The 205293-nt window shown below is 39.2% G+C and overlaps 54 protein-coding genes across 54 annotated transcripts; 29 read left to right on the forward strand and 25 right to left on the reverse strand.

Annotated features, from left to right (window-relative positions):
• Positions 1-929: 929 nt before the first annotated feature.
• Positions 930-3258, forward strand: EAF01_008035 (uncharacterized protein; the record flags this gene model as incomplete). Its single annotated transcript, XM_038916291.1, has 3 exons — positions 930-1419; positions 1470-1575; positions 1758-3258. 3 exons carry the CDS (start codon positions 930-932, stop codon positions 3256-3258), a joined length of 2097 nt encoding a protein of 698 aa, XP_038767653.1.
• Positions 3259-3408: 150 nt separating this feature from the next.
• On the reverse strand, positions 3409-4465 carry EAF01_008036 (uncharacterized protein; the record flags this gene model as incomplete). The annotated part of the gene is made up of 3 exons (XM_038916292.1): positions 3409-3892; positions 3982-4107; positions 4170-4465. The coding sequence occupies 3 exons, from the start codon at positions 4463-4465 to the stop codon at positions 3409-3411; spliced, it is 906 nt and encodes a 301-aa protein (XP_038767654.1).
• A 607-nt stretch (positions 4466-5072) lies between these two features.
• EAF01_008037 (uncharacterized protein) lies at positions 5073-6662 on the reverse strand (the record flags this gene model as incomplete). The annotated part of the gene is made up of 1 exon (XM_038916293.1): positions 5073-6662. The coding sequence occupies one exon, from the start codon at positions 6660-6662 to the stop codon at positions 5073-5075; it is 1590 nt and encodes a 529-aa protein (XP_038767655.1).
• Positions 6663-6937: 275 nt separating this feature from the next.
• EAF01_008038 (uncharacterized protein) lies at positions 6938-9727 on the forward strand. The gene is made up of 2 exons (XM_038916294.1): positions 6938-7303; positions 7359-9727. Exons 1-2 carry the CDS (start codon positions 6968-6970, stop codon positions 9516-9518), a joined length of 2496 nt encoding a protein of 831 aa, XP_038767656.1. The 5' UTR covers positions 6938-6967; the 3' UTR covers positions 9519-9727.
• A 2453-nt stretch (positions 9728-12180) lies between these two features.
• On the forward strand, positions 12181-15042 carry EAF01_008039 (uncharacterized protein; the record flags this gene model as incomplete). Its single annotated transcript, XM_038916295.1, has 4 exons — positions 12181-12433; positions 12646-13757; positions 13805-14068; positions 14116-15042. 4 exons carry the CDS (start codon positions 12181-12183, stop codon positions 15040-15042), a joined length of 2556 nt encoding a protein of 851 aa, XP_038767657.1.
• Positions 15043-15230: 188 nt separating this feature from the next.
• Positions 15231-16505, reverse strand: EAF01_008040 (uncharacterized protein; the record flags this gene model as incomplete). The annotated part of the gene is made up of 1 exon (XM_038916296.1): positions 15231-16505. One exon carries the CDS (start codon positions 16503-16505, stop codon positions 15231-15233), a length of 1275 nt encoding a protein of 424 aa, XP_038767658.1.
• A 2298-nt stretch (positions 16506-18803) lies between these two features.
• Positions 18804-19707, reverse strand: EAF01_008041 (uncharacterized protein; the record flags this gene model as incomplete). The annotated part of the gene is made up of 2 exons (XM_038916297.1): positions 18804-19432; positions 19563-19707. The coding sequence occupies 2 exons, from the start codon at positions 19705-19707 to the stop codon at positions 18804-18806; spliced, it is 774 nt and encodes a 257-aa protein (XP_038767659.1).
• Positions 19708-21198: 1491 nt separating this feature from the next.
• EAF01_008042 (uncharacterized protein) lies at positions 21199-23048 on the forward strand. The gene is made up of 4 exons (XM_038916298.1): positions 21199-22158; positions 22280-22405; positions 22473-22656; positions 22727-23048. The coding sequence occupies exons 1-4, from the start codon at positions 22143-22145 to the stop codon at positions 22776-22778; spliced, it is 378 nt and encodes a 125-aa protein (XP_038767660.1). The 5' UTR covers positions 21199-22142; the 3' UTR covers positions 22779-23048.
• A 565-nt stretch (positions 23049-23613) lies between these two features.
• Positions 23614-25608, forward strand: EAF01_008043 (uncharacterized protein; the record flags this gene model as incomplete). Its single annotated transcript, XM_038916299.1, has 2 exons — positions 23614-24165; positions 24262-25608. 2 exons carry the CDS (start codon positions 23614-23616, stop codon positions 25606-25608), a joined length of 1899 nt encoding a protein of 632 aa, XP_038767661.1.
• A 1035-nt stretch (positions 25609-26643) lies between these two features.
• EAF01_008044 (uncharacterized protein) lies at positions 26644-26880 on the reverse strand (the record flags this gene model as incomplete). Its single annotated transcript, XM_038916300.1, has 1 exon — positions 26644-26880. The coding sequence occupies one exon, from the start codon at positions 26878-26880 to the stop codon at positions 26644-26646; it is 237 nt and encodes a 78-aa protein (XP_038767662.1).
• A 262-nt stretch (positions 26881-27142) lies between these two features.
• EAF01_008045 (uncharacterized protein) lies at positions 27143-27430 on the forward strand (the record flags this gene model as incomplete). Its single annotated transcript, XM_038916301.1, has 1 exon — positions 27143-27430. The coding sequence occupies one exon, from the start codon at positions 27143-27145 to the stop codon at positions 27428-27430; it is 288 nt and encodes a 95-aa protein (XP_038767663.1).
• A 6876-nt stretch (positions 27431-34306) lies between these two features.
• Positions 34307-36016, forward strand: EAF01_008046 (uncharacterized protein; the record flags this gene model as incomplete). Its single annotated transcript, XM_038916302.1, has 5 exons — positions 34307-34340; positions 34665-34789; positions 34857-35196; positions 35276-35506; positions 35609-36016. 5 exons carry the CDS (start codon positions 34307-34309, stop codon positions 35698-35700), a joined length of 822 nt encoding a protein of 273 aa, XP_038767664.1. The 3' UTR covers positions 35701-36016.
• An 817-nt stretch (positions 36017-36833) lies between these two features.
• On the reverse strand, positions 36834-42510 carry EAF01_008047 (uncharacterized protein; the record flags this gene model as incomplete). Its single annotated transcript, XM_038916303.1, has 6 exons — positions 36834-37983; positions 38031-40696; positions 40769-40863; positions 40991-41857; positions 41933-41981; positions 42106-42510. 6 exons carry the CDS (start codon positions 42508-42510, stop codon positions 36834-36836), a joined length of 5232 nt encoding a protein of 1743 aa, XP_038767665.1.
• A 2596-nt stretch (positions 42511-45106) lies between these two features.
• EAF01_008048 (uncharacterized protein) lies at positions 45107-46613 on the forward strand (the record flags this gene model as incomplete). Its single annotated transcript, XM_038916304.1, has 3 exons — positions 45107-45206; positions 45348-45480; positions 45716-46613. The coding sequence occupies 3 exons, from the start codon at positions 45107-45109 to the stop codon at positions 46611-46613; spliced, it is 1131 nt and encodes a 376-aa protein (XP_038767666.1).
• A 1078-nt stretch (positions 46614-47691) lies between these two features.
• EAF01_008049 (uncharacterized protein) lies at positions 47692-49645 on the forward strand (the record flags this gene model as incomplete). Its single annotated transcript, XM_038916305.1, has 3 exons — positions 47692-47865; positions 47992-48517; positions 48582-49645. The coding sequence occupies 3 exons, from the start codon at positions 47692-47694 to the stop codon at positions 49643-49645; spliced, it is 1764 nt and encodes a 587-aa protein (XP_038767667.1).
• A 5259-nt stretch (positions 49646-54904) lies between these two features.
• EAF01_008050 (uncharacterized protein) lies at positions 54905-56417 on the forward strand (the record flags this gene model as incomplete). Its single annotated transcript, XM_038916306.1, has 6 exons — positions 54905-55030; positions 55088-55150; positions 55330-55569; positions 55602-55844; positions 55967-56251; positions 56307-56417. 6 exons carry the CDS (start codon positions 54905-54907, stop codon positions 56415-56417), a joined length of 1068 nt encoding a protein of 355 aa, XP_038767668.1.
• A 794-nt stretch (positions 56418-57211) lies between these two features.
• On the reverse strand, positions 57212-58000 carry EAF01_008051 (uncharacterized protein; the record flags this gene model as incomplete). The annotated part of the gene is made up of 2 exons (XM_038916307.1): positions 57212-57847; positions 57953-58000. 2 exons carry the CDS (start codon positions 57998-58000, stop codon positions 57212-57214), a joined length of 684 nt encoding a protein of 227 aa, XP_038767669.1.
• Positions 58001-58621: 621 nt separating this feature from the next.
• On the forward strand, positions 58622-59897 carry EAF01_008052 (uncharacterized protein; the record flags this gene model as incomplete). Its single annotated transcript, XM_038916308.1, has 5 exons — positions 58622-58946; positions 59004-59022; positions 59074-59148; positions 59203-59733; positions 59783-59897. The coding sequence occupies 5 exons, from the start codon at positions 58622-58624 to the stop codon at positions 59895-59897; spliced, it is 1065 nt and encodes a 354-aa protein (XP_038767670.1).
• A 710-nt stretch (positions 59898-60607) lies between these two features.
• On the reverse strand, positions 60608-62208 carry EAF01_008053 (uncharacterized protein; the record flags this gene model as incomplete). Its single annotated transcript, XM_038916309.1, has 2 exons — positions 60608-62091; positions 62142-62208. The coding sequence occupies 2 exons, from the start codon at positions 62206-62208 to the stop codon at positions 60608-60610; spliced, it is 1551 nt and encodes a 516-aa protein (XP_038767671.1).
• A 3201-nt stretch (positions 62209-65409) lies between these two features.
• EAF01_008054 (uncharacterized protein) lies at positions 65410-65889 on the forward strand (the record flags this gene model as incomplete). The annotated part of the gene is made up of 1 exon (XM_038916310.1): positions 65410-65889. One exon carries the CDS (start codon positions 65410-65412, stop codon positions 65887-65889), a length of 480 nt encoding a protein of 159 aa, XP_038767672.1.
• A 639-nt stretch (positions 65890-66528) lies between these two features.
• Positions 66529-67068, forward strand: EAF01_008055 (uncharacterized protein; the record flags this gene model as incomplete). Its single annotated transcript, XM_038916311.1, has 1 exon — positions 66529-67068. One exon carries the CDS (start codon positions 66529-66531, stop codon positions 67066-67068), a length of 540 nt encoding a protein of 179 aa, XP_038767673.1.
• A 684-nt stretch (positions 67069-67752) lies between these two features.
• Positions 67753-68910, reverse strand: EAF01_008056 (uncharacterized protein; the record flags this gene model as incomplete). Its single annotated transcript, XM_038916312.1, has 1 exon — positions 67753-68910. The coding sequence occupies one exon, from the start codon at positions 68908-68910 to the stop codon at positions 67753-67755; it is 1158 nt and encodes a 385-aa protein (XP_038767674.1).
• A 10662-nt stretch (positions 68911-79572) lies between these two features.
• EAF01_008057 (uncharacterized protein) lies at positions 79573-80440 on the forward strand (the record flags this gene model as incomplete). The annotated part of the gene is made up of 3 exons (XM_038916313.1): positions 79573-79790; positions 79972-80084; positions 80238-80440. 3 exons carry the CDS (start codon positions 79573-79575, stop codon positions 80438-80440), a joined length of 534 nt encoding a protein of 177 aa, XP_038767675.1.
• A 538-nt stretch (positions 80441-80978) lies between these two features.
• Positions 80979-82712, forward strand: EAF01_008058 (uncharacterized protein). Its single transcript, XM_038916314.1, has 2 exons — positions 80979-81692; positions 81754-82712. Exons 1-2 carry the CDS (start codon positions 81335-81337, stop codon positions 82527-82529), a joined length of 1134 nt encoding a protein of 377 aa, XP_038767676.1. The 5' UTR covers positions 80979-81334; the 3' UTR covers positions 82530-82712.
• An 8837-nt stretch (positions 82713-91549) lies between these two features.
• EAF01_008059 (uncharacterized protein) lies at positions 91550-92711 on the forward strand (the record flags this gene model as incomplete). Its single annotated transcript, XM_038916315.1, has 2 exons — positions 91550-91809; positions 91869-92711. The coding sequence occupies exons 1-2, from the start codon at positions 91654-91656 to the stop codon at positions 92709-92711; spliced, it is 999 nt and encodes a 332-aa protein (XP_038767677.1). The 5' UTR covers positions 91550-91653.
• A 246-nt stretch (positions 92712-92957) lies between these two features.
• On the reverse strand, positions 92958-94460 carry EAF01_008060 (uncharacterized protein; the record flags this gene model as incomplete). Its single annotated transcript, XM_038916316.1, has 1 exon — positions 92958-94460. One exon carries the CDS (start codon positions 94458-94460, stop codon positions 92958-92960), a length of 1503 nt encoding a protein of 500 aa, XP_038767678.1.
• Positions 94461-96139: 1679 nt separating this feature from the next.
• On the reverse strand, positions 96140-96727 carry EAF01_008061 (uncharacterized protein; the record flags this gene model as incomplete). The annotated part of the gene is made up of 2 exons (XM_038916317.1): positions 96140-96489; positions 96547-96727. 2 exons carry the CDS (start codon positions 96725-96727, stop codon positions 96305-96307), a joined length of 366 nt encoding a protein of 121 aa, XP_038767679.1. The 3' UTR covers positions 96140-96304.
• Positions 96728-97116: 389 nt separating this feature from the next.
• EAF01_008062 (uncharacterized protein) lies at positions 97117-99497 on the reverse strand (the record flags this gene model as incomplete). The annotated part of the gene is made up of 7 exons (XM_038916318.1): positions 97117-97593; positions 97668-97933; positions 97984-98255; positions 98306-98731; positions 98810-99190; positions 99249-99389; positions 99445-99497. 7 exons carry the CDS (start codon positions 99495-99497, stop codon positions 97117-97119), a joined length of 2016 nt encoding a protein of 671 aa, XP_038767680.1.
• A 332-nt stretch (positions 99498-99829) lies between these two features.
• On the reverse strand, positions 99830-101665 carry EAF01_008063 (uncharacterized protein; the record flags this gene model as incomplete). The annotated part of the gene is made up of 3 exons (XM_038916319.1): positions 99830-100462; positions 100515-100685; positions 100733-101665. 3 exons carry the CDS (start codon positions 101663-101665, stop codon positions 99830-99832), a joined length of 1737 nt encoding a protein of 578 aa, XP_038767681.1.
• A 499-nt stretch (positions 101666-102164) lies between these two features.
• On the forward strand, positions 102165-104250 carry EAF01_008064 (uncharacterized protein; the record flags this gene model as incomplete). The annotated part of the gene is made up of 9 exons (XM_038916320.1): positions 102165-102350; positions 102403-102507; positions 102565-102673; positions 102724-102878; positions 102933-103282; positions 103335-103765; positions 103817-103897; positions 103951-104028; positions 104087-104250. 9 exons carry the CDS (start codon positions 102165-102167, stop codon positions 104248-104250), a joined length of 1659 nt encoding a protein of 552 aa, XP_038767682.1.
• Positions 104251-105041: 791 nt separating this feature from the next.
• Positions 105042-107634, forward strand: EAF01_008065 (uncharacterized protein; the record flags this gene model as incomplete). The annotated part of the gene is made up of 6 exons (XM_038916321.1): positions 105042-105122; positions 105187-105243; positions 105295-105386; positions 105439-106061; positions 106114-106733; positions 106789-107634. The coding sequence occupies 6 exons, from the start codon at positions 105042-105044 to the stop codon at positions 107632-107634; spliced, it is 2319 nt and encodes a 772-aa protein (XP_038767683.1).
• A 749-nt stretch (positions 107635-108383) lies between these two features.
• On the reverse strand, positions 108384-110988 carry EAF01_008066 (uncharacterized protein; the record flags this gene model as incomplete). The annotated part of the gene is made up of 7 exons (XM_038916322.1): positions 108384-109014; positions 109076-109801; positions 109850-110040; positions 110092-110126; positions 110177-110288; positions 110336-110758; positions 110845-110988. 7 exons carry the CDS (start codon positions 110986-110988, stop codon positions 108384-108386), a joined length of 2262 nt encoding a protein of 753 aa, XP_038767684.1.
• A 4319-nt stretch (positions 110989-115307) lies between these two features.
• On the forward strand, positions 115308-116204 carry EAF01_008067 (uncharacterized protein; the record flags this gene model as incomplete). The annotated part of the gene is made up of 2 exons (XM_038916323.1): positions 115308-115869; positions 115924-116204. The coding sequence occupies 2 exons, from the start codon at positions 115308-115310 to the stop codon at positions 116202-116204; spliced, it is 843 nt and encodes a 280-aa protein (XP_038767685.1).
• Positions 116205-122815: 6611 nt separating this feature from the next.
• On the reverse strand, positions 122816-124554 carry EAF01_008068 (uncharacterized protein; the record flags this gene model as incomplete). Its single annotated transcript, XM_038916324.1, has 4 exons — positions 122816-123712; positions 123758-124221; positions 124270-124420; positions 124471-124554. The coding sequence occupies 4 exons, from the start codon at positions 124552-124554 to the stop codon at positions 122816-122818; spliced, it is 1596 nt and encodes a 531-aa protein (XP_038767686.1).
• Positions 124555-125980: 1426 nt separating this feature from the next.
• Positions 125981-126988, reverse strand: EAF01_008069 (uncharacterized protein; the record flags this gene model as incomplete). Its single annotated transcript, XM_038916325.1, has 3 exons — positions 125981-126228; positions 126279-126662; positions 126736-126988. 3 exons carry the CDS (start codon positions 126986-126988, stop codon positions 125981-125983), a joined length of 885 nt encoding a protein of 294 aa, XP_038767687.1.
• Positions 126989-129505: 2517 nt separating this feature from the next.
• Positions 129506-129970, forward strand: EAF01_008070 (uncharacterized protein; the record flags this gene model as incomplete). Its single annotated transcript, XM_038916326.1, has 2 exons — positions 129506-129771; positions 129808-129970. Exons 1-2 carry the CDS (start codon positions 129635-129637, stop codon positions 129968-129970), a joined length of 300 nt encoding a protein of 99 aa, XP_038767688.1. The 5' UTR covers positions 129506-129634.
• A 52-nt stretch (positions 129971-130022) lies between these two features.
• Positions 130023-130247, forward strand: EAF01_008071 (uncharacterized protein; the record flags this gene model as incomplete). Its single annotated transcript, XM_038916327.1, has 1 exon — positions 130023-130247. The coding sequence occupies one exon, from the start codon at positions 130023-130025 to the stop codon at positions 130245-130247; it is 225 nt and encodes a 74-aa protein (XP_038767689.1).
• Positions 130248-130404: 157 nt separating this feature from the next.
• On the reverse strand, positions 130405-131368 carry EAF01_008072 (uncharacterized protein; the record flags this gene model as incomplete). The annotated part of the gene is made up of 2 exons (XM_038916328.1): positions 130405-131030; positions 131101-131368. 2 exons carry the CDS (start codon positions 131366-131368, stop codon positions 130405-130407), a joined length of 894 nt encoding a protein of 297 aa, XP_038767690.1.
• A 254-nt stretch (positions 131369-131622) lies between these two features.
• EAF01_008073 (uncharacterized protein) lies at positions 131623-132646 on the forward strand. The gene is made up of 2 exons (XM_038916329.1): positions 131623-131943; positions 132034-132646. The coding sequence occupies exons 1-2, from the start codon at positions 131697-131699 to the stop codon at positions 132285-132287; spliced, it is 501 nt and encodes a 166-aa protein (XP_038767691.1). The 5' UTR covers positions 131623-131696; the 3' UTR covers positions 132288-132646.
• A 609-nt stretch (positions 132647-133255) lies between these two features.
• On the forward strand, positions 133256-136449 carry EAF01_008074 (uncharacterized protein; the record flags this gene model as incomplete). The annotated part of the gene is given in 7 exon segments (XM_038916330.1): positions 133256-133276; positions 133343-133836; positions 133882-134066; positions 134077-134710; positions 134766-135084; positions 135113-135433; positions 135508-136449. The coding sequence occupies 7 exon segments, from the start codon at positions 133256-133258 to the stop codon at positions 136447-136449; spliced, it is 2916 nt and encodes a 971-aa protein (XP_038767692.1).
• A 1704-nt stretch (positions 136450-138153) lies between these two features.
• EAF01_008075 (uncharacterized protein) lies at positions 138154-140083 on the forward strand (the record flags this gene model as incomplete). Its single annotated transcript, XM_038916331.1, has 4 exons — positions 138154-138330; positions 138412-138707; positions 138781-139915; positions 139970-140083. The coding sequence occupies 4 exons, from the start codon at positions 138154-138156 to the stop codon at positions 140081-140083; spliced, it is 1722 nt and encodes a 573-aa protein (XP_038767693.1).
• Positions 139952-142124, reverse strand: EAF01_008076 (uncharacterized protein). The gene is made up of 4 exons (XM_038916332.1): positions 141936-142124; positions 141187-141883; positions 140501-141123; positions 139952-140448 (listed from the first exon to the last, which is right to left on the reverse strand). Exons 2-4 carry the CDS (start codon positions 141755-141757, stop codon positions 140428-140430), a joined length of 1215 nt encoding a protein of 404 aa, XP_038767694.1. The 5' UTR covers positions 141758-141883; positions 141936-142124; the 3' UTR covers positions 139952-140427.
• A 229-nt stretch (positions 142125-142353) lies between these two features.
• EAF01_008077 (uncharacterized protein) lies at positions 142354-143541 on the reverse strand (the record flags this gene model as incomplete). Its single annotated transcript, XM_038916333.1, has 3 exons — positions 142354-142972; positions 143063-143384; positions 143506-143541. The coding sequence occupies 3 exons, from the start codon at positions 143539-143541 to the stop codon at positions 142890-142892; spliced, it is 441 nt and encodes a 146-aa protein (XP_038767695.1). The 3' UTR covers positions 142354-142889.
• Positions 143542-152577: 9036 nt separating this feature from the next.
• On the reverse strand, positions 152578-153603 carry EAF01_008078 (uncharacterized protein; the record flags this gene model as incomplete). The annotated part of the gene is made up of 1 exon (XM_038916334.1): positions 152578-153603. One exon carries the CDS (start codon positions 153601-153603, stop codon positions 152578-152580), a length of 1026 nt encoding a protein of 341 aa, XP_038767696.1.
• A 569-nt stretch (positions 153604-154172) lies between these two features.
• EAF01_008079 (uncharacterized protein) lies at positions 154173-155836 on the reverse strand (the record flags this gene model as incomplete). Its single annotated transcript, XM_038916335.1, has 6 exons — positions 154173-154945; positions 154999-155157; positions 155211-155315; positions 155373-155474; positions 155530-155705; positions 155757-155836. 6 exons carry the CDS (start codon positions 155834-155836, stop codon positions 154173-154175), a joined length of 1395 nt encoding a protein of 464 aa, XP_038767697.1.
• A 2228-nt stretch (positions 155837-158064) lies between these two features.
• EAF01_008080 (uncharacterized protein) lies at positions 158065-158893 on the reverse strand (the record flags this gene model as incomplete). Its single annotated transcript, XM_038916336.1, has 3 exons — positions 158065-158274; positions 158383-158621; positions 158695-158893. 3 exons carry the CDS (start codon positions 158891-158893, stop codon positions 158065-158067), a joined length of 648 nt encoding a protein of 215 aa, XP_038767698.1.
• A 1137-nt stretch (positions 158894-160030) lies between these two features.
• On the reverse strand, positions 160031-161172 carry EAF01_008081 (uncharacterized protein; the record flags this gene model as incomplete). The annotated part of the gene is made up of 2 exons (XM_038916337.1): positions 160031-160939; positions 160996-161172. The coding sequence occupies 2 exons, from the start codon at positions 161170-161172 to the stop codon at positions 160076-160078; spliced, it is 1041 nt and encodes a 346-aa protein (XP_038767699.1). The 3' UTR covers positions 160031-160075.
• A 1038-nt stretch (positions 161173-162210) lies between these two features.
• EAF01_008082 (uncharacterized protein) lies at positions 162211-163414 on the forward strand (the record flags this gene model as incomplete). The annotated part of the gene is made up of 3 exons (XM_038916338.1): positions 162211-162617; positions 162671-162797; positions 162848-163414. 3 exons carry the CDS (start codon positions 162211-162213, stop codon positions 163412-163414), a joined length of 1101 nt encoding a protein of 366 aa, XP_038767700.1.
• Positions 163415-167227: 3813 nt separating this feature from the next.
• Positions 167228-167830, forward strand: EAF01_008083 (uncharacterized protein; the record flags this gene model as incomplete). Its single annotated transcript, XM_038916339.1, has 2 exons — positions 167228-167444; positions 167502-167830. 2 exons carry the CDS (start codon positions 167228-167230, stop codon positions 167828-167830), a joined length of 546 nt encoding a protein of 181 aa, XP_038767701.1.
• A 2130-nt stretch (positions 167831-169960) lies between these two features.
• On the forward strand, positions 169961-170925 carry EAF01_008084 (uncharacterized protein; the record flags this gene model as incomplete). The annotated part of the gene is made up of 2 exons (XM_038916340.1): positions 169961-170222; positions 170282-170925. 2 exons carry the CDS (start codon positions 169961-169963, stop codon positions 170923-170925), a joined length of 906 nt encoding a protein of 301 aa, XP_038767702.1.
• Positions 170926-178248: 7323 nt separating this feature from the next.
• On the forward strand, positions 178249-181824 carry EAF01_008085 (uncharacterized protein; the record flags this gene model as incomplete). The annotated part of the gene is made up of 1 exon (XM_038916341.1): positions 178249-181824. The coding sequence occupies one exon, from the start codon at positions 178249-178251 to the stop codon at positions 181822-181824; it is 3576 nt and encodes a 1191-aa protein (XP_038767703.1).
• Positions 181825-182083: 259 nt separating this feature from the next.
• On the reverse strand, positions 182084-184948 carry EAF01_008086 (uncharacterized protein). The gene is made up of 12 exons (XM_038916342.1): positions 184935-184948; positions 184286-184836; positions 184044-184158; positions 183946-183985; positions 183790-183881; positions 183630-183739; positions 183308-183557; positions 183154-183227; positions 182686-183098; positions 182569-182608; positions 182460-182489; positions 182084-182355 (listed from the first exon to the last, which is right to left on the reverse strand). Exons 2-12 carry the CDS (start codon positions 184700-184702, stop codon positions 182218-182220), a joined length of 1719 nt encoding a protein of 572 aa, XP_038767704.1. The 5' UTR covers positions 184703-184836; positions 184935-184948; the 3' UTR covers positions 182084-182217.
• A 385-nt stretch (positions 184949-185333) lies between these two features.
• EAF01_008087 (uncharacterized protein) lies at positions 185334-187394 on the reverse strand (the record flags this gene model as incomplete). Its single annotated transcript, XM_038916343.1, has 1 exon — positions 185334-187394. The coding sequence occupies one exon, from the start codon at positions 187392-187394 to the stop codon at positions 185334-185336; it is 2061 nt and encodes a 686-aa protein (XP_038767705.1).
• An 803-nt stretch (positions 187395-188197) lies between these two features.
• On the forward strand, positions 188198-189860 carry EAF01_008088 (uncharacterized protein; the record flags this gene model as incomplete). Its single annotated transcript, XM_038916344.1, has 2 exons — positions 188198-188292; positions 188354-189860. The coding sequence occupies 2 exons, from the start codon at positions 188198-188200 to the stop codon at positions 189858-189860; spliced, it is 1602 nt and encodes a 533-aa protein (XP_038767706.1).
• Positions 189861-205293: the final 15433 nt, after the last annotated feature.

Below are 205293 nucleotides of genomic sequence, written 5' to 3' on the forward strand. Positions count from 1 at the left end.
TGGTGTTAATTTTTGCGGCGGCGGCTTGTAGTGCTGAAGTTGTGAAACCGGGGTACATAGGGGTGACTGACAGAATGCTTTCGCATAATGGCCCCCTCAGAAGATGGCTGGGGAGTACAGTACCAAGACCAAGTTACCAATTCTGTAGAAATATCCCCGTTGTAACATGAATGAGTCACCTGACGCTCCAAATCAATGGAATTGGTATTGATATCAACCCCCTGAACAGCTCACCACTCAACGGGACCCAAGACATTTTATGGTATTGGTATATAAGAACAATGGTACGGATGTGAAAAGTAGCTGTCCGACAACAAAATTGTTAAGCACGTAAACCAGAATATTTCGAGACGAAATAGTATTCAGGTACTGTAGTACTATGCTGGCTGCGAACCTCGAATGCAACCATTCGGGAGTTACACTGATATGGATGACACGGGGCAGGAGACAAAGTCAAACCCCGAGATCGAAGACTCAAGGTTGTCTCAAGGTTATTTTCCACAGTTAAAAGCTCAAAATATCCTGATAACCAAGTAAGATTTCGACCTTATTGTCTATCGGCATCTGGGCTTGATGTTGGGACTTCTTATTCAGATCGCGAGAAGGGTTCAAATCCAGGCGGTGAAGGCTTGACGCGACACCCAAGCACTGTTATACCGGCGAGACCGGTGTCTTTATCTTTTATGGGGCGTGAATATGGGCGAGGTCGCGAATCTTACAGCAGGATTGGCTGGAAATGAAAAACGATCAAACTTCTTCTCAGCTACCTAGGATTATATTAGCAGACATTATTATAGTTAACTTATAAGGAAAAGCCGAAACATAAGAGAATTTTAGCCTCATGTGTCAAAGTCTAACATCTCCATTCAACTGCTAGAAACAATCTTTCATGAGGATCAAGACTTCTCTAAGCAGCCTTTACGAGTAAAATGATCGAATTAAGTCGGCGCAAACCAGCCGATGAGTCGATTGACTACCTAGCACTCGATGATGTTACTTTCAATCAGAAACTACTCTCGACACCAGTGGGCAGTGATAAACATACCTTTGTAGTAGCAGCAGCATCATCATCATCATCATCATTTTCCGATAAATATTTGACTGATGGTGATATTTCTTACACCCAAAGGAAAGCTACTCAAACTTCAAGGCCTCCATTTGCTTCCTGGGGAATCCATTGGAAGAAACCCTCGTTCATTGGGTTAATGTTTTTGGTTGGCTTCATTCTGTCATTGGTCCATCACCTTTACTACATGTCGCTCAGCGGCGAAAGCACTGGCGACGAAAAAAAACAAGCTTGGCCCACCCGTATTGGCACCGGGTTTGCCTTTTTAATTATATCTTGCTTTAAGGCAACAACGACGGCTGCTTTAGGCCAATATATCTGGACAGTTGTCAAACGCCAACCATTAAGCATAAGTACTATTTATAGTGAGGCTTCAAGATTCTTAAACTAATCCACAGAACAGAAAACTTAGATCGTCTTTTTGCTTTGTCAACGGATCCCATAGCCCTATTCAGTATCGAGCTATTGAAAGGAGCAAAACTTGCCATTCTGTTGGGTGCCATTACATGGTATGTTTTAAAATATCAGAGGTCTGCTAGTCTGAATCGCAATACAAGAATAGAGGAAATCGAAATGACTCCGATGGTGCAGTTGATATAAGATGTCAAAATCCTACATCTATTTTGCTAGTTCAGACTATTGGAGACCCTAAATTTGATGTGCAAGAAGAGCCGTCACTGATTTCTTATAGGCTTTTGGGACTCGCAAGTATTGCACCTGCAGCAACTTTGACAATTGTTGCAAAGAACATTTCCGAAGAAGTGCATTTACCAATTCTTGATTATTCTAAAGCCGTTTGGAACGATTCTGTGGATGGCCAGTATAATGCAGTCTCGATCACCAATACCATTGCGATAAATACAGCCTCAAATATCAATGTGTTAGAGTTATCTAGACAAGTATCCGGATCTAAATGGTCATATACTTTGCAGTTTTATGGCCCGTCGATAAAATGCAATGAGCCGAACATCACCCAGCAGGCCATATTCAACAACATCACCAAGTATTATGAACAAAACAACATCTTTACATACGATGATCAAAATGATAATCGTACAAACACAACGTTCGGTGTGGGCTCTGGTAGACTTGTTTATACTTCGTGGAGCTCTTGGTATGCAGGAGGCACACCAAACACCGGGTTTCTTCCACCACCACTAGTATTACATGGGTCCTATTATCCTCAAATATGGATCCAGACTTCAACCTCGGAATTGGTTTGTACTGCGGTGAACGCGACATTCAATATCGCAGTATCGTACATTGATGGAGTCCAGTATGTCACTCAGCAAAATATCGAAGTCATTGGACATTATGATCTTTCTTACATGGACGTCGGTGATATAGAAAGCGGACCTACAATTAATGATTCAAATGTTGTTACAATCGCAACAGCAACTGGCGGATCGGCAAAGGTATTGTGGAATCAATATATTCCGCATATATATGCTCTTGGCGCTATACTCGGCGGGAACATAACTTTACGAGATGTCACTCTTGGCACTAGTCAGAATGAACAATACAGCGGTTATGGAACAACTAATATTCTTGGAACAGGTTTGATGGCCTGTGAGGAAATTGCCAGTACCCCATTCAAGAATGAAAGTTCATATCTTATCGGCAATCCCTCTTCTACGTTTACCAACACCTTCACTTCAACAACGCGACCTTGGCTATGTCGAAATCAAACGTTGGCGCGGGGTATTGAAGATTTGGCAAACAACATCACCATCAGTTATCTCAGCTCGCCGTATTTGACGAGTGATAGCGATCTGCAAAAAATTCTCACCTCCAACACAAAGAATTATTATGTATACCATCCGTTTTGGCTTCTAATATCGTATGGCCTGGCCTTCTTATTTTCCATCATAGCTGTAGCAGTCGGTATTCACGCTATACACTCCAATGGGGTAGTGCATTCAAATTCCTTTTCAGCTATTGTTGCAGCTACCCGTAACCCCGAACTTGACCAAATGTCGGGGAGGTCTTGTCTAGGTGCTGAACCATTACGAAAGAATCCCGGACAATGTAGGCTCAGATTCGGACCGGTATTAGATCAGGTTATCACAGGCGATCCTAAGTCTGCTGAAGAAGAATCTGAAAGTCAATGGCAGATGGAAAGACATTGCCATGTTGCATTTGGGATTGAACACAATGTTGGACAACTAAAGAAAGGAGATCTGTGTATCTGAAATCAAGACTTGTTATTTTGTCCAATGCTCGATTATATCAGTAGATACATGCATTTACTGGCCACTCATAGTTGTGTGCATTCAGAGGATATTATTGGGCGCCCTGCTATGTAATTCGGGATATTGACACAGCAACCCCTTGCCTTCACATCAACCGGTCAAAACCCAAATCTTTGTTCGGTTGAATTCATCAACCAAATTAGTACCGGTAGCGATGGATCTGGTCGCATCTAAATCCTCTTGCAATTGTCTAATATTGTCTTCTAATGTAGTCACACAGTCAGGTTCTAGAGGCATACGCAGATAATCTTGTCCTCCTATGACAGCATTGGCAAGTGCTCGCGCAGCTTTATCACAATCTCCTTTCACAAAGTCTGGAAAAAACAGAATAGTTACAGTCCCGTTCACCATCTGCTCGATTGCGGTACATTTGTATGCTTCACTGAAACCATTGCTGACTTGATACTGAGCTGGTGTCCTGATGCTGCTCGCGAACGGGGTTCGGAATGCCCCTTGCTCTGCGATGAGAACTCTGATGCCGGAAGTCTTGAGTTCATGAGAGAGGGATTCGTAAACTGCGTCGATTGCAAATTGACTGGCGGAATATGATGATCGTGCCGGACGCGCTATGAACCTTTACATGCGCAATGTTTTAGCAAAGGAACTCAAAGAGCACTGTAATGGATGGTGAAAATGGACCTCACGAGCTGGTTTTTGACATACCCGGCACCACTACTTATAAGGACAAGGTGACCTGATCCTTTTGGCCGTATTACTAGAAGACAGGCTCGTACGGCTCGGAGGGGCCCATAGAAATTGACCTCCATCTGCTCTCGTACTTCATCTTCGCTATTTGCACGCACGTCAGCAAAAATCCTATCGTGACGCATGCATGATCTTAAAAAACTGACCTTGTATCCTCCACTCCACCAATCATTGTGTAATCAGCGTTATTAATCAAAACGTCGATGTTGTGCTCCGTTGCGCACCTCGAAAATATCTCAAATGCATCCTTATGAGCGGGATCTAAAGTTATCCAAATTTCTCCTCTTTTCACGAATTCAGGAAAAGACATTTCGCCTTTGTCTATGTCACGATTCGTTCCAACTACTCTGGCGCCAGACTTGAGAGCTTCAATAGCGAGAGATTTACCTTTGCCAGAGGAGGCGCCTGTTATTAGCCAGGTGAAGGATCTTGGTGCCGTCATAGTATATTTGGCATCTGATCGGAGGCTGGTTTTCGGTAAGAATGAGCAGATTGAAATACGATGTTAAACACTCGAGGCTTTTATCAAGTAAAGGGGTTGTCGGGGTTAGCATGCTTTCAGCGGAGTTGCACTAACTCCACCATTACAGTAAGCACTTGAGTACCTACCCAGATAGTTGAATTTCCACAATCTTACACACTACTTGAAGCTAATGATTTTGTACTTATGTCATGGTAGAATTTGATTCCCGGTAAGCTTCTAGAAGGATAAAGTGAAGAAGCAACTCCAGCCGTGAGTTGAATTTTCTTTGAATTTCGTTTTGATTACTAGACCGAACTTTAGTTCGAACAATGAAGAGTTTCATGTCAAGATGTGTACTTTTGTTCCCATGAAAAGTCTGCATAGGGAGCATCGTTCTTGTAGAAATAAATAATAAACCGTAAATGAGAGAAAGGTTTGATGTAAATCTTCATTAGCCCTAATTAAACAAATGAATCCAGGCACACCTACAAGCCTTCCCAGTTAAACTATTCATTTGTAGGCAAGAGAAAAATGTGCTGTAAGAGTACCTAGTATGTTTTACCACGCCTGTTATGTGCTATCTAAGCTATGCCTTCACATTTTCTCCAGTCTTCTCTTTAATTGATCCAGTAGCTCCATTTGCAGATCCCACACCATCACCAGCCGGCGGAGCAGCAGCGGCCTCGGATTTGGTATGGCTGGCTCTCGCTGCTTTCTTCATTTGTCTCTTGCTCATAGGCAGCTCAAGTTGTTTTGTCGTAGTAGTTTCCGTCTCGCCATTAAAGTTCACCTGCCACTTCCCTCTTGCCTTTCTTTCATCCTCTTCACTCCACTCCCTCGGCAACACTGCAAAGACCAGATACGAAGTGTGAGTCCTGACTTCTGGTTCTGTCTTGTGTATTAATTTTCCTTCCTTATAAATCTTGCCCTCGACCAAACTCTTTATCAGTGTTTCCCTAGTGTTTGGATTTTGTCTTGGCATTTTGTCTGGAGCTTCACCCTTCTTGTGGAAAGTTTGATGTCCGGTTTCGACTTCTAATAACCGACTCACGGCTTCCTCGACATTGGCTGGTGTAATCTGCAGACCTCTTTGTACTCCGTTGTCGATACCAATTCGTTCTCGCCGGATTTCAAATCGCTTTGCTGATAATTCTACCATCTCAATATCGACCCAGCCAAGTTGTCGCATGACAGATATAGTCCGTTGCACTTGTTCGATACAGGGGGAGAAAGTGCAAAGATGAACTGGCGCTTCTGGATTGAGAGCAGAAACGAATGGTTCGGTGATGGGCTTCGTTGGAGATAGTCCGCCGTTAGGGTTCTTGATAGGAGGCGGAGAAGATCGAGTAAGATGCGGGAGCGCTAACCATGGAGCAGGTAAGTCCAGAAATATAGATTCAGCCTTTGGACTTTTTCCATCAACTAAGAATCCCTCTTCACAAACATCTCGATGTGTAATTTCCACAAGTTCATCTAATCCATGCTCTTGCAATTCCTCAACTAATTTCGCATGTCTCGGTTCATGAAATTCGAAGCTCCAGACTTTTCCCAACTTGCGCTTCTTTATTGTATGTTCATCAGGATATCCATTAAATACAGCTCTTGTAGATGCATGTGTGAAGGATCCACTGCCAGCTCCGGCTTCAATTATACTCGTTCCAGGTCTTGCGCGTATACGATGTAAAATATAACTGTAATCAGGCGTGTAAACAACTTGCGTTCGATGTGGTAAGGAATTGGTCCAATTTTCAGGTGTAGGGGGTAAGAAATGTATGAATCCGCTTCCAGCAGCTACAGCTTCCGTCATCTCTTTGGTGCTCGCAGGAGTTAACGATTGGTCTTCTGTATTTTCCGTGATCACTTCCACGGTTTTCGCGGTCTCGGCCGCTTCCACATCGTCTCGCTTTCGTTTTTTGTCGCCTCTTCGCCCTCTAGATCCCGTATCAACTTTTGATGCAAGTACTTGAGTTCCCCATGGTATTCCGATCAACGTTGTGTGGGGAAAAGATCCAAATCGAGTGTTCGTCACCTTTCCCTCTGCGTATCCTTCATCCTTTTCGTCGGTGCTCTTGAGAATTGTTGGAGTTTGGAGATCTCTTTTTAAGTGTAAGATTGCCAATTGATCCGAAGACGAAATCGCCCCAGGATAGAGGAATGGTGATCTTTTATTACTCATCGTGAGTACCTCATAGGTTGTTGTTGCTTGTGATAAGGACTTCAGGAAGTTCTGGACTTTTTTATCTTGTTCGATTTTCATATCATTCCTTCTGATGCGAAAGAAATTATTTCATAACCGCAAGGCTAGATTTGAACCTTACAACGAGGCTGAAAAAGATGACCCCCCGATAATTTTATTTTCAGCCCACCGAATAATAGTCGAGTAACATTGTATTGAATCAACGAATCAGCCTGCCCTTGACTCACCTATAATCATCACACAAAGAAGTGACTCAATTTCTTCATGATATTTCTACCAACTGAATGTTTCTTCCCTTACGCCCTCTAAGATTTTCTACTTTCTCTAATTCTTATATTCATATTCATTTGCTTACAGTTCGAAAGTTTACTACGAATAATTTCACAAAAATGGATCAATTGAAAGTTCATAACTCTTTAAAGCCTGGTGGTCCAGTCCCATTTGTGCCTATTGAGAAAGGGAAGGTTTCTTGGTATGTCTGCGGACCGACAGTATATGATCACTCGCACTTGGGTCATGCTAGGAACTATGTTTCTACCGATATTATACGAAGAATCATGAAAGATTATTTTGGATTTGATCTGAATTTTGTTATGAACATTACCGATGTCGATGACAAGGTGGGATGCATAGAATCTAGAATGGCGGGGTAATTGACTGATGATCTTTTCACAGATTATCCTGAAAGCCCGAAGACAAAAGCTACTGGAGCTTGAGAAGTCGAAAACATATACCGAACCGGAGCTCGCAAGATTAGCTGCAGAAGCTTTCCAATCCTACGCAACAGCAAACCTCCCCGAACTACTGAAAGATGGAACCCAACTTACACCTAACAATTATGCAGAAAGAAGAGATATTGCATATGGAAAAGTATTGGCGGGCGGAACATTAACAGGCGAAGGAAAACCAGGAGATGCGGAAGCGAAGATGAAGATGCATATAAGCAATCTTTCTTCTGCGGTGCAAGCCATACAACAAGAGAAGATCTTTGGTGGAGCAGATGAGATTCTTCTCCCTTATCTCGATTCTTTGTATAAGGATTCGATCGATACGAAAGACCATACTATTTTCACCAATGTCACTCAATACTGGGAGGATCAATTTATGGAAGACATGGACGCATTGAATGTTATGCGACCAGATGTTATCACACGAGTTACCACCTATGTACCAAAGATCGCAACCTTCGTAAAGAAGATTATTGACAAGGGCTTTGCTTATGAATCAGATGGATCGGTTTACTTCGATATTGCAGCATTTGAGAAAGCCGGTAATCCTTATGCGCGACTGCGGCCAGAAAGTAGAAACGACAAAGCCTTGCAAGAAGAAGGAGAAGGATCACTATCAAAAAACTTGGGTGGTAAGCGAGGGGCGGGAGATTTTGCTCTCTGGAAGAAGTCCAAAGCAGGAGAACCAAGCTGGCCAAGTCCCTGGGGTGAAGGCAGACCTGGATGGCATATCGAGTGCTCCGTTATGGCTTCCGATGTTTTAGGATCAAAGATAGATATACACTCCGGTGGTATCGATCTCGCTTTTCCTCATCACGACAACGAATTGGCACAAAGTGAGGCATATTTCTGCGAGCATGAGCATGGCCCACACGAGTGGGTAAACTACTTCTTGCACATGGGGCATCTTTCTATTGCAGGATCAAAGATGTCGAAGTCATTGAAGAATTTTCAGACTATTCGAGATGCACTAGCTACCGATTATACTCCAAGGTCAATGAGAATAGCGTTTTTGATGGGAAGATGGAATGATGGGGTTGAAATTTCGCCCGATATGAGACTGATGGCTGACGCATGGGAAGCGAGCGTTAACAACTTCTTTGTCAATGTCAAATCTCACATCATTGAGGGTGGAAATTCGACATCCGTCGAGGACTTGAAATCTCTCTCAATCCATCCAGAATTGCAAACAGCTTTGGATAAGGCACAGGCAGATCTTCAGACCGCCCTCACAGAATCTTTTGATACACCAAGAGCCATGCTTATTTTGCAAGAGCTAGTCAAGGAATCGAATGTCCACATTGGCTCTCACAAATCTGATCTTGACATCCAGGGACTTGAGAAAGTTGCTCGATGGATTACAAAGATCCTTGGCATCTTCGGTCTCGATGCAAATGCAAAAGCACCATACGATGGACTTGGTTGGGCTAGCGCTTCTATTGATAGCAATCATACTCCCGAGCAGATTGTAGCACCTTATTCTGATGTCTTTAGACAAGTCAAAGAAGAAATTGAGGGTCTGTCGTTACATACTGACACTCTTGACAAACTGCTCGCTACAGATGTTGATAGCGAGTTGTCCTCGCTTGTATCTTCGGGAACAAAAGATCAGGAAGCTCTCGCTCTCCCATATATTCGGGCCGTTGCGAGGACTAGAGATGAGTTGAGGCGAGTAGCACCAACCTCTGAGCATAAGAAACATATTTTGGCGTTATCTGATCGAATTCGTGACAACGATCTCACGAATCTCGGTGTGTATTTGGATGATAGACCAGATGAACAAGGTTCGCTCATCAAATTCATTCCAAAAGAAGAACTTTTAGCACAAAAAGAGGAGAAGGCCGCTAAGGAAAGAGAGAAGGCAGCACAAAAAGAAGCCGCCAAACTTGCGAGAGAGAAGTTGGAACAAGAAAGGATCGAAAAAGCAAAACTCAGTCCAGTGGATATGTTCAAGGATGATAGATTTAGTGCATGGGATGTTGATGGTATGCCGACGAAGACGAAAGATGGGGAAGATATACCCAAAAGTGCATTGAAGAAGTTGAAGAAGGATTGGGAAAGACAGAGGAAAGCTCATGAGGACTGGAAAGCCAAGGCGCAGTCATGAGGACTCATCAAGTTCATTTGATGGAGGGGAAGCGAAAAGCGAAAGCGTGATTTAGCTTGAGATGATTAGTATGAAATTTCTGCTTTTACGATATTTTTTGAAGGCAAATAGAACTATTATCTTATTTGTTTCTACCTTACACTCTTGATCACAGGTTTAGAGAAGATTAGACACTTAAAATGCTATCTTGTTAATTTAATAACATGCCGCAGAATCACTACCATGGAGATTGTTCCTCTTCGATCGATTAGAATGCCCCTATAAAGATAGGGATATCAATCTGCCTCCCTACACACTTGCCTACCTGACACCTAACTTCCTTCCACCGCAGCGAAGCAAAATATTCTTCATTGTAGTGGCCCGTAAGAACCAATATCAAAGGTTGAGAGGAGAGCAGAGCAGAGTAGTCGAGGAAAGCAAGTGGTCTGTGCTGTGTTAGATGCAAGTTCGAGACAGCAGTAGTGACATTTAACCGGATATTCTCCGTCCACTTCCGGTAACCCACATCAACCATAAGTACAACGATTTCTTTTCTTCTACGGAGGCTGATAACTATTACGGGAGCTGCCTCTAGGGTCACGTGGAAGTGTCTAGAGTTCTCTCGAGATGGTTTAGTCTAGACTTCAAGTAGGAATTCAATAAGGTTGTAACTAATTGCAATTCTCATAATTATAATAATAAAACTAATAATTGTTCTTAAGCATAAAGCTCTACATTATAATGAAACCCATTCCCTTATATAGACCTTCATTCTTTATCCTAATCCCTAAAACCTCTCCAATATATTGGATCGTTAAGGATCGCAATGCGCTCCAGGAGCGCTGAAGCTCCTTGACGCTCCATCACGTGTAACTTATGTCATGTGACGCGGTATGTTAGATGCCGTCGTAACAATAACGTTCATTTGAACGAAACCTTAAGGATATATTCTTGTCTAATCTAAAAACACATTTAGAATTTAATAGTATGCTTATAGTAGTAAGAAAAACATTTAAAAAAAGAGTATATAATTATTAATAAGGGCTTAAGAAATCGATTTATATAATTCTTTTAAATTATCTCATAAATTAGCATTTAGATTCATCTTAAAAAAAAAAAAAAAGATTATATATTAAATTTAATTCCTATAAATAAACTAATTAGAAGATTGTTATATTAGATATAAATTTTAATTTTTGAGATAATAACAAAAAAATATATTCATCGATTTCTTAAATTCTAATTAATATTCAGGTCTTTTTTCTTTTTATTTTATAGATTTCTTAAAGGTTGTATATTAAATTAAATATATTTCTTTTAATATAATAAACATTAATTAAGGTTAAATTATTTATAAAGAGTTCTAACTTCTATTAGTCTATATATAATAAGATAGAATAATAATAATAGAGAATTATTTTTTCAGTTTTAAGAAGCTATTGTAATGTTACGGGAGCTGCCTCTAGGGTCACGTGGAAGTGTCTAGAGATCTCTCGAGGTGGTTTAGACTAGACTTGAAGTAGGAATTCAATAAGGTTGTAACTGGTTGCAATTCTCGTAACTATAGTAATGAAACTAATGATTGTTCTTGAGCACGAAGCTCTACATTATAATGAAACCCATTCCCTTATATAGATCTTCGTACCTTATGAATCGACAAGTCGATTACCGTAAAGCCGATTTCGACAAGTCGGTTTCCTGATCACGTGATGTCCATCCCGTGACTGGTAATGATGCCACCGCTTATCTAACCTGTGCTCTCTAGCCGACCTGTGACTGCTGCTTACCCTGTGCCCACTGTAGGGTAGGTAACAACAAAAGATAGGTACCTATCTTTTAATCACTGATTACTTATCTGGTTACCGCTATCTTTCGTTACCCTTCAATTCAACTATCCCTACAGTGCTGTTTTCGTAGGTTCCAACACCAAGGCCTTAGGTTTATCTTATAATCCATGTTGCGGTGCGGGTACCTCCGTAACATGTAAGTTTGATTTTTTTTAAAATGAAAAATTCCTATCTTACTTATTTAATATTAATCTATATATGAAAAGGAAAACAATTTGAGAAAGTTATATATATAAATCTTTAATATTGATATACTTTTTAAAGGAGATTCTAAAACGAATTTAAGAATCAAGATAATAAATCTAAAAATAAAAGTTATCTAATAATGTAATATATTTTATAATAAAGCTTTAAAATATTGTTTTTTATAAAATATAATTCTCTTTTCCAAAATTTCTATAAAAATATTTTATAGATTCTAGGATTTTTATTAGTATTAGATAGAAATCGATTTTTGAGGTTTTGTCGAGATGAACGTTATCGGTCTTAGAATCATCACTTAATCTGAATCCCCACATGCAGAGCCATCGACCTCACTTCGTACCCCAAACATCTTACATGATTTAACTCGCCTCCCCCGCCATCCTCCATAATCTTAATTTCCGCCCTCACCGTCCACCTTTCTCTATGAAATAACCTTATCAGTGAGTGACATGATATCTCACACAATTGATTGATCAGTTGTATACGGTACGATACGATACAACACGAACCATACGAACAATACAATACGATACCGAGAAACCGGGAAGACTGAAAGACCGAGGGAAAACGAGACAGCTCACGAGTCGCCATCCATCCTATGAGATAAAACAATCCACTGTATAACGTTGAGCATGGATACTAGTAACCATCCAATCGCTCCGTATGATGATTTAGCTGCCTCCAATTCAAATTTCACTGCCATTGGTAGTGGTACTACTGAAACTCCACAAAGTACTACCGGCACTTCTTCAACCAGTTCTGCGAAGGGAAGTCCAAATAGACCTTCACCGGCTAAAACAACAGTCACCGGGAATCGATTTCAATGTCCTCAATGTCCAAAGAATTTTAGTAGGATTGAAAATTTAACTAGGCATCAAGCCAATCGTAAGTAATCGTTTTCATGTCCATCTATTTATAATATGTCGCTTTGCTCCTTCTTGTTGCTGTTCTTCTGAAACCTGTTTGGTTCTCACTTGCACACATTATCCAACTTTCAACAACTCTGCCTACCAGACTTTCATGATTCACCAGGAAACCTAGAAACTTACCTAGGTATTGATGTGTGTCACGTGCTAATCACATTTCTCTAAAATCAGATGATGAAGTTGGCAAATTTGCTTGTCCAGTTTGTAGGAAAAGGTTCACGAGAAGTGATTTATTAAGTCGCCATCGTCGAATACATAACCAAAATCATGGTTCAGATAAACGCGCTGGTAATGCACGATCCCACGTGATGCCTCAATCTGCCTCAGCTTCCCCATCTGAACCCCAACCAATTTCCAATCTTGTCCATCGTGATGAGGTCTCTATCCCTATCAATAATGATTTTGTAACTGCTTTACCTCCGACTATGCAATGGCGTGGTGGCAATCTCGATAGCTTGCCACCAATCCAAGAAGCATTATATTCTGATTCTCGCACACCTCCAACTCAATCCCAAGGCCTTTCAAGTCTAGTTGAAGCTGCACTGGCACCACCTCCTGGTGACAATAGACTTCAAGTTTCGGGAAGCTTGAATCCCAGCTCATGGGATGGTTTTATGCTTTACAATGATAACCCAAGTATCTACATGGGATCATATGATGCCGATATTTCTTGGACATTGGACTGCTTTAGCCAGGATTCTTGGAGTAATATGGACCTGGACTTCGGTATTTGTGGCGCAGATTTTGTCAAGTCTGATTCTCGAGGTCAATCAATTGACCTGGACGCCGAAGGGGATGAGGAATATTGGCCGGATAAAGTCAGTAGATTAGAAAGTCCACCACGATGGGGTCCAAGGCCGATTCCCCGGTTAGGTCCAGAATCATGGTATGCAACTTCTTACGAAGCGAGAAGGAGCGGCTTCACGGCAGGCCCAAGCCAGCAGGTGAACGATGTATTGAGATCCACGCTACTAGGCATGTTACAAATTGAATTTCCTGCCGAATCAGGTGATGCGGTGTATGTCGAAATAAACGTCTCGACATTTCCACCTTCAGAAGTACTGGAATTTTTCCTCCGACTTTATTTTCGACATGTGCATCCGCGGTTTCCTATCGCCCATATTCCAACCTTTGACATTTTCGCTAGCTCTCCTCTTCTAGTGTTGTCGATGATGTTTCTGGGTTCATGTTATTCGAGGACAGATCGAGGTAGATTCTTACGGCTATTCCATAATCGAGCAAGGGTAGCGAGCATGAGATTACATGAGATTGAAGAAAAACACGTTAGTCAATCGTCCAATAGTGGTTATATCAGCTAACAATTTTGTAGCTTCGGATTCTTGACAACATTTTTACATTATTTAATCTTTTACTCGCTGGAGCTTGGGGTGGAAGTAAGAAAATGTATGAATTCGCTGAAGGTGTGAAGGGTATTCTGATAACAGCTGGTCGACGAGCTCGTTTGCTGGACTGTAGACCAATTTCTAGAGTGCAGCTTGATCCAAGCTCGCTCCCCAGAAACTCACCACAAGAGATTGAATGGTTTTCGTGGATAGAGACCGAGAAAAGAAAGCGGCTTGGGCTGTCGATTTATGTATGCTTTCTCGATCACTCACATTTCCGTTGCTGACACTTGAACAGATTTTCGACTGTCAATACGCTACCCTCTTCAATGTGCAACCGTCTATTAGTAGAGCCGAAACCACAAATTGCGTATTTCCGTGTCCGGAACAGCATTGGGAAGCGCCATCACCACAAGCCTGGAAGATGCTTCTTGGTCCAGCCGATACCCCACCTGCATCATATTATCTCCATGCTTTGAACGGTATACTTCTTCATAAATGGACTAAACCTCCTCCACCGGTCATCCCAACCACAGTTTTTGGAAAAACCCTCGTTCTTTATGCAATACATACTCTGATATTTGACTGGCGTACATCAGTTTCTATGTTAAATCCTACAGGATTGATAGGCACCATGGGGAATCACGCACTGGATATTGGTGCTGGGCTTCTGAGTAGAAGGAAATGGTTAATTGATGCACTAGATTCGTGGAATGAATGCTACGGGGCAACTCCGGGAGAGCTATCCGTAGCTGGAAGGCTTCTATGCGCGCTGGGATTTGTGAGTTTGGATGTAAGTCTTAGTGATGTGCACTTAATGGCAGGTCGGTCTTCAAGTCGCCAAGATTGCGATTTTGCGGCAATCAATCTGAAATATTGGGCAAACTCAGACATTGCGGGTGGAACAATGAGAAATGTGTATGAAATGCTCAATTTATCCGAAGAGTGCATAAGATTGAGGGATAGGAGTGGAGGAGACGGCATACTAGGAACAATGGGATTAGCCCGCGAGAGAACAGAGGAAGCAAGCTATGAGATCGCGGTGTGTCTTTTCACGGGGGGGCTGGTCTGCTGGGTTTATAAAGAGTTGAGAACGCGGTTGGAGGGTGTGGAGAGGGAGGAAGTCAAGGAAGCGATTAAAAGGGCGGGAAGAGGTTTGAGGGGCCTTGGGTGTTGGAGGATGGGGGAAATGTTCGGGAAAATTCTGGCGGGATTTGAGGGCTGAGAAGCGGTCTTGAATGAGGTTTGCTGTACATTACACTGATCAATTCCTCAACAACTGACAATATATAATTAGACTAACTACCGAGCTTACTTTCTCGCCACTCTTAGAAACTTTAACTGTTATTATATATTCTAGCAATGGCGTAATTTTCTATGCCTGATAATATGCCCAAGTCCCTCGCTCGCTAATCAGCGTTCCGTCTCAACTTTTATCCAATCGTATTCTGGCAACTCATGATCAGTGTTCCCACCTTCTGGGAAAAGTTTATGAACTTTCGTCTTACAAATGAACCAGATTATTGAATCTCTAATCCACATACCCCATCTAGTTTGAGGTATGGCAAATTGTGGGAAGCCAGGTGGAAGATCTTCCATCGTTTTGTAAATTGGCCGGAATGTCTTTTCATATCTTTGTAACGCCTCTGGAATTTCAGCACTGCTCCTTATTCTTGACAATTCCCCGGCCAGGATATAGGCACTATCAATAGCCAAAGTAGTCCCAACGCCGAAGGTTGCCATTGCAGCATCTCCAATCACTACAGCCCGCCCATTCGTCCATTTTGGCACCTTGACCTGTGCGGCTTTTGTCATATAAAAGTCGTCAGACTTGTCCAACCCCTCTAGTATTTGCTTTGCTTCCCAGCCACCATTTTCGAAGTATGAATGTAGCATACGTTTCGTGGCTTCGATCCCTTCCTCCATGGCTTTCTCCACTACTGGGTCGCGTATTCCGTGTTTTGGCATCGTGATACAAAGGTAAACGCCTTTGGTAGAGGGGTTTCGATGTGGTCGCGTCATCATACACAGACCCTTTGGTGCATTGAAGATCTCCCAAAATTTCGAATCATTCGGCTGACTTGGGATGCTAAAGAAAGCGATGTATTGACCGATGAAATTGTAGCTATCTTTGAGGGCTTCCTTGTCCAAAACCATAGATCGAATCTTTGATGTGGACCCATCTGCACCTACAACCAAGTCAAATGTCTCTTTTGATCCCCCATTAAAAATTACATCGACACCCGTCTCCGTCTGATTGAGAGACTGGACAAAATCACCATACTTATAATTGATATTATCAAATGTCTTGCTAGCTTCTAAAAGGAGATCAGATAGATCAGCACGCAAAATTTCGTAACGTGATGTGAAGGTGTCACCAACTGTAAAAGTCGCAAATGGCTTCCTTGAAGAATTCAAAAGCATCGTGCCCGCTTCGGTTGTCGTTCGCGCACGAATAGCCTCCTCAATGTTCATTTTCTTCGCAATTTTAACAGCTGCACCATGTATATCGATTGCTTGTCCAGTTGTCCTTGGAACCGGTGATCGCTCAATAACCTTCACTGACGCGTTGGGTCCGGCTCTAGCAAGCCAGTAGGCGAAACATGGCCCGGCGATGCCAGCGCCCGAAATTAGGACTTTCAGTTTGGGTGTAGTTATAGGCATCATCTTCTTGGTTATGTTTTGCATTGTTGGTTTAGTTTCATATTTCATATGCCTTTATATGATTTTCGAGATACTCGTCAAAACAACCTCTTATTTAGGCAGCGATTTCGAAGTGGGCCTAGTATGGTCAAAGACCAGCGGCATGGTAGGTTTGTATGGCCCTAGCATGTATAGATTTTGATGTGATATGGCGAGTTGCTCATTTGAATTCGCTTCTCCGTGCAGATTTCATAGAGTCATAATTCCATCGTGCCTTCTTTTCGTGAGAATACCATGTCTTCTGTCCCTCTTCGGTAAGTGGGATGAAGTACGCTTCGGTAACCGGGTCTTCGGGCTTTTCTAACACCCGAGACCGACATCTGATTTGATTATGTCAATTCGCTGGACAATTCCTTCCGCGTACGCAAAAAGAGGTAAATGCAGGTGAACGAAAAAGCTATCTGTAGTGAAAATTAGGCTTTGTAATTATTCTCAAGGCAAAATGAAGTCTGCTCATGGTTCCTCCAATATGAGATACAAGAGTAAAACCCTTCAATCAGCTATTTGACTTCTTCCGAGTCTCTTGATCCCAGAGAGCATGTCTTCATTTCGAACTTGAAATCTCAATCATCTGACAAGACCAATTGGGTTCGAAAATTAACAGCTTTCATCGTCGGGCATCAAGCAAGACTGCGGCTGTAGACTCCGCCAGCTCTCACCATCTTGAGCGCAACGGCTAGCGAAAGGCGAATACTGTGGAAGCGGAACACATTCGGGAAGGCAAGGCATGAGTTCCACTAGGCGTGTGATGCAGAATAAAGCATAGGACAACAATGAGAAAAGGGGGAGATATGAGAGTTAAGAGGATCGAAACGTTGGAACAGATGTAGGTTGAGAAAAGATATCGTCGATGAGTCGTGGCATAGAAAACTATATGAGAGGCATTAGATTCGCCAGCAGCAGATCGTTAATCCGCCATTTCCAGATTGCTGAAGACAGGATATTCCATTCATCATCGGAATTACATCACCACATCTCTGGAAGCCATAACGTAGTTCTCGAACAACCGGGCATCACTTGAATACAGGCTGTAAAAAGGATCAGGTAGGAAGAGATGAGGCGATGTAGCATAATCAAAACCATTCAAAGCATATGAATGTGCACCTTCATGAAAAAAGTGAAAGAGAATGGTGGTGATATGGTACAGAGATAATTTTGAGGATGATGAGTGAATGGTAAAGTAGGGAAAGCTGGGTTTATAATTCGGAACTGAAATGATAATGAGATCGATCCTTCCTTGGGGACATAGTCATCTCTTGTGCATACTACATACTTTGCTATTGTTGAGTTTATGGGCTGCGATAGTCCTCGCAACGTCTTGCCTTTCAAAATCTGACATGCTTGGACGGCAGTCTTCCCTCGGGAATCGTATCATTTCGACATGCCCTTCAGACAAATATATTTCTTTTAGCATGTTAGATTAAATAAATAAATGACTTCCATAAGCACATCCCAATCACTACTCCTAAACATTAGTCCCAAACTACATAAATATAAAGTCGATCCAGTAGCCACAAAAAGAAGTGTTGGTATTTCTGAGAATGACAAATATTGGGACCAAATGCAATGAGTGTGTCAAGCATGCAATACAAGTTCCCACCTACGGAGAGCGGAGTCCAAACATGTATAAGAAAGTAAACATAACGATGGGTTGCTTTTGGGTAAACGATATTGGATTGGAGGGGGAAAATGAATCCGAAAAAAAATGGCAACGAGGAAGACAAACGGGAGATGAGATAAACCCTGAATAAAGAGCTGCGGTCATCAGATAATTAATGATAATGATAATATGCGGAACACTGTGAGCTAATGGCAAACGCGAAGATCGACATCTGTCTAGGATTCTTGCTGATGGCTCTCTGATGATAGAAGCATACCAAAGTAGATATCACGGTGCTATCTCTAAACGTTCTCCAATTGCAATGTGCAATGGATGGTCTCTGAATATTATATCTCCGAACTTCAAACAGGAAATGAATTCCCCTTCAGTACCATTACCCAGACCAAACCCATCGAATCATCCATAGCAATATAAGCTCACTATCCCATACCTAAGTGGGCAATGAAAGATGAGTATGGATAGCAGAGGTGTAGTAAAACACCTATGCAGAACTGTCCGCAGCGTGTTGTTAGGCCAGAGCAATATGCCGTCGGCGATTTCGACCCCCAGGATCTTAAAATTGAAACCTGAGTATCACTGACGAATGAGCCCACTCAATCTCACTCATAACATTCTAATCTCTCGTTGTGCCCCCTCACCTCACCTCAACTCTCCTCTCCATCTCAAACCTCTGTCATCCCCTCTGGGGCCCCCATCTTCAACCTCCTACCCCAAAACCTCATCAGTGGCAGCACCTCCTCCCTCCCCCTCATCATCCCATCACCTTCTCTCTCCCATTTAACATATTCTACATCCGCAAATGTAGTCTTTACCTTTTCCAACGCTGTCCTTGTTATTTCCGACTTTCTGTTTCCGCCCGCTAGCAAAATTGGTGTTCTGACCTTCCCTTTGTTATCCTTTTGACTTGTCACTGAATTTGAAGGCGCAGAGAAAGAGGCAGGAAGTCGTCCACCAATTGAAATCGCTCCTCCCAATTCCACATCTTTTAGGAGTGAAGAAGTAGTTTGTGCAAGAGTCGAAAGCGCCAGCATGCCTCCTTGTCCGAACCCAAAGATAAATATATTTCTTGATGGATAATTACATGTTTTCACAAGCGTCTCGATCATAGAAGTCAGGAGTGTGATAGAGGGTGTGAGATCAGCATCAAGATCTAGAAAACCAGTTGTAGAGTCGAATTCGAGATCGCGTGCCCAATGGAAAGAAGGTAGGTCGGAACCAGTGATGAGGGCGGGGATTGGGGTTGGGGCTTGAGGAATTAAGGACGCAGTTTGAGGCAGAGATAAGTTTTTAGCTGAGCGCCAATGTTAGTTGAAGGAGTGATTAATGAAATGATAGGATCTGTAAAACATAAGAGGGTGTCGACAATATGAGAGGTATTGGGGCAAGAGGAGAAAATGCAAACAAGGTGAATAGAATCTCACCAAGCTGTGTGAATCCATTCTTCGTATCCCCCAGACCATGAAGCAGAATCAAAATATTGGTATTTTTTCCATCTTTGGATGGTAAAATATCACATAATAGATTCCTTGGTAGATCATCTACAGTCGGCAGACGTGGTGTTGTCATATTTACTCTTGGGTTCTTCCACCATGAATTTCGTCAGCCTTGCTTATTCATAAAACGTCGCCAAATTATGCAAATAACGAAAAGGGCGACCGTGGAGGCTTACAAGGTCATCCTCGCCGGATAAAACAAGCATCGGACAAAGCGATATCTATGGAGAAGCCAATGAAGCTTGTTCAGCTGAACCCTTAACTATTCGGTAGTACCTACCAGGAAGGTACCCATTCACGCCATTTTCCACGATGTACGAAGTATTTATTGGTTGCAAAGTGGGAATTGCCGAAGCAGCGGAAGGGAAGGGAAGGGAAAGAGTGGAAGCTTGCCTCGAGCTTGTTAAAGCTTCGATGTCGTTTGTTCGCCCAATGTTTACCAGGTATTCCAGGTTGGTACTGGTTGGCCCCGTATACGATGTAGAGTACAGATTACGTTTTTAGCTGTTTCAACCCTTGATGCTGCAATCGATGCTTCATCTCATACATGCCATGCGCCTCTCACAGATGGATGCCAGGTGAACCCTTATGCTTGTGTGTGTTTATCGTGCATTGCCGCCAGGAGCGAGAGTTACTTGACACCTGCACTTTGCATTGGCAGCACTGTCTTGATATCAACGTGCCCTTGTCATTGGTCGCAGTTGGATATTCTACAGTGTTACGCGCACAATCAACTTGAAGACAGGGCCCGGTCATGCAAGGATTGATGGAAGTGTTTTGAACCCCTCTCCTCATCCATCCATCCACCCATCCATCCACCCATCCATCCACCCATCCACTTATCCAACCACCCATCCGAATCCGATGCATGCACGCATGGAGGGGTCAAGTAGCAGTCAAGCAATGTAATAAATAACCTTGACGGGGACAATGAAATACCAACGGTACCAACAATACCAACGGTAACGTAGAGCAAAGTGAAAGTGGTAAAGCCACGGTGGTCGGATGGCCTAAGACTCCTGGTTGATAACTCACTGCGTACTTGCTAAGAACGATGGGGAGAGAAGTGATTGTGATGATATATATCTTTCTGGTTCTTTCATGCATTCCGGAGCTTTCGTCAGCGTGTCATAGGCTGATTGATCGACCCTGAAGATCTGGTTTCTTGAATTTTGGATTCACCATGTAACTTGTTGGAGACTTGGAACTTCGGAGCATCAAGACCCAGAGAGATCTAGGTGTTCAGTAACTTCCGTACGAGATACACGGAATAGATAGAATTACCTACAACTACCGGTGAAGGGATTCTCCTGAATTTTGATTGTATCGTAAGAGATATACAAGTTTTGATGTCATCATGGGTGCTAACTACATCATCATAGGTACTCAGGTTATACCTATAGTGATAATGAAGGGGGTCTGAGAGCTTTGGAACCATTTATGTTTTAACTTTGCCCCTCAATAGCTGTGTTGTACAAATGCCATGGGAGCTGTACCCTTGTTACCACGAGTACTTCTTACTTTATATACCAGCAACCTGTATGAAGACTCTAGAATATGCTATAGCATCATTCGGTCTTTTACTCAAACGAAGTAAACTTCATGACATGCATGAATAGCTACCAAGTATTCAGCAAGACAAATGTTCCATACTCGACGTCGATAGATATACATAGTAAAGATAGATCGGAGGCATTGGATTCGAGAATCGGGCATAACCTTACCTAGGGAAGAATGGATGGCCATCTCACTGCCACTGCCACTGCCTTCCCACCAAAACAATGGCATATTAATCCAAGCATCTATTCATCGGTACCCACGGCCGGCCGGCTCTTGTAACAAACAATTTCGTCTCCAACAGGCTTCTTATTTGATGATTCCATTACTTTCTTTTGGAAGCCACGCAAGCCGTGTCCCTACTAAACCATTGGAAGAACTTGACACTTGTCTCTGAGTGCCCAGTAGATTGTGGGCTAACTATTAGTTTCATGCAATGTGGGGTTCAAAAGATGAGGTATGAGGTACGGGTACGAGGTGTGAGATGTGAGATGTGACGACTGGGGAATCACCATAGCCTTAAGAAATCAAGGGGAACAGGGGAAAGCTGTATGGCCTCATTCAAGGTATCCCCCTTGGAAGTCTACAGAGTACAACATTGGTCAGAATCCCCATTCTGTACTCGAGTATACCTCCTCATTCACGTTACTTACAAGCGGGGGCTTGATATTTAAGGGAATAAAACGGTGAATCATATACTACTCTATTTGGTTAAGAAGTAAATGGCATGCGGGTGTGAGTGTATGAATTCCATAAAGGCATGGGTAGTAAAAGAGGGGTGAGGGTTCGACGGTAACACTTCCATCTATTTAAAGCCCTCGTCTCTCCCCTCCTCTTCTTTTCTCACCAACAACTACATCTCTACATCTCTACATCTCTACACAACTTCAATCTACAACTATATCTCACACTTTTCAAAGTTTTTAACTTTCGCCAAATAGATCTATCAAAATGGTTTTCGGCTGGGGTATGTCTCTCACTTTCTATCTTCACAATGTTCCATCCTCTATGAGCTTCCATACCTCCCAACCTTCACTCTGATACTTCACGCAACAAGATTACCGCCTACTAACATACAATTCTCTTAGGCGAATCTCAAGAACACTACGACCAATACCAAAGCCAAGACACTGCCAGTCTCGGTCATGAGGTTCTCGCAGGAGGTGCTGGTTTCGCTGCCATGAAGATGTTCGAGGACAGACAACGCAAGGAGGGTATGTCCGAGGCCTCGCTTCTTCATCTCCATTCAAATCAACGTACTAACGCGAATACCTTTCATAGGAAAGCCAGTCTCCCACGCTTTTGCTAAGGAGCTTCTCGCCGGTTTTGCCTCTGCTGAAGTCGACAAGTTGGCTGAGACCAAGGGTGAGGACTGGGTCCGTGAGCACAGAATGAGAGAAAAGTCAGAGGAACAAGCCGCACATTTGTATGATCAACACTATGGTCAGGATGATCAATACGACCCGTACGTTCTCTCTCATTTACTTTTGTTATCACTCCTTCAGATCCTTTTGCTAACATGACCTTTCTTATAGAAACCAACGTGGTCCCCCAGAGCACTTCCAAAGCTACGACAACAACTATTAAATTGACAATCGAGAGTACGGAATTGATCGAGGATATCAGAATTGATAGTATGATGAATTGATGGGATTTCTGCTGCCTCAATCAGGGGATTGCCGATGATGATGACGAATTTTATATATATAGCATGCATAGCTTTTCATGATGGACGATACCGCCTGGCAGAAGCTTAGGTTCACAGAATATAGTCTCAATCGAAATAAAAAGATTTCGACCAGCAACGTTGATTTTGTCTTGTTATTTTCAGTATTCAAACACTGATCAACTTGTGATGGATCGATGATCATCGATGTGAAGATTTACTAAGTACATTCAAGTACATTCATTGATAGATCTATTGACATGTCGTTGATGTTGGAGGGTACTTGTCTCGATTGTAAGATCTTATCTCTTGGTTCAGGAACAGTGCATACTTGGCGATGTGGATTAAGTCTATCTATCGCCAAGATTAGATATCGGTGTAGCTCAATATTGGAGAGGCTGTACATCTGAGACAACAATCGAGTACAATAATCACAACATCCCATCTTTGACTTCAATTGACTTCCAACTCTCATACTATAGTTACTGTTCAGAATTCATGTACTAGGTAGGTATTGATACTCCATTCAGAAATCAATCTCACATTAATCGCATCACTCCCATCAAATAATAACTCACATTAACGATCCCTGCCTATTCAGATTCAATACCGCTTTACACTCACTATATTCGCCATCGCTCTGTTGAAAAGAAGACGACCCGCTGCTCACCACTTACTATCTTCCCGGTACCTTCACTTGCTGCTGAAACCTCAGACATCAGTATAGATCAATCTCCCCGGAACAAACACGACACAATGGTTAGAAATAAGCCGTCAAGCGCCTCTCTTCACAAAACTGCCATGGAGAAACAAACTGCTCCTGACGAGAAGGTTACCCAGGAGCTTTTGATGGGGGAATTTGCCAAAATGAAATTGGCGATTTCTAAACCTACCAACCCGAATAATGGGGAGTCCTTCACAACCCGTGAAAGTCTACCAATTCGTTCCCTTGGGGGTGATTCATGGGGCCCTTCGGGTTCCGTCGACTTGGAAGAGCGCTTAGGACAGGAAAAGATTGAGACACTCTTTGAGAAGATGAGAAAATCTTACCAATTTCCATCCGCCCAGGCGGAAATTAATGCTACAAGTGGTGCACAAACTTTGTTCGAAGCATTCCACTCACCTAATGATTCTCTTATTCCTCGCAATCTAGATACCAAAGCGCCCAATGCTGCAAAGCATGCGATCATTCTCAAAGATCCCGAAGAATATGCAGAACCGTTCATTGATTTCATGACGGAGAACCCAACAGTTTGGCATGCTATTCAATATTGGGAGAACAAGTTGGAGGACGCTGGGTTTACTAAGGTTTGTGCAACTCTCATTCTTGCTGGTTCTTCACATTTAATTTCACTCGCACACTCGAATTCAAGAAGCACAATGCTGATATTATCTTGTTTATAGCTCTCTCCGCGTGATTCATGGAACGGCAAGCTTGAGCCCAACGGGAAATACTACGTGAACCGCAATGGAACATCCTTGATTGCATTTTCCGTGGGTGGTGCATACAAATCTGGAAATGGAATAGCAATGGTTGCCGCACACTCTGATTCTCTCACAGCTCGTCTAAAGCCCATCAGTACCAAACACAATAAGGCTGGATTTGTACAACTCGGAGTTGCTCCTTATGCTGGCGCATTGAACGAAACATGGTGGGATAGAGATCTCGGGATTGGTGGTAGAGTTCTAGTCAAGGATGAGAAAACTGGATGCATTTCTCAAAAATTGGTAAAACTGGGTTGGCCAATTGCACGCATTCCAACTCTAGCTCCCCATTTCGGTGTTGGAATGTTAGGACAGAACAATATGGAAACACAACTCGTACCAATCATTGGTCTCGATAATTCCGATATTGAACCTTCAGCTTCATCCTCATCACCATCACCATCATCCGAGCAATTTCAAACATCAAACATTTCCGGTGCAAAATCTTCATTTATCTCCACCCAACCACCAAAACTTGTCAATCTTATTGCCAAAGAATTGGGCGTTGAAGATAAAGAAACCATCATCAATTGGGAACTCGAACTTTTTGATACCCAGCCATCTCAACTTGGTGGGCTCGACAAGGAATTCATTTTCTCGGGACGGATTGATGATAAAGTTTGTTCCTGGTCTTCCATCGAGGCACTGCTCTCCAACTCTTCCTCTGAAAATTCCAAATCATCTGGTATCATTTCCATGGTTGCTCTTTTCGATGACGAAGAGATTGGCTCGCTCTTGCGTCAGGGTGCAAGGGGTAATTTCCTCCCCGGAACAGTTGAACGTATCGTGGAGTGCTTCAATCATTCCACATACAGTCCAAATATTCTGATGGAAACCTATGCCAAGTCTTTCCTCGTATCCTTCGATGTTACACATGCTACAAATCCTAACTTCTTGGAAAAGTATCTCGAAAATCATTGCCCTAGACTTAATGTAGGATTGACAGTTGGAGCAGACAGTAATGGTCATACTACTACGGATTCTGTCTCAACAGTTATTTTCCAGAGATTGGCGGAGAAATGCGGACAAAAGTTGCAAACTTTCATGATTAGAAATGATTCTCGATCGGGGGGTACGGTAGGACCGATGTTGAGTTCTGCAATGGGCGTGAGAGCTATTGATGTCGGAATCCCCCAACTAAGTATGCATAGTATCAGAGCAACTACAGGATCTAAGGATCCTGGATTGGGGGCTAAGATGATTGAGGGTGTTTTTGTAGGGTGGGAAAGTGTGGATGAGGAGATTGCTGGAGGTAAAGGATGGTAGAGATGTTTATTTTCAGAACTGATTGTTTAGGAAGGGTGCAAGATTGGGGATTGGTACTACATAAGGATGCGTCATGATACAAGCTGTGCACATATTAAGGTGCACATACTAAAGGGATGAGTGAGTGGAAGGATTTCATATCGTCTCAAGTCACATATATAGTACATAGAGAGGACATAGCATGCGTTTTTTACTTTATTAGCATATTACAATGGTTCGATCAGGGCTTTTTTATTTTGCTGTATGCTTGTTGCTGCCAGACTTTTCCAATGAGTTTAATGAAATTGTGGAAAATATAACGAAATCAACTTTTAAGAGCAATGCTCTTCTTGAACACTTATTGGATGTCTAGCAATGGTACATATTTAGAAAGTGAGTAAATCGACACTAACCAACTTTTGAGGGCATACAAGTATCTGGATTCACGATTGATACGAGGAATGAGCAACTTGTATATTTTTCTCCTCTCCACAAGCGGAGAAGAGCACCTGGGGCAAGTAGTAATGGCGAGGATGGCGAGAGTGTGGTCTGTAATGAGTTTGGCTTTCGATGGAATTTTGGTAAATCTTCAAGACGTCCGAAGATTCCTTGGGGGTTGAATCTCTGAAATGAGATACCGCAGGTTACGGAGTGGTAAGAGATATCAATCTACAAATCTCGCACAAATATGAATCGAATGAAGAGTTCCAGTAGAGGTGGGCGGGGGTGGCTGAAAGATGTGAAGGATTTTTAAAAAGCTGAGCTTAAGTTTGAGCAAATAGTAAGATAGGGTACGAGGAAATTCCAGGTCTGTAGTCCCTAGTCTATCTTGATAGAATCTCCGTGGCCTATAATGAGATTTGGGAGATCTTAAGGTGAATAAAGATGATCTTATATGGATGACGAGAAGAAGTATATCTGTTTTGAGTGTGAGAAGAGTTCAAGCGAACGATCAGAAAGTGGTTATCTTTTTTAAGATAATCTTCGCAAACCTTTATGAAGATTGACAAGGAAGTGGTAGAAGTCCGGTCGATAAAGCGTCTCGAATATTTGAGCTTATGCATTTAGATCCAGAAAACTTGATCGCTGCACTTTTTCAGGAGAAGGATAGTCTGCGAGGAGTCGATCTCCTTGTCTCAGGTAGATCTTTCCATCCACGCCATGGAATAGTGTATATCGTAGACTTCGTCCGAGTTTGTGAGGTTTCTCGATGCTACTCTTGTGATTCTCTGCTTTCACTGACGCTTTCTCTGGAGTATGAATATCCGGCCTCTTTGGTGGAAAATTTGCCATTTCTAATCGGTGCCCGGTGGATGCAAATGTATCATCACAAAGAGCAAAGTATGTTTCACTGATTATGAAGATGTTAATTTGATAAACGCGCACAATAATATCGACCCAAACACTTATTCTTTGAAGCTCAGCGATGATTCCTCGATGCCATTTTGACTCATGGAACTCTCCAGCAAGTTTCAGACTCGCATTTTGCTGATTCAATCACAAGTGTGCATCTGCTAGCTATTGGGTGACAATCGATCGATTGAATCCTCGAACAATGATTCTCGCCAATATTTCAATGTTATGTGGTAAGAGACTTCGACGGGTCTGGGAGGAGGGGGGTGTTTCCGTTGGCCAGGTTAGATCGATGGAAACCCTCAATCCAAGTGCTCTTTTTCATGACCCGTGGGAACAAAGGGAGCAAACTCGCAGTCATACATGGAGGGTTGTATATGCAGGAACTTTCAAACTGGGCAAGACAGTATTGAAGCCAGGATTCCATCTAGTTATGAGCACCAAGACTGAATTCGGTTGTCCTCTGACGATTGGTAGTATCTGGATATAAATGGCCAACACTCCACGACACCAGAGGAGATTTTATCGCCACAAACGTGTGATATCGTGGGAGAATCAGCGGGTATGATTGAGCTTTTCGGCAGACATCAAACATCCTTCATTCACTAGCATCGCATTTCGAAAATAGGCGAACAACAAGATGTAAGATGTGATACTGATACATTAAACCCGCAAATGAAGGTGATCTGAGAGATATATGTCATGGCGCACACTAGTTTTGCGCATACTGGCCATGGTTTGAGAGACTAAAGCTGTTATTTACGCTTTGGATGTAGTGAATTCTTCCCCGTTCACCCAAACTACTAGTAATTTCAGTGATAGACATTTCACTACCTAAGCTAACAATCTGAAGTCATGAAAGTTCACTGAGCAGTATTAATGTTGCTTAAAGTCACTTTATCAACAGGAATTTCTAGATGTTGCCATGTATTTGCCATCAACAGTCCAATACGTTGGAAACTAGGAGAAAACTCAAGCATCTCGAGAGACATATTCAGATCTTATAATTCATCTAAACCAAAAGATGTGAGACAATTGCAGTTAGCCACTGCAATCAAGGTGAAAGCGGAGTTATGTTTCGTTCACTACATCGAAACTATTGAACTCTATCAAAAGCTGAATGTAGTCTTCGCGATCTATTCGATACCGATAGGTTGAGAAAACCATACCGCGTTTAGTACGCATGAAAAATACCTAATGGTTCATAACATGTGGAACAAAATTGATGAACCTACGATAATGTACCCATTGGGTTGGAAAGAAGGAGCAATGCTGAGTGTTTTTGCCAGGAGTAATGCCTTCATCAACTAACGAGCAACAACTTACAGAGATCCTGGAGCTTCTCCAAACAATAGCACCCATGATTTCTACGAATACTGCCATGCCTTTGCACGATAACGTCCCGAATACCTGGTTTGAACGCCCAGAGGAACTCCCACTCTTCCAACGACGGGGATCACCTTGGTAAATGAGTGGATCATGAAGTTGCCATGCGTTATGAGATACGCAACAGATGCTATGGGAAGCTCTTGAAAGATCTCTGATAAGGTGAATGAATCTTGTCTTTCCAGTTCAAATGAAGGGGGGTTGATTGGATGGTTCGGCTAATAGGACAATTAACCACAATGATATCCTTGGCGTAAGAATTTGATGAAATTTGTCCGACGGGTTTATAAGACACTTCGAGGATTTCAGAGCGTTGTGGTTGCGTTAAATGTACCGTGATGCTTCAACGATCCGTGGAACAGTCAGATTATTCCGTGCCAACGACAATCGGAGAACTTCATTATGCTTCGTATTCCATCAATTAACGTTTGCGATCAGCAAACCTTAAATTCTTGGGTAACCTTAAGATTTGCAACAAATTAGTCTTCCCTTTAAATCTACCAATTATTCGGGTCGTGCACATGATCGTCGACGTGTTAATGAAGTACACGTGCAATGATGTGGCACCCTAACCGTAAATTCAAAACTAAAAAATGCAATGACCACTCACACCGGAAGATGGAAAAACCAAAGAAGCCATGGAAATTCTCAATACTTCCATAGAAACTGAGATGTGCAACAAATTCAGGATGATCTCTATGAAATATAGGAAGTAACGGATGAATTCTGATTTGAGGAAACAAACAAGCGAGGCATTCACAATCGAATGTAATGCATAAGCCCGATGCAGACTTTCAGGTACCGTCGTTGAGATCGGAAGATACGCAAGCACTGATAGTGAGAGGAAAGCTAATGAGACAATACAATACCAGTGGGGTAATTTGATCGAGGTGCTGAATGTTCCGAGGATTCTGGATTTCATGATGCCGGTGCTGGTGCTGGTGCGAGAACGTAAGAGTAAAGTAGGCAGAAGATATGTGTAGATCCAGAAACCACCTCCACATATTTCCAATTGAGAGTCCCCCGATGCCATGGGAGACTACATATCAAGATATCTTGAAGAATTGACATGTGGTTTCACCTCAACGAAAATTGAGGTAATATTTCCCGAACACCCGAATCTAAATCACTGAGGGTGGTTATCTTTAGGATAAATCCGACGAATTGGCTACCTTCACTCCATTCTTGTCAATTGCCCCTCCCTGTGACCTTCATTGTCTAATTGTGGGTAGTTGTAGCTGCAATAGGAGTACGGGAAACTGTACAAATTTGGCTGGGTTCGATCGCGTCCTCCGAATGGTCATGTAAGACATGCTTGTATTGGTAATTGGAGCTCTGAATTATTGCCAAGTGTAGATCTGAAAATGCCCAGATGTTGAGATATGCAACATTTGGATCTTTTTCGGTGCATCACAAGCTGTTTTCATACCAAGCTGAATAGGCATCTTGGGTCTCTGGCCATTTTCGTATTTGTATCACCTCAAAATTCGGAAGTCCAACTGAAAGCAGGACACATACAGAGTCGATTCATTACCTACCGAAAATAAGAATGTATTCAATGCTAGAATTTTTGTGAATTTTTGTGTAGTTATGGTTTTTTCTTTCTCTTTCTTTTCCCTCAATGAAATGACCACTGTCTCGAACGAGTTCGGAGAGAGAACTCTTGATGTCGTTGCGTTGTAATAGAAAGTACCGTAGAAAGTGCCGTAGAAAGTATCATCGGCCTTGAGCTCCAAAAAGTGCTGGAAACAAAGCTCTAGACAGTCAATTCTCACGGCCATTTGGGGGTTGAGTAGCGAAGCGTTATGTTGAGAATTGAGACGTGCAACACTGACAGTCGCTCTTGATATCAGTGCCATTCCGGAAGAAGTATGGCTTGAAATCCGAGACTCGAGTAGCTAGTGGATGTAACAATATGAAACTTGTTGACCGAGTTTAAACGTTGAGAATTGAGATGCGCAACAATTCTATCCATCTTTTGTCACAGTTGTACTATTGCATTATGGTACTGTCGTGGTAATGGTTGCCAATTTGTTGTGTGGTTGGTTGAATGAAACTTCCTACGGGATGGATGAGCGTATGTGTGCTGACTAAGATTTGGATGACTAAGACTAGCCTCAGCATAGGAAAACAATCTTGATCAAGGAACCTACCTGATCATGAAACTCGTTGAGATGAAATGACTTTGGTATAACGGACAAAGTAGCGAGTTTCTTCTCTTATTCATTTTGGATTCCAAAAGCTATTATTATGAGATTTTGATATCGGTTCAAGATCCACGGCGGCATGAGAGTCAAAATCTGACGATTAAGGTTACCACTGGTCACAGACATGCGCGAGTCATTTACCTCTACCATCAAAAGTATAATGGTGATGATTTCCCAGATTTCCAAGGATGATGCTTGGCGATTTGATTTGTATTTGAACAAATGGGTGAGAAACCGGCTGAAAGAGAGAAGCTTTCGATATGGTCTGGAAGCTTTGAGGTCATCTTCGACCATCTAGAATCGGACTTGAACATGACAGCAGACTAGAACCAAGCACTGAAACTCTGGAAGAAAGATGTTCTATCACGTCGATCTCATATCTCAGCCCCCTTTGGGTATGGCTCGGCTACAGTAGTTGTTCGTAGCCTCCCCAGATTTCACAACTCAGCCGCTAATGTCGGAACATCACATCTCGGCGATCCTTCATGAATTATTCTCAACCACTCACCTGCAATGGTTGTCTTCCAGAATCCACGGGAATACTGACAGGTTCGGAAAGTATGGCCGTCTCCGTTGTAGATATGCAACAAAGTCAAGCTGTGGTTTAGGGACGAGGCCATCGTGTTTTCTCATCTCGAAATTGTTCCAGTTGACCGTTAGGTCGACGTTGACGACGCATAAGGCTATATGCCAAAGCATAAGAGCCTCAATAACATGGCGAGCATGGGTACTTTTTCTTCAATCCTTTTCAAGGGTGAGTCCATCCAAGCGTGCATCTAAGATTGTGGAGCCTCGAAGGGGCTTCCCGTTGTACCACGACTCGTGGCAGTTGTGATAATGTTACGTGGTGGCTAGTCAGCTCTACTCACTAGCAATATCCAAAGGAAAACGTGGCAGCTAGTCTCGCTCATTTCTGCCATATTGGGTGTACTCCTTCTCGGACATGCTTCTTCTTGTGGAATGTTAAGATCATAAATGGAAATACATCCGTGACAGCATCAATTCACACAAAATTTGTTGCATGTCTGTCGCTCAGAATTTCCTCTCATCAATTCTACCAGGTCTCATTGAGAGAGAGTCTTCAGTGTATATTTATATATATGCACAATTGTTGCACATCTCATCTTTGCGTCATGCCTGTCATTTATGCGGGTCATACCCGTTGACCATGCATTCCAATTTAAGATCCAATGACAAACGCCATGGCGGAGACTGCCGACTGCACATTCATGACTGACTCAAGGGCACAAATTGTCGTACCATTTTAATTTTACCTCTAATTCAACACAACGGAGCTCCTTTCACAGTATTAAAGTTTTGCGCCGCAGCAGACATTGGATTGGTTCATCCGTCTATGAAATTGTTTTGTTGCACATCTAATGACTGAGTCTGAGTCGTGGTGATGATGCACGCCTCGCTGAACTTTGTATATATCGGCGGGTATTTCTACTCGCGCCATCCTATCCCGAGTTCAATCTTTAAATTGTGGAAACTTTGCGGACATCCCCGACGTTCTGAAGCCCAGCTTGGAAAAGAACCCTTTGTTGCATACCTGAACATTGACTCGTACCTTTCATTGTGGGCATGATCTCCTTCTGGCCTCTTCGTATACGAACCGCCAAGCGGAATCTTGGTTTCGTTGCATGTCTGAAATTTTGAATTTGACTCGCAGCTCTTTCTGGTGCAGACTCTCGTGGGTTTTGAATGTTTGTTGCATGTCTCAATTTTTGATGTTGACTCGATCTCTTGTTTGCAGTGGGGGCTTCAATATATCTTGACAGTATAGAAGACATTTGTTGCGCATCTCATTTTTGCAAGTTGACTCGTGGCATTCATTTATCCATCGAGGAAATTTCAAGCACAAGGATAGAGGGCAAGGAGATTACCCACATCCTGTTAACTTCATGCTTGATTGACAAGAGAAATCAACGTTTTGTTGTCAACTGATCCGTTCTGTATTTACGTGTCGTCGTAACTACAATTATACATTTCTCAAGCATGTCTATGTTACCCCTATTCATATATCACCTTTGAGACACTTGGATTCTCAGATTTCAACCATGACTTCACATTGCTGTGTGATAGTCAACAAGAAGTCCTTTCAGTGCTGATGATGGTATCTTCGAATTAATATTTCTTCTCGTACATCATCTCTGATCAGATATGGGCTGTCCTTTCTCCACTACAATTGTACCCACAGCTGTATTGAGCATTTCGAGACCCTGCCCCTGAGTACGCTTTTGCGAACCAACCACCGAGCTCAACAGTCCCGGAAGAATCTAAAGTTTGATTTATTTCGCACCCTTTTACGGAAAAGATCGACGATAGCCTGGCATTTGAGTCAATATCTCTATGGTTGAATCTGAAGCAGGGGGTGGACCTCTTCCGTTACGAGGTTACGTGCTTACTATTTCTCCTCCTTGGGTTCTCTAAATAGATCCCTGAGCCACTTCACTTGGGATCATGGTTCTTAGAGCACACTCCTTGACTAGGAATATATGGAAGAGAGGTAGTCTCTCATAATCATTCTCTAGTCGTAAATAGTCATTCTTTATCAACATATGGTAGAATGAAAGTACGCTTTATATCATGCGTGTTCTTTCTTTGTTCAAGTCGCAGCGTTACTCTGGCACATTTGTAAAATGACAGCTCTCCAACTGCTCTTGCGATATCAGGAAGATTTTCATCTGAACTGTTTTGGGTTCCATATATATTGATTCCTTGGTACGAGAATTGGAACTCTCGTGGATTCAGATATCAAAAAATGAGCTCGTCATCAGTACCACAGGGCGAGACGGTGAGGTAGCATTCAACATTACTAGGGCTGACCAGTCGTCGAATCTTTAGATCAATCGCAAACCACAACTGCGCTATTACTTTCATTTGGCTCAATTTCTTCGACACGTTTTCCTGATTGTCGAGACCACTAATTGAGATACCTTCAGTTCTTGATGAATTGAAGTCCAGCATTACACGAAGTCTCGACACAAAACTTGCTTGTTATAATTTTATTCGTGAGTCCCAGGAGGCCAGCCATTAGCAATCAACAAGGCCAATTTCGCTGGTTTAATGGCTTCACAAACCCGTCTCAACAATCGTACCTGCAATGATCAGATAATTTAAGCTTCATTCTCAGGAGGGTAATTCATCTCATCACTCAGTGTACTATCTTAGCGACATGGAGGCGCTCTTTGGCTTATACTCAATCATCAACAATGCAGAAGGCTAAGCCGCAACTTAAATACATATTGGGGAAACTCTGGCATAAGCTTACTACATATCGATCACATCATGATCCCAATTCGTCGAGCTGATGATTGGGATAGCCTATGGAATTGGTTTAGATCTAAATACTCTTGGGATTGTTTAGCTGACTATCTGGAGTAGTTATAGAAATTGTCTCATTACTCTGCAGACTCTAAGTTATAGAATGACTGCAAAGAATTAAAACACTGAATCGCAAAATTAGTCGAATAGCATATTCGATCATCAGCCTCTCAGCATGCTATCACCACATAGTCTTCTAGTATCTTGGGATAGGCGCTTAGCTTAACTCTTAGAAGGGCTATGGAAGCTCTGAATTTGCAGAAAATCAGAAATGGCCCTTTGGAAATTCTTAGGCCTCCTAACGCCAGCCAAGGTTAACATCATGTATATGATGTATTTCGAGGGCCAAATGCAAATTTTCGACGCGTTTGATATATTTTTAGGCTGAATCATCAAATCCTTCTTGTAAGTAATGGTCTTGGCATCTTGGGATATGGCAAGCCGTCATGAAGGAGACCCAAAATCCTGAGGACATAAAAGGTTCATGAATCGTTCTCAATTTGTGGCTTCATTCTATAGAAGACATATCTTTTCGCATATCTTTCCTTGGTATTTTCTCTTTTCACTCCGCTATTCTTTTTGTTTCCCTTATTTCCTTGATTGAAAACAAACTCTTTCAATTTCCTTTCTCTCCTTCATCATCCAAAATATTTCTTTCCTATCTTCTTCCAATCACTCAAAATTTATTCTTCTAAACCCCAAGCCATCCTCAGTCTCCCCTTCTCCCGCCCCTATCAAAGTCCGCGAAGCACTCGCCCCCATCCCCTTCAACTTCAACCCCGGAATCTTCGCCATCCAACCCAGCAACGGCGGCGGCGCCTCTGATTACTGGTGATGAAACAATTGGCGTTGAGCTCGCTGGAGTTTTCACACAATGGAAGGTTTTCGAATGGGCTGGTGATTTGGACATAGTGTGGGGACTGGATGTTGTTCTTATTCTTATTCTTTGCATTTTTTATTCCGTGCACGAGTTAACTAACTCACCCCATCATCTAGTTAAAAGATTTCCTCACCGGCGGTGCATTCGCCGGCGACGAAGTCCTACAAGCTTACGTCGGTGGTAAAGATGGCCTCGATAGACTTTTCTCCCGCTATGCAGCTATCAAACTTCTACAAGCATACTGGGAAGCGCAAAATGTATTTTTCATCTACATCCCTAATATCGTCAACGATCGATGGCACGGCAACTCCGGTGGAGAAAACGCTGGTGATCCGAGAAGATTCTGCGGTGAAAAGGGAATGATGGTTCTCGCAGGCGTGGACAACAATTCCAAGTTTTCTGCTCCGACGGGTATTGATAATGGGAAAGTTGCTTCTATTGGGGCATTTAATATTCGTTCGTTTCCCTTCTCCCCTAGATCTCATGTACCCCCCCATCTCCTCCTCAAAACTCCCCACTAACCCCCTCTTTCCAGAACTCCAACAACTCTACACCAGCACCTACAACATGTATACCGGCAATGGTCCCGACTCCTACAAAGACATCACCTGGCACATGAACAACATCGCACGTGAATTTGTCGGGAACAAGGATGCTAACAAAGCATATACCACTGCTGGATTTTTCAACCTGCCGGTCTGTGAATTGAAAAGTTATAATTGGAAACAGAGTGATAATATGCATAAGGATCCTCCTTGTGATTGCTGTGAGTAGATTTTTCTTTTCCTCTTTGCGAACTATAGCCGAAGATGATGAAGGGGGCGCGTATAGAAGCAATAGTCTAGAATTGACACTAATATGAAAATAGTATGTGCTCAAGATGCCTGGGGCCACAAATTCCTCGATTATGCTTCTCAACCTATCAAAAATTGGTTGAAGAGTTGCTCACCTTGTGTTTAGGTGTCTTTATGAATTATCATAGCTATAATCTACGAGAGCTCTCTCTGATGATTCGGGAAAAAATGTGCTAAAACCCAGGTTCATCTTTGCACGCGTGGGACAAGTAGAGGTTTAGAAGTTCTGCAGCGATCGTTTGACAGATAGGTTATGGGTTTTATGCATTCCGTTTTCTGTACTTTGTCTGTAATTTTAGGAGTTTATTTGTTCTCTCGAAACATACCTATTGTGTCTCGAGTCACTTTACTCGATGGTTGATTCTGCCCCAGATGTATCGTGATGTTCAGAGCAAATCACATGCATGTACAGTACAATGGGTGAACTTTTTCTTACTCAAACGAACTTTCGATCTAAAGAAGATTCGATGTATTTAATACTTTGATAGTCTGAGGTGAGTAAATACGTCCTCGAACAGATTTGGTGCAAGCCAGGTATCCCCATTGAGGGAAGGCTAGAGTAGATGTCATATTTCTGAAATTTTCATTCACTGCATCAGCACAAGTATTATTTTATGTTGTATTATACCACTCTGCCGCGAAGATAATAACCATACTGCTCTCTCTTCCTATGTGCCATAAAAAGCCACCCCTTTTAGCTATACCAAGCCAGCCAAAGCGAGCTATCGCTGTTAACCCAAAAATGCTCCCCTCCGAGACTCGGCCGGTTCCCGCATGCCCATTTTCGCCTCACAGTACCACCCACCAAAAAAAATAAAGCAAATATAGCAATCCCCCACCATAAATCCACCCATTGCGTTGTGAATATAAACCCAAATGTATGTACGCGATGTCCTCAACCCTCATCTATCTCAGTGTTGTGTAAACTTGGAGACCTAGACACAATAGCAAACCCAAACCAAAGGCATTTCGACGCTTGATCCATTAATTCATGCATGAAATGTGAAGACAAGAAATCAACTCGTAAAATAATACATCGTAAGGAGAATCGGAATTTGGAACCCGATCCCATGACAAACGCCTTGAATTCATAAAGCAAACATCCTAGGGAAGTAAACACCTTATGTATGCTACCAGCCGACCTCCTATGCCATTTCTATATTTTCTTTCGCTAGTCATCAATCCTATATGACTTTTTGTGTGATTGCAAATGCCGCAAATGACCAACCATTGCACTAATCAAGGTGCGTCAAAGAATAACTCGATATTATTGTTTTCCACATCCCATTTGGTCGCGTCGGCTGAATCTTTATCATCATCTATCGGTTTCCTATCAATCGAAGTTGTCTCTTTATTCCCGATCGGCTCCTCATCTCCACTAACATTCGTGAGTTGTTCAAACATCCTATCTCCCAAAAGTTTGTCTTCACCAGCCGTGACACCTAGAGGAGTATGACCAACAGTACTTACGCCCATTACAAAGTTATCTCGCATTGGACTATGGAGTGAAACAGAAGGATCCATCCTTGACAATCCTGCCTCGCTGAAAATATTTGGTTGTTGAGGAGATGCATGACCGAATGTAGGGGTGCCGTTTGCATTCAGATAAGCATGTGGTGCGAAAGCTGGAGATGGATTTGTCGAAGCCGCCATGCTAGTATACGGATCATGGCTATAAGATGCATAAGGATGCGCATGATCATGAGCACTTGGGAGACCACTCAGAATTGGACCATGTGAACCCATACTTGGCATGCCTGGCCCAGAACTAGTTCCAAAACTATGAGTAGTAGGGGTTCCAGGTTGTGATCTTCCTGGAGCAGGCTGCAAAGGCATTGGGCGACTTCCACTAGGCTCACTACTCTTTCTTTTGAAATTATGAGGTTTGGTTCTCAAATTTTGTGGTAAAGCTTCGGGGTCATTAACTCCATGTTGTGCCATCAACTTTTGAAGTTTCGTTGGCCTGGGTTTTCGTGTTGATTTGGAAGATTCAAGTACTGGTGGAGGATCTGGCGCGACTGGTGACCATTTGTGAAGTTCTTGTCTGAAGAAGTTGGTTTCATAGGCAAGCAGGATTTCTGAACCTTCAATTTTTCGTAAATAGAATCGTTGGGTTTCGGATTCGTCTGCTGTTGACATGACTGGATTGCAATACGGTGCAATATGATTTCGAAATTCCTGAGCATTGTTGATGATTGATTCGAGGATAGCCTCTTCATCGGGCTGAAATGGTAATGACGGAATCTTATCTTGCCACGTTTGTAGATCTTCAAGCTTTGGTCTAGCCGCATCGCGAGGGATTTTCACACGCCAATCACAGATTGGGCAAGTATATTTATCATCATCCTTAACTTTACCACGAGCAATCTTTAAGCATTTGCCATGGTACCTATTTTGAATTAGCAAGTCCCCAGGAAAAAGAGATGAATAACTGACCATTCATGACAGAGCTCACACTCAATCATCATACCGGCTTCAACTCTTCGACAAATACAGAATACTTCCCGAAATCTTGGATCCTCCCAACTGTGTAATTTATCATTTGAAGGAGAAGGTTCGCGAGATAATGGTTCAGCCGGAAGTCGTGGTTTATCCTGACTGATATCGAAGCAATCCACATTGCGTTCCATAACATATTCCATGTGTTGTTTAAGAATATGTAGAGGGGCATTTGCCTTGCCGAAGAGTTTCTTCCCTTCTCGCATCCAATCCTCATGTCGCTTGATTTCCTTTTCCAAATCAAGAGTACCACTTGGTTTGCTACCCAATCCTTGGAGTTCCTTTTGAAGAAGGGCGACCTCTGCATAGGCGGGACGTTTCATGAAATCGGGATCCCTACAACGGTCATATAACGATACGATCTGTTTATGAACTTCTCGATGCTTGTTCAGAATTTGATCAACCTTGGCCAATGTTTCTTGAGAGACAGGTAACGATGCAGCCTGAGCTTGTTGAGACAAAGCCTCCAATTGTGGATAGTGAACAGTCTCTGCCCCAATAACTTCTTTGGCTTTTATTTCCCAATTCATACCGGCGATTTTCTGTTCCTTGTAATAGCTCAAGTAATCGTTATAGTCCGATACTTGAAGTTTTGTAGCTTCGTCAATGATATCGCTAACTTCCTTCAAAGAGAGGAAAATTCCGCGGTTATCACGGGCTCGGTCATTCCACTTCATTTGTTGAACTTCCTTCTCAAGCTTATCAATCTCGACCATGTCGACATTGAATCCTCGTCCAACTTCTAGAAGTTCTTCAAACTCAGTCGTACGACGTGAACTTGGGTGGGCTAAAGCCGCTCTGGCATCGGTCTGGAACTTTGTGATGGCATCCGCTCGCTCTCGTAGTTGATCAACCTCTGGGCAATGGAAGCCAATTCTATCCGCATCTTTCAATAACTTGACAACGTTATCGAATTTCCTTAATTCACGGTCTCTTTCTTCCATTTCTGCGGCTCTACTGCCTTTACGCCAAGCTTTTTCGTTCTTTCGCCGGTTCTGCTGCTTTCGAACGGTGTAATTTGTTGCTTCTTCCACCCATTCGTTACAACGATCAACAAATTTCTTGAGTGAAGGGAGGGATGGCAAGTCATACGGAATGCGCTCTCCTTCATTCAAGAGGGTCCGTAAAGTTTTCAATGATGGAGTTGCATCTTCTTCGAGAAACTTTTCCACTTTTTCTTCCCAGATTTCAGGCAGACCTGCTTTATCAGCGACCTTTTGGTGCATAGTTGAGATTGCTTCTTCTGTACGACGGTAATGAAGAGTATGGTCAGTACCCGCAAATCTTTCTGCTTCTGTAACATCGCAACATTCGTAAGTCCCCGCATGGAGAAGACACAACACCTTGCCACTCTGGTTGCACTTGAACCTTGAGATATACGCATAAGCTTTGCAGTGAGTGCATTGATACTCTTCCTCTGGTACATCTTCTTCATCGATCTGAAAACCAATATGACACCTGGGACCAGCACCTTCAATGACATCAGTAATGACACAAGTGTGACCATCTTCCTTGTGTTTATCAATGAAATCTTTTCTTTGTGAAACCTCTCGATCGCGAAGTCGTCCAAGGGCAGGGGCTAGCCATTTGGCGGTCTGGATGGTAACACCACCAGTTGCTGCACCTTCAGCTGCAGTCCATAAAAGTTCATCGTGGGAAAAGCATGGCTGTCGTCTGAACTGTTGGAGGCGTTCAACCCCAGAATCCCCGAATGGTTCCCAGTCTGTGGGTGCGAAATTAACGGCTTCATTGAAATTAAAACCATGGTTAAATCCAGCATGGTATGCTTGGGGGAATGTGATGACAAATTGACCAGCTCTTTGATCCAAAGCAAACACTCTAACGCCTGCTTTCTTCAACTGTTCTGGGGTTAATAGTGTAACCAATTGAAACAATAAGTCAGGTTGTGTTTCAAACAATTCGGGCACAGCTTCCCGCATGGCGTCTTCGAATTTCTCGGCATCTTCTCCTGGAATTCCGTACCAAGTCTTTGTGGATCCAAAATGTTGATAGTTTGCGGAATATGCGTAGTGATCCTCATTGTGCCAGCAAAAAGTCGAAAAGATCATTCCAACGTACAACCATGGTACAGTCATACCGGAGATATCCGATTTGATATGTCTGAATAGGGATTCTCCATGAAGTGGCATATTCGTTAAATTCCAGGGGTCGGTGGAGTAAGGATTTTGTGGTTGTCTCTCGAGAGTTGGAAAACCACTTCCGTGTGTAGTTGAATGAATATCAGCACCGTATTCAACCTCAACAGTTTCTTCTAGGCTTGCAACCAATCTCCAGAATTCTCTTTCAATGTCATCTTCGGTAACTGGTCGAGGGCAATTGAGAACGGGATCAAATGGCATTTTGTTTTGGAAGTATCCTTCCTTGAAATCTGCCGCCTTTTCTTGAAACTGCTTTAGTGAGTAGATCCCCCCTTCTTCGAATCCAAATTGACCATCGCCGACTAGGCATCTAGGACAATGCCAATCAAAATCTGGCTTATGAGTAACGGGAGGATCAAGACATTGCATATGATGACCATAATCGCATGATTCACAAATCAAGATTTTATCAGCATCATCACCCTTGCCGCAAGTTTCACATTTCTGATATGAATCTAAGTATGTGTCCGAATAAATGGTAGAGGAGATAGAGGATAAAGAAGAATCACTACTGACCTCCCCAGGTGTTGAGGATCCACGTTCTCCTGGATTTCTAGGTGGTGTTGGTCGAAATTGGGTCATATGTGATCCAGCCACAGTTGGTACAGCATCTGCAGGGGTATTGTTAGCCGGGAACCTTGACCACCAATGATACATCAAGGTTTCTAATTTAAACCTTACAATGTTACCATGGTGCATTTGCTCGATGCATGATGAATATGAAAAATGTTACTCTACCTTTCTTAAGTCGTTTGCTGCGTCTTCCGCCATTGTCTGAATCTTCCGGTGGTTGACTTGTCTTACCCGAATCCAAACTTTCATGACTTAACTGTCTCTTGAGTAATGGATTAGAAGTAAAACCATTCAACACAGGAGCTGAACTAAGTGCAGATGGTTTATACTCGGGGGTGTTTTTAGCCGATGAAATCGGACTATCGAATGCTCTTCTTGGCGTTGGTGGAAAACTGGCGCTTGACTCTCGTTCACGGCGAATATTATTGACAGGTGTAAATGATGAAGGTGTAGGCGTAGAGTTGACAGCTGTAAAACCGCCAGCGTTGACCGGAGTAAAACCAGATGTAGCTTGTGATTTTGGTACAACCGGAGCATCTAACATCGGAATATTCTTCATGCTCTTTTCAAATTCCTCCTTCATTACACTTGTGTTCAAAGCATCCGATGCGCGCATCGCAGGAGATTCGCCCCTCAGACTCGATGGTGTATGTTGTACTGATCTCTTCATCGGCGAGTTTGCAGGAGATGGTGTCAGTGGCCCTCCGTATTCATACTCTAGTTGTTGATGTACTCCTGGTTTGGCCAATCGTAGGTATTCTTCGTAAGGATGCAACCATCTTTGATATGAGTTCTTCAATGACGTCGATAACGAGGACATTATCTTCCCACTGTATCCCAAATCTCTCCCGATCTCCGCCCATTTCTTAAGTTTGCAGACTTTCTCAAATCCGCCTCTGGTATCAACGGCCTTCTTAAGTTTGTACAAGTCGAGAGGTCGTTTATCGACACTAGGAAACCGATTGAGATTTGTGCCATGTTGTTTATGGAACTTAGCAAGTTGATCGAGATATGTAAGATTCGCTCGTGTGCCTAAACGTAGTTAGTAGTGGAAATGGGTGGTGTTTACAGGACCGGGTCAGGGATGGAGGTTGCGATTGAACTTACTGCCTTCAACCGAATTTAATTCTTGTTTGCGCGTGCGAAAGTGAAAACGCTATGAATCGTTAGAATAGATATGCAAATGTTTTATGTTGTGACCAAATAGTGCGAGTCGCAGATTCGCAAAGTAATTGTGTGATTGCGATTGCAATGAATAATAAGTGGTGGTGAAAACATACCTCGGTGTCGATCGCAAACTCTGGTTTCCATGAATCTGGTGGAATAACTTTACAAATACCATACTTTCGAGCTTCAGGCGCAATACTTCGAATGTATGCATAGGGATCTTTGAATTCTTCTGCCGTTGGTCTATAGGTTGGTGCTTCTTCTAAACCATGAGGCCGCATCTTTTTTGGATTTTCTCGGCTGGCCGTCGGCTGTCCCCTCCTCTCTACGCTGGTCAAATCCAAAGGTGGAGAGATCATAGCACTCAAAGCTGTAGGCGCTGCAGCTGGATTGAAAGCATTGCCATTTCCATTTGATTTTCCTCGATTGGAACCTGCGTTGCCATTTGGTGTACCGATGGATGGCGAGGCTCTCATGGTCGAGCTCGAAGCCGTTGTATTCATGGGTACCTGAACCATATTGGCGATTGAATCCACCAAAGGGGTAGTAGGCAGACAGGTACAATGGTCGCAGGTAGATGATGATCGCGAAAATGAAGACGAAAGTTAAATTTTCGACATTGAATTCAAATGGTGAAATGATATTGGGCGTACCAATCGTTGTGATGGTTACGTGAAAGAATCGTGGAAGATCGTTCCCCTCGTACCGGGCTGGTAAGGCAGATGGAAAGAAAGGAAGTGTAAGATGATGGTACGGTGTAGTTTGTGGTGTCTGGTTGCCGATATCAAACTAATCAATGCAAACGCATATCAAGAACCTGAGGTTAATAAACTAAAATAGTCTGGTTCGGAATTCAAGTAATAAAAGGTTTATCATTTATCACTTCTTGATTGCCCTCGTATGGCTATCAAAGGGTGAATTGAATGTGCGGTTAACGAAGGTGGTAGACAAAGGTAGGTACGTCGGTACCAAGTGAAGGGCGTATTAATTATCTTGGTTGAAAGATGTGAAGTCTTGTGTATGAGGGAGAGAATGAGATTGAGTGAGGTTGGTTTGTATGCCGTTCGAGTACTGAAGTATGTGGATTTTGGTGCGGGTGTGGATGTGGGTGTGGATGTGATATTGTGATATTGATGTGGAGGATTGGGACTTTTAGAATGGTGGAGGGCGGATAGAACGGTCACGACTCACGAGAGGGAGAGAGAGAGAGTGAGAGAGAGAGTGTGAGAGAGTGAGATCCGGGTAAGCCGCTAAGGAAACCCTTCACACATGTTCCGTCCGTACATCAAATGGGATTTTTATAATATAAATGTGGAGAAGATGAGAGGAAAATGGGTTGGTTTATCTAGGTAGGTATGTCTTGCTGTATGGAAACGGTACGGCGCAGTAACTTGACGATTTTCTCAAAGAGTGGTTACAGTAAGGTTAGGTGTTGTTTGTTGGTGGGTGAATTGAATTGTCAGATGGGCAACATGGATTCACGTTCTATCATTCTATTTGTACCAGTGTACAGTGTACAGTGAGAGGTGAGCGTCCACTCGACCGGTATACGAACTGGTGTCTGTTCCTATTTCTTTTAGCATGAATGATTTCAATTATCCTTGCGTCTGTGTGTGAGTGTGAAGGTGTGGATACGGGCGAGGATAAGGATCACAAATTGATGTACAGTACAAGTTAGATGGAAAGGAAATATGATAATATATTGATTGGAATCGGTAACCCTCACTCAATTCATATAATAAATTTCCCTATTCTTTTTCATTCCTCTCCTCCATTTTCATCCACTTTACAATTCACATTGACATTCCCCCCGTTCTCCCGTCCGTGTCAATTGATTACCCACCCTTCCCTCCACCTATTGATAATTCGAAAGTTTCCTTATGCGATTTATATTGCATGGGGTCAGTTTGCAACCTCAGGCCAGATGCCGTTTCATCAGCCAATGAAAATCATTTGACGTTGATAAATGACGAAAAGCGTTTAGCTCGGGACGCTGATGAGATCCAAATTCATAAAAGATGTGTTAGATTTATTATACCGGGATAAGTGGATCAGTGGCTTTGCAGCTTGTAAAGTCAATTCTTGGAGTAGGAACTCTGAGACTACAAGACTGCTAGTGAGTGAGTGAGTGATGAGTGGGAGACTGGCGGCTTGGGTAAGTAGTAATGAGCAGGAACTATGAGACTACAAGACTGCTAGTGAGTGAGTGAGTGAGTGAGTACTTCTCTCTAGAGTGACTAATAATTGACTGACTCGAGGTTGATTGAGTAACTGGCCGGTTCACTGATGGACTTGTGATCTGATCTGATCTGATCTCCCTGCCCTTGCCTTGCCTTATCAATCCCTAGACACCGAGCGATAAGTACTCCTCCCGTCTGTATGAAATCATTTATGCAAGTTGAGATATACAGAGTACGAGTACAGTACAATCGATATGGCCTTGCTTACCTAGTACGTATTGGTACCTGGTGTAATACCTGAGTACCGTACCTGGCTTGGGTACCTCTCGATGCTTCAAAGTGGTCAGAATCAATGCTACTACATACTGTTATTTATCATGAATCAATTCGATCAGGAAGGTCGTTTTGATTACCGTACCCTCCCATCCCATCACGTTTTTTTCATCTGATATATTGATGTGTGTTCCCAAATATGCGGTTCTAGCGCTTTTCCAATTCCATTCATTGTTCGAGGGATGATGCTGACTTGATGGTCTAGAGTACGTACGACGGTATTGGGTTTACTGATTGCAAGTAATAACCTTAAACACCACGCACCACACAGCACACACCATACACCACACACCACACACCACACACCACACACCACACACACATCATATCAACACAACGCATCAAGTCTACATTCCTTGATACCATCCGCATAGAACTACCAGGAATTGGGGAATTGACCCCGTACTCCCGTCACATTGGCCTTTCCACCGAGTACCCATATCGTCAAATTTATTCATCGTCCGTAGGGAATGATATAAGTGGCGTGGCAATTAGGTCCAGAAAGACGTCTGGAGAAAACAAAGAAAACAAAGAAAAACAAAGAAAAGTGTCGAAAAGACGTACATCTTTCTCAGTATATCTTCATTTTCTTCCCCCACCAATGGCTATCGATCGTCCAATTCCTTCATTGTATTGTTGTTACCTTCTTCGTTCAACTCTCCGACAAAGTGCTTTATATGTGGGTTCCACTCCAAACCCAGGTAAGTTCGAGGTTATTCAAAATCTTCCAAGTCTCCAATCCATGACCACATACAATAAACAGATGTAACCATAACATTCATTGCATACCAAAAGAGTGCGCGAGCTTATATTTTCTGACATTTCAACCCACGAAAAAATAGTCAGGCGACTTCGACAACACAATGGATTGGCCAAGGGTGGTGCTGTGAGGACACGTCGAGGTAATTTAAGACCATGGGAAATGACTTGTATCGTTGCTGGGTTTCCTACTTCCATTGCCGCTCTACAATTTGAGTAAGTTTCATGATATGTAACAAGATATCTTTCTTCACGTGAGTTTTCTTGAGACAGACTTGATGTTTCCGCACTTGAAACATCTCGATGCACATATTTATATAAATTTATAGATACCCCTTCGTGATATTACCTCGGTCGATTTTCCTTCCCTTCATGTATAATATCTCTTCATTCAATAATTCTCACCATGCTTCTCCTCAACATGTATCTTCCGCCTACTAACCTCGAGCAGATGGGCCTGGCAAAATCCACACATAACTCTTCATATCCCCCCATCATCAAGAATCTCACATGCAACGCAAAAGAAACGATCGGGTCACCCAAAAAGACCTCGACATTCCCTTCAATCACTCCTATCAAACTTACATATTTTACTCAGTGTTCCATCATTTTCACGATGGCCATTAGAAGTAAGATTCTTTGCACCGGATGTTCATAAAGCTTGGCTTAAATGGTCGAAAGCGGCAACTGGATCTTTGAGGGATACTTTGCCTATCATTACAGATTTTCCATCCGCGGAACCAGAAGTAAATGATGAGGATGGTAAAACCAGGGATCGATCCTATGGAATTGAAGCTTTGAAGGTAGCTTATGAAGACACCAAATCGCATTTGGAGAAAGGGGAACGAATCTTTCATTCTGATATGAAAGAATCGTGCGATATTTGCGACCGAGACCTTCAACACAAGTCGGGTCTCTACACCATTTGTCCGAATACCGATTGTAATTCTATCACTCACTTGACATGCTTGAGTCAACACTTTCTTCAGGGCGAGAAGGATGAGCAATCGAGTGAAGAATTGGTTCCTGTTAAAGGGATGTGTCCTGGTTGTCAGATGGAAGTTCGATGGAATGATGTGGTGAAGGAATTATCTCTTCGAACGAGAGGTCAAAAAGTTGTGGAGAAATTATTGAAACCAAAAAGAGTAAAGAAGGGAAAGGGTATTGCAACATCTCAGACAATTGTGGAAGCTGAGGATGATGAGGAGGAAGAAGAAGAAGAGGAGAAAGAAGAGGAAGTGGAAGATGTACTTCGACGCAGACGAATTCCTTGCACAAGATGTCGACCGCCGAGAGGAGAATGGTTTCATGGATTATCTCGAACTCGACGACTCCGATACTTTATCTGATATCTGATATCAACTATCATCATTAATACATTGTCTATTGGAATTTGGGTGTTATCCATTATCGATGATGGTAGAACCTCTCTATCAGAACAATCCACTCTCATTGGTCGATTTGTAATTTTTCTGACGGAGCGTATTGATAACGCTATTGTATATCTCTTCATATCCTTGAAGAAAGATGGCCAAGTATGATATCCTTATAGAGGGATTTTGCTGCATTCGGTACCCCGTCGGCAAAGGAATAGTGTTTTGTTCTCGACGACCCAAGCGTCTCCATTTCTGACCCCACCATGACACTGACACTTGACTTGGTTTGTATGATACCACTTTACTTACCGACCTAGGTACTCAGGTCTCAGGTCTCAGTGCTCACAGCCTCACACTCACCACCCAGTAACAAAATCATGCATGCTGTAGGTCCATTCCCCGAGGTTGAACCTAATAAGAACCATTGCCCATCTATTTTGGGTTTTCCTTCCAACCATCCAACCATCCAGCCAGCGCCAGAATAGGCTTCATTCTCAATTCCTATCCAGGCCATCTTCTTTTTCACTCCCGTCTGAAAACTTGAGAATTGCCGATTCAAGTCCGCATCTCCACACATCTCTCTTTACCCCGCTGTCCGCCAATTTTCGGGGTATTTTCAGGGTATCTTCAGGGTATTTCGGGGAATGCTGCATGATTTCTGTACCCCAACCCCATCCTTCTTCGCATCACTCAACCACTCACAAGCCACCTTCATCCATCCTCACCTGCACCCCACCAGTCAAACACACAAGGTAAATCCTCGGCACTTATTCATGTACTCCATCAATTCAAACAATTAGTGGAACCTTTTCTCATGTTATCCAATGAGAGATCAAATCCATCTAGACGTCCGTTTACCATTCGCATACCGTATTACCTATGACTTTTTGATATAGGCATGGATGACAATCAAGATAGCTAAGGAACTATCCATACTCAAGAATGGAGAGAGCGTTTGCGAGAAAAGTACAAATACACAATCATTCCACTGTCACTGATGCAGCTCTTCCCCATCAAGTTCCTTCTTCTCTTGACTTTCGCCTCTTTCATCATGTTTCTTCATCGAGATCTCATACCCGTCCTTTCCCTTTACGCTCCTTTGGTTTCGGCGATTCCTACAATTCGTTCGACGGCACCTAGTGTTACGGTCAAGAATGGTTCATACACGGGACTGCACAACAGTTACTATAATCAAGATTTCTTTCTTGGAATTCCATATGCTCAGGTTAGTCATAATTTATCTTTCTTATACTTGCTTCTCTCTACCCTTCTTCCTCTTTCTCTTCTCCCTCTCCCTATCCCCCTTCTCACCTTTCTCTTCCTTACACCTGCCTAACGCTCACACCTCTAGCCACCAATAAATGACCTCCGTTTCCGTGTACCTCAAAGCCTGAATGAATCATGGACAACTTCCAAATCAGCAACAGAATATCCTCCATTCTGTGTAGGATACGGATCAGATGATTTCGAACAAGTAACTGATGAAGATTGTCTTTACTTGAACGTAATTCGTCCATCATCCGTTTCGCCCAATGCATCGCTACCTGTTGCCTTCTGGATCCATGGTGGTGGTTTCCTCGAAGGTGGCACTAGCGACGCTCGTTACAATCTATCCTTCATTGTTCAGAACAGTGTAGATATGGGTACACCTATGATCGGTGTCTCAATCCAATATAGACTCTCTGGGTGGGGCTTTTTGGGTGGTAGTGAGATGTTAGAAACGGGAAATACAAATTTAGGTTTCAGAGATCAAAGATTGGCTTTACAATGGGTTAATGAGAATATTGGATCTTTTGGAGGAGATAAAGATAAGGTTACTATCTGGGGTGAAAGTGCGGGAGCTGCTAGTGTTGGCGCCCAAGTTTTAGCTTACAATGGTTTGTTACTCTATTTGTTCCTCGAATCCTCTCTTCCATTTAGGCATTACTTAACCGTAGATAGGACGAGATGATGGTTTATTCCGCGGCGCAATTTCTGAATCAGGTGGTCCAGCAGTTCTCTTTTTCCCAACTAGTTACCCCGATATCTATAATTCCACAACACCCCAAAAACTCTTCACATCTCTCGTCGCAAACACAACTTGCGCATATCTTCTCGGTCTCAACACTACCTCTACAGATTCCTTGGAATGTCTCCGTAGACTCCCATTTTCGGAGCTGAATGCAGCACTTAATATAACTGCTGGTGGCATCGGTCCTTTCTCCTCATATATCGATAATGATTTCATCGCCGATTATCCCAGCAAACAACTTTCCTCTGGAAATTTCGTCAGAGTTCCATATCTCATCGGTACAAATACTGATGAAGGAACTGCCTTTGGTTCTGGCTATGGGCCCAATGGTACCGGAGTCAACACCGACTTCGAATTCTCAGACTTACTAAACAGCACCGGATTGCTTACCGGCTCCGATGCCAATTTGGAGATCCAGAAACTCTATCCTAATGATCAAAGCGTCGGAATCCCAAGTCTCGATATGTATCCCGACCTTTACACACCTGAAAATCCATTAACGGCAAAAGTTGGTCTTCAATTCCGTCGTGTTTGCGCTTATATGGGAGATGTCATCTTGCAAGCTCCTCGACGTCTTACCGCCCATTCTTGGACTAAATTCGGTGTGCCTGTCTATACCTATAGATTCGATGTCCTTGTAAATGGTGTACCACCTTCTACTGGATCGACCCATTTCCAAGAGGTAGCATTTGTTTTCAATAACACTCAAGGACTTGGATATGATACTTTAGTCGCGGTCAATCCCTTCGCGAATGTTACCCAGGGATACTTTGACTTGGCGCAAGAAATGAGTCGGAGATGGGTAGGATTTATTGCTAATGGGGTTCCAAATGCAGAGACTGGAGTGAGCTGGCCGAATTATGCGGGTAACACAACGGAAGCGGAGAAGAACTTGGTGTTTAATGTTACGGGTAGTTATACTGAACATGATACGTACAGGAAGGAGGGAATTGCGTATATTAATGAACATTCTTTGGGTGTTTATGGTATTTGATTTTGAGGGGAAAGGGTTAATGTCTTACATACTGTTTTAGGAGAGAGAGGATGAATAATGCAAGATGAATTCTTTCTTCGGATATTATTCCTTCACAAATGACAGTTGATAGTGACTAAAATTCTAGAAATCGGAATCAACAGAAAATTGCAGTAAATATCCGAATTATTTTATGGTATGAAATTTTCGGTAACCTCAAGATCGATGCTGAATTAGGTATGTCAGAAGACTCATGGAACAGTCATCGTTTAAGAATCCGATTTTGTGAATCTTTACTAAGTTAGATGCACAAAACTAGGATTTGAATATCTTGAATCGAATTGAATTTTGACAGAAGATAGAGAGATGGAAAGGAAAGGTGTTTTTAGCTCGTCACAATTATCGTCGATAAGTTGGGTGATATGTTACACTGTTAACCTACCATCGTTTATTTACGGATGTTAGTAATGTCATTGATCAAAATCGTTGCAGTAAATGGTTATCCCCTCAATACCTTGTGCTATGTGCCTCACGGCTCACGCCCTGACGAGTTGTAAGTCAGAACTTGATGAGAATGAGAATGAGAATGAGAATGTATTTGAGAGCGATTCCTTGGTTCGCTGTTGGATATGACTACTGGTGGGGGTGGTGGTATGACGGGGATCTATAGAGTGGACGGCGATGGGTTTAAAGGACGAGGGTTGGTGAGAGGTAAGATGAGGTGAGATGAGAGGTGTGATCGCAGGGAATGTGGGAGGGGTAGCGAGGGGTAGCGAGGGGTGAGTGGGGGTGATGGTAAACAGGGTAAGGTAACCTTGAAAGTGTGAGAATAGATGGAAAAGAGAAAGATGAGTACATATCCATGATATACTCATACCCCCCGCGCGTTCTACTCTATTCACCTGGATTTTCTTTACTTTTATGCCAATCTACCCAGCTTCATAGATACTGGAGTAAGGGTATAAAGGTATGAATATCTTCAACATCATCAATTCTGGAAAGGTAAGATAATAAAAATCTTCGAAAAAATACGGCTTGAAGGCAAGATCTCTCATTGCAGTTTTCTATTGGAAGGTGAGTGGAGTTTGGAGGTACCGGTACTCTGTGGTGAAATATGGAGGGGGAGAATGTGTGAGTGTTTATCTGCTGTCGCGAATCTTGATGGAAACTAATCAATCATTGACGATGAATGAAGTTCGGTGATGATAAATACGATGAATCAACAGCCACAAGAGTTTGATATGAGGAACAAGACGATAGCAATAATCCTCTTGCTCCTCATCTTCATTCTTCTCTTTCTCGATTCGTCTAAACTTTTGAATCTGAAATTGAAGCAAGATTATAATTCTAGAGGTCATGAAAACGAATTCGATACATGAGTTGGTTGTGACGCGCAGCTCCTCGGCATCATGGTTATCTACTGTATCTAAATTTGGGGCTGTAAGGGGAGTAGGTACAGGGGTTTATAGAGAGTCTAGAGAGGATATTATGAGGGTCATAGGGGGCAGGGCATGAGAAGATTATGTGTGGATCTAGATCGGGAGCGGAGTTGGATGGGAGGGAGAGTGATGAGACAGTGAAGAGAACAGGTTGAGAAGTAAAATACCAAAATATGTGCGAATCAAGAGTGTAAACCTGAGATCTCCCAGCATCCACTCAATCCTCCCTCCCCATACAATAGATCTTCCTGGACTTTATGGATGAGATTTCCAATTGTTAGGTATAAAGAAGTCATCTATACCAGAGATCAGAGATAAAATATAAAGGCATAAAATGTTGCGAGATGGCTCATCAGGTGAAGCATTAGGGCTCCTTCCACACAGTCTCTACTCCCACCTACCCCTTTCAGCTCAAACGATTTATTAAGGATAAACTCAAAAGATACAGGAAAAAAGCTACTTAGATGAGCTACTTAGATGAGTGGTAGGTTGTTCAAAGAGGTTGTAACAATTGTAACAACAATTATCGTCCTGTACTTGAATAGACAACAAAATATCCGGAACTCGTCAAATATTTACTCTGCTATCTACAGAATATGAGTTGAGAAGTCTGAATATAAAGTTCCCTACTACGGATTGAGGAAAACATTAATATTCATAACTTTCCATTTCCGCAACTCTTCTCTTTGTCTAGGTTCGATACCCGATTGTTGACTTCCTCGATTGGTCATATTGAGAATGTTAAGCTGGGAGCTTATATATACATAGGGAGAAAAAAAAAAACAATAGGTCAAGATCTACAAGGATAATAGAATCGGAGAGATTTACCCTTCGTATATTCTCTTCGAGAGTTCCGCGGATGGAGGGGGTGGGGAAGTAAATGAAAGAGAAAAGTAATAATATGGCACTGAGATGGAGCTTGCGATGCATTGTTAGATTTACTCTAGAGAAATTTGACAATTGACTGAGAAATTATCGATTCCTTAGTTTATAAACACTTCATCTTTAATCCAATGGCTAGGTAGTAAGCATATAGGCATGACTGGAGAAATTAAATTATATGATGTTGTTGTACACTCTAAGATTTATTTATCACGGATCAGCTTGCTGACAATATCTGAAGAGGGTGTTTTTTAATTATCTGGGTTCTCGCTTTAGCGTTATCATTTGTATATCTCGTCTCGTCTAATTTCGACAACGTTCTTGTAATCGATGGTAGGTTATTGATTTTTGACAACAAAGGTATACAAGTTTTTATCTGACATGACCTTTCACAACTGATTCTACATATTCCTTTCCTAACCTCATAAAATTATCCACGTCTTTCTTTTGTCAATCTACTACACCGAGTAACAAACCCAGAAGCTCGATACCTGGGTGCTCTTTAAAAGGCCTTGATGCGTAATAGTTTCAGGCCAGATTACAAAGTGAAAGGATTGAAAAATTCTCTATGGTAGGATTTTGATTAGCTGCCATTAAGGAGTCAGCAGTATGTGGGATTTGCGGATTTCGAAAATATAGTGAATGAAAAATTATGGATGGTGGATGGTGGATAATGATTATTTTTTCGAGGGAAGAAACACGAGTTCAAAGCGTGAGAGCGACAGTCAGATGAAGATTTTAAGATTATTTCCAGGCGCGTGTTGTGGGTACAAAGAAATTCATCATTCTAGACATATAAAATCATCAGATCATATAAATCTGGCACATCAATCTGTGATTGATTTAGAAAATCACATTTGTAGAAACTGTGAGTTGGGAATGATTGTCTTTGATGTTCGATCGGCAGTATTGTCTGGTAGTCATATGTCGCGTGTTGTCATATCAGTTGCTTAATCAAATAATGTCAATCTTCGTTCAATTTCCCCCACATCACTGTTACGTTTCTGATTCAACGACGTAGCTTCTGCTTGCTATTCTGGGAATGGATTGGTCTTGAGGAAGTAGATGTGAATAAATTGTAAGGCCTTGTAGACAATATTATCGAGGAGTACTTAATGACTGGTATAAGCGAATAATAATACTTATTTACTTTGAGCAAAGCGAATCAGTGAAGGAATCGTTGTTGTAGGTGTGGAAGGGGCGAAGAATCATTGATACTGAGAGTTTAGATTGTTTATATTTGCTATAAACTAATCACAACTTTTATATTTATCTCTAACATCGGTTGCAAGAATTCAAATCATGAAAAGCTATGATATCACCCACTTACCTAATTGGAACTCGCTTAAATCATGAGGAGAATGCTGGTAGCTGAAGGTATTATATCGATGTAGAGAGACTATATCTACATTGCTATCAAGGCGAGGGAATGTTTAAATGAGGAACTTGTATTATGCATTGTGATACAAAAAGCAAATAAGTTGTTTTCGGGGATTTAGTTCTAGCCTGGAAGATTGCTAATAGAGTCAAACTGCATATGGGGGTAAAAGTAGAGATTCAGAAGCCGGACAGCGATTCCGAGTCATTTGAAAAGTCTAATATTCCCCTGGAATCCGAGACCCAAAATCAACACCAGTATAAATCTCGCTATACATAGCACCTACAACATTCTTCAACATTGATGCGCAATCTCCAGTTGCAAACGCCCCTCTTACATTTGTCTCGTTAAAAGGAGTTGTGACCTTAACATCTCCTTGCTCGGTTAATTCGACCCCAAGTTGATGAGCAAGATCGTTGGCCTGCTCGGTTACTGTTTATGAAGCGGGAATGCATATGTATGATCTCCCAATTTTCAAATTTGCAATGATAACGTTAATCGTCACATTATATCCCGCAGTTCCAAGCCCTTGAATCCAAGACTCTCTTTAGCGTTTCCCTGCATGCATTTTGAGCCGCTTTCTCTTCTTTCAGGAGCATACCGCGACGGGCATACACTAATGTCCCGCCCCGTGCTCTGTGTTGACGTGCAGTACTAGTTAAAATATTATTTAAAGGATCGACCGTAACAAGAGACCGTGAGCTAAGTAAATCCAGCTGCCAAGTCAAGTGTTTGACATACTTATCCGCTGTCAATTTGATTGAATACTGACCAAGATCTAGCAGGTGTATATCAAATCATAAACATCAAAAGCTATCTATCTGACCCCGGATATTGAAGATATATAATTTGAATTCTATACAGGAATTCGAGTATATATCTTTGTTCAGATTGTGTCATTTGAGTTGATATGGAAATTCCGAAATGACGAATAAGCACGATTTTGGAGAGAGGATTTAGTAAATCCAGAACATAGTAAATCCAGAACACCGAGTACATGACCCAGGACCCAATACTTACCATTTCCGCCAGATCTAAGTATTGTTTTAAATACGTAGGCTGCGCAAACATAAGCTGAAAATTTAGGCGATCTGCAGGTGCTCTATTGAAGCTCCTACCTATTTTACAGATTATCTATAAGATATCTGCTTTGTAATATGAAATTTGTATGAATCTAGTATAAATCTGTCATAAATCTAAGCTTAGAGCAATAATAGGCTCTAGGATTCCCTGTAGATTTTTTTGGTTGAACTTTTCAACAATCTACTCCGTAAGTAGTAACCTGCAGATTGTCTGCAAGGCCAACATTCGACTCTGCATATACTCGTTGCGCAGTCTATAGGTACAGGAATGAATTTGCGTATCCTAGACATCAACCACATTCAAATCGTCTGATTCCCTCTCACTCTGTACCGCACTAATAATCTTTTTTGCAACTCGATTATACAAACTGATTCAAAATAACAATAATAATGGAAAATTTAATTCTTTCCCACTTCTCGTCATTCAACCGTTCGTTCATCTTCTAAAAACTCTCCAGCATTAAGTATGGAAGACTATATATCATGATGAAAGATCAAAATGAGACGAAACCAAGACTTTTTTCGTAACACATCATCGGAGTCGATCGATCCAAGCGAGCCCCAGTGCTCAGCCATTATTAATAGTCCTAACGTTTGGACTCGAATGTCTATCAGTATTGATTTGGTAAGCCCCATTGAAAATAATTTAATTTTTGTGGCAGATGCTAATCAGATTCCCAAGGGGTTTTCTGAGGCATTTATGGTGGGAGAATTGGAGTGTGATGATCTTGTTGCTCTTGTTTCCGTATGTGGACTTCTTACTCCAACCCCATCGAGCTAAAATTGTCTGGGCTCACAACAGAAAATTATAGATATAAATACAAAACTATGCACTTTTCGAAACTGGTAATATCTTTCTGCAGATAATTCCTCGTATTCAAAAATTCTTTCTGACCCTCAAATGATACTCGACGCACTTTCCAGAACGCATCATCCCACTATGATACCTCGAACGCACTTTTCTCTTCTTTTTTATCACCAGACATGAGTTACTCATGTCCAATATGGGATACCACTGGTAAAGAAGAAACTCTCGAGGAAGCACAAAAACGAAAAGTACATAATATTATTGATAAAGCGGATATGAAGCCAGAACATCACATCCTCGAAATTGGAGGTGGATGGGCATATCTAGCTATCCAAGCTGTAAAGAAAACTGTGGATGTAGAGTCACAGTGACAACTCTGTCAATTGAGCAAAACACTCTGGGCGAGAAAAGGGTTGAAGAGGCGGGATTAACAGATCGAATTGAGATATTGCTTTGCGATTATAGGCAGACTCCTAAGCCTATTCCTGCAGGGTTTGATAGAATTATCAGTGTCGAAATGGTGGAATATGTTGGGGAGGAGTACATGGAGACCTATTTCAGAGCGATTAGCGAATCGTTGAACAAAGAAAATGAAATCATGGTAATACAAAGCATAACCGAAACGAATCAGGTCAGTTCACACAACCTTTGACCGGTCCAGTCGAAGCCACTTGAGTTGGCTATGGTGGTGAAATTCCTCAAAAGTTATATTTTCATTGTTCAAAATCAGTATGGTGATCAATTATCCAACAGGGCCTCCACCAAACTCGATCCAAAATTGACACTTTCATGGAGCGCTACATCTTCCCAGGAGGATATCTCCCTACCGTCAGAGAGATTATTGAACATCTTGAAGCGGGATCTACTGGTTCTCTAGAGCCTGAGAGCGTGCAAAGTATAGGTCCTCATTATGTGCGAACTTTGCGCTTGTGGAGGGAAAACTTTACTCGGAACTGGGACAAAACTAAGCTGTTGTACATGAAAGGAAGAGGAGACATGACGCTGTTAGATCTCGAAACTTTCCAAAGAAGGTGGATTGTAAGTGGTTAAATATTCGTGGCGAGAAGTCAAGCATTATTAATCTTTGTTCTAGGGTTACTTTAGTTATTGCGAAGCAGGCTTCCGAGCAGGTATTTTAGGGAACCATGTAATTACTGCGAAGAGGGCACAAGTTCTGTCTCCAGGTGGAATTGTTCCACTTTAATGGGCATTAGACACTGAATGGCGGACTTGAGGATTCTGCCAGCGATTGTGCTACACCGAAGTCATAATAAATGTGTGGAGCGGAGCTTTTGATAACCCGAATTCTATCACATGTGCCAATGTGAGTTTTTGCGTGGACTATCATCTGATTTGACATACTCCATGACTTGTACGACCGGTAATGCATACAAATTGTGATCGAGGGCAGACGACCATGTTGTTTCCACTTGATACTCAGAGAGATTTCAATTGCTTGCAAACCGTCTATTGATAATAGTACACTACTCCCTACACAAAAGGAAAATTTGAGACGAAGAAATGACGCAAACATGTCGATAGATTGTCTGGGACTTGTTCGTTCAATTAAATAGGCGTAACTTTTGAAAATAATTGAACGTTGATATCTAGATCAATCTGGAGAGATACTCGCTTCACAACGTCTTCCTTCCAGCGTGAATGGAATCCGATGAGAGGATCTAAACCCCCTTGATGAATACGGGCAAACGTCATAGTAATTCCGAAGGGTTCCTAGAGAATCACTTGCTTGTATCGTCACTTAGTCACTTAACTCAACCAGTCTCAACTTCAATTCCATCCCATGCAACACCTAATGCATGGGCATAAATCACGGTATTCCTGGGACATAGACGTGTTTACAAAGGAAAGCGGAAATGCGATCATAAGCATCAGACGTACTAACATCGATGCAACATTAATATGTGACAATTGTCCATCAGAAAGAATTACTCGCTGCTCTTACATGACAATTCCATCGAAAACAACAGACGTTCCCCTTTACATCTTCGCCAAATCATACCCATTACCCTTTTGCATTGCCCTTCTCCAGGCATCTCTTTCTTGTATCCTCTTCCTCCACTGGAAAATCTTGGGGTACTTCTCGAAGTCCACATACTTCTTCGCAGCCAAGATATCCATGGGCCAACTCAGCATTACATCGGACCTTCCCAAATTCTTTCCATTGAACCAGTCATCTGTCAGTTCCTTCTCCAGATATTGGAATTGAGTTGCATATTCCGGCCCGGTGAAACTCTTATGTACGTTTGACTTGACACCACCGAGTAATATGGATACTGGCCACGGAGATTTTGTTGCCACGATATCAAATATCAACTCAATCATTCCGATAGTCCCAATGGTCGACCCAGCGAAGGACGACAAACTCTCATCGCGAATCTTATCCTGTGCTGCAAATCTTCCCTCTTTATCGTAGGTATCTATCAGGTATCCGAGGATTGTACTACTTTCTGCGATGGGCACATTGTCGGATGTAACAAGAACCGGGGCCTTTCCCATGAAATGAACATTTTTGAGCTCGGGTGGTGCACGACCTTCAACGCGTGTGTGGCATACGAGGTTATATTCGATTCCTAGTTCTTCGAGAAACCAAAGAATTCGTTGGGATTGAGAGTCCTACATAGACGGATGGTGTCAGCATGTGTGGGTGCATTTGGTGGGGGTGATGTTGGTTAAACCTTAGAGGTTGGGACCGATGGGATAATTGTCCGACCCACTTACATTGAGATGATGGAAGGTTGGAAGTCCAGGTTTGTTTGCAGACGCCATGATTAATGTGGTGTGAAATTTTCATATAATATTAGTGAGAAGGGGTTAGTTATCCGTTAGATGACAGATGAGATGTCACAATTTATACATGTCGTCGTCTCCCCGGACTCATGTTTCCATCCGTCCCGCTCCGGTTTGCGCGGCTCCGAAGCCAGAGTTGCCTTTGAACCCTTATTGTTGAGGCATTAACTTCTTCTATTTTGTCTGGACTTCGTGCCACCATCCAACCATCCAACCGAGCCAACCAGTCTTATCTACCACTCGCCCCCAAGTATTTACCTCAGGTGCGTGCCAGCATCGATAACAATCAAGAAAACTTTGACTGCTTTTGAACTTCCACCACTTCATGATTGGTGTTGGGAAAGGGAATGAATGGTGGGTAGTTGTTTACACATAGCTGGGCAGAAGCATCTCCGACATGGATAACTGCATATGCAGTGAACATGCAGTGTCAGGATTGTTATCGCCCACACCCAAAGGTATCCTGCCAAGTTACCATAAGTCCTTCAGCTAGTAGCGAGGATCTTATATTTGATTCATATCTTTGCTTTCTTGACAGCTTGCTGTTCCTTCTTTTCTCTTCACTCTAAGTCCTGAATTGTATTCTTACCAATCTTTACCATGGCTACCGTCGAACCAAAATCGATAGTTCTGCAGATTGGCGACCCAGTCAAATGGAACCTTGATTTATATGAACAATTTTCTAAGGATTTTACAATCATACGACCTTCAACGGAAGAGCGTCAACGTGATGAATTCATGAAGGCCTTGAAAGATACCAGGTGGGGCAACTTTTCCGCAATATTCAGACCGTTCTGGAATACTGGTGGTGAAATGGGAAGATGGGATTCAGAGCTCATCCCCTTAATTCCTGAATCGTGCCGAATATTTGCATCTGCCGGAGCTGGTTTTGATTGGGCCGATGTAGACCTTTTGGCCGACCGAGGTATGGATTATATGTGATAAATGTTCACTTCATCTCGCTAACATATGAGTCTGATAGGTATTGTCTATTGCAACAGGTTTGAGTGACTTTTGTATTTTCCGCATATGTGATTAACAAATTTGTGCAGCGCCACAGCTACTACTGAATCTGTAGCAGATTTCGCCATTTTCTTGATCTTAGCTACGTTCAGAAACCTCACTTGGTGGATTTTCCAATCTTGCTTGGGACTATACATTACGAGTGCTGATACAAACAGGTGCACCCAAGCTGCTCGTTCTGGTGCAGCTTCGTTCCAAGATTGCCACACCAATGCCGCAGCTATGTCCCACAATCCTCGCGGCCATACCCTTGGTATTGTTGGTTTGGGAAACATTGGCTATAACATCGCTCGGAAAGCTCTTCTAGCATTCGGAATGAAAATCCTGTACTACGACATCGTTCGAAAGACTCCATCCCAGGAAGCTGCCATTGAAGCACAATTCTTCACTGAATTAGATGATATGTTAGCCCTTAGCGATTGCGTAGTTCTTGCTACACCTGCTTCTCCAGATGGAAGAAAATTCCTTGATCGACAGAGGTTGAGCAAGTTCAAAGAAAAAAGTAGATTTGTGAACATTGCCAGAGGTATCTTAGTGGATGAGCAAGCATTGGCCGAAGCTGTTGAGTCAGGAAAATTGGTGGGTGTAGGACTGGATGTTCATGAGCATGAGCCTAGAGTAAACGACAGGTTAAAGGCTTTGAGGAATGTCACACTTACTAGTCATAATGCTGGTGGGACACTTGAAACGTATGTTTATTTACTTGGATGGTTTCACAAATTACTGACACTTCTACAGCCACATTGGATTTGAGGAATTAGCAATGAAAAACATTGATGCAGTGTTGAAAGGAAAGGAACCATTGACACCGGTCAACAAGCATTTGATTGGGAAGGCGAAGCATAATTTGTGAGGATGTACCTTGTCAAGTAAGTGCCTTGGCAAGTAGGTACTATATAAAACATTAGGAAATACCGCTACTTCGCATGTTGCCTCGGAGGCTTTTGAAGGAAACTTGTATCCGGAAGATTCTAATGGATAGTCGGATGTGGGAGAATGTGGTGAAATATGATCGCAGCTCAGTAATAAATCAAAGACGGTGCATGGGGAATTTTTGGGCACGGATTAGTTTCCACATCAAGTAGAACTATGGGACTCTCTCTTATTCTCGCGAAGACAAACATTTGTGTCGATCACGTTATGCACATCCGAAAGCAATTGTAACAAATCAATGAAATATCGATAAACAGCTATAGTCTTGCTTCATTTCATGATAGCTCCAGCAAAGATCAAGCAAGGTGCTGGAACTTACAGTTAATCTGCCACTCCCTCTAAACCTGAGAGACATTTCTTACCCCGCACCCATGTTGCAACCAGAAACAAATTTTACACTGGCGGGTGAATTGATTAAAGGAACGTTGCGAGAATTGAACTTCGCGATATTCTTTGTATTTGAGAATTCACCACTGATACCATAATGCGATGATAGATTTTGACACTTATCAATTGGTCGTGGGATGTATTACAAACGTTGAATCTGCCAATCCATGCACCCAGTAGCAATTCACCAGTGCTCTAGGAATGCCAATCGCTAACAGACACACATGAAACATACTCTTAGGATTAGTGCCACCATATCTTCACGCGTTGACCAGGGACCCAGGTACGGGGTGCACTTACCCGATCTACCTTTGTCGAGATGTTCAAGATTCGCCCGCGATCACGCCTTATACCACCATGTGCATCCGAACATTTCCAAACATGTTCAGACTTCTCTGGCAGTAATCCATATTGATCTTTTCGATGATCATGATCCCTTGGCGAATTTCCAGTAGAGCCTGGATTTGCTTGAGATGGGCAAAGGGTGACAGTCCAGGTGCAAGTGCTGGTACCGTAACTACCTGGACGTTCGTGTTCTAGCGAATCTTTGTAGCGACTATAATTACCACGCCGGATTGGAACATGAGCTTGCCCGACATTATTATTCGTCAAACTGCTTGGTATTGTAAGACATGATGTATATAGCTGGTTGGAACATCGCTCGTCGACAAACTTCATCCATTGGATCGACTTTCCCCACCCGTATGTATGATCTACAAACCACTCAGATGGACCAGCATTTGGAGGTTGGTAGTAAGCGCCCAGTTGAAGTTGCTGGAGATTTGGTAGACCGAGAACCACTTCACCTACAATATTATACATCATACCGTAGTCATACCCCACCTCTTTCTCCTTTTCGGCACTTCTGTTGGGGGAGTCAAAGAAGAAAGGGCACTGATGCAAGGTGAGCTTGCGTATTTTGGGACACACCTCCGCTATGATGAGCGTATACATAGGCAGAATTGCTCCAAACCCGAGCGCCGAGTTTCTTTCGCCACGTGTCCCAAGAGTAAGTGTGAATACTCCGTCAAACCTAATATCTCTCAATATTGAAGCATTCTTGCGTCCAATGTACGCCATAAAACGAACGAACGGATCTTTTGCAATGAACGCTGGCTGATAGCATTCCAAGTCGAAAAGTTTCTCAACAGCGAGACTAATCGTGGCCTTACTGGGTGATTCCTCAAATAGAGGAAATCCGGGGACATTCCATGGGGTCTTTAGCTGGTGCATCCTATGACAGTCCGCTATATCAAACTCATATTTGTTCTCCCTGTAAAGGATTACAGTGCACTCTTGCTCGATCTGTTTGCACACTCGCATAATACTGACACAACGGCCAAACGGGTGTAATTCAAAACCGGCCTTGTTTATGACTTGAGGACCATATCCATCTCGATGATGCACAGCGCACTTAATCTGTTGACCAGACTCCGGGGAATCATTGATCGTGAATTCTTCGCCTCCACTTTGAATAAGTTTGAGCTGCTCGCGGGTAGGGTTCGTAGTCCATGCGATCTCTCGACTGATGGTGTTACCACCAAAATAGGTCTCTGGAGCTGGCGCCTGCGCCTGGACCCAGCTGTAACTGTATTTTCGTTGATACCTACAATGCTTGTGACCTTCGGCTTCGCTCCCTGTTGCAAATAGGTACTCTCGTTTGCGAATCCTTGGGACGATCGCAACCGGTCTCACAAAGATGAGTCGCCAGATTTCATCGCGATTCTCTGTTGTCTTATTAGTTCCTGAAGTCAAGATGAAAAGATTGGCAACTTACCTCTAGGAATTTTGTTGAGGAGAGCACAAACATTTGGCTCGGAGGGTTTGATACTGATTTGGGCCATTATAGCATCTGCTGTCGAAGCCTTCGAATCTGAATCAACATCTAGTGTCTGATCTTGGCTCGTCAAATTGATTTTGATGATGACTAAACAGGCAATCCAAAGAATCAGTAAGTTTATGAAATTTTTGGGTTTTAGGTAGTTGGATATTTAAATAGCCTGATAAGCTAGAAGTAGTGTAAAGGGAGCAGAATAGGTGGGATAAGTCTCTTTATGGATTGTTTATTATTGGAGTTTTATAGAACTGCATGCAAGATACTAGGTACATAAAGAGTGAGGTAGCTGTACGAGTACACTAGAGTACCCCGTTAGTTTAGGCGTGATAGTGAATATGAGGTCATTACCTAATTTCAACGATGCTAGTACGGAGGTCATAACTAATACTATAATAGAACTAGCGCTTTGTACAAACATATTATAGTCAGTTCAAAATGGTTTTACTTATTAATGTCGTATGAGCAAGTTATAGATTTACTTGGAACTCTCGGTTATTTACTAGTCTATAGTACTATATATAAAGTTTACGCGAAAAACATTAAAGCGTAGAAAAAATAACTTTTAATTAACATTCTTATTTACACATAACTATTATTAACTATATTACAATAATAAGTTATATTAGATTCATTTGATAATGATATTAAAAGAGGAAAGTAATTAATTTCTTATATAAAGAAATATAATTAGAAGTATATTTATTGAAAATTATATATAATATACTGAGTAGTATACTAGTAATAAATTTCTTTTTTTATTCTAATAGGTTATTATCCTCTGGATCGTTAGTTACGACTAGGAAATGTAGTCCGTACATGAGTAAGAATATTAATAACTTCATATATTATATTGAATATAAAAATCATTTAGCTTGAATTTTTTATTAGAGACTATTAAAATAATAACAATTAGAAGGCTTATTATAGATTTAGAAATTTTATCTATATAAAAAGATTTCTTAAAGGTTTTAAATACTATTATATTTCACCTTCAAAAGAAATACAGTTTATAATATTAAGACCTTTTAGATTATAACACTTTGATTGGCTGATAAGACATTATAAGCGAACCCGGCCGTAGCTGGCGGTCTAGAGGATACGCGGAAAAACACGTACAGATCACGTGACATTTTCTATAGCTAGTATTTATGGTTCTTTATTATATAGTTTAGAAAGAGATAATGAATTCCTATTTATCTTATTATACCCTCTATGTGTTATGTGAGAGCTTTTCAGAGCTTTCTTCTTTCTTCTTTATTAATAAAATTATTTTTCGAGTGATATTTCTATGCTATTTATAAAGGCTTATTCTAAAACCCTGTCATCTTCTATTCTTTTACATTATGACCTTAATTGATAAAGTAGTAAAGTATATGATTTCAGGTTAATATGATATAAAAGCTTTATATTTATCGCTGTTCATAGCATTATGTTTTCCTCTTCAGAAGTCATATTGACTATTTGTAGTTTAAAAAGCCGAGGAATAAATATCGAATTATGAATACTTGGGATCAGACTTGTATACTGATATAAGCTATCTGTACAACAGTATAACTCCTACCTTCATAGTATATATCTATCCATAATATATACCCATCAAACTCTCTCCACCGACCGTGTCTGTATATGAACCATCTCAGCTTTGTGAGAAGTCTCGGTGAGAGGTTTGTTCGACGCCAAGTTGCGTTCCACATCATAGACGGCACTCAATTTCTGCTCTTCAGAGGTGCGTGAACCCGAAGATGACCGCCCAAGATGAAGGAATGAGAGACTTCTGACGAGGGACGAGAACTGAAAGTGGTGATGACTTGTGGCGCGAGAAATGAGCGGCGTGGAGGAGTAAAGCGTCTTTAGATCTTCATCTCCATGTCCATACGAGACGTAGATTTGACGCTGATCAAAACTACTCGTACGCGTCAAATTTTCCTTGCCATTCTTGCAAATGCATTAACCTGTGAATCCAACGCGCCGCCGGGTATGTCGGTGTATGCGAAATTAAATAGTCCAGAATTGAGGATATGTGTGAGGTTTTTGTTTAACAAAACTAATGGAGGAGGCGTTCCTTACAGATGTGCAGTGATTTTGCGCCATGGATACGCTGTTGCACTTACAGGGATAGCTTCTACCGCCTGCTTGGTGAAGAATTCAATGAAATAGAGTGTTCCACTCAGCTGCTGTGCAAAATTCGAAGTAAGATTATTGTAGTTCTCATAGAATGTTTGGAATGTGGGGATATCGAACGTGTGGACTGCGCTTCCGTGCACCACATGCGGCGAGTTAGTTAGACAGGGGGCGTCATCTGGCGAGTATCCGAAGAATGATTCAGAGTTCACTAGTGATCATGGGATCATAGAGAGGTTGGACATTGTGGGGGAGGCATCGAGAAGTGGTTGGATGTAAGTCTTTCCTTGCTCATATGGACCGGTATAGACGGCGTTGACTAAAATAACTGGCTACAAACACGACGGGATTCTTCCCACAAGCGCGGGAGCGCTTCGCCGGCGCCAAGAATATGGAGTTTCGAGTTCTCGACGTATCGCAGGATCCGCTAATGCAGGGATTTGAGCGGGAAGATCACGACTTGATACTTGCGGGAAATGTAGTGCACGCGACGCCGAGTCTGCCGCTGACGCTTGGACATCTGCAGATGTTACTTCCCGCCGGAGGACAGCTCGTGATGACGGAGTTTTGTACCAAGTTCCGGGCGCCGAATTAAATCTATGGGAATTTTTCGGGGTGGTGGCTGGGGGTGGGAGATGGGAGGGAGTGGGAGCCGTAGGTGGATGTGGAGAGGTGGGATAAGGAGTTGAAGGGGGCAGGGTGGGGAGGCGGGGAGGAAGTGGTGATGGATGCGGGTGAAGGGTGGCATTATTGTGCTACGATAGTTGCAAGCAAACCGGAAGTGGATGATGTGGGATCTTTGAGAGAGGTATCGACTATCTGTGATGATCCTGAAGCAAGTTTCAACCGAGTTGTTTTAGAAAGTTTGAAGCAAGAGGGTTTTACTTCGCAGTTCGTCAACCTCCATGACGCAGCACCATCGTCGTCATCCATAACAGGCGGATTTATAGTCACCCTCGACCTTGAAACTCCTTTCTTTAACCCCGTAACCGAGACCAACTTCGAGCTCTTCCAGAACTTCCTCCGCAAGCTAAACAACCACAACGCCACCAACAACAACACCAACAAATCCAATCTCCTCTAGCTCATGCCTCCCAAACAAGTATCCTGTCCGGAACCACACGGCAGTCAATCCCTCAGAATCATCCGCACCGCGCGATTCGAGCTCGACCTCTTGCTCACCACGCTTGAAATCGCGACCGAAACCCCAAATTTTGAAAAATATGTTGTGGATGTGTTCCGGAAAGTCGTGAGGCAGGGAGAGGAAAATATAGGTGGGCTTGCGCCGGATCGGGAGTTCGTTGTGCATGAGAGGGTGGTTAAAGTGGGGAGGTATCGTCCGTTTGATTTGCATGGTGTGTTAAGAGATGGAGAAATTCGAGGCGGGGTTAGAGATGACCGGCTTGTGGTGGGGGAGCTTGGACATGATGGTTGTTGCGGGTATCAGTGCTCTGAGACGATGTCGTTTGATACTCCTGAGGGGTCTATTGAGAGTTATCCCGTAAGCTATACTCGCTTGGAGGTGAGTGTATCCCGGTCTGCTTTAAGCGAAGTAAACGAAGGCTGATCTCATATGTATAGGAGACTTCCATCATTTTTCCCAAAAATGGCATCTCTAGAAACAAGCACAACAACCTCACCGACGGAGTCAATGCAAGAACCCCCACGCCTCCTATCCTAACACCCGAGTCCTCCTCCATCCAGACACGTCCACTTCATTTTCATCCTCCACTCTCCATGCACTTCTCCCCCCACGCCACCTACCTAATGACCGGCGGGCACGGCGGTCGCTCCATCTCCATCTACCTCGCCGAACACGGCGCCGAAAACCTACTCTTTCCTTTCCCCCAATGGCGGCCTAACCCCTCAATCGCAAGCCCTCCTCGCCGAGCTCTCCAGCATGGGCTGCCGTGCGACCAGCATCCGCGGCCACGCCCAAAACCCCTCCGATATTGAGCGCACAATCCTTGCTGCCCCTGCACCTATAAGAGGGGTAATCCATCTCGCGATGCAACTACGCGACGCTTCCATTCTCGACATGACATACGTGCAATGGGCAGAAGTTCTCGCGCCGAAAGTAGACGGCGCGTGGAATCTGCATCGTGCGCCTGGTAATGAGACATTAGATTTCTTCGTGCTAACAAGCTCGCTGAGCTCGGTGTACTACCAGCCTGGCTAGAGCAACTACAACGCGGCGAATACATTCATGGAAGCGTTCTGTCAATATCGACATACACTCGGGTTGCCCGCTTCGGTGTTAAATGCAGCTCTGATTGAGGGGGTGGGGTTTGTGGCAGAAAATGGGGCGGCGAGGAGGAAGCTGAAGCTGAAGGCGCAGGGACATTGGTTTTTGGATGAGAGGGCGCTTTGGAATTCGTTCCCGGTGGGGCTGGGGAGGGATGAGGATGGGAGTGGTGGAGCGTGGGTGAATAAGGGTCATGTTGTTATGGGATTACTGTCGGAGATACCGCTAGATGATCCGTCGAATCGTGCGACTTGGAAGGGCGACCGACGGATGGGTGTTTATCATAATGCTCGCAGTGAGAAAGCGTCGCAAGCATTGAGCGGATCAGGTAAGTTAAGAGAATTCCTTGCGCGGGTTGAGAATCAGCCGGATCTGCTGAAGGAGAAGTCAAGCAAAGAATTTCTGGTAGTTCAGATTGGAAGGAAGATATCTAGTTTCATTCTGATAACTGAAGAAGATATAGATACGTCACTCAATCTTATAGACGCTGGGCTGGATTAGTTGATGGCGATCGAGCTGCGTCGATGGTGGAAACAGACTTTTGATCTTGAAATTAGTATATTGGATATTTTGAGTTCTGGGACGATTAACAAGCTCGGAGAAGTTGTTATTGAGGATTTGAAAAAGAAGATATTGAGATTAAAAAAAAGGCCTATGTCTAAGTACGATGGTCTGGACTGCTGAATCCAGCAGCTTTGGACGCTATTTTATGCAGCCTCGACCGCTTACTAAATTGCCTCAGCGTTTACACGACTGTTCTTTCTTACAACACCGGAAAACGGCGCGATCCACCCCCTTCCAAAAGCCGTTTCTTCTTGTCCTTAATCCAGTCTCGTGAACTACCGAGGCCGATAACGGGTTACTGTAGTAGATTGCTTCTATTAAAGTGTCTTGAGGGAAAGCAATGTATTCACATTCATTGATTAAATACAAATAGAGCTAAGAATTATTTGGAGAAATAAAGATGACGTGGGTGAATTTAGAAATTGATTGATCATCTATATTAGAACGGAAAAAGCAGATCTCAAACTGGGAAAAAAATTATAACCTCGCTAGCAATGCGCAATTTACGACGTTGAAAGATGATACCCAATAACTACCGAATCCTTAAGCATTCCAATGATCTCATTCAAAGACATTGTCTAGTATAACAAATGAGAGGCAATTCATACTATCTCGCACTCATCAACTTCGTGTTTTTTCCCTATCCGCCTTTCTGTCTTCGCATTCTGACTCTGCCAATGCGCGGCTCTGGGCACGTTTTTCAACGATTCTCACCCATTTCAAAGCCATCCCCCACTCATCTTCTGGGTGCACCAACTTTATGATATCACTACCAGGAGTACCCGGATCATATCCACACCCGGCTGGTACGAACTCGTATTGGCCTAATTGTATTTTTTTTAGATATGGAAGTGCATGAACCAGTTTATCGACAGACTCATTTATTTGCTGGTTCCTGTCTATACTTCGCGGATCCAGCTGCTTCATTTGAGGATAGCCCCGGTCGTCGTCGTGTAAAATTATGGTATGAATGTTTTCACAAACTTCTTTGAGAATGATAGTATAGATTGGAAGAAGGTCATGAAGTCCAACTGGGATAGACTTTGTGTATTGCCATTTACCGATGATCCAGTTAAATTTGCCCTGAATGATAATTTTGGTGAGCTTCGAAGCATATTTCCGGCCAATTTCCATCAGGAATCTTGTGAACGGGTCCTGGTAAATGAACTTCGATTTCTGTTCGTTTTTTTCTAGGCCTTTATAAGCGAATTTCAATTTGTCTTGATCCTGTTGGAAGATCGTAGCAATAGAGCGAGAAATCTGTTCTGCAGTTGGCATGGTTCCATCCTTACGCCGATGACCTGGAATTTCATCGAAATCATACGAGAGCTGGTCCATAGTGACAACACTTTGAGGCCCGGTAGAGCTTGGAGAACCGCGTGTGTCGAAAAGAAAAGAGTTTTCACCATAAAGTACCGCAACTCCCAGTTTATTAAGACGTTTGCAAGAACGCAAAATTGCAACTCCTGATATTGCTGTGAGAGCTTTTTTTGATCGGTGAATGACTTGAACACCATAGCCCTTACGATCATGTAGAAAGCCTTGAATTTTACGACCTGTTTTGGTTATGGTTGTAAGCTGATTATACCCGGCTTCAATGAGTTTTGCCTCCTGCTTCGTAGGAGTTGCAGCCCAAAATATTTGTATAGGTTTATCCTCAATATTCTGGGGAAGTCGATGCAGTTCATATTCCTCTTGACGTGCCTCGCTCCATTGGTATCTATAGCGCAGTATCGGGGGCTCAGCCCTACCACCCTTCTCTCGAATAATGACTGGCATTATGTGTGTCTGGGTAACCAACAATTCTCTTAAGATCTTCCTCAAGACGTCTATAAGATATTAGATGATTCTCAAAAAAAGGAAGACAACCATTAGGCTCACTGGTGGGAAGATCTAAAAGTCCTGTTCTTCTTTTGATTGGGAGATGCGTTCGAAATGAAGATTTCTTTCTCTTGACATGCTCACTTGAGGGGGCGAGAGGATTGTCGTAAACCTTAGCCCTCAGCATAGAGTTATAGGCATTCATTTCAAGGCAATCTATCGATTGTTTTTCGAATTATTTTTTAATTGAAGCACTCAGGCTTGGAAACTATAAGATAACCTAGGATAGTAGATCATATTTAAATACTTAAATTCCTATTGAATTAACACTTTAATGTAGAAGCCGTACCTACATTTCTGTTCCCAGGCCGTAGTATTATGATAATGTGAGTTAGCATGCGAAAGATTCTACAACCTATTGACATCGTATCGCACTACATAGATATTTTTGATCTCAAATTTATAGCCTTTTGCGATATAAATGTGGCAAACTCAATGAGAAGCTATTTTCAAAAGGATGGCTACATGGGTGCTGCAAGTAGTTTTCTACTTGATTGCCTTTATTTTTTGGGAATAAAATGCCCGGAAACTTTGAAACTCTTCAATCAATACACATGACCGAAATTAAAGTAATTCTCGCTATGCCTATGGTGACAAAGTTAATACTCCAGACGAAAAGAAATTCAATATAAATCCCCATTTAAATTTCTGAGATATACATTATAATATTGATATTTTTTTTTCTAAAAGAAATGCTGGTTTTATTAATAACGAATATAATTAATTCATTTTGAGACTCATTTATTATTGAATTATAGAAAGAAAATGAACGAAAGGGGTATATACATAGGGATTAGGAGGAGGAGGTTAAAAAAAAGAAGGTTAAGAAAAAAACATTAAGTAAAACTTTTAAAAGAAATGAATTCTTTTATAAAAATAAATTACTTGTTTAAATCGTTCTTTAATTACAAGTTTCATTATTATACTATAGATATAAAATATATTATATAAACAAATATTCAATTCATCTTTATATTGAAAGTATGGTTCACATAGGTGCTAGAATAAAAGGAGCTAGCCTTAATTGATATTAGTAAGAGCTTTGATTTATATTAGTGCTTTTTCTTTTATAATTAATTTTATTATATTTAATAGAATACATTTCTAAATAACCTTAAATTTCTACTTTATATTTCTCATTATATTTTATAAAGAATTATATTTAAAATAGGTTATAACTTGAATTAATATCAAAATTAGAATTATTAACAAAGAAGGAGGCGCATAAGGTGTAGAGAGAAAATAGAGATCTATATAAACTAAGAAGTAAAGATTATTAAAATTATCAAAAGGTAAAGGTTTAATTGTATAATCAAAAAGTTAAAAGTAAAGGTTTTTTATTACTATAAATTAAAATCCCTAAAATATATTTAACTAAATTATTTAATAATATATATATATACAAATCTTATTTGCTTAATAAATATATTTACTCTATAAAAATTTGAAATTATATTAAAAGGAAAGAGAACAAAATAAAAAAAGAAAATTATAATTTATAATTCATCTATTACTATATACCAAGAAAAGGTTAACAATACTATAAATTATAATAATAATATTAGTATATTAATTATTATAACCAATTACTCTAATAAATTATCTAAGATTTTAGTTCTAAATTGAAAGAATTAACAATAATAATTTAAAATAATAAAGCTTTATATTATACAAAAGGACTAAAACTATACTATTACAAATAATATAATTATATATAGAGCATTTTATAAAGAATCAATTAAATTAGATAAAATAATATATAAAATAGAAAAGGTCTAAGTTAATATAAATCTTTTTATTATTTAATATATCAATAATATGAATAACAAACTTATTAAAAAGATTACTAAATTTCATAAGAAATAGGCTAAATTGAAAACGAAGTATAAGTATATCATCCCTTAAAAACTGTAAAACAAGTTCATTCGATTTATAATATGGAAACTCAAGGAGGGCATTACAGCTAAAAAAGGCTAGCTTGAAATTTATTTTATTTGAAAAAAGATTATTAAAATTAAAATAAAATAAAGAAATTTATTAATTAAAGATATTATTTTAGGCTTTTTTATTTAAGAATTTCTAAAACGATTCAATATTATTATTAAAATAATCAATACTTAAAACCTTAATTTTATAATCAAGTTTGAGAAGATTTGTATTATAAATAAGATAGCTATCTTAAAAAAAGCTACAAAGTTGAATAATAATAGGGATATTATTATAACTATAATAATACAGGGCTAAGAACATCAAGATTGTGGACAATATAAAGGTAATTTTTATCAAAGTTTCAATTGAAAATCTCATAATTTAAATAAAATTAAGAAATATTTTTATTATAATAAATCTGATTATATAGTATATGATTGCTTATACAAAAAGGATATTCAGGTTTATATTAAGAACAATTCACTCAAGAAATCGTTTTCCTCATTAAAAAGTTGAATATCTTCAAATTAGAAAAATTATGAAATCTTTTTAAATAATCTTTCTTCTTATTTTATATTTAATCATAATTATATTATTATTAAAGCTTTAGATAATAATAAAGCTTATCGTTTTTCAAATAAATCTGTACATATATTTTTTCATATTAATATTAAAAAATAAATTATAAATATTAATTATTTATTATATATAACTAATTAATTCCATCTTTTATTTAATTTAAAGTTATTTTTGAAATTAAAAAGGATAAAAATTGAAAAAGGAGAATTAATTGTAAAAGAATATAAAATAATGAAAGTTAAATGAAATAAAAAGTTATATAGACTGAAAACATTATATATTCTAAAGCTAAGAATAAGCTTATTATTTACAAGATTATTTTACAAAAAGCTTAAAATAAAAGAAACTTTCAATAATAAGAAAATATATTTTTATAAAAACAGAAAAATCTTATTATCTATAAACAACTTTTATGACATCTATATAATTTCGAATATTATCGAAAATAATCTTGATATTATACTTTTAATTAAAAAAAAAAAAAAGAAGTTCCTATAGAATTAAAAGATATTATATATAACAAAAGTAAAATAAATCAAATAGAAATTTAAAGACAAAATCGCCTAAATTAATATTAACTATAATATTAATACTTTGAATATATAAACTATAAAGTTTTGAGTAAGCTATATTTTATAATTATATTTAAAAAAAACATTAAATTATTTATTGATTTAAAACCTTACAAAGTATATATAATAATTAAAATAAAGAAACACTATAATATAATTCTTATAGAATATAAAAAGCAATCATTAATTCCCATCTTTTTCAATGTTTTAAAATCATTCCCAATATTATTTTATAAAAAATAATACTTTACAAAAATAATTTATAATTGAATAAGGAAAATTTAAATAATATATTTGAAGAAGAAAAATAATGTTATTATTAAACTTAAGAAATAGAGAATTTGTAAAGAATAAGAAAGTGATTTCTTGATAAAAGCTATATAAACTAATAATATTCTAAAGATTGAGAAGATATTATAAAAATAATAAGGCAAATTGAATATATAATAATAATCAATCTATATATACACCTTGAATTAGAATAATATAATAAAATAAGCAATTCAGACAATATAATTAAATATTCAAATAATACTAAAAGATTTAGTTATATCTATTGAATTCTGAGATTACACAAATGAAATAAATATATATATTAGAAATAGGATATGTATAAGCTCATAGATGAATAAATTTGAAGTTTGGCAGTAATACAGGAAGATTCTAAATAATTAATAATAAAATATGAATATATAAGCAAAGAAAAAGTAGGTATTATTATATAAGGTATGAATTGGGATAATACCATTAATTGTATATATCAAAATATAAGGATCGAAGTGCTACTCTTATATTGATTCAGTATTTCATCCTAATAATGCTCGTTAAAATAAGCTAATAGATCAAACAAGGATTAGAGTATTTATTGGATATAATAATTGTATAATAAAGTCACTATGAATATATATTCCCAATAGGTATATAATAATAAAAACAAGTAATTATATATTCTTTAAAGAATTATTAAAAAAGAAAATTGATTTGAAAATATACTTGATTATTTTTAAAGGAGATTTTGTAAAAAGATAAGAAATATAGAATATTTTATTCAATTAACAATTAATAAAAAGACCTTGAAATAATTCTATTATATAGACGAATATGATACCTATTTCAATTGAAGTTATTATATTAAAGATTATATTAAAAGTTATTGTAGATAATAAGGAATCTGAATTATTATTATTTGTATTATTATAATCAACAATTATATTATAGATAATTATTCTATATATGATAATATTGCTTGATATTAAATTGATAGATATTATAATAATTAAAATGAAAATTGATGAGTGTATTAAATTAATAATAAGGAAGAGATTAAGAAAACAAGATAATAAAGTAGATTTCCAGGAGGCCAAACATTTATATACATTTCTTATTATTATAATAAATCTAAAGCCTAATCAGAAGTTCTTCATAAAGTAATAGAAGAATGATTACACATTTCTTTCTAAGATAATTATTATTAATGTAATGGTAAAGAATATACTGATTTCAAAGATATATAAAGAAGCTATATATAATCTAATTTATAGAATATAATAGTAAATTATTATTAATAAAAAGATTAAAAAGATTAAAAAGAATAAGATATGATAACAAATTTATAATAATAGGATGAACAATTTGATTAGTACAAAGTGGGTTTTTATAATTAAATTAAATGTGAATAGATTACTGAAATATTTCAAGGCTAAATTCATTATAAGAAACTTTATACAAAAGTATAGTATAAATTTCTTTAATACTTTCGTTATTATAATGTAATTGATAATTATTTAATCATTTCTATTATTAATTATATTTTAGAACCTTAAGGTATATTATTTTGATATAAAGAATACATTTATTAAAACAAAACTTAAAAAAAAGATTTTCCTTTTAGTATTAAAAAATATAAATATTAAATCAGAATATATACTTAAAATTCTTTATAGTTTTGTTACGGGAGCTGCCTCTAGGGTCACGTGGAAGTGTCTAGAGATCTCTCGAGGTGGTTTAGACTAGACTTCAAGTAGGAATTCAATAAGGTTGTAACTGGTTGCAATTCTCGTAACTATAGTATGAAACTAATGATTGATCTTGAGCACGAAGCTCTACATTGTAATGAAACCCATTCCCTTATATAGACCTTCGTTCTCGTCTGGATAGCTTGGGTAGACTGTCTATCCTGTCTATCCACGGATAGCCTGGATAGCTTGCCTATCCTGTCTATCCATCACGTGACACTTGCCCCGTGACCTATATGATACTACTGCTTATCTAACCTGTGCTTACTAGATAACCTGTAACCGCTATCCCTCCTGTGCCTACTGTAGGATAGGTGCCAACAAAAGATAGGTACCTATCTTTTAATCATTGCTTATTGATTCGGTTACCGCTATCTTTCGTTACCCTTTAATCCAACTGTCCCTACAGTGCTGTTTTCGTAGGTTCCAACACCAAGGCCTTAGGTTTATCTTATAATCCATGTTGCGGTGCGGGTACCTCCGTAACAAGTTTGTATAGGCTGAAATAGGTTATATATGATTAAAACAATTTTATAAAGAAATAACTTATTGAATGGGGTTTTACATAGAGTTTTATTAATTCATATTTATTTATTTACTTTAGATAGGGTATTATAATATTATTATATATTAATAATCTTTTTATTGTAATATAGAATCTGAACAATATTTTATAGTTTAATAAGTAACTTACTTCTATATTTAAAATTAAGAATCTAAAGGAGATTGAAAACTTAAAGCTTTTTAATATAAGAATTATTAAAAATAGAAAAGTTAACATTTTATATATTAATTAAAAATAATATTTATAAAAGATATTAAGCAAATATAAATTGATAAAAGAGATTTTTAAATTTATTTTAATACTAATGAATAGCTATAAAGTATTTTAATTAATAAATAAGAATGATAAACAAATAGATTTCACAAAATATAGCTGTATGATTAAAGAATTGATATATATAATAATATATTCGAAATCTAATATAGCTTTTGATTTGAACAAATTCAGTTAATACATAAAGAATTTAGTAGAGTTTTATATATATTAATTATAAAGAATTATATAATACTTATAAATAATAATCAGCTATAAATTGCAATTTGAATTAAAAAAAGTTAGGAATCTTATGATTTATTCTAATGTAGATTATATTAATAATATAGTTAATAGAAAAAGCATATTAGAAGCAATTACACTTCTAGAAGAAGAATTAGTATTCTAAATAAATTGAAAATAAAATTTAATATTAATTTCAATAATTGAATTAGAATATATAGTTTAATTCATTATAATGAAATAAGGTTAGTGGTTAGCTTAAATACTTCGAGATATGAGATATAAGAAATTTATTATAGAAAATAGATTTATTATTAAAATGAAAGGAGATAATTAAGAAGCTATAGCTTTAGTTAGGAATATACAATTAACTAATAAATCAAAATATATTGATATTATATATTATTATATATGGAATCTCAAATAAAAAGGAAAGATCAAAATCAGCTATATTTCAAAAAATAAAATAATAACAGATAGATTGATAAAGTTATTAATAAAAAATACTTTCAAGAAGTTTATAGATATATTAAATATAATAGAGCATTATGATAAACCTAAGAAAAAGTATTGAAAGTATGATTTATATGAGTGCTAGAGTAAGAAGAGTTAATTTCAATTGATATTAATAAGAGTTTTGGCTTATATCAATGCTCTTTTTCTTATAATTAGTTTTATTATACTTAATAAAATATATCTCTGAATAGCCTCAAGTTTCTACTCTATGCTTTTTATTGTACCCTGTGAAGAGTTATACTTGAAACACTTTAGTCTATATATTAATAAATTCGAAATGTAAATCTCTATACTATATATATATTATTATTAATTATTGAAACTTTACGTTGTTATATTAGGAAAAAATAACTCTATTATCTATTCATAATATAAAGATAGATATAATCCTTATAATTTTAAAAGATTCTTATAAATTCGAGAAAAAAATTAAAAAGAAAAGAATCGAAAAACAATTAAAATTCAAAATCTTTTTGTATATTAAATAACTATTATCTCAATTCAAAGTTTTAAATAAAATCTTTAAAGTCTAAGAAATTTATTAAGATCTTATTGTTTAGAATAAACTTCATTATATATAATAAAAAACTTAATAAAAATAAAAATAGAAACCATTAATTCAATACAATATTAAAATAATAAAGATACTATTGTATTAACAAGATAAATACTTTATCAAATACGGAATCTATTACTATAGGGTATATGCTATGTTATAATATGCCAGGAGACTCAAGTTCTACAATACATCACGACGAGTTCCAAGTAGACGGCAAATTCCAAACTTTTCTCATCAACGAAATAGAACCCGACCAAGAAAAACTGAAGGTTACTAAATCTCCACTGCGGCGATCTTGGGTCATACATCATGCGATGTGATAATCAATAGGTTCACATTATGTTGAGCTCTTTCACAGAACATTTTAAATCGGATATTTAATTTTGCTTTTCTTTAGCGTTGAAATCTAGGAAGTAGAGGATGCTTAAATCTATTTGGATTTGATGTTTTCTCTATCTAGGTGAATTTACGAGTACTATTTTATGAACTGGTACATTTGAGTATACTTCTGCAATTTTCTGCTTGCCGAATGACCAGATCTGTTCATAGGTCATCAAGATATTCAAGCATTATTTCAGCATCGAATAGCAGGTTTGCTACAATCATAAATAACCAGAGGTAATAAGTATGATCAATTTGTAAATCAGTTGAAGGATGTCTAGCTGTCCTCTGGACTACTTGAACGTCTGTACATAGACACTCTGTAAGTGCATTTTTCCGCATACAACCTTCTATCATCATGTTCTTGTGTGCACTCCCACAACCAATCCCTTTCCGAAGATGTAAGTCCATTCAATCGCAACTGCGGTACTATTTCGCTATCAACTTCCGGCTTCCATTCGCGAAATTGAGATATATCATCAGGTTCTCCATCCGGATTGTCGGTAAAATATCGGGGTTCATAACTCCCACCCAGCTCTTGAGGTTCCAGTCGAAGTACAATAATCCAAGGAAATACTCTTAACTTATCACCAGAAACCTCTCTTGACTCATTTAGATTCAAGTAAAACTTGTTATAGTAATAGAATCTTTAAAGCTCTCTAGGACTTGGGGGTGAGCGAATTGAGAGACATAAAAATCGCACTCGCGGATCATTCGTGCTGGCAGGTTTGGTTCGACATGTTGCTTTGGGTTTCGAGGGACTCTTAATCAGAGATTTGATATGTCTATCATATGGGAAACACCTATCACAGCTCTGGTGACGGTGGCACTGAGATTATATAGTTAACAGCAATCTTGACATCATATCAAGAGTGATATGACTATCATTCCTTTCTGGTTCCATACTAGTCATAGCAAATATTTTGCACGTGAGCCTATACTGATGTTACATCTGAATGATAAGTGATTGTGTCAGCCAATGTTTCGGAGAATAATTATTTCAGAGGACTGAATGGAAAAGGAATCTGATAATAAGTTTTTGAAAAATTGAGGGAAATGACCAAGCATCTGCTGTTTGACTAATGTCGGTTGTGGTCTAAATGTGTGTCCAAACATCACGAGAGTAATAAAAGCCAGCTGGCATTTTCAAGGAGTCAATTGAAATAGATGCAGTTATAATGAGTATTTGAATAGATTTACAGCGAAACTTGAGTGTTCAACTAACATCAAATTCCATAGTAGATATCACAGGGGTCTAATGACTTATGGATATCTTGACAATCAAATGTATCAAATGATGGAGCAGGACAGACAAACCAGATTCGAACCCGGCTGCACCTCGCTCAAAGTTTGTCGTTTTCAAATCAACCCATCTATTTCCATGCCCCGAGAACTCAGACACTTTTTTAGTCCCACAATCATAAACCCAGTTACGGCTCTCAACAACCTTACCCGTATATTCACCAATCAAGATGCTCCTTATACCATACAAGTGACTTCCGTACACATGCGACGGGAAAGGATGATACACAAGCTACCCAAGCCTTTCATTCCAAGACCGTCAAACAATGAACCAGATAGACCCTTCACATCATTTATATCCCTTTGGAAAATGTCTTCGCGCCCTTTTGCGAAAACCTCACCCTCACTGATACCGGAAGCTGCCAAAATCCACCAAAAGAACTAACTCATTTCTTCAGCCCCATAGTTAAGAATCCCCAGAAGCTTTAAATTATCGTCCCGAATCATTCTCACTCCTCAATACCCCATTATTCTGTGAAGGGAGATGCCACATGGGGAGACAACCGACACGATATTTCATAAGAGTCCCCAAGTCTCTGAGCCTGAAGCGCCAAACCAGTTCGCTCAATTTGTATTTACTGAAAAGTTGAGCGAGGAGGATGAACGGAAACCTTTACACCTTTGGGAACAGGGGTATAATAGGAGAGATACTTTTGGTTGGAAGTGTGAGGAGACTTGGAATCATGACTGGTCGTATGAAGTGGTACTTTGGAAGAGGTAGTCATGTTTTAGAGCTTGCAAAAGAATCATTTTGCAATGGTATTTGGGAAAATTTTTGCATAGCATAGGGGTTTTAAACCAAGTTGAATTTTTCACTCATATGATAATGATAGCTCGTAATGTATGAAGCGGGAATGTCATGGGGGTTTGCAAAGGAAAGCGGGCAGGGCGGAATAACGTCCTTCCCATTTATGTCTGCATTCGTACTTCCACTGCCAATTACCAGGTCTCTAAAAGAAATGTGCGTAACGGGCAGCCAAACTCTTCCAGAGTGAAGGAAATCTGGGATCTATGATATCAATCGGATCGTTGTTTTAAATCAAATGAGAAAATGCCTCATAGAATTTTGGTGGTCACAAGCACCATAGAACTACTATCTTATATCCAATTCAAGAGTTTGTCCCTATTACAAGTTTGGACTGCAGCTTAAATGAGCAATTAATCTGTTTCTCACGCCTGATAAGACAGATGACAGATATTAGCGAGCTACTGCAGGTCGTGTGCGAAAATGCTGTGATAGAAAGACTAAGAAGACGTCAGGGACTCCAAATACACAATAGCAATGTTCGATTTACCTCATGCGACCCCTAAGGCCGATATCACTTGATTGCAAGGCAAGGTATATGAGAACGATGAGACAATCATTGAAGGAGGATTGAACGAATGTATATGCATATATACCGGTTCAAAGCCCGCTTTGGGTACTCCAAATTCATCAGTTCTAATTTGTTAGATAAGAATATTTGTTTGCATCCCTTTCGTCAAGGAAAGTCAACCTCTGCCTGATGATGTCTTCGCACCCTGCTGCATATCTTTGAGGCCTAGTGATCCACCAATTACCTCTCTGACTTCTTTAGTCCCGAGAACTCAACTCGTAATCCCCTGCCAGCTCTAAATAAATGCCGTTATCTGAGTGTCTATAGAGCAATGGCTCCTTACATGATCGAAGTGACTATGCTTGATTACGAAAAACTACCTCATTACTTCATTCCAGTACCACCGGATATTCAAACTGAGCCTCCATCAATAGGAGAGTTTGTGCAATGGATTCATCAGTCAAAACCAACGAAGTGGGATATGATGGAAGCCGAATATTTCTCGAGGGGTCCTCCATTTTCCTGGAACTCCATCATTTTCAGTACAAGGTTGTTGTTCTGACAGCCCCTGTAGGTGCTATATATATGACAGATTCTGACTGGGGAAATTCTTTGACATGTGATCTCGTAAATCTAGGCAGAGGTACAGGTTGACTGGTAGATCTATGACTAAGTCAATCACAAACGTAGAACACAATCCATGATGATTTCAATGATTGTTCAGTTCTAGTTATCGTGCCATATCAAGCAAATTGGTAGTATGGACTTTGAGTGACGGTAATAATTCATACAGGTCTCAGAGAGTTTTGGCGTATTCTACTTACCACGGTTATGCTTGGGAACGTATGTGACATGGATGTTAGTACTAATGTACTCTACATAACTCCCAGATATGTTTGAAGAGAGAATCTCAGAGCAGCATATACTGAAGTTTGTGATGCAACTTTTAACTTCCACAGAGATCTGATAGGAAAAGGTATTTGTGAACTCCAATAGTGGGAATGATGGATGGTGGTGGGGGTTTCTTGTTGGGAGGAGTAGAGGGGCCAAGCGAAAAGAGCAGATCTGTCGATGTCAGATACGAGGTGGCACTTTTAACACCAGCAATATTGTTGACAATCATGTCTCTTGAGAACGACGGAGCAATATGGAGGACAACAACTCTGAATGCCATATACAAATTGCACGTCAGATCGTAGCCACTCTCAAAGATGAGTAACTTCATCAATAGTTTGCTGCCAGCTAATTGACACGTTGATAAATAGACCTCTGAGGAAGTTGGATATCCGATGGAATAGGGGAGATCGAACTTGCACAGACATCCTGTGCGATAATTGCTATTCCTTGGCTAAAGCTACTCGCTTTATACAGATCTAGAATGAAAAGGAAATAAACGACACGTTGGGCAATATACTGGCCAGCAACTGGCAGATATAATTCTGATGAGATGTCATAATAGAGTTATTTTTCCAATTTCACCAATTCTTTAAAATGTGGAGTGTTCCCCTGAAATAAGCTCTGAAATCCTTTCCCTGCCGGTAGATCAAACCCCTCTAACTTGGCGCTGACAGGGACCCCCAACTGCGCCACGGCCAGCGTGTCATTGACCACTTACAGGGCTCATCTATTACGCCATGGCCCCTTGGTTTTAATCTCCATCTAATCATTACCACCAAACAAAAAAATCTCAAACCTTTAAGAACAAACGTGCAGAAAAGACGAGCTGAGAAATGCACGACGATGCACAAACTAGAAATCTGGAATACGAGAAAAGCCAGGGGGTGTTGTTCTCCCTTTTGTATCTTCAATTTCTGTTATTTGATTTCTAATGATTGATTCAATATTCTTGGTAGGTTATTCACTCGGTCGGTCAACCTCATCGTTTTCTTGCCCTTTTCCGTTGTTATAGCATTTATTTTGTTTGGAACATGCATATGAACTGGTCAATTTACCTCTCGTGTTGATTCAGTTTCGAAACATTTCTTTCCTTCTATATTTTATTCTAGTCTGTCACATTTCAAGCAGTGATACCACGTCACAGCATTCACAACGTTGATAAGTTCTTCCGGGCTTCGGCCAGCGAATCCTTCAGAATGCAGATATTCTCACTGCCGCCTATTCCTTTGGTCCTGTTATTTACGACCATCAGTAAAGTTCGCGCACAGAAAGATAATGGAGAAGATTGTACATGTTTTCGAACGGATAGTGCGTCATCTGGATATTTCACATACCATCGATTTCATGATTTTCGAACAGTAGCAGCAGCTTCTCAGACTGTGCCTGATTTGATTTCGAATGAAAGTGATACATCCAGTGCATTGGCAACGTCGGAATTCTTTTCAGGACAGGCTTGGAATAATGATTGGTCAACGCAGAGTTGGAATAATAGTGATTCGATGGAGAGTGGAAGTGGTGTGCTGATGGTTAATTCGCCGAATAATGTATACATTGGTGTGTTTCAAACTACTTTCCTCTTTATCTGCCAGCCGATATACTAAGACTATTTTCGTAGAAATCTCTAACGATAATGATACCTCCTACGATACCTACCTTACCCTCCGCACAGCGCGTCTCGAAGGCTTTCAATCCGTTGCCGAATTCGACTCCAACGAAAAGAATTTCAAATATATGTCGGCCCGATTCCTTGCTCGAGTCATCGGTTCCGAAGGAGCGTGCGCGGGAATGTTCACTTATCTCGAGTCTGACCCTATCCAAGAAGCCGACATCGAGATCCTAACATCTGGTCCTCGTAATGTGGTCCAATACACAAACCAACCTTCCTTAAATAAAGAAGGTGATGCCGAACCCAAAGCTACAAGCAATGCCTCAACTCCAGATGGTGGTATGGATTGGAGTGTTTGGAATATGTATCGTATGGATTGGATGCCCGAGCAAACATCATGGTATGTTAATGGCGAAAGTGTGGCGAATATTACATATCAGGTTCCAAAAGATCCAAGTGGTCTGATACTAAATATGTGGAGCGATGGAGGAGAATGGACAGGAAACATGAGTTTGTATGACGAGGCGTACCTGCAAATTCAATGGATTGAATTGGCTTTTAATACTAGTGGGAATTTTGCGGGCAGCAAGAGGGATCTGGAGAAGAGGAAAAATAAAGGCTGTAAGGTCGTTTGTGGAATCGATGAAGGGGTTAATGTTACGGGTACTCCAGCGTTATTAATTAATAATACAAATGCGGCGACATTGGGGTGGAAGGAGGGGACAGGGTGTATGGGATGGGTTCCTGTGCTTGTGGTTGGGTTGGCTGCTTTTGGGTTGTTGTGATCTCTTCAGTCGATGATATGGTATATGAACGGGAACAGATGGTTTTAGCGTTGAGAAAGAGCGATCTCCGTGTTTCAATGGATTATGATATAACGAATGTGAAAAAAACATTTGATCCATCAAATTACCCTAGCTACCTTCGTAGCACGATATCTCACCTGGGTGGAAATCCCATCTAGTACTTGCTGTAGTTCGGAAGTATATCTTTCGGAAACGAGATACATGACCACAATCTCCCGGTTCTCCGTCGATAATGCACAAACTCTCCTGTTACATGTCATCTATAGAAGAACTTGGTTATACCGGACTGAAATTTTCGACCAATGAAATCCGATATAAAGAAGATTTCGATGTAAAAAATGATAGCTCAAGCTTTCTAACCAAAATTTATATCCAATTTCAGCTCTAAATCCCAATATTTTCGAGTAAATATCATATAATAATAACCTTTCAAACTTACTTGTTCAAAATACAACTTATTCAATTAAATTAACCACCAAAATTTATACCAGATTTACAAAAAAAGTGTCCGGTATTCCAATATATTCAAAAATCCGATATCACTATATAAAAAGTATTCAAATAAGGAAATTATTCCAATATATCCAAGATTCCAGTATATCCCAGTCCAGTATAGCTAAGTTTTACTGTAGTTCCCCTCAGTCCTCCTAGTTCCCTCGCTTATGCACTCGAACCTGTCACCAGATAATGGGGCTTGACAAGTGAACTTTTCGTACCTGATCTTCTTATGTGTAAATCCATTCTTCTTCTAATCCCCTCTTGCTAAAAGCTTTCGCTTACTACTTCTTTAGAGACACGATATACACACATATATCCACTGCTACCCCCAGAGGAGTGATCACCATAGATATCTATGATACACCCCGAATAGAATTCGCCGACTTGGAGTAATGATAAGAATAGGTGATATCTGGTTTTGATGAACTTGAGTTGGGGGTTTCTGACTTTCTTTGGGTGTTAACGAGAATGGGTTTGGTGATTGCGGATAAAATCTGGGGATTTTCGTCGTTGGTATTCCTGTTCACGATATTTTGAAAATGAGATGATAGAATTCGAATGATATAGGTACTATATTACCCCATTCTCCAAGGTCTTGGATTTGATATACCTCATTTTCCACGTACACTGAAACATTACACCGATCATTTGTAATCTCCTCTAAAGCCTTTTTCAGAAATCTCTTCGTAGTTGCCAATACAAAATCGTAACCCTGAGCTTTGAGTAGGATCTGGAGTTCTTCAGTGAGCCAAAGGACTTCTTTTATGTTATTTTCAGGAAAATACCGCACATGGGAAAGCGGAGAACAGAGTTGTAATTGTGATTGTGATTTTCGAAAAAGGGGGTGAATTCCTGGAGCCTGATCTCCTCAAGTTATCTGTTAGTCCGCACCTGATCACTGTTTCTCACATGCCTTACAGGTTCTTCAGCAGTGAAGTAGCAAATTCTGGGATTATTCACTCCCTGTTGCCGTCTCTCAAGTCTCAGCGCGCCGGAAAGAAGACGAGGCCTTCTCGGTTATCCATTCTCGTGATTCACAACTAACATACTTACATAAACCTCTGGGGTTCCAACGAAAAAGATACAACTCCACGACTGAGAAAGTTATACAAAATTGCTATGCTTCTGGTCGTTGACCAAAGATATAGTAACTTGCGTTTAAGATCAACATTTCTATGATATGAATTATGAAAGTTTACAACAGGAATTTTTGTTGTCACTGTGCGTTTTACATGTAAATGATCTTTATTAAGGGGGATAAGATCACATAACGTAGTTTATCAATGGATTGGCTATATCAGTGGATCGGCCACTTTTACCTCGAATTGTCACTCCAAAGCTATATTATTCAATAACAACTAAATCAATTAATTAAAACTATTAAGAGTTTAATAATCTAGAATTTATTGTATTATTTTAATAGGTTCTTATATTATAACCTATCTTTTCATATTTACTACAATATCAATTAAAAGATACTTCCTTATTAGAATTTCCTCCTTTTTGATGTTTATTATATTGAATTTGAATATCAATCTTTTATTGAAATAATATATCAAAAGCCTTTTATTTAGTGAGCACTTCTCTTTAATATAATTAGGTTTTTTTCATATGTTAATATGTTACGCCGGTCCATCCTCGGTACCGCGTCACATGACTCTTAGCACGTGATGGACCCTGCATGACAGGCATAACGGAATGTAGGTCCATACAGACCAAAGGTCCAGGACCTCTCTAGGTCCTGAACGCTCCAGTACAGTACGAAGGTCTATATAAGGGAATGGGATTTCATTACAATGTAGAGCTTCGTGCTCAAGAACAATCATTAGTTTCATTACTATAGTTACGAGAATTGCAACCAGTTACCAACCTTATTGAATTCCTACTTGAAGTCTAGTCTAAACCACCTCGAGAGATCTCTAGACACTTCCACGTGACCCTAGAGGCAGCTCCCGTAACAGAATAGTTTCGCCCTTTTTATTTCCACATATTATTACTGTAGTTCATTTTCGATTGCCTAGCTGTATAAATTTACTTCTACCACATCTCTTAGTATTAGTAATAATTATTGCTATGCATATAATTCCCATTATAAAGCCTGTTTCATCGAAATTATAGAAATCTCTATTCAAAATACCATATTTCGCTTATATATTTGTAATTAATTGAAACCATTCTTCAATAAGCTTAAAGTCCTTATAGAAAGTTTTTTGAAAGTTATAAATATAATTAAAATGTGTCTTTAATTCGATTCGATGCTATACAAATCGATATACTTAAAACTTTTCGATATATTTCGTACCCTTCAATTCGAGAATATAATTCGCTATATCTTTTATATTCTTAAGTTTAAATAGAAAACCTTTTAAATTCATATCAAGAATATATTGAATAAGTACTTTCTCTTTTAATTCAATTAAATTATAACTTTTTGATTGACTTTCAGTTATATTAGGTTTACCTCGAATTCTATTATTCAATGTAGTTCGAGGTATATAATAAAACTAAGCTACCTTTTGAATTGATAATTTTTTATTTAATTCAATAGCTTGAATAATTAAGATTATATGTGTTTCTTTAAAATGAATTTTTATAATTAATTATAAAGAAAATGTATATTGAATATAGAATAATAATTCGAGGTAAAAGTGGCCGATCCACTGATATGGCCGACCCACTGATAAACTACGTTAATATTTGATCAGTTTACAATTGAATCAACCGTTCTCGAGATTTAAAGCTCCGAATACCACCAATATCACCTTCATAATGATCTTGAAAAGACATCGAAGTTCTTATTTGCTTTATTGATCGTGAATTTCTATTTGCAGTTTAGAGCTATGAGAGCTATACATGATATGGATCTTCCGCTAGTGAGTCATTGCGCTACATCAACTAGTATCGCAACAAGTAGAGGAGCTTCTCGTGTATGGGGGTAGGATTGAGTAAAGGTGTGCATGGCCGCGGACTGATTTCTATCTACTTGATGTTCAACATGAGGATCTCAGTGATTTGGCGATACATATATTCACTGTAAAACATTTCGCATACTCACAATTTAAAATTCGAGGAATACACATAAAAGAGGTTTCCGAACCGTGAAAGCACATCACAGCAAGACTGCTCTCGACTTTGGATTTTCTGTTTCACTACGACGAAAGTGGTGCTCTTTAGGTTCTTGATCGCGAATTTGTAGACTGTGAAATTTACCAAGGTAATCTTTGACAGTAGAATCAATTTTTTGTTATATTTTTGTTGTCAGTTTATGATAGAAATAGGATGGGATAGACAAGATTAGTAGACTATCGGCATATATCAAATGGAATATGCAAGCTGATTGGGAAAGTTCACCGCAGATTTTTAACCACTATTCCGTTATTGATCATAAGATAATGTCATAGACAAATTCTCCGCTATAATGATATGATGGTAGAACTGATGCACTGATGCGTGGGTACAAGTAAGTGGTAGGGAGCAGTCAGAATTAAGCTGCGCAACGGGTATCCGCGGAGCGGATAATAGCCTCAACAAATAATCCACGGATAATCCGTCTACAGAGTAGATAATTCAGGATCTGGACAGGTAACCCATAGGTAATCTGCAGATTATCTATAGATATCCATCTATTTGTATATTGTATAACTATTCATAATCTTTCATAATCTTTCATAATCTTTTATAATCTTTTATAATCTTTTATAATCTTTTATAATCTTTTATAATCTTTTATAATATTAGTATAATTTTATAATTAATATAAAAATTAATATAAATCTAAGCTTGAATCACTTTTGGGCTGGAAAATAATCTAAAAATAGCTTCATATTTTAAACTAAAAAATAAAGAATTTATATATCCACAAATTATTTATAAATAATTTGCAAATTATTTATAAATAACTCATATATCTATAAATAATTCATTTATCTATAAGTAAATAAATTATTTGTAAATAATCTATAAATTATTCATACAAAACAAATAATTTTAAAGCCTCAATAAATAATCTATAAAGCAAATAGAATCTCTAATAAATAATCTATAAAACAGATTATCCACAGATAATCCACGGGTACAGATAATTTGTGCGCAGCCTAGTCAGAATGGATGGAATCGGTGAATCCGCTGGTGTCTGAGCTTTCTCTGCTTTCATTCGATCTAATTCTTCGAGGTTTACCCTATTCAACTCCCTGAGGACTAAAAGATACAGGATTGGTGAGTGATTCACTTGTTGCTATTCATCATTTGATCAGTGGAAGACGTTCTTGAGCCCCCGAAAACAATTCCAGACTGCTGAGAATATTCACCCTATTCTTCAATTCATAAAGTTGTGGTCCTGTGGTGTTGTAATATCCTCCGGGTAGTCACTTTGCTCCATCACGGGCTATATGTATCTAGCAGCGCGACCCCAAAAAATAACATAGGAATTAAGAATACCTAAGAAGCAAAAGTTTCCGAGTGCAATGGTAGACAGTTTTCCCGAATACACTGTAGATTCCAGTGAGAAATCAAAACTCCGCGTTTTGGATGGTGTAGTATAACCCTTACTTTCACAATCATCTTCGTTGCCGGTTTTGTTATCATCTCCTGTCGCTTCTCTCGACATTTGGGGATTATGCGATGATATATACCAAGTTAATGGCGTGATAGATTAGCTGTTATGCACACCTAACTACATTTTGCCTACGTGTCTGATTCCTCACGGCTTTGAAAATGACTCGAATCAGGTATACACTTGAATACATGGTATAAAGCCTCTTTTAGTCAAATGCTCTTCAGGTTGGCTTGGACAGAACTCGTAGCTACCTTATAAGAAAGATGATCAAATGCTGAAAGGGGAAGAAGGAAGGGTCAGACAGTGTAGGCAATAGTATACTACAGTGAAACTGTGGCGCGTATTAGTATATTGATATCGCAGCTAGTATGTATAGAAAGGAGGTTATATTACTCTCGTATATATTTATATGTTTGAAGAATATTAGCAATATACTGAAATACTGGAATCCAATATATTCCTATTCAAATTAGACTAGAAATAAGGGATTCCTATATAAGGAATGGAATTTTATTATCTAATATGAATAAGAATCCCTTTTTTCTAGCCTAATTTGAATAGGAACGTATATTTTATATTGAATTCCAGTATTTCAGTATATTACTAATAGTATTGAACAACTAAATGATATTGAATACTTTTAGTGGTATTGAATTCTATACTAATAATAGTAGTAAATTCATAATCGATTCAGTCTATATAGCTATACTAAGACCATACAATATGTCTATATATAATTCTAATTAAATAAGGTAAATAGAAAAAAGAAATAAAAATCTATTCCCCCCGAACTTCTTTATTAAAACCCACAAGCAACCTTTCAAGCAATTCTTTCAAGTCCTTTAAGTCACCTATATTGTAGATTTATTATATCCAAAAACCTTCTCTTTATTAAATCCCTCAATATACCTATAGAAACTTTACATTTTCTATTCTATTACAATAATCCTTCTCTTTTTATTCAATTTTTTCCAAAATATTATAAAAACTATAATTAATTATAATATTATATCCCTCTTAAAGAGTTATCTTTACCCTTTAATACTTCAAGTCCTTCAGAAATCCTATTATAACCTCTAATCTATTACTTATAAGTCGTATATCCACCTTCTCCTATAATATGTCGGTGATATATAATTTCTTCTTAAAACCTAATATCTCTCATTCCCTTTCCTCCTATTAGATTATCCTATCAATATAAAGAATAAGACTATATTATAAGACTAGATGGTTGAATAAGATCGAAATAATAGATGTGGTAGTGTTAAGATACTATTACTTTAATAATATACACTCTACATTGAAGAATCATTATTTTTTTAATTATAATTAGTAATATGTTATTTATTATATAAGTTGGTATTAAAATTAATATTTTATAATAATATTATATATTTGAATTAGTATATTATAAATGTTTTTTGGAAGGTTTAGTTTTTTTCTTTATTATATAGGGTAGCTATAAGCATATTAATAGGATATCAAATATTATATTAATATATCTTTTGTAAAATATTTCTTAAAAAAAGTGGAGTCTTTTAAAGAGTTTTTATTCTTTATTTTCCTATGCTCAAAAACCTTTTTCTTTATAGTGTTACGGGAGCTGCCTCTAGGGTCACGTGGAAGTGTCTAGAGATCTCTCGAGGTGGTTTAGACTAGACTTCAAGTAGGAATTCAATAAGGTTGGTAACTGGTTGCAATTCTCGTAACTATAGTAATGAAACTAATGATTGTTCTTGAGCACGAAGCTCTACATTGTAATGAAATCCCATTCCCTTATATAGACCTTCGTACTGTACTGGAGCGTTCAGGACCTAGAGAGGTCCTGGACCTTTGGTCTGTATGGACCTACATTCCGTTATGCCTGTCATGCAGGGTCCATCACGTGCTAAGAGTCATGTGACGCGGTACCGAGGATGGACCGGCGTAACATATAGTTGAAACCTTTTTGTGAGGTCTTTGAGTATTGAAAAGTCTGGATTATTATTAAAATTTATAATTTAATCTTTTTTATTAATTATATTCAATATAGTAAGCTTATTGTTAGTAGTATTGATATTAATGATTTTGATATAAGTATATTGGATCTTCCTTCTCGATATTAATAACAATGTCTCTTTAACTCAGGTAGGTATCAATTTGGTGATTTTAGGAAGGGGTAGAGGATGATATCCTGATTCGAATATAATAAAGATTAATGGGTTTTTCCAAGAAAATCTTTCCTTGGTTTTTTCGTGTTTTTTTCAATTCTATACTATATACTTATGTATTTCGAAAAAATTCAATACACACCACTAAACTAACCCGTATACGAAATACGGGAAATACTATTGCCTACACTGGGGTCAGAAAGATTTCCGGTACCTGTTCGAAGCTGAAGATGATCTTTTTCACCAACCAGATATCAATAATGAGATCATCTACAAGATTCAGCTAGCTAAGTTACTGCAAATGAATAGTTGCACCCCACTGGTCATGATCTAATCAATACATTCGTTCACAACACTTTCAATTCTAGAAGCTTAGGCAGCTCCCAAATGAACAATTTACAAGTCAAGTGATTCCCGCTCAGAATATGATCTAGTTTCTTAAGTTGTTTCTAGAGCATCTCCTACAATTTCGCCAGGAAGCCGATGGATTGTGGTCGTTCGCGTGTTTAGATTTAAAAAGGAATCAAGCAAAGTTGATCGTCATCTAGACATTGTGGTCCAAGTATGATGATTTCACGGGAAATCTCTTTGTTCAGGCCACAAAGTAGTTTCCATGTCATCCTAGCTATCAAGACGAAAAATAAAGTCATATTACTTATCATCCTCTTTGCTGTCAACACCACGTCTCTGCGATAGTACCAGGCCGAATAGCTAGATAAGATTGACTTCTGTACCGTAAACGGTCTTTCAAGTTCTTTTCGGACAGGTGGAACTATCATATGTCTCAGGACTGCGTGCTCTTGCTAATTATATAGGTCTCCCAATCTACTAGCAAATCACTAGCAGTATAATCAATACGCATCATATGATTAGCCCAAATTAGCCTCCTTCTCTTCTTTATAACTTCATCTCGGAAGCCCCTCTTTCGTTGATCAGTAAATCCATTCACTTTTCCGTTTTTTTCTAGACCCTAAAACTTCCCTCCGCATCCTCCTCGACCACTCTCCCCTTATTTAAAAGATCAATTATCTATTTTGATCGATAGACAAGCCACGTTAACAAAACGTTCACACACATATTGTGTCTTGCGAGCTTTCTGCACCACTACATAGCTCCCACAGAATAAGTCACTCGTGAGACTGCAAAGATCTTAGGAGTGGACTTCTCCCGCGGAAGCTCTCGTAATTGTCTCGAGCTTTAGCTAGTAATTATCATTCTTTCGATTTGTAAATTTACGTTGAAAGATTGACAACGATAAACCTACGACGATAATCGTGGGATTAGAATTGCTGTCGGATGATGGTCAGGTTTTTTTCTCCGTAACAGACCTTTCGTTTGATAATTGCAATCATTTATGTCAGAATTTAGGGGGTTTACCGTTCACAAAGTTATGAATGTTTCTGTGACTACACCTCGGGTCTATTGGAGAGATTCATCCATACTAAAGTTGAAGGAGCGACTCAAGTTTCGTTACATCTCCAGATGAACTGATTTAGTTCCTCACATGAGTTAGTGTTGTATAAGCTCATCAACCATTCTCCACTGTCTTAACTTCGAACGTACATAGTTGGAATCAGTACTTTGGATGAAAAAGATCCGTAATATAGTCGTATGATACCCGTTCGTTGATGTAACCCTACATGCAGGGCAGCTGAGGGGAAATGCGGGGAGGTATGACGTGTTATCTCTAACCATAGCTAACGTTGCTGCCATCACCATTCAAAGATATGGCACTCCCGGTATAATAAATGCCGTGTGATCCTGTGTGCGGAGATACAAGAGAGGGGTTGAATGTTGCGTGGAAGCCCGTATAGACACACTCTACAGACTCAAAATATTGCTCCACCTCGTTATTCTTCCATCTTGGTCCTAACATCTTGAGAAGGCAATCACAGGCAAAATGGGTAAGAAGGTCATTGCCGCCGCGGTTCATGCCGCCCCAGTCTTCATGGATAAGAAAGGCAGTATTGACAAGGTTTTAAAACTAATCAAGGAGGGCAAAGACCAAGAAATTGAATTATTAGTGTTTCCCGAGACATTCGTTCCTGGATATCCGGTGAGTCTTCTCGACTCATTTCTTAGGGTGCTCAAACTTACACAGAGCTTTTAAAATAGTACTTCATTCACACACACTCACCCCTCAAATGCGTTGACGCACAAGCTCAATATGCGGACGAAAGTGTGGTCGTTGGACGAACAGGCGGTGATCTCCTGCCTATCATGCATCTCTGTGCCGAACTAAAGATAGCTGTTTCGATCGGAATATCAGAGCGTGTGGAAGGAGGTCATACATTATTCAATTCCCAAGCATTCATCGACACCGATGGCACGCTCCTCGGAGTCCATAGAAAACTACAGCCCACGCATTCCGAGCGCACGCTCTGGGCACAAGGAAGCGGACACACCTTGAAGGTATGGCCAAGCAGCATTGGCCGGATAGGAGGGCTTGCATGCTGGGGAAATGCGATGAACAATGCACGTCAAGCATTGATCGAAGATCGACAAGAGATTCACGCCGCAGCTTGGCCAGCTATTAGCACCGTATCTGGATTCGAATCAGTAGCTGACATTCAGATCGAAGGGTTAATGAAAAATCATGCATTTACAGCACAAGTATGGGTCATTTGTGCGAGTAATTATGTCGATGATGGGACATTGGAATGGATGGAGAAAAATTTGGGACCGCAGGATCTTGTCAAGAAGGGTGGGGGATGGAGTGCAGTTATCCATCCTTTTTGCGCTATCTTGGCGGGTCCACATACGGGAGCTGAAGAGAAGTTCTTGAAGGCAGAGATTAATTATGACGAGTTAAGAGTCGTGAAAGTTTGGATTGATGCTAGTGGACATTACAAACGTCCTGAAATATTGACGTTGGACATTGATAGAAGTGCAAAATGGCCGGACGATGAAATCCTGGCAAATGGGGCTTCTGTAGACCTCAGAACTACGACTGAATGAAACTTAGCAGCATGTGGAGTTGAATTAATGAATTGTTCGTTGCTCGTAGCGAGAGGCCATCCAATTGGATTTAAGCACTGGAACGTTAAGCTGAAATTTGGACTACTTGAAACATCAACTTCAGCAACTTTGATTGTTATTTTAATGTTTGTATAGTTACTTTATCATACATTGAATGAGTGAATCTATACTTCCTCTCATAAGAAACTCGGGTATGTATAGCATCAGTCGTTTCTTTCATACTCCTTAGCTTTCATCTACAGTGGCTTCGCCTGCTGACTCCTTAGCGATGCTTGCTTCAACGATTTCCGCAGCATGGATTATTCTTGCCCAGCTTGCGCACCCTATCATAGTCTTGCACAGATTTCCATCTTTGTCCCTTTCTTGCATATTTTGTTGTCCTGTTATTCTGACGCCAAATCTTTTGTAGAACTGTTGTGAATGCTTAGAGGAAATCGTGTAGGGACGGCTACCGCGATAATACAAGCCATCCTCCTTATCCTTCATAAATTCCTTTCCCCATTCAGCGATACGAACAATTTCATTTCTGAGTTTCTTGGTGTGGGCATGCTTTGAAAGAGTAAAATATCCATCCACAAGATGATGTAAGAAAAAGGATCCGTCTGAAAGCATTCTTTGAGATGGATCTGGATTGCAATGATCGAAAAGTGCGCCCTCGGTATTCATCGCTGCTTCTGCAATTTCTACTGCCGTTGACAAATATCTAAGATCGTTGGTCGCTTCGTACAAGAGTGTGAAACCATGAATGGCGAATCCACTATTGTATGACCATTTTGTACGTTCGATTTCCTTGGATCCATCATCATTTATTTTCAATTGATCCCAGATGAGTTTGTCTTTTGGATCTTGCAAGTTAACCTGAAGCCAAGTCAATAGGATTGTTGCAAACCTAAGATAAGATTCGGCTTTATCGTGGGTCTCAATGACATGAGTTGACGGTAGAGCTCTTATTCTCAAGGCCGATATAGCAGCTGGGCCAACTGAGCAAGCAGCTCGAACTTTCTTGTCTGAGAGATGCCATGCAATTCCACCCGACTCTTTCTCTACAAATGGCATGATAAAACACTCCATAATGTCCTTGGCTTGAAGTAGAAACTCGAGCTGTCCCGTAACTTCATACGACGATACTAAAGCCTGAACAACGTGAGCGTTATCATCATAGTAGATGTCTTTATTTCCAAGGAACATCTTCCAAGCACAAAATGCATGATAGTCCTTGTTCCAGTATTCTTGCTGTACCAAGTCAACTTGGTTTACTCTCGAAGGCGGAAGACAATCGGCAGCTGCATGAAGCATGATCGAGACGGGCCATAAGACATATGCGAAATCGTTTTCTTTCCCCAGAGTGCTTTCGTGCTCTACTTTGCCCTGGAATTGATGTTTTTCTCTGCAGTAGAAGTAGTGAAAGGTTCTCTCAGCTAGAGCTCCAGATTCAGTCTCGGTGTTCTTCGGATTGAACTCGTATGATTCACTTCGGAAGAATGACGAGATAGGTGGTTTAGACGGGTCTAGAGGGGGTAATTGTGCCTGAAATCGCTCCAAGTCATCATCACGAGGCTCTTCAACGAATTCCAAATTTTGCTCAACATGTAATTCCCGAAGTTGCTGCTCTAAAGTCATTTCGGCAGTTTGTTCAGAGCTCATGGACTGTAGCGGCGTAGCTTCTTGATTAGAGTTCTTGATCTTTCCCTTGGCTTTCGTAATGCTCTTCTCCACGAATCGTTTCATCGTGATTTGAAATGTTAATTCGACAGTTTGGAATAATGTTTATGGAACATGGAAGAACCATAACAGAAATTGAAGAGCTTGTAACTTGTCTTTTATTTACAAAATGCAATACGAATTTAGTGTATCGTGATTGCCGTTAATGTTCACTGTGTTGCAAACACTGCTTGGAATGCGGGCAGGTACGCTCGGGTACGCTGCATTGGGGTTGACATCAGTGTGATTGCGCCACGTCAAAAACTCAATGGCTCAATGGCATACGAACAGTCCTCGATTAGCAAAATTGCAAACACGACTTATGATATGGTAACAATTAAATACATTATTTCCCCCTTAGTATATAAAAGCAGATACACCATTCGATCAAAAATTGTATTTTTGATGAAGGATTACCAAGCTACACGATGGATACTCGAATCACTCAATGCTTTGTCGCTTCTTCCTAGATGCTCCTGTATAAGGCACTCAGGAAGGAGGGCAAAACATTTCCAATTGGTCGATCTCAGATGTCACTTGAAGTATATTGAGTGACCAGCATACTGGGGCATTCCTATCGTCCAAGACACCGACGATGAAGTTTTGTTGACCAGCATGTAGTGAAGATTAAGAGACAAGATTACATTTTCGTACTCATTATATCATTTATGCCCAAACACAGGCTTCTTCGACTGTTTATATCACTACTTCTTGCTAATTGATAGATTTTCTTATCTGAATATTCTTTAGTAACTTCTTGCTTCGGCCAACTACCTCAGAAAGTGAAATTTTCTTTTGTAAGACCAAATTTTCTTATGGTTCTAAGGGCCCGTTCGAATCGATTTTTTAGGCGATATTAACAACAAATGTAACTCAAATAAGCATTTACTAAACACTAATATTATCTAACGTGGTTTATTAGTGAACAGGTTATATCAATAAACAAATTACTTAAAAATATATCAAAATTAAGCCTTTTTCAATATTCTTATTTTAATAATTAATCATTATTTTAAAAAAGAGAAAAGAATTTTCAATAACAATAAAAAATTAGTTTTTTATAAATCTAGTTTTGTTATAAATATTTTTATTATATTCTAAAAAAAGTAGAAATTGTTATAATTTTCATTATAAAAAAGTTATTTTTATAATAACTATTAAGTTATAATAATTTAATTTTTTAATAAATAATTTAATTTTTATAATATTTATATAATTAAATTTTAATATTTTCAAATTTCTTTAAATTATATTATTATATAAAGAAAGTACATAATTATGTATAAATAAATTTTGTATATAAAATGAGTGACTTGTTCATTAATATAATTTACTTTCTATTAAGTAGACTTGATAAGGTATGTATATATAATATATATGAGTAAATAGATTGTTTATTTCTATCTACCCTTTTTGTATAAAGAAGGAATTACTATATCTATATATATATACTACTTCTATTTACGCACTTCGTATATATATAAGGTAAAGTGTAACATGTAATGTCACGTTGTTGATCACGTGTTCCGACACTCACTGATAAATCATGTTATAAAATTGTTTTAGATTTTGTTGTTAACAAAAGTAAATTATCAAATACTAACATATTACTATGAAATTTCAACAAATATAAATCTACAAAAGTTAAAAATTTATATAATAACTTTACTAAATCTATAATAAAGCTTCAACCTCTATTTACTAACATTTTATTATTCTACATTTTATAAACCTATAAAATCAAAACTAGATCTACAAAATATTGATTAATATATTAGTCAACAATTCAACTCTTCTTATTTTGACAACAGTTTGAAAAAACGATCCGAACGGGCCCTTAGCTGTAAAGACATTCTTTAACTTTACATTTCTTAAACATTCCCCTCCAATCCCACGACCGTAGTTTCTCCATGCTTGAACGTCCTTAATCCCGTTCTTGTGATCTTCAACTGACTCCCACAATTTGGATCTGGACATGCTATCAGGCCGTCTGTGGTCATCCAATCATTTGAATGAGTGAAGCGTTGCTTTGCTGCTAGTAGAGGGAGAACTGATGCTATGGGCTTGTTAGTTCTGGCGTAATCCGTTGGTCGGGATAAATAAGGTAACAAACATAAACTGTAAATGCTAATTCCTTGACCAGGTGGTAAATATAACATTTCTCCCTCGAGAGTAAAATGATCCCCTTCATTGGCACCACAGAGAATTTTGGAGGAGGGAGGACAGATAACTTCAACACGGAGATCGTAAAGTTGAAAGGAATCATCAATCGGAGTTGAAGATGTGTTCGCCATTTTTATGCTTGGGCTCCGAAGTAGCGATCGCACTCAAAGGTGTTGTGTGTGTAGTGGTGGTAGTAGGCTTGGATTCGAAGATCAGGTCGGAGAGTGTAACCTTGTTTCCCGGTAAAAGTGTACGGAGTCGATTTGAATATGTCTTCGGGACCACAGCTGGTGAGCCTTGATATCTAACCTTACTAAGTAACGAGGTTCCCAATATCTGTCAACACAAGAATCCACTGAGAGACCGAATAAAATCGGCGTTCTATGCTAAACAATCAGTATTCCAGGTTCCCCGCACGATATGAAGGATCCCCACTTTTGAACACCGATAATGGAGATAGTGACATCTGGAATGCTAAACGCAAATCGAAGTAAGATACGAGTCAACGCACTTTCGCAACTCAACGAGAAAGATTGTTGTCGGGTAGAAGATTCCCTTCGCTCATCCAAAAGCCAGCATCGGTCAACAAACCATCCCAGATTTCCTTATCATGTAATAAATCCGTGCTGAAATCCGGCGTGCTCCCATTTATCGAAGTTGTGTCTGTCGATTCCCCAGTGTCCTGATGGGATTGAAGGGGTCTGGGGACCTGGTAACTTGTACCCACATCGGTGTTCATTCGATTGTGAAGGCTTTCTTGTGACGTTGGAATGTCAGGTTGATGCGGATGGACACCGTGATCTCGGACTTGATTGCTAGCATGGGATTTCAATCTATGGTATTTCCCCACGAGATTCTTCAAGAATCGTGCTTGCATTGCGCAACCCGTCATTTGTGTAGCACATTGTTCTGAGAAAGTATCGGACGAGAGGAGGATTGCTTGTAACGATTGAGTCTCGAGATTTGAGCGTAAATTCTGAGGAAGCGATAGGAGCAACTGCCATTATCAGCGGTTAATTCCAGACGTTGCGAAACGTTTAAACCATTTTGAAAAGAAATGAATGCACCCACCTTAATGAGAAATATGGCGGCATAAGCAGTCATCACATGGACAGAGTCCTGCACAAAATAGAGCTGTTTGAGAGGCCCAATGACTTTCGATATATTCTCCAACATGCCAATTGCGCTTGACGAACATTGCGATAGTGCTGATTTCGACACTGCAGATCCTTTCTTTGCAGCTTTGAGGGATTGTTGCAAAGTATACGAGTTGAGCAGGAGGCGGAGATGTGAACCATAGAAGCTGACAAGGAATTGCTGAGGAGGTGCGACCAACTCTTGAGGAAACTTAGCGACAGGCTAGATATCAAGAGAGTATGTAACGAACCATCTTCAAATTTGGGTAACCAATCCTTTTCCCAGGTGTTGAGTTCGGTATTTAAGAGTTTAGACAACATTTCTGACCGAAAGTTTCGAGAATCTGATTTGGTCGATGACGAAAGCTCGAGAAACTCGGCACTGATTAAACGTAGACAGACGAACGCTGAGAGAAGCAAATCTCCGCCAGGTACAGCGTATTCTTCTTGGTACCATTCGCTTGCTTTAGATATCAGATTGTTTTGGTCTATCATCCAGGGTTTGTCGAGTTGTAAGCTCAAGCTTCGATCTGTTAGAGAATATAGTCGGGTTTAGAATGGAGTGAATCTAACCTTCTGTCATACACAAACAATACTAGCCATGTTCTCTCAATATTTCTAGCTTCCCTGATACTTATTTCATTGGTCGAGGTTCGCGGCTTTTGTGTCACAGGTTTTACTTCATGCCATCCAAGCTCAATACACATGCGAATAGCATAACCAACGAGTAGCCAAGTGCGTATCTCGGCTGGTTCCTTCCAATAAGTAAAGATTAGTATTGCTTGAACAATCTCTGTGGATTTGGCTCCCCGGGTAAATACCCTTCCGAGTAGATTTTCGGTATGTGACCTGAGTGTGGGATGAAGTGCGGGGTGAAAAGCTTTAGAAGATGCTGAAAGAATTGCCGTGAGGAGGAATGATGAACGTTGGCGAACGTAATCAAATGTATGAAGTTTAGGGTCTAGTTGACAGATAAATGGATTTAGACAACGCATAAAACTATTCTCTGTCAGATTCACAGGCAATTTTCCTCATAGTTCTGTCTTCTTATAAGGATTTCAAATCATTGAATCTTACCTATCGAATAACCCAAGCGCAACAGGAAAACTAAGCATGTTACATGTGATTGGATCATTGAAGCTATCTGCACTTGGGGTTGGTGGCCTCGGTGGAGGGTGAGGTCTCAGAACATCCGGCACAGAAAGAATATTCTCTAGAGAAAATTTCCCAAATTGTGCTTCCCTACTTAGTATTCCAACTTGTTGTAGCCCTTCGCTACCCCATGATTGTGCAGTTTGAGGTGGAGAGGTCTCTGTTGTACCACTTGGTGTAGCGTTTGGAGACGTTTGTCGTTCCATCTCACCACGAAGACGTGTCGCAGTTGGAGGTTGATTTAGTGACTCGGCAATTCCTCCGCCTTCAATTTGTGCATTTGACCTCTGAGCTTTTCGTCTTATCCTAGAGATAATCAGTACGTAAATCATGCACTACTGTATTTCAGTGATGTCATGAATACTTTGTTCCGGGCTTTCTCCCTCTTCGATGCTGCTCAAATATACATTCAAGCGACTTTCGTTCGCATCGCTCACATTTCTCACCGAGCGAAGTGCTTTTACACTTTAACTTTACACTCCGGCATGTTAGACATGCTATTTGACTTCAGGTTTCTTGTCATTTTCGATTTCTGAAAGTTCTGCTCGAACGCAACTTACCTACTTGGTTTTGAACCAGCATGGCCAGGAATTACAGATGACGACGAAGACATTGTTTTCCAACGATTTGTTGGTATAGATGGATGGCATTGAATAAAAGGAGAAACGCCTTTTCAGGCCATTCGCATACTCGAGTACATATAAACGAATCTGGATTCCAGGATGCAATGTACTGTTCCAGACTAATAGTGTCCGGGGAAGATAGAAAGATAGTCAGATAGCTTATCAGTGACCTAGCTCCTAGCCGGCTAAATCATTTCCCCCCCTTCCCCCACCTTTGTACAAATAAACAAACTTCGTCTTTTCTCTTTTTGGGCGGTAACCCCGAAAGTGCAGTGGCTCGAACGATGAAAGTTCCAAATTACTTGGATTTTGAGTTTGAACTTTACTGTCTATATTCCGCTCCGCAATCTCCCATCGCTTCGAAAATATCTTTCGCTCTTGATCTATTTAATACACTTTCTATCGCCTCTTTATCTTCCACGTCAAGAATAAATGACAAAGCTTTGAGGTTTTCATCGATGTGCTCGCTGATCCCCATTCTTGCGCCTATTATCACAGCCCCTACATAATCGTGATCCAACACCCATCTGATCGCCGCACTGGAAACAGAAACTTTATGCTTGGATCCAATTTTTGCCAGAACGTTTAGTAATTCTTGAAAAAGTATCCATCCTCCCCATATGTTGATCATTTCGAAATACTTCCGATGACTTGGTGTCATGTTCTCATCGAAAAGGTTGGGAGCAGGTTTTCCAACCCATTTCTCAGCTAAAAACCCGCCACATAACGAGCCATAAGTGAGTAGTTTAACGTTGTGTTTCCTACAACTTTCAGCCATCTTGAAAGTGGGTCTCAGATCTATCAGAGAGAACTGAACTTGGTTTGATACTGCCTTGACACCGCTTTCCAGAATTTCACACATGTGATCTGAGTCAAAATTGCAGAGACCTAAGCTCTGCACATTGGGATGCATCTCTATCAATCGCGCCGCTTCTACATACTGGTGATCGTTGTACTAAATGATTTGTCAGTGTATGCACTGTCAACCCTTGCCATGGTGTACATACATCTTGCCAATGAAACTGGAGCAATTCTACGCTTGTAGAGTTTGTCGCAGTGAGACGCTCTGAGATATTTGCATCTACAACCTCTTTTGTTACTTGGATAGGTTCGAAGACCGCCCATTTTGTCGCACAGTATATTTTCTCGGAGTCTTCTTGTCCGGATCGAAATTGTCCCTAACATATTTGAGTAGGCTAGCTTGCATTAACGGCACCTAACTTACGAATGTCACTTCGGCATCACCATAATGATCAGCCATATCATATGCAATAAGTCCAGAATCGACGTGCTTTCTAAAATGACGATCAATCTTCGTTCTAGAAGCGGTCCCCCAAGCAGGACTAGAGAATTGCCAGAGTCCCATAAACATTCTGGGTACTTCAGCCGGCCCCAATTGAAATGACTCCAGTGCACTTTTAGATGATTGAAAACCTTTCGTCCGACGGATCTCATTTCTTTGCGAAGGTTGAATTTCGCTGCCAGTTCCTTCAATCAGTTTTTCGAGACAGCAAAGCCCACGCTCAAAAGGGAGTTCTTGTCCACGAGCAATAGCGATATTTTTGCAGGCATATAGTACTTCTCGTAATGTAGCAATTGTTCTGGAATCTTCAGCATCCATGGGACGCATTCCTGAACTGGTGAGGAGAAGTTTATGCACAGCTGTTGTTGACTGTACAATATCTCCGTCGATAGTTGCTAGAATATCCAAGAACTTTTCTCCTTCTGCAGTTCCATCATCCCACTCCAACTTTTGTATTTGTTGTATGACGGTAGTGAGAAGTTCCACACTTTCGAATCCACATCCACAGCCCATCAGACACCTATATCGACTCTGAACTCGCTGAAGATCTGGAGTTGGTTGTGGTGATCCGCTAGACGTGCTGAAGAGCTCCGGTATGGATGATGGCTTCGTGTTTGCAAGATACTGTGATGCAAGTCTGGTGAGACCGGCTGTATTCGAAGTGTTTTCTCCTAAAAGACCTCGAAGTATTGATCGTAAACCATCCGCTGGCATATTTGCAATGATACAGTCTGTCATCATATTAACATGAGCAGCTTTCGCTGGAGACTTCACAGCATCATGATCAGTATTCATATCGCCCAAATGTGGTGCAATGAGGGGAATTTCGATTAATTGATCGTTGAGAGTCTTCATCTGAATTGTAATTGAAAAGTCTTATTGTGCTCGAACTGGACTATCTGCTTCACAGTATGTAGGCCCCTCAACTATTTGCCCACTCTCCATATTTCGCCCCCAATATTTACATAATTCATCGCGAAGACGTGTATATTTGAAAGTTATCGACAGATCTTGGTGGGGAAATGCCTCATCGTCTTGAACGCCGAACACGCTAAATACCCCTGAAAGAATTAGTGCTGTGTTGCACGGGGTCTCAATAATCCCCGACAATTTGCCTATCATGTTTGAACACCGATCTTCGCGTCCTGCTTATCTTGTCAAAGACATGGATTTCAAGATACTGCAGATTCCTAATGTAATTCGTCCATACCTGTTTCAAAATGCGGTATCTGGCGTCGTAGGGGTTCTTGGACCCTAGAATTATATATTATGTCGATCGAGACCCCCTTGACATCAGTGTAGTTGCCTGTACTATCCTTCTAATTGAGGAAAACTCATTGTTCAATTTTTACTCATGACTTCAAACTCGACTGGATCAGTGGATCCAAAATCATACATGATGAAGTCTGAAGTATTCACTCATCCAGAGATTGATGTCGACACCGAGATGGGCTCCACGGAAGATGTTCCTGCTGGGGAGGAATTGAAAAGGAACATGAAGGGGCGCCATATTAATATGATAGCTATTGCTGGTATGATCGTAGGTCATTCTCAGTAGGACTAAAGAACTGCGTACTAATGACATCAATCAGGGAACGGGCCTGTTCTTGAGTTCCGGGACTACAATCGCTCGAGCTGGTCCCGCTGGGGCATGGCTTGCATACATTTTCATGGGATTTGTGACCGCAGGGGTCAGCGTAAGAGTTCCAAACTCTGTTATACCAATGAGAATTCGGTGATTAACCAAACAATAGTATACGACTGGAGAGATCACTGCGTTTATGCCAGTGACTGGTGGATTCGTGCGTCATGCTACAGCATTCGTGGAGCCTGCTCTAGGAGCCGCGACTGGATGGAACTTTTGTAAGCTCTGATATCTTAATTCTCAGGTGACTTCGGCTCATTGAATTTAGGGTACACAATGGCTATCTCAGTACCGGCAGAACTAAGTGCAGCTGCGACACTCATCCAATTCTGGGATTCGACCACGAGTCCAGCTGTTTGGATTACGGTGTTCTTGGTCGTGATAGTATGCCTCAATTTTTGTGGTGTGCGAATGTATGGTGAAGTAGGACCTTTGAATTGCTCGCTTATTGTGTTGGAACTAATGGTGAATTCTTAGTCCGAAGTCATTTTCGCTTCCATGAAGATTGCTCTCATAATTGGTTTGATTATTGCAGGACTAGTCGTTGATCTTGGCGGTGGACCGAAGGGAGAGCGACTAGGATTCACTTATTGGAAATCTCCAGGGGCATTCAATGAATATCTAGTCAGTGGTAACACTGGGCGATTTTTGGCGTTCTGGTCCTCTCTCATTAGCGCTGCGTTTAGTTACGGCAATGTTCAAGTAGTGGCACTTTCAGGTACAGAAACAGGGAATCCCCGAAAGATAATCCCAGAAGCTACGAAGAAGACGTTTTTCCGTGTCTTTTTCTTTTATGTTTTGAGCATCTTGATAGTGGGAATGATTGTGTGAGTCATTGTTCTACCCCGTTATATCCCTAACTGGACTAACAATTCTTAGTCCATATGATAGCCAAGCTCTATCTGTTTCTACCGGAACAGCTGCCTCATCTCCATTTGTTATTGCTTTCAAAGCCGCTGGAATCAAGGTTCTGCCTTCTATCATTAATGCTGTTGTCTGTACATCTGCTATCAGCAGTGGATCAGCTTGTATCTTCCTGGCGTCTCGTACACTTTATGGTTTAAGTGCAGATGGACATGCTCCAAAGATTTTCATGAGATGCAATCGATTTGGCACCCCGTGGTGTGCTGTTGGCCTCAGCGTGCTCCCATCACCTCTTGTGTACATGGTCGTTAGTAATCAGGCATCTGTTGTGTTTGGGTGGTTTGTAAACATTACTACAGTGGCCGGACTGATTGGATGGGTGGTCATTGAAGCTACATATCTTAGATTCTTCTATGCTCTGAAGAAGCAGGGTATTTCTCGAGATGGTAGGAGATTATTCCCTCCAGTCTACATCTCATTTACTAATGCTGTCGTAGCTCTACCTTACAAGGGCCCCTTTCAGCCTTACGTAGCATGGATCACAGGATTTATGGTCTTTTTGATTGTGCTTTTCTCCGGTAAGGTAATGATCTCAATCAAGATTGTTTGTTTTTGCTAACAGACTGCCTAGGATATGCTGTGTTTTTCCCGGGAAATTTCACTGCTTCTGGGTTCTTGACATATTATATCAATATTGGAATCTTCATCGGTATGCTTCTTACCAATCTCCCATTAACTCATATGCTGACCAAGTAAATTATGTGTAGTTCTTTATGTGTTCTTCAAGATTTTCCTTAAATCAAAAGTCATTCCACTAGAGAGCATAAACTTTGAGCCCGAGCTAGAATCAATACGCAGATGGAAGTATACATCCGAGCTCACGAAAGAGGACCAAAGCCTGGCAAAAAGACTTTGGAATAAAGTTTTCTAACCTTGTCGCGGAAACTTCTTTTGCGTACTACCCATAATATATCCTCTATTTCCTGTATGTGTAATTTTAGTTGATAATGAAAGACATTCGTTGGCCATTGTTTCTCGCCTTCACTCCTTCACAACAAATTGATTGATTTCGGGTTTGATCATGGTTTTTGCCATTTCGGTACGCTTTAAGCAATTGAAAGTCTTCAATCGTATAAATGCCAACGGACTTAATTTTCGTCTATCCAAAGACCGAAGCTTATGTCTCAAAGTTGAGATGATTTGGCGGGTCCATGCGCGTTCATACATGCTCTCTGGACAGAATTTCAAGAATGCATTCTCAACTATCATTTACCCGTACGATATCCGTTTACAATTACCTGGCGGCCGCCGGTAAAATTGCTCCCCGCTGATACTAGACAGCTCAGTCATGGGCTATAGATGCAAATCCGACCTCTACTCAAGTTGAACTGCAGAATTGATCGTCATGATGCAGATTCCCCCGCACTCCCCCACCCACACTTCCTGTGCTAAACGTTCGTCGTGAATTTGATCGCGCAATTGGTAATCGGGAATTATTTCGGTATACTATCCAGTGTTACTTGCATTACCGGTCGTATTTAGGCTAAATACTACGTTCTCCTCAATATCTCCACTGTCGATGAAAATAGTCTTCGATTCGACAGCACCAAATCAGGTGATCTGAGAGCATATATACTTTCTAATGTCTCATTTAGAACTGAAATATTCATACTCCAAGTATTCATTCAGTTTCTTCCTTTGATCAATATTGTTGTGTTCATCATGAAGACCTTCAAACTACTGGGGGCCATTGGAATCACTGGCGTTGTCGCAGATAACTTTCCAGACTGTGTAAACGGTCCTGTTAGTACCAAATTCCAGCAGACTTCATCCTTTGATGTGCTTTTACTCACAGATAACAAACTAGTTAGCCAATAACACAGTATGTGATACGACTTCAGATCCATACACAAGAGCTGCAGCGGTGAGTAGAGGTCATGAATGTGTTACAAGTCTCGTTATTGACATTCCCTAGCTGATATCATTATTTACCTTCGCCGAGAAAGTCAACAATACGGCGAATACGAGCCCCGGAGTTCCAAGGATAGGGCTTCCGTCATACGAATGGTAAGTCTTGTTAAGACGTCTTCTATTATCCTGCTAAAAGACATTGTAATAGGTGGAACGAAGCACTCCATGGCGTCGCTCGTAGTCCCGGGGCCACTTTTGCCGCTGCTGGTTCCAACTACTCTTACTCGACGTCGTTTCCCCAACCAATTTTGATGGGAGCTACATTCGACGATGAACTAATCCACAAAGTAGCCACTCAGGTCTCTACAGAAGCAAGAGCTTTCAACAATGTTAATAGATTTGGCCTTAATTTTTGGACTCCCAACATCAACCCTTACAAAGATCCTCGATGGGGTCGTGGCCAAGAAACTCCTGGCGAAGATCCGTTTCATACTTCTAGCTATGTCAATGCTCTCATAACTGGACTTCAAGGTGGACTCGATGATCTACCTTACAAGAAAGGAGTAGCAACTTGCAAACATTTTGCAGGTTATGATCTTGAGCAAAGTGATGGAGTTATCAGATATGGATTTGATGCTATCATCAAATCTCAGGATCTTAGAGATTACTATCTGCCCCCCTTTCAGCAGTGCGCCAGAGATTCAGATGTTCAGAGCGTTATGTGTAGCTATAACGCAGTGAATGGGGTTCCAACATGTGCGGATGATTGGTTGTTGCAAACACTTTTGAGGGAACACTGGGGATGGACGGAAGAAGACCAGTGGGTAACTGGTATACCAAACTCTCCCTACTCATGAAGATTTGAAAATGCTAATTAGATTAGGGGACTGTGGTGCCCTCCAAAATATCTGGGAATTTCATAATTACACATTAACTCCCGAGCAATCAGCTGCAGATGCACTCAATGCAGGGACCGATCTTGATTGTGGTAATTTCTGGCCAACCTACCTAGGATCAGCATATAATCAAGGTCTCTACGATATTTCCACGCTTGACAGATCTCTCACTCGTCGCTATGCTTCGCTAGTTCGGCTCGGATACTTTGATCCACCATTTATCCAGCCATATCGCCAAATTAACTGGGACAACGTTTCCACACCTGCCGCTCAACAACTGGCACTGCAGGCAGCGGAGGATGGAATTGTTCTACTCAAGAATGACGGACTGCTTCCACTCTCATCGAATATCACGAATGTGGCATTGATTGGGCCTTTGGCTAATGCCACGAGACAAATGCAGGGGAATTACTATGGTACTGCTCCATACTTACGTTCTCCATTGATTGCAGCACAGCATGCAGGATTCAAGGTTACGTATGTACAGGGTGCAGATATCGATTCTCAAAATACGACAGAGTTCGCAGCAGCTATATCTGCCGCGCAAAGTGCTGATCTCGTCATATATGTTGGTGGAATAGATAATTCCATCGAGGCAGAATCGATGGTATGTGCCCCAGAAACTGCAGACCGCTTTATTGAACTAACATTATTGGTTATAGGACCGAACATCCATCTCCTGGCCTTCAACCCAACTATCTCTAATCAATCAGCTCGCCAACCTTTCTACCCCCCTCATCATCTCCCAACTGGGCTGCATGGTAGACTCTTCCTCCCTCCTCTCAAACACTGGGGTCAATGCACTACTTTGGGCCGGCTATCCAGGTCAAGATGGCGGAACCGCTATCTTCAACATCCTCACTGGAAGAACCGCGCCAGCAGGTCGTCTACCCATTACCCAATATCCCAGCAACTACGTGGACCAAATCAAGATGACCGATATGAATCTACAACCTAGCCGATTCAACCCCGGAAGAACTTACAAATGGTACGACGGAACGCCTGTTTTCGAATACGGATATGGCTTGCAATACACAACATTTGACATTAATATTACTCCCCCCTCATCTACCAATACGTTTGATATTTCCGAATTACTCGCAAACGCATCGAATTATAAAGATCTGACACCCTTTCTCACAATTCCCATCACCGTCTCTAATACCGGTACCACAACATCAGATTACGTGGCTCTTTTCTTCTTGAACGGGACTTTTGGACCAGCACCACTTCCCAAGAAATCATTGGTTGCATATACAAGAATCCATGATATTACTGGAGGTGCGGAAGCAAGTGCGGAAGTGAGTTTGAATCTTGCGAGCTTGGCAAGGGGAAATTGGAATGGTGATTTGATTTTGTATCCGGGTGAGTATAAAGTTGTGGTTGATATTGATGGCAAGGATGAGTGGAGTTTCACCTTGACAGGGGAGGAGGCACTTTTGGATAGTTGGCCTGAGAAGAGAGGGAGTAGTCAGACGCAGGGGATGGGTGCCAAGGTAGATTTATGATAACCTACGATTAGGGTGCGGTAAGGCAGGAAGACGCCGGCTACATAGGATTGGGAGAGTAAGGCATCTACATGACTACGCTAGGAATTTCTGTCAGAAAGGTAAAGACCTTTGGGCTTTTGGGGAGGACAACATTATTATTGTTATGGTTTGAACAATTCACTTATTCGAACGAATTTACAGTTCTCACGATAGCATAATATAAATTTTGATGCCCGCAAAGTTTATCTTTGCTCAAAAAACAATATTCCTATATATCTATAATTATCGCGGATGAACACTTCATGGAAGTATATGAATCTTTTGCGTAGTATTGGTTGATTGAATCGAATGAATTGAATTGAAAGCGTCAAGAATATCTAGATTGTCCGTCCTCACACATCTTTCAAAAAAAGTCAATAATGTCAAGAACTTATTTGAAATGTAAATATTCGGGTCATTGACATAAATCTTATTTCTGTATACCCGAGACTATCGCGAATAAATACCTCACAGAAGTATACAAGATTACAACCACTAGTTCCTGTGTTCATACTATGTATATGTAAAATCCTCCGTGTCCTTCCGCGTGTATACAGGCACTACGGAACCCTCCCTCCCATGGATTTACAATTCCCTGAAAACCGTAAACAACCTCTAAGGCCCCATTCATAATCGTATATCATAAGAATCATAATCGTAAAAAACCAATTGCTCCTCGCGAACTCTACCAGAGAGCCCCCACCCTCAACCACTCAGACCGCTCTTGCTTAACCAGAAGCACAAGCAGTAGGAGGGCAATACCCATGATTACAAGAGAAACTGCAAAGACCCAAATAGCTATCATCCTCACCAGTTAAAGGTCTTCCCGGTGGACTATTGGCTGGAGGTGCTTGAATTGGTGTATCCGCATACTTTGTACATGTGCATGGACCTGGAGGACAATAGGAAAACATGCAACTGAATTCACATAGACCAAGATAATTCCCGGGGCCAGTTCCTTCGACACAGTATTTGGTTCCGGTTGGGGCTGATGGTGGTGCGCTCGTCTTCGTTGTGGTGGTGGAGGTAACAATTGTCGTGGGGGCTGGTACAGGAGCAATGGATGAGATAGGAGAGCCGTCCTTGTTATAAGTACAAGCTGTAGGAGGGCAATAGCCGTGGTTGCAAGTGAAATCGCAAAGACCCGCGTAGGCTGAAGGATCTTCGCCTGCGAGAGGATAACCAGGTGTGTTTGTTACTGGAGGAGCGGCAATACCAGTTGCAGCGTAAGTGGTGCATTTGCATGGAGAAGGGCAGTAACCAAAATTGCATGAGAATTGACATAGACCAATGAAATTTTCAGCTCCGATTCCCGCGACGCATATCCCAGATGGTACAGATGATGTCGTGGAGCTTGTGCTGTTGTTTACATATTAGACATCGAGGATCAACAAAAGGAACCGTAAGGAAAAACACTTACGTAGTTGTGGAAGGCTTAGTAGTGGTAGGTGGAGTCGTGACTGGTGGAGTTGTAGTCGGTGGAGTGGCAGTTGGTGGAGTAGTAGTTGAAGGCTTGGTTGTAGTAGGTGGAACAACAGTCCCTCCTCCGGGCGGTGTCGTTGTTGGCCTGATAAAACCAGTAGGCAATGATGGAACTGCGCTACATGTACTAACATGAAGACCAGCTGTCAAAGACGCCAAGCCATCGTGAAGAAGTGGACCAGCTACACTGTCTGGTACAGTTCCGACATATGCGTTGAAGTTATAGATACCACAAATGCAAACATCTGTGACGTCGTGACGACTAACAGATTCCAATACAATCTCAGTACCACGTTGAAGGAAGAATTGTTGCTTGCCAACTTGCATGTCTACTTGGTACGCCGAAGCTCCAGCTGGTGCATTGAACTGTTGAACATTGTTTCCGGACATTACCGTAATGATTCCTGGCTCTGTAAGCATCGCAACGACAAATACCGAGTCTTGCATGTCTTCCCAGCCATTGGGTCGACCCTGAAAGTAGTTTCCACTAGCATTATTAGCAGGTACCATCGTGGTATCTGTAGCATCGCAATCAAGAGTTCGTAGATTGGGTCGATACCAATAAATAAGTTGATCGGAGGTGATATACTTGTTTGGCGAAGAATCACCTGCGTGGTATGCAGCGATATATGGCTTAGCCATATCTAACCAACCATCATGAGGCCTTCAATTGTCAGAAATTATCTGTATCGAAACAGGAAATCGAACTTACATATCATTGACCCATTTTGAGTTTCCATCATCAAAATGTAATGAATCCAAGGGACCAATATAGTGGGACTCGCCATAGTCATTCCATGTTACAATCTCAATGAATTGGGGTCCAAGAGTCAAAATTTCGTTCCAACGATTAAACCATAAGAGGTCGGATGGAAAAATCCAGTTCTTGCTGTAAGGTACTTCCTTCAGAGCTGTTAGTATTATGTTTGATTTTCTCAATAGGAGAAAACTTACTGGTCCAAAATGAGTGCTGAACCAAGGTGAAACCGCTAGCAATAATGTCAACTTCTATCTCTCGAATTTTACTGTCTATACATACGTGCAATGTAGGGCTTTCCAGCTAGTGCTTTGATATAGGCCGCGTCACCGGCTTCAACGGTGATGTTATGACCAGGAGTAGGTGCTTTATTATTTCCATCATTGGGCCATCCCTAAAGAAGATTAGATTTGTTTCGAACGAGGAAGGATGAGTACTCACCAGCCAATTCAAAGCGCCGTCGATGGTCCCAAAGTTCGTTCCCATCTCTGGGTGAAAGTTGGGAGCGAAGAAAATTGGAATTCCCGCTCCAGCTCGTAGTGCAGCGATATCGAGCTGATCACCAGCAAATGAGGAAGCAAACGCCTTGCCCTCAACAAAGAGTTGCGCTGGTAGAGCTGCATATTTTGCAATCATTTGTCCAATCTGTGTTGCCTGACTTGATGGATTCCACCAGTTAAAGTCAAAGGAAATAAAAACTTTCATCCCATTATTGGCGGCAGATTGATATGCAAAGGCAAGTTGAGTGTCCGTATAAGGGTCGACTCCAATATTGAGAGCAAAGGCATCGATACCGAGGGACTTGGCACGCTGCATATCCGAGTCGTAATCTTGAGGACCTACACGTTCACCTACAATACCAATCTGAATCATATGTCAGTAAACCAACGAGACAAGGGATACTGCTTTACGAAGAAGAAGCCTTGAAGAGACCTTCAGTGTCTACGTACCATGAAGTGACAGAAGACAAGTCTGCCATTAGACGGCTCCTTTTGCTCAAGAGAACATGCATGGGGGGATGTTGGAGCTGCAATAGCAAGAGTTGCAGCGAACATCAGCAGAACCGCCTTCCAGAAAGGATTGGCCGAAACCATCGTGTTTCTCAGTACCGCTAATAATATTATGAGTAAAGTTATAAAAAGTCGTGATTTGGTGATTGACTTTGCTTTTTGGGAGGGTATTTTGCGGTTGTAATGTATAATTTAATGGTGGAAAGGACAGAAGCAGCTCCTTTTGTAATCCAAATGTCTTCTCGCATAGTGACGGCAATCTACATGAACCGACATTGTAACTCCTCGGTGATTGTAGAGGTGGCCACGAGAGCAGAAAGTTATTCACCATCACATTGAATCGACACACTAAAGGTAGACACATCAGACGCTTCATCACCATTAGGTGAACTAATACAGTCATGAATTCTGTTTAGCACCGTGAATAATCTAACGAATAACCGATAGCACGCGACTTCCTTTCTTGCGCCATATAATAAGGTATCAAACAGCGAAAATGAAAGACTACATCGTAATCTTGGCATTTTAGTCGATGTTAACCTTTGATACATTCAAACGCGCGTTTCCAGCACGAAGTTCTAGAATGCCACGGACTTCCAAAAAGAGCAGATGTTCTATGAAATCATAAAAAGTGGCAAGTTATGGACTAGAAGACAGAAGACTCATCATGTGTACCAACCGCGAGCACTCAACGAGACGGCTAGAGCAGAATTTGGGGTGGCTTTAAGCTTTTTCTATTAGCCTAGCGATCGGAGAATTTTGTACATGAGGCCTCAGTCTCTCGGGAATACAACCTCCAAATAGCCACATCGTCAGCTTGTCGATATCAACATTAACTTTTGCACCTAGATGATTAAGGGTACACCTGCATAAAACATGGTACACCGAACACGTTCACTACGCATTCGGATCTCAAACAATGTGGCTTTTCTGTATGGTCATACATCACCCCTGGCGAGATTCCCGCTGGGGAACCCGCTTCCAAGATTGTGGGGTATGAAACACAGTGTTGATACGGGGAAATCATCCACAACATAATGTGATAGCTTTTCGAGTTGTATTCCTCGAGAGATATCACCAGCAAGGTCATCGGGCTCAAGCAAGTCATCGAGGTGATGTTTTGACAAGAGAATAATGTCTCGGATGATCACAAGCTCAATTTTGACGGGCCGATTTAAAGTTTGAATTAGACTTCCGCAATACTTCAAACTGAGAGTATCGGAGACGTCACAGAATCTCGGAATTGTATTTAGATCACGGTAGTTGCATCGAGTGTCCTACAGTTCGACGACAAGCACACAAAATACCGTTGTTGAAGCTTGGTTCGACGCATTTGTCGGGAGGCAGTGAAAAGCATAAGATCGGGACCGGCGAATCAGAAGTTCCGAGAAGACGCATAGACCGTCGACCATCGAGCTATTCTCGCACCTGATCACGTGCAGATACGATACCTCGTGATCGATGAGCGTTTATCTTCTCCAAGTGTGGCCTTCCTTTGCTAATAAGTATCTACATTTACACAAACTTGAATATCGGCAGCCTTGCCCATTTTTTCCCCTTCAAATACTGGAATACACACAGATACCCGAGGTACCTCAGGTTGTTGTATTTATTCTGGGTGCACCAGTTTCAGTCACGTGTAGAAGCGTGATGACCATTGTCATGAACGTGTGCGGTAAAAGGATCCTTTGTTTTTTGGTACCAGCGAGCCGAGCGAGCCACTCCGCATGATATATTTTCACGTCAAAATAAGCTCGGCGAATCCCGATGTCGTAGGATCTCGGGCTGAATCCAACAATACGAGTGCCGATCATTGTGTGAGCATGAGGATAAGCCACGTACTTCGCAGGGTTGTATATTTCAGGCATATGAGGACGTTAATCCAAGCAACCTCTACATCAAGTACTGTGGTAATTGGTTCATAGGATAATATCTTTCAGTGAAAACATCTGACTTTTATTAAAATAGAATATGTTCTTATAAACCAAATAATATCTTATATTAATTTATTTATTTAGACTTTATAACCTATTAATTAAGATTTATAATGTATCTAATTAGTCTTTATATGAGTACTAATCATCAGGATCTAGTAAATAGCTTTAATTCATTAGCTACTGTATTACAAGTCCTAAGCGAATGCGAAAGAGACTAGCTCTTTCTGTAGCGTCTGTATAAGGCCTATAACTTTCTATACTATAATAAAGACATTTAGGACCTACAAATATATAGGTGCTACGTCTTTCGTATCCTTCTCAAACTAATAGTCTTTATAGCCTGTTCTCTTGTATATGAAAAGAAAATCCTTTTATAGTTTAGAACATAATCTCATTAATAAGTATAACGTAGTTTAACACCGAATGGGCCATATTACTAAATAGGCCATTTTCACCTCAATTTACACCTTCAAATACAAATTAATCAATAATCATTGAATCAATTGATTTAAACTATTAAGAATTTAATAATTTAGGATTTATTATATTGTTTTAACAGATTTTTATATTATAATCTATTTTTTCATATTTACTACAATATCAATTAGAAAATACTTTCTTATTAGAATTTCCCCCTTTTTGATGCTTATTACATTGAATCTGAATATCAACCTTTTATTAAGATAATATATTAAGAGCCTTTTGAATTACTAAAACAGTCAACATCAAATAATTGAGTTAAATAACTTAAATGTAATAATAAATATAAATATATAATATCATTCTCTTTATAGTATATTTAAAAAGCTATTAATTTGTAACTTTCATACTTATTCAATATTAATATTCGATATTTGCTCTTTCTTCAATTCTTAATATACTTATCAAAGTGTTTCAATCATTTTAAATCTATCTTATTGTTTATCCACTTATTAAATATAGGTTTAATAGCCTAGTTCATAGAAAGATCAATTTCGATATATCAATTAAAAAGATGAACCTATTCTTGAACTATTAGAAATAGAGGAATAATTTTATTCTCTTCATTTCCATATATTATTACTATAGTCCATTCTCAATTACCTAATTGTACTACCTTACTTTTATTATTTTGTTCAATATTAATTACTATTATTGCTGCATATATAATCCCCATTATAAAGCCTATTTCATCAAAATTATAGAAATCTTCATTCAAAATATTATATTTCACTTACATATTTACAACTAATCGAAATTATTCTTCAAAAATTTTAGGATTTTTATAGAAAGCTTTTTAAAAGTTATAAATATAATTAAAACATATCTTTAATTCAATTCGATGTTTTATAAATTAATATATTTAAAGCTTCTCAATATATTTTACATTCTTCGATTTGAGAATATGATTTACTATATCTTCCACATTTTTAAGTTTAAATAAAAAACCTTTTGAATTTATATCAAGAATATATTGAATAATCACTTTTTCTTTCAATTCTATAATCTTATAATAATTCGTTTGAATCTTTATATATAAAAGTAAATCTTTCATTTTATAGCTGATTATTATACGAGATATATTATATAATTGAGTAATCTATTGAATACTTAGTTTTTTATTTTTTTGAAAAGTTTCGATAGCTAAAAGTAAATGTACTTTTTTATTTATAAATTCTATAATAAATGATTAATAAAATATATATTGAATATGAAGAGTGTAAATTGAAATGAAAGCGGCCCACCCAGTAATATAGCCCACTTAGTGTTAAACTACGTTATAGACTTATAGAATAATATAATATAAGAGTACAATTTCATACTCAATTTTATCAGCTTTAAAATTCAATTAAAATTCAAAATATAATTTAATATCAATCAAAATAATAGATTGTATTCTTTAAGTATTAAAGAATGATTTTATTAAGTTTCATTTTAAAAAGGAAAGATCTAAACTTAAAAAACAAATAGTATACTTTCTTATTAAATTTGTTAATAGGAAATTATATATTCTTTTATAAGAATATTATTATCGATTTTTTTTACTTTAATTCTAATACAATATAAATTCTTTATATTTGAAATTCATATATTCAATTTTCAAAGAGATTAATCGAATTTTCAAAATAGTTCTTTTTGATGTAAAATTGTACTTTTTCTCTTGAGTATCCCGTGAGTCTGTACACCCACCGGTGGCTTTATAAATGAGTATGACTAATAATCAAATATTCTTCTATGAACCAATTGATACGGTAATCGAAGCTTGCTCTGACTTGATTGTCATTCAGGCAGCAAATGCTACGGGTTAGTTATCCGTCTTGGCTGTACTGAGCCTCGTTTGACTTGTTGTCGGTCAAGGATTGAATAACGTCATTTCTAGGCCATGGTTCAAGCTTGGTATAACATGAAGATAGAGATCACTGTTAATATATAACAAATATAAATTTGTCTGAAAATGTTTATGTCTCACTGGCAATATCATTCACAATGTATTTATATCTACCAATCCTAACCGCACTCGTGTCTTTTACCTCTGCTCAATCCGATGTTACAGCTAGCAGCGGAACTGGATCGAGCCCCTCACAAAATGGCTCGTACTTCGAACAATACAACCAACGGCCCAACGCTACTGGCAGTGGTCATTTAGTTGGCGCCAATACATCGGAAATTCCCTTATTCCTATCATTTGTTAACTGGGATACACAAATTAACGTAACCGAAGTCCCGTGGACTGGTAATCAAACTGTGACAAACACAGTGATATCACTCAGTGCCTCAGAAAACGATTTCGCGGCCAATTCTTCATGGGAAACATGCGTGGTTCTCTTCACAAATGTACCCAGGAATGTGACGGTGAAAGGTCAAGATGATACCGGAGACTGCACCGCCTTATATTCCAACGATTGTATAAGCAATTTTACTGTTGCAATTCAAGACGCCAGAGCAAAAGCTACCTCACGAGATTCTACTGGTACTTGTGGGAGTATGTCGTTCGATGATATACCAAGTCAATGTGCAGGATCAATACTTCTTGGATCTATTGCCCAAAGTACGTCTCACTCCCATCCTCCAATTAATAAAGAAAGCTACTAATTGTGTACAGATGTCACATCAAACCAAACCGACGGGTCAGCATGGATGTATGAATCTAGTGATCCACACGATTCGACCAACTTGACATTCTACGATGAAGCAGTTACGAGAATATGGCCCATAATGCTGATTCAAAATCCGAGCGCTGATGTCTCTGGAGGGGCGGGGTTCACACATGCCGAATTGAGTTGTCTGAGGGCGGAGAATGTTACTAGCGGGAGCAAGGAGGTGATGATGTTCCGGGAGCCGGAAATAGATTGGTTCTTGGTGGATGGGCATTATTGCTCGTGACGGGTGCTATGGGATATTTCATGTAAGCAACAGCGGATCATAAAGTAAATTATGATAATTTTCAAACTTTATAAATCACTTTAGCCACAAGCAGGTCGATTAGGGAAATAGTGGGTCTCCTGATTTGATTCCCGCCACAAACACTGTTTCAGGCGAATAAAATCGTCTACACACAACATGCAATCAAGAGAGTCTTTGCAATATATTTTACAAACCTACCACGTCACCAAAAATAAAACGAAGGCAAATTATAGATGGAGAAATGGTGTTGTTTATCTTGAAGATGAATTCTGTCTTTGTACCAAGGATGTTTATTTCGCAGACTCAAATTAGAGCAATTCCTGACTCCTAGTTTTCTCCTAGGTTTGGAGGTAGCGAACTTGCCAGAGGGTTGATGGAGGGGTATCTGAACTCTTAAAATTTAGAGATAATAGCTGACACGGTCTCTTGATATAATATATCAAACCTAGTCCATGTAATGACTTCTTCTAGTGCCTCCGGAGATTCATCCACATGATTCACAAGAATTGTAAATCCCCCCGAAACAAAATTCGAAGCAAGCTTTCTTTTTTGTATTATCGAAAAATTGTGACATTCTGGGAAACTGCATGATATCTACTTCTCCTTTGTATGCTTAACCTTGGTGTGCAAGACTCATCACATCACACCATTGATTTTCGTAATCTCACTCATCACTTCTCGAATATACATATACAATATAACCACTACTACTCACTATAAAAGGGGTCAATTACTGATTATGAAAACTACCAAGGTCAAAATTTGTCTGCAGCTGCCAATGTAGTAGGTCCGTAATATATCTCTGCTCGTCTTACAGATATATTCAGCAGAAGGAATACATACATGCTATTGATAAGCGAGGCGTAGCTTATACCTCTGCCCCGCCATCGGGTCAGTGACGGCACATTCACAAATTTACCAGAGAGCCTGGTTGAAAATGACTTGAACACTAGACAACTACAATTTTTCTACAAAATGATCAATTTAAAAAGGGTATGAGACAATATTGTCTAGCTTAAGAATATTGAAGAAGGAAAAGAATCCCACTCTAAAAAAAGGTAATTCGACATGAGAAGTAGAGCCATATAAACTTCGTGCTAATTGTAGTTAATCGCTGGTTTAACATCTAAAAACAATATCCAACAGGCATAAATTTCAATAATGAAATGTCCCTACCGAAAAAATTCCCAAATTGAGGAAAACTAGCTTAACGTAGTTTATTAGTATGTATACTATATCAATACATACACTACTTTAAAAATACATCAAAATTAAGCTTTTCTTAATATTCATATTTCAATAATTAATCATTTATTTTTTTTAAAAAAAGAGAATATCTAATAACAATAAAGAGTTAAGTATTCAAAAATCTAATATTTTTTTTAATATTCTTATTATATTCTGAAGAAAGTCAAAATATTTATGATTTTCATTACAAAAAATTCTTTTTATAATAACTATTACAATAATTCGAATTTTCAATTTGTTATTTGAAACTTATAAGATTTATATATTTAAATGTTATATTAATTTTCAGAAAATTCTTTTCATAAATAAAGAAAGTGTATGATTATATACAAACGAATTTTGTATATAGAAAGAGTGATATACAGATTGATATGATATACATACTGATAAACCACGTTAAACTTAAACTATATAAAGAGAATGAAGAAATCTAAGGAAAAAATAGAGTCTGAGAAGAACTGAAAACCGACAGAATAACTAATCGCCTAAGTATCAAGATGAAAAATCAAAACTAGTTTTCTAAGTCGCAAAGAACCATCAGGTAAACACGATTGTTGGCATCACAAACGACTGGCGCTTCACCCACATTTCCCTGACAAGACACGGTCGGCTTACCTGGACAGAAGACGTCACCCACAGCCGATCGATCGCCTTTATAGTGGCAACCAGCTCCTGCGCTCTTAGGGGGAAGAGCGAAACTTCCTTAAGGATATGGAATTTGATTTCGAAGAGGATCATGACTTGTGATATCCTGGTCCTGAACAGAAACGAGTCCGCTGGTTTGACATAAGTCCACATGACTTAAATTTATATCTACCAATCGCATTATATTGAATTGCGGATTGAAAATATGTGATGGTTCCATCTCTGTTAAATCGATTTTCTTGGGAGAGTTGCTGGGCTCCAAGATCGAAGGTAGCCCATGAATCTAATATTCATTGGTCAACAAGGTAAAAACTCAAAGCTTTGGAGTGTTTCAACTACCCGCATTCTTGAATCCAAAATTGTGAGGGGGGTCCTGTTCCCCTATTCCAACGATATTTTTCCAGCCGTAAGGTCCAAATCCAATCTTTTCTCATCAAGAAACCTGGAAACGCTCGCATCAACAGGATGGATTCTTGCTGTGTTTGTGTCTGGTGTATTATTGTCTGTTACGGCATGGCCAAGCTGGTAGAGACTCATTGATTAGTAATTGTGCACATAACCGCTGGTCTGATGAGATATATATAGGTCTAAGTCATCAAAGACGATCAAAGTAGCTGTTGAAACTAACCTCGTGTAACAAAGTATGGCAGAGAAATGAGATCTTATCAACTACTGGCTCTTTTCTCCCGTACCAAGCTTTTCCCATCTTTGAACCCCAATATGTGTGCTCCAAAACCGCGGCAGATCAAAATGCGTCCTATAACGCAATGCTTTTACCTATTCGAGAAAAATCTCAGTCATGTCCTCAAACTTTCCTGTCTATCCAGAACTCTTACCACATCAATGTACGCGGGACAAATTGGATTATGCCATACCCGACGCCCTCCCCCAGATTCTGATGCGGTCTATCGATCATTGCGGCATATGAATCATCTTTTCTACTTTCCAAGATACTCCTTGAGCATTTTTCAAAGTCATCTGCCGACATCATGTCATCGTTAAATACTGAACTTACACACGAATCCACTTTATCTTCACCAGTACCTGTGCTAGCCTTTCGGTAGCGTGCCAAGTCACAGTACATTACCTGGATATTGGCTCTGTGAGCTTTCGTCCTGTTCTTATAATTCAATGAGAAGGAGTTATAGTTTTACCACGTCCACTATTTTTAAGGGGTTTAGATTAAGATTGTTGATTGCAAGGGGTTCAAAGAATGAGTTGGCAAGAGCAATTGGATCGGCTGGAAGAGCTGGCTGGTATCAATTGCCATTTGCATTGGGCACAGCAGAATTGGCCATTATGTAGTCAAATCCGTCTAGATTATCTGCATCAGTACAAGTATTCAAAAATAATCAGAAGAGATGTTAGGAATCACTTACTTTTGACATACTGATAATTGATAGAAAGTTTTTTGAGTGTTGCTACGTGCGGTCCAAAGATTTTTCCCATCAAGTCCCTGCTCTCAGTATCAGGAAAGCCCAATACATTGCCGTTAGGATCATTCTGTACAGGAGCTCCAATAGCAACTTGGGCTAGATGACCCATTTCATAATTGAGGAGTGATAGGTATTCTGCTGCTTATCAGTCTATTTAGACATGAAGGGAGGATTAAAGGAGAGCAGGTAAATTACTATTACATGATGCTGAATCGTAGTATATGCCTGCCGAAACCTTAACAATAAGACTAGAAAGCAGGAGACTTGACTACAAACTTGTGAGTTTGGTCATGTTGATATAAATCAGCAGAGAATCACAAATCAGAACGGTAAAATGGCTGGTTCGTAATTCCAGATAGCACACGATGCTTCAAGAGAGCACGAGAGCTTTAAATGTTAATCCCTTCCCTGAAGTTCTATCTTCCAAAGCCCCTGGACAAAAAGGAAGTGTAACATATTTTCCAAGATCCAACTGATGGATTCAACATATCCTAAAACATGATCGTATACCACCACCGTGTTTTGCCCCCGATGATCCATCTCTACTACTCGTAAGCTTCAGTATCTTCGATGTATACTTTCTTCGATCCATTCTGAAAATCCTTTCCCACACTCCGCCCATCTCAATGCTCCTCAATTTCAATTGAGAGTTGGGAGCTAATATGCATCAACCAGTAGATACCATGGCATGAGTTATTTTGGGGCATCCAATTCTGCTCCTTGATAAATGTGTTCGTTTTACACCTCCACAGTAAATGTAATGGTCGCAAAGGTTTCACGAAATCCTACCAACATGCAGGGTCTAGAAAGAGAGGTTATACAAACGTTTGAGACGGGCTGGGCCAAACAATTCTCTACCCGTACTCCAAAATGATCAGGTTATTGTATTTGTCTGCTACTTAGGGCCAACCTTTGTTCGACGCCGCCAACCAACAAGACAGGCAAGCATAACATTCCTTCATCGAGACATTCCTTCATTGCAGCCTTGAACTTCTTCAAGGTTCTTGAATTTGAAGTGGACACCCACAACTCTCAATTTAACCTACAACCAATCAAACATTCGACAAAGAACACTCGTTCTAATCCGCCGAATTCACATGTAAACCCCCCCCCCCCCCCAAGATTGGGGAGTTGCAAAATCCTTACCACACTGGCGGCACAGAATACGAAACAGAACGAGAAGCGAGAACAAGTCAATTCATCGTCTTCGCCGGATATAAATTTTGCAAAAAGTTACGAGGAAGTTGTATGTATGCAGGATAGTGTTCATGAATCCAAACATCGATCCTTGTAACCTATCCAACGTTGCTGTCGTAGCTGAGGCATCGAAAATCGAACATGTAGGTGTACTCCGTACATTTGTTTACATTTCGAAAAGTGAATTTGGACAGGTGGAAAGCATAATGTTATCAAAGCTGCACTCAGAGGTTTTCACCTTGAAAATGAACACGATGGGATTTTGTCAGACAACATTCGAGATTGGTTCAAAAACTACATGTAAATATACTACCGGGGCTCGGTGTTGAGATGTAACCCAGCCTCACCACGAGACAAACACAACTGTTGGAAGCTCGAGTGCTATAATGAAAAGTTAAAAATTACTTACGGGTTATTTTCCGTCTCTTCAACTCTCCTCCGTTCTCAAACCATTCTCAATTATCCCTATTATTTCTTTTTCTCAAAGTACTTCCAAAATATCTCTGATATAGCTAATCGCACGGATCAAGAGGGGCAAAGGAGTGAAAAACCACTGGGGAAATGTGGAACTTCTTGGACATCTATTGGTTTGTCGGAAAATGAGAGTCAACACCTATTCCACAATATTCTCAGTCTGATCATCTGCAACAGGTATGAGGAGTTACTTCCACTTCTCTATGGAGAAAATTATGTCCAATTCATCTCAATCAGCAACGTTCTTCGATTTTCGCTTATGATTCCCCTTCAACAAGTCTTCATGATTAAAAAAGCTCAATGGCTACAACCGAGGTAAGAATGCCCACTAGCCACCGTCGTTACTTTAAATTAGAGACTAATCCCACTAAAATGGATCTCGGAAATCCATCAGATCTTTGGCAAAATGACAATAAATACTCAGCGCTGCCGAAATGTAAAAGTATGGGCGAAGGATGATATTGCTTACAATGCTGGCAAAGGGAAGATTGGCAGAAGCATTACCTAGAAGCTTGCGCGCCTAGGCACACAAGATACAACGGGTTTGAGGTATGCTATGCATGTTGGCCTCAAACCCCAGCATCAAAAACCTGGCAATGAATCATGATGTGTGTTGGACTCAAGACAATAGATTCGGGAATCAGATTCGAATAGCATGTACATATTCTTGCTCAGAATCTATCCGGGAGATTTTCAATGTTGCCTCTCCATTATCAAATACGACAGATTACTCCCATACCCTACAAACTTCAATCAATTACTCTTTTTTCCGATAAATCATATTCAACTTACTCTTATACCGCCTAGACTCTATATAGAATTCAAATCAAAAGTATTGAATCTACTCTACAATAGCTAGAATCCCCCTTTTTCCGCAAAAGAAAATGGGATCCCCAGGGGAAGAAACATCATAATATATTCATAGAATTTATCATACTCCTATAGAAACTACCCTCCTATATGGAATCTAGTCTCATTATAGAGTTACCTCTTCTTTTATAGAATCTAAGAAGCACGAGAATGATCCACCTTACCAAATAACTTCGCCCAGCATCACAATCATAGCAAACAACCATCATAATTAACTCCACCCAACCAACTACAGCATTGCTGAGTAATATGTGCTCTACTTGCGATCGAGTTCCCACAAAACTGAGAATAAAAGAGCCAGAATATGCATCACTTCTTCCACAATAGCAAACAGAAAGCTCTGTCCTCACGTTTGAGATTCGATATTCAAGCATATGGAAGAGACCACAAACTTGTTTTTCGCTCACATCACTGAATGTGAATGTTATGGCGATATGTAACTGAATAGGATAAACCAGTGTCCCAACAACTACCGCTAAGCCGGAATTGACGACGACAATCACATGTTCACCGCAAATAGACTGCAGTTTGTTTGCGGGCTTCAGTTCCTCTCGAAAACTCATTTCATGGTGCTTGGCCAACTCGACTGTTTTTTATTTTCTTTAAGCAAAGCAACTAAAATTGATTGAAACAAAAAAACACTTCGCATAAAAGCCTAAATGCTAGTATTTCGCCATAAAATTCAAGAATAATCCTCCATTCTCCGAGCCCGTTCGTCTCTCATTTAGCTCTAGTTCTGAATTCAACGTAAGGACCATCCTTCATACTTGTAAAACTATCTTTAAGCTGATACTCTTCTTTCCTCCGTCTGCTATTTTCCATATCTTCACTTCCCTCTCCGACAGTATATCCCTCTGCCATCCTCATCTCATACATATACACCACCCGGGCCAAACTAGTCATGAGCTCAACATATGCTACACCCTTTCCGATACATCCTCTAGGACCGATGCTAAAAGGACAGAAAGCGCTTTGAGCAAGTGCTACCGAATCTTTTGTGACCTGTGACGAAGAATATGGAATCCAACGTTCAGGGATGAAGGTAAAGGGAGATGGGTAGTAGGCCGGGTTGTGGTGAATGGTGTATTGAGGAGTTCCAACTACATAGCCGGCTGGAATATGGAGACCATCGATGTCGATGCCGCCTGGGAGAACTTCACGGGGAAGAATACCACCGACGGGTGGCGAGAGACGCATTGATTCATCGACGACTGCTCGGAGGTATGCGCAACTATTGAGTGTGGGGCCTGAATGAATTTCTTCGACATCAGAAAAGGTGGACATGATTTCTTTTGTAAGAATATCTAATTTATCAGGATTGTGAACCAAATAGAAAAAAGCAGCAGACAGAGCCGTGGAAGTGGTATCGGATCCAGCAATAATGAGTAGATTGCTCTCGCCCCAAAGCTCTGGTGTTGTAAATCCTTGTCCTGTCTCTGCATCACGAGCATTGAGAAGATAGTAGAAGAAATCCTTTCTGTCAGTATCAAGTCCGATCTTGGTTCTTTCGGCGGCTTGAGCTCTGCTGTATGCCATGTACTTCATTCTTTGGGCATAGATCTTTCGGAAGAGAATCTTGCTCAAGCCAATGGTCTTGATAATCGGATACGTACCAGTCTAATGAGTTAGAAGTGTGCTTAGAGACATAGATTTGGTACTTACAATCAAGTGGGTATGAGCAGCGTTTCCAATAAGATCAATCACGTGACGATTTGAAGCATTTTCCAACATCTCGAATGCTTTGCCGAAACAAAGATCGCCCATAACGTCGAACGTCAAGTAGTTACACCAATCAGACATGTTTTGAGCAACACTCCATCCACCAGTCGACTTTTCTGCTGATGCTTTTGGTTGACCCAGATTGGTACAGAAAGTTCTGACATTGGCTAAAATGTACTTCTCCATAGTCTTAATGGCATTGTCTGAGAATGCATGGGACAGAACTCTTCTTTTTCTTGCATGGCTGGCTTTATCGATGCTGCTGTGAGTGTTGAATGTATCCTTGGTTGGAGGAAACACCGAGTAGAATTGAGACTTCTTAACATTTGACTTGTGGCCATAGATAGTTTTCAAAGCCGTGTTGGAATTGATTGACAAACTATCGGGACCATATCGAAACACCGGACCTTGAAAGTTAGCACCATTCAGCTCTTCGTACCAATGAAATTACGTACCATATTTCTCATGACATCTGTAAAACTCGAGATGCCTGTCGCCTTTCCATGCGTGGTATACTGAGTACCAATCCGTAATCTTAGCCAAGAACGGACCAGGATAATTTGCGAGAGGATGAAATGTCAGACGATAAATCGTGAGAATGGTCAGCTGCGATGCGGTCAGCTTTGAATTACTTGCATCATGCAAGGGGAACTTACGTATACCGCGGAGATAGTTGTTGCAAATGCTAGAGCCCAAAAGGTTCCGCTTAGGACAAACGACGTGGATGGAAGTTCCATCATAACTGCGAAACTGTGTGGATGTACAGAATAATAGCTCTCAGAGTTGTTGTAATCGTAACTTAAGTATTACTCGCATGCAGCTATGGCAATGCTTTCTTTATAGATCACGAGATGTGCTCAATTGACTTAAGCGCATTCACTGTATTGATCTCATGCATTCATCAACTATGATTCTGCGTGTGATTGATGCTCAGTGTCTGTGAAGAAATCATGAAATAATCATGAAGTAATCATGAAGAAAGAAACATTATCAGGTGTACAAATTGACTTTAGAGGGTAACACAATAATCGACACTGCACGGAACCTTCCCGGCTGAGATACGATTGATGTATGGTTCACCCGTGATTTCTCTTGGTCTGTCCGACGATAGCCGAGAAACATATCAAACGATCTAACAAAGGGACATGAAACTACTGCAACCACAATCCATGAACACGGATTTCTACCGCACGTTGAGGTTTGATGCCGTAATTGCTTCGTACAAAGCCGAAGGAAACCTTGAACTGCCATAATGCGGGGATCCTGGGGTTGGCTTTTACGTAGAAGGTGCAGGTGCGAATATGTCCTGCGAATTAGCAACAGCGAGAAGCTAGTCTAATTGTAGTTGCTTTCACGAAAGTCCATACACCAGCAAACTTTCAGAAGACATGATGCCAGCTATTGCTCGAAAAAAACGAGAGATGGGAAATTGTTGGATGAGATTTGGAACAAAATGGTTGTGGGTAACATTGACGAATATATTTTCTCTGCGGGGAATCAAATTAGTCATCGACAATTCCTTCCCATGTTGTGGAGAGCGAGGATCCTCCACAATAGCGCTACCCCAAAGACATTTCACATCAAGATAATTTCCGATTGAAAGACAAGCCCGACAGCCTTAGGATAAATCTTAGAAGGATTCAGCGACGATATAAAAACATCAAAGCGACCCTAGTATGTAGTATAAAATTACGCTCGCTCCCCGGACTCTCTCCCATGCCTCGGTAACGCCCCTTCATTTCGGATAAGCCTAGAATTCTCTAGAAAACCACAACATGTTTCAAAACGTGTCAAAATCCATTAGAACACAACAACTACAAAAGAAACGTTTTGTTGCACGTCTGAGACAGCTGTCAAATACTCAAAAGTGGATTTTAGTGGGCGGATTTGTCGTTTGTTGCACATCTATGACAGCTGTCAGACGTGTCAATTGTAAAGTGGGGTTTCGCAGGTGGTGATTGAAGCTATCCAAAGCATTAGTATTTGCCGCAGAATTATTCAAATCTCACAGCCAAGCGATGAAGGATAGTATCAATGGCCAATCGTAGTAAAGAAGTTTTCATTGTAATTTTGAAGTTCCATATCATACCGCAACAACGGTGTCTAGTCTATCCCAATATTTCCAAACCCCAAACACCTCATCAATCATCCATTGTCTATGATTCTTCATGGTAGGCAATAACCACCATCACAGATGATATCGGTTCCAGTGCAGTAGCTTGAAGCATCACTAGCGAGGAAAAGGAATGCACCCTTCAACTCATGAGCCTCTCCTTCTCTACCCATAGGAATCTTATCCTTCCATGTAGCTTTTATTTCAGGTGGACAGAATTCGGAGATATCAGTTGCAATATAACCAGGGGAGACGGTATTGGAGCGCGCAAATCCAACCCATTCTACTGCGAGGGATTTACCTGTGATTGAATTAGCATTTCGTAAATAGGATATTAGAACGTATACGAACATAAATGGATGACACCGGCCTTTGCAGCATTGTATGCAGCTTGCAACTGGGGAATATTGACGATGTGACCACTCATACTTGCGGTTGCCACAAAGCTTCCATACTTGAATCCTTCCAATTTCTTTCCGTCAATAGTGGTACCCTCTTTCTTTTGTCTGCGCCAATGCTGGCCTGCAGCACGAGCACAGTAGAATGTTCCATCTAAATCCGTTGTTACAACCTTTTTGTAATGATCCAATTCTCCATCAAGGGCAGGACCTTGGATCCACGGAATTCCAGAGTTTGCGATAAAGATGTCGAGACGACCATTGAGATCAGTTACGGCGGTGTTGACAGCCTGTTCCACGGCTTCGTATGAGGTAACATTGACTTGGTATGCTTTGCCTATTCGTTCACATGGCGGTTAGCAATAGTCGCGACATGAACCTGGCTGGTTTCAGTAAGTGCGAGTACTTACAAGTAACACCATATTCCTTCTCAATCTTCTCCGCCTCTTGAATAGCCTTCTTGTTGCTATTGTACCAAATAGCGACATTAGCTCCAGCTTCGGCGAGCGCATGCGCGACAGCGAGTCCAATACCTGCGCCTGCACCAGATACGATAGCAGTTCGTCCTTTCAGTGAAAACATGGGCAGCACCTTGGATGTATAGGTGGGTGCCTCAGTGAGGTTGTGCTTGAACTTTCCATCATTCATTGCTTCGCCGGCCATTATTGCGATTTGATGTGTTTGTAGTTTGAAAAATGTGAAGGGTGGTGATTTGTACAGAGGAGGAGCAGAGTTGATGAGGTGAGCTTGTGTTTTGAGAGCAAACAAAGGTGGCAGATACGGAAGTAGATATGGAGGAAGCTATTCGCATGCGTGGATAGTGGGGTCGCACGGTAAACATGTCGTCCTAGCATGTGCCATCTTAACAAGGAAGATTGTCAGGGCATGAGTGGAGTGATCGTGCGAGATATATGCATTGTAAGGTGTGTTGACCAATTATCACGCAGCTGAAAGTGGGAGGAGGGGTAGTAAATGCCGCGTTTGTCCGTCACAGAACACTACGAAGTAGTAGACCGTACGATGGAGTTGATACATCCCGCCATTCCGAAAGGCGTCTTCATAGAGAAAAGTATATGCGGAAGAACTCAATGTGGGATTCCGCCGCCAGAGCTAGTTGAAAGAGCGATGTTGATGTCATGTTTGTTAATAAGAACAATTGATGGAAATTCTTCGGTGGTGTTTACCCCTGAGGCTAACCCCACATTGCCGATTCTAAATTTTCTCTTCAAGGTTAGCGTTGTTTTAGGATCATCCCCTCCTCTTCGTATCACGAACGAATCTGGTCATGATTTCGTCTCTAAGTCTGGAAGAGGCAGGTGTGAAGAAATCCTCGCATCCCATCGATTAGCTCAGGATCTCATATTGTGCCTATTAACATCCGGTCGTTGCAGCCAGGTAACGCAACAAACATAGCTTATCAATCGAAGCATCGTAAAACCTAAAGGTATTTGGGGTAGACAGAAAATACCAAAAAGGTCTTGATAATACTCGCAATGTAGATTGAGAGGAAGTGCAAAAAGGGGATAAACTGTAGTATGTTTAGTGCATACAGCCCCAGTGAAAGTTTTGCTTCTGCGTCAGTACCAACAGTTGGATGGTATTTCTGAAGAAGTACTACAGAGACTGGCAACGTTTAGCTTGGAGATTTGCGGCGTAGTCCATCTACAATCTTTTGTCGAGGTTTTGTCTGCGCGGTAGTCTGATATTAGTATAGAAGCTATAGTATCTCTACTTGTAGCTAAAGGCATTCGATAGATGCAAGGCACAGCACAGCGCATGAGGCCACCTCGTAGTGCTTTTCTTTGCGTCGGTAGCATCTGTTGAAAGAGCTACAAAATATACAAATATAAACCTTTCATAAGACGAGATAAGATGGTACCGGAGCTTTGGTCCTGAAAGTAGTGCTAGTAACGCGGACTGGTAGAACAAAATCCCGCAGGGGAATATTCTTCACTAACTCAATCTCACAAAATTACAACTTGTCCACTCTCCTCATAAGGTTTGTATCTACAAGCCTAGCAGTTCTTGCATGGCTCAAAGATTCATTGCCGACACTACAAGCCATTGAATGGTCCTTAAAGGATTCGTCAACGAGTAACTTAAGGGTCAATTTACTGCCATGCGAAACATTCCACGATGGGAAATAAAGCTTCGTCTTTCTGCCAACCGAAATAGAAAAAACCATTCTAGCAAATTCCGGGAAACCCTCGGAACAATTCAATGAGCACAAGGGCTGGATAAAGCGTAGCGATGCTAATGGATTATGTCTGTCTAGTTCCGTCAACGTTGAGGTCTACAGAAGTATTGAACGTATCTCTACGAAATTACACGTGAGGATGAAAATAAAGAGTTGAATCTCTAAGCTGGAATCTTGAAACAATGGTGATTTTGCATTCAACTCACTGTCTTCATGCTACATACTCATTATCTTTATTAATGATGGTGGTCTTTCAAACCTGCTGTTTGACTCTACACTGCAGTCATTTTTCTCTAAAATTTGCATATCTACTAATGTAATAGGACTCTCCTCCAACTCCAACTGATTAACCGAAGTCACTCTCCTCACATATTTTCTCAACACTTCCACGGTCCACCCCATCACGAACGAGCAATCAGGTGACACTTCTAGATTTCGCTGTAGACAAAAATCTAGAATTTGATCCACATTACCACCCCCACCTGCCCCGCGACCCCACACCCACGAAACCACACCATACTTATTACTCAAACAAGAAGCTCCGACGCCGCCTCAAGGCCGCTACGCCCTACCATGAGCCATCCGAGCCTCCGAGGAACTGTCTGCTCCGCCCCGAATAGCCACGTCATATCCGAACACTATATATACACCGCTGGATGGAAACTCATTTCGATATTACGGCCCGAATACATTCACATAATTCTGCATGGTATGCATCGGTTTAGTAAGCTATAACCTTCTTAGCTCCCGTGTTCTCTGATCTGCCTTATTTCTATGCTTTGAATCCCTGAACATCTTGCCTTCTTTCGCTCAGGTCGTTCGAACAACCTTCCATCTCTTCGTTAGGAGACTTGCAGCCTTGTGAACAATTAGCGACTGATCATAAGTTGTTTCTGCGTGTTCGATTGTACAGCCATCTATTTTGATCACTTTCAATGTACGCTGAACATCTGCCTTTCAGGTATACAGAATACTTCATCTTTGTTTCCACAATCGGGTGTTCTGATATCCTCTACACGCATCTCCTGATGCTTCAATTTGACTTTCATAGACTTTGGAAATAAGTTCATGGATCGATCTCGTCGTAGCTATGATGCTGGAAGCAATACAAAATGATTGGGCTTGATGAAATTCGGGAAACAATTTCACAGTCATTAAGGAAGCCAAAAACTACAGCGCAGTTCTGTAATCCCCGACCGTTGCTCTCGCAACCGAGCCGTTCATCTGCATCTTGTACCAAGATTTTGAGGTAAGTTACATAGTCACTTCGGCAATTTCAAGTCAGTTTCCATCCTAATCAAGGTACAAATGAAGTCCTTGGCGCTCGCGTCGAGGAACGCTTTCTAAGAGAGCCAAGTGCCAGATCAAGACTTTCCCTTCACGACTATCCGCATTTTATGGCATTCCCGGCTGCAAGATATGCAAAGTTCCATGGCGAGTGGCAGTGACGGTGGTCCGAAAGGAATGTTACCTGGACACAGGTAAACGTGCTTCGCTGATATGCATATTTCACACGCCGGTCATCAAATGATTCATGATACACATGAGGCTGCGGACCGAGCGAAGCTAATCCCATATCCAGACACGTATCGTGGCAACTCACCCCTTAAATATGGCGAAGGTTCGGTTGAGCTTAGACGAGGAAAACAGATGTTCTTGAGTCTTCCACAGCATATTCTACTCAGCACTTTCCCAAGTGGCGCAACTTATAAAGATGAAAGATAGTAAGTGACTGTATAACATCTTGTAAGGGGACACAAGTTCAATGGATAGCTGTCTTCCATTAATTTGGTAGCAATGTGATTTTAGTGATTGGTGGTAATGATAACCATGACCTCGTTTCCTTAATAGAAACAAATTCCTAAATGTCCTGCGCCCAAATCTATTGAGAAATCATCCGTTCTGCTGACATACCATCATCTCCTAGCACTTTAGCCTTCTGTAAAGTAGCCACAGTCTTCTGAATCACTGCTACATCCACGTTCTTTGTGGCACTTGCAAATCTGACCGTCTTCAACCATTCATTTGCATCCTCCTCGCTGTAATCCAAAGAAGTGCTGATATATTTTACCGCCTCAGCCTGGTTCTTCTCGAAATATCTAACTCCCTTGTCGATTTTCTCAAACAAATCGTCCAGCCTCTTATCTTCCGTGTTTTGAAGGACTTTTGTGCTGGCAACAATTTTCCAGCTACTCCATGGCGTATATATTTCCCCAATACGCTTGATCTCTCCATTATCGTAGTATCGTTTGGAGGTAAAATGTTCCCACATGAAGAAATCCACTGTACTATCGTTCACACCATTGCGTAGTTTCTCGAACGTTTGTAAAGGAACGACCTCGAATGGTCCCTCTGGCGATTGATTTTCGTTGAGCCAGCCTTGCTCATCTGCGAGAACAAATCCCATCACATAGCTCCCACTCCCAATTCTTGAGACTCCAATTTTGCCCTTCTTCAGATGTGCGATGCTATTCAATGGTCTGTTTGCGCCAGTTGAGATTGCCCAGCCTATTTTGATTCAATCAATCTGCCTTTATCACACCTGAAGCATATGCGCCTGAGGAAAGGAAAGACATACACAATGGTGTTTCAACATAAGTCCCGACAATTCTATATCCTCCATCTCCTTCCACATCAGATTTCCCCAATCCAGCTACCCAACCTTCAGTGAGACCAATACCTACATCAATTTCTCCCGAACGTATAGACGTAATCATATGCCCAGTGCCAGACGGGAATGGGATCAATTCGGCTTCAAGACCGAAATGCTTCTGCGCAAAGTGAAGAGGGGTAGAGAAGTGCTCAGGGACGTATCCAACCTTGAGAGGAGTTTGAGTTGCTGACATGATTGGGAGCTTTTTCCAGTCGTAAGTTTATTGAGGTACAATGAATATTTCTTGATGAAGCCTCGATTAATACGTAGCTATATAGTGACGTGATAGAGAATAGTAAATGAGCTCAAGACGGATTTCGAACGGGTATTCACCGGCATGGCGGGGTAAGTTATAGTGATCATTGCGACGCTAGAAGTTTCAGGGCTCAGTTTTAGCGTGATTTTTCAGCCACACCTCCAGACCGCCACAACCTTCCATTGTCTCCGGGGATCCCAACCATCTTCGACCTCCAGCTGTACCTTATCTCTCCCCCACGATTTAATACAACAACATAAACAATATGGCTTCAGCTACTGCGCAGCGTCGTCTTCTCCAGGAGTATCGCGCCCTCACAAATAATCCACCAGACGGTATTACCGCAGGTCCAGTGACAGAAGATGACTTACTTTGCTGGGAGGCTTTAATAGAAGGACCAGAGGGCACACCATTCGAAGGGGGAGTGTTCGCTGCCGAGTTACAGTTTCCCAAAGACTATCCACTTTCACCGCCGAGTATGAGGTTTCTTGGGGAAGTTTGGCACCCTAATGGTTGGTTCTCCTGTTTTTCTGTCTTTCGACATTAGAGATGGGGACACATCGTAGCTTGGAGAGTGCAGTACTAATACGTGCTATTTTTAGTTTACCCAAGCGGTCTTGTCTGTATATCTATTCTTCACCCGGCCGGAGACGATCCAAACCACTATGAACATGCATCGGAACGATGGTCACCTATACAAAGTGTCGAGAAAATCTTGATAAGTGTGATGAGTATGCTAGCGGAACCAAATGATGAAAGTCCGGCAAACGTGGAAGCTGCCAAACAATGGAGGGAAAATAGGGCGGAATATGAACAGAAGGTCCGCGATGGATGCAGGAGAATGCTAGGATTGTAAGACCGTCGGTGGTTGAGGTCTTGAAATTCTATATCCATTGATTTGAAAGAGGCCGGGCTATATATACTGGTCCCTATAATGAATCACAGGTCACTGAGGGAAGACGTCGTACTTCCTAAGGCCGATCTCACAATCGCATGGCTTACGACATGAGACTAGGGTTGAACCACATATACAGAATGCTTAACAAGGGAAGGGAGTTTGGAAGCGTATCGAACTACATATCATTCGGTACTAGGTGACAGGTCATAAATCGGGGGTATACAACATGGACATATGAGCTTCATGAAGATAAATTAGAAATATCATTATGGGCCTGAGAATCTTATACGCCTCTAATTGTCCACAATCTTTAAGGTGAAGAATGTTATGTGGCCTATTACATTCGCTTTTTTAACACATTGCTGAGTATGAGTATTTGTACTTTAGCTGTTACCATTGCCAAGTCTGAGAAGTCGTTCCCCTTTCGCTAGGTCTCGTGTTTCGATGGGCGAACAGCCTCAAAAACGCTACTTCGAGTAGATGACTACCGGATAAATGCAAGCGAGTGTCGAAAATGCAGCCAGGTGGGTCAAAGTTAAGATGGCTACTAGCTAGGTAGCTACTTCAACGACGCTTGTTAATTCAAAGGCAAAAATTCAAGGCCTGGACGGTATCAAAGAAAAGTCTGGAGACTAAATCAAGAGTGTTCGAGTTAAATACCATGGGAAGAAGAGCTAGAATTGTTCTGTAAAAATGTAACTGGGAGTGTAACCTTTTTAGGTCCAATGCAACCCAGTGTATGTCTGGGCTTATAACCAGATAAAATCAACCACGCTTCTACGGAGTATAATGGTATGAGTCTTTCCAATCCATGACACTCACGGGCTGATGTTTTAGAATATTTGATCACGATGCAGTGAATGTGGTCGATTGGGTACGCAGATAGACATGTTGAATAGTCAAAAAAGTACTAAGAGATTCCGAAAATGTTACTTCTCGCATTCGCAGTGAGTTTGATGCATGACTGTCAGAGTTTGCTAGAAGGGGAGACCGTGAGATTATCTTAGAAGTAGGATTACATTGGCACCCAACTCTGCCGGACACTTGACGTGTTCTTCAATCTATACCGAATCGATACCAGCGACAACCAATCGGAAAGTCTTACTTGCACCTCACTGTGGCTTAGCTATGCGAGTCAAACCCAACATATCAGCAGCATTTGCCTTACCGTGCTCTGTCGATTACAGAAGCTTACTGAAATCTACGGGGTGCGAAGTCTCTCGATTGTACTTCAGGATATTGAAGATGAGCTATCATTGCCAGACCTCAATGCGAAACAGAAGAGTGAACTCGAAGAAATCATTGTCGGTTGTCGAGATGTTCTTGGGAAGTTGCAACGAGCGTTGAGCACATATGGTGAATTTAAATGTGACTCTAGAGGTGTGGGCTATAAGGCGAATTTTTTTTGGAAACGGTTTCAGTGGGAGCCTGATGACATCAAAGAGCTTCGAAGTCGTGTTACAACAAATGTGACTTTTTTGAATGCATTTCGGGGGAAATATACTAAGTAATTACTTCCTTCGAGGTTGGATCTCTGACTAATACAATCTAGTGAAACACTACATGAGATAAAGAACAGGGCAGACCAATTTCATGAACGACAAGATGATCGGGAACTCAACAAGGAATCTTTAACGATTCTGGATTCGCTTACCCTAATCGATCATACATCTCAACAGCATGATTGCATCACAAAACGGCAAGCAGATACAGGAAAGCGGCTTTCTAGATTCGCCAGTGTTCATAGAATGGGTAAATTCTGATAAGCAGAAATTGTTCTGTCCAGGTATCCCTAGTGCAGGCAAAACGATACTTACATCAATTGTTGAAGAGCGCATTAACCCCTTCCGAAACGACAAAAGTGTTGGAATTGCGTACTTCTGTTGCAACTTTCGACGCCAGCATGACCAAAAGATTGATGACTTGCTATTAAGCCTTCTCAAGCAGCTCTTAGGATACCAGCCTTCACTACCAGCTGTAGTGAAAGATATATTTAATCTACACTCACCCAGGCAGAATCGCCCGTCGGCAAAGGAAATCTCTAGTACCCTCAAGTCTATGATTGGTTCGTATTCCAAGGTATTCATTATTGTTGATGCTCTTTATGAATGTCAAATGGCTAATGGTTGCCGAATGCAATTTCTGTCAGAGATTTTCGATATCCAGGAAACATGTCAACTAAGTCTTTTTTCTACCTCGAGACACATTCCCGACATTGAAAAAAGGTTTGACAGCTCTATGCGGTTGGAAATTCGAGCCAGCGATAAAGATGTAGAGAGATACTTAGACGGTCGCATTTCGCAGTTACCTGAATATGTACAAAAGAGAACGGACTTACAAAATGAAGTCAAGACTGCAATCATTACAGCAATTGATGGAATGTATGAACTCATTCCAACCCTAGCGGTAAATAATGCTTACCTATATACTTTAAAGGTTCCTGCTTGCCCGACTTAATTTTGATTCGTTAAGAGGAAAGCAGTCTCCAAAGGCTATGCGAAACGCTTTGAATAGTCTTCCAACTGGATCTGATGCATACAGAGATGCATACAAAGATGCTATGGAAAGAATTGAAGGACGGCTGGATGATGAGAGAGACCTTGCAAAGCAGGTCCTTTTATGGATCACTTGTGCAAAAAGGCCTCTTACAACAGCAGAACTTCAAGAAGCTATTGCAGTGGAGATCAACGAGTCGGAGCTTGATGAAACAAATTTCTCTGAAATTAGTACAATGATTTCTGTGTGTGCTGGATTGGTAGTTGTTGATGATAAAAGTAACATAGTGCGCTTGGTTCATTATACTACAAAAGAATACTTCGAGCGGGCACGAGACGATTGATTTCCTGATGCAGAAAACCTTTATTACTACAATTTGCGTTACATATCTATCATTCGAAACTTTCAATACCGGTTTCTGTCTAGATTCCAGAGACTTCGTGAAGCGGGTACGGTGTAATAAATTGTCGACATACGCCGCACGATTTTGGGGGCTTCAGGCTGGCAAGGCTTTAGTTTTAGAAAAGACATTAGAGCAAGCGCTTTTAAGATTTCTTGAAAGCCAAGCAAAGGTCGACGCATCATGGCAGTTAATGAATTCTCCTCAGGTACCGAAATCACACTTTGACCAGGGCTCAAGTCTCTAGTATTCAGCCTCTTACTACAGCCAACACTTGAGTAGAGGAATGGCAGAAATGCATATACAGGGTTCTTTAGACTTGACACTGTAATAGAACTATTGCTTCATTCGGATAAACTGAAAGTTGATTTAATGAACTCGCCAGGCTCGCAAGCGGAGTATATTATTCTTGATCCCAATGTTATCAATCAGGGTCGAACGCCACTCTCTTATGCGGCGGAAAACGGGCATGAGAAGGTGGTGAATCTCTTGCTTAAGATGGGCAAAGTCGAGATCGATTCTAGAGATCAATTCCATCAGACGCCATTTTTTCATGCGGTTGAGAACGGGAACAAGAATGTGGTAAAGCTTCTGCTTGATACAGGCAAAGTTGATGTCAATTTCAAAGATGGCAATGGTGGTACGCCACTGTATCGGGCGGCTAGATTCGGCAACGAGAAGGTGGTAAAACTTTTGCTTGAGATAGGTAAAGTCGAGATAGATACACTTGGTAAGCTTGACACAACGCCGCTATTAGGTGCTGTTCGCAACGGACACGAATCAATAGTAAAGCTACTACTCGATAGAGGTGCGGTAGACATCAATCGGATTAATTACGAGCACCGAACTCCAATCTCATATGCTGCTGAAAGAGGCTTTGAGTCTATGGTAAAGCTATTTCTCAATACAAATTCAGTTGATGTCAATGTTGTTGATAGTTACCACCGAACACCTATCTCCTATGCTGCTCAGTTTGGTAGCGAATTGATGGTAAAGCTACTTCTTGATACAGGGAAGATTGATATCGGCTACCACGACAGCAGGGGTCTAACACCATTTTCCTATGCTTGCATTAAGAGAAGTAGGAGCATCATTAAATTGCTGCTCAATACAGGTAAAGTTGATCTCAATCACAAAGATGAGAACGGGATGGCACCTTTATGGCTGGCAGCTTCTGCAGGCTACGAGGCAGTTGTCAAGCAAATTCTTCAACGGCTGCAGTGAGACAGGACTTATCAAAGTTGAAGAGTGTCTACCAAAAACAATTTATATATTACCAAAGTAAGATAAATTCTACCATAACGAAATACCAGTTTCAATACTGAATGGGAGACGTTCCAATGCCTGCTTCCAAGCTATCAGGAACGCCAAATCCAGGAGTCTGTTAGTATTTCGTTATCATAATCTCTTCAACTTTAATACGACTTTGCATTTCGTCGATGTGACATACAACATACTGAGCCTCCAACCCAGTGATTATGAGCATCTTCAATCATACAGCAAAACTGTCCTTGATGCAGGTGAGTTGAGTAAGCTTATCACAAATCTATCGTAGACCTGACAATTATACATCCCTTTTGCTTTAGCTTATTATGGCTGATGAATTGCCATCCGCCTGGCCTGGACAACGATTTGACTGTCCCCATATAAACTTTTTAATCCATCATTTCAACTGTGCTGTAAACTCGCTGGATGTTGAATACAAGTATAATGTGGAAGCGCATATCTTCACCCAGCAAGCTGTTACTTTAGGTAGAAGTGAGTGGAACACATATATGTCTGCTTTTGCCACTTACGTTCCTAAAGAGCATATTTCGGTCAATGCAGTCAGTCGGCTGAAACATTTTTACATAACAATGATAATAATCCCATTCAGACGGCTTTACACAGCGACTAAATGCATTGGAGATTACAATGCTTAGGTCTCTGCGATCCTCCTTATGAAGTATAAAACGGTAATGAGATACAAGGTCAATCACTCATAAGTACACACTATAACATTGAACATACCACAGGTCCAAGAAACATGATTCTATAATCGAGGAACAGGAATCGTTCAGTCATTTCATGACTTCATATACAACTTGTTTGATTCTAGTACTTCACAAAACTTTATGGATCAGCCATGCAAAAACAACCTTTTCCACATGAACAGCACAAGCAAATTAGATTGTCATTGCACATCTGAGCTCTCAAGAAGCGTTGAGCAGCGGTGATTAGTAACATATTTAACAAACACAAGCAATCTAATATTCCCTCGTGCAATCCGCTCATGCAGTTGGCGAATGATGTGTGAACAAGAGGATGAGCCTGAAACAGTGATTATGAATGACGTGCTAAAATACTACAGTACCCTTATCTTTTCCTGAGATTGTATAAGCGGTCCTCATCTATTTCCTATCATTCATCCAAAAAGGATTCACCACCTGTACAGAAGCCATTAGTCAACTTTCTAATAAACCAATAAATATATCTCCACACCAATCAACTGTATAGATTCATCCTTACAGATCCATATCCAATCTAACACAACACTCCGACTTCATTACAAGTGAACTAATTGGTATCGACGTACACAAACGAGTTTTAATTCATTCAATACAGTCAAAGCAATAGCCAGCCGTATTGAAACTCGCTAACATGAACGTGGCGTCACTAGCGTCATTTTACCAGTCTCCCAAAGTAATAAAGGCTTCTTCTTGCATTGTCTTCTATTCCAAAAAAAAAATCATAGTTTCAGTTCGACTTCTCTAGATCTCCTTACCCTTGAATTAGAAAAGAATATCTAAGACTCCGACAAATTGATCGCTTACTTCAAGTTCGTTTCGAGAGTTTACTACAACACTTTCTCTACTTCCAATCGATTTCCCCAAGAAATCATATCAAACAATATTCTAAACAACTCAATCAGACATATATTTCTGTAAAATGTCTTTTTATAACCCCTCTTCAAACCCATCCCGGCCAGCACCAAGAGGTGCAGGAAGAGCCAACAGCAGAGGAGGGCAAGGTGGACCATCCACTGGATCTGGTTCCACTGAGGGACAGAACCAAGTCAATTCTACCAATATGGCAACTACCACTAATGACAGTGGATTTTCACAGGTATGTGTCCATTCTCTTGCACATTCTCAGCCCAAGCCACCATACCCCTTCCACTAGAGACCTAACTAACAGCCCCCACAGAACACCGAGACTTCTGCTACAGCAGCTGCTCCTAAGAGCAAAGGCCGAGGCAAGAAGAACAAGTGGGCCAAGGTCGACTTGAACGACATTGCACCCATGGCAGGCCCTTTTATTCCTGCGCAGCCAAACCTCAAGGGCAGAGGCAACAAGAAGGAACAATCCTTTGGTCTCCTTGTGGAAGACAACAATGAAGCACCTCGTCGTCATGGAGGTCCTCATCGCGGCGTCAACATCGATGGAGAAACTCTTGGCGAGATCGCCGATCGCTTGAAGAAACTCAATTTGGAGAAGGCTAGGTACGTGCATGCTTCCTATTCTCACATCACATGATATCTCCTTCCACCTATACCAGTACTAACAATACATCAGTAAGCCTCTGACTGAGTTCACAATCTTTCCCAACCTGTCGCCCGAAATGCGGTACAAGATCTGGAACATCGCAGCACGTTCCTCGCCACGCATTCTGGAAGTCGTATTGCATGCCGAATTCCCATGCCCTCCCGGTGGCGACAGAGCTTACGTTGACGAATCAGATCCCAATGATTTGAGGAGATTGAACCATAGTATTTGGCTCATCTCCAAGCCTGGTCAGAAGGTTCCGGCAATATTACAAGCCACTCAGGAATCGCGTGCTGAGGCACTACGCTTGTACGAAAAGCGATACCTTAACAACTTTCCGGATGATTACCCATATCGTCAAAACGAAGAGCGTCCTTGGACATACTACAACCCGTATGTCGATATCATCTTCTTTGGCGACAGTACCTGCATTGTTACGCTGGTAAAATTCTTCCGTCGCCATTCCGAGGAGATATTCCCTCGACTTGCCTTCCGCTGCGCCAATTTCATTGGTACGTGCAAGTACAAATGTACTTATGACACCTGGGAATGGCCACATGGCGAAGATGAGTATTCCTGTTTTTGCGGAGCTGGAATCGGAGGTGGCGGAATTGATGTTATGGGCATCCTTCACGGAAAGGACAAGGAGATTGCTCGAAACTCGCTGGTTCCTGGAGTTCCGAGTGTAGAGGAAGTCTTCTTCGTCGTAAAGACGGAGTGTATGAAGTTCCCGGCTGGACAGATGCCCAGCAACTTAACTTTCCGCCCTGCGATCCACAATGGACTTACGCAGAGTCAGCAGAAGAAGAGAACGGACTTCGAAGCTGAAGTTGACAAGGCTCGGGCCGGAGAAGGCGTTCGTGCCTGTGGTGCCAACAGATGGATCGACAAGCGTCCAACATTTAGCTTTGTCTCCTTGGCTCCTCCATTGAAAGATGGCAAGGGCAAGAACCTCCAGCACGATGCAATTCAGGTGCCAACTGAGCACATGGGCAAGTTGACCTATCGTAATAACGAATTCCTCAACGATTTGGCGGTGAAGGCCAATCTCGAAATCGTTCCAGCCCCCAAGGCTTACGTTGGCGAGAAGAATCGGGAAATCGGCCTCTATAATGGCACAGAGAAAGGCATCGAACTTGCCAAGGAGGAAATCCAGAAGCAATTGGTATGTTGAATACTCCTTGAAATCGTGGTGAATTGATGCTAACATAAAACACAGCTGAAAGATTTCAATGCAAATCGACGTGGTCCCAATCACCAAGGTGGTGATGCAAGCCGCGGTGGTTTTGGGGGCCGTGAAGGATATGGTGGTCGCCGAGGTCGTGGTCAATAGACCGACCAAGCGGCAGGTGGAGTAAATGATTATACAGGCGTTTAGCACCTTGATTTCTAAGTAGGATACAATTGAATTATCTATTCGCAATCCATTGCTTCTAACGTGCTGTGAAAAATATAAGATATTCACTTACCCGGAGAATTGCCTTTAACAGTCAAGCTCTGCAAATCTCTATCACGACATTTGAATAATTTAGACATATTTCGAATACCCCCCCCCAAAAAAGTCTAGGCATGTCTCTATGTCTAAAGCAGACACAGCGCTTGTTGAACGCCGTTCAATCTATAATTCTATATCCAAAATTTGTATACATGGTCAATAAATCATCTATAAAATCGTAATTATCCCATTTTACAAATTCCCTGTCAAATCAAGTCAGTCAACAAGCATTTCAAAACTTTAGGAATATCTTACCACTCTTCTCTCCCTAAAATCATCATACAACCCCTCCCAAATATCTCTTCCCCTACAATCATCTCCTTCCGGCACAGGAACACACGTTGGTCCCTTTCCAATCCACTCCATGTCATCCAATTCCCACGGTTTCTTCAAAGGCCAATCACTAAAATGAACAAACTTTGACTTCCGAAATACTTGCAATGGGTCCCATACATCAGTTTCATGGTTTTTTCCCCAGAAGCCTCTATGTTTACCGACAGGTCTTCTGAATTCTCCTGTAAGAAGTGAATATAATTGATGATCTATTAAGCCACAGGAGTCTTTTTGTTGTGTAAGGACAGAATTAATGATATCCATGTCGTAGATACCCACACGGGCTTTTTTGACCTCACTTTCAAGCCGTAAGAACTCCGTCGTGGAGGGTTTGATGAGCATAATGTGGGATGCTAATTGAGGGACGCCTTCGGAATCGAGCCAGTAAGCTCGTGGTGCAAGGAGTTGCGTTGAGTCTGACATTGGAGCAAGAAATAATTCATCCATGGATTTCAGAACAGTGGAATCGGAATCTAGAACGAGAAGTCTCTCGTGGGATGTCTGGTTGAAAGCTAAGAGCTTGGTGTAACTCTCTGCCCATTCGTCTATTATGCATTAGCGTTTAATGATCTCATATGTTAACGCGGGATAAAAATGAGATTCATTACCCTGGCTACCATGTTTGTGCTTCAAAATTTGCACATTTTTCAATTCCACTTTGTATTCATCTCTAGCTTGTACCAGCATCTGAGTGATGATATTCAAACCCTTCCCATCAACATCCTCGATCCATTTATCTCTCCATAACTGAGGATAAATTAATACTCTTTCCGCTTTGCTCCCTAGCGTCTTGAGCGACTCAAACAACATCAATGCATTGCACAAATGATCTTGCGAGGTTGCATATGTAATGTATGCGTATTTGTTCCACTCGATTCCAGTCTCCTCGCCCGTTAGGGGCTCCACAACAACAGGAGCCTGTTTCAAACATGCAGGAGTTTTGTACTGTAGGTGTAATTCTTTCGCTTTCCGTGTTCCGTGAGGAAGTAATAAGAGTATGATGAGTCCACAGATAACGATGGGTATAGCTGTTCGTACAGGTCTTGACCGAAGTATTTGCGCGATACTTGGTTTGGCTGCCTTAGGAAGGGGTGGTTCATCGATATCAAAATTTATAACTGGAAGATAAGGCGAATTTTGCAAGAAATCTGGAAGATCGCGTGGTGTCTGATGCGACATGCTCGATCAAGCCTAAGGAAACTTCCAAAGATGTAGAGAAATGTAAACCAAAAATTAAGAGGCTTGTATCACGTGATAGATATCAGAAATGCAAGATCCGTGAGTCCAAACCAAGAGGATATTGATCTGCCTCTGTCAGTCTGATAATTCCTGTATTTGAGTTGGGGCGAGAACATACAGAAATTGCAATCCAAAAATGTTCTAAATATCAGATTTTTCTAATTCTCACAGAATCACAAACTTTGATGAGGCGTGAATACCGAATGACAATAGAGCAAGCGGCCAAAACGCAATGTTAAGAATAGTTTATACCGGAACTGATCGGATATACGCCTGGTGAGATGAAATGATCAGTAGACTTCAAGATACAAGAAGAAAATTGATAATGGGACTGTCGTGGAATCAATAGGACGGGTCAAATGGTGCTGGCTGTGGAGATGATTATTTTTGGACTTGAGTGCTTACTAAGCCTAAAGCTTGGCTTTAGTGGCTTCATTGATAGAATAGGGGTATCACGGGACTACAACGGCGACACCATCATTCATTGGAAGTGTGATTATTTCATGCTGAATTGTTCATGATTAAGTGATGCTCTAAGTCTGGATAGTTCGCCTCGGAAATTGTATAAAGATTGTTTGATTTCCTTCACCGGCAACCACTACAAATAAAATCTCTACAAAGTTCAAAACACTCACTCGCATGCGGATTCGAGATTTGGCGCCTTCATCTCACATCCAAGGCTAACAACCTCGATGAGATCATACACATCTTCCATAATACTCCAATACTCTTTTCAAGCCCATTCCACCCCAATCTTAGCACCATTTCCACTCTCTACACTCAATTTGATCTCCTCTATCCACTCCTCAACTTCATCTCTACACTCCACCCCTTTCCACTCCTACACTTATCTCGCAAGTACATATGCCATCTCCGTTAAACCTAGATTTCTTCTCGCACATATTCTGGTTCTCCCTCCAAGTGGTAAATAATTCCATCGTGGTCTCAAATGTCCCCAGCGTTCTGGTCTGAACGCTTCGGGGTCTGGTTGATAACAGGGTGCCAGACGATGGAATACCTAAGTAATGGGTGTAATGAGGGTACCGGTTTTGACGAGAATCGGGGAGATTCCTTAATGGCCGCCACCGCGAGGGAGAATGGTGTCGCGGACAGCGCCACGGGTCATGGTTGGAGCTATGGGGGTGAGACGGAGGGCTGTTATTTATTGTCAATATTGAGATCATTCACTTCGCTTCCATGCCAGAAACAAAGAAAAAGCGACTGAAGTATGAGGGGAAAGCCTACTCTCATTGACAAACCATTGTAAATATCTCATCCCTTTCAAACTCTCAAATGTTAATCCTTCGTCCTTCTCCCTGTGTTCCAATACCTCTCTCCTCAATTTCTCCCAGACCTCCTGATTTCTACATAACCAAAAGATTGCATTCCCAACCCCAATAGCTGTAGCTTCATGACCTGCCAAGAATACATGCAAAGTTTGATTTCGGAGTTCCCGACGATCATCTGTTTCCTTGGCTATTTCGTGAAGGAGAAAACATCGACGCTTTTCATCATCTTCATCTTCTTTGTCGCCCGAAATCGATGGATCTAGACTTTTGCGTGATTTCTTGAGGTAAGATATTCGCGTCGAAGTTCAAGTGTCTTATCAATATGTGCATCGACGAATTCATGAACGGCGCGTCTTTCTTTTCTATCCCAACAGTCTTGGTATAAGAATGACAAGGTACGGTGCTGAGATCGAATACTGATGCCTCGTTGAGCATGATGGAAGGCGTCGAGAAATTCATGGGATTCAGAAGCTTCATCGGAAGATTCATCTAAAGCGTTGACAGATTCGCCAAAGATGAACTCAGTGGATGTGTCGAGAAAATGTTGATGCCGGGTTAAAAGATCAATTCATGATGATGGGCATGATATAGATAGGAGTTCGACTTACTAGATCATCAAGCAAGGGACTTAAGTTCACGGTTCTTCCATCTCTCGAAACGAGCTTTAGGAGATGTAATCCAAATACAGGAAAATTGGCTGCATTTGCCCTGGTAAAGATAGGTCGTATCACGGCTCGGGAACGTTCCCAAAACGGCCCATCAGTACTAAAAAAAAACGCCATCTCCTAGAAGGGGAAAGGAGCATTCATCTTTAGACGATGAACTCCATAATCTTTGAAGTTTTTACTAAAATGTGTTTGAAGAACTTGAGGGTCGATAGTAAAGATGATTTTTTCCCCGAAATACTTCTCAGTGTATGTGCTTCCGAGTTCCTTGTGATGATTCATGACAAATCCGAGATGTGTATGACTTTGTATATTCTTTATTTTGTCAAGGAAAAGGTCCACGCCGATGGGATATTCAGAAAATCTCTTGGGGTGCTCTACGCAATCATGATCATATTCCTTCATGAATCGCTTGTGTCTTGTTCTGAGTCTTGCGGCAGCAACCAGATAGCAGACCAAAAGTATAACCAAGAAGTCTTCACCACAATCTGAGGACACTTCTATTCAGATTCGACTGGAGCGCCAGTTCGAGTTATGGATAGAAAATCAACACGGAAGTATCATTATATGCGAAGTAACTACTACAAGTGAAGGCAAAAGGTACTGAAATTTGGGGCTAGATTCTTTTCGGCATGGTAGCTTTTCTTCTTACATCATGATTCTGCATGCTGGTGGCAGATTATCATCCGTTAGAGTGATTCCAAGTGCTATTGGTGAAATACTGGACAACTAACACAGCCAGCAACAATGTTACCATATCCAATCGAACTGTTAGATCGATGTCCCTACTGATGTTGGTTCGAATCTTCACGGTAGCTTACATTCCGACAATCCTGGTCAATTTCTTCTGCCGTCGCTCGCTTTGATAAGAAAGAAAGTCCCTCGAATTAGTAGCAGGAGTACGTGTTTCTTTTTTTTTGTCCGATCCATTGATAATCTGCGAAAGATACTCCTGAAGTGTGAATCACTTGCAGCACCGGGAGACATCTACCTTACCAGCTTGCTGTGATACCTGCTAAATTGAAATACTTTTGAATGGCTTCTAGACACGATTGTGATCTTACAAGTAGTCGAGATTTTCGCCAAACTGCCATTCCGAAGATTTCCCATATCAGTAATCTGGATGATATTTGGTTCAAATTCACACCATTCACTCTCAGGACGCCTCAGTCCAGTCTGAATACTCAAGGAGTCATGAGGAATTATGTTTGACGAAAGATCCGGAACCCCTGGATCGAAGCAGATGGTTATACTGCAACCTCTATCATGCCAATACCATGACCAACTAATACTTGCCAGAACTGAATGCCAAAAAATCATGTTGCATGTCTAAAATTCCCGAATTCCGACAGAGTACAATAAACTTTCATGAACGGTCATTGTTTGTTCGGGACCGGTGAAACCTAAGGTTCATTACCATAGATTTGAAACCTCGTCCACAACTGTCATGAAACCGACCTCGCGGCTATGTGAAAAGTATAAAGAAACAGACTTTTTGTTGCATATCTTAAATCGGTATCGGTATTTCCGCCAATACCTATTTCCGCTTGTTAGATAAGTCGGGTACCCTACTTTCGGGCCACCCCTGTTTTGGGCCACTCTTTATCACTAAAAATCTCAAAAAATGGAATTTTTAACTTTCTTATTTATGGATAGAATTTATTGAAAATTTGTGTATATATAATTCAGATCGTTTTGAATCTAATCTGAAAATTTTAGATTTTTAGGATTTTTCTGTATTAAGATCTAAAGCTTTAAAATATCGATTTTTTAATTTATATGAGAATCATATACAAATTTAGAACTTTTATAAAATCTTTAATAACTTTTTAACAACAATCATCAAAAGAAAATTATATATCTTTTTGAAAGTTTTGAGCTTAAATCTATATAGAAATTCAAAAAAAACCTCAAAAAAATTAACAGATATAAAGATATAGTATACAGTGAGTTTGAAGTAGTATAAATATGTTACGCCGGTCCATCCTCGGTACCGCGTCACATGACTCTTAGCACGTGATAGACCCTGCATGACAGGCATAACGGAATGTAGGTCCATACAGACCAAAGGTCCAGGACCTCTCTAGGTCCTGAACGCTCCAGTACAGTACGAAGGTCTATATAAGGGAATGGGATTTCATTACAATGTAGAGCTTCGTGCTCAAGAACAATCATTAGTTTCATTACTATAGTTACGAGAATTGCAACCAGTTACCAACCTTATTGAATTCCTACTTGAAGTTTAGTCTAAACCACCTCGAGAGAACTCTAGACACTTCCACGTGACCCTAGAGGCAGCTCCCGTAACAAAATAATCCCTGCAATTTTGAGGGTATTCTTTTAAATATCTATTTATAGAAAATTTTCTTTTTTTTCTGAATCCTTCAAAATAAACATACTATAAATTTATAATAAAATTTTATAGTTTATTTTTAATAATTTTTATTAAAAAGTTATTAAAGATTTTATAAAAGTTTCAAATTTGTATGTGATTCTCATACAAATTTAAAAATCGATATTTTGAAGCTCTAGATCTCAATATAGAAAATTCCTAAAATTCTGAAATTTTCAAGCTAAACTAAAAATGATCTAAATTATATATAAATAAATTTTCAATAAATTTTATTCATAAATAAGAAAGTTAAAAATTCCATTTTTGGTGTAAAAAGTGGCCCAAAAGGGGGGTGGCCCGAAAGTAGGGTACCCGACTTACGATTTAGATTGCACTCGTAGATACCGCCACGAGCCAAGAAGTGGACGGAATGGAGATATAATGATGTTGTAGCTTCAATGATGGGTACATATGATAGGGATGTAAAAGCTGTCTTATTATTACTCAGAGAACTGCGCTATTATGGGTCTCGGTTATGTAAGCTACGCTACCCTGTAGTGTGCTGTTACATTCAATGACAGTCGGCATTGGGAAACTATTAGATCTCTCCTTAAGAGAATTGAAGAATCAACCTATTCCGCAAGGAAAGTTCTACATTCCGGTGAGCTTTCCCGGAAAATTATTGAGTAAAAATCCGATATCATGTCTAAAATAGCATCATGTCTAAAATTCCGTATCAACGGAATTCAACAAACAAAAAGTTGTTTCATCCTTCAACCTTATAATCTCAACTGTGATTATACCCACCAGCCAAGAAACAAATCCCACCTATGGAGAACATTCAAGATCTTTTGTTGCAAGTCTAGGGAATTTCGAATTCCGTGAATATCTGCCGAGACACCTTCATGCGATGAATTAGGATCTTTGTTGTCAAGAATCAGGCGAGATATCACCAGATAATGTTTCTTAGTTAGCTGTTAACGGAAACGCCGTAGATAATACTCGGATGTACATTGTGGCGGTTCTAGCTATTCGTACCCACATACTGCACTTCTGAAACTCCTTCCGCTCAGAAACCAATTTGTTGCATGTCGTAAAACCGCCACATTCCGCAGCATCTGTGTTAGATTCTGGAATAAATGGTTAGGAAGGTGCTAATGTATGAATAGTCCGTATGTGTTGGTGGAATTGTTTGATGGACGGAATCTCGGGGAATCAAGAGGAGGAGATCTAGACCTAAAAGACGGAAAGCGGCCCTGTGAGATCCGCCATCAGACACTTTTGTTGCACGTCGTAAAATACGATATTCCGAAACCGATAGCGATAGCGATATTTCCGCAGATTGATTCAGTGAGGAAGAGGAACGATACAGACGAAGGCGGTTAGTATCCGGGAAAAGTGTGTAGAGAGAAACTGTCTAACAATCGTTTCGGCGTCTGTTTATTAGCGATCTACTCTGGTGACATGATCTACTCATTAATCCTCGAGGTTTCATTCCACTGAACTCACACCTCAGCAAGAATATTACTGTATCTAGCTCTAGGCACAGGTACAACTAATTGGAAAATCTAGCGCTATTAAGATTCTACCGAATAAAGCCCGTAGGAAGAACAAACCTAAGCCTGTCACCACCCGGAAGGAAATGTCTTTTACTTTCATCTCTCCGTAGCATTTGTTCAGAGTTACGTATATCACGCCCCGTTCAGAAGAGAGTGATACGTATATTAGATGTTTTCAATGGAATTGGCGATTTGACAAACATCAAAATCGCCGGGCTGTTATAGCATCGTAGACAAGCTAATTGCTTAAGCGGAGCGGTAGCTAACACATTCATCGTATTTCGTATCTTCAATGTTCCGCACTCCGTCGAAAATCGAGGGTGAAGATTATGACTGTGGAGTTATAGCATTGATAATTAATTGTATGTCACTGCTTCATCCGAATCTACCAGGTAGCATCTAGTACAAACTGTTGTCACTTTCCGAAATCCAACTCATTCAGCTCGCAGAACTTGCAAACGGAAGATTCATTCCGTTGGTGGATACAGCTTATAATTCTAATTGAGATCATGGCGATTCAAAAGTGCTTGTCATCCTTTTGTTGCATATCTTTAAAGATCCGAATATCCGAATATCAGGAGGTTGAGACATCAAGATCTCTCACGATACTAATTGAGGTTGTTGTTGTTGTTGTTGAGCCAAGTAGCATTACACTAACTGACTCTGAAGCTCCGAAACCCCTTCATTTGGTCTCGCCAATCCAATCACCAGATTTATCACCAACACAACAAATCATCTCATCCACAATGTAAACACCGAAAACAATCTCTAATGTTGCACATCTGAATATCGCCGAATTCCAAATCTTCGGCGAAGAGTCCAGTCTCCAATTCGTTACCTCCGAACACAGCAAAATAAATTCGCTACATCCGAAACTTCGGCGCTCTTGATCATTCCAATTGCACGTAAAACAACATCGTGATATTACCCCGAATTACATATTCGATCATTATGATTGGAGGCCATAGATTCATGATTCTTTTGTTGCATGTCTACTATATCCGAATTGGACCGGTCGCCGACTTCTGATTGTTCGAGATGAATAACTGGCAATTTGTAACTGTTGGGTTGAGTTGTTGTGGTGTGGTGTGGTGCCAGCAGCTCACCTCCTCCGCGCAGTGCTGATTTACTAGCCTAAATTGGCTGGCACGCACTTACATTGTAGGAAATGAGCAACGACCGAACTTCCGTCCATATTTAACTGACTCAGTAATGTCGGCAATCACTTCTTCGCATATCATGCCATGGAATTAACAATCACCATCCAACTCCGCCAACACAACTGATGCCAAAGCCAAGTTCAGCATGTTAAACCAATCATCTAATGCTCTTGAACATTTGTTGCATGTCTATCTAAACTCCGAGATCCGTTCTTTCCATATTTTCGAACTTCATATAATGATTTTATTACAATAGTTATTTCCTTGGTGTTGCTAAAGCTAACCCAATCTAACCCTCCTTTGTCAAACATGGTGACATCCAAATCTCTCTAACCATAAGACCGACTCGGAGCTCGCTTGATTGATCCTCCGCCGCTCTTCAATTGACCTCCGAATATCCTAACAACGAAGCAACCTTATTTCCTTCTCATTTCTCTGAATCATTGGACGCCATGCCTTTCCAAAATCTTCAAAACCATCTGTTGCACATCTACACAAACTCCGAGCCGGCGGATAATAGCTTCCTTCCTCTTTGCATAAGTTTTTCACTCAAATATTACGTGATTCGGAGACAAGTCTCAAGAATTCGGCGATACAACATGACTTCGGAGACCGAACATTGGCGCTCCTTCCCCTCTTTTGGACATCCAACAGACCAACTATTGGTATTTCCGAAGTATATCATGAGACATCGGGCATTGTGTTGGAAATCTACTAATTCGGCATGGTGAGGAGGGGAGAAAAGGGTTTTGTTGCATGTCTTTGTAAATCCGAAGCAATAAGATTCGGAGTTGAGGTTGCTCCGACTACATGAGACTGGCTAGGACAATTCCGATGTTGGTTTGGAGAGTTGTTGAACAACTACGGAGTAAAGTCCGATCTCCATAATATGTATGCATGATTGGCGAGCTGAGATACCATAGCCGAGCGTGAAGATTCGGCGTCGATCAAAGAGGACATGGCCAATCGCAAAGCGGACATTACCTTTCACCCGCAGAGCCGCATGAGTTCATCTCATTATTCCCCACAACGCGTTCATTTCGTACTTCCAATAGACACAATACAACACTGCATCTATGTGTATCAAATGTTGCACATCTGAGAAGTCCCGCAGCTTCGCTGTCAGATCCGCCATATCCGCAAGGTTCCATTGGTCACCTAATGCAGATCTAAATCTCATCTGATCTCTCAGTTGTAAGACTCAGGTAGATCTTGAACTTGAATAGAATACCAAATGCGGGGCAACAGGGGTCGAGGACTTCCACGCTTCCTACTATTCCGGAATTAGCGCAATGCTCCTCGGCGTATACATAAAGAAAGCGAAACATCAATCATGTATACGAGGGGTTTTGGAGATAGAAACATCTGTTGCATATCTATAAAGTACCGAGATCCTGGATGTAGTAAACAGAGTCAGTGACTACGTCCATTAGTAGAGATGTGGAGTTTCAGCTGAGTGTTGTTCACCCTCCCGGATAACGGGTAAAAGTGCGGGTAGATCGCCAACGGAGCAAGCAAAAGAAGCAAAACACTTTTCCCATAGCATGAAATTCTAGGCTTCTTGATATACCTACTTGGTGTAACTAGCTTGCATCATAACCCAATATTAGCCAGCACCTGGGACCGCCAAGTTTCAATACGTATATTTGGACGATTTGTTGCACATCTGACAAACTCCGAGATCTCGGATATAGGATTTTGGCCATGTTTGTCTTTATCTACGGAGTTGAAGCAAACTTCCTGGATTGCCAGACCACTCTTCTCCGTTCGAGCGGAGATTCGCAGACATATCCTCAGCGGAGGAAGAGGTGGTAAAGTCCCCCCTAACCTAGTTACTTAGAAGATCAGTTGGACAAGATGAGGATCCCTCCTTATCGAATTTTGAAATGCTCTTTCCTAGCCCGTGTTCATCTACAAATGTCTAATCAATTCTTATTATAGTTACTGGGGATACCTCTGAATCAATAGACCTCCCGTGTGTTCCTGGTGGAGTTCAAATACATGTTCTCGATCTGTCTAGGCAGATGAAGCATATACGTCCATGAAGACAAGAGAAGTACACTCAATGGATACTCCATTACATAGCTAGCCAATTTCGGGATCCGCGATGCATAGACACGATTTTATGAGCATCCGGAGTTTCCGCCCCCACCGGGCCGAAGCGACCAAGACGGAGATTATTCATTAACAGGTGCTGGTAACCCCCCGAACGTATCAAGTAAGCAAACCATAATATCATACCATCTTCAAGATCCTGGTGCCGTCATCATTTCCACGAGTGGACGGAGTATATGGCCGTGTCCGCCGGAGTGTCATGGTTTATTTGTGGAGATTCTGTGAACCCCTTTAGAAAATTGGGGAATGTTTTCCCGGCCTGCCAATCGTGAAGAGAGATAGGTCAAAAAGAGATTTTGTTGCACATCTGCTTGTCCCCGAGATCCTAGGCCTCCAGTACATTTCCATGAATAAACAGGGCTTATTCACCGAGTCCGCTGGAGACGCATGGGAAACCCGCTAGTATCACGTATTTCCCACCGGAGGAATCTCCATACCTGCCAATCATAAAGAAAAATAACATGAGAAAAGTATTTTGTTGCACATCTCAAACCATTCCCGAGACCTAACCATAAATTTCCAATCATTCTCCATAATTGAACAGCATTCAAATCCCCGAGTCCGCTTGAATAACGTGGAATATCCCCGAATACCACAGATCCCCCGACGGAGGAATCTCCGTTTCTGCCAATCATGAAATCAAACATATGGGAAAGAGCTTTTGTTGCATATCTGGATGTCACCGAACTCCTGAAGCTTTGATGTTTTCCTTAGAGCGACGGAGTATATCGCCGACTCCGCTGGCGTTGCATGGGGAATCCACGAGCATGCCAAGTCTTCCGCAGGGAAACAATGCCCGGATCTACCAATAAAGTCAGATAGATGGAGAAGTGTAATTTGTTGCATATATGCTGATCCTTTAGATCTTGCAATCTCCATCGCGTGCGTAAATGGGATATACGGAGTCCCCAGCCGATGCCGAGTGCAGACGGTGGATGCTTCATAAAGAATATTCATGCGTAAGTGATGGAATTCGGCGGATAATATCTCCGGATGTGTTGATTAGAAAGGTAAATAGATGGAAAGGAGATTTTGTTGCATATCTGATAGTGACCGAGATCTCGAGGCTGCAAATCTCGCTGAGCTGTAAAAGGCCGCAGCTTATAATAAAGCTTAATGGTGACGATTAGAATGTAATGAAACGTACTATCTCGGCGGAGAAAAGGGGATATGTCAGAATCGAGGTATATTAGATTTCCGGCTCGCCAATCAAGAGAGAATGTGGAACGGAATGGGGAGAATAAAGTAAGGATGAAAGTTTATTCTAATGTCAAACATGTGATGCCGAACTTTCATCGCTTTGTAGTCGTGGAAAGAGTTTGTGGTTACATGTTGTTCTTGCAAACCCTTCGGCAGGAATAAGAAGTATTTTACCTCTTATCATCCATGTTTCATCGTTGACCACGATGTAGCATTTTTTAAGCACATATAGAAATATATGTAGGCGTTTTATTGCACTAGGGGTTTGTGATATATGGCAGATATGGAATTGGACTGATCAGACTAGTGGAATAAACTGTTGAACGAAGAAATATTGTGAATTCTTCTATTTCTACATCTATATGACTCCTTCTATTCAATCTCTCATCTATAACCAATATAATCTATTCGTTCTCATCGTTACGTCAGTTCCATCTTCTCTAGTTCCCCAACCACTCTCTTTTAACCACTTCCAATTCCTCTTGCAACCACTTTCCCTCCCCCTTCTCCTCATCCATAATCCCATCAAAACCATGTTCCATCCCCTCATTCCAAATACCTTTCACTCTATCCTCTCCAAACTTCTTCCCATAAATCTCCACCAACTCTTTCGTATCCTCCCACGGAACAGCCGTATCCTTCGTCCCATGAAACGTCAACAAGTAAGGTCTCTTCTGCCCCTCCTTCTCATCCACATTCTCAATAACATCCTCCAACCATAATCCCTCCTCTCCATCTCTCTTGAAAATTTCCGTCCACCTTCCTCTTTGCACCATCGTAACCGCGATTTCCAATCTCGCAGGTGGGTCCGCACTAATCACTATTTTCTCACCCCCTTTGCCTATATCTGCAATGTGGTCATTCAAAAACCCCTCGTCCATCTGCGGAACCCCAAAAGGACTTTTGATCTCGCTAGCCACGGAGTACCATTCCTTTCTCAAAAGTGTCATGGGATACGCTGCAATAACTGCTTTTGGACCAGTGAACCCCTCCTTACTTCCCCAGAATTGTTCAGGCAAAAGAGAGCTGCGGATAGCCAAGTAGCCTCCGGCACTTTCACCATGAATCGCCACTTTTTCAAAATCCACGGAAAGATTACTATTCACTCCTGAAAGATAAGACGAGAGTCCGTTAACATCAGACGCAAGCCACGTCCAAAAATCCTTCACATCCTCCACAATCTCCTTTCCGCTAGCTTCAGGCAATAATCGATAATCAGGCATGATAAATAACGCCCCATTTTTCACTACGAGATCAAGGGCCCAGTTAGGAAGCCATTCTGTGTAGAGTGCTGAGCCTGTAACCAAAAACCCTCCATGAAATCTCACCAGAACCGGATACTTTCCCGGGGTTGTGGAGGTAGCGATGGATTTTGGAATGAGGATGTGTGCTGAAATTTCAACGCCTTGCACGGTCTTATATGCAGTAGTGTGCAGGCTGAAGGGGACAAGTTTGGGATCTGACATCTTTGGAGTTGGGGGTATTAGATTCTGTTTTTTGAACTTTTTCGGAGTAACGTAATGGCTGGTGGATGATGATATTGACAAGATAGAGTTTATAAAATCGGGTATACTTCGGTAAATGATTTGTGGGCTACGATGCTGATTTTAAGTCAATGTAATAAAAAGTACTACGTTCAATGCTATGATTGATAACAATAAAAAACCCCGAAACCTGATGGTGATGCCATAGATATTTATATTCTTTCGATTTAAAATCAACTTGTTTACTCATCTTCGATTTTTCAAATTTTGTTGTTCATTCCTTCGTTTTCTATGGCTATTGCCGCGGAATTATCAAGCGATGGGATACTGAGAGGGAGACGAGGGAGAACGACATAACTTTAAATCCAAAAAATTATGTAAACCTAACAAATCGAATGCTACAGTGCCATTCTTTCAAATCTTCTCATTCATATAGCAATTTTCTAGCTACGGCTGGACATATTGTCGTTACCAACCCCAAATACACATTTTTAAGTATTTTCATAAATATCCATCCCCAATTCGTTCATATTATAGAAACCCTAAGGCAATCAACGGCAAGGCCAATAACTACTTTCCGTTCGGTTAACCACTTCTGTCTGATTGACATCCATTAAAGTCATTCTTTGGACTGACGTGATGGTTTCAAGTGCATCACACTCCGGATCGGTATTCTGTAAGGTTTCAAGACAAGTTGCAAGCAAATCATCTCCTTCCCATTCAAACTTTTCATTGACTAGTATGAACTCAGAAGGTGAGACCGCCGTGCGTCGAATAACGCTTCGACCACGGATAAGTATGATACGTTCGACGGCCGGATAACACAATGTAAGCTTATAAAAAGGATTGATGGAAAGAGGACCTTCGTATGCCAATCGCTTAACTCTAAGCCAATCAAAAGAGAGAGGGGCGTGCCTACAGCTCATTCTATGGCCATTACAACGAGCACATTGTGAATATATGCCATCACGTTCCCAGTCAAAGTAAATTCTTGGTTGGGCGCGTTGTCCTTCCGTAAGTGCCTTATCCATCAGCTCATTCAAGGTCTGCTGATCCCAGAATCCCATCTCAAGGTCTCTTGCAAATGATAAGTTGTACCATTTCAAAGCTTCTTGTCTCGATTTTTGACAAGTGTGAAGCAAAGCTGGAATTGGGGCATCCGAGTAAAGTACTGCACTCCATTTGGACTCTCGAATGTTTATGTAGCGTGCTTCAGGACGGGCGAGGTTCCAAATTTGCCGTCTTAGTTTTCCGGGAAGCTCTGAGAAGTAGGGTAGCACTCGAGGAGGCGAAGAATCTTCCTCCAAATCAGGAAGACCCCACCCTACTGACATCAGTAATTATTCAAACAATTTTCAGTTGAGAGGAAAAGCTTACATTGGTCATCATCTTCAGGATCTGTCTCGGATTCTTCAGTCCCTTTAGTGTGTTCATTGTACTCGGCTTCTTGAATTCTACCGGTCTTTTGAGCTTTTTGGGGCGATGACAGGGCTGTTGCATCAGATACTACTTCTTCCAAATCGAATAGGGCCGAGCCTGGTTGAAATGTCAGAATATGTCTCTGTAGGTGGTAATAAAAGATTTCCTACTAGTTTCTTCATGATCTGCTTGGCTTCCTTCGGGTTCGTTGGGTTTTTGGGGTGATGATAAATTTATCAAGCCAAATTCCTCTTGAAGATCTAATAGACTTGACGCTAAATCGAAGGTTAGCCGTCATTCATCGTGCAAATTCTTCATGGAATTAAACCCACAGGGCTGTTGGAAACTTGCTTGAAGCTTTTCGGTTCCATGACTTCTTTTGGCAGTGGATATAGTTGCTTCTCCATCTTCTAGCAAATCCAAAAGATTCCAGTCTAGCTCAAGGTCAATGATTACTTTGCAAGTTGAATGGTAATCAGGAATTCTTACAAGTTTCATGAGATCCTGTTGTTGTTTCTTTCCATTTTTCATGTTCTCGACTGTTCTTGGAAACTTCTTGGGTTGCTCGACAGACTTTCTCAACATCCTCAATCTCTTGCTTGATTCGAGGTGCGCTTAATACTGCTGCTTCCTGCGGCTGTAAGCAGGAATCCTGCCTTTTCCTCCTATCACCACCTTGTCAGAAATCGAGAAATCGATAAAGGATAAATACTGACTGGTCTGCCATGAGATTCAAGTAGCGTTCCAACATTTGATCCTTCCCCGAATCCCTTGAAGGAATCGATAAATCCGCCATTTTGATTGAATTTGTGTCAAAGAAACCGAGTTTGTATTTGAATAAGTTGCTGTACTGAATACTGAAGTTGAAGATATCCTCCGCAAGAAATTCAAAGATGAAGGCGTGGTTGTGAACTAACTCGATTAGGCAAAACTCCATTCAGCAACGACGACCTCTTGTGGAAGGAACACTTGAGCTCTTACCGGATATAGCCGTTCAAAGCTCAAATAGATTCATTTTATAAGCAATCTTCTCCATTCTATCTTCTCTTACTTCAAGCTTTTCTCACGAAAATTATACGGCACTCATTCCCTTCACGTCCAAATACAGTCTTATTACTCTTGCAACTTTGTATTCTTTGCCATCAACCTTCGCTTTCAATTCTTATTTCTCGAACCCAAAGAATCACTTGGTCCTGGTGGAGCATGAAGACTATTGCTAGGTCCCACGTTCTCACACTAGTCTGGCACTGTTTGATGCTGAGACTTCTCATGCTTTGAGGAATACGCCTTGAGCCTTGAGATACTGCAGCTTCTGAACTGGAAGTCGTGTTCAAAAAGCACTAGAAGTCGATATACTGGCAGTTCCAGTAATCTGTCTTGTTGGCATGAAATCGTCGCCTGGTATCTTCTTCTTGATCCTGCCATCTTTGACGATTAAATATTTTTAAAATCAGTACTCATTTATGCTATCTTTCATGTCTGGTCATGCAATTAGAGTCAATAACTAAAAATAATGCTCCTAAATAGCATGGTTGATCTGCCGCTGATTCGTAGGATCAGTAGAGATTTGATCTTTTACCTTGCGCGTTTCAGAAAGTAACTTAGACTTGACCATCTGCTCAAAATTATGATCGCTACATGCTCCTCTGTACGACACTTCAATATTGACAGCATAGTGTCGTGAAGCCTCCAAGACAGACACTTCTTCCTCGTTTATAGCCCGATATTTGATGCGTATTTCTTCGATTGTAAGAGGATCCAATGTATGTTCATTGATAAGTAAAGAGATCTCACAAGGAATGTATCTGCTTACATAGAAGAGGCTGGCACCGCAAATTTGTCCAGCTATATATGACATACCAATGACTCCTGCGGTACATTGCTCAACTCCACTCCCATTTGCCAAATATCACCAAAGAAACTTAGTTGCTTTAGCTTATTGTTACTTTGACATTAAGATGAGTTAACAAGGCGAGCAGAATAGCCCAGGTTGATGGAAGTGAAATTTGCAATGGCAAATACCTTGCAAACACCATTTCATGAAGTCGAATACGAACATTTTTTGTTCTGTTTGTAACCATCATTAAAACAACCGCCAATTTCTTGTATGGCCCTTGGGTTCTACAATAACTAGCCTCTGCAATACTCGGAGGATAGAATCTATGTATTAAAGATGAACTGATGGGTTCGAGATAGATTCTATTTACGTTTCTAGTCAGACTAGGCTAGAATCTAATTAGCACAAGAGTAAAACGATTGTGATCTTGAAAGCATGAGAGTAACTTTACGTCCATTTAATCGATTTTCCAACCCTTCTTTCTCCTTTTTCAGTCCAGCAGTGCTATAATTGATAATATCGTCTTTGTTGTTATGCTCGGTATCCATCCTCCCCGCTTCACTCTTTGAAGTCTTGTCTTACTATCTATTTTCGAAAGATTGCGAGTTTTGGGATTATCTATCGTCCATCCATGTATTCAGAGATGTATTGCGGGGTAATTACCTCGATTTATTGATGGTTCTTCGTTGGCATATTCCACTTTTCAAATCCAACTTTCGAGGCTGACCGATCTTCTTTTTATATATTAAACCTGAGTAGCTAGTTGTTAATGTCTTGTCTAATGTCTTGTTCTTGATGTTGGGCTTGATTGACCAGTTCTGGTGGTAACATAGAGCTTGTCGTCTGTTACAGCTGGCTGAGACAGAACTAGTTCATGCCAATTGGTACACATCCAAGCCTACCTAATCTTAGCTCTGTTCTTACTAGACTACTTCATCCCGTGATTGAGATATTTTTCCGGATACTGAATACCATTTCACGTGATCAGCTAACTATGCTTGAAGACCTCTATCAATGATGACTCTTAGCAATACTTCTGCCACTTTACATCTTTGGTAGCTAGCAATCCACAGCAGTCTTGATGTCTTGAAATTATATCATAAAACTGTCCTAAATTACCACACCAATCTACCCATCATTCGCTCAAACCCCTCCCAAAATAACGAGTACGTTCGTGAACAAGCCAATTAAACGTTCTCCGCACTCTCAATCATAGCCTCCAATTGCTCTTGAACGGCCTCCAATCGCTGTCTAACATACTCCCTCATTCTTTCTAATTCAATTTCCAATTCATCAATCTCCTCTCTCATTCTGTTTGCCTTGTCCTTGCAATATTGACGAATTTGGTCTGCAAATCCCTTGCGTTGCTTGTATTCGAAATCCAGATATCCACGCTTCTATTAAAGCACCTAGTTAGCACAGCTTCAGCACATATACCCTTTGTTCCCGCCACCATGGACTCCAAAGTCTCACACGTTCCCTCATATGCTGCACAGTATGCTTACCTTCTTCTCATGCGCCGCAGTCATCAATCTCTCCCATTCAGCCTCTCCCTCATTCCTCAATCTCTTCTCCTCTCTCTCCAGCTTCTCTATCCTGGCCTTCCAGATATTCAGCACCTCAAACTCAGAAAGAATTATCCTTCTCTCAACCAATCTGAGCTCCCGTGCGCGTGGACCGTCGCCGGCGATCTGAAATCTACCATGGCAATCTTCATTCGCCTCGGCATTATTATAATCGAGGACTGGATTGAAACTTCTTAGTATGCTTGATTTCCTTCAATTCGTTGGAATTCTCGAAAATGAGAAGGTACTTACAATAATAAACCCAGACGTTCCACTCGATACACTGCTGCATATCCCGGACTGCGGTCTTCCACTCCACCTGCTTGGCACGGCAGCGCTCTACTGTGGCATCGAATTCCCCCTCTGTGCAGACACCACGGTAGGAAAGTTTATCTTCAACGACAAATTGCTTGATGTCATTGAGTACAGATATGTACCCCAGATCGGCCATTGTATTGTTGTGTGTTGTTGTTATTGAACTTCTTTTGTGGGGAAGAAAGCTTTGTTGATGGAGGGAGAAAAAAGTAGGATTGGAATGAGAAAGGAATTGAATTTAAGAAGGTTGAAAAGTCTGTGAGTTATCCGGATTCAGGATTCAGGCTTCGAGGCAGGAACTTTTGGAGTTGTGAACGACACCATGATGGGATGGGTATGCATGGGAGAGGGGTTGGGGCTTACATGTGAGGATGTGTCTAGATGTTTGTTTATTTGGTTTGAATGTAGGTGTTAGTTTGTGAACGGGACTCAGTGACGTGTATTAATTATGGTTATCGATGTTAAGGAGTTCCGATATGGATGCTTTTGTTGACTATTTCAACTATTCCAGCTACTAAAACTTCATTTAGGATTAGTTGGATACAAACAATGACTATATCAAAGACTTCAACTATGCATGAGTTCTTTAAGTCTCCAAGAATGAATAACTAGTCCTTTAGGAAGTTCATCACATCAACTAAACAAGACCATTTGCACTGTCCAAACCGAAAATACTTGAAAATTAACTTTCTTTCCATCACTACGAACCACAGTAACCCTATCTTTTCATCAAGAGTATGGAATATAAAGGATCTTCCTAACACACTCAAAAGATAACTTTCTCCTTCTCATTAGTTGAAATATCGGTTAAGCAACATTCGCTAGTGCAACCGAACATGGAGATATAGAACCAAGTCAACTATTTCTCGGCAACTGTGTACATAGATCAATTGCGTGCAGTATGATGTATTGAAGAATAGAGAGATTATCATTCCCAAAAATTGAGCAACTTTCCCGGCTAGATTCTGCAATAGACATTGTGCATGAAGGTATGATGTAGAGTGCTGACGTGATGTTCATCTAGGTTTCCTGAGGTGAGCTACTTGTCAAAGACGGTAGGCTATAGTGTTGACAGGTTTCCCTACTCTTCTCATCGAAGTGACCGACCAGTGCTGGAGATCTAGCATCATACAGAAGGCCCAAATCAAGATGCTGTTAAGGTTCTAGATTCTACACGGCTTGTGTACTGGAACAATGATAGGACTGGACTGACACAAAGTGATGCTCTGACTGCCACTGATAATTTTGAAACAAAAAGCACGAAGTTGAGCACGCGAGAAAAGTTAAATGGTTGGATAGACCTATATAAAGCAGGGTATCAATAATCCTCATCTCCGTATCCCGAGGAATGATACTCGAATTCCGAAGGTAATGGAGCATCCCCTTCGAGATCATCATCTACATTTCTACTCGCAAGCGGCTTCTGCGTCTCTACTTCTGGTACAACACGTGGACTCGCGATCGGCTGCTTTTGTGCAGACATTGGTAGTCTGCCCAAGACCTTGGTCATCCAAGCTGCCCATTCCCACGGTCTATCTCTATCCCCTGGCAACGAATTGAAATATTCCCAACCCATCACACCCCCAAATGTAGGATACCTCAACTTCAGATTGAGAAGGACTTCTTGCAAAGTCTCAAAAGGTACCCATCCACTACCATTTCCTGGGTTGGTAACCATACCCACCACTATTTTATGTGCAGGCCATCCCCTCATCATCATCATATCATATCCAGCTGTCTTACTCATATCCCCCCACCCACAATAAAATTGGGTATTGTACCAGCCAATACTACTTCCTCTCATGACCTCCAGCGCTTCATAGTTGAATCCACTCAGATTGTGTTTTGGAAGCTCGGATACCAATGCCGCAGCCACGGGCGCCAGTGTAATGATGAATCCAGCTCCAAAATCTGCCTTAAGTCTATCAATTAATCGGATTATTCCTACAAGAGTCATTTCTTCTTCAACGTCGAGGTCTAAACCATCGAGACCCCGTTCGCGGATAAGATTTCGTAAAGGAATGTAATAGAGTTCGAATGTGGCATCGTCTTGATCGAGTCGAGTGAATGAACCCTTTGCTGCCCCGCCAAGCATTCCCATTACTTTTATTCCAGAGGCTTGGAGGATTCGAAGTTCCGCCCACATGGTAACGAATCGTTCATGGTGAGGTACATGATCGTTCTGCCTTTTTGTTAATACTTGCACACAACAATCAAAAGGAGATGTGGCAGATGTACCAGAGATATATTTCCTGGGGGATCATTGAGATGAATCGCGGCGACATTGACATGTGTCACCGCGATGTTTGGTTTGGTTATGATAGGTAATAATGAACATAATTTGCCATCGGGATGATGTTGCGTCTGATAATATATGACGATTCTAGGAGTTGTAGGAATTGGAAGGGGAGGCATTGGAGAAGAGTCGTTGTTGTTTGATTTGTTGGTGAGGTTGATGGTGGTCAGGGTCCTAGAATTAGTGTAGGGCTAGTCTGGTGGGGCATGAAGCTTATCCTGCCTCCCTGCTCGGATTTTGACGTCGCTCCATGAACACAACGTTACTATTGCCCAAGTGTTCACGATGGCATCGCCGTATGTACATCCTTACGTGGTCTTGAGTGAAAAGACAGATGCAAGGTCAACTTGTCGAGCTCAACTTAAAGACACGACGGCGAGAACGATTCCGTTGTGGTGAAAATATCCCTCCAGCTCAATTTCATCCCACGATGGTTCGTGATACTCATACAGATGAGGCTGCGAGTCTTTTAGGTGTGCATTTAATCATTATGATTCTATGATAATACCACGTCAGAGATTCGCCGGTTTAGAAATGGTCATAGCATTCCGGATGTTACTGGGCAGTGCGAATAAATGACAAGTGCTGCGGCTTCTTCGCACGACACGTTCATCAACAGAATTATCACAGAACTTGGAAGGGCATTACAACAGTAATGCTTCCCGCAACACACTAATCCTGCAAAGTAACATTATCTACATCTCAGAAACTGTCGATCATGGGCTATCCTATGTCTCTACATTACGTCCATTAGCGCTCAAACGGCCGCTTTTCGTATACCGAAGCATAGAAAGGCTCCGGGTTCCACGAATTACTTTCGAAGAAATTGAATGGCCATGCATCACGGCAAGCTACCTTTGTCATAGGAATCTCTCGCCACATGTGGTGCCAATGCTAAGCCAGGGAAATAGCCTTGCTCTGCGCCTCGTTTTGTCTGCCTGCTTCGTAAGTGAGCTTTTGTGACTTCCTACGGTCACTAGTTTTCTTTGGGCTTGTAATCTGACTTTTGTAATATTGTGTTCTCTATTTCATATATTACTCCAGCCTCAGAAACCACATTTGTTTTCTCCAAGACTTGTCGACTTCCCTTCGTCGATGATTGAGGATTCCACGTACTGAAATCTTCTCTTTTGACATATTTATGTTACGGTATCGAAATGTCGGACCCATTCTCCGCGGCCAGTGGTGCAGTTGGAATAATTTCCCTCGGCATTCAAGTCTCTCAAGGCTTGGTCAAGTACTGCTCTCAAGTCAAGAATTTCACGTCGGAGATAGCTACATTCAAAGTTAAAGCAGAAAGCATTCACGGAATTCTACAAAACCTCGAGAGTGTGGTGAGAAAGACCAAAAAGGAACAGAAAATGATACCTAGATCTGTTGTTCTTACGCTACACAGCTGTCAAGAAACATTGGAGAAGCTGAATGAAGGGATTGGCAGACATGGAAAGGATAGACTTTCGAACAGACTTACATATTGTTTTATGCGGAATGACTTAGCAGCCGCTTGCCATATGTTGGATAGCTTACAGCATAATTTGAGCAATGCTCTTCAAGTTTGGATATTGTATGTACACATGTCAAGACGCTCTAGATGGTATGACACTGAAAGTAAAACAGGGAAGACAGTACTCGCCATCAAGCAGATATAACCCAAATGATTACGGACCAAACTGTCACTCACTTTCATACCTCACGAAAACTCGAAGGCTGCTTTGAAGATTTATCTAAGAAAATAGATATTATAGTAAAGTTGCATACATCAAGACCCATGACTACATTACTAAGTTGACATAGATATCAAATAAACAGCAGCCTCTTCTAGAAAGCCCTTCTTTACTGGCACAAAGATGTTTAGAGCTCAACGCCGCCAAGGCTGAATCCAGCTTGTTACTACTGAAATACAAACATACCTTTCGACTTCGTTCCCCTCGTCCAGGTCCTTGCCAATGTCCAGCATCTCCGAGCTGTTATACTTGTCCTACGTGTAAGGGTTGGCAAACAATCCGAAAGAAGTACAATGTTTGCAAAAAATTGCTAGGATACTCGATAGCATTCACTATGTTTCTCACAGGTGGTGCCGGTGGCTTTTCAATTGGCCCATTGCTGGGCTTTAGTGCCACGGCACCTACTTCATCACCTGCTTTCCGTTTATTATATGCCACTAAATACATGCATCCCAATCGGCACCCCTTTCAGAGGTCTTTGGATGGTAAGAGATGGGTGTACCCGGAAAATGATACCCTACGGATGCACCCCGAGTTTGATAGCTCAGGTGGATCACATTGGGACTCGAGTAGCCACGCCGTCAAATATGATGAATCTGATAAAGCTCTGGAACAGATCGAAGAGCTTGTCAATTAAATTTTGAATGAGTTGCATATATTGTTTCGAAACGGGAAAGCGTCGCCCAATGATTTAAACGAATCTGGCAAGTCGCTATCAGAGGTACGTATTAAAAGGACATTTTACAAAAAAAATTGTCTAACTCATCTAAATGATTATACTTTGTTTGTCGTTGGCTTATTTTTGCCTTTGACAACGAGCTAATCAAATTGTCAAAAACACGCAGCTACTCTAAGAAACAGAGAATAGCTAAGTGCCAGCATGCGATCAGAATACTTCGCACATTTGTTAAACATGCCAATTCCATCGGCTTGAATACATCGTAGGTCTATTCTTCAATTCCATTGGGCGTGATTACGGTGAATCGTGCTTCATTATGAAAATGCACATAATTTCTGGTGATAACGTTTGCAGGAACATCTTGGACTTTCTTATGAAAACTCGTGTTTCGTTGCCTAAAGATGTCGATGAAGGAGGGTTTACGAGACTCCAGGAGAGAATTGGCGACCTCGGCGCCATAATAAAGCATACACCACAATACACTTGGAAGACGGAAATTGTTGAGATTTTTATACGCGAGACACAGCGTATCGATGGTACATTTTGTTCACCCTTTATTTCAGACTTAGCTAATTGCGAGCTCAGTGATTGACATGCCGATAATACTCGAATCGATTTTCCTACGATCTGAGAAAGGCTTGGAACATATACTCTCTCAAGATCCCTCGGTGGTCAATGAAGTTCTTTAAGAGGGTGGAGAAACTCCATTACATCTCGCACATCAATGGCCGCAAGGATTAAGGATTCTTATTCGCGCAGGGGGTAACGTGAATCAATGCAATAATTGCGGTGAACTGCCACTTACATTAGCAGCGGATAGATATTGCTATTTATCAATAAAGATTCTCCTTCAAAATGGGAGCATGCTCCGCACTTGCTCCCTGCAATCTTCGAGGAACTTGGGCGATGGTGGAAGTGATTTTTTGAGATGCATCGGAAATTGGAGGGACTCATGGAGATCGACAATATTTGAACATCTAATTCAAAGAAGACACGCGTTACTCGAGCTGGCCCGATCTTTGATGATCGCTTCTCCCACAAGCATTTCTGGATGGCTCAAAACAGACAGCGTTCTGGATGCTCAGGCTGCTGATGTGGTAAAGGAACTCAAGAGCCATGGGGTATATATAGACCCAATACTCCTTCCTACATCTCACCCAAAGACCACAATAGTTTATCACATGAGAAATCTCACTCCAGGGTTAGCAGAAGCTCTTTATCAAGCTGGCTTCCTTGATATAAATGCGCGTGATCATAAAGGCTGGTTGCCTATTCTGGCACAAACAAATTTTAAGAAGTATGAAGATTTTCGCAAAACGTTCCATTAGACCTTCTAGAAGTCGATGTCATCGACTCATGTATCTGTGCTTGCTCAACGAGTGGCTGTCTACCGATCACATGCTTCTTGGGTAATCTGCAGGTTGAGTTCAGCACTGGGAACCCTGAAGACCTTTGCGGAAGTTGGGAGGTATTAGGCGACGACCCATGGGTAACGTGGCGCTTCGAGCTAATGGTGAGAATATTCGCAAAAATGCTAGAGTCGAAGTTAAGCACATGTCCTTGGCTAGTCCGTAACATTATTCGACAATGTACTTTCTACAAGCTGGGACTTACGCACACGTGTAAGTGTAGTCAAAGAATTTGTCCACCTGCAAGCTCGTTTACGAAAGATGAAGTATGCAATATCATGGAAGAGGAGCGAGACATGATAGAGCAGCTTGAGAGCGTGACAGCTGAGTTGGAGAAGAATTTTGCAAATTCGGGGAAGCCACTACATGCGTTTTTAAAAGACGATTGGAAGCCAATGATGGAGGAGATCATGTCCGAGAGTACATCAGATGAAAACTATATAAAGGGGGTTCGAGAACTTGGTGTGATCATGCGATGATTGCTCAAAAATTTTCAAGTTGAAACTGAGTAGGGAAACCATCTCAGTAATACATTACATGCATCTAACATGACATCTTAAGCTTCTTTGACACTATCCATCGTTTCGGTGGGGCGTGTACACGGAGAGTTCTGATATGGAGCAAAGGAGCACCAAGTTTCTTTTTTTGATTTGTCGATGAATTCATACTTGCGTGGGTTGAGATCACCAATGTTTCCTTCAAAATCAGGATGATCTTGTGTTTTTAATTTCTTATTTTCGTGTCATGTCAGTTATCCTTAAGCTATCGTTATTCTCTGCAGAACTTGTCATCCATCGACTATTTGCACATATGTTTGAAGTTTATATAGTATTCATGGGATTGACCGATTACGACTCTGAATATGAAAAGTTCAAATCTCTGGAAATTCTGTGTTTAGCAATATGATTTCTGTGATGTCTTCCCAGTACCAAATTTCTTGTGAATTTGAGTTTATTCTCTAAAGTGGTGGGTACAAGGTGTCTAAGGCGTCCTTTGATATGGAAGCAACTTTATTTTCCAGCATTCCCAATCTTTCATTTGTCCCAATTGTACAGCAAAAAAAATTGGTGATATCACGAGGAGCAGAAATGCTGTTCTAGGCTCGAACTATCTCAATTAAGCGAGGGTCGGGTGTTTTGACAAGATACCAGATCATAATTTGAATCTCTATGGCAGACTTTTTGGAATAATGAAATCCTTCTAGAGCAATTGGTTCCGAAATGATATCAAGTTGTTCTGGGGATCTGGTACCATCATTTCGTTTATGGGGTGTATATGTGCTATGTGCTATTTCTTTGCGAACTGATTTGTTGATTTTTGTGCTGTACTAGCTTGGTGGGCCTTGTTAGTGGCTGAAGACCATATTTTATACATCCTGGGAACTGAGTGACTACTTAGGGGTAATAAGTGTCTAGTATAGTATCAGTAATATGTATCAAGGAAACTTGATACATCTTCAAACTTGTAGAATAGATCTTTGTATTATTGATGAGGTTAAAAGGTAATAACTGACTTCATTGTTTGAATGGGATTTGCTTAAATAAAAGAATGTCTTCCTTGACACTCAAGATATCGAGTGTGGGAGTCACTGGGTCTAAAACTGACTCCAGTTTATAGCATCTGTTCATCAATGTACCTGAAGAATGGTTGCTAGTCTCCCAGCTCTGAAAAGAACTTCAAATAATGGAGTCAATTATTGTGTTGCTCGACCTTGAATAAAGTATAGTATATTGATAATTCTTCAATCAAGATCAACTAGATTCGGCAGTATAAGATCTCTAATCAATGCGGCAAATCTGAAATAGAGGAAAAAGCAAACAAATCAACATTGATCGCACATAAAAACTGAGTAGCTCTCACTAGGAAGGCTTTCGCCTTAGAAATATGTTGAGATCCCTTTCCCTATCGAAAGAAAAAGAATGCTCTCTAGAGATAGAGCAATCTATATGATTCTCCTCACAATTCTGTCGAACTTGACTTTCAACTGGCTCGAAGCCTTTGTTTACTCTATGAAGAGAAGAGCAATCAATCGTATGATCTTGATTTTTAGTTTTCGAATTCACTTATTTAAGTGATCCCAGTCAATACGGCAATGAGTTATTGGGAAACTCTTATCGTACAGCAGGAGATTTATCGGATCTCAAATCTTAGCCGTAGAAATATCTAATCCGCTAGTGGTACAGCATTTTTTTACTACAATTATTGAAAGTTTCCAGCTTTAAAGGCTATTTATTAACTTCTCTACTCATCAAATATCTTCCTTCATCTCGAACATACTCTTATACTCTATTGAGAAAGTATTCAAGCACTTCTTCCAAATCCAGAGAATTCTTACCACAATCTTCAACACAGCTCATCAATCATGGAACATTATCCATTTTACCAATCAATTGGTCGTCATCTGCAACATATGATTGTTGTCGAGTCCCGATCATATCGCGGAAAAATCAGTAATGAGGAGTTTTTGGCGGTTGCTGCTTATTGGAGCGAAATGATTCAAAACAATGACTATCATCGAGCTCTTGCTCGTCCCGACTTTGATCTTTACAACATTGACTTCAAGATCTGGGAACACTTTTGTAAGTTTTAATCCATCGCCTCTATCTAAGGAATCAGGATCTAACAAGCTATCACAGTCGCCATGAACACCACAGAGAATTGGGTATCTTTCCCATGTGTCGATCCTCGTGGACCACTCGACATGCCCGACATAAATCCGTTCCCAGTCACTCACTATACTCCTCGACCAGTCGACCGTGTACCTATTGCGCCAGCCCAACACAAGACAGCTCCTAATGTCGGTGCTTCTACTCAAACTCCAGTCTCATCGGCTAGAGAAAAGGTTCCTACATATCACCACGGCCTATCCGCTAATGAGATGGAGTTATTAGCACGAAGAGAGGTCAATGAACGTTTGAGACGGGGAGTCAAAGGCCGCTCTGCCAAACAACCGCGATTTCAGTAAGGAACGTCTAGATGCTGGTCTGAATCACGTTCGATGTGATACTGACACTGACTGTCGCTTTTACTCTCTGTCTTTTTTTCGGATGGGTTGTACAAGTTGTTATTAGTGTCGATACAGTACTAGATATACAAAGGAGCTATAACCGCAAGGATTTCAGATATTGAGGCTTTGGGGGACTATGGGAATATGGGATTTGTTATGGTGGATTTGTTATGATGGATTCCAGAGGAGTAATGTCAACTCGGCAGGCATTTCTCCACATGATCCATTCTCTATAGGCTACAGCAATTGACGAAGTTAGCACATTCATTAAATGTGATTTTGTGTTCTTTTCCTACATTTAGAATGTATACATGTGCAAAATGCCACGCTAATGCATCATCAACTACAACTAGATTCTTTGCGTGCAGTAGAGCGCAATCCCATGAGAGAGTGTCAAATAGAGTAGATTTCAACATTTCAAGTTACTTTGGACTTTTACTACAAGCTTTGATTCGCAGTTTAAAGACAATCAAATTACCTTGCCATATGCCGTCTGCAAGTTAATATTTCCATGGAGTCATTCAGGTATCTAGCACGTCATCTTCGTGTCAAGCTCGAATCATAAATCCAATGGTCCTGGTTCTGAGATCTTCAATGATTAATGAGTTGAAAAGGTTAGAGCACGACAATAAAGAACAGCTTTTTGTGTCCTTTTCCATTATCATTGAGGTCCTTTGGGTAGGTAGCTTGGAGTTAGTCATTAAGGAACAAGTTTAAAGTTAAAGTATTCTGATGAGGTAAATCGAAATCAAGCTGTCGGAGTTCAGAGTGTGAGGAACATGATAATACGGCAAGGCAAATAAAAAACACAAATAAAGACAACCTTCAGTTCAGCATTATTGATCTGAGAAACTATGGAAATGAAGTGGAAGTTTGACTTATCAACATCATTTATGAGTCGTCTACTCTTCTCACTGTAACAATCTTGAAGATATCAGCATGGTCGATACTTATTCTACATTTATCACAACTTCAGTACTCCGAGCGAATCTTGTTTTGGAAACTAGACGGATCGTTATCCTGTAATGTCTTTTTCATCATGTTAACTCGATCTCTTTCAATTCCAATCTTGGTAACACTATCTCAGCTTCTCAGTGCCCAATTTCTGGGGGGACGCGTCGATGATGAATCATTGCGCTTATCGATCGCTCGAAGACCAGAATGTGATAGGATGAGGCGCGGCAGAGTGTCAGCCAAGCTTTGGAAGTCGAAAAGACCGAGGATGAAGATTCGAACATTGGTCAGGGGAAGAGGCGGGGAGTCCGTCGAATGATCACATATAGGATGCATGTAGATGAAAGAATCTTCTACTACGAATATATGACCAGCGAGTACTCGAGGGTTTATGCATATCTCAGGCTCCAATTGGTAGACTCAATGGTGCTGGATTCTTTGCATTGTGCTTAATTGTAGTATAAGAATGCACTTTTTAGTCCCGTTCCATAAATTTACGGCTCTAATTTCTGAGCCAGGGTTGTACTAGCAGCCCATGTTTGTAGATATAGTGCGGGCTGATTGGAGACATGGAAGTCCAGATTAGACTCGTCCATTTGGCATTCAGTCGAATGGTGATAGGCCTTCAGAAAAACGAATTCACTTTGTGTTTATGGAATATACGGCAATTGTACGGCTACTAGCTCGACGTAGCTGAGATTTCCTCTTACGAAGCCGAATAAATGAAACTTAAGATTTATAATCAAGAGGGATACTTCACTCAAGTGCAATTTTCAACCCAAACAACGCGGAGAAGAGAGTAGCGAATGCGAACGACACGTTATATTCCATCATACATACGATATCGATATTCATGACACATAGGTACCGCTATACCAAGTACCTTCAATATCTCTGGGACTTTTTGAAAGTATGGCTCCGATCTCGGAAAAGTCTTTATAACCATCACTTCTTCCAGGTTCAAACCCATTCTGATATCCATGGAACATCTCATCTTCATAATCAATGCCAGCTTAATCGTGGCTACTCCATATACATCGATCCTTATTGTTCAACATCAGAATCATCAAACCCTTCTATAATAGAAGAAAGTCCCCTCTATATAAGAGAAGCCACGGTAGATAGATACTCGACATGGACGATGAAATTACGCCGGTCGGTGAGACACACAGAACGCCAGAATTATATGAATCGGTAATTCCAGATCTTGCACGCCTACTTCTCAGTCAGCACTTGCCATCTGTGGATGGCAAGGGTGTTACAGTTGATGAATTCGCCGCTGTAGTAGAGAAAGCAACAGCAAATATCCACAGCAAGAGAGTTTTTCTTCAACTCCAACTACTGCGACCAGATTACGTGCAATTTCTTGTTGATCAGCAAGTTTGGGAAACCTTCTGTAAGCTTTTAATTAGTTATTTGCATCCCAACAGAGATGAGACTAACTATTAATAACAGGCGGAACTCCAACCCAAAAACACAATCCACACTACAGACCGTTTCCAAGAAAAGATCCTCGAATCGATAACCCTCTTCCTCAATACTTTGACCCCAGCGTTCTTACACCCGATGATTATGGTCTCATATATCGAAACAATTTGCACCCAAATTGTCCCAACTGTACCTGTGGCACCATTTCCCGAGGCAACCCCGAGAACCAAAGCATATATGAAGATGGGGGTGTTTGGTTGACTACACCTAAAGAGGAGTACAATGCTTATCAAGATGATGTTACTAAGTTTTGTGAGAGACTTGAAGAAAAGTCGAAGAGACTAGGTTACAAAGACCTAGATGTTCGGTGGGAGAGGGAGTGTGAGATTGAACAGGCTAAGGAAGCTGAAAGAATCAGAAATGATAAAGAGCAAAAGAGAAAGGCGGATATAGAGGCAATTAAGATCAACGAAGTGGCAATCATAGAAAATGCAGAAGAATCACAAGAGCCAAAGAGAAAGATAGATCTAGAGGCACATAAGATCGACGAGGTAGACATATTGGACAATGCAGAGGAGCCAAAGGAGTCAAAGACGAAGACAAACTCCATGACAAAGAAGGCGAAGGTGAAGAGTGCGAAGAAGCTTTGTTCTGGCTGTTTTTGCATGTAGCAACATGGTGAAGATGTTTATCATATGATGGGGTTTAGATATTGCGAGTCTGGCATTATCAGGCGGCGGGGGTACAGGGGAGAACGGCGGCGATTCTTTTTGGAAACGCAGTTTCTCTATCTTTCTCTTTATTCTATCTGCTAGATTTGCCGATATCAATTCTTTGATATCTAATTCTAGTAGTACTTAATGAAGATGTTGCGAAGAACTTTCTTTTATCTCAGTTATTCACAAAAGCCTCGGAACTATAGACTTTGAGTGTATGGCACAAGTTCGAGTGGCAATTTGAGGATGAGATTTCTCGGAAGAAAATGATGACTCCTCAAACAGAAGCCAGTATTTGTTTCTCTACAGCTAAAAACTAGCATACGTACGTTTGGGATCTTGCCTCCTGTAATTCAACTTAATTCATATGTAATACAACTTTCCTCTATGCCTCGAAAGTGCTTTGAATTTATTCTCAACCTAACAACCTCCTATTCAAGACTACATCTTAAAGTCAACTAATTGAATAGTGTAAACTTTACTTGCAGAAAAGAAGGGACAGAGGTGAAAGAGAGCTAGATGTGATTAGTCGTTGAGAATACACAATCTCAACTGCTTTGAAGAAAAGAGTAATTGGAGCTTGAAAGAAGATCCGCCATAACTTCCGTCTACACTGTGTCTCTGAACCCTCTGTTGAAACGTCTAAGAGAATTCATCTCCTAGCAGCGGAGAAACCAGGCTTCCAGAGTTCGGCAAATAGTGAGGCTGTACATATGAAGTAGGTGAATCATGACGTCAGTGATTTTATGGCAATAAACTTTCTTGTGTCAACTACAGCATCTACTCGAGAAAAGGGGTGACATTCATAACCCAGGCATGAGAAACGTTTTGGCTAACAACACAAGCATCACGTTGCAAATCCGAAATCTCGAACACCCTCTTCAAAATTCCTTCTCAGTGAGATGTTGAGATATGTTAATTTACAGTGATATCTTATGGTGAGAATTATTGTGGTGATCTAATTCCTTCCATTTCGCGCAAAGTTGTGTATCACCATACACCCACAAATATCGAAGATGCCACCTCTTCCTCTTACACCATCGTTAAGCGAGTAAGACCACAGCACGGACAATTGAATAACCGATATCCCTACATCGTGCACAACCCTGTATCTTATACGCTTTAATTTATTGAATTAAAAATTGATTATAAATCCAAAACTCTTTATAATAATATCAAAGTTTATAAAAAACAAATTGAAGATTAATGAAATATAATAATCAGTTTTTAATCAATTTGAAATATTAAATGGAATATTAATTGATTTAAAGGATAATATTTTAAGATATTAATAATTTAATAAAAATTTATATTAGAATGAATCTATATAACTAAAAATAAGTTTTTCAAATTAATTTATATTATTATTATTGAAAAAAAGTTTGGAATTTTGAAACATATAAAAAATTAAATTTTAAATACAATTTCAAAAATATATATAATATTCAAAAAAATAAAAAGAATTTAAAAATTCTTTTTAAAATATTTTAAAATATTTCTTTATAGATTTTAAGAATCTGAAATTATTATTTGGATTTTAATTAGAAAATTAAACTTTTTTATATTAGAAAATATATAATATAATAATAATAAAATTATATAAAAATAATAAATAATTAAAAATTATAATTTATTATATTATAAATTAATATATAAAACGAAAAAAAAATATATTCTAATTTCTTAATAAATAAGTCTATTAGTTTTTTTAAAAAAAAATATTATAAATTCATTTTTAAAAGAATTTATTTTTGAAAAAAAAAGTCCTTAAATTTTATAATATTCTTAATAATTTTACAAATTAAATATAATTACAATTCAATATTATAATATATTCTGTTTTTTGTTAATACTCAAATTAGTTCTATTTTTAATAAATTTAAGAAAAAATCTTTTTTAGAAATATCTTATTATTAATTATATAATTGTTACAACGGATTAGTAACAGACTGTAGAATCACTGACTTATAGGCTATAATGATATTATAGGCCTTAGTGATTCAGCTGTAATATACCGGGGAACATTAGGCACTTAAGGAAAGCCTTAGGCATGTATATAATATTAATTATAGGATACCCTAGAAACCTAGAACATAGTTCTCAGGATAGTAGATCCTAGAAAAGACAAAACATAATAAACAAGAAGGCTTCATTAGGATTAGTAATGTCCCAGAGGATTAGCCCCAGGACAAAAGAATAAGCTAGAACATCAAGAGTTATGGGATTAGTGTCCTGTAATAAACAGCTTAGGAACGACAGCGCTCCAGGAGCAACCGGCTGTCCCAGCTATCCAAATAAGACGAAGATTTATATAAGGGAATGGGTTTCATTACAATATAAAGCTTCATGCTCAAGAACAATTATTAGTTTAATTACTATAATTATAAGAATTACAATTAATTACAATCTTATTAAATTTTTACTTGAAGTTTAATCTAAATCACCTCGAGAGATCTTTAGACACTTCCACATGATCCTAGAGGTAGCTCCCGTAACAATAATCCTAATATTTAATTTTTATAATTTTTTTAATAATTAATTATATATATATATTTAATAAAATATAGCTTTTTTGGTTTTATAATTAAAATTAATCTATTAATAATATTATATAATTAAAAAGCTTAAAAATCATTATAAAATACTTGATTTATAATTAATTTTTATTTTAAAAAAGATTATTTATAAAAGTTAAATAATATATTAATATAATATCAAATTTACAATATAAAAACTTAATTTTTTCAATTCTTTATATTAAAATATATTCAAATTTATAAAAAAAAAATTGAAAATCAATTTTCGTTATTCCTATTAATAAATAAATTAATATATAATATTTTTATATTAATAATTTTAATATTGAAATTATATTATATATAATAATTATTTTTATATAATAATTACTTTATAAGAAATAAATAATAATATAATATATTATTTATAATTATTAATAGAACTTAATAATTGATTGATTATATATTGAATTTAGAATATCTTTTTTAAAAGAAATAAAGGTGTGTACGATAAGTCGAGTACTCTACTTTCAAACCACCCCCCTTTTAGACCACTTTTTACACCAAAAATGAAATTTTTAATTTTCTTATTTATAAATAAAATTTATTGAAAATTTGAATATATATAATTTAGATCATTTTTAGTTTACTTTGAAAATTTCAGATTTTTAGGAATTTTCTGTATTGAGATCTAAAGCTTCAAAATATCGATTTTTAAATTTGTATAAGAATCACATATAAATTTGAAACTTTTATAAAATCTTTAATAACTTTTTAATAAAAATTGTTAAAAATAAATCATAAAATTTTATAATAAATTTATAATATATTCATTTTAAAAGATTCAGAAAAAAAAGAAAATTTCCTATAAATAAATATTTAAAAAAATACCCTCAAAATTGCAGGGATTATTTATACTATTCTAAACTCATTATATAATATATCTCTATATTCATTAGTTTTTCTTAATTTTTTTTTTAATTTCTATATAATTTTAAATTCAAAACTTTCAAAAAGATATATAATTTCCTTTTAATAATTGTTATTAAAAAGTTATTAAAGATTTTATAAAAGTTTTAAATTTGTATATAATTCCCTTATAAATTGAAAAATCGATATTTTAAAGCTCTAGATCTTAATACAGAAAATTCCTAAAAATCTGAAATTTTTAAGGTAAACTAAAAATGATCTAAATTATATATATTCAAATTTTTATTAAATTAGATTATATATTGATAAAGATATTAATAGGCTGAAAAAACGATTTTTGATATAAAAGTGTTACAGGAGCTGCCTCTAGAGTTATGTAAAAGTGTTTAGAAATCTCTCGAAATGGTTTAGATTAGACTTTAAGTAGGAATTCAATAAGGTTGTAATTAGTTGTAATTCTTGTAATTATAATAATAAAACTAATAATTGTTTTTGAATATGAAGCTTTACATTATAATAAAACCCCTTTCCTTATATAAACCTTCATACTTTGATTAAATCGATAAGTCTACTCGACTACTCGAGTTAACAAATCGAATCGACTTTCCTTCATATAATACTTATCCTTATGACCTAATAAGACTACTATTTATCTAACCTATACTTATTAATTAACCTATAACTACTATATATCTTATACCTATTATAAAATAAATACCAATAAAAAATAAGTACCTATCTTTTAATCACTACTTATTTATTCGATTACCACTAACGTGATTCATCACCGAGTGGATTATATCATCAAATAAATTATTTTCACCTCAAATATTTATGTTTTAATTCAATATATATTTTATCAATTAATTATTATATAATTGAATAATAATAAAGCTCGAATACTCTTAGTTATCAAGACTATTCGAAAAAAACAAAAAACTTAGTATTTAATGATCTGCCAAGCTATATAATATATTATATACAATATTATATTATAGAATAAATGATTTTACTCCTTATATCGAATCTCTACCAAATAATAATAATCTTTTGAAATTAAAAGAGGAGATTATTATTCAATATATAATTGATATGAATATAAAAGGTTTTGTACTTAAATATAAGGGGGTAGAAGATATAGTGAATCATATTCTTGAATTAAAAAAAGCAAAGAGAGTTGGAAAGTAATGGGCGTATCTATTTGTAAAATGTAATAAAAAGTTAAGGATGTGTTTTACTTGTATTTATGATTTTCAAAAAGCTTTTTGCGAAGATCCTAAGCTTATTGGAGATTGGTTCCGATTTATATCGAATATATGAGACAAATTTAATATTCTCGATTGTAATTTATGAAATTTCGATGAAACAGGCTTTGTAATGGGAATTATAAATTCTGGTATGGTTATTACTAGTTCTAAGAGATCTAGTAGGAGTAAAGCTATACAATTAGGCAATCAAGAATGGGCGATAGTGATTATATGTAATAATAGTGAAGGGGATATTATACCTTTATTTCTGATAATTTAAGGACAAATGTATCTTTTCAATTGGTATATAGAAATCGATCTTCTTATAGATTAGACTATTAAATTTATTTTTAATAGATAAACAAATAATAAGATAAGATTAAAATGATTGAAATATTTTAATAAATATATAAGAAATCGAATTAAAAGTAAATATAGAATACTAGTATTGAATGGGCATGAAAGCTATAAATCAATATCATTCCAAAACTATTGTAAAGAGAATGATATTAAATATATATGTTTATTATTACATTTAAGTCATTTAATTTAGTCTCTTAATATTGAATATTTTAATACTTTAAAACGAGAATATGGTACTCAAATTGAAGGATTTATAAAAGCATATATCAATCATATCTTAAAGATCGAATTCTTTATAGCTTTCAAAGCTGTATATCAATAATCAATCATGAATCAGAATATGAAAACTGGGTTTCGAGGAGCAGGATTAGTTCCATTTGATCCTGAAGTAGTGCTTTCCAAATTAAATATTCGAATCTATACGCCTACTCCCCCCCCTTTCAATTTAGATCTCTGAGTCTCTCAAACTCCTTATAATCCTACAGAAGCTCTTTCTCAATCAATATTAGTTAAATCTTGAATAACTCGTTATCAATCAAACTCTTCTATATCTTTATTTAAGACTGTACTAGCTCTAGCTAAGGATATAGAGAGACTAGTACATAAGAATACACTTTTAAATATAGAAAACCATACACTTCGAAAAGCTAATAAAGCATTAAGCCAATATCGACGCATAAAAAAGACACAAATACATTAAGGAGGAGTACTTATTGGATAGAAGGCTATGGATATATTATCTTAATAAAAAGTTGATATTCAGATTCAATATAACAAGCATCAAAATAAAAGGAATTCTAATAAGGAAGTATCTTTTAATCGATATTGTAGTAATTATGGAAAGATAGGTTATAATACAAGAACTTATCAAATTGATATAATAGATTCTAGATTATTAGATTCTTAATAACTTTAATTAATTGAATTAATGGTTGTTGAATAATATGAATTTGAATATGTCAATTGAGGTGAAAGTAATCTATTTGGTGATATGATCCACTCGGTGATGAATCACGTTATCTTTAGTTACTTTTTAATTCAATTATCCCTACAGTACTGTTTTCATAGGTTCCAACACCAAGGCCTTAGGTTTATCTTATAATCCATATTGCGATGCGGGTACCTCCGTAACAAAAAGGGTGGCCCAAAACAAGGGTGGCTCGAAAGTAGGGTGGTCGACTTATAGGGGCGTGTACGATGTAGGGATATTGGTTAAGTCTAATGATATGACATTTACACCTGAGTTGCGAGAAGAAAAATCAATCAAATGAAGTATTCCCTCACTAAGAGAGCTCTCCCATACATCGCCCTCTGTTACAATTAGCGAGACTCATCCTGATGAAGACATGGCATAACTATAGCTCATTGCAAACCCCAGACGGAAAATGCTCCAGTTTGTTGCTTTTCAACATCGAAATGAGAATTAAACTAACTATCGATTACCCTACTCTTGCTTGATGTTCCTACATGCTCAAAGCCAGAATTGAGTAAATTCTATGTAACAAGACCGATGCTATCTTCGTTTAAAATGATTATTTAGATAGATGGGGCTGGTGGGCTCGAGTGTGGTCCGTCAAATGTTGTGGGAGGAGGGCGTCTTACATAATCTTAGTCATTCACATCTAAGCAAGGGAAATCAACAACTACTGTCGTTTGCTTTTTTTGCTTGATGATACTCAAACAGGTACACGGAATAACTTCATTTCAGCCGTACTTGTATCTAAGGAATATGAGAAACGGTAAGGAATCGTCAACCAAATAACTCAATTTGTGATGGGGTTTCTTGAGGATCCAATCCTCAAGGGCGGTTAATATTGAAATATCGGGTGCATTCCAATCGCTCTCAGTGTAAGGGAGAAATTGTCCAAATGCCAATGGGATATCCAGGAGAAATCAATTTGGCTGCAATGAGGAATGTGAGAACACATTCCTTCTCAGAACTGCCATGACAACTTTTACATCTTGGCAGTCTCTGTTTGTTGTTTCTTTTTTCGACCTTTCACCATCATCTTTTCATCAAGTTCTCATCACGATCTATCCTCTAAGCAAAGTAATATCGCAAGTGCAGATATTATGCCATCATATGAGAAAGTATTCTTCACAGATATAGTATCACACGCATTTGTTTAGATTTACCCCGGAAGAAAGGACGTCGAAAGCATCGAGCTTGGGATTCTGCGATAACCTCAACTGATTATCTTGTGCAATTTATTACTTCGAACATGCCTCCTCCATCTATAGAAGCAGAAATCCCGATAGAATCCGGAAGTATACCGTTGGGTGGGATTATTGGTATCGCTATTGGCGGTGCTATCGTGTTGATCGTGTTTGGAGTTATCGCGGTTACATGTGTAAAAAGAAATCATCGAAATGCAATCAAACTTCGCGAAGACAAGGCTCAACATGACAAAAACACGAATTCAGCTGGGCGAAAAAATCTATCGCCGTATTCACTTCCTCTATTTGCAACTCCTTACCAGTACCTACCGCCTAGGAACGTCCCAGGTCGGCGTGGTACGGCGAAGAACACAAGCTTTGTTGATGACGATGACGATGATGAGGATGAAAATATTGTCAGACCGGGTACGAAGAGATCATCCGGGCCTAAGCACCTCTTCCAGAAGCATAGATCTAGCATCAGAGATTCATGGCCATTGGCATCCAGGATTCAGACGCCCGCAACGTCACTTCCACAAGCCCAATCAGAGAAAAACATACGAATCAATTGTGTCGCCCCACCAGGTTATGTTCTCCAGGAACCACAACATCCAAAAAGGACGTTTTCGAGGAAGTCCCATGTCAAGAATTCGGATTCTGTCGAGGATATTACCATAGTCAATGGGGAGCCTAGACTACCCCGTGGCAGAAGTCGATCCAACTCAGAGAACCAGTTATCATCAATTTTGAAATCAACATCTCAGCGTCTCCGGGAGACCCACAGACAATCCGTGAGGAGAAGTTGGAGCAACATAGGGAGATTTCCAGGATCACCCCCCAAGCAAAGACTACCTAGTCCACCGTTAAACAAAGCCACAGAGAGCAGGGAAGTTCTTCTCGCACCTGATTGCTCTACATCAGACATCGCTTCTTATAATGAAATGCAATCACCACGAACTCCAAGTCCGGGAAAGAGAGTTCCGCGAGCGGCTGGTAAAGCATTTAACAATCGAGGGCGATCACCGACACCATCTGGAGATTCAGACGACAGCCTTTGTGGCATCGACACACCTGATCTTGTAATTCCAGCGCAGCTCACGTCACCGAGCAAAAGTGGACGAAGATTTGAACAGCGCCATCAAATGAATCTTTCTCCTACGAAGGGCTCTAACAGGGAAGTAAAGACAAACCGAATATACAAAACATCAATCACAAATGATCCATTCTTCTCCTCGGTTAAAAGGTCCAAAATCATCCCATCTACTACAATTCATGAGCCACAACCTCGCTCCATAAGAAAGGCTACTTTCGGGCAGGAAGAGATACGAGAGCAAGCAATGCATCATGGCGACTTGCCATTAAAGGATATTTCAGGAAATCGAAAAGCGCCACTGGTCACGGAACCTCGATCTCCTCTAACATCAACTGAGCTCAACCCGTTCCAGTGGTCACCAAAAGAAGCTATGCAAAATCGACCAATGACAGCAAGTCCTAATAAGATCTTATCGAAGAGAAAGGGACATAAACGTTCGAATGTGATACGAATGTCTGGTTTATCTAGACCAACAAGTGTTAGTGTGGTTCATGAAGAATCGGAAGGGGACTCTCCTGGCATGACAATGATAATATCTCGACCAACTCTTCGTGTAGTGGAACCAAGTCCTTCGTGTGCTTCACTCGCTAGCCGACGGTCTAGTGCTATGCCTCGACCCCCGTCAACTTCTACCTTCAATCCCAGTATCTCTATACCCTCTTTGAAGCCAGGCTCACGACAGGTGTCACTGAGTAGTGAAAGGTCCGCGACACCGCCTCCTTTGAGAATTAACCCAACTTTCAATATTCCACAACTCAAACCAGTGGTAATACATACGCCACCCGAACGAGAAGTATATACCTCTACGCTACCACCTTCAAAAGTCAACTCCATTCTCAGCGCTCCTCCTTTGAAGCCAACAGAACGATTTGTATCTGGGTCGACAAACTCCGATGAATATTCCCCAACATTATCAGTTTGTAATTATTATGCTGAGAACTTGAATTCTGAAGTTGAGTTCTTCAAACACGCCCGATCATCACTTGCTATGAAGTCCCAAGTCCGTCGTCACATACAGAACATTGATGAAGAAATCATAAGCCCTGATACCCCAACGGATACTTTGGTTTCGTTTCCGGCACTGCCCCCACCAGAACCGATCATTGGAGAAAACAAAATTCATCACCCTGATGTTCTGGAATCTTGGAGATCTGAATGTCCGCCATCACTAGCTAGCAACCCGTCGAGTTTTTCCCGAATGTCAGCTTCGGCTATTACGAACTCAAGAGCGTCAAGCCCTAGACGGGTGTCCTTCAATGAGATTCCAAATAATCGACCACCCAGCTCTGCACGCTTTTCTCAGTCCTCAACTAATGCCTCTAACAATGCATTGGTTCTCGGCCCCAGACTTTTCTCGCGCGCAAAACCTCCGTCTCCATTGACTATTCCGTCCACATCCTTACCCGCACCACCAGTCCTCAGCCCACCTTTACCAATTCCTGTCCATCTAACCGGGCCCCGACCAGAACCTTACAAATCCGGGTCATTTAGCACTGCCATGACCACTCTTGCATCAAATACGCCCAACTCCACTCGGGAATCAATCGCCACGAGCATTGGTCTCTTACGTCGAATGAACTCTGAGATTTCTTGTATCAGTGCCGGTGATACTGATTCTTCTCCGATGGTACCTGGAATTGGTCTTGACTGGAGCGAGCGTCATCGTACGAGTCGTTCATCTCGCTATTACCTCTCAATTGGTTCACCTATCGATGGTGCAGCCGTTCCAAGTCACCGATCCTCACTCAGTATACTTTATCCGAATTCTTATTCTGCATATTCCAACTCGTATTTTCCTCAGGGAAATGATTCAAGTACTAGCGTCAACAGTATTGGTGAGAGACGCCAGTCGAGAAGTGACTTAATGAATCCCAATTACGGAAATCTGCAAGAGATAATTGAGGATATCAATGCCAGTCGTGAGGGAAGCAGAGGTGCAAGCACCAGAGGCAGCAGTCCAATAGCAATGGGAAGACATGGGTTAAACGTCAAGGAAAAGAAACTATCTTTGACGAATCTGACTATCCTTCCTGATGGGGGAATCGGTTATATGATGGACTATGACGATGAGGATGAAATTGTTATTGAACCCTTGTCGTTATCGAAAACCAAGACAAATATAGAAAAGGAAGTAAAAGCAACCAAAGACACCAAAGATACTCGCTGGTCCGACGCAATGATCAAGCCTCTCACGAAAACCACTCGTCGAGAAAGTAAAATGGAACATCCCACCTCCAAAACACCACCAAAGTGGGGATGGAGTCAAGCGGTAAATGTAGCAAGAGAAAGATTGAGTAGAAGTCCAACTAGGGATAAAGAGAACGTGGTAGATAGCGATTGGGATAGAGGAAGAGATAGTCCTGAAAGTTTGGGGCTGTACGATCAAGATGGGTTTTTGAGAACTTCACCGGAACGAACAACTGTAGATGCGGATCAGAGTGGGGAGAATACGGGAAGAGGGAGAAGAGCGATGGTTGGTGCGTTTACTGGAGTTTTGATGGAGCAGAAGAGGAGAGAGAGGTTATCTGCGCATATAGTTACGACGTGAGATTTGGATATGAGGGTTTATGGAATGCAGAAATACGATGGGAGGGATGGCGAGGGTGAAAAACAAGGAGTGTTTGTCTCCTTCATCGTGGAGTTTTCGTAATATACAAGATTATAGTTGATCTTTATACATCTAGCATCAAGATGATTTAAATATTATGTCGTCAAATAATTTATTTAATATTCCAATATCAGTCTTCATTGTTTATCAACTAGTTCATACATTTGCACTACGCTGATATCAAGAAACGAGGAAAAATCAAATTGCTCAAAATCGTTAAACGCTTCTCTCTATAACTACTATTCAGTTCCAGAAAACCGATCGCCGAATCTCTAACCATCACAAACAACATCCACTACCCATATCTTTATCAATGTTCCACCTCACCTCACCTCACCCCAAAATTTCCTTTCCCATTTCCTTCTCCAATACCTCAGTTACACCTTCATCGCCATGAATAACCACTTCCGATTTCCTCAACGAGTATTTGACTGGTTTGGCAGCATTGAAAATCTCGGTTAATTCTTCGAGCTATGATTTCATGACTGTTAGTCAAAGCTCAGAGCTTATGGTGCTGGATTATACAGATTGGATTGGGAAACTGAGATGAATGGGAGCAGAATGGTGGTACTTACTGTTCTACCTTTTGTTTCTACGAAGAAGAACTATAAGGTGTTAGTTTGTTTGTTCTGGTGTGTGGGAGATGAGGATGGGAAGATGAGAGGACGACGTAGGGAAAATTACGTATATGAAAGCCACTTCGAGTAAATCCCAGAATACAAACCTAAGCTACAATCAGCACACTCTCAGACCTCAAACGGCAAACCCTGAATCTTCAAAGCATCACCAGAAACAACTCACAAATAATAATACCTCCACCCCGCCCCACTAAACGCAATCCCCGTCACAAAAGTGTTATAAAACCCGGCCACATTTCCCACCAAAGTATAAACCGCCATTCCCTTCGCTCGACTCTCATACCTCAATACCTCCACGGCATAAAGTCCCTGCATGGGTGTCCAACCCACCGCAAACACAAAAGAGAAGAGGAAAATCATGGCGATTTCAGCATTGGATGCTGCTGCTGATTTAGCGACTGTGAGATGAGTATCGGGATCGGTGATTGTGTTTAGGGCGTTGAGGATTAGTATGATGAGGAAGAGGAGGGAGATGAGGGAGGTGGAGATGAGGAGTTGGGGACGCCGGCCCCAGTGGTCGGTGTAGGCTGCTCCTATGAGGGCACCGATGAAGGAGAGGACTGATTGCATGCCTTGCTAGTTTTGGTGAGTTCTGCACTTTTTATGGGGGATGAAGGAATGTAGGACTTACGAGAAGTAATTGGGTGTGATTATTTTCTATTCCTGCACCTGCTAGCATTTGGGGGTAGTAGTAACTAACAGGACCTACTCAAATATTAACCCTGAACTCCCACCCTACAAAAATTCCTACAGAACTCAGAATAAGATGTAAAAACCGCACATACCATTCCCGGTCCACTGACCAAACAGCGCAATCGCACAAGTCAACATAGTACGATAACGAACTTCCCTCGAATCAAACAATTCTCTAAAATCCCACCATCGTTTATCCGCACCCGTTTTGGAGATCTCCTCCATCATTTCGCGGAGCTCGAGTTGCACTAAAGGAGAACTACGGTCGCCTTCGCCGTGGTATTTGGCCATGATAGTAAGTGCTTCCTCGTGTCGATCGTTTGCTACCAGCCATCTTGGACTCTGAGTATCTTGTTAGTGTCTCTCTTTATCATCTCCCCAGCGTCGGATTCTCGAAGAAAAGAGAATGTTTACCTCTGGTAAGAACAGCACCAAAAGAAACACAATTCCCGAAAACGTCATCTGCAACCACAACGGAATTCTCCAAGCTTGAGATCCATTGATGTAGCTCGTAGCATATGGTACTATCAACCTCAGCACTTGTTCTAGAAATAGGAATGGAGAATATACTAACTGAATGTCCCAGGAATAGCGCCCACGAAGTAAAACGTCGTGTAAACACCCGTCATCGCGCCTCGAAAAGATGGATGCGCCATCTCGCTTACACTATATATTGTGAGACTTGTCTGTTCCCTTCTCCTTCCACTTCAAAGACTCAGTATGCACTTACTAGGGTAACGCAGAACTAGGACCCATTGCTGCGCCGACACCTTAGGAAATCAGCTTTCTGAAAATTTGAATGCCACATAGATGCTACCAGATACGTACCCAGCATAAACCTTCCAATCATGAAAGCCGCCAAATTCTGGCTCGTAGCTTGCACAATGGCTCCCACGATAATAACTCCCGCGCCTAAAAACATACCCCACCGTCTTCCTTTCCACTAACGTAGTCATTTCCATTAGCATCTTCTTCTCATTCAATCTTCCAACCCTCTCATTCTCTCATTCTCTCACCCCTCTTCTCTCTTTCTTCCAACAAGTCCTTACAAAAGAAAAAAAAAAACCTACATCAGCCGCCGGACCCGCAAACCCCGCCCCCACCAAATTCCCAATCGTAAACATTGCATACACAATGCCCGTCGCCGGCGTTCCCTCCGTAAGATCAAATCCAAAGTAACTCCTATACTGCGCATACGAATTGATCGAGCTCATCACACTCCCATCGTATCCATTGACTGCCGCGTTTAGCGTGGCTAGGAAAAGAATAAAATAGAGTTGACCCATTCTCCATGTCCACAGACTCGGTTTTTGTTTTGCTGTCGCATCTGCGAGGGCGATGTTTTGAACTATTTTTATTTTCGTGGATGGTTCTTCACGTTCATGTTGTTGTTGTTGTTGTTGTTGTTTGCCATGAATAGATGCATCTACGTTCGGTGCATCTTTCCATGCATCTAATTCGGTGTCTTTTGGTACTGGTTTCGCCATGTTGGGATATTATTGATGAAGAATGGTTTTATCTCTGTAAGGATATCAAAGTTGATCACAAAAGCGATACGAAAGAAACGATCATTAAAGTCATTCATCTGTTATTCTAACGACATAAGATATGTAAATCGTATCTACTATTTAGTAAGAATGCATCAAAGCAAAAGATTGCACACAGGAAAAGGTTTATATAACTTTCGACCTTATTGTAGAATGGTAGATAGCTTCTTACCTAGGCACAGACCGTCAAAATCCCAAAGTCTAATAAATCGGCACTCTTTCCCCCATCCAGTCCAAATTACTTGGTCAAGAAAACGCACGTTGACGGACAAATGATATGCAGTGCAACGCAAACATTACAATCATTGGTTTGATAAGTCATGAATCGAGGGGCACAGTGACGATCGCTTCTCTTACTCCACTTTCGACGTGCGTTTATTAGGTAGATTCATGTAAAGTGATAAGAAATAAATAGACATGAATGTAACGTTGTTGTGGTCTATGTTTCATGTGATCAGGAAGAGTAGGGCATGGTCATTTGAATTGGAATCATATAGCAATGAGTGTGAAATTTGAAGATGTGGTATTTTGAATTTTTTTTATGATACATATGTATGAGTTTTATATACCTTTAGTCCCGACTACGATTTGGTGACCAACGTTTGAGGACAACTTCCCTCACTTTGTATTTCCCAAGTAATTCATCAATGCTGTTGTCCTTCATATTTCCATCGACAGGTGCGGGTATATCTACGTAAACTAAAATCAAAGTCTTTTTAACCTGTGTAATGACTCGATTGATGCAATGCATCCATGACCAGCTTCTTTCCTGTTTGCATTTAACATAATTTTGCAAGAATGGACCACTGGACCAGTAAGGATCACTGTATGATGGAAGGATCAAAACGGCAAATTCAGCATGACTAAAGACTGGCCCACGATTATAGAGTAGATAATCAACCGAGAACTTTGTTCCACCACGCACGACCCAGCCCAGTGAACGGAAATGATGATAAACGACGTAATTCACGAGGAATGGATCATCCGTTGATAGACTCGGGTTGGAAGTTGGTGGGAAGTAGGAAGTTTTTCTGAATAGTGAAAACAAATCTTGATTCGAAAGTGCGAGTTTGCTGAAGGGATCAAGGACAGTAAGAGCTCCTAACCCATATGAGAGAAAGAAAGCCTCTTCCATTGTTAATTGAAGATGTTCTTTATCTTCAATGACCATATCCTCATCCAGGACCAGTTCAGAGATTGCTTCTGGCTTCTCTTCGGTACTGGCTATAGTACGCCCAGGGCTTGGTGGTTGCGATGGTAAGAAGGTAGTTTGTTCCACGGTCGGGGAAAATCGAACACTCTTCTGGCGATCTGATACAGATGTAGATGAACCGTTTTCAGGTACATCACCATCGGATGCACTGTTCTGAACAGAAACAGTGGAGGCTGGTGTCGACGGAGCGTCAATGACATTGGCATCAACGCTGGGGGCAATGGGTGTTGAGCTGCCAACGGGTGCAAATTGTTCTTGTGTTGTGACTGGGCTGTCATCAACCTCAATAGATGTTGAGTGACCGATGTATTGTTTCGAGGCCTGATCTGCTTCGATATCAGGATTCGATTCCTCACAGGTTGCGAAAGCTTCCGCTGCGGAGTTTGGGAGAGCTAGCAATTCCAGAGGACCAACCGGGGCTGAGGGTACATATGACTTAGACACTGATTTTTCAACAATTGTGGTAATCTTTGGTGAGACCAACAGATTGGTACTATCTTGATGTCTAAAAAGATTGAGTTCTACGAGAGAGTTTGGCAGTGCAAGAATGCCCAAAGGTCCGGTAGGTGCGATGAATGACGCGACATTTGAAGACGCAACCTTATCGACGTCCACTGCACTGCGAGACAAAGGCTCCTTGTTGGCTTGAGTCTTTATGACTTCGATAGAGGAGTTAGGTAGAGCAAGAAGCTGCATTGGTCCAGTAGGCGCCTCCGATAATGTGATGCTAGTTAAAGCAACATTATCTACACTATCTAAGCCATGCGAAAGAGTTATTTCGGCAATTGCGGCATCCTGATTTGGCTCAGCAGAAGCGGGGAGATTGTCAACTTCGACTATTAAACTCTCTTCAGATGGAACAGCAATTTTGGTTTTGGTTAATTCCTTTGCCTGTGCTTCTGCCAATAAAGTCTGATCAATAGCTTCTCTTTCTTTTCTCGCCCGCTCCCACTTGGTTTGTTGACGATCGGCACGACGTTTTCTTGTAACGTCCTCGCTTGCAATCGCTTTTGAAACACCCCGTCGCTTTTTCTCTCGCGTCAGCCAACTCGGTTCACTGCGACTCAGACTTCCTTTCCCATAGAAACCTTGCTCCCAGAGACCTCTGATAGACCGAGAGTCTGTTATGTGAATGGATCGGGTTTCAGGGGAGAACCATCCTTGGTAAAGGGTATCAAAATGTGACGAAGGACGATTGATTGTATGTGACAACCAAACATAAAGAATATGGAAAAGTGAAAGTGGATTGTGGGGTATGAGAGTAGGAAGAGGAAAGGTTCGGATGGGAGCAGGAAGCCCGTAAAGTTTGTTCAATTGCTGGAACTTAGACGGCGGTCTAGGTCCAACATGTTTTGGGTTTGTGGGAGTTGTGATCTCAATTGGAGCACCAGTCGGAGTCACTACATTTGTGTCTGACATGATTGAAAGATGAGGCTATCGTGAGGTCATTGCGATTTCCTGTAATGAATCAATGGTTAGTGTCGGTTGGGTAGAATTTTGGTGCCAATTGGATCAAGAAGATATAGATATTTGCAATGCTCAGATACCGTTGTAGTCTTCTCCGAAGAGAATTGAGCGTACAGAAAGGACGAACAAAGTCAGAGCCGTCACTCTAAGCATCGAATTGAGTCATCACCGCATTGCATGACAGACAAATTGAATTGAACCGTCTAGATGGTATATACCGGACCAGAAAAGAGTAGAATGAAAGGGATAGATAACTTACAAATTACCAAAACTCTTCTCCTTCTGGTGGGAGAAGATGTTGTGGTCGATGAAATTCTTGAAAACAATTGTGGTGATGTTGATGAAGTTGAAAAAAGTATTTTTTTTCTTAAGTGGAAGAGATTTCGAGTTTTGAAGACGCACTAATAAATCTTTTATCGGCAACTTCCGCTTGATCCAAGCTCCTCTCTGCTCTCCTTCACTACACACACGCATATCTAATGCATAAACGCATGATTAGATATTACGTAATCTTCAAGATTCAACAATATTTTGTCGGTACGAGCGCAGAGGAAGAAAGCGTGGAACAACTTTTGGTTTGAGACTTGATTTCTATGTCTTTTCACATAAACCCATAACCGACCTGATTGTCGTGGAACCATAAGGACTTCAGTCGTATTCATACTATCATCGATGGAATTGGGCGGAGGACCTCATCCTACTCTCGAAAGCTCCTGCTGTTAACTCCAGTTCTGGTAACTGTCTCGCATCTTGCAATGGAAGAGGAAACTTTGATATACATCATAGCCTTGGCGTGTTGGACTTGGTATTTCTTCATTCTACTCGTACAAGCTATAGGCTCTACTCAATTGTAAGATTTCCAGTTCATACTGCTTTAGCCCTGTTGTAATCTAACATATATGTATTTTAAGGTTTCGCTACTACTCTTCCGTTCCTAAGCCTGCCATCTCTCCTAATTTAGATAGCGATGACATTCCCCAGATTACGATTCTACGACCAGTGAAAGGACTAGAGCCACAATTATACGAATGCCTCGCGGCCACATTCAGACAGACATACCCAGGAAATAAGTTAACAATATACTTCTGTGTTGGGTCATCCACAGATCCCGCATTCCCAGTTCTTCAACGTCTGCTGGCGGACTTTCCCCAATTTGATGCGAAAATTTTCATTGAAGAAGAAGATCCAAACTTGAGCGGCCATGGAGGAGAAATCGGCAACCTTGGACCCAATCCTAAGATTCGGAATATGAGTCGCGGATACAGAGAGGCAAAGGGAGATATCGTATGGATCCTCGATTGTAATGTTTGGGTTGGAACCGGTGCTGCTGGACGAATGGTCGACAAGTTGTGTGGGTTGAAGGCAGATGGCACAAGGACAACACCGTATAAATTCGTCCACTTGTTACCATTGGTTGTAGATACAGCTGGAACCAGCACGGGTGGGGAGACCGAACAACTTCTCACAGCCGGGCAACAAATTACTTCTACGAATTCATTGGCCTCTAACATTACAAATGTTCCCAAGAACGAGTCTAATTTCGACGCAGGCGCAAGAATTGGTGGTGGACGGTTTGAAGAATCCTTTATGGCGTCCTCGCACGCGAAGTTCTACACCGCAATCAACACGGTGTCAGTTGCGCCATGTATTGTTGGCAAATCAAATATGTTCAGGCGATCTCATCTAAACTACCTCACCTCAACATCTCCTGATTATTCTCCAGGGATAGACTTTTTCTCGGAAAATATTTGCGAAGATCATTTAATTGGAGACTTGTTATGGCGAAAGAAGGTACCGGAAGAGGAGGCTGGAGAAAAGTGGCACAAACATGGTTTGGTTCCTGGTGACTTGGCTATACAACCAATGGCTGGTATGTCAGTTCGAGAATACATCGCACGCCGAGTACGTTGGCTCAGAGTCCGAAAATGGACCGTTACACTGGCCACATTTGTTGAACCTGGCGTTGAACCCCTTTTATGCTCAGCCTATGGTTCTTTCGCAATCACAACACTACCTTGGTTTCATGAAAATCTAAGTGTGCCTCAGACATGGCTTGCTTTTACCTTGGTTTGGTTGTCAAATGTTGCCGCGTGGATGACCCTTGATTGGTTTGTCTATTCTCACCTTCATTCTGGGTCATCAGTTGAGCTGGATGCAAATACGCCTTCCTTTGCACGACCTCCACAGACAAGATTTAGAAGACCCTTCAAAGAATGGGCATCTGCATGGCTCGGCAGAGAAATCCTTGCCCTACCTATTTGGATATGGGCATGTCTTGGTGGAACAACAGTAATGTGGAGAGGGAAAAAGTTCCGCGTCAATCTTGATATGAAAGTCATCGAGATCAAAAGCGTGAAGAAATCATCCACGCCTGAAATCGAAAATGGACGAACGCACAGTAAAGATAGACAAGATTGATTGTCCTTGTACAAAATCCAAATACTACCCAGTAATATTATAATTTATCACTACGATTTCGTACATCATATACATCTTGGCTTCGCTTACAAGTCGTAGATCACTAATCATAGCCACTGGCATCTCTTTACATATGTCAGCACAAGCGTGAATCCGGAGCCTCAATCTGCAAATTAGGACCGATCGGAGACAATGGAAATATCCCATAAAAATAATCTTTCACACTATTGCGAAATTGCGACCTGTTTTCCAACAGGTAGGGCTGGCTTCTCGAACCATGGCTAGCCTTATTGTATATGCTGCATTACAAATTTCTCAGAGTTCCTTCATTGGTTTGGTTTGGGCACTACTATATTTCTTTTCAGAGACCCTGCATATGCTTTCTCTCCAATCTTGCGTTTCATCCAATTGTCCACTGCTTTGTTTCCTTGCAGCATGACGCGATCATGGCATTGTCAGATCCGTAACATCGAATGCCCACCCCGCCCCAAATAAACCATAAGGCGTCGGACAGCACCACAGATCATCACAGATCCCCATTTCTAATCAAGCTTGGCTTTCAACCCCCGTAAGCTATCATCATGTATCTCGCCTACGCCTTAAATCTATGGTATATCTCTAGACCTGCTAGATTTAGTATTCGCTAAATCAAAAACAGAGAAGACTTCTGAAAGTAGAACTACGGTAAATGTTGTACCGTGATGCTATAGGATCTTTATTCCGTCGATTTTCGAAATTCGATCAACTGAAAGCCGTAGCTGTAGCTGCTGTACATATATACCCTGCGTCTGCACGATGGTGTGACGACTTCAGTAGGGTGAGGCTTGCGTTATTAGATGAAGAGTTGTTGGAACTTGCAAGAAGAGGGGAGTGGAGAGTTTATGCCGGTAAGGAGATTCGGAAGCAAAGATTGGGAATCAAGGTTTACTAGTAGGGAGAATCTATACATGCAATCAAAGAGTGAAAATATATTTTGGAAAGATATCGAAGCGGACAGAGGAGATGGAAAAGTGAAAGAGGAAGTTTTGGAATGATGAACCGAGTTTGAACCCAATAACATACGCCTTTTACCAGAAGGAGGATAGGGCTTAATGGTATGTGGAAATTCTCGCACTCATGTCTTATCTTCCCATTGCCGGTATGAATGTAACTGAGTGTGTAGGTAGCTGCAGACAAGAGAAGTCACGAATACAACGACAAGATCCCGAATCGCAAACTCCCTCGTTTTATCTGGCTGATCAAAGCCAAATTCGACAGGAGTGAGATTGATCATGGTCTTGCACACCTGGTGCAGATGGTTGATATAGAAATAGAGATAGCTGCAGAAAAAATAATCGGGTATATATGTTCGTGGGAGGTTGTGAGGATGGGGATGGGAATATGATGGATGTGGTGGATGTGGTGGATGTGAAAGAGGTAGAAGGGAGAGAATGGAGAGAGGAAACTGGAGAGGGTGGTAAGGTTAAGGTGTGGGCTTGATGTTATCTTAATAAATCTTTCGGGTGGTTGGAAATGGAGCTTATGGGATTGTAGGTTGGGGGTGTAGATGTGGTTGTGGAGATGAGGAAGAGACGAAGGGAAGAAAGTAGGGAAGAGATGGAGGGGAATGAAGAACGAAGGTATGTGCTGTCACAATCTGTCTGTGGGATAGGAGATATAAGAAATGAGCAGACAATAGCGAAAAAGGAGTTAAACGCTCGCAGGGAAATAAAGAGAAGCATGATAGGTATTAGGAGAAGATATTGTTGTTTCAGAAAGAATATGTGCGTTGCTAATGCCTAATGCTTAGGAGTTTTTGACTATAGATCTGACGTTTAGTACATATACATCATGAATTTCAGTTGGTTTCTGTAATCAATGAGCTACTAGTTGTGTTCATGGAGGATTCTGTAACACTATACTCTATATATCTCCATTTCTCAACAATCTGTCAAATTACACCTCTGCATCGGATCCAAAGAAACTGATGACTGATACCAGGTAGAATACCCAGCATGTGCAAAGTACCAGAATTTCTCTGGGACATGGTCTAAGTGTGAATTAAAGTCCCGGTCATGCTCTCTTCCCCAGCCGAACTTCAATACATGAAGCTAGTATAATAAAACGAAGGTGTCTCACTTCACACCACACTCCCTACGAGTAGAATCGCACACTTTTTGTCCTTCCCTCCGTTCACTTGTCTAAATAATCATTACCTCCACGCGAATTTTTCCATCTCTGCAGCGCTAAGTTACAAGAAACTCCAAAAATTCTTTTCATGCGTCTATTTTTGAACGAGTGGTTTCTGGTCCGTTCTAATGATGATGTGGTGTTAGCTCCTTTGAGAATATAATGATTTGATTTTTGTTTGGACTCTGAAGATCAAAACTATATATCTTTGATTATAGTAGTAAGCCCCTAAGCGATTCAATCTATCTATTCTTCTTCTATATGCAATCTCAATAACAGCCAGATACCAGTCATTTGACAGATATATCCTAGTCGTCGAATTATATTCACGGTCCTAGATGTCTGATTTAAGTATCTGAACAGAATGTTTGTGAAAGTCGTGTAGTAGGTCGAGTGAAATGTCTATTGTCGAAAAATCATCCCCTCGTACTGTGAAATCTCAAATTTGAGAACCCCACCAGCCCCGGTTAAAGAAACAGAAACCTCTCTCTATTATTCTCATCACTGCCCACCTCAGGCTCTTCATCACTATTACCACTATCCAGCTCGCTGTATTTCTCACCATCTTCATCAACCGCCTGTCCGATTCCATCCTTCAAAGATCTTCCTCTCACCGCATGCAAATCAAACCTAATTTTTGATAAATATTCCTCAAAATCATCCTTATCCATAGGCCGATTCTCCTTTCCGCTTTTGGCTTACAGCCATAAGTCGGGTACCCTACTTTCGAGCCACCCCCCTTTTGGGCCACTTTTTACATCAAAAATGGAATTTTTAACTTTCTTATTTATAAATAGAATTTATTGAAAATTTATATATATATAATTTAGATCATTTTTAGTTTAGCTTGAAAATTTCAGATTTTTAGGAATTTTCTGTGTTGAGATCTAAAGCTTCAAAATATCGATTTTTAAATTTATATAAAAATCACATATAAATTTGAAACTTTTGTAAAATCTTTAATAACTCTTTAATAAAAATTATTAAAAATAAACTATAAAATTTTATTATAAATTTATAACATATTTATTTTGAAGGATTCAAAAAAAAAATTCCTATAAATAAATATTTAAAAGAATACCCTCAAAATTATAAAGATTATTTATATTTATTATCACGGTGCAAGGGATAGGTACTAGGTAAAATATATAATATTCTATAAAAAGTAACGAAGGAGGTGGAGAGGTATTAACTATATAAAGAATAAATACCTTAAGTATTTATATAACTATATATTGAATCTATAACAATATTCTTTTTTAAGGGTTTATTTGTTCTAAATAAGTTAAATTTATTATATAGCTTATTATTATATATAAATTAATTAAATAATTGAATTTATTGAATTAATAGTTTAAATACTTTATATTGATTTGATTTTTCTTTTATAATTTAATCTTTAAATTTTTTATACTTTTTTTAAATATTCTAGTATAAATAATAAAATTATTTTAACTTTAGGATTATTTAATATTTATCTTAATGGGCTAAGCTTTTCAGGATATATATGATAATATTCCATTAATAGTTTTTCATTTCCTTTTAAATTTACTATTAATTACTAAATAGAAATATAATACTTCTATTTAGTTAAATAATAATAATTATTTTTATTATAATTATCTATAACTTCTTCAAAGATTCATTTCTATACTAACTCACTCTCATTGTTTTCTTTTTCAAGAATTCTATTTCTAATAATAATTGATTTTGATTTATTAATTATAGTTTATATTAAGAAATATATTCTATTAATTATAGAAATGAATAATAAATAATAAAAAACAGGAAATGTTTGAATATTATTTAGTAATTAAATAAGATAGGAATAAGAATAAATCTTTATAATTTTATATGGTTTTATTTACTAATTATTCAATTTCTTTACTTTTCAAAAGGTTTTTATATTCTTAATATTTACAAACACCTTCTAATCTATATAATAATATAATAAGTTGATATGATATTGATTTATATTTTTTATATATATTATAATTACTTATTTAATAAAAGCTTATAGTTATAATAGAATTCTTTCTATTTTATTCGCCATTTTATTATCCTTAAAAAACTCCTATTTTTATGCTATAGTTATATTTAATGAATAAGGTTTATTAGGCTTTATACTAATATATAAACTAAATCTATAATTAATAAAGAATAATAAGTAGTTAATAATTTTCAAAGTTATATTATTTAATGTAAATTTAATATGAGATAATCACTGTATTCAATCATTCTAATGAAAATTTATAAAAGCTTATAAATATTATTCAAAAATAGAATTTATTTGTTTTGTTTATTTATCTATTTATAAATAAAATATTAAAGAGTATTAAAGAGTTATAACTAATTGTTTAACTAATTGAAATTAGAAATCGAATATAAACTATATATTACAATTAAAGATGATATTATTTGATAGGTTATATAAGATATAGATATAATTAATAAAGATATTAATAAGCTCTTTTATTATAAATATTTTAATTCTTATAAAATATTTCATTTTAGTTAATTAATAAATAATAATTAGAATATACTTATATATAGAATTGTAATATATATAATTTGAAAGTGTTGTAATATAATTTATTGATATATTAGATTAGATTTGAAAGGGGATTAGTAATGGGTATAGGAATTCAAATGAAATTAATCTTAATGATTTTATGTATGTATAAAGGTTGTATACTTATATATATAAAGTAATCTTCTAGTATATTTATAATTATAAATATATATAAAAGATAAGATCGATTGTTTTAATCCGATTTGGATATTCAGTTAAATTAGATAAATATATTTTATAACGTGATTTATCAGTGTGCGGGTCATATCAGTGTGCGGGTCATTTTCACCTCAATTCACTCTTTCAAACTCATATTATTCAACAACCATTGAATCAATTGATTAAAACTATGAAAATTATAATAATCTAGGATCTATTATATTATCTTGACAAGTTCTTGCATTATGTCCGGTCTTTCCGCATTTACTACAGCATCGACTAGAAGATGCTTCTTCATTAGAATTCCTCCCTTTTTGACGCTCGTCGCGTTGAATCTGAATATCAACCTCTTGTTGAGATAATATATCAAGAGCTTCTTGCCCAGTAAGTACTCCTCCTTGACGTAATTGGGTTTTTTTCGCGCGTCGACGCTTGCTTAATGCCTCATTTGCCTTTCGAAGTGTACGAATCTCTGCATTCAAAAGTGTATTCTCATGAGCTAATCTCTCTGTACCTTTAGCTAGAGCTAGTACAGTCTCAAATATAGGTGTAGGGGAGCTTGATTGATGTCGGGTTATTCGAGATTTCACTAAAATTGATTGAGAAAGAGCTTCAGTTGGGTTGTGAGGGGTTTGAGAGATCCATTGATCTAGATCGAAAGAGGGAGGGGTAGGTGTACGAATTCGAATATCTAACTTCGAAAGTACGGCTTCAGGGTTAAATGGTATTAAACCTGTTCCTCGAAATCCTGATTTCATATTCTGAGAGATGATTGATTCTTTATATGCAGCTTTAAAAGCTATAAAGAATTCAACCTTCGAAATATGATTGATATGTGCCTTGATAAATCCATCAATTTGACCACCATATGAACGTTTCAGATTGCTAAAACAGCCCACATCAAGTGGTTGAGTTAAATGACTTGAATGCGGTGGTAGACTTAAGCATATAATATCGTTCTCTTTGCAATATGCTTGAAAAGCTCTTGATTCATGGCTTTCATGCCCGTCTAGTACCAACATTCGATACCTGCCCTTTCTTCGGTTCTTAGTGTGCTTGTCGAAGTGTTTCAACCATTCTAAACCTGTCTCATTGTTTGTCCATCCATTAGATGTAGGTTTAATAGCCCAATCCGCAGGAAAATCGGTTTCGGTATACCAATTGGAAAGATGAACCTGTCCTTGAACCACTAGAAATGGGGGTATAGTTTCACCCTCCCCATTGCCACATATGATTGCTGTAGCCCATTCTCTATTGCCTGGTTGTATTGCCTTGCTTCTGCCATTCCGTTCAGCACTAGTTACTACCATTCCGGGGCATATTATACCCATCATAAAGCCCGTCTCATCGAAATTGTAGAAATCGCCATCCAAAATGCTGTATTTCGCTCGCATATTCGCAACCAATCGAAACCACTCTTCAATAAGCTTAGGATCTTCGCAGAGAGCTCTTTGAAAGTCATAAACACGACTAAAACGCGTCTTTAATTCGATTCGACGCTTTACGAATCGATGCGCCCAGAGCTTCCCAACGCGCTTTGCACCCCTCGATTCAAGAATATGATTCGCCATATCTTCTACATTTCTTAATTTAGGTGGAAATCCTCTCAAATCCATATCAATTATATATTCAGAAATGATATTCTCTTCTAGTTCTGAAAGATTATAAGATTTAGGTCGATATTCGGAACGGGAAGTAATACCATTAATTCTACGCTGTAGTGTTGTATTCGAGATATTATATATCTTTGCAACCTTTCGAATACTTTTTTTTTTTGTCTTTTTGAATAGCTTCGATAGCGAGGAGTATACGGGCTTCTTGATTATTCGAATCCATTGTGGATTGTTGATAAAAACGCGTATTGAAAGAGAATAGAGTGAATTGAGGTGAAAATGACCCGCACACTGATAAATCACGTTAAATGATTTATACTTTTAATTTATTATCTAATAGAATTTATAATCTTTTTTAATAATATATTCTATTATTTATTATATAATAGTTTTGTATAATAATTTGAAGTATTTTCCTGAATTCTATTAATTATTTATATATATATTAATCCTTAATTATTATAATAAGTTGATAAGTTATATTTAATTTTTTATAAGTATTATTGATTAATTCATTAATTAGTTTATCTTTTATGGATATTATAAGATTTATTAATATTAAGTGAATATTAGTTTTTAGTTTATTATAAAGATTAATATTGAATTTATTTACTAATAAAATTATATACTTTTTATTCTTTAAGTATTTATTATCTTTAGTTATAAAGTTTAGTTTATCCTTCCTTTTCTAATTTAAAATATTTGGTCGAATAATCTTAAACTCTGGTTAATAAATTATATAGAAATTAGAATAAGAAAGGAACTTAGATTAGTAAACTTGTTATTGATTTAAAGTCTTTATTATAATAAAGTATTCTAAATTCTTATAATTAATAAGAATCTCAAATTTCTATTATAAACCTTGAAGTTTTGATTGTTACTTTTTTATAGATTTAATAATTGTAAAAAGCTTTTTATTATAAATTTCATAATTACATTTTGCTATAAAATACTTTGTTGAAAAATAAGCTATTAATTGTAAAAGATTATTGGAATTATATTGAGAAAGTATTCTCTCTAATGTTTAATTCGAAGTATTTGTTTCCAGGATTATCTGCTTATTATAATTAAAATATATGAGAATTAATATTATTATGAATATATTCTTAAGTGTAATGAAAGTATTTCTATATAATATATTTTAAGATTAATTAACATTCTTTTATAATAAATTATAAAAAGGCTAATAAATCTTTAAAAAGTTCTTTATAAATTGTTAATAAAAATTAACAAATTTTAAAAAGCATTATAGATTTTTCATTAAAAGTAGCTATTCCTAGAATATAACTGTAATGACTTTTTTAGGGTTTATCTATATATCTTTAATTATAATTATCAATTCTAAATAATAAATAAAAACAATCTCAAATTCGTACTTATTTATATCAATCTATAGTTTAATATTTATTAACTTTTATATTATAATTCGAACATACTTTTTATACTTTAATTTATCTATTAAGTATACAAGAATATTATTCAAATATACTATATAATATTTATTTAATTTATCAAATAAAGTATAATTAATATAATATTAAAAAGATTAAAGAGTATAATAAATAATTCGAAAAAACTAAAACAAATAGTAAAAACTATCTTTCATTTATTACCTTTTATAATATAAAGTTTATTAAAAATGATGATAATATTTAGTTTTGTATATACTATAATATTATAAAAAGTATTCAGAGTTTTGTAAATAATAAAGAGTAAATAACGATTCTTTATTATAATATTATTTAATCCTTAATAATCTTAATATATATGTATACCACCATCTGGCTTAGTAGTTAAAAGTAAGGGTGTAATATTATATAATCTTAATTTTTGAATAAAATCTTTATTAAGGTTATTATTAATCTATTTATATATAACTTTAAGCTTTAATAATAATAATAAGTAATTCTTAAAGTATGGTGGCTTTTTTTTAAATATTAGTTTAATCTTATAATTCTATGTTTGATATAATGGAAAAGTGTTTGTATAATATGGAAGAAATGCAAATAACTTGTTTTATAATTAAAAAGGAAGTTTTTATTGAATTTTCGTATCATTAAGTTTAGATTTTTTAATTAAAAACTTAGAAACATTTGTTTTTAAGATCTTATATAAATAAGCTAATTTATAACAATTATAAATGAGATTATATAAGTATAATAATAATTGAGATAGGGTTTTAGTTAAATCTTTTTTATTGAATAGAATATCTCTATATTCTTTTTTATTGAAATAAGTTGTTTATAATAAAATAATTATATTAAAAGATTCCTTACTATTTATAATCTGATATTTTACTACCTAATTAAATTCGTTTTAAATAATTCTTATTATATAAATATTATTTTATCAATAAAAGGAAACAAAACTTGAGGTTTATAATTAATAAATATTCTTTATATTTGAGCTTAATAAAGGTAGCTACATTTCTAATATTAATATTGAAAGTAATAGTAGATGATTACATTTTGAATTAATTTGTTGTTTATATTAATCAGTCATTTTTTCTATTAGAATTATATATATATTTAGAAGATTGTTTATTATTTGAGCTTATATATAAAGACCTTTATTATAAGTTTTTATATAATAATAATTTATATTTGATATAAATATTATTTCAATATTTAATTTATTTTTATTAATAATAAACTTATATTCTTCATTCTTTGTAAATTAGTTTTTTATATATAATAATTAATAAGTCTCCTTAAGAAATTCCTTAATTAATAATAATACATTTAAAATTCTTTTTATTTAAAATTATTCCTAAATTATTAATAAATCTATAGTCGATTGTAATAAGTGAATTATTAATATCCGAACAATATACGATATATCTTGAGGGTAATATTATATAGCGCAATAGAATAATATAAAAAAAAGAATTATATTTGATCAATTTATATATAGGTTATAGTATTAAAGTTATAGTAAGTTAAAAATGATTAGTATATTAAAAGATAATTTAATAATAAAAAATAACTAGATTTTATAATATAATTCTATAACTATATTTATAATAAAATATTTAATAATAATATTTATAACTTTATTATCTACTAAGCAAAGTTCTCTTTAATAAGGCAGAGTTTAAATATATGTCTTATAATTAATAATAAAAAACTAATTTGTAAACACTTTTCCAAAATATTTGCTATCAATCAGACTAATTATATTAAAAGAAAATTTATATACTAGAAACATAATGATTTTAATAAATAAAAATTTGCTATTTATAATACTAAACTATAAAGACTCTTTATTAACAGCAACTTGTCTTATTCATTTAATATGCTTTAATAATCTTTATAAGTAATTTAATATAAAAATTAAGCTTTTCTAATATAATTATTAATTAGAGATATTAATATATTATAAAATGAAGTATTAAAAATATTTTTTAAGGATACTAAAGATTCAATTTCAATAAATCCCTAAAACATATTTAATTATTATTTAGAATAGAATGTAATATAAGTATTATTATTATTGTTATAACTATTTTAAAAACTATATTTCTAAAAATCATTTTGATTATAAAATCCATTTTGATATTAATTAGAATATTAATTACCTTAACTAACGAAAGTATTTTGATATAACCCACAACTATCAAAACCTCCTCAAGAATCCATGAATTCTAAATCTTTTCTAGCTATTTATTATATATCCACTTGTTTCTTGATATTATAATTTCATATTAAATAATTAGGTTTTTTATAATAATAATAAAGATTAAATTAATATTCCTTTTTTTATTATTAATTTTATATTTTAAAAGTATTAAGATTTATAAGATTAGATAATATTAATATAATAAATAATATATTAATTAGAGATATATAATATTATATAAAACTTGAGTTTGTTTTTAATTCCAAAAAGTATTCATTTTTTTATAAATTTTAACTTTAAACTTCAAACTTTTGTTTTCAATTATTAATATTGATAAGAAAATAAGGATTAGAATTTTATATAAGTAATTATTAAAGGTTATAAAAGATTTTTATTTTCATTATTATAATTATTTTATGTAATTGTTTATAATATACTATACTAAGATATTCTAATTAAATATAAAAAATCGAAAAAGATATTTTATTAATCATTTTGAATTTATCAAATCGAATCAAGGCTTTATATACTATATCAACTAAAATATAAAGCCTATTGAATTTATTAAGAAAAGAATTACTAATAATATAAATCGAGATTTTATTAATAATATTATTTATATTAATTAATCTTTTGTGATATATACAATCATTAATAATAAAAATTAAATATAAAAACTTCTTTTTATTTATATTAAAAATAGTTAGATCAATTGTTTAATAAATTTATAAGTTTTACTTTTAAATAATATATTTCTTTTATTAAAATATCAATTCTGTTTTCTTCCCTTAAAAAAGTTTAGAGTTCTTTAAAATTTGTTATTAACTAGTTTTATTCTAAGCAAAAGTATTTAATAGATTTTATACAATTTGAGATTAAAATAATTGAATTAATTGAAATTGAATATTTAATTAATTATTTATAATAGTTTTAAAAAAACACTTTATAATCAAATCTTATCCGAATATTTATTAAATAATAAAGAATAAATCGAATAACGTAGTTTATTAGTAGATCGGCTATATCAGTAAATTGGTCACTTTTATCTCGAATTGTTATTTCAAAGCTATATTATTCAATAACAATTAAATTAATTAATTAAAACTATTAAGAATTTAATAATCTAGAATCTATTATATTATTTTAATAGATTCTTATATTATAATTTATCTTTCTATATTTACTATAACATTGATTAAAAGATATTTCCTTATTAGAATTCCCTTCTTTTTAATACTTATTATATTAAATCTAAATATCAACTTTTTATTGAGATAATATATTAAGAGCTTTTTATTTAATAAGTATTTTTCTTTAATATAATTAGGTTTTTTTATATATCAATATTTATTTAATATTTTATTTGCTATTCAAAATATATAATTCTATATATTTAAAAATATATTTTCATAAATTAATCTTTCTATACTTTTAATTAAAATTAGTATAATTTCAAATATAAATATAGGGGAGCTTATTTGATAATAAGTTATTCGAGATTTAATTAATATTAATTGAGAAAGAGTTTCAATTGGATTATAAAGGGTTTGGGAGATTTATTGATTTAGATTGAAAGAAGAGAGGGTAGTGTTACGGGAGCTGCCTCTAGGGTCACGTGGAAGTGTCTAGAGATCTCTCGAGGTGGTTTAGACTAGACTTCAAGTAGGAATTCAATAAGGTTGTAACTGGTTGCAATTCTCGTAACTATAGTAATGAAACTAATGATTGTTCTTGAGCACGAAGCTCTACATTGTAATGAAATCTGTTCTCTTATATAGACCTTCCTGCTCTGCAGAACCTACAGTTCTGTCTTGTCTGGATCCTCTGGATCCTATGGATCTAGATGTTTATTCTTCGATCCCCTAGATCCTCTAGGTCCATCACGTGACTTCCTGACCATGTGACGCGGTATATTGGATGCCGTCGTAACAGGTAGGTATGTGAATTCGAATATCTAATTTCGAGAGTATAGTTTCAGGATTAAATAGAATTAGATCTGTTCTTTGAAATTCTGATTTTATATTTTGAAAAGTAATTGATTCTTTATATATAGTTTTAAAAACTATAAAGAATTCAACCTTTGAAATATAATTGATATATATCTTAATAAATCTATTAATTTAATTATTGTATGAATGTTTTAAATTATTAAAATAGTCAATATCAAATAATTAAATTAAATAATTTGAATGTAATAATAAATATAAATATATAATATTATTCTCTTTACAGTATACTTAAAAAGCTATTAATTTATAACTTTTATATCTATCCAGCATTAACATTTAATATTTATCCTTTCTTCGATTCTTAATCTACTTATTAAAGTATTTCAATTATTCTAAACTTGTTTCATTATTTGTTCATCTATTAAATATAGATTTAATAGCTTATTCTATAGGAAGATTGATTTCGATATATTAATTGAAAAGATAAACTTATCCCTGAATTATTAGAAATAGGGGAATAGTTTTGTCTTTTTCATTTCTATATATTATTACTATAGCTCATTCTTGATTGCTTGATTACATAGATTTACTTCTATCATATCTCTTAGTATTAATAACAATTATTATTATACATATAATTCCCATTATAAAGTCTGTTTCATTAAAATTATAGAAATCTCTATTCAAAATACCATATTTCGCTTATATATTTACAATTAATTGAAACCACTTTTCAATAAACTTAGGATCCTTATAAAAAGCTCTTTAAAAGTTATAAATATAATTAAAATATATCTTTAATTCGATTCAACATTTAATAAATTGATATATCTAAAGTTTCTTAATATATTTTGTATTTTTCAATTCGAGAATATAATTTATTATATCTTCTATATTCTTAAGTTTAAATAGAAAACCTTTCAAATCTATATCAAGAATATATTGAATAAATAACTCCTCTTCTAATTCAATCAAATTATAACTTTTTGATCGACTCTTAATTATATTAGATTTACCTTGAATTCTATTATTTAATATAGTTCAAAATATATAATAAAGCTGAGCTACTTTTCGAATTGATAATTTTTTATTTAATTTAATAGTTTAAATAGTTAAGATTATATATATTTCTTTAAAATGAATTTTCATAATTAATTATAAAGAAAACGCATATTGAATATAGAATAATAATTCGAGATAAAAGTAATCGATCTATTGATATAGCCGATCCACTAATAAACTACGTTATATAATTAATAACATTATATAGATAATTAAGATAATTCTATTAATCTTATATTAATATTAATAAGGAAAGAGGACTATAAAGTTTATAATCCTAAAGGCTAAATAGTTCTTCTATAATTCATTATTATTAATTAAAAACATTATTAATTTCAACTCTAAATATTTTAAATAAAACAAATGATAATAAGCTAATACTCAAAATGCCCAATATATCAGCCATAATAAATAAAGAGGATAAAACAAAGATATAAACAAAAACGAAAACGAAAACGAAAATAAAAGTGAAAATAAAGAAATATAAAAGATATAAAAGATTATAAAAACTATAAAAGGATTTGTTTTAAATAAATAAAAACAAAAATAAAGAATTTCTTTTCAAATCAAATTACTCTTACTATAACAAGATTTTTTTTATAAAATAAAATATATTATCATAATACAAGAAATAAATATTAAATAAAATATATAATATTCTACAAAAAGTAAAGAAGGAGATGGAGAAGTATCGACTATATAGAGGATAAATGCCTTAGGCATTCATATAACTATGTATTGAACCCGTGACACTTATAATGAACCTAACAAACATTTAAAAATTAACCTTAAAATTAAAAGTTATAGAATTAAAAAGAATGTATTATAGAGTTATATATATAATTAATTTAAAACTTAGTATTATACTAGCCTAATTGAATATAATCATATGTATATTATAATATTACCCCCCTTTTTTAAAAAATTCGCCTCAAACTTGCTTTAAACAAATAATTTAAATATAAAATATAATTAATAAAATTCTTTTTTATTATCATTATTATCATTTTCTTTATCAATTTTTTATAAAATATCTTGAAAGATTAAATATATTATTATTAAATGGAAAATGTTAGTAAAAGCTTATGCTTCTTCTAAGTAATCTTTAAAATATCAGCCGTTAATCATCTCGCCTAAGTCCTTATTATTCTTATTATTATTATCATTGTAAAAGTTAATAAAAATGAGTATAACAATTAGGACAGGGTTTTTTCAATTTTAACCGTTTTAATATAAATCAAGCGAATAGAATTATACTTAATAAAAAGCATTTCCATATTAAATACATTTGTTTTCCTTATATAATTGAGTTCTTTTAGTAAAAAAAAACTTAAATACTCTGATATAAAATGAGATTAAAGTACAATCAATTTTGTTCAAAAAGATATTAAAAGTATTAAGGATATTAAAATTATTAATATTCATTAGATTATAATTTCAACAATAAAATAAATTCTATAATAAATATAAAGCTTTAAATTTATTAAAATAAAATAATATAGAGAATCTATTTGTTGTATATATAACTAATTATTATATAATCTAAATAAAGTTGAAATATAAGTGGAATAACAAAAGTTATTAAAAAAGATAATTTTTAAGAGTAGTATTAAATCTATTACAAAAGATTAAAACTTTATTCAAATTGGATTAATTCTAGCCTTTTGCTTTATAAAAAATCCTTTCAAATTTTACAATATAAATATATAAAAAATTAATTTTTTGTTTAAGATTAAATAACTTATCTTCAACTTCCTATACTTTATTCAGATTGTTATAGATATATATAAATTGATCTAAAATTATTATATAATTTAAAAGAATATTTTAATTAAAAAAAAAAGTTAAGGTAATACTATAGCTTGTATATAAAATTCAAGATTGAAATAAATATAGTAAAATTGAATAATAAAATTATTAATTATAATATTATCTATTTATAGTTTTACTTAAATTAAAAATAATTATATATTAAATATTTAAAAGTTTTTATTAAACTTTTTGAAATTAAAAAGAAAAAGTTTCAGTCAAGAAAATATTTAAGTAATAAAAGTGTTTTCAAGAATTAAGAAGTATAAAAATAAGATTTCATTTTACTAATAAGTTATTTCGCTATAAAATTTTATAATTATAAGGTTTATCAAATTATAATTTATAACTAAAAAATTAAGAATAAGAAAAGAGACAATACCTTCAAATAATATTAAAAAGATTTATATACAAACAAGAGAGTAGAAGTGATATATTTAGATAGGAGTAAGTAAAGTATATATAAAAGCTTTATTTATAAA

The sequence above is a fragment of the Botrytis porri genome (assembly GCF_014898465.1).
Source record: "Botrytis porri strain MUCL 3234 chromosome Unknown BPOR_011, whole genome shotgun sequence".
In the NCBI taxonomy this organism is placed as follows: Eukaryota; Fungi; Ascomycota; class Leotiomycetes; order Helotiales; family Sclerotiniaceae; genus Botrytis; species Botrytis porri.

Excerpts from the sequence above, each read along its gene's own strand:
- EAF01_008038 (XM_038916294.1), top strand. The coding sequence starts at position 6,968 with ATGTTTCTTCCCTTACGCCCTCTAAGATTTTCTACTTTCTCTAATTCT. Across the intron at positions 7,304-7,358 it reads TTACCGATGTCGATGACAAG|ATTATCCTGAAAGCCCGAAG; the intron begins GTGGGATGCATA and ends ATCTTTTCACAG.
- EAF01_008042 (XM_038916298.1), top strand. Across the intron at positions 22,406-22,472 it reads GGACAGACAACGCAAGGAGG|GAAAGCCAGTCTCCCACGCT; the intron begins GTATGTCCGAGG and ends TACCTTTCATAG. Across the intron at positions 22,657-22,726 it reads CAGGATGATCAATACGACCC|AAACCAACGTGGTCCCCCAG; the intron begins GTACGTTCTCTC and ends CCTTTCTTATAG.
- EAF01_008058 (XM_038916314.1), top strand. The coding sequence starts at position 81,335 with ATGCAGATATTCTCACTGCCGCCTATTCCTTTGGTCCTGTTATTTACG. Across the intron at positions 81,693-81,753 it reads GCCGAATAATGTATACATTG|AAATCTCTAACGATAATGAT; the intron begins GTGTGTTTCAAA and ends CTATTTTCGTAG.
- EAF01_008073 (XM_038916329.1), top strand. The coding sequence starts at position 131,697 with ATGGCTTCAGCTACTGCGCAGCGTCGTCTTCTCCAGGAGTATCGCGCC. Across the intron at positions 131,944-132,033 it reads GGAAGTTTGGCACCCTAATG|TTTACCCAAGCGGTCTTGTC; the intron begins GTTGGTTCTCCT and ends TGCTATTTTTAG.
- EAF01_008076 (XM_038916332.1), bottom strand. The coding sequence starts at position 141,757 with ATGTCGCATCAGACACCACGCGATCTTCCAGATTTCTTGCAAAATTCG. Across the intron at positions 141,124-141,186 it reads GCACAAACATGGTAGCCAGG|ACGAATGGGCAGAGAGTTAC; the intron begins GTAATGAATCTC and ends AATGCATAATAG. Across the intron at positions 140,449-140,500 it reads ATTTTAGGGAGAGAAGAGTG|GGAATTTGTAAAATGGGATA; the intron begins GTAAGATATTCC and ends TTGATTTGACAG.
- EAF01_008086 (XM_038916342.1), bottom strand. The coding sequence starts at position 184,702 with ATGGCGAAACCAGTACCAAAAGACACCGAATTAGATGCATGGAAAGAT. Across the intron at positions 183,228-183,307 it reads TGGTCAGTGGACCGGGAATG|GTCCTGTTAGTTACTACTAC; the intron begins GTATGTGCGGTT and ends ATATTTGAGTAG. Across the intron at positions 183,099-183,153 it reads ATCACACCCAATTACTTCTC|CAAGGCATGCAATCAGTCCT; the intron begins GTAAGTCCTACA and ends CACCAAAACTAG.